This window comes from Penicillium daleae, assembly GCF_028827525.1.
Source record: "Penicillium daleae strain IBT 16125 chromosome Unknown utg000006l_segment0_segment0, whole genome shotgun sequence".
NCBI classification, from domain to species: Eukaryota; Fungi; Ascomycota; class Eurotiomycetes; order Eurotiales; family Aspergillaceae; genus Penicillium; species Penicillium daleae.
In genome coordinates, this window is record NW_026623154.1 from 1,018,293 (window position 1) to 1,235,109 (window position 216,817).

The 216,817-nt window shown below is 47.1% G+C and overlaps 70 protein-coding genes across 70 annotated transcripts; 33 read left to right on the forward strand and 37 right to left on the reverse strand.

The window, feature by feature from the left end:
* Positions 1 to 10,453: 10,453 nt before the first annotated feature.
* N7458_006107 (uncharacterized protein) lies at positions 10,454 to 10,828 on the reverse strand (the record flags this gene model as incomplete). The annotated part of the gene is made up of 2 exons (XM_056909489.1): positions 10,454 to 10,677; positions 10,717 to 10,828. The coding sequence occupies 2 exons, from the start codon at positions 10,826 to 10,828 to the stop codon at positions 10,454 to 10,456; spliced, it is 336 nt and encodes a 111-aa protein (XP_056765193.1).
* Positions 10,829 to 11,231: 403 nt separating this feature from the next.
* Positions 11,232 to 12,913, reverse strand: N7458_006108 (uncharacterized protein; the record flags this gene model as incomplete). The annotated part of the gene is made up of 6 exons (XM_056909490.1): positions 11,232 to 11,419; positions 11,480 to 11,570; positions 11,654 to 11,867; positions 11,918 to 12,041; positions 12,111 to 12,197; positions 12,715 to 12,913. Coding segments are annotated over 6 exons (903 nt in total), but the record flags the coding sequence as incomplete, so codon positions are not given.
* Positions 12,914 to 23,775: 10,862 nt separating this feature from the next.
* Positions 23,776 to 25,755, forward strand: N7458_006109 (SANT/Myb-like DNA-binding domain-containing protein; the record flags this gene model as incomplete). Its single annotated transcript, XM_056909491.1, has 2 exons — positions 23,776 to 24,178; positions 24,377 to 25,755. 2 exons carry the CDS (start codon positions 23,776 to 23,778, stop codon positions 25,753 to 25,755), a joined length of 1,782 nt encoding a protein of 593 aa, XP_056765195.1.
* Positions 25,756 to 26,922: 1,167 nt separating this feature from the next.
* N7458_006110 (uncharacterized protein) lies at positions 26,923 to 27,799 on the forward strand (the record flags this gene model as incomplete). The annotated part of the gene is made up of 2 exons (XM_056909492.1): positions 26,923 to 27,205; positions 27,262 to 27,799. Exons 1-2 carry the CDS (start codon positions 26,973 to 26,975, stop codon positions 27,797 to 27,799), a joined length of 771 nt encoding a protein of 256 aa, XP_056765196.1. The 5' UTR covers positions 26,923 to 26,972.
* A 438-nt stretch (positions 27,800 to 28,237) lies between these two features.
* N7458_006111 (uncharacterized protein) lies at positions 28,238 to 30,114 on the forward strand (the record flags this gene model as incomplete). The annotated part of the gene is made up of 3 exons (XM_056909493.1): positions 28,238 to 28,787; positions 28,850 to 29,857; positions 29,933 to 30,114. The coding sequence occupies 3 exons, from the start codon at positions 28,238 to 28,240 to the stop codon at positions 30,112 to 30,114; spliced, it is 1,740 nt and encodes a 579-aa protein (XP_056765197.1).
* Positions 30,115 to 30,521: 407 nt separating this feature from the next.
* N7458_006112 (uncharacterized protein) lies at positions 30,522 to 32,140 on the reverse strand (the record flags this gene model as incomplete). Its single annotated transcript, XM_056909494.1, has 2 exons — positions 30,522 to 31,499; positions 31,565 to 32,140. 2 exons carry the CDS (start codon positions 32,138 to 32,140, stop codon positions 30,522 to 30,524), a joined length of 1,554 nt encoding a protein of 517 aa, XP_056765198.1.
* Positions 32,141 to 33,246: 1,106 nt separating this feature from the next.
* N7458_006113 (uncharacterized protein) lies at positions 33,247 to 33,882 on the forward strand (the record flags this gene model as incomplete). The annotated part of the gene is made up of 4 exons (XM_056909495.1): positions 33,247 to 33,261; positions 33,333 to 33,373; positions 33,435 to 33,503; positions 33,570 to 33,882. The coding sequence occupies 4 exons, from the start codon at positions 33,247 to 33,249 to the stop codon at positions 33,880 to 33,882; spliced, it is 438 nt and encodes a 145-aa protein (XP_056765199.1).
* Positions 33,883 to 34,136: 254 nt separating this feature from the next.
* N7458_006114 (uncharacterized protein) lies at positions 34,137 to 35,249 on the forward strand (the record flags this gene model as incomplete). Its single annotated transcript, XM_056909496.1, has 2 exons — positions 34,137 to 34,588; positions 34,646 to 35,249. The coding sequence occupies 2 exons, from the start codon at positions 34,137 to 34,139 to the stop codon at positions 35,247 to 35,249; spliced, it is 1,056 nt and encodes a 351-aa protein (XP_056765200.1).
* A 79-nt stretch (positions 35,250 to 35,328) lies between these two features.
* Positions 35,329 to 36,150, reverse strand: N7458_006115 (uncharacterized protein; the record flags this gene model as incomplete). The annotated part of the gene is made up of 2 exons (XM_056909497.1): positions 35,329 to 35,992; positions 36,065 to 36,150. The coding sequence occupies 2 exons, from the start codon at positions 36,148 to 36,150 to the stop codon at positions 35,329 to 35,331; spliced, it is 750 nt and encodes a 249-aa protein (XP_056765201.1).
* Positions 36,151 to 39,707: 3,557 nt separating this feature from the next.
* Positions 39,708 to 40,190, reverse strand: N7458_006116 (uncharacterized protein; the record flags this gene model as incomplete). Its single annotated transcript, XM_056909498.1, has 1 exon — positions 39,708 to 40,190. The coding sequence occupies one exon, from the start codon at positions 40,188 to 40,190 to the stop codon at positions 39,708 to 39,710; it is 483 nt and encodes a 160-aa protein (XP_056765202.1).
* Positions 40,191 to 40,788: 598 nt separating this feature from the next.
* On the forward strand, positions 40,789 to 42,202 carry N7458_006117 (BCS1 and AAA domain-containing protein; the record flags this gene model as incomplete). The annotated part of the gene is made up of 2 exons (XM_056909499.1): positions 40,789 to 40,989; positions 41,045 to 42,202. The coding sequence occupies 2 exons, from the start codon at positions 40,789 to 40,791 to the stop codon at positions 42,200 to 42,202; spliced, it is 1,359 nt and encodes a 452-aa protein (XP_056765203.1).
* Positions 42,203 to 42,563: 361 nt separating this feature from the next.
* Positions 42,564 to 44,840, reverse strand: N7458_006118 (uncharacterized protein; the record flags this gene model as incomplete). The annotated part of the gene is made up of 1 exon (XM_056909500.1): positions 42,564 to 44,840. The coding sequence occupies one exon, from the start codon at positions 44,838 to 44,840 to the stop codon at positions 42,564 to 42,566; it is 2,277 nt and encodes a 758-aa protein (XP_056765204.1).
* A 1,217-nt stretch (positions 44,841 to 46,057) lies between these two features.
* On the reverse strand, positions 46,058 to 46,291 carry N7458_006119 (uncharacterized protein; the record flags this gene model as incomplete). Its single annotated transcript, XM_056909501.1, has 1 exon — positions 46,058 to 46,291. One exon carries the CDS (start codon positions 46,289 to 46,291, stop codon positions 46,058 to 46,060), a length of 234 nt encoding a protein of 77 aa, XP_056765205.1.
* Positions 46,292 to 48,349: 2,058 nt separating this feature from the next.
* On the reverse strand, positions 48,350 to 50,158 carry N7458_006120 (uncharacterized protein; the record flags this gene model as incomplete). The annotated part of the gene is made up of 2 exons (XM_056909502.1): positions 48,350 to 49,986; positions 50,038 to 50,158. 2 exons carry the CDS (start codon positions 50,156 to 50,158, stop codon positions 48,350 to 48,352), a joined length of 1,758 nt encoding a protein of 585 aa, XP_056765206.1.
* An 8,598-nt stretch (positions 50,159 to 58,756) lies between these two features.
* On the forward strand, positions 58,757 to 59,944 carry N7458_006121 (uncharacterized protein; the record flags this gene model as incomplete). Its single annotated transcript, XM_056909503.1, has 2 exons — positions 58,757 to 58,860; positions 58,906 to 59,944. The coding sequence occupies 2 exons, from the start codon at positions 58,757 to 58,759 to the stop codon at positions 59,942 to 59,944; spliced, it is 1,143 nt and encodes a 380-aa protein (XP_056765207.1).
* A 5,747-nt stretch (positions 59,945 to 65,691) lies between these two features.
* On the forward strand, positions 65,692 to 66,759 carry N7458_006122 (uncharacterized protein; the record flags this gene model as incomplete). The annotated part of the gene is made up of 1 exon (XM_056909504.1): positions 65,692 to 66,759. One exon carries the CDS (start codon positions 65,692 to 65,694, stop codon positions 66,757 to 66,759), a length of 1,068 nt encoding a protein of 355 aa, XP_056765208.1.
* A 102-nt stretch (positions 66,760 to 66,861) lies between these two features.
* N7458_006123 (uncharacterized protein) lies at positions 66,862 to 68,404 on the reverse strand (the record flags this gene model as incomplete). The annotated part of the gene is made up of 3 exons (XM_056909505.1): positions 66,862 to 66,907; positions 67,138 to 67,489; positions 67,543 to 68,404. 3 exons carry the CDS (start codon positions 68,402 to 68,404, stop codon positions 66,862 to 66,864), a joined length of 1,260 nt encoding a protein of 419 aa, XP_056765209.1.
* A 480-nt stretch (positions 68,405 to 68,884) lies between these two features.
* Positions 68,885 to 69,559, reverse strand: N7458_006124 (tetratricopeptide repeat protein; the record flags this gene model as incomplete). Its single annotated transcript, XM_056909506.1, has 1 exon — positions 68,885 to 69,559. One exon carries the CDS (start codon positions 69,557 to 69,559, stop codon positions 68,885 to 68,887), a length of 675 nt encoding a protein of 224 aa, XP_056765210.1.
* A 2,779-nt stretch (positions 69,560 to 72,338) lies between these two features.
* On the reverse strand, positions 72,339 to 73,038 carry N7458_006125 (uncharacterized protein; the record flags this gene model as incomplete). Its single annotated transcript, XM_056909507.1, has 2 exons — positions 72,339 to 72,837; positions 72,905 to 73,038. The coding sequence occupies 2 exons, from the start codon at positions 73,036 to 73,038 to the stop codon at positions 72,339 to 72,341; spliced, it is 633 nt and encodes a 210-aa protein (XP_056765211.1).
* A 1,873-nt stretch (positions 73,039 to 74,911) lies between these two features.
* On the forward strand, positions 74,912 to 76,435 carry N7458_006126 (uncharacterized protein; the record flags this gene model as incomplete). Its single annotated transcript, XM_056909508.1, has 2 exons — positions 74,912 to 75,624; positions 75,673 to 76,435. The coding sequence occupies 2 exons, from the start codon at positions 74,912 to 74,914 to the stop codon at positions 76,433 to 76,435; spliced, it is 1,476 nt and encodes a 491-aa protein (XP_056765212.1).
* A 1,334-nt stretch (positions 76,436 to 77,769) lies between these two features.
* Positions 77,770 to 78,484, forward strand: N7458_006127 (Zn(II)2Cys6 transcription factor domain-containing protein; the record flags this gene model as incomplete). The annotated part of the gene is made up of 4 exons (XM_056909509.1): positions 77,770 to 77,875; positions 77,918 to 77,949; positions 78,116 to 78,289; positions 78,335 to 78,484. 4 exons carry the CDS (start codon positions 77,770 to 77,772, stop codon positions 78,482 to 78,484), a joined length of 462 nt encoding a protein of 153 aa, XP_056765213.1.
* A 2,396-nt stretch (positions 78,485 to 80,880) lies between these two features.
* On the reverse strand, positions 80,881 to 82,561 carry N7458_006128 (oleate hydratase; the record flags this gene model as incomplete). The annotated part of the gene is made up of 2 exons (XM_056909510.1): positions 80,881 to 81,946; positions 82,005 to 82,561. 2 exons carry the CDS (start codon positions 82,559 to 82,561, stop codon positions 80,881 to 80,883), a joined length of 1,623 nt encoding a protein of 540 aa, XP_056765214.1.
* Positions 82,562 to 83,248: 687 nt separating this feature from the next.
* On the forward strand, positions 83,249 to 83,742 carry N7458_006129 (uncharacterized protein; the record flags this gene model as incomplete). The annotated part of the gene is made up of 3 exons (XM_056909511.1): positions 83,249 to 83,281; positions 83,337 to 83,417; positions 83,467 to 83,742. 3 exons carry the CDS (start codon positions 83,249 to 83,251, stop codon positions 83,740 to 83,742), a joined length of 390 nt encoding a protein of 129 aa, XP_056765215.1.
* Positions 83,743 to 84,087: 345 nt separating this feature from the next.
* Positions 84,088 to 84,621, reverse strand: N7458_006130 (uncharacterized protein; the record flags this gene model as incomplete). The annotated part of the gene is made up of 4 exons (XM_056909512.1): positions 84,088 to 84,379; positions 84,404 to 84,442; positions 84,508 to 84,569; positions 84,607 to 84,621. The coding sequence occupies 4 exons, from the start codon at positions 84,619 to 84,621 to the stop codon at positions 84,088 to 84,090; spliced, it is 408 nt and encodes a 135-aa protein (XP_056765216.1).
* Positions 84,622 to 86,518: 1,897 nt separating this feature from the next.
* Positions 86,519 to 88,183, reverse strand: N7458_006131 (F0F1 ATP synthase subunit alpha; the record flags this gene model as incomplete). Its single annotated transcript, XM_056909513.1, has 1 exon — positions 86,519 to 88,183. The coding sequence occupies one exon, from the start codon at positions 88,181 to 88,183 to the stop codon at positions 86,519 to 86,521; it is 1,665 nt and encodes a 554-aa protein (XP_056765217.1).
* A 462-nt stretch (positions 88,184 to 88,645) lies between these two features.
* N7458_006132 (vacuolar ATP synthase catalytic subunit A) lies at positions 88,646 to 90,686 on the forward strand (the record flags this gene model as incomplete). The annotated part of the gene is made up of 5 exons (XM_056909514.1): positions 88,646 to 88,762; positions 88,817 to 88,901; positions 88,959 to 89,626; positions 89,682 to 90,578; positions 90,630 to 90,686. The coding sequence occupies 5 exons, from the start codon at positions 88,646 to 88,648 to the stop codon at positions 90,684 to 90,686; spliced, it is 1,824 nt and encodes a 607-aa protein (XP_056765218.1).
* Positions 90,687 to 91,079: 393 nt separating this feature from the next.
* On the reverse strand, positions 91,080 to 91,588 carry N7458_006133 (SBDS family protein; the record flags this gene model as incomplete). The annotated part of the gene is made up of 2 exons (XM_056909515.1): positions 91,080 to 91,353; positions 91,425 to 91,588. 2 exons carry the CDS (start codon positions 91,586 to 91,588, stop codon positions 91,080 to 91,082), a joined length of 438 nt encoding a protein of 145 aa, XP_056765219.1.
* Positions 91,589 to 94,935: 3,347 nt separating this feature from the next.
* On the reverse strand, positions 94,936 to 95,184 carry N7458_006134 (uncharacterized protein; the record flags this gene model as incomplete). Its single annotated transcript, XM_056909516.1, has 1 exon — positions 94,936 to 95,184. The coding sequence occupies one exon, from the start codon at positions 95,182 to 95,184 to the stop codon at positions 94,936 to 94,938; it is 249 nt and encodes an 82-aa protein (XP_056765220.1).
* A 330-nt stretch (positions 95,185 to 95,514) lies between these two features.
* N7458_006135 (DUF3435 domain-containing protein) lies at positions 95,515 to 98,181 on the reverse strand (the record flags this gene model as incomplete). Its single annotated transcript, XM_056909517.1, is given in 6 exon segments — positions 95,515 to 95,939; positions 95,950 to 96,567; positions 96,639 to 97,015; positions 97,144 to 97,466; positions 97,534 to 97,795; positions 97,847 to 98,181. 6 exon segments carry the CDS (start codon positions 98,179 to 98,181, stop codon positions 95,515 to 95,517), a joined length of 2,340 nt encoding a protein of 779 aa, XP_056765221.1.
* A 7,208-nt stretch (positions 98,182 to 105,389) lies between these two features.
* On the forward strand, positions 105,390 to 106,406 carry N7458_006136 (uncharacterized protein; the record flags this gene model as incomplete). Its single annotated transcript, XM_056909518.1, has 4 exons — positions 105,390 to 105,510; positions 105,563 to 105,667; positions 106,012 to 106,214; positions 106,260 to 106,406. Coding segments are annotated over 4 exons (576 nt in total), but the record flags the coding sequence as incomplete, so codon positions are not given.
* A 36-nt stretch (positions 106,407 to 106,442) lies between these two features.
* On the forward strand, positions 106,443 to 107,198 carry N7458_006137 (uncharacterized protein; the record flags this gene model as incomplete). Its single annotated transcript, XM_056909519.1, has 3 exons — positions 106,443 to 106,555; positions 106,610 to 106,676; positions 106,716 to 107,198. 3 exons carry the CDS (start codon positions 106,443 to 106,445, stop codon positions 107,196 to 107,198), a joined length of 663 nt encoding a protein of 220 aa, XP_056765223.1.
* Positions 107,199 to 108,819: 1,621 nt separating this feature from the next.
* N7458_006138 (uncharacterized protein) lies at positions 108,820 to 109,575 on the forward strand (the record flags this gene model as incomplete). Its single annotated transcript, XM_056909520.1, has 2 exons — positions 108,820 to 108,991; positions 109,046 to 109,575. 2 exons carry the CDS (start codon positions 108,820 to 108,822, stop codon positions 109,573 to 109,575), a joined length of 702 nt encoding a protein of 233 aa, XP_056765224.1.
* A 1,421-nt stretch (positions 109,576 to 110,996) lies between these two features.
* On the forward strand, positions 110,997 to 112,264 carry N7458_006139 (uncharacterized protein; the record flags this gene model as incomplete). The annotated part of the gene is made up of 3 exons (XM_056909521.1): positions 110,997 to 111,306; positions 111,428 to 111,973; positions 112,026 to 112,264. The coding sequence occupies 3 exons, from the start codon at positions 110,997 to 110,999 to the stop codon at positions 112,262 to 112,264; spliced, it is 1,095 nt and encodes a 364-aa protein (XP_056765225.1).
* Positions 112,265 to 115,489: 3,225 nt separating this feature from the next.
* On the reverse strand, positions 115,490 to 116,291 carry N7458_006140 (uncharacterized protein; the record flags this gene model as incomplete). The annotated part of the gene is made up of 2 exons (XM_056909522.1): positions 115,490 to 116,085; positions 116,186 to 116,291. 2 exons carry the CDS (start codon positions 116,289 to 116,291, stop codon positions 115,490 to 115,492), a joined length of 702 nt encoding a protein of 233 aa, XP_056765226.1.
* Positions 116,292 to 116,622: 331 nt separating this feature from the next.
* On the forward strand, positions 116,623 to 120,028 carry N7458_006141 (alanine--tRNA ligase; the record flags this gene model as incomplete). The annotated part of the gene is made up of 7 exons (XM_056909523.1): positions 116,623 to 116,713; positions 116,829 to 116,974; positions 117,044 to 117,070; positions 117,130 to 117,165; positions 117,261 to 119,669; positions 119,746 to 119,902; positions 119,958 to 120,028. The coding sequence occupies 7 exons, from the start codon at positions 116,623 to 116,625 to the stop codon at positions 120,026 to 120,028; spliced, it is 2,937 nt and encodes a 978-aa protein (XP_056765227.1).
* Positions 120,029 to 120,397: 369 nt separating this feature from the next.
* On the reverse strand, positions 120,398 to 121,161 carry cyp3 (putative peptidyl-prolyl cis-trans isomerase; the record flags this gene model as incomplete). The annotated part of the gene is made up of 4 exons (XM_056909524.1): positions 120,398 to 120,589; positions 120,679 to 120,816; positions 120,889 to 121,034; positions 121,092 to 121,161. The coding sequence occupies 4 exons, from the start codon at positions 121,159 to 121,161 to the stop codon at positions 120,398 to 120,400; spliced, it is 546 nt and encodes a 181-aa protein (XP_056765228.1).
* A 915-nt stretch (positions 121,162 to 122,076) lies between these two features.
* On the forward strand, positions 122,077 to 123,474 carry N7458_006143 (E3 ubiquitin-protein ligase RNF103; the record flags this gene model as incomplete). The annotated part of the gene is made up of 3 exons (XM_056909525.1): positions 122,077 to 122,219; positions 122,296 to 122,620; positions 122,662 to 123,474. The coding sequence occupies 3 exons, from the start codon at positions 122,077 to 122,079 to the stop codon at positions 123,472 to 123,474; spliced, it is 1,281 nt and encodes a 426-aa protein (XP_056765229.1).
* A 642-nt stretch (positions 123,475 to 124,116) lies between these two features.
* N7458_006144 (DUF3844 domain-containing protein) lies at positions 124,117 to 125,546 on the reverse strand (the record flags this gene model as incomplete). Its single annotated transcript, XM_056909526.1, has 4 exons — positions 124,117 to 124,710; positions 124,771 to 124,914; positions 124,983 to 125,143; positions 125,213 to 125,546. The coding sequence occupies 4 exons, from the start codon at positions 125,544 to 125,546 to the stop codon at positions 124,117 to 124,119; spliced, it is 1,233 nt and encodes a 410-aa protein (XP_056765230.1).
* A 421-nt stretch (positions 125,547 to 125,967) lies between these two features.
* On the reverse strand, positions 125,968 to 127,384 carry N7458_006145 (uncharacterized protein; the record flags this gene model as incomplete). The annotated part of the gene is made up of 4 exons (XM_056909527.1): positions 125,968 to 126,598; positions 126,657 to 126,792; positions 126,852 to 127,210; positions 127,263 to 127,384. The coding sequence occupies 4 exons, from the start codon at positions 127,382 to 127,384 to the stop codon at positions 125,968 to 125,970; spliced, it is 1,248 nt and encodes a 415-aa protein (XP_056765231.1).
* Positions 127,385 to 128,089: 705 nt separating this feature from the next.
* On the forward strand, positions 128,090 to 128,937 carry N7458_006146 (DsbA family protein; the record flags this gene model as incomplete). Its single annotated transcript, XM_056909528.1, has 5 exons — positions 128,090 to 128,168; positions 128,226 to 128,245; positions 128,307 to 128,705; positions 128,759 to 128,806; positions 128,860 to 128,937. The coding sequence occupies 5 exons, from the start codon at positions 128,090 to 128,092 to the stop codon at positions 128,935 to 128,937; spliced, it is 624 nt and encodes a 207-aa protein (XP_056765232.1).
* A 338-nt stretch (positions 128,938 to 129,275) lies between these two features.
* On the reverse strand, positions 129,276 to 129,819 carry N7458_006147 (cyclin-dependent protein kinase regulatory subunit CKS1; the record flags this gene model as incomplete). Its single annotated transcript, XM_056909529.1, has 4 exons — positions 129,276 to 129,311; positions 129,395 to 129,457; positions 129,514 to 129,658; positions 129,716 to 129,819. The coding sequence occupies 4 exons, from the start codon at positions 129,817 to 129,819 to the stop codon at positions 129,276 to 129,278; spliced, it is 348 nt and encodes a 115-aa protein (XP_056765233.1).
* A 1,003-nt stretch (positions 129,820 to 130,822) lies between these two features.
* N7458_006148 (bromodomain-containing protein) lies at positions 130,823 to 132,870 on the forward strand (the record flags this gene model as incomplete). Its single annotated transcript, XM_056909530.1, has 5 exons — positions 130,823 to 130,900; positions 131,139 to 131,320; positions 131,378 to 131,643; positions 131,705 to 132,349; positions 132,467 to 132,870. 5 exons carry the CDS (start codon positions 130,823 to 130,825, stop codon positions 132,868 to 132,870), a joined length of 1,575 nt encoding a protein of 524 aa, XP_056765234.1.
* Positions 132,871 to 133,484: 614 nt separating this feature from the next.
* Positions 133,485 to 135,763, forward strand: hscA (putative Hsp70 chaperone (HscA); the record flags this gene model as incomplete). Its single annotated transcript, XM_056909531.1, has 7 exons — positions 133,485 to 133,530; positions 133,598 to 133,648; positions 133,703 to 133,829; positions 133,941 to 134,106; positions 134,179 to 134,886; positions 134,946 to 135,426; positions 135,495 to 135,763. The coding sequence occupies 7 exons, from the start codon at positions 133,485 to 133,487 to the stop codon at positions 135,761 to 135,763; spliced, it is 1,848 nt and encodes a 615-aa protein (XP_056765235.1).
* Positions 135,764 to 136,302: 539 nt separating this feature from the next.
* N7458_006150 (ribosome-recycling factor) lies at positions 136,303 to 137,177 on the forward strand (the record flags this gene model as incomplete). Its single annotated transcript, XM_056909532.1, has 2 exons — positions 136,303 to 136,746; positions 136,830 to 137,177. The coding sequence occupies 2 exons, from the start codon at positions 136,303 to 136,305 to the stop codon at positions 137,175 to 137,177; spliced, it is 792 nt and encodes a 263-aa protein (XP_056765236.1).
* Positions 137,178 to 137,376: 199 nt separating this feature from the next.
* On the reverse strand, positions 137,377 to 138,511 carry N7458_006151 (uncharacterized protein; the record flags this gene model as incomplete). The annotated part of the gene is made up of 2 exons (XM_056909533.1): positions 137,377 to 138,266; positions 138,385 to 138,511. The coding sequence occupies 2 exons, from the start codon at positions 138,509 to 138,511 to the stop codon at positions 137,377 to 137,379; spliced, it is 1,017 nt and encodes a 338-aa protein (XP_056765237.1).
* Positions 138,512 to 138,953: 442 nt separating this feature from the next.
* Positions 138,954 to 139,178, forward strand: N7458_006152 (CDC26 family anaphase-promoting complex subunit; the record flags this gene model as incomplete). The annotated part of the gene is made up of 1 exon (XM_056909534.1): positions 138,954 to 139,178. One exon carries the CDS (start codon positions 138,954 to 138,956, stop codon positions 139,176 to 139,178), a length of 225 nt encoding a protein of 74 aa, XP_056765238.1.
* Positions 139,179 to 140,102: 924 nt separating this feature from the next.
* On the reverse strand, positions 140,103 to 142,948 carry N7458_006153 (Zn(II)2Cys6 transcription factor; the record flags this gene model as incomplete). The annotated part of the gene is made up of 6 exons (XM_056909535.1): positions 140,103 to 140,421; positions 140,495 to 140,942; positions 141,074 to 141,577; positions 141,654 to 141,935; positions 142,011 to 142,352; positions 142,429 to 142,948. 6 exons carry the CDS (start codon positions 142,946 to 142,948, stop codon positions 140,103 to 140,105), a joined length of 2,415 nt encoding a protein of 804 aa, XP_056765239.1.
* A 3,755-nt stretch (positions 142,949 to 146,703) lies between these two features.
* Positions 146,704 to 147,349, forward strand: N7458_006154 (iron-sulfur cluster assembly protein CIA2; the record flags this gene model as incomplete). The annotated part of the gene is made up of 2 exons (XM_056909536.1): positions 146,704 to 146,905; positions 146,976 to 147,349. 2 exons carry the CDS (start codon positions 146,704 to 146,706, stop codon positions 147,347 to 147,349), a joined length of 576 nt encoding a protein of 191 aa, XP_056765240.1.
* Positions 147,350 to 147,659: 310 nt separating this feature from the next.
* N7458_006155 (U5 snRNP component Snu114, putative) lies at positions 147,660 to 150,219 on the reverse strand (the record flags this gene model as incomplete). The annotated part of the gene is made up of 2 exons (XM_056909537.1): positions 147,660 to 148,222; positions 148,275 to 150,219. The coding sequence occupies 2 exons, from the start codon at positions 150,217 to 150,219 to the stop codon at positions 147,660 to 147,662; spliced, it is 2,508 nt and encodes an 835-aa protein (XP_056765241.1).
* Positions 150,220 to 150,284: 65 nt separating this feature from the next.
* N7458_006156 (U5 small nuclear ribonucleoprotein component) lies at positions 150,285 to 150,805 on the reverse strand (the record flags this gene model as incomplete). The annotated part of the gene is made up of 3 exons (XM_056909538.1): positions 150,285 to 150,502; positions 150,573 to 150,721; positions 150,786 to 150,805. The coding sequence occupies 3 exons, from the start codon at positions 150,803 to 150,805 to the stop codon at positions 150,285 to 150,287; spliced, it is 387 nt and encodes a 128-aa protein (XP_056765242.1).
* Positions 150,806 to 151,140: 335 nt separating this feature from the next.
* On the forward strand, positions 151,141 to 152,601 carry erg10B (acetyl-CoA C-acetyltransferase; the record flags this gene model as incomplete). Its single annotated transcript, XM_056909539.1, has 5 exons — positions 151,141 to 151,205; positions 151,258 to 151,307; positions 151,377 to 151,452; positions 151,511 to 152,003; positions 152,083 to 152,601. The coding sequence occupies 5 exons, from the start codon at positions 151,141 to 151,143 to the stop codon at positions 152,599 to 152,601; spliced, it is 1,203 nt and encodes a 400-aa protein (XP_056765243.1).
* A 440-nt stretch (positions 152,602 to 153,041) lies between these two features.
* Positions 153,042 to 154,553, reverse strand: N7458_006158 (putative ZIP family zinc transporter; the record flags this gene model as incomplete). The annotated part of the gene is made up of 1 exon (XM_056909540.1): positions 153,042 to 154,553. One exon carries the CDS (start codon positions 154,551 to 154,553, stop codon positions 153,042 to 153,044), a length of 1,512 nt encoding a protein of 503 aa, XP_056765244.1.
* Positions 154,554 to 155,018: 465 nt separating this feature from the next.
* Positions 155,019 to 156,615, reverse strand: N7458_006159 (Atg14 domain-containing protein; the record flags this gene model as incomplete). Its single annotated transcript, XM_056909541.1, has 2 exons — positions 155,019 to 155,945; positions 156,022 to 156,615. The coding sequence occupies 2 exons, from the start codon at positions 156,613 to 156,615 to the stop codon at positions 155,019 to 155,021; spliced, it is 1,521 nt and encodes a 506-aa protein (XP_056765245.1).
* Positions 156,616 to 156,938: 323 nt separating this feature from the next.
* N7458_006160 (uncharacterized protein) lies at positions 156,939 to 157,585 on the forward strand (the record flags this gene model as incomplete). The annotated part of the gene is made up of 4 exons (XM_056909542.1): positions 156,939 to 157,181; positions 157,240 to 157,298; positions 157,381 to 157,466; positions 157,521 to 157,585. 4 exons carry the CDS (start codon positions 156,939 to 156,941, stop codon positions 157,583 to 157,585), a joined length of 453 nt encoding a protein of 150 aa, XP_056765246.1.
* Positions 157,586 to 158,111: 526 nt separating this feature from the next.
* Positions 158,112 to 159,761, reverse strand: N7458_006161 (uncharacterized protein; the record flags this gene model as incomplete). The annotated part of the gene is made up of 1 exon (XM_056909543.1): positions 158,112 to 159,761. One exon carries the CDS (start codon positions 159,759 to 159,761, stop codon positions 158,112 to 158,114), a length of 1,650 nt encoding a protein of 549 aa, XP_056765247.1.
* A 388-nt stretch (positions 159,762 to 160,149) lies between these two features.
* N7458_006162 (cleavage/polyadenylation factor CFT1) lies at positions 160,150 to 164,698 on the forward strand (the record flags this gene model as incomplete). Its single annotated transcript, XM_056909544.1, has 6 exons — positions 160,150 to 162,130; positions 162,193 to 162,506; positions 162,565 to 162,732; positions 162,786 to 163,877; positions 163,950 to 164,097; positions 164,217 to 164,698. 6 exons carry the CDS (start codon positions 160,150 to 160,152, stop codon positions 164,696 to 164,698), a joined length of 4,185 nt encoding a protein of 1,394 aa, XP_056765248.1.
* Positions 164,699 to 165,778: 1,080 nt separating this feature from the next.
* On the reverse strand, positions 165,779 to 167,704 carry N7458_006163 (NDT80/PhoG-like DNA-binding family protein; the record flags this gene model as incomplete). Its single annotated transcript, XM_056909545.1, has 2 exons — positions 165,779 to 167,420; positions 167,556 to 167,704. The coding sequence occupies 2 exons, from the start codon at positions 167,702 to 167,704 to the stop codon at positions 165,779 to 165,781; spliced, it is 1,791 nt and encodes a 596-aa protein (XP_056765249.1).
* Positions 167,705 to 173,693: 5,989 nt separating this feature from the next.
* On the reverse strand, positions 173,694 to 176,663 carry N7458_006164 (putative beta-N-acetylglucosaminidase; the record flags this gene model as incomplete). The annotated part of the gene is made up of 3 exons (XM_056909546.1): positions 173,694 to 173,807; positions 173,894 to 176,409; positions 176,567 to 176,663. 3 exons carry the CDS (start codon positions 176,661 to 176,663, stop codon positions 173,694 to 173,696), a joined length of 2,727 nt encoding a protein of 908 aa, XP_056765250.1.
* A 2,028-nt stretch (positions 176,664 to 178,691) lies between these two features.
* Positions 178,692 to 179,921, forward strand: N7458_006165 (uncharacterized protein; the record flags this gene model as incomplete). The annotated part of the gene is made up of 4 exons (XM_056909547.1): positions 178,692 to 178,752; positions 178,836 to 178,984; positions 179,053 to 179,672; positions 179,696 to 179,921. Coding segments are annotated over 4 exons (1,056 nt in total), but the record flags the coding sequence as incomplete, so codon positions are not given.
* Positions 179,922 to 180,489: 568 nt separating this feature from the next.
* Positions 180,490 to 182,072, reverse strand: N7458_006166 (NAD/NADP-dependent betaine aldehyde dehydrogenase; the record flags this gene model as incomplete). The annotated part of the gene is made up of 2 exons (XM_056909548.1): positions 180,490 to 181,504; positions 181,591 to 182,072. The coding sequence occupies 2 exons, from the start codon at positions 182,070 to 182,072 to the stop codon at positions 180,490 to 180,492; spliced, it is 1,497 nt and encodes a 498-aa protein (XP_056765252.1).
* A 1,151-nt stretch (positions 182,073 to 183,223) lies between these two features.
* Positions 183,224 to 184,914, forward strand: N7458_006167 (GMC family oxidoreductase; the record flags this gene model as incomplete). Its single annotated transcript, XM_056909549.1, has 2 exons — positions 183,224 to 183,470; positions 183,533 to 184,914. The coding sequence occupies 2 exons, from the start codon at positions 183,224 to 183,226 to the stop codon at positions 184,912 to 184,914; spliced, it is 1,629 nt and encodes a 542-aa protein (XP_056765253.1).
* Positions 184,915 to 185,694: 780 nt separating this feature from the next.
* On the reverse strand, positions 185,695 to 187,108 carry N7458_006168 (N-acetylglucosamine-6-phosphate deacetylase; the record flags this gene model as incomplete). The annotated part of the gene is made up of 2 exons (XM_056909550.1): positions 185,695 to 186,621; positions 186,731 to 187,108. The coding sequence occupies 2 exons, from the start codon at positions 187,106 to 187,108 to the stop codon at positions 185,695 to 185,697; spliced, it is 1,305 nt and encodes a 434-aa protein (XP_056765254.1).
* Positions 187,109 to 188,534: 1,426 nt separating this feature from the next.
* N7458_006169 (unc-93 family MFS transporter) lies at positions 188,535 to 190,300 on the forward strand (the record flags this gene model as incomplete). The annotated part of the gene is made up of 4 exons (XM_056909551.1): positions 188,535 to 189,164; positions 189,237 to 189,844; positions 189,919 to 190,014; positions 190,069 to 190,300. The coding sequence occupies 4 exons, from the start codon at positions 188,535 to 188,537 to the stop codon at positions 190,298 to 190,300; spliced, it is 1,566 nt and encodes a 521-aa protein (XP_056765255.1).
* A 515-nt stretch (positions 190,301 to 190,815) lies between these two features.
* N7458_006170 (uncharacterized protein) lies at positions 190,816 to 191,711 on the reverse strand (the record flags this gene model as incomplete). Its single annotated transcript, XM_056909552.1, is given in 5 exon segments — positions 190,816 to 190,963; positions 191,024 to 191,101; positions 191,151 to 191,362; positions 191,501 to 191,519; positions 191,530 to 191,711. The coding sequence occupies 5 exon segments, from the start codon at positions 191,709 to 191,711 to the stop codon at positions 190,816 to 190,818; spliced, it is 639 nt and encodes a 212-aa protein (XP_056765256.1).
* A 1,783-nt stretch (positions 191,712 to 193,494) lies between these two features.
* N7458_006171 (alpha-L-arabinofuranosidase precursor) lies at positions 193,495 to 194,475 on the forward strand (the record flags this gene model as incomplete). The annotated part of the gene is made up of 1 exon (XM_056909553.1): positions 193,495 to 194,475. The coding sequence occupies one exon, from the start codon at positions 193,495 to 193,497 to the stop codon at positions 194,473 to 194,475; it is 981 nt and encodes a 326-aa protein (XP_056765257.1).
* Positions 194,476 to 196,206: 1,731 nt separating this feature from the next.
* Positions 196,207 to 196,781, reverse strand: N7458_006172 (uncharacterized protein; the record flags this gene model as incomplete). The annotated part of the gene is made up of 2 exons (XM_056909554.1): positions 196,207 to 196,512; positions 196,764 to 196,781. The coding sequence occupies 2 exons, from the start codon at positions 196,779 to 196,781 to the stop codon at positions 196,207 to 196,209; spliced, it is 324 nt and encodes a 107-aa protein (XP_056765258.1).
* A 3,288-nt stretch (positions 196,782 to 200,069) lies between these two features.
* On the forward strand, positions 200,070 to 202,856 carry N7458_006173 (OPT family oligopeptide transporter; the record flags this gene model as incomplete). The annotated part of the gene is made up of 8 exons (XM_056909555.1): positions 200,070 to 200,360; positions 200,447 to 201,007; positions 201,072 to 201,188; positions 201,258 to 201,539; positions 201,596 to 201,859; positions 201,924 to 202,101; positions 202,168 to 202,457; positions 202,518 to 202,856. 8 exons carry the CDS (start codon positions 200,070 to 200,072, stop codon positions 202,854 to 202,856), a joined length of 2,322 nt encoding a protein of 773 aa, XP_056765259.1.
* A 676-nt stretch (positions 202,857 to 203,532) lies between these two features.
* On the reverse strand, positions 203,533 to 205,596 carry N7458_006174 (S10 family peptidase; the record flags this gene model as incomplete). Its single annotated transcript, XM_056909556.1, has 8 exons — positions 203,533 to 204,179; positions 204,245 to 204,398; positions 204,452 to 204,619; positions 204,668 to 204,683; positions 204,745 to 204,868; positions 204,924 to 205,040; positions 205,094 to 205,198; positions 205,254 to 205,596. 8 exons carry the CDS (start codon positions 205,594 to 205,596, stop codon positions 203,533 to 203,535), a joined length of 1,674 nt encoding a protein of 557 aa, XP_056765260.1.
* Positions 205,597 to 209,262: 3,666 nt separating this feature from the next.
* On the forward strand, positions 209,263 to 210,498 carry N7458_006175 (GIY-YIG nuclease family protein; the record flags this gene model as incomplete). The annotated part of the gene is made up of 1 exon (XM_056909557.1): positions 209,263 to 210,498. The coding sequence occupies one exon, from the start codon at positions 209,263 to 209,265 to the stop codon at positions 210,496 to 210,498; it is 1,236 nt and encodes a 411-aa protein (XP_056765261.1).
* Positions 210,499 to 212,288: 1,790 nt separating this feature from the next.
* Positions 212,289 to 215,132, reverse strand: farB1 (putative C6 transcription factor (Ctf1B); the record flags this gene model as incomplete). The annotated part of the gene is made up of 3 exons (XM_056909558.1): positions 212,289 to 214,546; positions 214,619 to 214,794; positions 214,906 to 215,132. 3 exons carry the CDS (start codon positions 215,130 to 215,132, stop codon positions 212,289 to 212,291), a joined length of 2,661 nt encoding a protein of 886 aa, XP_056765262.1.
* Between the last annotated feature and the right edge of the window lie 1,685 nt (positions 215,133 to 216,817).

Here is a 216,817-nt window from a genome sequence, read left to right on the forward strand (position 1 = left end):
GAGAAGATAATACGTAGAGCTTAAATCTTTACTTATATAAGCTATATTTAAAGAGCTTAAAATATCTAAAGATATAATAATTCTTACTTATTATTAATAAAGTAATAAGCTACGTAGAAGGTTTTCCTTATTAAGATTTATCTAACGATATTAATTATTAGTATATTATACCTAGATAACCCGAGTAAATTAGTAATCTCTTGTTTTTGTCTTATCTTTCTCTTATTTTTCTCTTATCTTTCTCTTATTTATCTTATCTTACCGATTAGTCTTATATATAGTATCTATCTATAGAATATTTAGATAAATACGAAGAAATTAAAGGCTTATCCTTAAGATAAATATAATTCTAATTAGCTGCTATTAGCTATCTAATTCGTATCGTATAATCTAACTAGGTAGGCTCTCTATTACTACTTTAATTAATATACGCCTAGCAAGGAAAATTGATCTAGTTCGGGCGCGGAGATTTTCAAGGTCTCTTAAGTTAAGTAGACTCTTCTCGGGCTCTAAAAGTATCGAAATTGCTCTTAAGATTTCTCTTCCTCTTCCTCTTCCTCTTCGTCCGTGTCTTTTCCATCATCATTGTCTCATTTCGCAAGTTCAAGGACAACGATCATCATCTGCTGGATCCGAGTAGTTGCACATTTTGGTACAAAGTCGAAACATAAGTGCTAGATGTATTTTCGGCGCTTGTTGTTAGGAGCCGAATCGCTTAATCACGAGGTCTTGCAACTCCCGCGAAAGAGCCTCTAGACTTTCTCTATAGAATGTCTGACGGACCCTGATGTTGCCTTTACGTTCGTATTCCTCGGCTAAGTCGAAAAGAGCCGTCACTCTCGCTTGGTCGGCTACATCGACCACTTGCACGGGCGCGTCCCCCAAGAGCCCGAACAAGCCCGACGCCGCCCCGACTCTCCGGCTCGCGTACACCACTAACACCCGTATCACAATAACCCAGCTAGGACGTTTCTGTAAGAGTTATAGGTCGCTTGTGTCACAATACTTGAATAGTGGTAGGCGAAGCGAGCCACCACGATACACCCAGCTAGCCTGCTAAACAAGATCGAAGAGAGGGTTTCCCTCGGTGTAGTACTGGACTTCGTAACCGGTGCAAAAGTTTAGATACGACAAGTCTCGTGTAGGGTCGATCTATTGCTCCAGCTAGTTGAAGCCTGTCCAGTCACATTCGTCGGGGACTGGAAAGCCATTAGTCTCGACAATCGGGAACCCTGTCTCGAAGACCACGGCTCGTGCCTCGCGGCACACCAGAGCGATCATGGGCCGGCATCGATTTGCGAACGACGTACGCCTCACGTCGCACGGGACCGGTTCGATCCAGTTATAGACCTCGGCCGGGAGTGGACAATCTAGCTCGGAAACCCGGCGTGGGAGGCATTCACGCCAGATCGCCAGCCGTAACTTAGCCGGCAGCCGAGGGAACAGATGAAAAATGCACTCGGACGCCTCCATCACGCGCCTGCTTTCTGCCTGAGGTCCCGGGGATCCTCGAATAGAGGTGATGATAGAGTAACAAGACAAATAAAGAAGAAGAAGAATAGGAAGAAGAAGAAGAAGAAGAAGAAGAAGAAGAAGAAGAAGAAGAAGAGACCTTGATCGTCGAGATCCTACTAACTCGGCGGTAACGAACACGTCCTAGGGTACGGTCTAGTCTAGTGATTGTTTGCTACGCGCTTGTCTGATCTTGACGAAGCGAAGAAGATAAAGGTGGAAAGAGAGAGCAGACCGGTAGAACCCTCGAGTATATAGCGGCTAGGACTATAGCGTAGTTTGAAACTGAATAGCGACCTTAGGGTAAGTGGACCTTACTGGTCCTATTACGCGCTAGTGTTCACGGAATAGATATGTAGGATATATTCTTGTGAGAACTTCGAAGTAGTTCTGCCTTGGGCCTATAGACTAATAAGGCAATCATTCTAGATTAGTGCTGGTGAGTAAGCAGTGGCTGAGTAGACCTAAAAAATAGTGGGTAGATGTATCGCTGCGCTTGAATTCCCACTAGCCGCCCGCTGCCTAGCCCGTTACGCCCTTTTTTCTTCTAATTATTCTCCGCCTATTCTCGCCTCTAGTTCAGGCCCCGATAATAACTAGCCTATTATGTTTCTTGCCTGGTGAAGTAGATTATAGTCGAGACTCAACGAGTATAGTGGCCTACTATTCGGAAGTGCTTGCTACGGCAAGACCCCTGCGGACCCTAGCGGTGGCTGAATGTCGAGCGAGGAGGCCTTAATATTCTAGGAGGTACTCTGTACAGTACAGTTAGCTCACTTTATGACTATTACAAGCTATTCGCTATTAACAGTAATCCCTTTCACTAACCTCCTAAACTAAGGGGGCGGCAAGGCTAGGTACCTAGGGTATCTGTAGATTTAGGGAAACCGTCTTCTAGCCCGTGTAGCTTGATTTCTTGGCTCTATAGGTCCAGTCTAAGCTCCTAGGAATAATATAGCTTCTAAAAGAAGAACGGTAGATCCTAACAGTAATTCAGCCTTTAAACTTCTCTTCTAGCCCTTAATTAAATAATATTAAAACTTGTATACTCCTTTAAAAGACCCTAAACAAAGCTTAATCTATTTCTATTTTATTCCTATATCTAGCGGAAGAAATCCTTTTCCAGCTACGGCATTTAATTAAGTAAAAGTTGAAAATCCTTATCCCGTATTAGAGTTTCTAAATTCCACACGGTATAGTCTCCTACTAATTTTTTGATGTCCGGTGTACCTTTAAACTTCTTAAAATCGATCTGTTCAAAAGCAAATTTGAATAGAGTTATAATATCTCCTGTTCGTTCCTTATAAAGCGTAAACTTCTCTAGTAGTGGCGGAAGGTAGTAGTATAATAAATAGTATAGTACAGTCTACTTCGTTCTAGACGCGATACGGTATATTTTAGTATAGTAAAGAAATATATTTACATAACTATATTAATAGTCTATACTCTTTTCGTCGTCGGCTCGGTAGTTAGGATTTACCTAGCCTAATCGCTCGCGTAGGTCGGTATAAATAATAGGGAACTTCTCTAGGTAAAATAAGTTCTAGGTAAGCCTAGTAGGATTGTGAGCAAGCGATGCTGCGCAGGTTAGGTAGAGAGGAAGTAAGATTAATTGATCTTCTTCCTTTAATTGAATAGGAAGGATAAAATCAATTCGGCTTAGAATCATAAAGATGAAATGAGACAAAGTAAGGTAGGACTGAAGCTTGGTTGATTGTATTGAATCTTGCTTGTATATCTTGCATGATTATTATCTTGGTAGAGAAAGCAGGGCATATTTATAATCAACTTGTCTCTTGCATGTGATCGTACTAGATGATGCATGATGATCTCATGCAGATAGATCTAGATGCATAGTGATCTCATACAGTAGCTGTTTGATCGGTGGTTGCTTGATTGTACGATGTCATTGACTGTAGTGATGATGTAGATCGTGTCATTGACCGTAGTGATGATAGTATAGCATAAAGCGTATAGAGATTCAGCCATCTTGTATAGGCCTTATGAATCTGGCTTGATATACTGTATAACGGTTTAGGCATCTTGCCCTATATCTCACACCCCCCGTAATCTTTATACTATAGTGCAGATAGCAGTAGAGTATAGAGATTAGTATAGAGTAGATAGGATCGATATATATATATACTGCTATAAGATAGCTAGATATATATCTTCCTAAATCTCAATCTCATAGGGTTAAGTGGTTCCTTCCGCATTCGCGTATAGAGTATGGAAAAACCTTTTAGGTGAAAACCATACCTGAAGGTATCCGTGATATTATATATCAAATTAGATATATATATAGCTAGATCTCATAGAGATTAGCTAGATTCTTCAGGTCTTCAAATATTTCTCTTCTAACATTTTTAGTCAGGAAATCTGCTAATTGCAGTTTAGTAGGGACGTATTAAATATCAACCCCTTTTTTGTTTAACCTAATCTCTGATATAGTGATATTGTATATCAATATGCTTCGTCCTTTTGTGAAATTCAGGGTTTTCGGCTAGCTTAATAGCTGCCTTATTATCTACTAAGATAGTAGGTTTGCTAGGCGTATAGCCTAGGCCTAATCTATCGTTTAGATAGTTGAAGAGATTAGCTAGATAGATAGCTTCTCGTATAGCTTCTTTCATAGCTATATATTCGGCCTCGCAGGTAGATAGAGCTACTGATTTTTGTAGCATCGAATTCTAGCTTACTATATTATTAGTAGCTAGATCTCTAGATAGGCTAAATATATAGCTAGTAGTAGATTTTCTACTATCAATATCGCCTAACTAATTAGTATCAGAGTAGCCTTTTATATATAGGTCATTCCCTATACAATCGTAGTATAGGCCTAGATTTGGCCGATATTATAGATATTGCTATATCTTCTTTAATTTAGAGATATATAATTAGTCAGGATTGCTTATATATCTTGAGCAATAGGCAACTAGATAGGCTATATTAGGCCTAGTCTTTAGGCTAGTATATAGTAATAAGCTAATCTCTTTTTGATAGAGATTAATAGTTTGCTCTAAAGCTTTTGATTGATTTTTTCTTAGGTAGATCCCTGCTTTACCCGGCGTTTTCTTTAGCCGTTTGCTACTAGTAGTAGCAAATTTTGACAAGATCTTTGATATATAATCATTTTGATCGATAGTTATCGATTAAGAAGGTAGCTAGTTCGCCTATCTCTTCTAATTGAATATACTACCTAGTTGTAGTAGCTAGCTTATTAATATAAGCTAGATCTTTATGTATAATAATTATATTATTAATATATATAATAATAATAGCCTAGGTTTTGCTATTTATATATATACCCTCGTCGATAGGAACTCTATCGAATCCGAGGTTCGCGATAGTCTTTATAAAGAATTCAGACTAAAGCCTCGGTGCTTGCTTTAGGCTATATAGGGCCTTCTTTAGATAGCAGTACTTATTTTAATAGTCTTTTAGCCTATATAGGCCAGTTAGTAAGATAGTATATATATCACTATCGATATTAGTATATACGAATACGTTTTTAACGTCGTATTGCCTAATATACCAGTTTTTATTTATCGCGATTATTAGCAATATATACTAGGTTTCTGTTCTAGTAGTAGTAGAGAAGGTTTCTAGGAAATTAATACCTAATCGTTGATTAAATCCTTGTATAACCTATCTAGCCTTATAGCGAATCGTTTTGTTCGTATTTGTAATATAATTAGTCTAGATACCTGAGGCATTCCTTATAGGCTTCTTTTTAAATACCTATCTACCCCTAATAGGTATTATACTAGGGGTATATTAACGATTTTGTAGGTTGCCTAATCTATTAGGCTTTGATTTTCGTCCGAACAGGCCCTATACTACTTATTCCTTTTAGCTGATTATATAGCTTGGTTAAAGGTAGAGGGTTCTTTATTAGTTACTACTAATAATATATAATTAGTAGGCTAATCGTTAATAATAGTCTTTATAAAATCTCTTAGTAGCGTATCTAATATAGTATATATATCTTCGCTATCTTTAGTAGATTTTAAAGATAGGATTTAGATCTCTATCTTATAAGACGGATCTACTGTAATAGCAGCTTCCTTACTAGCTTTTCGCTTAGTAGGCTTACTAGCTGATTTGCTAGTTTCTTTACTAGCTGATTTACTAGTAGATAGGCTAGTAGATTTACTAGTAGATTTACTAGTAATCTTCTTTTTAATAGGGTTTCCTACTTGTTTAGCAGATCTTTTCTTAGTTCCTGGTTCCTGATTAGCTAGATCAGATTAATTTATTAGGAATCTACCTTCTAAGATAGTAGGGTCTCTTAACTAAACTATCTTCTTCTGCTTCAGGTTATATAGCTTATAGTACTTCTGCTCACTATAGCTAATAATAATAGCTATAGATTTTCTTGGCGATAGCTTGCTAGGTAGTTTTTTGTTTATATAATAGTAGGCAATAGATCCCTAGGTCTTTATATACCTAATAGCAGGTAAGCGCTTATAATATATCTTATAGGGTGATTTAAACCCTAGAGCACTATATAGGGTTATATTATATAGATAGGTAGTAGCTAATAAGGCTTCTCTCTATATATCTTCTTTTAATCCTAATTAGATTAATAAATATCTAACCTTATTTATAAGTATTAGGTTTATACGCTTAATTAGGCTATTTAGCTCCTTTATATAGATAGGCGTAGTTCGGTGTATAATACCGTATCTTCCTAATAATATATAGAAGTTATTATTCACGTATTTAGTACTATTATCGGTAAATATCTCTTTAATCTTCTTATTAAGCTAGTTTTCAACTAATTGCTTATATAAGGTAAATTTCTTAATAGCATCGTCTTTCAATCGAAGTAGAGATATATAAAGATATCTTGATACTTTGTCAAGAAACGTGATATAGTAGCGATAGCTATTATAGGTCTTAGGGCTAATAGGCCCTCTAATATCGCTATATATTCTTTCGCCTATACCGTATTCGGTAGTAGAAGTAGAAGATTTATTAATCTTCCTGTTATATTTTAACTATATATATATTTTGTATATATTTTGTATATAATCTCTTATTTCTATTTTAGATAGAGATATATTAGCCTGGCTTAGTAGCCTTTATAGTGGTATTAGGCCTATATAACCTAATCTATTATACTAAAGTTTTAATATACTAGTAGTATTACTAGTACTTTAGATAGATTAATCTTGATAGATTATATTAGATAGATCTTTTAATTTTGATTAGCTAGAATCTTCCTTATGTAGCTTTGTATGTATTATATATAGGGTAGTTCGATATAGATTATCTTGCTTATGCCTAATTAGTATAATATTTCGATATTAATCGAAAATAGTAGCCTTTTCTCTATTAAATAGAGATACTAAATTTTTTAGTGTATATATGCTTAATATATTAATTCCTAATTGTGGGATATAGAGTATATTAGTCAATTTATAGACTAGATTAGTATTCGTCTAGAAGATAATATCTCTAGCAAGATCGATAGATAATCTTTGTATATTTCCCTATATAACAGTTTTATTAGTTTTATATATACTATTAAACAAATCTAATTTAGATACTATATATATAGTAGCAGCTATATTAATAATGAAAATCACTTTTATAGTAGAAAGATCTGAATTTATTAGATTATATACACTTTCTATAGTGATATTAGAATTAGTTTCTTGGTTTGTTTTGATAGGTAGATAAATTACCTAATCAGTTTTATACGAGAACTTATCGTAGAGTAAGAGACTTCTTGGTGTATTTACTATAGATTCATTACTCAGATTTGAGTAGTCTCTTATTAGGTTTTAATCATTAAAGATTAGTAGGCTATACCTAATTAGCTATGCCTCTGTTATAGGTATATTATAGTCAATTTGACTAATCGGTGTATAACAGATATCACTATCAAGATTAATTAGATTATTAGCTAATAGGCTAGTAGATAGTAGGTTGCTAGCCGAAGTTTCTTGATGTTTAGCTTCTACAGGGTAATCTATTATATGACTAGTAACGTGGATTTCTTCCTTGTTAGATTGCTTATTAAGTATTACTATGATTATCTTCTTTTGTTGATTAAATCTTTGATTATTTTGATTAGATCTAGGCTAATTTACCCTAGGTATCTAATTAGCTAGTCTACTAGAAGGATATAGATACTAGCAATCTGCTACTATATAGCTTCGTATATTATAATGCGTATAGTATTTGCCAGAATTTGATAGTTTTTTCCACGGTTTTTTGCTAATTCGACGATTTTGATTAGCCTAACGATTTAATTAGTAATTTACCTGATAGTTAGGCTTATGATTATCCTAGTAATTACTTTAACGATTATTTTGACGATTGCTTTAACGATTGCTTTAACGATTGCTTTAGCTAGTAGCTATAAAGATTTGCTTGCTCGATTGAATATAACCGCGCGATTCGTTAATTAGATTAGTGAATAGCGATTTAATTGAATAAGAATCAGAATCTCTACGAAGAGATTAGATAATATTTTGAATAATCGGTGCGTACGATTAGTCGAGATTATTAAGAACCTATACGAATACGATTTGCTTTAGGAAATCGATTCCTAGGCTTGCTAGTTCGATTAGCAGGCGTCTTATCTTAGTAAGATAATTATATATACTATCGAAATCGCCTAATTGACTATTAAATAGGCTTTTTAATATAAGGAATTCGGTAGTGAAGCCTTTAGGTCGATATTAGGTAGCTAAGGTAACCTATGCTTGGTAGGCCGATATAGTATCTCCTAGCTAAAAGAGTAGGCTATCTTTATATAATAGCTTGATTAATAATAGAGTATCTCGATTTATCTAATTAATAGTTTTAAATTTATTAGATAGAATAACTAGCTTATTTTAGCCTATCTTAGCAGGGCTAGTAGATCTTGTAGGTCTACTAGATCTTCTTCCTAACTAAATCGCAGTATTTCTACAATCAGGTAATCGTTGATTAGGTAGTAGAGCAATTGCTTTTTCATAAGACTAGTATTGATTAGGAATCTAGCCTTACTAAATAGCAGGAAGCTTTATGTAATCGTGTTGGATTGTATTAATTAGTCTCTCTTGATCAAGAATCGCCTTGATTCGGATAGACCAGGTAATATAATTTCCTTCTCCTTTAAGAGGATCGATATTATGTTTGTTAATCATCTTGAGTTTTAAAAACTTGATTAAATATTTAAAAAATGATTGTTTTTGTTAAGAAAGTCGAGATTTCTTAGTATTTCGTATAGAGAAGTAGATACGACCGGTAAAAATCGAGTATAAATTTTTGAAAATAAGAAGTCGGAGGAGCTTTTTGTTTCTCTTTAAGAGAGAGAAGTTTCTCTTAAAAGTAAGGGATTCTTTGATGAAGATAGAAGATTAAAGAAGTGGTATAAGCCGAATTGAAGTAGGATCAATTCGGGCTCATAACATGTGAGCAAGCGATGCTACGCAGGTTAGGTAGAGAGGAAGTAAGATTAATTAATCTTCTTCCTTTAATTGAATAGGAAGGATAAAATCAATTCGGCTTAGAATCATAAAGATGAAATGAGACAAAGTAAGGTAGGACTGAAGCTTGGTTGATTATATTGAATCTTGCTTGTATATCTTGCATGATTATTATCTTGGTAGAGAAAGCAGGGCATATTTATAATCAACTTGTCTCTTGTATGTGATCGTTCTAGATGATGCATGATGATCTCATGCAGATAGATCTAGATGCATAGTGATCTCATGCAGTAGCTGTTTGATCGGTGGTTGCTTGATTGTACGATGTCATTGACTGTAGTGATGATATAGATCGTGTCATTGACCGTAGTGATGATGGTATAGCATAAAGCTTATAGAGATTCAGCCATCTTGTATAGGCCTTATGAATCTGGCTTGATATACTGCATGACGGTTTAGGCATCTTGCCCTATATCTCACAAGGATCCTATCGTCTTACAAATTCCGTCGATAAGGTATTACCGCGCTAATAATTATAGGACTCGTAAATCGGAGAGGGGACGGAGTAATTACTAGAATATATAAGCTCGAAGTAACGGCTAAAGAGTGTATTATCTATTTCTTCGATTATAGGAGGCTAGAGGATCTCCTTTAGGAATAGGCTTATCAAAGCCGTATAGATAAAGATTTTCTGTCGGTCTTTGCCGACAACGAACTAAGTAATACTAGAGTATATGACTCTACTCACGCATTAGCAGCAAGAGCATAACGGGAGATGAAGACTGCATATTACCTATAATATTCAACAGCTATATTAGTATAGTAACTAGATATGCGCTTCACCCTACTAAGAGTGATAGTCGCCTAGAGGTTGATAAGGTGAAGCCGAAAACGAGGGTGAAAGCCAGAATTACTAGAAATTTACAGGCTTCACCTCTTGGGAAATACAACCGAAGTGAGAGGTAAACCAGAACCGGCACCGATAATAAGCGATGAATTTATAATAGGCTTATCAAGTACTGTACTCTCCTGGCGAAAGTGGTAGCCATTGGCAACGCGCTCCTATAATAAGGTACGATACCCAATCCACTGCGGTGCTAAACCTGAAAGGACTAGTGCCGTAGCGTGTCGCTCTAACTTTGCCTAAGGAGAAAGTAACGCTCTTCCTGGATGTATCTCTGCCATCCTTTGCCATTATCTGTTCTTTCTTGAAGCTCGTTCCTACCTGGAGTGAAAAAGAAGAACTAGTTCTCTCCTCACTACAGGTCATCGTAGAATTGCGCTAGGAATCAAAATAAATACGTTTAACCAGCTATTTCTCGGACGTTTCTTATACTGATACTGTTGTTTCACTACATTTGAACCCAGTCGTATAGGGGATTATTATATCCAAAGATCTGAATTCAAAGCTCTAGCAAATTCTAGGCACAAAAATAAGCAAGTACAAGTCCACGCTATAACACCATGCTCTATAGAGGTCCAGTCACAGTCGAATGAGAATCATGAGCATGGCGCTAAAAGTGCATAACTTCTGCAAAATCTTTATCACAAACATTACAGACAATGACGGTGCTTAATAAAAGGTTCTGTAGATGCTTTCGCTTGATATGCTTCGAAACATCACTATATGATAAGAATTGTTGCACGCGCTTCTTGAGGGCTAGGTTTTGCTTCCCTACACAAATAAAGCAAAATAAGGGTCGATGGTTATTTATGATAGATCGAATAGCATTTTCGACTAGGCTTGATGATTAAGTCTGGACCTTAGTCGCTTCACTTTCTGGCTTCTGATCTTCGTGATAACGGCGCTCGACCACAATCAGCCCGTTTGTTCTATAGCAAACGACACGTGGTACCTTCCTCGAATTAATAGTAAGTAGTAATAGCATCGATAGCTTCGGTACGCCGGTATATTTCTTAGTCTAGTATCGGCGATAGCAGGGTTAGAAGACGCTTAATCAGCCGTTTCTAAGGCTCGGGTAGCTCCTCGGTATACCGAAGCTTTATTGTTACCGATTCGACTAGTTTAGTTTCCGATAGCTGCCGCTATACTTCTAATATAGGCTAGTCTTTATTATATTTCTACTAAAGCTATAATAGTAGCGCGTTTCTAGCCCGTTCCCTAGCACTACTAAGCTCTTGATTCAACTTTTGATAGCTTTAGTATTTCGCACTTCCCTAGTACTAGGAAAGCGGACGGCTAAGCTATCGGCTAAGTTCATCGCGACGCTAGATAAGGGTAGAAATTTCAGGCTATTAGTTAACTAAGATAGATTAAGTAGTTGTTAATTCTTAGGGGCGGTTAGGGTTAATTATCCGGCTTATTCGATAAGCTATATATATAATATCGTTATCTAGGTTTAGGCCTCGGATAATAGCAGGAAGGTTCTTGTTAATCCGTCGGTCGAGGTAGTACTTTAAAAAGGTACAAGTGTTAGCGTAGTATATAATTAAGTTACGAAGTAAATCACTTACGGCCCCTTAGGTATAGGTAGTTAGTTACTAGAAATTTTATAAGGATAATATAGGGGAATAAATACTGCTATTATCTAACGCCTTCCTAGCCCCGTACCGAAGGCTATAAGGACGAGCAACTTGTCGGAAACTAGTGATAGTGCTAATATTTTTAACCTAGGGAAGAAGGGTTAGTAGGGTAAATATTTATTAGCTAAAATCCTGATTCCTTGTAACGTTCGCTTAGTCTACCGAAAAACCGGTATATCGTCTAAGGCCGGATCGAGCAGTAATAGAAGCTCGTTATAGCTATCCCGGATATATAAGCGAGGAAGCTGTTCGGCGGATATTAGAACTTCCTCTCCTTTAACTCGCTTAAAGGTATAGTCTGCAAAAAGCAGCCCTAGCAAGAATATATAGGGACTAAGAACAAGCAATAGGTCAAAAATAATCTCCGGTAGAATATATGTATTTCTATCTAACAGTTAGCAAGCTATAACGAGAATAATCGTGATCTATCTTACTTATCCTTTACGCTAAGGAATCCCTTTATATATTCAAATTTGAATTCGATCAAGATTCTATAAGGCCTACCCTGCGGGTCTCGGAGCAAACTAACTCGGATATAGCAATAGCGCAAGCTTAGAACTGCCTAGAGGCGATTAGTAGTAAGACTAGCTAATTACAAGAAAAGGCACAATTCGATACGATACCGACCGTGTCCGAATTTTTTCTTCGTCGTACTACTAGCCGTTTCGACGACTATAGTTAAGTCCTCTATAAATATAGTAGACTTTTCGCGGCCTTTCTAAGATAGTTTATGTTTTCGGACTAACTTACGGATCACCTATAATATCAATCAGATTTATCTATAGTATAGAAAAGAAGAGAAGCCCTTAGGGCTAAGGCGCGACTTGTTTCTTACCCGGCGTATCTGTCGATTTATCTAACTTCTAATCTTTTCTAAGGTTGCTCTTTCGAAGACTAGCCGAAAAACCTTCTAAAACGTCTTTAGGGAGCTCTTTCGTTTAATTCCGGGCAATCGTCTTCTATTTTTACCTCGTCGCAAATTTAAGGCCTAGTTAAGAAAAGTATATAAAATAGTAATAGATAGCTTTCGGAATTCCTTTTCAGGATCCTTACGGAGATATATATAGAATCTAAAAAGAATTAGGGAAATAAAGGATTAAAAGAGGGACAAGGTCTACGAAGGAATAGGACTGACTATTTCTAACAAGCCTCGACCTGATCAAGAAGGGTAGTAGTTCCTTTGCTATAGTCCTCCTTTATATATATAGACTCGTTAAACTTAGCAAGTTACTATAGGTAATACTCTGCAGAGTGTTTATTATCTGCAAAAAGTTACGCGATATCACTAGGATCTTTGAGTTAGTCCTTATCGAAATCAGGCTCTGTCGGGTCGGTATCGTACTACTCGTCGCAGCTATTATTAGAGCTATCTTCTCTAGTCTATGAATCACTATTATACGATTCTGACCTGGCCTATCGTCGAGATCGGGCTATAGTACTATAGGATAGATAGAATTATAGAGGAGCGTGCGAGTAGACGTGAGAAACTAAGTAGGGAGCTAACGTAATTAGTTAACAGGGGCCGGGGAACAACGTCTATTTAAATAAATCTTCTGATAAACACATCTTTAAGCTAGAAAAAAAAGGTTGCTACAGAGTAGGCGTGGGAATCAGGATTGGCCGTGTCGCGGCGGTCCCTAAGACCGCAGCTAGCCTGTTAGCTGCGGGCTGGCTGCGGTGGGTGGAGACGAGGATACATAGGCGGCAGCCAGAGGGGGACAAATAGGTAGGCGTGCGCGGATGTCGAGGTACGTGGCGGGAAATATAGCAAATGGACGGCTTAAAACGGCCTTACTTGCGGCCATTTCTGGCAGCCCTTTTGCCGTCTGCTAGTTTAATAGAGTATACTAATAGACTATATAAGAGGAAATATAGTCTTAAATATCCTTATATATTTAAATCTAATAGAACTTATACTTAAGGAGAGCCTCTATATAACTAGTACTAAAATAGCCTACTAATAGATCTTTATAATAGAGAGAAAGAAGCTTCCGACGAAGATTCTTACTAGAAGGAATAAATAACTCTTATAATAAAGAGCGCTATTATATCTAAAGAACTAATATTTAGGTAATAACCTAGTACGCTTTAGTCGAATATATAACTTATTATTCTTCTAGATACTTAGGATAAAATAACGTAGATTAATATAGTATTAGGAGTATAAACTTACTCTTAGTAGTATATTATGAGATATAGGGCAAGATGCCTAAACCGTCATGCAGCATATCAAGCCAGATTCATAAGGCCTATACAAGATGGCTGAATCTCTATAAGCTTTATGCTATACCATCATCACTACGGTCAATGACATCGTACAAGACGCATACAATAGTATACGATCTACATCATCACTACAGTTAATGACATCGTACAATCCAGCAACCACCGATCAAACAGCTACTGCATAAGATCACTATGCATCTAGATCTGTCTGCATGAGATCATCATACATCATCTAGAACGATCACATGCAAGAGACAAGTTGGTTATAAATATGCCCTGCCTTCTCTACCAAAATAATGACAATCATATTCAATACATACAAGTAAGATTCAATACAATCAACCAAGCTTCAGTCCTACCTCACTTTTCTCTTACCTTTATAATCCTAAGCCGAATTGAACTTATCCTTCCTATTCAATCAAGAGGAAGAAAGATCAATCGATCTTATTTAATCATCTTTAATTTATCTTCCTCTTTACCAACCTGCGCAGCATCGCTTGCTCACATATATAGACTATACTAAAGTACTAGAGATTCGTTAGTCGCAAGCTAATAATTCTAATATAAGATAGTTTATCTTCTTTACTAAAGAAGCCTCTAGATAAGGAAATGGCCTATTATTACTAGTATTAGAGCTATAAGGCCTAGTATCTTTACTATTATTTAACCTAGAGAATAAATATATAAAGTTATTAATAAGAGTACTATTAGCGAATAATTCGTAAGGCTTATCTGTAATAATAGCTCTTAGTATTAGTAGACCTAATATAGTAGAATAAGAGCTACTTCCTAACTTTAGTAGACCTAAAGTAGAGATATCTTCTAGCTTTAGTAGACCTAAAGTAATAGAATAGGAGGATTTAATACTCTATATAAATATAGGTTCGAGAGCTAAATACTTATAAAGAGATACTAAAAAATCACTATCTTAAGTATCCTTAAGAGTAGGATTAGTTTAATAGGAAAGGCTATTAGTAGGATTAGTCTTCTCTAGATCGTATTTTATTATAAAATTATAGGGTATTAGAAAAAGATACTATCTTACTTATCTTCTATTAAGGTAAGATTACTTTATAAAGGATTAGAGATTCTAGTAATCTAATAATATCTTAATTAGATAGTTTAAATCTTCTAAATAATATTACTACTATATATCGATATCGATCTTATAGTAAGTTAACCTCTATTCTAATTCCTAAAAGATCTTAGAGTAAGACTACTATAGATTTTATAATAGGTTTAACTAAAGTTATTTTTAATAGGTATTATATTAACGCTATTCTTATTATTATAGACTATTTTACGAAAATAGCCTATTTCCTTACTATCTTAATAGATATTAATATAGTAGAGCTTATAGAGCTCTTATATAATATAATTAAATTAAAATATAGGCTACCTAATAGAATTATCTCTAATTAAGGACTAGTCTTTACTAGTAAGTTATAGAGTAAACTTTATTATTACTAGTATTTAAATAATTTAATAATAGCAAAAAGCTCCTAGTCTAGAGTACTATAATATAGCTCGGCTCTAGAGAATTTTTTTAACTAGAAAGTAATTAGGTACTAACGTCCTTACTTATTAATTTATAACAAAATCCCTACTATCCTATAATTAGAAGTATTAGTTTTAATATAAATTAGTAATAAGGGGTTAAAATAATAAAGTAGAGTTATAACTTAAAAGGCTATAATAAGTCCTTTAAACGCTATCCTCTTAGTTAGGTTTAATTTAATAGAGCTAGGCTTTTTCCCTTTTATACTACCCTTTAATAGGTTAGTAAGAGGGTAGGTAATTAATAAATAGTAAGGGATAAAATAATAGTAAAAATTATAGAATCCTAAGAAGATTTAAATCTTATAGTAAGTCTTAGGAAGCTTCTATTTCCGGATTATCTCGATTCTATAAGGATCTATCGAAATACCGTCGACTCTAAGGATAAATCCTAGGAAACTAACTTCTAATTAATAAAAAGTATATTTAGAAAAATTAGTATATAATTTCGCCTCTCTTAAGCACTATAAGACTTAATAAAGGTATTAGGTATACTTATCTCTAGTCTTCGAAAAGATAAGGATATTATCAAGATATACTATATAAAAGATATTAAGATAATTATATAAAGCGTTATAGATATAGCTTTAGAAGGTAGCTAGAGTATTAGTTAATCTAAATAGTATTACTAAATACTTATAATAGCTATAATAGATACGAAAGGTAGTCTTCTACTTATCTCCTTCTCTAATCTATATATAATAATACGTATCCTTAATATTAAGCTTAGAAAAGAACTTTACTCCTTAAATACGATTAAGTAGTAAAGAGTAACGATTCTTTATAGTAATATAGTTAAGACTACGATAACCTATATAAAGATATAGACCTCTATTAGCCTTAGGTATAAAAAGAATCGGAGCTCTAGTAGAGCTCTTAGATAGTCTAATCCGACTAGCCTTTAGATTCTCTTCTAAATATTCTTTTAGAATCTTTAATTTGTATACGGAAAGGGAATAAATAGGACTAAATAGTAGTTCCTTACCTAGTTCTATATTAATTATGTAGTCTAATTAACTATAAGGAAGTAAAGTCTTTATAAGTTTATATAAGATATAGGGCAAGATGCCTAAACCGTCATGCCATCAAGCCAGATTCATAAGGCCTATACAAGATAGCTGAATCTCTATAAGCTTTATGCTATACCATCATCACTACGGTCAATAACATCAAGTAAGACGTATACAACAGTATACGATCTACATCATCACTACGGTCAATAACACGATCTACATCATCACTATAGTCAATGACATCGTACAATCAAGCAACCACCGATCAAACAGCTACTACATAAGACCACTATACATCTAGATCTATCTGCATGAGATCATCATGCATTATCTAGAACGATCATATACAAGAGACAAGTTGATTATAAATATGCCCTGCTTTCTCTACCAAGATAATAATGATGTTCAAGAAAAACAAGCAAGATTCAATACAATCAACTAAGCTTTAGTCCTACTTTACTTTTCTCTTATCTTTATAATTCTAAGCCGAATTGATTTTATCCTTCCTATTCAATTAAAGGAAGAAGATTAATTAATCTTACTTCCTCTCTACCTAACCTGCGTAGTATCGCTTGCTCATAGGTTATAAGCCCGAATTGATCCTACTTTAATTCGGCTTATACTACTTCTTCAATCTTCTATCTTCAACGAAGAATACTTTACTTTTAAGAGAAACTTCTCTCTCTTAAAGAGAAACAAAAAGCTCCTCCGACTTCTTATTTTCAAAAATTTATACTCGATTTTTACCGGTCGCGTCTACTTCTCTATACGAAACACTAAGAAATCTCGACTTTCTTGACAAAAACAATCATTTTTCAAATATTTAATCAAGCTTCTTTAACTCAAAATAATTAATAAACATAATATCGATCCTCTTAAAGGAGAAGGAAATTATATTGCCTAGTCTATCCGAATTAAGGCGATTCTTAATCAAGAGAGACTAATTAATATAATCTAATATAATTACATAAAGCTTCCTACTATTTAGTAAGGCTAGATACCTAATTAATACTAGTCTTATAAAAAAGCAATTACTCTACTACCTGATTAAAGATCGCCTGATTATAGAAACACTACGATTTAGTTAGGAAGAAGATCTAGTAGACCTAGAAGATCTACTAGCCCTACTATCTCTAAGATAGGCTAGAATAAGCTAGTTATCCTATCTAATAAATTCAAAACTATTAATTAGATTAATCGAGATACTCTATCATTAATCAAGCTATTATACAAAGATAGCCTACTCTTTTAGCTAGGAGATACTATATCGGCCTACTAAGTATAGGTTACCTTAGCTACCTAATATCGACCTAAAGGCTTTACTACCGAATTCCTTATATTAAAAAGCCTATTTAATAGTTAATTAGGCGATTTCGATAGTATATATAATTATCTTACTAAGATAAGACGCCTGCTAATCGAACTAGTAAGCCTAGGAATCGATTTCCCTAAGCAAATCGTTTTTGTATAGGTCTTGAATAATCTCGATCAAAGTTATATACTAATTGTTCAAAATATTATTTAATCTCTTCGTAGAGATTCTAATTCCTATTCGATTAAATCGCTATTCGCTAATCTAATTAACGAATCGCGCGGTCACATTCAATCAAGCAAGTAAATTTTTATAGCTGCTAGTCAAAGCAATCGTTAAAGCAATCGTCAAAGCAATCGTTAAAGCAGTCGTTAAAGCAATTATAAGGCTAATTATAAGCCTAACTATCAGGTAAATCACTAATTAAATCGTTAGGCTAATCAAAATCGTCGAATTAGCAAAAAACTATAGAAAAAACTATCAAATTCAGGAAAATATTACACGTATTATAATATACGAAGCTATATAGTATTAGATTACTAGTATCTATATCCTTCTAGTAGACTAGCTAATTGGAGATCTAGGGCAAATTAGCCTAGATCTAATTAAATCGATTATCAAAAATTTGATTAATAAAAGAAGATAATCATAGTAATACTTAATAAGTAATCTAACAAGGAAGAAATCTATGTTACTAGTTATATAACTAATTACCCCGTAGAAGCTAAAGAAACCTCGGCTAGCAACCTACTACCTACTAGCCTATTAGCTAATAATCTTACTAATCTTAACGGTAATATCTGTTATACACCGATTAGTCAAATTGACTATAATATACCTATAACAGAGGCATAGCTAATTAGGTATAGCCTACTAATCTTTGATAATCAAAACCTAATAAGAGACTACTCAAATCTAAGTAATAAATCTATAGTGAATACACTAAGAAGTCTCTTACTCTACGATGAGTTCTCGTATAAAACCGATTAGGTAATTTATCTACCTATCAAAACAAACTAAGAAACTAATTCTGATATTACTATAGAAAGTATATATAATCTAATAAATTCAGATCTTTCTACTACAAAAGTAATTTTTATTATTAATATAGCTACTACTATATATATAGTATCTAAATTAGATTTGTTTGATAGTATATATAAAACTAATAAAACTATTATATAGGGAAATATACAAAGATTATCTATCGATCTTGCTAGAGATATTATCTTCTAGACGAATACTAATCTAGTCTATAAATTGACTAATATACTCTATATCCCACAATTAGGAATTAATATATTAAGTATATATACACTAAAAAATTTAGTATCTCTATTTAATAGAGAAAAGGCCACTATTTTCGATTAATATTAAAATATTATGCTGATTAGGTATAAGCAAGATAATCTATATCGAACTACCCTATATATAATATATACAAAGCTATATAAGGAAGATTCTAGCTAATTAAAATTAAAAGATCTATCTAATATAATCGATCAAGATTAATCTATCTAAAGTACTAGTAATATTACTAGTTTAAAGCTTTAGCATAATAGATTAGGCTATATAGGCCTAATACTACTATAAAGGCTATTAAGCTAGGCTAATATATCTCTATCTGATTTAGAGATAAGAGATTATATACAAAATATATACGAAATATATATATAGTCAAAATATAATAGGAAGATCAATAAATCTTCTACTTCTACTACCGAATACGGTATAGGCGAAAGAATATATAGTGATATTAGAGGGCCTATTAGCCCTAAGACCTATAATAGCTATCGCTACTATATCACGTTTCTTGATAAAGTATCAAGATATCTATATATATCTCTACTTCGATTAAAAGACGAAGCTATTAAGAAATTTACCTTATATAAGTAATTAGTTAAAAACTAGCTTAATAAGAAGATTAAAGAGATATTTACCGATAATAGTACTAAATACGTGAATAATAACTTCTATATATTATTAGGAAGATACGGTATTATACACCGAACTACGCCTATCTATATAAAAGAGCTAAATAGCCTAATTAAGCGTATAAACCTAATACTTATGAATAAGGTCAGATGTTTATTAATCTAAACAGGATTAAAAGATGATATATAGAGAGAAGCCTTATTAGCTACTACCTATCTATATAATATAACCCTATATAGTGCTCTAGGGTTAAAATCACCCTATAAGATATATCACAAGCGCCTACCTGCTATTAGGTATATAAAGACCTAGGGATCTATTGCCTACTATCATATAAACAAAAACCTACCTAGTAAGCTATCGCCAAGAAAATCTATAGCTATTATTAGTAGCTATAGTAAGCAGAAGTACTATAAGCTATATAACCTAAAGTAGAAGAAGATAGTCTAGTTAAGAGACCCTACTATCTTAGAAGGTAGATTCCTAATAAATCAATCTAATCTAGCTAATCAGGAGCCAGGAATCAAAGCAAACGAAAATCGATTTACTAAGAAAAGAACTACTAAATAAGTAGTAAACCCTATTAAAAAGAAGATTACTAGTAAATCTACTAGTAAATCTACTAGCCTATCTACTAGCAAATCAGCTAGTAAACCTACTAAGCAAACTACTAGTAAGGAAGCTGCTATAGCAGCGGATCCGTCTCATAAGATAGAGATCCAAATCCTATCTACTAGCGAAGATATATATACTATATCAGATACGCTACTAAGAGATTTTATAAAAACTATTATCAACGATCAGCCTACCGATTATATATTATCGGTAGTAACTAATCAAGAACCCTCTACCTTTAATCAAGCTATACAATCAGCTAAAAGGAATAAGTGGTATAGGGCCTATCAGGACGAAAATCAAAGCCTGATAGATCAGGCAACCTATAAAATCGTTAATATACCCCCTAGTGTAATACCTATTAGGGGTAGATAGGTATTTAAAAAGAAGCCTATAAAAAATACTACAGGCATCTAGGCTAATTATATTATAAATACGAATAAAACGATTTGCTATAAGGCTAGATAGGTTATACAAGGATTTAATCAACGTTTAGGTATTAATTTCCTAGAAACCTTCTCTACTACTACTAGAATAGAAACCTAGTATATAATATTAATTATCGCGATAAATAAAAAATAGTATATCAGGCAATACGACGTTAAAAACGTATTCGTACACGCCGATATCGATAGTGATATATATACTATCTTGCTAACTAGCCTATATAGGCTAGGAGACCCTGCCTATCAAAATAAGTACTGCTACCTAAAGAAGGCCCTATATAGCCTAAAGCAAGCACTACGGCTTTAGTCTGAATTCTTTATAAAGGCTATCGCGAACCTCGGATTCGATAGAGTTCCTATCGACGAGGGTATATATATAAATAGCAAAACTCAGGCTATTATCATCACATATATTAATAATATAATTATTATACACAAAGATCTAGCTTATATTAATAAGCTAGCTACTACGGCTAGGCAGTATATTCAATTAGAAGAGATAGGCGAACTAGCTACCTTCCTAGGCAATAATATTAGCCTAAACTATCAAGATCAATCGATAACTATCGATCAAAATGATTATATATTAAAGATCTTATCAAAATTCGCTACTACTAGTAGCAAACGGCTAAAGAAAACGCCGGGTAAAGCAGGGATCTATCTAAGAAAAAATCAATCAAAAGCTTTAGAGCAAACTATTAATCTCTATTAAAAAGAGATTAGCTTATTACTATATACTAGCCTAAAGACTAGGCCTAATATAGCCTATCTAGTTGCCTATTACTCAAGATATATAAGCAATCCTAACTAATCATATATCTCTAAATTAAAGAAGATATAGTAATATCTATAATATCAGCTAAATCTAGGCCTACACTACGATTGCATAGGGAAAAACCTATATATAAAAGGCTACTCTAATACTGATTAGTTAGGCGATATCGATAGTAGAAAATCTACTACTAGCTATATATTTAGCCTATCTAGAGATCTAGCTACTAATAATATAGTAAGCTAGAATTCGATACTACAAAAATCAGTAGCCCTATCTATCTACGAGGCCGAATATATAGCTATAAAAGAAGCTATACAGGAAGCTATCTATCTAGCTAACCTGTTTAACTATCTAAACGATAGATTAGGCCTAGGCTATACGCCTAGCAAACCTACTATCTTAGTAGATAATAAGGCAGCTATTAAGCTAGCCGAAAACCCTGAATTTCATAAAGGGACGAAGCATATTGATATACAATATCACTATATCAGAGATTAGGTTAAATAAAAAAGGATTAATATTTAATACGTCCCTACTAAACTGTAATTAGTAGATTTCCTAATAAAAAAACGTTAGAAGAGAGATATTTAAAGACCTAAAGAATCTAGCTAACCTCCGGGAGATTTAGGAAGATATATATCTAGCTATCTTATAGTAGTATATATATATATCGATCCTATCTACTCTACTAATCTCTATATTCTATTACTATTTATACTTGTTGGAAATGCGTCTGGTGTATAAGACCGTAGAAGAAATCGTTCGTGTATACTAATCTTAGTACCACGATTATAGAAGAGAGACGAATCAAGATAGATCATAATCGGCTAATCAGACAGAAGAATTAAGCAGTAGAAGGTTGATTTAGATAGTCTACTATACCCGGTGATTCTACTTGAGATAGAAAAGATATCAAACTTGTTTATTCTAACTAGGAAACAGAGGACAATTCGTATTTACCAGGGGGCGGCCGTTTTTGGCAACCCCTATGTTGGGTTTAGCGCCCGTCTGTCGTGGGCCCGTAGTGGTTTAGCGTCACCCTGATCAGGCATGGCTTCCAGCGCTATCCCGCAACGGGAACTGCTGCACGTCTCCGCCTTCACCACCCCCATCAACTATATAATCCCGCTGGTGCGTCGCTCGACGATGGCTCCTTCCCACGTCCTACGCTCCTCGTCAATTCGGTCCCCTAAGGTCGGACGCCACCGCTCCGACCCCTGACCCTCTCGGAGATGACCGTTCCCAAAAATGTGTGCTTCGCCCCCCACTCATGCCGCTGCGAAGGGACGCTGGCGTCCACCGACATAGTTGACATCGCGAGCGTGAATCGCTGATCTTTCCTAGAGGGTGCGAGATGACCATTGGCATGTCCTCGCCTGCCTGGATGGCCCGCCCCCGAAATTGTCTACTGGGGCGTTGGCGGTTGCCTACGTCCGCCCCATTCCAACCCTCCAAGGCGTTCCTTCATTCAAAGTTCCGCACAGGGGCCTATGGCTCATTTCCAAGTCGAGGGCGATGACGTATCGATGGGCTTGCGCCCACTCAGCGCAGCGTGAATACCAATGGCAGAATTCCCTCATGTTCTATACCTGTCCGAAGGCCCACGCAGGTGCCATGTCTCATTTTTGAGACGAAGCGAGGACTTGTCGACGCGCGTGCGGTGTCTGCACCTAATCATCTGCACCTGATCCGCGCAGCTTGAACGCCAATGGCAGAAATGCCTCATGTGTCCCAGGGTGTCCTCCGTCCGCTGTAGGCGTTCAAGCGTCCCGCTGAGTTAACTACAAATGATCACATACGAGAAGGCTGAGTAGCAGCCTGCATGACGACTCCATCGAAGTCGCTGCGAAAAGATCCGGTTGGTTGGATGATGATTATGTTACGCTTGTGACTGTAACCAGGGCGACGATGCTCCTGCACGGGATTGGGACGGCTTGGACCGGAGATTATGAGGACTCTGTGTGGCTGTAAATTGCTGGCCCCGATCACGGGAAGACCGAAGGGGTTGGTCCACAAAACCGGCCGATGAAGGCATCCATATGTCCTCGAAATCCGACGAGTGCGATCGAATCCCAAACATCCGTTCCGCGAATCTGGGATCATTTTGCATTGCCACTCATGCGGATGAGACCAGTGCCGGGCATGGAAAGGGGCCATGACGCTAAACAATGCGAATCACGACCTGACTATTCCTTGCCTATGGGTCCAGACCACTACGGATCTCCCGTTCTCGCCCCGTTTAATTATGTTGGTGCTTGCAACCTCCGTGTGGCGATGCCGAGAAGCAGCGGCCCTACTTGGCGTTCGTTCTGAGAAGTGACTTCAGATACCTTATAAGCACTTCTCACTCCCTCTCCTTTTTCTCTGTCGCAAAACAGTATACTTCATTTTTCTTCCTGAGAATCTCGACACCATGAATATCAGCCTTGATAACATTACCTTCTACTCTCAACCCCCTCCTGCAAAGCCTCCTCCATGTACCTTCCCTGTTTCCTGCTGGAAGCCATATGAGACTCCTCTTGCCTCACGAGCCCTTTCGCGTGCAATTCCACCCAGGGCGCCTTCCCCTAGGACGACGATTACCCTAGCTTCTGATGCTAGGCCAGATGTGTCCCCGCGATTTAGGGCTCCTGCGAGAGAAGACCATGATTTGCGTGCCGTTTGCAATGAATTTGATATCGAATTAGAGAGGATCGTTAGGGCGCAGAACGGCCAGGTCACGCGAGAGGCGGATCTGACCTTGTATCGCGACTCAGGGATCCCAAACGGAAATGATACCGATGGGCCTCAAGACCAGCGCACGTCTTCGGTTCCAGGTATGTCGGACTGCTTATGGAGTGCCGATCAGAGAACTTCACTAATGTTAATCTACCAGAGCATCCAGACCACTGCCCTTTCGTAGAGGCTGTTAGTGACTCAGACCCGGTTTCCATACCAGCAAAACCAGATTTGCATCATTTTGGTAGGCACGACTGTCATCTTTTTGTTTAGCTTATTCCCCTAACACACAATAGGTCCGCCCTTTGACCCAACCGAAAAGCTTGAATTGCATCGAGATAGTACTCCATTATTAGGAACCTGCTACGAGACCAACAAGGATTCTACTTCACCCGAAGTCAGCTTTCCTTATACGCGTGCATCGCCTTCACCCTCGCCGGATATTCTGGAAAGTGTACGACATCCTCAAGCTGGGCCTATCGCTGGAGTCATCATGGGGCACAAATCAGCCGTGGATGACACCAAGGCTGGGCCAGACAGTTCCGGAGACCGGGTGGAAGGCCGGGGGGATGGGATGACCACAGTGCAAAGTGTGCAGACTAGTAGCCCCTCGGTCAAAGAGGCTGGTCTGGGGAATGATGAAAGAGGCAGACTCACCGAGGAGAGTCAAGCGACTGCACTCTCCCGGTTCGGACCGCGAATTCGTCCGCTCGAGCAATCGAAAAGCCCTTTAACTCACACCCGTTCCCTTCGTCCGCAACCAAGTATCGACGCGGCCTGGTCAGAGCGATTGCCTACCGTTTCAGTGCTCATCCCAGCCCGCCGAACCGATGACTTGGTGTCAAGTACCAAGACCAATCCTCCAACTGGAGCACGATATCACAGTCGTCGGGGCGGCGGCGATAGCAGCAGTCTTAACCATGATCGGGCAACACGCGCACTGACAGAGGAAGATTCACCATTTTCAGGTGGATCCAGTTCTAAGACAAGAGGACGCCCACGGAAGAGACCGAAGAGGGCAATGGAAAGCACCTCAGCATCGACCAATGAACAATCCCCAAACCCTTCAGTGGGTGGTTTAGACGTCACCCTGGGTAAAACACAAGAGATCTTCGGACGCGGGATTCTTCGTATTCAAGCTCACGGTCCTCGGCATGTCTATTTTATGTCGTTCCTTCCAGAGGAGCCCCACCAGCCGTCTATGCCATCTACCTTTGAAGACCAGGAAGAGCATTCCCGCTCTCGGGATTCAGGCGTGTCTGCACATTGTGAAAACCGAATTGGCAACCAGCATTCAGAGCAACCCTCCCGGAAAGGGTCCCGCGCTGGGAAATCAACCGGGCGAGCCCAAGCCCTGTCTAAGGACGACCGGCTTTTGATTGAATTGAAGGAAGAGCGGAGCTTGCCGTGGAAGCGAATCGCAGAGTATTTCCCTGGAAGATCTGTAGGTTCCCTACAGGTGCGCTATTGTACACGCCTCAAGGGCAGCAAAGCTGGAAATTCTGGGGGGTCTGGGCGCAATTCCAACGTGACAAGCGGATCCTCGTACAGAGGCACATCCTGCGAGGCCGTTCAAGCCGCGGGTGCTAGGCGTAAAAACACCGAAGGTGTGGCAAGACAGCGATATGGTCCACCTCGGCGCAGGCAAATCGTGGACCGCTATTCCCCAGTTTGATTGAGCATAGTATTGTTATGTGTTAATATCATCTAAAACAGAGGCTAGTCCACCAGTGTCCAGCACCTTTAGCATGTTGGGTCGAGTTGAACGTTACCATGTTTCAAATCAACATCCATCAAACAGGTGCTGCTTCATCCTTTGTGAACGTTCTCATCCCTTACTATCCCTGCTCTCTTTAGCTAATTTATGTTGCTGCCATAGCTAGATATTCATCTATCTATGTAAGCCTACTACTATATGGAGAGGAACTAAACACATTTACAAAAGTAACTAACAGAAATAGCAAATGTAAACGGCGGACCTGTGAATTACTACATCCGGATAGTTTTGCCGTTCCCGGCTTAGCGCCCCAATACACCGTCATGTAAGCTCTCCATAAGAGAGAGGAAGAGGTAAAGGCGGTTGCAAATTTTATGTGGACTTTTCGCTGCTTCTCTGGAAGGTGTGATCTGCTGCCTGGCTGTTGGGCCGGACCGACCCGACCAGCCAATCACTTGACGTAATTCACTGTTGACAAAGTGTCGATGAATTAATACGGAGAGGTCCTGAACAGCATTATCGCTGCACTACAGGCATCAACAAAGTCATCGCTGGGGGAAGGAGACTGTAAGCAGTAAGATATATGACGCGTTCCGTTTGAAATATCGACCATATAAAAAGCAATTATATACTTGACCTATCCATACTTCTACTGGAGCAGGATGCTCGGAAATATGATAGGTAAGACCGTGCTGCAGAGCGTCGCACGACAAAATGCAGAGAATCGGGATCAGGGGCTCGTCCCAATTGACAATAGGGTATAAGGCGGTGTAGATTTGGTGTGAAATGTGGTGTAACATTTAATGTGGCCCCCGACTAGGACTGCCCCGTAAAGCGGTGATCGGAATTTTATTTTTCCTCCTGCCTTGATTTTTCTTGACCCCCTTACCTACCTAGTAAGTTACTTAAGCAGTTAAGTAGTCAGCAGCAGAGCTTCCACGGTGGTCGAATTTTTCTTGATCCCTCAAAGCAAACGTTGTCACTGTATCCGACATTGGTACCCGTACACAAAAGCAGACAATCATCGAGTATCACAGCTCAGTCCTAGCCTTTTCTTTTCTGACCCTTGTACACGAATAAACTTCTCCCCTTTCCAACAATCTTGGGCTTTTTCCTCCCAGCAATTCACCACATGGTGTGTTCCTCACCCTTGCTCGACCAGCAGCTACGAGACCATGCCACAAACTCTAAGACCGCTCGACTACGGGTGCACAGATTGGCGGATCAGTAGCCAAAGAGCCGCAGATCTGTACAGTTCTGGTACCAGGCTTTGGACGAAAGAGGATCTCGAAGACATAGAACAACAATTGCGCCAATCCTATGCGATGGAGCGATTTTCAGTCCGTCGAATCGATGGAAGCATAATCCAAATTTCCAATCCCATGTTCCAAGTACAGAATCCTATCTGGTACGTGGGTATGGTATTCTGACCCAGTTTCAGCCTGCAATCTAAGATTTCCCTAGGAAACCCCATGTCAAGTACCAAGAATATTGGCAACTTGTGAAAGCACAACCCAACGGCCCAATCGAAACTTACCTATGCTCTTACATTGTGGATTGGACCAATCAGACTGCACGAAACTTTCGAGAGCTTATAGCACAGCCTATGCAAGTCTTTGACGAGAAACACTTATTGTGGCAGAATAGCAAGACCTGCAAGGACTTGGCAGCCTTGGTCCAAGATGTACTCGGTACGAATACTGTGAAGAAAGTTCTCTGCTTCGGGCTCGGTGATTTTTGCCGCTCCGCGCCTGAATGGCTAAAAAAGCAGCACGACTCTTGGGATGAGAACTCGGAGGTGAAAAATGTGATGGGCTGCATAATCCAGCACTCGGTGGCTCTTACTATCGCTCAACTTTGTCGTGGCAATGAAACATTGCCATTACTTGCTCAGGACCCAGAGTATACAGAGGTCGCAGAAGACATCCTGGCCAAGAAGGAATTCAAAATTGTTGGGACTCACGGTGCAGGAGGATTCGCGGAAATCGACGAGAACATGTGATCCGATTTAAAAATGCAGAGTCGGCGGAAGCGGCCCGCAACAATATCGAATGGCTTAACAAGCTGGGAAACAACACGAAACTAGTCAGTCCTACTGCCGCTCGTTCTAGGTGCGGAAACCTGAACCACCATGTGCCCGGCCCACGCAGCCTCGAAGATCGGTGTGGGGCGACCCCAGGGCCGGATATTGCCGTAACCAAAAATGCACACCAGCCAGTCCCAAAAGCGTTAGTCCATACCGAGGGCGATGACGAAAGAGGCGCCCGAGAATTCAACAAGCATCGTCATCCATCAGGCTTCAGCCACCGCGCCATCTAAACTACTCCTATACATAAACACCTAGGTGCTGCTTTAGGTGCTAACCCATTCCTCCCATTCTTACCATCCTTCATGACATCGCCCATGCTTCAAAAAATTCCGCCAAAAGCAGTTGTCCAATATGGCACTCATTCAGATATCCCTGATTTGGGCCGTGTATGCGTTTGTGGTAGCTATGTTGCTTGCAGTGGCTTCTGTGTTTGTTCATATTTACCAAACTCCTCGGGATCGTTATCCATCTGTGACTTTTACATGCGTCATCGCGATCACCAGTCTTCTTGCGACGGTGCTTATTCTGCCGGTGGATGTGGCGCTTGTTTCATCGACAACCTCGTCCAAGCTTGGCCGGCGGAAAGACTGGGCCACACAGGATGAGGTTGACAAAATAACCTCCTCCTTGACAGTTGTGTATTATTTCCTGTATTCGTTGGATGCAGTGCTTTGTCTCCTGGGAATTCCATTTGCATATTTCTGGTATGATGGATATGATGAGCTTGCGACAGAAACAGGTCAGCAAACGGTTGGGCAGCGGCTTTGGGGCGCCCTCAAGTACACCATGTCATTCGTTACTATTGCGATTATCCTGTTCGTTGTCGGATTTTTCGTCCCACTGTCGAGGAACAAGAATGGCGTGGAGCTGGATTACTTCAAGAAACTATTGATTGAGAATCGTGAGCATTCGCAACCTCCCCTAGGATTCTTGGGGCCGCAAAGCTGATACAAATTGATGCAGATGGGGAACGTGCTCTGAGTTTTGCCCTTGGGGTGCTGATGACCATCGGAATCTGCCTCTATGTCCTATATACCTCCTCGGGTCTCGCTTTCTTCCCAATCAGCTTGATCAAGACCGCCCCATCAATCTCCAACCCGCGCTTGCGAGCCAGTACGGCAGTACATCTCGAGACAAATCGTGAGCGGCAACGTCAGCTGGAAGGCCGTTGCGGAGGGAACCCCGATCTCCTATCGTCCAATGATCGCAGGGAGCTCGATACTCTTGCACGGGAGGAGAGGACGCTTATTCAGCGACAACACCTGGTAGAAGAAGCTCAGGGCGAAGGTTGGAGCTGCTTGGTGAGGGCATGGTTCAAGATCGAAGCGATTTGCTGTCCCTTCAAGCTCCTGGGTGGCGTTCTACTACTTTTGGTCGCGTCCATTACATGGGTATCTATGCTTTTGACTTCAGTTGACAAAGCAAAAAACTCGATCTGCAAGATCCTTTGTGGATATATCCTCGGACACGTCAATTTTTTTAATCCCGTTAACTGGGCTCTTGTCCAATCCGCCAACATCTTTCCCGTTGACTATGCTATTTTCACCGTGCTTGTGCTTTTTTTCTTCTGCAGTTCTATTGCCGGGATTGCTGCAGTGGGAATCCGCTTCTTATGGATCAGAATCTTCCAAATCCGACAGGGGCACACGTCTCCCCAGGCTCTACTCCTAGCGACCGCTATGTTGATGCTGATCATCTTAGCGTTGAATTATTCCATTTCGATGGTAGTTGCTCCGCAGTACGCAACATTCGGGCCACAAACTTTCTGTGATCATGCTCCTGGGCCGCCGCTGGACCAGCCGGGCTGCTCAAACAACAAAGATATTATCAAACCATGCTCGGAACTGGCAGACAGCCCCGCAGCACAGCGAGTCTGCACACCCAGTATTGGCAGCACCTTCCTTAATCGCGTCACTCTGAATTTTCCTTTCTTCGGCGCCGTGTTCTTTTGGGCCCAATTCCTCTTTCTCGGTAGGGAATCTTTTCCTTTAAATAGCCATGTCCTAGTCAAATGGTTATCGAGCTAACGATGTATCAATAAAATAGGCTTTTCTCTTGTCACCTTTCTCACGTCTCTGTTTCGCTCCCCGAATTTGGGCGAGAGGCAGCTCGACGAAGATGCCGAGGAGCATGAGGAGGAAGGATTATTGGCTAGCACTAGAAGACGCTTTAATGCCAACTGGCAGGACATCACTGGCAGGGCGAGCGGGAATGGCTCTGATGGCTGACCCGATACACCGTTCATATTCCAAAGGATTCATGTCATTGCAAAGTGGAAATTAACTATCTAGTAAACTCGCAGACGCCGCAGAGCATTTATCTATGAGCAAATCCCAGCAGCGGTAAGTCAGTCCTGTTAATCAAGGGCCTCTACTCCAGAATCGACCGATTCAGAAACGATCACATAGTTAAGAACATGCGGCTGCGAAACATCCAGGCACTCAGTAATACAAGAGAAAAGGGAAAAAGGTCACCCACACGCTCCCTACCTCTAACGACAAAGTTGCGTATTACGTAGACTTAACAGTCTGCATGAATAAGCCTGCGCTGCCATACAAACTTAGTGACGAACACCGAGACCATATTTCGCCCTGATTTCTTTACTTATGGACGAATATGTCGGTAAGTGACTGTCTCAGTTTGTGTTTGAATATACAGAGATCGCCTTGATGACCGGTCGCCTAGTATTCTCAAAATCAAAGACCTGAGCATGATCCAACTGTTCGTACCACAGCAGCTCAAGCCCGTATCCAACCCAGGGCCTGTTTTTCCATGTTCGGACTGTTTCTTTGTCAATTGTCCAGCCTTCAGCTGTTGAACCCATCAAGTACTGCCCCACTGTTTCGGCATCCACAATCAAATCCTTACCACTTAAAACCACTGTAACATTTCTACCCTCCTGTTGTTTTTCTCTGACCTTTATCCCGAGGTCCTCCTTCCAAATGATGTTGTCAACCCAGGAAAACCTCTTTGCCAATGTATGCGCAACTCCTATGTCTTTACTTCCGAAATACCACAGTTGGTATTCATTGGCTCGTGCTGGCCGGCGGGCTATGAAATTGTATGCCACGTCAGGCAGGTGGAGGAGAAACGAGACCGGATCAATAAAGACCGTAGGTCCAATGAGCGGAGTAGAACGATCGGACTTAAGGAGGTGTGCAGCGATTATGGAACCATAAGAATGAGACACAAGCACGAATCTGCTCCACCCATGATACCGTATGATCTCCATGATCTCACATATCATCACATCCTTTTCCAGAGCCGGATGAGTTATCCGAGAACTTATCGGCATGATCTCAAGTGCGATGATCCCAACCTCACTATCGTTGGTGGCCCCGGTCCCTAGTTCACTGTTGAGATCTCGGAGGAAACTCGTGTAAGGGTACAGCCCAATTCCGATACCATGTATGAATAGTACGGGGAGCCGTTTCTTGGATGTATGCCGTCGATGCCAGTATGTGAGATGCCGCGCCGGCGATCGGTAGGTCGTGAGTATCGTGAGAGGGCGACATGGAAAGACGGTAAAGAATCGCAAGAGCGTGTTGCGATGGAAATGGAATCCACTATACAACATCTTGCAGTACATTATTGTGTCAACCACAAAGACGCACTAGGTGAATTTGAACGTCAGTCTGATAGGGTCAATCACACAGGGTGGAGAGAGAGATAACTAACAGCGTACCACAACAGACTACGATGTGAGCCGCCTGCTTCATTTAGAAGTTGTCCTAGGCTTTTCACACCCATCCTTCCTGGTGACAGTTTTCGTCCAATCATCTTCTCAATTTCTGTTGTATAGGTCTCGATTTCCTCCTCATTCTGCTGGCCCTGCTCCCGCGTATATCCAGGTCCAAAGAATGCCCATCTGATAAAATCTTTCACGTTATCGCGCTTGATGCATTCACCTTCTGAGACCATAAGCCACCGACTTAAATATTTCTCCGGATTTGGCACATTCGTATGACAATTCCTAAACAATTTCTCTCTGCACTCTGCAGATATAGATCCGTGGTTGATAGAAGGATAGCGGAGAGCGTAATTGAGCGGTATGGAGACAGTGGTGAAAAAGACTGCCTCTGCAGTGAGCCAGATTTGGATAGGGTAGGGTATGCGTTCGAGATAAACTGGTAGATGAAAGAATTGAACGAGGAGTAATTGAACGCAGTATAACGTGCTGATAGGTGCAATGTTGTGAAGGAACAGGATGCAAGCCCGAATAAAGAAGTACTCCGCAGGAGATGTTCCGATCATAGTGATATTTTTGAGTTAAGCAAATCAAAGGAATATAGAGTAAGATATTTGTAGTAACTGCACCGGAAGGTGTAGGGCGACTGCAAAGGGCACAGCTATAAATATAGGGTCGATTGTTGGATTAGGTATAGCTTCCCAACAAACTTCTTTTTGGTCTTCAGAACCCTCTGTTAGATCTAGCAAACAGAAGCATACTGACGTGTGCTGGCATGTGATTACATGCATATGATGTAATAAACGTAGGTGTTCCCGGATATTCCGGACTTTGTATTAGGATTTCATTCGACATGCTCAGAAGTTGTATTGTGGGGTTACATCCGATAAAGGTCTAGGTCCAGCGTGATTTCTCACATCGGCTGGTAACTGGACTGAGCTTCCAATACCACGGCAGAATTGTGCGGTCACCTTTTTGGATCGCACAGAGCGGATCATCAGATTCTGGGCAGGAATTGATCTGAAACTGCGTCGCGGTGCTTCAACCGCCTGCCGCACCACATTTGGAGCGACTGCAATCCTGGAGCACCCAAACATTTTCACTAGTCAAATTTAGCTCAACATTCAAAAGACCACGATTTTTTTATCAGAAAAAGAGTGGCCCTCTGCGTGTTCAAAAATGGAAAACTCCTTTTTGCACATTTATACGGTCTTAAGTTCTTTAAATGCCCTTTAAGTCTGGTTGCGCGCGCGCATCTAAACAGACACATGAGGGCATCGCTAGTCCCAATCGGGTTAGTCAGGTTCCCCGGCAGAATCAGTCACCGCCCTCCGAGTCCATGCATCTGTCCTATGCGTCACACACTGCGAGGTGACGTGATGGGACTACCGCAGTGGCTTTCTATTCAGTAGTGCTTGGCGTGCAGGAAATAGTTGTCGATGCCAGCTATACACTCCTTGGCGTGACAAGGCTCTCTGCGGACACTAAGTGGGGCTGAATCGAGGCATGCCGCACCCCAATAACATCCGTTTGGCACGCTCTTGAAGGCTATTCTACCGATTCTACCGTAAGCTATTTAAAGCCTTCACTTCCCCAGATATCCGACACTTGAAGCAAGGAGGCTTCCTACGCAGTGTTTGACGACTCCTATTCCACGTTCATATCGAGCACAATGCCTAACTATCTGGTTAGTAGCTGCATCCCTTAAAAAATCGTGTCCGTTAGGCTCATGCAATCTTTTCAACAACCTACCGACAGGTTGAATGCTACGCAGGCGTACCACCACAGAACGTCAATCAGTACGTCTTCCAATCCACCAGACTGGTGAATTGCCGATTAACTGTCTCTTTTGTTTTGTAGGGTCAAAGAATTCGTTCGAGCCAATGGAGGCAATATTCTCGATGATTTTGAGAGCTTCAATGGATTTTCGTGAGTGCCTAGTACCCAGAGTGATCCACGCATATCACAGTACTAAGCTTCCCCTGGCACCTGCAGTGTTGAGATTCCCAAGGATTTCGTGACCCATCTGAAATCTCATGAGCACGTAGAAGATGTTGAATTTGATGTCCTCGCGACCGATATTTTATCTTCCAAGGAAGAAGAAGCGGCTCCTCCCGAGCCAGATGATGTTCTATCACTGGAGCGAAAGCGCCTCATTCGACACCTTGGCCTCGAAAATACATCAGCTGGGCAGCCATCCCGTGCAGCGAATCCCGTACCGTCCTTGTTTTTCATCGAATCTGCCCCTTGTTCTACACGTGGCGCGAAAGCGCTAATGCTCTGCGACCCGAGGGCGACAGGTTACTAATCCATGCCGCTCCACTTGGGCCACATCTCAAACCAACCAACCTGTTTTCCGCTTAGAATAGGACGATTTTCAGGAAAATTGTTTGTCCGAAACGACGGTGTGACAAAGTCAATGCTCTGTCACCTGACACGCTGGTCGAACACCTTAATAGGGGGTATATAATACGGCTACCATTCCTCCTTGCCTCGCCTTAGCTACAACCTTTTGCTTCATTTCTAATTTCATCATATTGGACAAAGCAGCCTGTGCCTGCCATGACTACCAGTGACCTCGCATACTCTGTTAACCAAGAAATTGCAGATTTCTTCGACAAGACGACAGCCACTCGCTCAGCCTGTGACGCCTTTGCGAGTGAGCATGTTGGTGGAAACATCGTTCCAGTGGCCGTTCAGGGTGTGTGCAGCTATACCGTCTATGCGGGGAATAATGCCGAATTCGTCGTGCAATTTCGCCTTGCGTCTCTCCAACTAAGTATGGAGATTGCGAAACTTGCTCGGAGCATCTACAGTCACTTTGCACCTCAAGTGACTTTTATGGGACATATTGGAGAAGCCACAGAGAGCAAAGAAGCCCTTTCCATCTACATCATGAGTCGACTCCGAGGCATTAGTTACTTGGATTTTATCCTGGCACATAACAGTCAAGTGCCCGAAAACTCGCCCGAGTTTTCTTCATGGCGCAAGAATCTTGTAATTGACATTGCGAAGTATGCTTAGCGTTCTCGTTACAAATACACCGAATTGCTAATTAGACGCCATGTTAGATTCTTTGCCCTTTCGTGGAAACGTCCTCAAGATGTTGGTCAAACATACCGCGACGACTTGTACAGTCGATACAAAAATGAGCTGAATTTGTTGCTTGCTTCTCTCCCAGATCGCTTCCACCCATTAATTCAGGAGTCTCTCAACTCATTACCCACCATTTTTTCTCTTCCCATGGTCCTAGTTCACAAAGACTTTGGTGTCTGCAATATTATTGTGAACGAAATGTCTTGCAATCTAGTTGGGGTTGTGGATTGGGCCGAAGCAGAGATTGCACTATTTGGCTTGAATCTCTTTTCTCACCAGCGACTGATAAGTAAGGTCCATCTCAAGAAAGGCTGGGTCCGGTATGACGATTACGTCATTTTGGAGGATATATTCTGGAGCACATTCAGAGTTGAAGCTGGAGGGTTAGGCAATGACACAATCAGAGTTATCAAAGCAGCAAGAATTGTAGGACTACTGCTATCTCGTGGCTTCACAAGTCGTCTCGCGAATATGCCGGAGCCAGTACCCATTCGGGATGATGAAAGTGGAGCATATAACATGCGTGATCTGGATGGGCTGTTGATAAATCCAGCTACAAGGTTTACGGATTTAGCATAGACGATAGGCACTGGAATACGATGGAAAATTTGGGATAGGAGATTCAATAACCAACAAAAGGGAGCAATACTAAAACAAATCAAATAACCCCAACCACAGCAAGAGCGGCCTTCAGATCGTCGACATTTTCCAGTTTAGGAAGAGGCTTCCCTGCATTGAAGACTTTGTGATTGCCTGAGGTCATAACTGCATGAGTTTCATTTGCAGAGCAAACGCGTGGCCTACGACCGCTCGCCTCGAATTTCCAGCCTGTGATACGCGTCGGTACAGTGTTCTTGACAAAGGCCGATTCCAGCATGACAGTTCCTTGGTCGAGAATGAGTTCCGACATGGAGCCATCACTGCACCCAAGAACTTGGAGACCAATGAGACTTGTAAGATTCTTCTTGACAATGTAGTTAATGAACTCGTCAAAAAACCCCGGGTCAACGCAAGACAGGTCAGGAAGAGGCCCGTCCTGTAGCTCATAAGCGCATAGCCCGTCCTTAGTTAGGGCGAAGATATGCCCGTGGACTCGGGAGGGATCAATCTTGTCAATATCGGTAACTTTAGTCCAGCGAAGGGGAGGGCTTTCGAAGTTGGACCCAAGCATGACGGTGTTCTTGGGAATCTTGAAGTGGCCGTGGATCAAGTGAATCCCAAGAACCTTGTCGGCATTGTGACGGACGAACATTTCCGCCAGGTCTGTGATATGCTCTTCAGAAACGGGGGGCTGGTCGGAGTCATCAAGAAGCGTGTTGTACCTGTAGGGCGTCAGCTACTGGGTCCTTTACAAATAGGACGGATGCTAATGGACGATAAGATGGAATTCGTACAGTGCACCACTTACCCGGAAATCCTGGGTCTCCAGAGCCATATCAAGTCCAGGAAGAACGGAATATTTCGCAACTCGTGTCGCCATTCTGCCTGTTTAGAAGCCTTACAGCAGGGGGTTTAATGAAAATTATATAAGCCACCGAAAAGAAAATGGTTGAAGGGCATCGAGTTAAAGAAACGACCTAGGCATCCACTCGATATTTATCCTCTCGAGGAAACAAATGGGTCCTGGGCCAGGAGCTAGGCTCAAAATGCGGCTCTGTTCATTTTCAAACCTGCTGACGTGTTTTCGGCTTGCAAGTGAGAGTCTGTGGAGGAATGTGACTTAAAATCTCCTTAGCGCTGTGATATCTTATGCACTAGCGTGTGTCCATCCGTCTCCGGTGGGAACTCATGCATGCAATATTCACCATTTGGGTGAGGATTAACTCGTATTTTTTTTTCTTTCGCAGCCTACCGCGCAATATCGTTCATGTGGGTCAAAAACTATTTAGTTGGAGAGGGGAACCCTGTCTCTGACTGACATTTACTGGGTCTGTGCATAGAATCCGAGAGGAAAAACAGACGAATAGATGAGGTGCATTTTACGGACAAGGGGGCCACGGGCAAAATACCTAACTTTCGAGTAACATTGACCAGAGCGGGGTTCGTCGCGCACGTCCAATAGGGGGAGCTGTATTACTGACTGCCACACTACGAAGATATGCGCACATGAGACATGTACTCTGGGCATATCACCAAGATTTAGAGGCAGCCTCAAGTACAAAATGTGAGCAATTGACTCTCTCCTATCTCTTCACCGCAATTTAAATAACGTAATGATAATCTTGAGTTTCTCGTGACTCCGGTGTATCCTTTGCTGTAGTCTCCACATGCTAATCTATGTTCTCTTCTTATTGTTGAACGTGTCCATGCGAAAGTAAGACGTTCATACCGCGTTCCGGGGCTCGGAAAAGGTAGAATGAAACTGCCGCTTTTCTTAGGCTTATTGTAGTAATCTGGAGCTATGCATCATGTGAGTAGAGTATCATGATTCATGACGGACTAAACAAGATACGTACCGTCGCAATTTGGGTCTGCAGTTCGGGCTTTATATAGGCAATGATTATCAAGCCTAATAAAACAAGTAATAACCCCATTGAGCTAATAGAAGCTACCCACAAAGCTCGTTGGTGCCTTGCAGTTGTGAGGTCTGGACTTCGTGGACTTCGCCAAAACAATTTGAACGTACTTATTTCCATACGCCATGGCTTCATGCAAATGACCCAGGCTCGAATAATTTGGGCATGAACGAAGCTGAGACTAGCCAAGCTCAAGATCATATATGAAGAAATGAAGATTTTGTGATGCTCCTGTATTTTAGGTCAAATAAGCACGCACGGTAGGGAAGGAATTATCTGTTGAATCGCACCGGAAAAAACAGGGAAAGTGATAGGGTAGTAACTGCTCCCATCAATAATATTGCAGATATCATATGGGTTAATGAGGATTGCAAAGTAGAAACAGATAGGTACTGGAGAGGTCAGTGTCGCTCTTCTTCTATTCAAGTGCCCTTACCTCATTTAAGTTGAGTAAAAGAAATACACTGCCAATTTCCTGCTGTAGTATTGGCCAAGACAGGCCTAGAATAGAGTTAGGCACGATGGGGATTGAGAAGGGGGACGTTGTATTTTTCACCTTTCGTCCACTTCAATTCAAACAGTAGGAGCGGAATAGACGCGATCAGACCCAAAAACGCGGCACCGCCTATAATAAGTTGGCTGGAGATGAGAAATTCACTGCTCAATCTTGGGAGACTAAAAGCCTTGATAGAGAAGAGCCAGAGAAGAAGACTTGTTCCACAGCAGAAAGAAGCTATTGCGGATGTAGCCAGTTGAAAAACCACCTCAGAATACATCTTTTCTTGAATTTTTGATATTTGCTCCCAGACAAATAAACCGTTATATTCGTGTTTTGAGAAGACAAAACCGTACCTTTACTTTTCCTGAGCTTGGCTACCGTAGGGTTTTATACATTTCTAGGCTTGCATTAACCACTTTGACTCTGTTTTATCTAACCAAAGAGCTACCCAGGAGGAACAGGACGATAGGATGGGTTACCTGTTGCGGAGCAAGGTGTTTTGGGGCAAAATGTCTAGGCTTCGAGGAAACTTGACTAGAGCGAACGCAAGATCTGCCTAGTATTCTGCCCCCTGCTCAATATGCATGCACCACTTACCTCAGTCATTTTGCCATGATTTTGAGGAAGTTCTGACCATCAATCTCGGTCATGTCATGAACTATCCTCTCTTGCTTGACACCGCATTGTTGTTGACTGTTCCTACTCCTGCAGGCTTATGTAAGTCAGAGCAAACAGATACATTGATATGGAATGAAAGTCTCTCGCACGGGTATCTGACGGCTCGATTTATGACTTAGCATTCTCTGGATCAAAATGAAATGCGAAGTATGAATGCCCAACTTGGGGCAGGATCGGGCAGGATCGGGCAGTCTTAGTAATCACGTGGTCTTCCCCCGCCTTCTGCCCCTCTAACAAGCTCAAACGACGAACGTCCTGATATCTTCGCCGCGGCCAGCCGACGACGTCCATATTAATCACAACATCTCACAATTACTAGCGAAGATCCGTACGTGCTTAGTGAATCGCAGCTGTCAACTTTATACCCGAAGAACGCACGTTTCGGATTCCAACACATTCGAATTCCCACGACCAGGTTCGATCATTTTTGACAACCGCGCGAGCACTAGTCTTGGTGCGCTGATCCTTTCGGATGGCAAATGAAGCGAAGGTGACACAGTCCGACTTGGTATGGCACATGTCCCGATATTTTGCACACTCTTTCTGACCTGAGCAGGCGAGCCGCTGGCAAAATTTCACCACCGCCACATTTCAAGAGTCTGATAGGAAAGCCGCTCACCAGATCGATGCGTCCTTGACCGAAGAACAATTTTTTGCATGCGAATTTTGCGAGGAGATACTGTTTCAGGATGGGGATGGCTCGACCCTATTTCGAGCAGAGGGGAGTGGACAGATGAAGCTACCGCCTGGCATACGGGTCAGGGCAAAGGGTGGGTCGGCGAAATCACGACCGGTAGATTGAATTTACGAAATTGTAACATGATGTCCAGCCAACAGTCAGACTGATCATCATGAGTTGTGCTGGATATATATCTGCCTTCACACACTTAGTCTCAATCTCCCCGGTTTCCTGGCTCCAGGCTTGACTGCTTGTAATAGCCTCGAAAACATCATCTCCAAACGCCACAGCTATCTGGTTCTTTACAGCGCAACCAACCGAAAAACGCTCTGCTCTAAGTCAGTACTAGCCAAGTGCGACATGGAAGTCACTTACCAGCAGCCATTGTATCGCTCTCTGCACAACCAAACAGATTTTGAAGGAGGCTCTGATCAAACATAATCATAACTCTGATTAACCCGTCTGTAGATCCCTCGGATGGGAGAAAAGTTGTGACGTAGCCGCGGACAGCCTTAATAAGCAACCGAGGGAATGTAGTTTGCATGGACTCGGGCTTGATGATTGTAGTATAGCACCAGGACGGTCCTCCGCAGAGAGAGTATTGAAGACTTGGTCGTATAGTGCCATTAACGATTCGTCTCAGACTGATATAATCTATGGCCTTGTTAGCTACTTTGCAAGATATACGGACGATAGAACCTGCTTTTTAGAAAATCTTCGTCGGCCGATGAGCTCAGGACTACCTTGTTTATTTCATCGCTCTTGGCGATAATCTTCACAGTTGTTTGAGAAGCGACAACAGCTTGTTCGAGCAAGATGTCAAAAAGTTCTTTTCGCATAACCTCGATGGCCTTTTGGGTAAGACTCAGCCCACAAATGATCAATGACACAGAGTCCAATTCCCTAAGAGCTGCCAGTTTCGGTTCGTGCCGCTTATCTGGCCTAAACACCAAATTCAGCAAATGAGATAGTCTCCCTAATGCAACACGACTGAAAAATGTCTCCTTTGCAGGCAACAATAGTTTCGCAGCCTCCGTTTTCAGCAGCAGCTGCTTCAGAGTCGATAGAGTTGTCTCCAAATCTTTCGGGGCCAAAGCCTGAGGATCGAAGTCGTCCAGGGAGCCGATGGTTTGAATGTAGGTATCCATGATACGGGAAGGTTTGCCGAAGATTGTCGGGGAAAAAGGGACGAAAGACTGAGTGGTACACCTAGCTCGAGTAATGTGGGCAAATTGCCCAGCCTTTAAGTCATTTTGGACCAGAGCGGGGTACTCAGCCGCTCCCAGTCAACAGGGATTTGTGACCCTGCAATGCACGGCCACTGCATGTGAAGATGGGGCCAGAACTTGTGATGGGGCGCGTGCCTCGAGCATTTTGCCTCCATTCGTAGGATATTTTGACATTGTTTGATCTATACACCTTCATCACCGCAAAATTTGCGGGGACAACACCTTGATAGAGGCAATACGATCCCAGTTTGAGAATGTGACTGTGACGGACCTTTCCCAAGACAGTTGGTGCAGCCATACGCACGTCGCTTTTCCGTGAAAATGAATGCATGAATGGGGGGCTCGGCGGCCGAGATTGGCGCTGACGCATATGCGAGTTCTATACATGAAGCATTCGTTCTTCCCTGATCTAGAGCATATAAAAGAACATGATACTATCAAGCAACTGTGAGTTGAATATTCCACAATCCTCTTCTCAGGAAACGGTATAGCCCCTTCCATCTTGCCATTCTCTACAATGAACGCCATCAACGGTGGTTCCTACCACGGCCCCTCCCAAATGTCTCTTATAGACGTCATCTTTCCCGGTTTCAGTATAGCCTCTGCCTCCGCACACCAGCTGCTTGCTGGTAACCTGGACAGCTACACCCGACTTTTTTGTGCTTTCGGGATGTTTGTCCTCTTCGCCCGCTATGCAGTCCGCTATGTTTGGGAAATAGTGAGAAGTTACTTCAGTGGGTATGCCTCCTGTTATAATGGGATGAGTCTGACAGTTTGAAGCCTCCACAATTTATGTCTCATACTACGACGAAGCATACGATATGCTAGTTGATTGGATAGCTGACCAACCGTTTGTCCACAATGCCCATTCATTGATTGCTCGTGTGAGATCCACACAGCGGACCAGCAACCTCTATTCAACAAAGAAAAAGCCTCTGACTTTTTCTCCATGGGATGGATCATTTCTTTTCTGGTATAAGGGACATTTGCTCGTTCTTCACTGCGATGTTAAAGAGCATCGAGAGGATCTCCGAATCTCCTCTATTGGTCTCAATGCCAACATCCTGAAAAGTCTGATCGAAGAGTGCCGAGAAAAATATATCAAGGACACCCAGAGAAAGGTCTCTGTCTTTGAGCACCGTGAAGGTGAGTGGAAGAAAGCCAGGTTGAGACCAGTGCGACCTATCTCCACAGTCATCATGGACAACGAGGTAAAGGATGACATATTAAGAGATGTGGACGAGTTTCTCGACCAAGATATGCAAGGCTGGTACGCAGAACGGGGAATTCCCTACAAACGAGGCTACCTTCTCTTTGGCCCCCCTGGAACCGGGAAATCCAGCTTCAGTCTATCACTTGCAGGGAAACACGAACTGGATATTTATACGCTTCAACTATCGAATATTTCAGACACCACGTTAATGAGGCTTTTTGCTGAGCTTCCGCCACGTTGTATTGTTCTCTTAGAGGACGTGGATACTGCTGGGGTGGGACGTCGGGGCAGCGTCGACACAGACCAAGAAAACGAGTCAAAGTCCGCAGTCACCCTATCCGGACTTTTGAATGTGCTTGATGGTGTCTCATCTCAAGAGGGCCGGATACTCATTATGACCACGAATCACATCGAGCATCTGGACGAAGCACTGATTCGGCCTGGCCGTTCAGACAAGAAAGTTCATTTCAAACTTGCCGATCAGAATATTTCGACTCAGCTCTTCCACACAGTTTTCAAGCAGTTGCCGAATCAAAAGCAATGCAACGAGGAATATGACGACGAGACGATCGACGGGCTTTCTCGTGATTTTGCCAGCAAGATGCCCGAGCAAGTTTTCAGCCCAGCAGAAGTTCTATCATTTCTTTTGGAGCGTAAGAAGTCGCCCTATGATGCTGTTTCCGGTGTGGAGAGCTGGGTGGCGAAAACAAGGCATTGAAGAGAGAGGAACGGAGGAAACAGGGCCCGGGGACAACTGAAGGTAGAATCTCAGGAGGAGATTGGTCAAGAAAGTCGTTCTGAGGGATAGTATGTTTGACGGCGCTAATTAATTAGTCTTTTGAGAGCTTTCATCACATATCTTGAGAATACACGACAGCCACCGATCTCCACAAATTTTTTTACGGCCAATAACAGAATGCGCGATCGCTCATCTGCGAAGCAATTCATGTTCACACACGTAGGCAATCTGTTTGGTGGTTTGGCTGTCTCATATTCAGAGCATACTTCCTTCCCCCTCGTTATTGGAGCGTGCGACCATGAATCGACTCGAATGAGGCGTAGCCCAGGCCCCGGTGGCGTCACGTGCAGACAGCGGCTGAGCTGTACAGGAATCTTTGGCCGGATTTTCCCGCAGTTGCGCGATGACCACGTCGTGCATTCCCAGACTTCGGTTCAAGGACCCGGGGACGCTTCAACCATTTCACATCCTCCAAGTCAATGACAGTCAAACAGCCACCCAGGTCATCCCACAACATATTGCGCCACTCACTATCGCCGTGGACAACGCCGTGCGATCGGAGCATGGCCAGAGCCTTCTCGCGCTCTTGGTGAAAGAACCTCGAGTTCTCATCGTTTATGACGTGCTGGAGCCTCCTTCCCGACCAGCTGAGGATCATCATCTGCTCCATTAGTTCACCATGGTACCAATATGAAACCCGTGGCGTAAACGTCCCTAGGCAGACGGGGATCTGTTTTCCCTGCAAGCTCCTGAGGTGGTGATAATTGTCCACTTCCGCTTGAAGGCGATGCTGCTTTTCCAGAGTCGTAGCTTTAATTATCACAGTGTATCCGCGTGAAAGGAGGGTGGCTTTCATGAGGTAGCCTGTCCGACCACAGACGTGCAGCTGTTCAAACCCGAGGTCTCGATCTCGGGCAAGTTGACGATGAAGCTGGCGTGTGAACTCCTTCGGTCCCATGGAGTGACATAGATTACCATGTAGTCTCCAGTTTGGACATTTCTTATCCAGTGGGTCTCGGTTAACTATCCCGCGAATGCAAGCAATACTACAGTATGGTCGGGTAGATTGCCCGTCTTTTCGAGAAGTCTGTTTGTTGTCCCGGCCGGATCGTGTCCTTTCGCTTCCCCTAGTTATTTTATGGTTGTTGCCTCGGCCGCGGCTCGATCGGCTGCGGGATGCTGCTGCGGTAGATGGCGAGTGCGATTCCTCCTCACTGCCGCTACCTTCAGTCGACGAGTGCTTCGGTGTAGATGCGCCGGGTTGACAACGAGCGCGAGAGCGCGTGTTGTGTATTTTCGGATCTCGTTTCCAGTGCGAGGGCCGATAAATAGAGGCTGGCGGGTCCTTGCGGAGAGTTTCGGGAATTTGTCTCAACACGTCTAGATATTCGACCTCCCATGTTTTCAGCTGGTCATTTGCCATATCGTACCACTCTTGAGTTGGAGCTTCTGCGGTCAGTGCTTGAAGGGTGAATGCAAGCACCTGGCCGATGGCGGTCCGGTGGAGGCGTAATTCATCGTCCTCCTGCACGTCTTGATTCGGGATACACAAGAAATGTTGAACAACCGTGGGATCATCTTTCGGGATATGGAGGAAAACAAAAGCCTCCCCCGTGCAGATATAACCGTATCGAACTCCACTGTCGATCATGTATGAGAATATCTGAGTGACCACGGCCGCGACGAGGCGGGTGGCATAATATTCAAATGTGTCGCCTTCCTGGTCAATGACATCGCGAGCCAGATCCATCTTGTGTAGACCCGCCACCAATTCGGGGATTGTCACCTTGTGCGGCGCTTTGAACTCCACTGCATACACTGGTATTTGTCGTTCGTCAGCCACAAGGTGCACGCAGAACTGGTCGGCGCGCCGATTGCGTCTTCGTACAGCGCCATCCCTCTTCTGTCTCTGCGCTGCTCCGCTCCCTCTTCCTCTGCCTCTTCCACGCCTAGTGTTCGCCAGTCGTTGGGGTGTGCGCGCATCCTGAATATTCATTTGCTCCAGGCTATTCTTCAGCGAGGTCTCCGATGGGTTCGCGCGATCATAGAAGGTGACTCGGCCCTGGATTCCAAACTCACGTCGAAGAGGTTTATCGTCTCGCAAAACGTTGACGACTTTTTCGACAAAGTTATCCACCGTGTCTCGCTCAAAATTCCGAAGAGAAGCTTCCGAATAGATTGGCGTATTCTGGATATTTGTAACAACATAATCGATTTGGGTATCAGAAGGGAATAGTGGGCGCTCGGTAAAGGCAGCGGTGCGATCGAATTTCTCCCAGACTTGCTCCTGTAGTTGGGGAAAGTCAAGCCAAGGGATGATGTGCTTAGGGTAAAGTCGGTTTGCTGGGTCGGCCGCGTCACCCTGAGTTGTGAGGGTCGCATCTGTCTCAACTTTGATCGCTTGGGACAGAGAATGGTGGCAGCGATCGAGGAGGCGTAGTAGTGTGTTGGGTTGCAGTTGCTCTTCTGCCTCTTCTCGCGCTCTTCTCTCCTCTTCTCGCGCCTGTCTCTCTTCCTCTTCTCGGCGCTCTGCCTCTTCTCGCGCTTTTCTCTCTTCTTCTCGCGCCCGCCGCTCTTCTTCAAGTTGACGACGTAACTCGGCGATTGTTTCTTCCATCCCTTGTCGAAAGCAGTTTCAGTAGATAATCAAAAGACCTCGGAATCGAAGTCAACGGAGCAAAGCGGCCGCCGTCTGACACGTAGAACGAACCGTTGCAGGGGAATGCGCACCTGGGTGTTTACCAGCTTACTCACCCTGTGGGTCAATTTTTTATGCCTCAGGCACTGACACGCTTTGACCTTTCCTGCTGACCTTCAAGTCCCTAGTTCCAGACTGTCCTCCCGTACGTCGATTCAATTGTGGTATCTAAACTGGCCTCGTCAGTGAATTGGAGTTTTTCTTGGTGCAAATCATTAAGTACAGTCACTGTGTAGAGGATAATACTCTCAATTGTGACAGTCGGAAGGCCCTGCTTTCCGTTACACAATCAAAAACGCGCCGCGCATAAGATAGTCGCGTGATGCGCTGTGAGTATAGTGAATACGAAGCTAGTCAGCGAAAGCCCTTGTGATGAAGAAAGAACGGGCTTACATCTCTGGTTGTTCGTCTGTTTGCTGAACGCTTGTGGATGCTTTAGGCTTTGGGGGTTAGACCTCATGCACTCATCTCATAGAAAAGTGAAAAGACGTACCAGACCTATTTAGGTAGTTATCCTGTAATGATCATGAGCTGGAAAATGCTTGGAGGGCCGACCTATATGAGGTATTTATAGGGGCAAACCTTGCTCAGTCCAGGTGGCCTCTGACAGTATCAGCAGTTTTGAGCAGGTTGATCGTAGAATCAAGCATCCTCGCGGAAAATATACCAAAAAAGCGGAGGAAAGAATCACACACATCAAAAAAATACCTTCCTTAACATCACTTGAACCTTGTATGCCTCATATTTTAATATTCTTACCCTCAATCTTCACTGCCGGATTCCCGCAAAAAAGATCCTTTATTCCGTTCAAGTGAGACGCCAGCTACATGAACCCGCATACCTAATAACTAGCTACTCTTTAGATCGCACTTTACTGGCATTGTGGATATACCAGCACGTGTACATAATATTCTGAAAGGGAATATCTTTTATCTGGTAGATCAGCCAATCTCTCATCTTCCCCAAGATCCATCAACCCCAAAAAAATGAGCTAACTAACTTCTCATCCTCGAATTTCTCCAATTGATTGGCTATATCGTTCCACCGTTGACTGCTGTTCACTAATGCTGAAGTAAAGCCCCGACAGGTATCCTAGTTACAACGGATTGTATGCCTCATCTTTTGATATGCCGACTTTAACGCTCAGCTTCACCGAACCAGTTGTATTCCGAATCAGTAGTGTTCGAGTGGCCCTGCGTTAGCGGTGATTTGTTCTCCACCAGAGCAGTCCTTGTATGACTGGCCGTTATGGTAGACCGCGCAGTTGCGTTGTTCAGCATCAAAGCCCGCGTATTCTTGAGGAGTTTCGAATCTCCATATATATATACTGAGCCCCACCGATCACCACCAATAAAGTTGAGTGACGTCATTGCTCTGGCTCCAACCTACGTTGATATTCCAGCGTGATTTAGAGAGGGGTTTGGTGGGAAAGTGAAGGTCAAATTAGTATCGCTCTCAATAAACAACATATCCCAACTGTTCTGTGCCTCATAGCAGTTGTCCGTGTCAAATGGGGCTCAGCGGATCACAGGGAAAGGAGCTATGGAAAACTTGAACCCTCAGATGTTTATTGGAAACCACCAATCAATACCAATCCCGGAGTTACTTCAGTCATCCGGAGATCCGCTGTTGACCTCTAATAACGGCTTGAGTTTCCAGGAGTAGTAGAGTTACCGGAACTGCCCAACACGATCCTGAACTAGATGGGCTTGTGAAAGAAAGGAGTGGATCCGTACATGAAGCAGCCCAAAAGTTTCTTCATCCATATTTTGAGGGAATTCTATTCCCAGGATCGACGGAAGCGTTTCTGGGAACTTTACTTGGTGTTCCAGGATCAATATACCTCCCAGGATGGGTGTTCATGTTCCCAGAGACAGATTTTACGCTCCTAGGCAAGCTAACCCGCAATCCTGAGAGCTTCAAATCCCTTCCTGAGAATAACCGTGCCTAATAAAGCTTCAGTTCGGTGGAAACCCTGAGACTGTTCGCATTAGATTAATTCCAGAGGTAATCAATCAATCAATCAATCACTTTCCGTCGATCCTGGTATGACCAGTGGCTGCTCTGGGAACTTTACCTAGAGTTCCAGGATCAATATAGCTCCCAGGAGGGGTATTTCATATTCCCAGAGACAGACTTTACCACTCCTAGAAAGCTAACCCGAGATTGTGAGAGGTTATAAAGAGTACATGCTTATATATGACCTTCACGTTCACCTTTACCCCATAAGTGATCATGCCCGTCTAGGCCGAACAGCAGCTTTGTACTTGGAATCTAAAATCTTTTGCAACATTTGAGGTAAGAAGATTGAGTCTAAGATATGCAACGGCCAATTTCTTCTTGAGTACTGTGTTCACGAAGCTAAATGACTCATGGTTTGCTCAGTTTCCCCCCAACGGCATGTCCGAACATACGGTTCTGACTGGCTCAACTGGCTCAACTAGAGCCAATCCCATTGTTACCGATGAGGATGGCGAGCTGCAGCAAAAGCCAGAAGATAGCTCGGATGCCGATACAGTTCGCATGAGTACCCCAGAATACGAAAGATGGGCCAGCGATAATTGTCGCACCAAACCGCAGAATTTGTTCCTTGCGGAATCTACTCTGGCTTTAACATTTGTCAAGTACCACAGCGGCCAGCAATTTGACGGTACTCAAATTGCTCAATCTAGTCCTCCTATAGCGGGAGGAGAGTCAAACGAGGTGGGAGATTCCAAGAAGGGTACGTGAATGATTTCTTGGTCATAACCGAGAGGGATTCTTACCAACACAATGTTATTCCAAGTACGCAGAAAACTTAAATTTGAAATTGAGTTCAGATGCATTATGTGCGACGCATGTCCAAGCTGGCCGCTTTTCACCGAGTCCATCTGTCAATACAAGCAAATCGACCATAGAGGCCAGCATGAAATCCTTGCATACAAACATCCCAGCCAAGCGCAAAATGCGGAGCGAGTTACGCGCCAATGTTCCGAAACGACGATCAATGCGTCTAAAGCTGAAAGAGAGAATGGGGTCACGGGAATGGCAGATTCAATCCTCAAACCATTTATCTGTGTGTTGCAACGGATGGTGTCGTGGAAAAGTGGAGAGATTTATTACAGTGACATGGGATTGGAACTTGGTCTTGGCGTTGCTATTCTGGAACAAACTGGAATGTATGATTGGTCCTCCGTCAACTCCTTTTCTCCAACCATTCACTCGAAATTTCCAGAAGGTTACCTTGCGTAGCGACCAGCAACCAGGGACGTATCTCTCGTTTAAGGTCAATATTTAGCTAGAAGTCCTCACCTTACGTAGACCTGAAGCAAGGAGAAGAAGAGGAGGGCCAAGAAAGGCCTGACAACCCTCGAATTTGAAAATTTACAGGAGATCGAACCAGTAAAGCAAAGAACAGCTCAATATCTTTCTTCCCTCTGAATCCATTACTATCCACCCTTCCTGAATCCCCTTTCTGCGCCGGCTGCTGATTTATGTAAAAGGTATTGTTCCTTTCGCGGAGCAGCTCTAATCATCTCTTCAAACGGTCTAATCGTCCGGAGAGCTCGAACTGTCACCCTCCACATCAAGAACGGCTTTTCTCCCTTCTGCTCACCGATGAGCTCCCAGTCAAGGCGAACATTGGAATCTTCGCCAGGGCGCGATACGCTCATCAGATTGAGTGCCCCAGTGAGTGTGGAATAGTCCAACCAGAGATTTTCTTCGGGGCCAGGCACACCATATGTGACGTTGCAGGGCTCTGAGTAGCGAATCATCCCAGCAAAAACTCCAAGAAAATCTCCTTCCTGGACTGAAATGATGGGACAAACAGAAAAGAAGTTCTTGTCTTTGGGTAGTATGGTAACAAATATAGACTTGTTTCTCATCGCCTCTGCCCCTGGATGTAAGTCAAGAAACCCACCAAACTGTGCGAAAGATGGCTCATGTGGCCCACTCGATTGGAAAGCGACTGCTTCCTCGTCGGAAAGCCAAGCGTTACTCGCACTGTTCCATGCAACATCTGAAATCTTCAATCTCTCGGCCAAAACAGGCTGGCCCAGCCATAACCTTCCCGTGAGATCGCCCATACTCTCTTGAGTTACTCGGTTTTCCAGCTGTTCGATCTGCAAACCGTAGATATTTTCCCAGTCTCGAATCATTTTTACCAGAGATGTCGCGTCGTCTGCCGAACAGCTCTTGCAAAAACGATCGAACTCCTTAGTCCGATATAGGAGAATCTTGTTAACGCCCATTTTCCGCATCTCGCAAAGCCTCTTCCAGAAAAGGCGGCACTGACGCTGGTTAGCAAGGCTGAGGCCATACCCTGCTTCTCTCATGAAGCGCTCGGTCGCAACCTTCTCGGCCATTGTGAACTCATCGAGAGGCCCTTTAGGGCTTGGCAGACTCTTCGGATCGAGAAGTTCTGCACCTTTCTCTATGATCTCCCAATACGCGGTTTCGTTGTACCGAATCTGGATGTTCTTGCTGGCTGAAAAGGCGTTTTCTTGCTTGATCGCTTGTATGGCATCGGAGTAGTCTAGCTGGATAATTTCATCGACGAAGCTTTGAATAGTCTTGACCCTGGTTGTCACAGTTGTCTGTGCAGATCGTTGCCCGTACCTTCCAAGCCGATCGTTCAACCGCACACAATTGATGAGTATGTTCTCCAGGATACTATCTGGCACCCTGTTCAGAACCGTTTCGATCCTTTGGGTGTTTATGGGGATGACCGGCTGGTTGGAGAGAGCCTGAAGCTGGAGGCAGGGGGCAATCTCCGCTGGTTTCTCACTCGTCGGGGGATGCGGGACAGGTGTACCACCCTCCCGAGTTACCACAGCGTCTTTTCCTTTCTGCATATTATCATTCCCAATATGGTCACCCTTAGGTTTATCTTTGCGTCTCCTTTTCTTCTTCGTAGACGAACCATCTAGCCCTGTGTAGTCTTGCCTGCTTCGTTTATCTGATGTTGACAAGAATCTGTATGACCCACGCTTTTCATTCGCCGCTGCGTCAGGGGTCGGGCTGTGTCGGGGTGTAAGTATCGGCGGTGGATCTGTAAGTCCTACTCGCAACCTTTGATCATGAACTTCAATGCGTCAGTATACAATTTTTCCCAGGCCGCGATTCGAAAGCGCACCAAAATTCGAAATGGCAAGGATATGCTGTTTGATGGGATCATCGTTACAGTCACCGATCCCACAAAATACTAGAAGTTCATGGATCTTCCCTGTGGTCAGAGACTGAAAGACTTCTTCCATGCTTGCTTGTTTTGGGCAGTGGACGTCGGGAAAAAGCAATTGGGGCGAGGGATGGGGGGAAGGGGGGAATCAAGGATAGACTATTCTATTGCACGGGGTCGCACTAATCCCGAACAGGTAGGATTGGGTGCCTAGAACCTTGCTTCCCTAAAGTGAGACCGAAACAAATGGAAGTTTCGTTGTCCAAAAAGCAGAAACTGATTGCTGAATAGAAACCAACGCTTAGGTGAGATACATGATAAAACCGCTGAGCCTCGCGTGTCGATTCCAGACCTATTTTCATGACATAGCGCTGTTCCTCAGAAACTAAACCCCCGCTTGTACAATAGTTTCCCCAATTGGTATCAGGAACTTTGAGGTTGGGAAAGGTATTGGTATCTGTCCCATCACATTTAAAGACTACCATCCAATACCGATTTTAAGTTATTTTCTGCTCTCCTGAGCTCCTGAGCCAGTCTGACCGTCCGCCGTCATGTTTCTTGAGTTGAACTAAACGTTGGCCTAACGTTTAAAGTGCCTTTCTGTCCCTAAATCCGTCAACTTGATCCTTAAGTACTTGCTCCTGGGAGCCATAATTACGGTTTCCAGAGCACTCGTAGCTCCCAGGAATAGAATGTCTGATCCTTGAAGTGGTTTATGCGACCCCAGTAATGCCAGTGTTGCGGATAGAACCCTTGCACTCTTGCCTTGTTTCTTGGGCCTTGGTGACAAGTTTCTCTAGTCTATATATGGGTATAGCTCTGGACAAGACTCTGAAGAAGGGTTACAAAGTACTGTGATTAATCAATCGACCTTGGATGTAATGTAAGGTTAAAGCCAACGTCCAAACGGAGCATCCTTCCGAGACAAGCTGATTATATAATGCACTTCCAATCTAGGTATAGTGGCACTCTGGACACGGTTAAGAGAGAGAAGGCTCGACTCTGGAGCGTTGAGGAAAGGGCCCTCCATTTTCCAAAGAATGTTCCAAATCCTATGTACAGGGTATACCTCACATAATCCCCACGTGTACAGAGAAGGGCTCCCGTATTTGAAGAAATATGCAGCATGCAGTAGGCATTACATACCGGGTTTGGGCCGATTCCCGGGGTAAATGAGCCATGCAGTAGTTTTAAAACTCCAGTAATAGTATAAAAATCACAGTCATGAGACTTCAGTAGTCTAAAAAAAAAAGTATCCAGTTTTGGCACCTGGGTGTATGAGTAGTCATAGTCCACCGTAGTTGTTACGAATAGCAACATGAGCGATACTATATATATTGGCTCCTGGGTCATATCCGCCGAGCGCGGATATAATGAATGGTCTTTTTGGCTTACATTTGTTATCATGTGACCCAGTGTGATATCGTAACAGCAGTATAAAAACCGGAGTAGTATAACGTAATGCTGCAAATGATGTCAAAATTAGATATTGCGGTTTTAAAACCACTGGAGTCATATGACTGTAGTTTCTATACTAATGTGGTTTCAACAGTACTGAAGTTTTATTACTACTGTATAGGTAGGGTCTCTCGCCTTGAAATTGCTTGTTTTGTCTCCGAATCTTCCTGTTGCTAGTTAGTCCTTAAAACGGCTAGATAGTCCTCAAAATGGCTGATTGGTCCTGAGACTGGCTAGGTAGTCCTTAAAGTGGCTAGGTGGTCCTCAAAGTGGCTAGGTGGTCCTCAAAGTGGCTAGGTAGTCCTTAAAGTGGCTAGGTGGTCCTCAAAGTGGCTAGGTAGTCCTTAAAGTGGCTATGTGGTCCTCAAAATGGCTGATTGGTCCTGAGAGTGGCTCGTTGGTCCTCAAAATGGCTAGACGGTCCTTAAAGTGGCTAGACGGTCCTCAAAGTGGCTAGGTGGTCCTCAAAATGGCTGATTGGTCACTGTGAATCGAATTGTCTAGGATTATACCTTGCCTCATTCCACTGTGGTATTTGTATAAATACAATAGCGATTAATTCTCATAAAATTCTAAATGGGTTGTATATCCCAAAAGTATCTCGCAGCCAGACCGTTGCTACGCTAAGCCTTACACAAACTCAGGTGTGATTGATTATCTTGCAAGATCTACCTGTGACCTTTACCCAATTGGCCACTGCTGACTGTTCCAAGTTGATTGGGTCTCAGCGTCCTTTCTTCCCACATTAGCGCGTATCCGAGAACCCGAGCAGCCACCAGATCACTTCCTCCCTGGCATGTAAAAAGGTAGCGTTGGCTTTGAAAGTACTGGATGGTGTGGGTCAAGCCCAGATTACAGTATACCTACGTTTAGACCTCATGCGTACTCCCCCTGGCAATACCAATTATATTCTATAGACTCAAAGTTAAAGCCAAGGATTGAAGTGTTTAACTAGTCCTCTACTTAACTGGTTAACTAGTTAACTAAGTGTTAGTTAACTAACTAAGGCAAATTGATTATATAATATATTTCCAATCTGGGATTAGTGGTACTCTGGACACCGCTAGGAGAGAGCGTTCAGGTTCAACTCGGCAGTGATATATACAGTATCATCTAGGCTATTGCCCGCTGAGAAGGTGGCTGGGGGCTCCTATTTCTGTAAAATATCAAAATACACACTATTACGACTCAGATCCCCCCAGTCTTGCTGGAGGCCCCTTCCACGCGGAGCCCCCTTCCATACGGAACACTCTTCCACACGGAGCCCTCTTCCATACGGAACACTCTTCCATACGGAGCCCCCTTCCACGCGGAGCCCCCTTCCATACGGAACACTCTTCCATACGAAGCCCTCTTCCATACGGAGCCCCTTTTAACAGCATATTTAGTCACCTTGAAAGGTCAATAATCGGCCCAAAGTATTCACATTTACTACAACACCTTGGCAACTCACATCAGCTACGTCACAGTAGCTTGTCTGATCACAGCCGATCACAGCATCGGAAATTTCCGACTTTTGCAAATTATATAATTGTATAGCGAGGTTGCTTTGAGCATACTTACATAATACACATGGATCCAAAATATCCAGTTGCTTCACCTAGAGGATGATGACTTACAGAGGATTTCGAAAACAGATTACCCCCCAGACACACACGCTTTCTTTCCCAGCGCCCCACTTCGATTGAGCTAAGCTAACCTTGGCTAGAAAAAGTCCCTTCCGTTGGGCGTGACGCGGTATGATTGGCTATAAAAGACTCTGAAACCTGGCGATCTGGACTTGGCGTTCTTGTGGGGCTCTGGGAAAGAAAGCGTGTGTGTCTGGGGGGTAATCTGTTTTCGAAATCCTCTGTATCATTATGTCATAGTTAATTAACTTTCCTTTTTGAGAGAGTTATCGAACCACACTTCATATGGTAACAATGCTGACATTGGAATCCCTTGGGCACCATCTCGCTATAATACTGGCGATACTGTGCTCTAAAGAATATCCACTCTCCTTAATGAGCTCATTGCATGGCGGAACGGATATCTCTAGCACGGAAACAAATATATAATGGCTACGCAGAAGGTCCTACTTAACACCCCATAGCCCCACACCTAAATTATATATATACTGCCAGTCGAAATATCCGCCCAGTAGTTATCTAGGAAGCCATTATAGCATAACTGTAGTGCCAAAAGGTTTTTTTGTGACCGCATTATCCATTAAATTCTGTACTGGGTTCGGCAGGTTCTTCGTCTAATTCAGGCGCCGTATACCATGACTTAGTGACCAGTTTGATAGGCGGTAGAGCTTGCTACGGGTGGGTGGGTCTCGAGGGGTGTTAGAACTTTTCCGTGATCCCTGTATTCTTGTCAAGCCAAGCTGCTAGCTTCTTTGTAGTCTACTTATGCAGCTTCAGGTGAAATAGTGAACTTGTGTGAAATATATTTCATATTCGGTAGCATTCAACAGATAATATTGAATCGCAATGGCCCTTTCTACATCAATCCAATCGATTGACCCCAAGTAGGAGTGCCTGCATAGCATCTGTGCTGTGGAATGAATGCCTATCATGAGTCTCTGGAGACAGTCTCTTCTCCGGTTTTCTGCAAATCACGATCTGTCATTACGGTCGGAGCCGGGTAATGAGAGCTCTGACTAGTCAGCGTGCTGCCTGCTGGATGATGTCATGTCTGCACATACCAATTGCGAGGTAAGAAAGGTCCAAAAGCCCGAAGTATCCGCTGACAAAATATATATCTGACCAGTCTCCCGCATGCGAATACCTACGCACACATCCGCATCACACATCTTGCTATATTCAGAAGCCTTCTTCATCATGTTTGTCTTGCGACGGTACTGTTTTTGACGAATTAATTTTCTTTTAGAGAGATTCTCCGATCGACCTCTTTCCAAAGCAGCCATTTGAAGTTGATGTCTTAGAGTTTCTTAAATGGAACAGCACTTGTCAGACAGGGGGCTGAGAGTGGTGCCTTTAAGGCTGGCTAAAAGGAGAAGCGTAATGAATACCGGCCCTAAATCCGGCTGCGAAAAGCTGAATATTTGAATCTTCGACACGGGAAGAAAGATATGGTATTTCACAAAAAGAAACTCTGGTCTTGTGTTGTTTTCACGTTATGAAGACAAAAATGGCACGTTAACCGCCATCATTAAACTGCGGTCACCATATGGGACCCCGGCTCGTTTTCATAAATGGGTTGGGTAATAAAATCTTTGTAAATAAACCGGTGAAAGGGTTGAATCAATATTCCAAGGGGTTTCGTTATTGCCCACGGTAAATTGGTGTACAAGGTAATAGTCAACAAGCAGGAAACTGGTATGTTCAAATCGCCTCTTTCCAGCACAAAATGAGTTGCAAGAAAGTCCTACAACGGTTGATTCGAGAGACGGTACCGAATTTTGACCACTTCAACTTGAGCTGAGGACAGAGAAGCATTCAAATGAGGCTACAGTAGACTGCTGTGCCAAAATGGTGTAAGCAACGAGACCCAAAGAGCGTCGGTAGCAAATGGCCCGGATTGGCTACGTCGGGAGGTGGATTACCGTTCCCAAATGGCAGGGGCAGCGGGACACCAAAAAGTGTCGCAGAGACTACATAGCGAAAGCGTCCATGTAGGCAAAGGGAACAGAATGAATGTTTACTATGTAACGCCACTACGCCCAGGAGTGTTTACGTTTATCATCATTTCATCAAACGTGGCCATTTGAAGGTGATCAATTGTCACATTAACCAACTCACTAACCAGTTTACAATATGAGATGATGAATAACAACAATTAACCAATTAACTAGCTACTAGGATAGGAAGTCTTTCCCAGAACTCATCGCGTTACACGCATCTTAGCATATTTTTCTTACAAGGCGTATCTAGACGTCGCTTCAACACCACCCCATTTGGTATATGAGAGCCAAGGAGGCAGGGCCAAGGAGGCAGGTGAGGAAATGCAGTCATGGCTACCGTTGATTCTCAATTGTTAGCATTCTTGTGACTTTGATCAGATTAAATGAACTGGATCTGGAGGGTAAAAGGACTGCCTAATTGTGAGTTCAACAAGGGTGAGAGGAAAAACGGTGATGGTCAAAGTCCAAACTCAAGTGTCTCAATTACTGTAAGAGGCCGCAGGAAGTGGTGAGAAGGGATGGACAATTTTTCAACAGCGTTCTCTCTGTGGAAAAGTAGGATTGATTGAATTGGAGTGGCCAAACAAAAACACCTTTCCCCTGGACTGAAGGTCCGTGCATTTCCTAATAGTCTCGCACGCCCCAGGTCTCTGGCGAGAAATTATTTTAGCCTGTTTGCAAACTGAGAGAGACCTCCGCTTCATTCCGAAACTTCGGGCCAGACCGGACTACTCCAAAACAGATCATCCCTACGGGTAGTCCTTGAGCAGGTGGAGACACCACAAGTTCCGCGTTCTGGCCGGGTCTAGAATGTGGCCTCAATGTTCTTGTATTCGCCAACTTCATTCGAAGGTTCCAGAAGGCTACCTTACACAGCGGCCAGCCCAAGAACACATCCCTCGTCTTCAAGGTCAACGTTCAGTGCGAGGGGCAAGGCTTCTTGCCCTAGGTACAATTAGAGGTAGCAGAAATGTTCCAAAAAGAGCCTGCAATATTAACACAGCTATTGTGGGCTTTCGAGATGGAGCGCCAGGAAGCAAAAGAAAACTGCTCCGCTTTCACCTGCCCATCCAGTCACGTCCCTCTAGTCACGATAGCCTGACATACAATAACCTAATCAGGCTTAGCGGCACCCTGAGCAACATCAAGAGTGGTACCGAATTCTCTTCAGCAGTTTGAAGAAACCCTTAGTATTTATTTTCAAGTGGAAGCGTTGTTCGACTGAAAGGAAATATCACTGACAAGGGGAAAATCAACTATGAATGCCTCGGGTAGGAATCTGTCTGGCCCACTGTCTAGATTGGCCATTGGCTTCAGTCTCTATTTTTGGGTATACATAAGTGAGGTTATTTATAGATGTACATTGTTTGCGGTGAGGAAGGCATATCCGGGGGGACCTGTGGTCTTTAGACCACCAGGGTTTTACGACTGTGGTTTTTAAACCACCCTGGTCTAAATACCCCCACATCTGGTTTTTAAACCTCTAGAGTCTTATAACTCCCCCTCTCCCCCTCTGCACTTTCTCATCAGTCCTTTCTGCCCACACAACATGCCGTTCGAGGGCTATCAACCCAAGATCACACGTGGAGACCCCAGAGACTACTTTGAACATTCTTTTAGCTCTTATCTTGACGTTATAACTTTGGTCCGCGTACGAATACCTAAAGTCTCGTCGATCACTTGAAATCTATCGGAATGTACGGAGCCAAATCCATACAATTTACAAGTTCCTTTTGGGTTTCAGGGGTTTTTTGAATCCACAGTCTCGTGGAGACAAACTCCGTGGGTTGTGTTCACCTACAGGAACGCCCCAAGGAAGAGAGGAAGGCTTATGCCTTATGGAAGACCATTCGAACACCTTTGCCTTTCTCGTCAGGAGATTCTGAACCTAGATGACTGGCCAAAATTGGATTATCTCTGGTTTTATTACCAATGTAAGACCCCATTGGTTGAAAACCCACGGTATTCGTTTTTGGTAATATCACTCAAGCTCTACTGCCGAGTTGACCCTGCACGCTGTTACTGAGCACTCTTAGCAGTGTCCAGAGTACCACTAAGCCTAGACTGGAAGTATGTTTATGTAATCAACTTGGGACGGAACGGTCCGCTTCAGCCTTAGCCTTATCCTCGAGTTTATTGCAAGCCATGGCCCACAATTGTTAAACTGGCTACGGTGTGAGGATCTACAGCAGAATGCTGTTAGTGTGGTTAGGGAGCACACATCAGTTGGAAGGCCAGACTGTAATCTGGGCTTTGACCCACACTGTGAGATGGCAATAGACGTTGTATTTAGATTGCTACATACCTCATCCATTTAGGAGAGCCTGTGCAGCCACTATTGTGGCTCCAATTCCAAAGGCAAACTACTTATCAGACTCCGGTCTCGCCCGAGGGCTCGGAATGGAGCGGAGGTAACCACACTGTTTCCCTTGCAAGCAGGCTGAAATAATTTCACGCCAGAGACCTGGGGGATTTGAAACTATTAGGAAATGCACGGACCTCTGGTCCAGGTGGAGACTGTGTTTTTTTGTTTAGCCAATCCACTTCAATCAACTTGAAACTTGCACATTCTCACCACCTTCTGAGGCCTCATATTTTAAATGTAAGGCACTCTTTCAAAACCATCGTTTTTCCTCTCACCCTTTTCACACATTGCGCGGTCCTTTATCCTCAAGATCCAGTTCATTGAATGTGATCAAAGTACTGTAGTAAAGAATGCTTTCAATTGAGAATCAAAGGTAGCTGTAGACAACGGTCACTTACCTACCTCCCTCGCCCTCACAAAACAAACTCTGTGAACCCACAGGAAGTTTGTGTGTCTACTGTATCGGCATGACTACCGCAACAACAGAGTCTCCCTACTATGCTCAGCTCAAGGAACTAAACACCACTCAATCATCAATAAACACTACTCATCAATAAACACTACTCATCAATAAACACTACTCATCAATAAACACTACTCATCAATAAACGCTACTCATCTATAAACACTACTCATCAATAAACACTACTCATCTATAAACACTACTCATCTATAAACACTACTCATCTGTATGGAAGGAGCTTGCCAATCGCGGGGAGAAGAGGAAATATTGTAGTATTCTTACTGCCCGAATAACAAGGCATACATGATAATCTTGGTACCTCCGATTTTAGTCCACGACCATTGCTGATGGTGGTTACAGTACAGTATTAATTGACCTCTTAATTCTTCTAAGAGCAGGATAAGATGGTAAACATGCGACATCTCATCAGCTTAGCTTCCCGGACTCACGGTCATCTCTCATTCGGGACTTTTGGGGACGAAAAGATGCCCTTGGTGGAATTCCGTGGCTCTTCATTGGCTGCTATAAAGCGTATTCTCCAGTCACCTTGGCCCAAACCCGTCGACCTTAGTCTAGATTCCAAGTCAACATCTGACGTGTCTCTCGAATAATGCTTCCTTGTCTACGGCGCATACTGTAAAGAACAACTCATACTTGCATTCCTTCTGTTCTGCACCCTAGATATCTTTTATAAATAGACGCCGAAGTGCATATTTTACCATTCTATCATTTTTCCTGTAGTCAGCATCATCCAGCACTAACAATGGGAAAGAAGAATCTCAACCAGCATCAGACTCAAGCGAAGGACAAGCATCCAACGCCTGCTCAGGTATCTCCAAAGATACCTTACGATCAGCCATTGTCATCGTGAGAATTCCAACCCACCTGTACCGGACATATTCTGACCTGTAGTGGACCTTATGAACTTCCAATTGTCACAGTCAGCATCGGGAGTCAGAAGTACGGTCTCCCCAGTTATTTTCTTCGGCAACACCCGCATTTTGACGACCAACTTTTTGGGACCACAACCATCGACCTTACCGATATTCATGAGGATGCCGGTCATACCTTGGTGCACTTCTTGTACTCAGGAAGCTACGAGACGATAAATTCCCCACTCGAGGAAGGCGAGCCTGGAATTACTAGAGAATATCGAAGAGCCGTCCTTGCCTATCAGGCATCCAGGGCGTACAAGCTTCCGGCTCTCGAAGCCCTTGCCAAACGGTACATGGAACTTTTCAGCGAAGCAATGGCTACGCCTGAGATTCTTCAAATAACAAGGGAGGTCTTTTCAAAGCTCCCTGAAGATGAAACTTGGTTTTCGAACCATATTAGATCAAGTCTCGAGCAATGGTTGGCCCCCCGAGAATCAACATCAAATTTCGATTCACTCTATAAAGTTCTGGGTCAAGATCACTCCTTTGACAATGTCGTGACGAAGATGATGCTTGAAATACTATCCAGCCGCTTATGTTTTCGGGAAACTATCGAGGACCAGAACAACCGCCACAGGCAGAATAGTTCGGCGAAAGAACTGTTGGTGACGGTGGAAAGGAATAAAGAATCACAGACAGAAGATTTGCCTGCTGGACACCAACCTGTGCCCAATGAGGTTCCAGTCGAGGCTTATCCCGAAGATGCTGTCACTCCTGCTGAGGAATATCCGGAGCCCGAGGAGGTTCCAGTCGAAGGTTATCCCGAAGATGCTGCCGCTCCTGCTGAGGAATATCCGGAGCCCGAGGAGATTCCAATCGAAGCGGACCCCGAGGATGCAGTTGCTGAAGAAATTCCTGCCCTCGAGAAGCACGCCACTAAGCTCCACCTAACCCCACATTTGTTAGAGAACCTTTATTTGTACGAAGATTGGGAGATTCTCTCCCCGAAAAGAGGAGGTCGAGGACCAGAACTCTTAGGGCAAGGGGTTTTCCCATTCCAGACAAAGACGGCGTAATTTCAACCTTGGTGGTCTAGGATCCCATATCTCAGCTCCCCAGTTACTTTCATCGAATGAACTCTTTCAGTTCCTTTCAGTTGGACAATGCTTCCTCCAGAAAATACTGTAAATATAAGGGTTTCTTCAACTGCTGAGGCGATAACGAAGTACTCCGTACTGTCTCTCTTGATGTTGCCAACAGTGCTATTGTAACTGGAGGGACAGGTGAGAGCTAGAGCGGAGCGATTTTCTTTGCTTCCTGGCGGTCCGTCTCTAAGGACACAATAGCTGTGTTAATATGGACGACCCCTGTTAGAACATGTCTGCTACCTCTACTTATACAGTACCTAACGCGAGAATCGTACACGCACTGAACATCGGCCTTGGAGATAAAGGTAACCTTATGGAACTTTCGAGACCACATCCAAGTGTGGAGAGGGGTGTGACAGAAGACCAATCATATGTTTCAATTTGTTCCCGGAATAGCAACACTGAGGCCAAGTTCTAGACCCGGCCAGAACGTGTCGTGCACCAAAATTGGCCCATGTGTGATTCCATCTCGGGCGTTTACAAGTACGGATTCGGGTCTCGCATCCTTGGGCCAGGAATCTCAGTCACAGCTGTATGGGCTGGCGGTCTATGTTTTCTTCTCGGAGTGAATCCGTTCGTCCATCACGGTTCGAATGGGGAAATTCAGGTCAGAGGGAAATATTTGGAGAGAAAATTTAGCCAGGTTAGAAAATTCGACAAAGAGAATATCAGGAGAGTGGAGAAATTCAGGGAGTGGAAATATTAGCTAGGTTGGAAAATTCGAGAACGGGGAAGATTAGCTACTGGGGAATATTTTAAGACTAAAATTTTAGCTCCCTGGGAAAACTCTAGTCGTTCGGTTTTAACTCGGAGATATGGTAGGCTTGGCACACATATAGACGCGGATTGGTCTACGTTCTTACCCGCTAGCCAATGTTCTTTCATCGCTTCCAAAGTGGAACTGCTTTTTGTCGCTCTTTGCGCCCTCCACCACTCTTTCCTTCCGCCCCTGCGTTTTAAGACTTGTTTATTCCAAGGTACCTCGCGGTTCCACCACCAACTTGACCTTGAACTTCACCGTTTCAAACGGTTCTTAATCACTCAGGCTTACGTTTTTTTTATTCGGTCAACAAACACGAACTAAAAGAACACTTTTTTGCCCGTAATTTGATTGCAAAAAGATCTTCTTCGTTCTCGAATTTTCCAACTCCCTGAATTTCCCCACCCTCCTAATATTCTCCTGGTTAAATTTCTCTAACCTGGCCAAATTTCTCCCTCTAAGCCAGCCAGCCTACATAGTCCTGGCTACATAGACCGCCACCTATAAGGCCCTGGCTACAGCCAGCCGCCCGCCAGCCCATATAGCTGCGACTGAGATTCCTGGCCCAAGGATGCGAGACCCGAATCCGTACTTGTGGAGCGTATGACTATGGAATAGCTATTCCTCGGGGACACACCACCCACAGGGACGGCCCTAGCCCAGGGTCGTGCGTCCATGTGGGAGTCCACCCTTGTGGTACTGTAGAAATCCCCTGGGGGAATTTGCTCTTACCCTTGAGGATCAAGTTACCCTAAGGTAGGTTGTGCTTGAGGAAGATTCTTCCTGTGGTTTAATGCCCTCGAGGATGTTTGCCCCTTAGGATCCTTAACCCTGAGGAATAGTGGCCCTACGGTCATATACTCCTGGCGGGAGTTCATTCCTGCGATTTAGGGGCCCGAAGGCGACATTCTCTCAAGAATTTATGTTTTGCTATAGAACACGGAAAAATCTGTTTTTCGCTTTAAGCACGGCAAATGCTTCCGCTGACCGATTCGGCCTCTTATCAAGTTTCTCGCGGTTATGTTCCACAAAGTGATTTCAGAAGCCATGGAGTCTATCGCTCTATACTTTCGCCACTCGGAGGTCCTTTTTACTTCTTTTAACCGGTTTTGGATAGTGGGAGCCCTAGAGGAGTCAGGACTCTTGAAGCCACGGAGAGTTTCGAGAGGACATACTAATTGAGAGCTGAGGAATGACCAAAACCCCGATGAGTCTGCGGAGAAAATAAATACTTGTCCTGACTCTCGAATCCGTATGCCTAAGCAGACATCCGCCCCGCACATTTCGCTATACTCTTGCGACTTATTTTCAAGGGTCATCTTCCGCCGGTCTCTTTTCTGTCGAATTGATTTCTTCTCCGTAGTAGAAGCCTTCGATCGCTCGCGAGGGGTCTTGGCCATAATGATTGTGAGATAAAGGGTTCGAATAAGTTACTGTAAAAGATGGAGCAACAGGTTCGATGCTACTTATTATATTAAGCACTGAGGTTGAGAAATCGAAAAGGAGAAAATGTCAAAATGCGAAATTGCGAAAATATGCCTTTTGGTTCCCCAAAGGCCACCATGTGGCACCATAATCTCTCAGGGCCAACGAACCACGATCTTGCCTTCTTGACTGAGTGGCATAGTATGCGAATCTAGCTGTTCGCTCTACAATAGCAGAACGTGAGCCAGAGGCGCCTTGAGGGGCATAGTAATTGGAGCTGCGAACGCTTAGGCAGCTCTTAATGTTGTTGGCTCAGGTGAAACAAGCTAACCAATCAGCATTGACTGTTAGTTATCCTCAACCCTAGCTAGCTGATTATAGGTTGAATCGTCTGCGAGACTTTTCTTGGTCCTGCGACTTCTAAAACGGACCCCTGAATCCAAAGCGCATACCTATACTATGAAAGTGGATGCCTGTGATTACTAAAGCGGCTCATTTGAGCCACTGCGACACCCTTTTGGTCCTGCGACACCCTTTTGGTCCTGCGACACCCTTTTGGTTCTGCGACACCCTTTTAGTTCTCTTTCCGGTATAGCTCATGAATCATGGAGCATTGGTATTCGAGAACTGTCATGATGAAACGCGATCGCTCTCAATCAGATGTTTACGATGCTAGAGCGCCGCGTCCCCCTTGTTTGAGAATTCGCACAAAGGCTGACGGGATGGCGGTGATTATTTTTACAGTACCCACTAGCCTTTCTTGCGCCAGTAGTGTCGAGTGGCAGAACATCTCTGGCTAGCCCTTCAAAAACTTCTATATATGTAAACGTTATGTACGATGAGGAAATGCTGTATGCCCGGAAATAGCCTTCTATGAGGATTGTGTCTGTAGAGCGTCTGTAGAGTGTCTGTAAGAGATATGGGAGACTGTTCTTCAAGTCGCAGACCTGCTACAACGGTCATCCTATGCTGATGTCATCACTGAAGAATGTCTTAGGACTCACTCGAATATGAGATAGGATTCTTGATAGTGGATACGATCTAAGACACCGATCTTGGGATGTTTGATGTTTCAAGAACATTTTGGGCACAAGAAGGTTCTCTTGGTACGAGATCTGGTAGGGGAGGGGATTCTTAAGAATGATACCTTCTAGGGAGGACCATCATGTGACTAAGACTTCGAGAGCGTAGGATTCTCAAGAATACAATCAGAGGAGATTCGTTTCATAAGCTTATTCTTAGATGCCTTGTCTTAGGTAAGCCTTCCCGAGGCAATTCCCGCCTCAAGACGAGTTTCCTGGTATGGAACCGCTCATAAGACTCTCCAGGAAATCATTTTCATCCCTTCTCTGGCCAGAGTCCCCTGTCTGGCCGGAGTCTCCTGTCTGGCCGGAGTCCCCTGTCTGGCCGGAGTCCCTTCTCTGGCCAGTGTCCCCTGTCTGGCCGGAGTCTCCTGTCTGGCCGGAGTCTCCTGTCTGGCCGGAGTCCCTTCTCTGGCCGGAGTCCCCTGTCTGGCCGGAGTCCCCTGTCTGGCCGGAGTCCCCTGTCTGGCCGGAGTCCCTTCTCTGGCCGGAGTCCCCTGTCTGGCCAGAGTCCCCTGTCTGGCTGGAGGGACTCCGCTGACCAGACCGGGGACTCCAGCAGGAACACCACCCAGCTCAGAACGAATTTTTGAAAACGCATCATATTTTGCAATTTCTACAGTCTACCTGTATCCCCGTAGGCATTTGCTTCAACAGCCGACCGCGATGATGATAATCGGCCGCCTCAGAACCTAAGACTAGTGATCTAAAAGGTCCTGAGAAAGCGGTCCCAGGACCCAACAGGCCACCAGATCGCTAACTGGCGGCCGGACGGATTGTAAGACCTGGTTGGTTGCAAGTTTCTTTACCTAAGACACATAGTAACTCGAGACATGTTAATGGAACCCAAAGATCTTCTCAATCCTTTCTCCATGAAGTACCCGATCACTATCTTTCAGATGTCTACAATGTCGCAAAAATGGTTTCAACTTTGCTGGACGCGCCTCAAAAATTCACCGAACAACGGCCTTGATACACTTGGGTCAGATGAGTTATACGCGGCCAGTTGACAGATTGAAAGTCGTGGTGGACTTGGGGCTGTGGACGTACGTCCAAAGTGGATCCACGGCCGCGGCCTGAGGAACCTAGCCTCAAATAAACGTCTCTAGATCACGGGGCCTAAAGCCAAAGCCTTCCCACCCCAGCTTCCCAACCGCAGACCCACATCTCTAGACTCGAAGCCCGCCTGGACATAGTTCCACAGCTCTTTTACATGATAGGCCTTAAGGTACTGGATATGTGTCTCTTCCGGCCTGGGAACCATATAGGCCAGGAAACGCTCTTCCTAAATCTGTGGAGGCCTCAGGTACAAAGACTTGCGAGACCCGTCTACAGCTGTAACTCCGGATAATATAGATTTGTGCTGAGAGGCATAAGCCAAGTCAAGACTGTCGAATCCCCTACCATAATCAGATTCTTCAAATCCCAGTCACTATCTTGTGCTGGTTTCACTGCTGGGAACGAGTGCCAAGTCTTGATATAATGATCCGTATGTCAGGAGCTAAGATCTGTTCATCGGCTAATCCTCATCGACGATTGGATAGTTTTATTACTACAGTGGTTTTAAAACCTCAGTAGTATTAAAACCTCAAGTAGTACTAAAAATCCACTAGTATCAAAAATTCTGTGGTATTAAAACTTCATTTGTAGAAGAACTACGCTAACTGTGCCCTCACGTTTTCCAGCGAAACTCATGTTTTGAGGTTGGTGTGGGACGAAACCGGAAGGAGACGGCAGAATTGTACTTGGGGTTCCTAACCACTCCTCTCGATTCTTTCCTCGTTCCTCATCTCCCAACCACCATGTCTGCGTCTTCAACTCTCCTGCATGCTAATATCCTGGTGAGTGGGGTTCAAGATCCAGAGAATCAATACTCACGTTTCTATCTCCCGTAGCTATTTCCTGATCGAGCCCACATATATCGCCGATGGACAGCCTCTCCTAGTGTATGCCAAGATCACCAGGTCATGTCGTATCGGAGACTGACAAATCCCTAGTTTGCGCAATCCTTTGCGATACACCTTGCTGCGTTTGCAAGCCTTGATGATCGAGCGAGGGATAAGATCATAGAAACTGCGCCTGATGTCCTTTCCTGCACCGTTGACACATCAGGTTTGATAACACAGCTAGATCCTCTTGTCTCAACAAGTGCCTACTCGACTGATGTGTATCCCAAAGATTTTGCTGAGCAACGCCCCGACGGTAATCAACAGTCCTCCTTTTGCATTACTATAAATAGATCGCCACAGAGCACCGGCCACAATGTCAAAACTTCAAATTGAAATTTTACCGACCTTTTACTGACCTTTGCTATAAGGACCTCTCCCTTTATCTCCCCCGGGCCCAACTTCCCCTACGATGTTGACTTTACTCCGTGGATACATTTTGATGGTCACGATCCCGAAGCGATGGACATAGACAAGAACGAAGACAATGAGGGCACTAGTGATGATTCTGCACCACATACCGATACCTTCGATTCTCAAATTTTCACTCCATCACATGCCACTGACAACCTCAATAAGACCTCTTTCAACTTGAGAATTCCGGAGCCGGCACAGCAATATCCCGATGTCGATGGTGTGAAGAAAATTCTCGAAGATTGCCTCGAGGACATGCACTCAAAGCTTGTTGAAACTGGTGACATGGACACTCCCTTGGGCAAGGCGTTTGCCTGCATATTTGATAATCCGCCCACCGCGTATGAAGCAGATGAGGAATTCCCGCCATCTTGTAATTCCGATCCAGTCTCGAGATTTTTTTCTATCGTCTGTAAGAAGCTCAGTCTCTTTTCATCGTTACTTACATCCAAGACCATTCAAGCTACAGCAGCATTGAATCTAGCTCGGGTTTGCTGCGAATGGGTGCTGCTGGAGACTTTGTGCTACACACGGTTAGGGATTGTTGTTTGCCGACCTTGGTTGGCAGCGCCAGCCCAAGAGCTCTACGTCGTGTCGCGAGAGGGAGTCGAGAACCTCCAACCGCTCCCAATCAATGGCGCCAAGCCATGGAAGTGTCTCCGGAGGGTCGACGTAGCCCCTCTTGGTTCGTGGACTCTCCGCCGTGGAGATATTGTCAATGTAGATACCGGACACAGCACCGCCCCCGCCAAGGTATCTGATCTTCGAAGGCTTGACGATGGCCGGTTTGTTGTGGTTTACTGTTGGCTATATACAAGAGAGGACATCCTTGATGAGCTTAAGGTTGACGGTGCTGTCCCTTCGTCGGCTCTTGCGAATCTGAATCAAATGTGGCCATCCGGAGTTCGCTACAACTACATGCTGAGCACTAACCGAACTATAACAATCTGGGACACTGCTGTTGAGCGAGTACTACCGGAGGTACCGTTCAATATATGCTACAGTGCAATCTACAGCACGACCCCCACGTCGCGTCGTATTTGGAGCATAGGGAACAAACGGTTTCAGTGGATGAAGAGAATTCTTCACCTTGAACCCGAGAAGACGGCGTCATGAAAGGACTCTCTTAGCTTGATAAATAATATCATTTCATAGACGAAGAAATAAAGTACATGTTTTGAACGTTTTGCGTTAATATTTGCCGACTTACTCGATGTTTCATGTCAGTGAAGACGTCGTAGTTGAGATGATGAAAGCAATGAAGCTATATGAACAGAACAGAAATGTTGGAAAAATGGAGTCGGCTCTTGAAGCTCGCATGGGCAGCTGACCAACGAGTCCTGACAGTGATGCTCCCACAAACGCCTCACGTTGATTCGCCACCTTCGATGAGTCGATGCCCAACTTGCCAGTTTTTTTCCTGCCTTTAACCATGCGGAGACTGCTGTTATAACATGCTGCTGGGATAAAGTGACATCTAAACAGCGTTCGAACCAATCGAAGCAAATCTCCCGAGCTTCTGTCGGTAAATTTTCATCAAGTCCATAGACGATAAAGCTTGAAATCGCATTCAGGGACTTTTCAGTCGTGAAATCCTTGGTCACCAGGTAGCCACCCTGAAGAGTGAACGTGGCATGAACACAGCCAGCCGGGAGGAATATCGCATTCGATGATGTTGTCTCCACAAGAACACCGCCTTCTAATTGATGCGCCAAGCGAAGTAACTTTCCACGCTGGCCGTCAATGGACTTCATGGCAGTCAGATTGTTATCCGTGGGTGGATAAAGTAGCCATATTTTCCGGCAATCACCGATCACTGTTGATAATCCGTCCGCACCATAGTCTCCTCAAGAATTAACAGAAGGGTTATCATTACGGCTATTGGAGATATTGACCTACCGGTATGCAAGTCCACAAAAGAGTATTTTGGGGTCAAATTCACCTGATTGTTCGTCTCATAGAACGGCTCTATAACAGTAGAGATATCACACGGTGAACGAAACCCGAAATGGTCTACTGACGGTAGCCGCAAACCAGTGAGAAATGCAGGTTTATTTGGGTCAGGGTCTATAAGCTGTGAGAGAACAAGATAAGGGTCAAATGCCTCGTCTACTTCACCCTGGAAATTAGCCCGAAATCGAGACTCAGGGCTCTTCTGAGTCATCGAATTTTCGGTTGATATTTCCTTTATAGTGTCCATAAAGAGCTCGCGAGCGAGGGGAGCTCGACCACGCCAGCAATGGGAGCCGTCAAGGAGGCGAGGGACCGATGATGTAGATTTCAACCAGAGATCTTGATTTTGATCTGACATGCGGTTCCAGTAAGAAAGATGGCATTTCATGAGTACCCCAAACTCAGGGCCGAAGTTGCCTTGAATCTCACGCAAGATGGAACTCGGGTCTTCCTGGGGTTCGGCTTGGACGGTCTCTGTCGACAAGATCGGGCCGTAATATTTCAAATCATTGCCGAAACAGCCCGAGTTTCTGGATGTTGCGAGAGCTCCTCGCTGAGGTAGGGCAACGTACCCGACGCCGACAGCTCCAGGACGCTCTGATGCGATGAAAATATTCCGCTCACGGTATTTGCGCTGACGCAGATGCTTTCGGAGCCGACTAGCGTTTGAATGCCTCTTCGCACAATAAGGACATATTCGCATACAAGAAGCAATTCTGATCTCTGCATTTTCTCTGGGCCAATCCTGGTAGTCCGTCTGATGCGCAACACAGTCGCATGCAGGGTGTATATTTGGCGTGTTGGCCATGTGTCAGTTACGAATGAGGACGACTGGGGATGAATGGGGACGATTAAGGACGATTAAGGACGATTGAGGACGATTGAGGACGATTGAGGACGATTGAGGACGACTGGGGATAATGACTTTAAAGAGCAGTTCATGCGATAAATTCAAAACCCACAGGTGTTAATTAGCAATATCGATGATGCATAAGTGATGCGAAGCTAACAAAAGCACAAAAGCATAACATCAGGTTCGTCCACTGCGCGCGACTTGGCCGGTGTGACTATCACGTGACTAAACGTCAATTATATCTCAGGAATAGCACAGTGGTTCCAAATTTCTCTTCTGATGTACCTAGTTTCAAAACAGAGATAATGGTTATCCTAATACTCGGCTTACGTGATCGAGGGGAAGAGAATTCTAAGCTTGAACTATAGTTATGAATTCATGGAGGATTTTTCCCTTTTGAATTGGGACTTTTCCCTCTCTTATGAAAGACAGAGGCTAATTGAAATATTCTTTGGGAATGACACTTCGGTGAATAAGTCCGCTTTCGAATGTCTTTCGAAGCATGCCCTGTACCATCTGTCGAGTGGCTTGGAACAAGAAGAAGGCATCTGGCACTTGAAAAAGATCACCACTTAGCTGCTTTTTCTCCCAAGCTTCCACCCGTTTTGAGGCTTTGGTGCTCTGCAGAAGTTTTTCAATCCTCAAATCATCCCTTCCTTCACCGGCATATTTCAATGAAAGTGCCATAGAAGTGGCGGCAAGACACAGGGTATTTTTGATGACATGGATGCTGTCCTCTCCAAACATTTTTGATTGACCCTCTTGAGCACGTTCAAAAAGCAAGACTGCATCCTTGAGATTGCCCCATTCCCAGTACCGAAGGGCCTCTCGCTGGACAATGAACATAGTCTCTAAGTCATCGGGTCCTCGCCTTTCCTCCATCTTGAGCAAAAGATTCTCGGACATTTCCTTTTCTTGCTGCGTCATCCCAAGTAGACCATAGATGGCCGCTATCTCATTGTACGCTCTGAGGATCCAAGTGTCGTCGTCTTGCTCCGGCCCATCTTTCTGCTTTTTCATTCCCTCTATTGTCCCCACGATGTTCTCGACGAGACATTTCGCATCCCGAAGCCTGGTTTCAGACTGAATCGTCACCCCTTCAGAAGCCATGATCATAGCACGAAGAATATCATCATTGATTTTGTCGGGAATTTTCAACCCCGGTAGCTCTCGTGGTCCTGATGTAAAGTTTTTACTTTCTGGAGATGGCTCGCCTCTGCCTCGTGTTTCATTGGGAGTAAACATGTCGCGAATATAGGTAGGAATGGGGAAAATCCAATTAATTAAAGATAAGAAGATTTTGAAGTAGGGTTGAAAAGAAGAGAAGGATTCAACATGCCCTTATATAGTACCAGTTATTTGTGAGTGAGGACCACACTGACAAATGTTTGCAATTGATACAGTATCATCTACGCTGTTGCAGGGATTTTCTTATTGACAAAGTTAATACTGACTAGTTCGCGACAGGGGGAATGGGTTCAAAGGTCGGTGTATTGGTGGTAGTTGGTGATTTGATCTAGCATATATTCGGACAAGATTAACTAGGCACATATTTTTTTTTTTCAGCCGCAGTACTAGTCCTTCAAACTGCGATTTCCTTGTCTTCGATCACATATATTTCGAGTACTGTTTCCCGTTGAGGTTGATAAGTTTGAAGATTCTCGCTTGTCGTCCGAAGCCACCTCTAGATGTCCTTGCCATCTGGAAGCTGAATTAAAGGATCGAATAACTGAGCCCTCTCCGAATCTACTGATCTCCCACTTTGAAGTCGATCTGTGGGGATTATGACGACCCATATCTTGGGCGGTGGTATGATTCCGTCCAAGGCTTCCGCAATCCAGCTACTCCAGTAGATCGCCGGAAAATGAATTCTCTCCATCAAGTCCGGAATATCGTGGCCAAACATAAAGATTCGGCAGCCTTTCTGGATGAGGGTTTCGAAAAATGTCATGGAAGAGTCTAGGTCTCTGAGAGGATTCAAATATTTGTGGGCATAAAGAAACTGTTCCTTGATTCCGAGGAAGTATACCACCAGGGAGATTTCCGTAGCTGTTAGCCCATTTAACTGCATGTTTGAGAGCTCGTGGTAGTGGCTGTTTGTTGTAATCAACTCGAATTTATAGGCGAGTTTGTTGCGCCCATTTCGGGGTATTAGTTTTAATTTCATTTCTGCAGCCTGTAGATGGGAATTTATTTAAATTCTGTATCGGACGGAAAACGTGTTGATAGATACCCGGCCGTGGCCAATCAACTGTCTGAGCAGCAAGCCCCACCGCGACAACGGCAGTGCCACTACGTCCATTCACACCAAAGCCGTGGTTGCTAAATACTGAGTCTCGATTTCTGCAATGACACCAGGAATATCCTCCCAACCTCTTGCGATCGCCATCTCTATATGGCCATTCAGCGAAGCTGCAATCCTGATTGAAAATGCCCTGTGGGCTCAGTCAAGTTCAAAACTGAGAAACGACAAGATAACCTACATATAAGAGTGAGTAGGCACAGATTGGCTGAGTGGTAGCGGGCTTTCACAGAAGTCTTCGTCAGTTATGAGATGCATAGAAACCTCAGAAAACATACTTATATGCGACGACAAGCTTAAGAATACCCATCCGAGCATCGGCCTGAATTTCTTGGGCCACTGAGAATTCCTGTAATAAAGTATGTGTCGGTCCCTCCAAAGAAACGAGAGATATATCGTGGAGTGCACAACGGGTGATAGCCACATGGTGTCTGTGTCTGTGTCAGATCGTTTCGCTTCAGTTATGTTGACACACTTACAGCGGCTCTCCTCTTGGAGAAAATAACTGCCATTCAACATAAAATTCGCAACTCGAGTTCGCCAAAATCCCGGAGGAGCTCGGGTCCACATTAATGATTTGCTTGATTGATGTCACTGGTAAAACTAAACGGAGAGTCAGCTAATATGAAGAACACGGGTTGAAGATCATGCATGTCTCCAGCAAGTTCTCACAGCCTTTCTCCTGGAGTAACTCCTACCTCGCTCACGACCCTCCAAAGACTCATTCAAGGACACATTTCGGCATGTTTTTTGATGTTGAAAAGCATCGAGGATCTCAGCAAGGGTCCTCTGGTACCCCGATGAACCCTGAATTGGCTGAATAATACGTGCTTCTAGCTCTAAGGTGACTCTAGTGGATTCTTCCAGTAACTTCCCACGTAGCAGATGGTCAAGAAGTATAATCTTGCCTTTGTCTCGTCAGCTTTCGGGATCCAGTCAGTAACAAATATCTTACCCTCTTTCACCATGCGCCGAGGATTCGTCCAAGTTACATCCTCCGGCCACCATGCAGGTTTTTCACCTGAGTAGTTCAACTTTGGCTCAAATAGCCCAATCCAGATATATGCCAGATCTCCACAAATCTCGGAGGTGAAATTCTTGAGCCAGTCTTTGTAAGATGTGGCTGGAGAACTGGCGTTTGGGAAGGGTAGAGGCACTGCCGTTTCAGTAAGGTCTTGCTGAGACTGGCTACATGCGACGGAGACATAACCATCATGAAGGGGGTGATTATGTGGGAACATGTGGAGGCTCATCTTGTATGCATTGAGAAGCGATTTCAAAGAGTGAGAACTGAAATGAAGAGACTACCATAGAGAACGAGTACTTATACCTTCCATTATCAGTTTGCTCTATTTGACTCAAATCCCTCTCACCGGACCATTTCGTGATAGAGATGATGCTGCAGCTTCTCGACTCTAAGGCGTCTCTCGAGTTTCCATTATCCAAAATCGAAATCAACCATAATCAGCGGAACCCGAAGGGGGTTGAAATGGCTGTCCTATTTTGATGTAACTTAACCGACGCTAAGGCCTTCGTTACCAAGGTTTCCTAGGGTGAACTATAAACATGTTGTGGCTTCGGGTCAAGCTAGGTTGACCGAGCAATCGTAGCCTGGAGTACAGCCACCTTGCGCTCCAGTTCCTCTATGCGACGACCTTTCAACCTATCCTCCCGATACAGTTGTTCGAATTCGTTATGAAGACTACCTTTATCATTTGCCTGCGACAGGGTTTCGCTAAGGGAAGCATCATAGCAAGTATCAACAACCGCAGCAGGCAAATGGTTAGCTCGAAAGTCCAAGCTAACCAAGGGATTGACTAGGATAGAGAAACCGGCGCTCACGTCGTCAGTGTGCAGATGACGACGGCGTAGATGTTCTCGGAGATTCTCCTGCCGTGTAAACCCGTTCCCAGAACTGCGATTGCAGTCTTCGTAGGGGCAGAAAATCGGCGCTCTCGCGCTAGCGTCCTTTTTGTGGACCTCACGCTCATGGCGTAGGAGACCGCCGTAGTACGTGAAGCCTTGAACCTTGTTGCAGCCAGGAACATCGCACTTGTAAGGACGTTCATGTTTGTCCATGTGTTTACTAAGGAAGATTGAAGTTAGCATCGGGAATTTGCCAGATGTCGATGAAATGACGTAGAGTTACCCACTTCCAGTCGCTAAGACGGCGGAACGTCGATGGTGCGGACTGACAGCCCTTATAGTTGCAGTAAATTTGGCCGTCTGCATTCCTGGGTGCAGTGCGGGTGTTTCTGCTGGACGCGCTCTGACGTTTGCCGTTCATAGTAGTTGCTTGTGGACTCTGGTCTTAGAGAAATGATTCTATAGAGTATGGCGCGGAGGCCGAGAAACAGCTTATATTCATGGAGCGCCTCGGGTCGAATAATAGGATAGTCATACCGAACATATCCCCTACTAAAGGAATTATAATTGAGACTATGATACGAAGATAATTAGATGAGAGTAGTCACAACAGAAGGTTTTCTTTCCAGATGTGGACTTACTATGTTCTGCTCCCTACAGCGCCCGTCCCTGTCCACAATGTTGCCATCAGTAGGTAGTATTCACTTATGACATAAATATTAAGCTTAATCTCTTCTTTTGACCTAGCAGGATCGTTTATACTACAGCTCTTCGCGATAAAAGCAACCTACAGAATGTCTTTCTGGCCTATTATTCGGAATTCCGTGAATGGATACGTCAGTTGGTTGTGTCTTCCCAAAGGTTCTGAACCAGACAATCATCCAGGTAATTCATCTTTAACCTTCATATGAATAATTTCTTACCAAGTCCAAGGTAACTCGAATAAGCGGCAGGTCGACGTTTTGCCGCCTCTGCGACCTGAGGGACCTCGACTTCCAGCGCCCGTTCGCCAGGGCTTAAATCGAAGTGGGAACATTGAGGTTAGAAACATTTGCATACCGCGCAATTCTTAAGAGCTGACACCGCAAAGGCGACACAAAACCAGGGCTTTTCAAGAGAGATTGTGAGGCTTGAGCAAGTAAAGTATTGGGACCAGGAATTCCCTCCTTCCTGCCTGGCAAGAGTCCGCACAACATTCAGCAAAGGACGTGAAAGATGGGAATGTGAAGAACAGAGATATTTCTCTCCAAAGGACTTAGTGGTGCATGGTGGTCAACATGCTTTGGGGGATTTTGGACTGTCGGAAAAAGTTCAAAGGGAGTATTTTCAGCAGGTACATGGGCCTTCGTAATCAAAGTGTTCACATAATCTGCAATCGCTAGTGACATGACCGCATTGACATCTCAAATGAATGAATTCTCCTAGAGCCTCGCATTGGCAACACCATGTTTTTTTGGGTTTCTTCCGTACCCTGGGTTGTGTACTTCGTTTCCGACTTCGCACATCGTTGAGTAATGCCTGAGACCTTGCTTCTAAATCTTTGTAATTCGACTCACAGTCTGAATCAGGTTCAATTAAGATATTGGCATTCTGCTCTTCCGTTGTGTGCGTCTTTTCGATCCTTTCCTTCTTGGCAACATGATCACGATGGCAGGAAATTTCCTCCCGACTCTTACGCTTCAAAACCGTTCGTGCAGGTGCTAGGGAGAGTGTGTAGTCACGAGGCGATGCGTTATGCTTTTTGGGTAGATTGTCTTCCATGGCGAATCACTAAATTTTCGGGGTTAGCACGCTTTGCTCTTGTGTTGAGTTGGTAACCAGTGCCACCACTCACCAACATTCCAGTTAACAATATTGAATGTAGGTGCTCAGGTACCCCTTGGCTGCGGATGAAAGTTGGTGATTCAGCACTGGGTATTGAGTAAAACAAAATCCACGAAAATTCTTTGAGGATGCGAGATGGCTAGTACCTACTCTGTTAAAGTAGATCACACCGAGAACACTCGATTAGTATTTAAATCTTTGGCGGTAATGTTCGTGTATATGCACTTAGAGCACCCACTTACGGTCGGACTGGACGGGGTCGAGCAGTAGCACTCACTTGCCGCATGGGATGAACCACAACCAAGTTGCCTTCTACAGGCACGCTTTTCCTGATTGGGTTCCGAAGGGTTTGCGCGAACCCTTGAAAGTCATTTCTGGCTAGCGCCATACGTGACCAACCCAACGATCGCCTGCGTCAAGGGAGCCTTCCGAAGATACCACTTCGTCCTTTCCCTACATCCTTAACTACGATGCGTCACCAGCAGGAAAAGAGCCAAATCTCATCTATCCACAAAGAGAGCCGGTTGGAGCGACTCACAAATGGGGAGGCCATTGAATTCTTAAGGACTCTCCCACAGAATCACCCCTTTGGCGTCCTGGAGAACGACGAGAAGCGGGAGTTCCTTCGACGGCTTTATGTCCCACTCCGTGACCTATTCAGTACCAGCACAACACCTTCTCGTGCAAATCGCACCAGAGTTCTGGGTATTAGTCGTCTCGAAGTACTTAAAAGCCTGGCTGAGCGTTTCCAAGGGTTCGAAACGGATCCGTTGGAGTTCTGGGAAAGACTTAGCAAAGCACTGCCACAATATGCTAAACATGGGGCCGAAAACAGAGCGAAGATTTTCCTCGAGGGTGCGGTTCAGCTGGACACCAACATCCAGGAGCAGCTCATACTTCAAAGATTTGTGTCTGTCGCCTCTTACAAGCTTTTCCGAAGAGCAATTCCCGCATCAGACACTCGAATCATGCCAGAAAGCCTGAAACGATTTCTGATTCACGTGGGCATATGTAGCTCAGAAAGCGGGCATGAAGATATCCGCAAATATGGGGATATCATCAAACGTGGACGAAGACACGCGCACTTCTGCCAGGAACTTAAAAGTGGTCAAACAACCGATGACAGCGAAGGCGATAATGAAGCCTATGGACCACTTTTCTTCTCCTCTATTCCAGACACTATGTAAGCATCAGTCCAATGGCACAATCTACTGTTACTAACAGGTTTTAGTTGGGATGAGAAAGGTCTTCTTGGAGAGGACTTTGACACGGTTATAAGACATCTTCGAGAAATGGATGTCATGGAGAAATCCAGACAGGCCAAAGCCTCCCAAATGGCCAAAGTCTTGCTAGATTTCCACGAAAAATTTGTTTGGGTCAATGGAATGCCCCAAAGCTCGTCAGAGAAAAGGAAAACAAATGAACCGGGACATAAAACAGCTAGGAAAAAAAGAGGAAGAACTGAAAACCTAAGCCCCTCATACACCGCAGCTACTTCTCACGAGCAAGATGTCCGACCAGTAGGAGTGCCTATACTCGAGTCTCGGCTCTCTCTGGAGCGCGAACGCGAGGGGTGTTTCCAGGCCAGTCCGGGACTTGCTTCCAACGCTACGTGGCAGGTCTCACAGATCGGATCCCCCGGTGAAGGCTCATTTGTTCTACCGGGAATTACGCAGCAAGCACAGCGAGGGACTGGAATCGCGCCTGGCCGGTCTAGAATGGAAGAAGAACGGTCTCGATTCGACACACTAGTTTCAGCGGCATGTTCTACATCCACCGCCGAACAGTTCCAAGAAAGGGCGACCAGAGCTGCGACCGCGGACTTCGACCCTCTACCTGCACAAACTCAAGAAACACTCCTTGACATTACCGCACTCGATTTCGTCGTCCCGTTGCTTGACATGGCCGACCTCGAATTTGTTGTTGACCCACAATCATCCATGTTTTCCCAACTTCATTCTTTTGAACAAGAGATTTCCCGTCTCCCGAATTAAATATAACAGCGTCGATGGAAGCGCTCTCACCGATTGATCTTCTTGACTTTCCATACTAGATACAAGATATTTCCCTCGGAGATCTCCACGCGGGCGTTCTTTGAGATGCACATCTTTGTTCCGTTTATAAGGGGATAATTTTGATCCCCATATCTAATGTTACAACCCTGACTAGCAAAAATTGGGATGAGTTCCCCCTCCTTAACTTCCCATCCCGAGTGTGATGTCCGAAAAGCAGCGACGGTAAAATTCTGCAATTATCAGCCCTGATTCTTGCTCAGGAAAGGAAGTAGAGACAGACCTGCGCGAGCGGCTGTATAATCTGTTGTAGTTTTGTTTCCGAACATTGCTCTACCAAGCTGAACCGTGGGGAGTGTTTCCATTCTGCGTTTGAATTGGCCACCAGCCAGCTCTTCAACTCCTCCACAACCGTTCGTTCAAGAGGTTCAAGGTCTTGTTGAAGAACTCCGCAGCTTTCGGGCCCGCTCATGGAAATAGGTGGAGGGAGACGATTTCCTATATCGTATAAGCCTGTATTTCTAAGAGACTCTACGTCATAACATACAGAAAGACTCGAATGGGTTTGAAAGATGGGTATTCTGCGCTAATGCGAGATGATGCTTGTATTGCTAGGTCAGGAACACCTGTGAGAGCGAGCAAACCAATGTGAATTTTTAGTGGGCATTAACCTAAAATGCTCACCTGAAGATACTATATTTGTACCGGATAGTTCGTCGGGTCCTTAACGATTTTGCAGAAGGAGCAACACGTTTTGAGTCATGAGGTATGGAGCGGTGGCCGAATCTGAAATGCCCGATAGTCTGTTTGGAGAAGAGGGGTTTTTCGATTGCCCCGCGTGTGCCTTATCACGTGCACTCGGGAAAGGTTTAAGGGTACGGTTGGTGCCTAGCACTCCATCCGCAGGTTAATTAGTTAGTTAGTTCGCACATCATTGATTGCTTATTCAGCCTTCTCGACGACTTGGGCTTAGTGGCGAACATTTCCCTCACCAAGGCTAGTGCCCTATAAAAGCAACCCTTTTCACTCTAGCAATTACTGCTTGTGGAGAGGGGCTAGTGTAGAGACGAGTCAGCTCCTGGGATTTTGCACTCGGACGGATTCTTGTTTATACGATTCGCGCAGGATAGAGTATGTTCTTGAATGGTGGCTCACCCTGATTCGTATTCCTATCGGCGCTTTTCTCTTGTGATTTTTTCTTCTTCTTCTGTTTCTTTCTCCATTACATCAACGTCTGCTTCAGCATTCGAATTACAGTCCGAGTCTGAATCCTCATCAATATCTTTTAACCCTGCTCCTACGGCGTCTCCGGTGCGATGGGCGACATAGGCCGGACATATAGGAAGCTTCTGCCCCAGTCTACACCTTTAAGTAGCGGGGCCGGAGGCCAGCTACGACCCGATAGTGGTGGTAATAACGGAGGTCGGCCCCCAGATAACGGCCGAATATGACGGGCCTCGATAGCCTGTAAAGAGTGTCAGAGGCGTCGAATACGGGTAATTCCTTTATTTCTTCCCTTATTCACTCCTTCCTTCTATTCATCCCACCACGCATTGCCGCGGACTCCCTCTTCCTATATTCTCCTTCTGCTCCTTCCCCTGGGGAAAAATCCCACTACCGCTCCCATAATGCATAGATGTGCATCTTTTGTTGACTATATAGTGCACGGGAGCGCCATGCATGGAATGCCAAGCACATAACAGAAAATGTACATTTGACGAATTAGCCGACAAACGACGCAAGGCTAACGCACGGCAAGCGCAAGAGAATCTGGAAAGTGAACGAGCATATCTGGACAGCCTGCTGGATATCCTTCGAGACGATAATATACACACGGTATGACGACTCATCGAAACGATCCGCAACGGTGCAGACCGAGAGGAAGTGCGCCGCGCCATCGCGGCCCTCAGGCCCCGACCTTCTGAATTCTTACAAAGCGGTGATCCATCTGATCCTCATTACTATGGCAATGGTCATGGGAATAATAATGACCCGAGCGGCGGCATGGGCTACTTTTTTAATCCCCTGTAGGCCTCATGTCTAAAAGAATGGCAAATCCAATGTTGATATAACGAGATAGAAATATCAGTCCTCCACGCCTGCAGCGAGATATCCTTTGGGACTGGCCAGGAAAATTTTCCACATTCGAGATCAAATCAAATCAAAAGACGAAAGTCACAGGCGCTGGAACGCCTACCTTTTCGTAGTCAAGAGTTACGCTCTGTGCGAGTTCGTTACATGCACTGGCATCTGTGAACATAGGCTGTAAGTGAGGAGACGGTGGATTTGATCACGTGGGCACTCCAAGCCGACCGCGACGATGATCGGCCGGCGAAACGCAAGCAACAGATTTGAGCAATGTATGCATCATGAGATTCAGTGGAGGGGTGAAATTATAGGTGAAGATCCGCGAAGGACACAGGGTACAAGACTACTGGAAGGGCCAGGGCCAAGGCTATGAATGTGGTTGTCCCGAACCGCGGACTCCAAATATTCTTGACCTTCGGGACAGAGCATTGCTAGTGGGGAAATTGTTGTTCTTCGGATTTGTCAATTTCTGTTCATCGCCTATAATGATCGTTTTGGAATGACTTGACATCATGATCCTAGTCGCCATGCTAAGGGTAGAAAAGTTGATACAAGGTAGCCTGGGAAGAGGAGAAGAGAATGTTTGAGCATGCTCCCACTGGGAATGGAGGCCTCTTATATGCCTGAGAACCGACGGTTACGGAATCAGCGACGGCAGGTGATTGGACAGTCGTATGATCGTAATACTCTCTTTATTGGTTTGAATAAACAAAAAGTGTGTTAATATATATTGCTTTTCGTCCTGAGGTGTCTATTCTTGGTCCCTTTTTGGTCCTGAGGTGTGATTTGTCGGGGACCAAGAAACAATACTCCAGGACTAAAAAGGGACACCTCAGGACTAAAAGGGACACTTCAGGACCAAGAAACTACGCTTCAGGACCAAATTTGGAGGACATAGCCTCAAAAGTCTCGGAGTGTTAAGAATTGAAAACAATTTGGCATGCACTAAGTCCTAACACTGTCTTATTCAAAAAGCAAGTACAGTAACACGTTAAAATGGCGTGTAACACACCCAGCGTCATGATACATCTGGAAGCGAACATGGTCAGGGAGCCCCTTATTTGCAAAGCATTGAAAGCAAGCCTCTGGCTTTTGGGAATTCTCAAGATACTCCTTGGTCGTATGCGACGGCTTCTGGTTTGACAACAACTTCGGTCTGTTTTGCACACTGCGACTGATTTTTGGGGCCAGCTGATGATGCAGATTCAGAGGCCTTCCGCTTAGGCCGGCCCCTGATCGGACCTCCTTCGAGTACGTCACGCTTTCAAGAAACTGTGAGGAGGTACAAGAGAGACAAGAGACAGAAGTCGTGCACATGATGCAATTTAGCGTGCATCCTTTACTCACCGCTTCAACTTATATTCCTTCTCTCTCCCGCTCCGCCTTTCTCACCACCCTTCCCTTATGCGCTCTTTGCCGGTGAGACACCTTTGCTACTGATCTAGTTCACCGTTCTCCCACTGTATTTTGCCTCCAAAGCAAGATAGCTGATCCTTTACGGTTTCTCCCGAGTACTCGAGTGCGGTCTGCGCTGCCTTCCTCCGCCCGGCCTCGTTTCGGCTCGGTTTTCCTCAGTACAGTTGAGATGACCTTGATCCGCAACTTTACACGTCGATCGATCAGTCGATTGTCAAACCTCGGCGCCTCCAGATGGTTTCACACTTCGCTTCTGGACCATCGCGGCTGTACAGGGGCTTTAAATCTGCCCCAGGGGCGTAAGGTTTTGGCAAGGGTGTTGGCAGCCTTGGATGATGATGTTCACATCATTTCGGAACCGAGGAAAACCGGGATAATGCTTCGATGATTAGTGACGCTGTTTCTCAGGAGGTGGCTCCTGTGAGGGGGATCGACGAAACGCAAATTGCCGCATGACGAAGACATGTCTTCTGAACTCAGACGATCTGAGCGATTGACCAAAAGAGCTGGAACTTTGCGGCGATGTTCAATGTATTGATTTGTTGTAGACTTACAACGAAAACCACGGTCCGGCCTACGAAGGGTTCTCTCGAGAGAAGCAGAGCTGCCTGTGATAGCTTGGAAGGAGGGGAAACCGTGGCCCGTCTCAGGACACATTGTATCTGGAGTAGCAAGGTTGCCTGGGATGGCTTGAACAGAGGGAAAACTGTGGCCCGTCTCAGGATGCCCTGGATCTGGATAGCCTGGAGGGAGGGGAAACCATGGTCCATCCCACGAAGGGTTCTATGGGGAGATGCAGATCTGCCTGTGGTAGTTTGGAAAGAGGTGAAACACATGGACAGCTTTGGTGATCCTGAAAGGACCCATTACTTTACGATCTTCGGGTACTTGGAAGCGAGATTAGGTGTCATTTGTAATCTCCATCAAACCCATAAATCCAGAAAAGAACGGAAAAGTCTCTTTCTTGTGTTCTCTGGTTCCTCGCCAAGGCCCATCAACTGGCTCACTGCTAACTGGGCTCCTCGCACACTATACTCCATACTCACAGTCGTCTCATCTGGTATTTCCACAAATTGGCCGATCACAGCAAGATTGGTCATCCCTTCTGGTATCACTTTTGGACGATCTCCGTAAGCTCGAGGCAATAATGATGCTGTCATCCGTGGCATCACAGATGGGATTGTGATGGAGTTTTTCAGGATCGATGGTGAGAGGAAGCCGAGGTGCCACAACAGTTCAGTCATTATTTCCTCCCCGGAACAATTGAGCATCGGCTTTTTCACAAAGCTACCCTCACGTTCTGGACAAAGGCCATAACCCCAGAAGGTCTGTATATTGCCGGGTTGAAGGGGAAAAAATGGTTGACGTGGGATACACATGCTGATCTTCCAACTGCTGTCTTTTAAGTATACCAAGCTCCCTATGCCAGGCTCGTCACATGTCAATTTGACGAAACGGTTAAAGAAATCAGCATCCTTGAGCGTCACCGTGAAAGTCTCCAACATAGACTCGGTGACTCTAGTGCAGAAATTATATGGATCTCCAAGTGTCGGATGCTGCGTTCGTAGATTTAGCCACAGCGACCAATTTTCATCCAACTCGTTTTCAGCTATCATCGTCTTTGAAAACGGCGGGCTTTTGTTGGTACCGCTCGACGAGCCTGACGTGTCAGATCCGAGGGAGACGATAACTATGTCATCGGCACAGACAGTGATTGTTTCCCGGGAGCTATCGCGCAATACATGAATAGCTGAAACTGTTTCTGTACCACAGTCTGAAAGTGTCGCAATGTCTGTAACCTTGGTGCATAGTCTGAAATCAACTCCTTGCCTTTGAAGAAACTGGATGATCGGCATGATAATTGATTCAAATTGATTGAACTGAGTGCAATCTAGGGGTTTCTTAGTGTTCAAGTTCTGAAATTCGTAGAAGTATCTTCTAAGGCATCGCCGGAATTCGGCTGCACTGTGCCACGGCTGGAAGGTAAATCTGTTATTCCATCTTAGCATTGTGGAATGACCCAATTTTTATGGATCGAGCTGCCCACAAAGTAGAAAAAGCAATCCAAAATGTGCTGTCAAAAAAAGGTTTGTTGAAAATCTGATTGATTCGTTTTCTGGAAAGGCTTTCCTCGGATCTCAATAGGAGCATCGTCAACTTCATTCGGTCTATTAGGGTTAGGCCGAGGTCCCTAGCGTCCGTTCTCCTTGGTCCTTGATCTCCTTGGGCCAAGACGTGTGTAACACGAACATTTTGGGAAACTTTATCCTCATAATACTTTTCGATGTCCTTCAAGACTGTCCTTCCAGAAACGCTTGTGGAAGGCACCAAAGCAAGCAGCTTTTTCATGCAAACGTCATTGAAGCTTGGCAGGCATCCAGGTCGATGATCGTATCCGATTAGCGAATCGCCAGTACTGGTAATTCCATCTCCAGGGGTGTCTTGAGACTCTAGGATATGGATCTGAGATGCAGGCACATTGGCATCCAAAATCAAATGAACAGCCGATGCCAATGACGCAATACTGCTCCCTAGTATCCAAGCGTTGACCTTGCTAGGTGTCCGACGGTCTTGGGCTAGGACAGCTTTCTGTTGACGATTCATCTTAGACCAGATTTTCAATCGAATAAATATCCACAGATTCTGTTTCCGGGCTCTGATCTTTCTCTTGGGGTGGATTTTTATCGCTTATTCTACACTCTCGGATTTACCTTCGGGATAGATTCAAGAGAGTGATGACGTGAGCCACACGTGCCCCACCGAATGCAAACAAAGCGATAACATCCTCTCTTCCCTTTTGGGTTTAGCTTCTTGACTCAGGCAGCAGATCCCCACCGCGAACCAGTTCCCCACTGACACCCTTGCCATCTCTTTCAGATCCTCCTAGTAATGCTAATTAACGCGTCTCCCACCTTCCGCCGCACCTCTTATCACTGTTCTCTTAGTCTTGGACAGTCCACCAAGAAATGAACCACCGTTTCCTGTGCGCCGCCACACGCTTATCGTCAACCTGGGCTCGCTGCCTGCAAGTACGGTATTTCTTGAAGGTGGTGTCACCACGTACTAATCTGTATCAAGAATGGTTCCGGAATATTGATGTTCCTGTATCGTAACCTAAACGGATTTTACGTTGTTCCCATGCCCGCCTGAGATGACTAACACAAATGGATCACATGACACCAAAAACGTCATAGAAAGCTGGTTCGGGAATCAAAGAGTATTCCTGCTCAAATGCACTTCTCAATGCATGCTAGGAAAAATCCTCGGAAAACACAAGGATAATCTCACAGAATGCAGTCAGCAGGCAACGGACCACATCCAGAGGTAACAACTTTCCCTACCCTGCCTGGAAGCAAAGGTACTGACACTCTTTCCTAAGCTGATGTCTGAAAGTGAGAAACGTCACTTCAGTAAGTACGGAAAGCTGCCGCGTGGAGGCTTACTCGGTCAAATATCCAAGGTACTTTGAATATAGTCTATTACGACACGTGCTAACTAACTACCGGAAGGAACGGACCTACTTTGACTCTGGCGATTACGCTCTTTCCGCCGCTGATCGCGTGACCGACAACGGCGCTATTCAAACAGGAAAAGCGCATCCACATCGAGACAGCATTTCGCATCCTTATGCCCCTATCCCATCCGCTAGTAACGTTAAAAAGGATGCCATCGAAGATTTGCATAGGAAGAGTGCGAGTCCCGAAGAGAGTCCTCTCCTCCAGCAAACCAATATTGAAGATGCAGAACCTCCAAATAAGGAGGGACAGGATAATCCTGTCTCTTAAGAAGGTTGAAATCAAATTATCGCATTGAAATTTGTCAGGAAAATGGAAATGGACATTGACGAAATAGTTACCGCCCAGAATTCCTCCAGCGTTCACGCCTCGGAACTTGAAAGTGTTCCTTTCCTTGTTAAAGGTTGAAGGCGGGCAAGGAATTCTACTTGGGAGAAATCAGCGATTTTCTCGAAGCAGACTATATGGTATAATGCTGAAGGAAAGCGGTGTCAGAAGTACAGTGAACTTAGTTGAGGAAAATGGGTTGCATACATGCATTATGTCTTCCCTAGGACCCCTGGTCCATTCCCGGATACATGGCGAGGCGTAGGTCACCACGGTTAGATCATTCGATCATAACCCGGAAAGTCGGCATTTCGCACCACGGGTAGAATTCGGGGCAGACGATGATGGAAAACAATAACGGCATGTATTAGCCGCACCTAATGGTTGTCGACTTGGTGTGGTTTCGAGGCCTAGATGTCGAATGAGGCACCTCTTCTCTAGTGACACGACATCGTCTAGCACAGGATGGGCCGGTGCTTCTTCAGTTGAAGATAATTGTTTCGTCGCGAGCACATCAAGCTCAACGTCTTCTACAACCTCGTGAGATTTCAAACGAGCCAGGTCTTCGGAAATTTCAGCACTGTAAATACCAAAGTAAACTTACAGAATCTCGCCTCTGTTGCCTCTAACGAATTCTTTGATCCTGCAAAAAAAGGTAGTTAGTTCGTAATTTTAAAGTCTGCTGGATTAGAAGGCGTACTGATTGACGTTTTCAGGCGGAACGCCTTCGTAGCATTCAACGTGTTGGTAAATCGAACAGATGAAAGGAGCTGAAATGACACGGTTATAAGGTACACAGCTACTTACCAGACAGTAAGGCATTGTGGCTAATGTGATCGTAGAACAAAGGTTGTCAAAAATTGCGCAGGAAGGCTGCTTGTTTAAAAGGTGGAATAGGTGGAGAAATAGCAACTATTAAATAGCCAACGGGAGAATAGGTCTCGCTGCGGCCCGCTGCTAGCTCAGACTTCCACCGTCTGCAGGTTGGCCACCGAATATAAGCCAACTGCGGTCGGTAGTGTAGTGTATCACTGCTGCGGTGACCCACGCATTATTCTAAGGCTGTCACTGTCAAGGACAAAAAATACAAGCCCATCGCATATCTTGATGCCGACCTGGCTGACCTGGAAAAGGCAGAGCAGAAAGCCCTCAAAGACAAAGAGAAGTTGGAGAAAGAGAATGTATAACTTTTTGATCTTTTCAGCTACTTATCTCGTCCCACAGGACAAATACAACGACCCCGGCGAGTGGAAATGGTGGGTTAAGCAGTTCTCCTTACCAGGGGGTTATTTGAGTACCCTGGTTGTCAACGCCCATCAGAAAGTGGTGGACAAACTGGCCGATGCAAAAAGCGACAAGTCTAAAGTCTACAACTGCCGGAAATATGTAATGTCCATGAGTAGCCAGATCAATAGCCTGCTTCCACGCATGACTGCTGCCATCGCTGCTCTCAACTCGCTGGCTCTGATCTTCAACAGTCAATTCCGTAACATGGAGTTGCTGATTGACAGTTTCCAAAGCATTGAAAAGGGAACTAGATCGACTGTTAGCGCAGTTCGACGGTCTAATATCAGGTCTGGTATTAAATATGCAATTGAAGATCCTGATTGCTATTAGGTCTAGGTAGTCGTATTTCACTTATCAGTGAGAAGTTATTAAAAGCCTACGGTTGATATAGATGAGGCTTCGGAATCGAGCTAAGTCGTCCTCCACTGTTGGTTTGTATAGTCGCTATGCGCTGTGGTTTATATATATTCGATATACGGTAATTAGTGGTTCTTAGACAAGAAGAATGTCTAGGTTTTTGCTTTGGTGATCGTTGATAAGGGCCTCTATACCCGCCCTCGATTTCATGATATTCAACTATAGGATTCGGAGGTTGTTTTCTAACATTGTGAGGAAAGAGGGACGGTGAGCAGACGCTGCTCTTCTTGATGCCGAGAATCGGGGTGATTGGGCGATTTCGCCTGGCTATATGGTACTTTGATCTAACTGAGCATGTCGAACTTTGTGTGCACAGGAGTTAATGAGACAGATAGGTCTACCAATGCGAACTCCATGATCTTATAGATCTCTTCAGGAACCCTAGCTCTGCTTTCGAACAAGGCATTGTTGTGGGTGGCAAAAACTACATGTGCATCCAAGCCGATGACAAGTTTATATCTGGGAGAATGGTAAAATCAGACTTTGGATCTTCATTTATCCGACATTATACTAATTATACATGTCTAGAACACGACAGGGGTTGTTTGTGCTAAAACAGACAAGTTGATCATCCTAGCTTACTACTATGAAAACAAAACGCCCGGAGAAACAGCTCTTGCGGTTGAGAAAACAACCGACAAGTTCAGAGAGCTAGGATACTAGCTACTAAAATAAAGGTTCATGTCATCTAAGTATGGGGTATCAGTTTCAAAAGCCTTTCGTAAGGGTGAAGTAGACTACGAATTTTGAAAACTAAATTAGCGGCATTAAAGGTTATTTGATATGTATACCAGGATACCGTAAAGGATTTGATATAAAAGTTTCATCTTTTCCCCTAGAAATACAGAGAAATTTCGAGTGCTAAAGTGGCGGAATACATTTAATCAAGTCGATCCAGGCCTATTCCTGGCTATCTGAATAAACGTGCAAAGATCGCGAATAGAAACCTTCCAGGAACAAAGCATCAAACGAAAGAGATTCAACGGCGAGTAGTGCTCTAGGAATAACTCACGGTCTATGAGAAAACTTTATTGAAGGCGACAATGACCTCCATAATTTGAGCTTCTAGGTTATTGCTTAATTTGCCTTCATCTTCGATCCTGGAGAGCAGCTCCGGCTTGTTGTGTCTGCAGTGGGCGAGAAACTCAGCTTCCCAGTCCATAATCCTGTTAACAGGTATATCATCAAGAAGACCATTAATACCAGCATAGATCAAGGGTACCATCTCATTGACAGCCATAGGAGCGTACTGCTTTTGTTTTAAAAGCTCCATCAGACGCTCGCCACGTCGAAGAGTTTGCTTCGTGGCGGCATCCAGATCCGAACCCAGCTGAGAAAAGGCCGCAACTTCGCGATATTGGGCCAAAAACAGCTTGAGGGAACTGGCAACTTGTTTCATTGATTTGAGTTGCGCGGCAGAGCCAACACGAGACACGGAAAGTCCAACATTGACCGCAGGACGGATGCCCTTATAGAAGAGTTCGGATTCCAAAAATATCTGCCCGTCTGTGATAGAGATCACGTTGGTAGGGATGTACGCAGAAACATCACCGCCCTGAGTCTCAACGATAGGAAGAGCGGTAAGAGAGCCGCCGCCATGCTTGTCGTTCAATTTTGCTGCACGCTCCAAAAGACGTGAATAGAGGTAGAAAACATCTCCAGGGTAAGCCTCACGTCCAGGGGGCCGGCGAAGCAACAGCGACATCTGACGGTAGGCCACTGCATGCTTTGACAGATCATCATACACGATAATAGCATGTCTGCCGCTGTCTCGAAACCACTCCCCCAAAGCACAGCCAGCAAAGGGAGCAAGGTATTGTAGAGGAGCAGCTTCCGAGGCCGTAGCTGCGACAATGATCGAGTATTTCATGGCATCATTTTCTTCAAGAGTCTTGACAATCTGGGCCACGGTGGAGCGTTTCTGGCCGATAGCGACGTAAATACAGTACAGCCTGTCAGATTCAGCGGAGGAGCTATTCCATCTTCTCTGATTTAGGATAGTGTCCAGAGTGATGGCCGTCTTCCCAGTTTGACGGTCCCCAATGACCAGCTCCCGCTGACCGCGGCCAATTGGCACCATAGCATCAATCGCTTTTATACCAGTCTGAACAGGTTGGTTGACGGACTGGCGAGGTAGAATACTAGGGGCCTTGAGCTGAGCCCGCCGCTTCTCGGTAGTTTTGATGGGCCCTTTGCCATCGATTGGACTTCCGAGGGCGTCAACCACTCGCCCCAGCATCTCAAGGCCAACGGGAATATCAACAATCTCGCCAGTCCGCTTGACAGTATCTTCCTGTTTGACAAGGCGATCCGAACCGAAGAGCACGATACCGACACGAGCAGCTTCCAGGTTCATGCACATACCCTTCACACCGGACGGAAATTCGACCAGCTCTTCAGCTTGGATATTAGTCAAGCCACGGGCGCGAACGATTCCGTCACCAACAGACAAAACTCGGCCTGTCTCTGTTAACTTAGTATCCTCCTCAATGCCGTGTATTCGGCGTTCCAGCGTTGAAGAGACTTCATTGGACCCAACCTTGGCGTTAATGGCATATGAACGAAATTGCTTGCGAAATGTCGCCCAATCTGGTTTTGAGCCATAGAATAACCTGCCGATCTTAAGGAAAGAAGCAACATCGACGGTGCGATAAAATAGCCGCGAGGTGGGTTTGGGCATATCGAGCTAAATTCCACAATGTTAATGATGAGATCTCGCAGAAGTCGGAGAAAAGACGAAGTTAACGGATCCCCAAATTATGACGTGACTATGCCTGACTATGAGAATTAACTTCTCAGAAAGTCAACTTACCCGTCTATGTTCCGACAGACTTTGACTGGAATCCAGGCTTTATTAGCAGTGGGGTAAGCTATGGTGGAATTGTCTGCGATAATGACTGTACACACATATCGTGAACTAGTATGCGGGTAGTGACGTATAAGACTAGCAGAGTCATATGACCAACTGCCATAGTTAATTACATTGTTCTTGACTGGGGCGTCCAGAGGTTCCTTAATGGGCACACAACCGCTCCAACCATTGAATACGCCTGGCCCGTCGTAAGGGTGACGTAATGGTCATTCCAACTTATCTCCAACGGTATTTGGATAATAAATAACAATATCTATGAAAGAATCTCCGATGGCATCCGAAGTGGATTATCCAGAACTTGAAAATGGACGGCACGGCTCAGTGTTCTCTGTTTCGGGACCTGTCATCATTGCGGAGAACATGAGAGGCTGCTGTATGTACGAACTTGTGAGTATAACGGGGTCAGCTTGAGCATAATTATCCTGACTGCCTTTTCCATAGTGCCGAGTAGGGTACGGCCAGTTAGTGGGTGAGGTCATCAGAATAGAGAGAGACAGGATTACCATACAATCCTTCGAGGAAACAAGTACGTGTTTGCAAAGTTTTGCTCAGCTACACCCGCTGATACGGCTAAAAATCGCAGGTGGTATAGCAGTCGGCGATCCTGTCACTGGTACAGGACAGCCACTGGCTGTCGAACTTGGTCCTGGATTGATGGGCACAATCTACGATGGGATCCAAAGACCGTTGGAAGCTATATCGTCCCAGGCAAAAACCATCTACATCCCATGTGGCATTGATGTCCCGTCGCTCAACCGTGAAAAATCCTGGGACTTCAAGCCGGGAACGTTCAGAGTGGGAGATCACATCACAGGCGGCGATATCTGGGGAAGTGTCATCGAGAATAATTTACTTGGTGACCACAAAATCATGCTTCCGCCACGTGCGGGGGGACAGATTACTCGAATAGCAGAGGCAGGTAGCTACACAGTCACAGAGAAGCTTTTGGCTGTTAAGTTTGACGGGAAAACCACGGAGTATAGTATGATGCACGTTTGGCCGGTGCGTGTTTCTCGGCCAGTTGCTGAGAGATTGCGCTGCGATGCCCCGTTACTCACTGGACAGAGGACCCTAGATGCTCTCTTCCCATGTGCCCAGGGCGGTACAGTATGTATCCCCGGTGCGTTCGGAAGTGGCAAGACCGTCATCAGCCAAAGCATTTCCAAATTCTCGAACAGTGATATTGTCGTGTATGTTGGCTGTGGGGAGCGTGGCAATGAAATGGCTGAGGTCTTGATGGAGTTTTCTATGGTATGTTGGGGATCCGGCACGTACGTTGATTTTAAGGATCTAATTTGAAACCCAGCGGTCTATAAAGCTTAAGGGGAAATCCGAGCCTATACTGAAGCGAACTTGCCTCATCGCCAACACCTCTAACATGCCTGTCGCCGCTCGTGAAGCTTCAATCTATACTGCTATCACTATCTCCGAGTATTTCCGTGATCAAGGAAAAAATGTAACGTTGATGGCCGATTCTACCTCTCGTTGGGCCGAAGCCTTGCGTGAAATATCTGGTCGCCTAGGTGAAATGCCTGCGGATCAAGGGTTCCCTGCGTATCTAGGATCCAAGCTGGCTTCATTCTATGAACGTGCTGGACGGATCGTGGCTCATGGGAGCCCGAAAAGAAAGGGTAGCGTCAGTATTATCGGTGCGGTGAGCCCTCCCGGTGGAGACTTTTCAGACCCCGTCACCAGCTGTACTCTTGGTATTGTTCAGGTGTTTTGGGGCCTTGACACAAAGCTAGCACAGAGAAAGCACTTTCCGTCCGTCAACATCTCGTTATCCTACAGCAAATACCTAGCAGTATTGGATGAATACTACGAGAAGGAACACCCTGGCTTTCCGCAGCTGAGGGACAAGATAAAACAGCTTCTATATTCCTCTAACAACTTGAAACAGCTAATACAGCTGGTCGGCAAGGCTGCACTCAATGACCACGAAAGGATAACACTCGATGTGGCTTCACTGGTTGAAGAAGACTTTCTACAACAGAACGGATACAGTGAGTATGACGAGTTTTGCCCTTTATGGAAAACGAAGTATATGATGAAAGCTTTTATGCATTTCCATGATGAGAGCCAACGAGTTATATCTGAGGGTCATAACTGGGCAAAAATCAAACAACTCACTGGGGGTATTTCAAGCACACTCCGAAATATGAAGTTCGAGATGCCTGACGATGAGGACACTGTGTCAGTGAAGGTAAGGAGTAGCGCCAAGTGCTATTATTGATTTAGCCTGACAATTCAATAGTACAATAGTTTCCTGCGAGCAATATTAGAAAAGTTTGTCTCCATTTCAAACAAGTGAGAGGGTCACAGAGAAATGAACACCGATGCCCAATTTTCTGATTCTTCAATCTATATTGCAAATCCGCGGGTTCGATTATTTTATTGTGGGTTCAGTCGGGCCTTATCGACACTAGGCAGATTCACTGAAACGAATGTCCATTGATTTTAGGAAATAGGCTCTAAGACCGACATCAACTAGCTATATAGACATCCCGCTACTTTTGAAAAGATTGTTGTGCACTAGACTGAGGCTCTTCAATCAAAAACAGCTTAAATACGACCACCATAATCATTGGATGAGGTAATAATCAGTCACCAAATAAGTTCCCTCGGGGTCCTAATGAATACCTCGTGATCCCTGGGATTCGTTTTTAATTCCTTGTCGTTCAGAATTCTGTATGCGATCTGATAGTTAGGACTCGACTTCAAGGGCAAGGTACTGGGTATTGATATCGGTATCGGTAATGAATATGAACAATGGCGAGATAAAGGAGAGATTAGTACTCACGACACACTCCTGAATTTCCCCTTTCTCCAATATATGAAATATGACCTCTTGGTCATTGGATGTTCCGAACTCGCGCTCAAGAGTATCCCTGCTGGCTTCATTATGCATCCCTTGAGGCCCATGTCTGCAGGGTTGCAAGATTCCATTAGCAGATAGCCTTGCGTGCGCCTCCAGGGTTCTCATTATTAGGCTGATAGATATTTCCTGAACTCGGATAATGCACGTGGATAAATGAAAGCAGGCACCTACTGATGTGAGGTAAATATTTTCCACCCATCCATCACCTGCGCAAGTGGTAGAGTGTGATCTTTCCTCCAGTTCTGCACCGCGGTAATGTCCTCAACGAAGATGACGAAGTCTTCAGTCCGGCCCTTATAGTAAGCCTTGGACTGCATTGTATTCCCTCGGGTCATTCTGAATGGTGGTGGTGCAATTGTGTATCTGTTGTAACGTTGCGATAAGTAGTGCGGAAAGATGGTTAAGACAACGTTCACGCAAATCCCAAGAACGCAGCGAAAACAATAGTCGAGAAATATAAGGGTGGCAACATCGACAGTTTTCGATATGCCTTGTTGTCATGATGACGCAACAACAATTGGGACATGGATGCGCCACAGCATTTGAGGTATTACATGCAAAATACTGCTAGTAACGGATCGAGATCTTGAGGTAGTTTGACGCGCTTACTGTACACTACTCGGGGATGTTATATATGGATCAAGAGATCAGATAGCGAAACTAAGGGACTTCCCTTCCCGCCATTCTGACTGGGAGCTCGTCCATGATGACCTATGCTTTCTAACTATAGCATCTCGCTTCGTGCTTCCTGGATGAGCCCTATTATACTTTGAATCATCTCACATGATAGAGCTCAGGCGAACTCCCTCGATAGAGAATAAAGCTGTAATCTGTCTGCTTCTTTCTCGCGCCTGCTCATGATTTCTTAAAAGAGTGTACTCGTCGTGCCCGTTATTTTTCTTTTCTTTTTCTGGAAAGAGCTAAATCGTGAAGCCACGGAAGTAGAAGCCAGGTGAGAGCTGGACGTATGGAATGCACGCTATCTAGAAAATCGTGAGTGGCGCACGGAAAGGGAAGCATTGAAAAAGGGGGTTGGAAAGATCTGCTGACTATCCTAGCTCATTCCAAGTGGCCCACGGTAAAGAGAGCCAGGAGGCAGGTATTGGCGCATGGTATCCACGCTTTTAGAGAAACCGCGCTGTGGCCCCCGGTAGACAGCGCCGGGAGGTAGGGGGTACCAGGAGGCGGGCACTGGCACATGGTATCCACGCTTTTAGAGAAACCGCGCTGTGGCCCCCGGTAGACAGCACCGGGAGGTAGGGGGGAACCAGGAGGTGAGAGCTGTGGACGCATGGAATGCACGCTATCTAGAAAATCGTGAGTGGCGCACGGAAAGGGAAGCCAGGTGAGAGTGGAAAGGTGAGAGCTGTCGAGGCATGGTATATACGCTTTCAAGAAACCGTGAGGTGGTACGAGAGAGACAAGAGACAGAAGTCATGCACGTGATGCAATTTAGCGTACATCCTTCAACCACCGCTTCAACTTATTATTTCTTCTCTCTCCTGCTCCTCCTTTCTCACCACCCTTCCCCTATGCGCGCTTTGCTGGTGAGACAGCTTTGCTACTAATCTAGTTCACCGTCATCCCACCGTATTTGCCTCCGAAGCAAAATAGCCGATCCTTTGCGGTCTCTCCCCGAGTACTCGAGTGTTCTGCGTTGCCTTCCTCCGCCCGGCCTCGTTTCGGCTCGGTTTTCCTCATTGCAGTTAAGATGGGGCGTTTTTGCCTTGATCCGCAACCTCATACGTCAATCGATCAGTAGATTGTCGAACCTTGGCGCCTCCAGGTGCTGTCACGCTTCGCTTCTGGGCCATCGCGGCTGTATAGGGGCTTTAAATCTGCCCCTGAGGCGCATGGCTCCGGCAAGGGTGTTGGCAGCCTTGGATGATGATGATCGTATCATTTCGGAAACGAGGAAGACCGGGATACTGCTTCAATGATTAGTGATGCTGTTACTCAGGAAGTGGCTCCTTTGCGCCGGATCAACGAAACGCAAACTGTCGTATGACGAAGGCATCTCTTCTAACTCAGACGATCTGAGCGATTGACCAAAAGAGCTGGAACTTTGCGGCGATGTTCAATGTAATGATTTGTTGTAGACTTATAACCGAAAGGCGTGGTCGGCCCTACGAAGGGTTCTGTCGAGAGAAGCAGAGCTGCCTGGGATAGCTTGGAAGGGCAGGGAAAAGCGTGGTCGGCCTTACGATCTGGCCGATCTAGAGAAGCAGCTTTCCTTGCGGTAGCTTACCGAGGGGGGAAAAGCGTGGCCAGCCCTACGATCTGGCCGATCTAGAGAAGCAGCTTTGCTTGCGGTAGCTTACAGAGGGGGGAAAAGCGTGGTCAGCCCTACGATCTGGCCGGTCCAGAGAAGCAGCTTTCCTTGCGGTAGCTTACCGAGGGGGGAAAAGCGTGGCCAGCCCTACGATCTGGCCGATCTAGAGAAGCAGCTTTCCTTGTGGTAGCTTACAGAGATTATGGAGTGCAAAATTTGGCCTGACACGGCTGTTGTCAAGGTACATACTAGCATTGCATATATGAGATCAAAATCATGCCACAATCATCTTCTTTCCAAGACATTCTATGGAATATAACAGGGAAGACTAATGACCTATATATATGGATAGCCTCTCCGGCAGTATTTGCGTTTTAAAATCTTCATCCCCCAGTTGTGACAGTTGTGTCTTCCCTTGTCTTCTCGAAGTCTCGGACTGTAATCAACCTTGGCGTTGGGTAGTAGGAGCCCTAATAAGTCAGCTTTCTTTCCCTAGAAGAAGACTCTGCCACATACTAATTGTGAAGTAAGAAAAGCCCAAAATCCGGAAGCATCTGCGGACAAAAGATGTACCTGACCCGTCTCCCGGATGCGAATGCCCACACATACATCTGCGTCGCACATCTTACTATATTCGCGTGCCTTTCTCATCAAACTTGTTTTGCGACGGCATTGTTTTTGGCTCATCGATTTTCTCTTGGAGGAGTAATTAGATCGGGTTGGATTTATAGCAGCCATTGCGAGTGGTCGCCTAGCTCTTTAGCGGCGCGATGAATGTGAATGTACCTGTATTGTCCGGGAAAAGCATCAGAAACGCGAGCACTTATAAGGCACTGTTAACAAGAAGAGCTAAAGTGTGCAAAGGGAACTTTTCAATTTTTGAACGGACAAAAGACCACGATTTATGAGAAAATCGTGGTCTTTTGCGCGTTGAGCAATACGTGGGCGCTAAGACGGCGCGTAGTTCAGGCTCCACGTGATGTTAATAGTATTCTGCTATCCCGCCGAAAGTACGTGGGAGGAGAAAGCAACACGAAAAAAACGGCTTGAACTCGAGTCATTGAACTAGACCTACAACACGACATACATGCTTTATCCTGCAAAAGGGTAGCATCCGATATATCCCGTGATTGGTGCTCGGCAGATAGGACACTTCTCCGTTGTTCCAAGACTTCCTGCGCATGACCTGCAGACCAAGAATGAACACCCAGCGATCTGGCTGCATATAGCAGATCTTGCACTCTAAAATCCGCTTTTCCCTTTGCTGGGAAAGTTCCTCTTCCGTCTTTTGGTGCCTCTTTCTCTCCTGGCGAAGTTCATCTCGAAGCATGCGATTTTTCTCTTGTAGCCGTTGCGTTTTATGGCTAACTGTCTTTCGGAGCTCCTCAAAGGCGTTGTCCTGGTCTATTGTTAGTCAAGGACGAAGAAGGTCTTGTGAGGAACTGGTACTAAAGCAGAGGGCTCCTTCGTTTCGGTTCTTTTGCGTTTGCGTGATGGTGTCATATCCGTCTCATCATCGACCGCCTCAACGATCATGCTCTCAAAATCTCGGTAACTGTAATCACGGCGAGGGGCCCTCTGAGGTCGTGAGCTACCTGGCTCAAGGCTTGGCAGTTCCTCGTCATCGGCGATAATAATCGTGTTGGAGGGGCTTGCCATCGTGATCTTTGTCGCCACACTTAGGGGCGGAAAGTCGATATATGCTGACTTGGGAAGAGGAAAAGAGAATATCGGAGCATGCAACCGCCTGGGGGAAGGAGGCCCTTTATATACCTGAGATCTAATGGTGACGGACTGAGTCCCGGGAAATAATTGGACACTCGTGTGATCGCAATCTTCGAAGCTGCATTGTACTATTGGACATCAAGCCGTGATAGTTTTGAAACTAGGCTATAGCGTTGCATGCGCTGCCCCGACGAGGCAGACAGTGTATACCTATATTTATCCGGGTCCCCCGGCTTGACTGCCGTTCAGGGGATCATGGCCTGCTCATTCTTGTCTCTGAAGGTCCAGCACCGGATTCGGGCAACGCTTGCGACTGCGCACATGATGCACATCAAAAGCATGGCGCTGAAACGCCATTTGATGTAGCAAGGCTACTTCACACCAGTTGCACTTAAGTGGCTTTTCTTTGAGATGAATAGCGTCAAAATGGCGCGTAACACACCCAGCGTCATGATACATCTGGAAGCGAACATGGTCAGGAAGCCCCTTGTTTGCAAAGCATTGAAAGCAAGCCTCTGGCTTCTCAGAGTTCTCGAGGTATTCCTTAGTAGCACGCGACGGCTTGCCAGCGACAGAAACATGTACCTCACATGAGTTGGCAACATTTTGGGTCTGCCCTGCATCTTGCGGCTGGTTTATGGGACCAGTCGACGTAGCGGATTCAGAGGCGTTCCGCTTGGGCCGGCCCCCTTAACGGACCTCCTTCAAGGACGTCACAATACTGCACGACGGCTGCAGCACCCGTATCGCGCCGATTCCACTCATCCTCCAACGAGTTGGAGATTGGGTAGGAAAGAAGACTCTGGACTAGATGCAACTGAAGGGGGTGCATCGTGTCCTCCAAGGATGACTCATCCTCGCTCTCTTCCTTGACCACTGTACCAGATAGCTGCGCCTCGATGTCTAGAAATGCTTGCTCTTCATCAAAATTCTCTCGTATTTGATACCGCAAGCTCCTGTGCAACCGTTTTCGCGTGTTTCTCACCTCTTTCTCCCGCTGCTGGATCCGAGGGACCAGGGCGGGCTGTTGAGTCTTCTCGTATTGGGCACGGATCTGGCTAAGATTGCGCCGGGCCTCTTCTAACTCGGGGTGATCCTCAACTTGTGCCCTTTGCTGATCAGTCAAATAGCGTGGGCGTCGCGTGTCCCGCCAACGACTTTGCCGCGTGACAGCTCGCATCAGTTCTACATCCGGGTCGAGGCCACAGATAACCCGGATCATATCAGTGTCGAGTTGCAGAGGATGATAGTGGTCGAGAAAGGTCCGGGGGCTAGCGTGCTTCATGATCAACATGTGTTGTTCCTTGCTCACCCATCCTACAGACTACATCAGCCTCTGACGGAACAGAAAGAAGACAAGAATTAATGGCCTGCATGGAAGTACTTACCGCTCTCGTTGAGCACTTTACCACTTCCATAACGGAACTGATGGGCATGGAACGCCCCTTTCCACCCGCGGATCTCCCCAAAGGTGACCAGCAAAGTGGACATGGCCGACTTGGACATCGGTACGGTCCGCTGAATGGTCGGAGTGCCATTGACTAACTCCGTCTTACAGAAGATATACCAATCAGACTTGTTCGGGTCTAAGGGCACAAGGAGCTGCTCACAGCCTTTGCTGATGAATAATTTTCGTAGCTGAGCCTTCGAGGTTAGCCTCGAATTCCGGAATGCGCGCGCATGGAACAGGATGCCGAAAAGCAATGTATGCGGGCATATCACCAGAGAGGGCCCGTAAACGATCTCGGGAAGTGCAAAAGTAGTTCTGCTGATCGGTTAGCTGGATGACCCAAGCCAGAAATTCCGGAGACAAGAAGGATCTCAAGAGATATTATGGATCCGGGGGTGGTTGGGGAATTGAGAGAGGGAGAGAAAGAAATTGTCTCGACGTACAATTTGGTCAGACCTAGGAACTTTTTGGTCCCTTCGGGAGTGAGTTCAATCATAGGGACGGGTGGGCCTCCACGAGGATCCTTCTGAAGGGAGATCTGCAGGTCCTTGAACTGCAGACTCAACAAGGCGTTTCTTCGGTGCACAGTAAAGAGAGCCAGGGAATTGAACAGACACACTTGGATACGTTGGAAGCCCAGATAGAACCTTTTCTCCTGCGTCGATAAAATCGTTTCATTAAACGGGCCAATATCCTCGATATAAACTGGTGTCTTCTTTCCAGGCTGCGTGTCTAACCCATGCTCTTGGACCAAGTACTTCATACCCTGTAAATCAGCTGTTAAAAAGATGACCAACCAACCAGAGTTAGGAATCCAGGTTTATGATACTGACCCTGCGTACATCCGAGCCATCCTCGTCGTTGATTTTGATCTTGGTAAGCTTTTGGTAGTAGCCGCGGAGGTTTTTCCAGTCCGTATTCAACGAGCTAGCTTTGTTGATGCGTTTTAACCGCCGACCTTCCTTGCCGCGCTCGAGTTTGAGACACCAGCCTAGGAACCGATACATGTCATTGTTCGACGCCTGGCGTAGCGCCTCCTCAGGCTCCCGCCATTTTGGCTCATTGGGCTTGTTTATCCGCTGGCTGGCACAGTACCTGATCTTACATTAGTAGATAGAAACAAGGTGGATCTCTGCCATCACTGACCGTTTCCACCGGCCCTCAATCCGCTCTCGTCGTTCAATGGTGCCTGGTGCTTTGTCGAAATCCTCGGGAATCTCAGACAGATCAACTCCATCATCATCTAGTGGATCATTGTAGAGTTCCCCGAGGTCACCGGGGAACCCTATCTCGAAGGAAGAGCAGTTCTCATCCGACCGGAGACGTTTTCGCGAGCTTGGGGCATCGTCCGGCTCCGTCAGATCCGTCTCATACGAAGCATCGCCCTGCTCGTCGGAGTCGCTTGTAGTAGTCGCAGTTATATCATCCTCGCCATAGGCTTTTCGCAGCGTTCCACTTCGTCGGGGGCGAGAGCGCTTCATCGTTAAGATTGGGGAAAAGGCAAGGACGGCGAAGGTGCGGAGGATGCGGGGGAGGACTGAGACCACGGAAGCACGATACGGTCAAGTGGCCGGGAGCACACTGAAAGATGAACGAGCAACTGGTTTATGAGGGACACGGTCAAGGTCAGGGGGGCAGGAAAGACGGAAGAAAGAAGAGCAGAAGAACGAAGAATATGAAGGAAAGGGCCCCTGGTAGGCTCGGGGGGATACACTCGCGATCGAGGGAGCAGGAAGGGTGGAAGAACGAAGAATATAAAGGAAAGGGGCCACGGTAGGCAGGTTTGCACCATTGTGACTTAGCCTGTGACCTGGCCCGTTTAATGGGGTGCAGTGAGGCCATTTTTGGCGCCTTCACAGGACGTCAAGACGAGGGGAGGGACCTTTTGACGGAGACAACTGAATTGCTGAGGTGCCCGCGAGTGGGTCTGCCTGGTGCGTGGTGGTAGCCGGACGGGGACGTGTTGGAAGATCGAGGTCACGTGTTACCAAATGACGGCCGAAAAAGGCGTCGAGTGACGCCGAAAGTGGCAGCCATTTGGTAAACCCAAATTGTCAGTTAGTATAATTTATAATATAAGGAATATAGTAAATATCATATAAGCAAATCAAGAATATTCGAGGTTATTTTAGAGTATTATATAGTCTCCTGCCTAGATAGGTAATATTAATACGATCGTTAAAGATCAATCTAATATATCAGGCGGGGTAAATATAATGATGTTCTACTATAGTAAAGATATAGTAAAGAAGGATATAAGATAGTATTTCTCTATAACGTAATTCACGTATGTCCGGGTCACCCAGTTGAGCGGGTCACCCCAAAACTCCATACTAAACGCGATTTTTTATGTCATAATATATCAACAACGAGAATATGATTTTGCTTGATTCTAAGTATACTATGATTTCCTAATATAATAATTAGTATAGCATAGCTTATATATTCAGAAAATGATTTTTTACATATATTACCAAAAATACGCTCCGATCGAGCGATGTAGATATATATATCCATAGTATCACACCCTAAAATATTTCTCGAGCTTATAAAGATATCTAGTAGGATATATTTCATACTGAGGTAACATAAGATCATATAATCAGCCTTAAGTGTTGAAATTTGAAGTTGTGAAATATTGCATTTAGTATGGTGTTTTGGGGTAACCCGCTCAACTGGGTGACCCGTTCATGCGGGACGGGTTCCAGCTCAGCGTGGTCCAAAAAAGTTCAGCGTAGCCCAAAAGATTCCTGACTAATTTTGGGCCACGCTGAGGTAATAGATCTTACCGGGGCCCAAAATATTTTGGACCACGATAAGCTTTTATGTCTAATTTTATATATTTTATATAGGGTTTAACTTTAGTTAAACCCCTACCTTACTAAACTATACTATAACTCTATACAGCTCTATATAATATATATTACTAAATTCTTAATAACTCTTTATATTATTTATTAAGAGTAATATAAAAGAAATAGCCTTAATCTTAATAAATTACAGGTTTTGAAAGAAAAATATCGATTCTATGGAGTTACAATATAAAAGTGTTAACAAAGAAATAAGAGATATATCTTTAACAACACAACACCACTACTCTTTTTTTCCTTCCCTCTCTACGAACTTTGTTTATATAAGGTAAGAACATCTATTTACTCTACTCTCTAACACGTTTCTCTATATATTTTGTATATACTAAATACTTCTAGCTTATTAATATATCGAATCTTGGACTCTTCCCTAGCCTAGGTCTAACCTAGGCCGAATTTGACAACACTACCGTCTTAAACGCGACTAACCCTAACCCTCTCCTAGGATATACGTATAGTATATCGCCTAGAGGTATATACTGTTAATATACTAACTATATATAGGGCCTATTCCTGATAACAATCCTAGCTAGAAGCTAGCTATATATATAGTAGCTCTAGCTATAGGCGCTTGCTATTATAATATTAAAGTAGCAGATATCGCAGTAACCCCTCCCCTAAACCCGGCCGTAGTTCTTAACAAAGAGAACACTAGAGTATACGTAGCATCTAAATATACTAAGGATATAGTTACTATATACTAACACTACGAGGAACAGCTATAATATCGTTGTGAACCCTCTGTCCTAGATATATAGTCTAGTCTTTTCGGAGGCACCTGCTCTACGTTGTTATATCCGTAATAAGTATTCCGGAGCTAGTTAGTGTCTATAGATTAGATATATTAAATATATACTAATAATATAACTATAATATAGTCGTTAACCCTAATCGCCGAGCTAAGACCTAGTACGAGATTATTACGGGCTAGAACGCTATTAGACGTTAGGTCCTATAGGGTAGCTAGCAGGATACTAGCTACCTGTATAAGCCTAGACGCGGCCCTAAGAATAGTTAGATTAGATACTAGGCCTCCGTTCTAGAGCGTATTACGTAAGTACTAAGAGCACTCTATATTCTATACAAGTTAATATACTTCTAAGTATATAGGTTTTATATATTAAAGATATACTAATAATCTATATAGAGCTACCGATATATAGTTTGCTATATAATTCGGTATACGTTTCTACCGCTAGCAGGCCCCGGTAACCCTACTCTCTGCTTAACGTAGCCGCCGGGTAAGTCTATATTATATATATACAAATAATATATTAAGTATATATTAACGATATATAGCGTGGCCCTAGAGTCCCTAGGAACCTAATTCCTTTCGTAGGTTTTAGCCCTACTACTAGTACTAGAGCTAATAGCAACGGAGGAGGTAGTAGTAATAGAGGTAGTGGTAATAATAGAGACGAAAACAACGGGGAGGAAGAGGAGGAGAGCAGGGAGGATAAGTCCTCTTCCTCCTCTACTTTTAAGTCTCTATAGTAGCTAGGCGTAGTTAAATCTGTATAAATCGTTTGTTATCTTACTATATAGAATATACGTAAACCTGATACTAAAAGTAGATTAAAGATATACTGAACTTATGCTAAGGTTCACCTGCCTCTATACTCCGTAGTAACTCTTACTTTTCTCTTTGAAGGGCTAAAATCCTTTGCTTTCTCCTAAGTTCAGCAACTTCTTGCTATAGCCGTGCCTCTTTATTATTAAATTCCTAAGTATAGCCTAACTACTAAGATATACTATCCTACGGTGCTAATCTAGATAATTTAGTATAAACTAAACTACCCCGAGGTATACTAGATAGTAGTATAGATATAGTTTAACTATATACTAAGCTTATGTTAGTTACCTCTAAAGCGGTTATAGAAACTAAATCTAAGATATTTAGAAGCTTAGGTAGTTGTATCACAGGGTCAAGAATATTATAGGGATTAGTTAGGTTCCAAGGTTAGTATAGTTTATCGATACGACGATTAGCAGATTTTCTAAGACGTTTATCTAGTATAAGGTTAGTATATATATAATATATGTTACTTATATAGATAAACCCTTTTTGCGAACTTATTTAGTAATACGATATATAGGGTTCTAAGATCGCTAAGTTAGGAAGATACCTTGCTCTTCTATAAGTTTATTCTTTTGAATTATCTCTTATATATATCTTTTATATCTATAGATAATAGATTAGTGATATACTCTATACAAAAGAGATATAATTAAATACCGTAGAATTGCTATTAATAAAGCTTGCTTTCGGCCTACTACCTTGTTATCGTGGAAATAACTACTTTCGCTTATTCTAGTATAGTATAGTATATTTATCTACTATTTAATAGGAATCTTAGATACCTCTAGGGTTATTCTAGTAAGAATCTAATCAACCTTCTTATTCTAAAACTATCTTAGGGTCTCTAGCTATTTTTCTATAACTTTATCTATAATTCGAATAACTTCTGCTTTTGAATTTATATTCTAGATTATATTAATAGATATAGTAGCTTTATAACTAGGAAACTTCTTAAGAAAGGCTTACTTCACGTACGTTTAGTATAGGATTAGGATATATTAAAGATGTTCTAACTATATCTAACGAGGGTCTAGGCTAATAAGGTAATCTCTAAGCCCTGGACGAAAAAAGAATATTAGTATAGTCTAGATATATATTAAGTATATAAGTAGCCTACTAGGTACTTGCTTTTTATATATATCGATAGTAACCGTCCGAATTCCCTCGCAAGAATCATCTCTTCTAAGTTAATATACCTATCGAACCGGCTTTCGTCTAATATCCCTAAGAATCTTGAAGATTTTCTTAAAAAGAACTCGATAAGTATTTCGAGTTTCGAGGTTTATAAAGGTATAGATATAGGTATTTAAACCTAGTATTAGTATAGGGTTAGTATATATTTAGTATATATAGAGTACCGGAAAAAACCTTACTTTTTGCCTGTTTATTCTACCCCGAGATTAAGAAAACCTTAGTTTATCCCTAAACTATCTTGAAAGCGAGATCTATTTCAAGATATCGTATACTCTAGAAAAGCTTAGCTTATTCGTATATATAGTATATAATTAGATAATATTCCTAGTTCTTGTTAAAGAAATAGACTTTACGAATCTATTAATTATCTATATTTTTTATTAGATCGAACTAGTATTTACGCTATACCCTAGTAAGACTTATCCCTTCTAGATAGTATAGTATTCTCTACTTATAAATTAAAGTAGTTACTCTATCCTTAATATATAAGCTCTTATAGATATACTAAAGCGTAGAATTACTATATTAACGCAAGATCTTCGTAAAAAGAGGCGAAACTATTAATTTCCGTGTAGTTAATCCTAGGATATCCTGCGTGTTAATTGCCTCTATAATTTCCTAACTAATATTATATAGTAGCTTTGTTAGTAGTAGTAGGGTATACGAATAAGATCCTCGATAAACGAGAAGGAAAAAGGGAAAACACTCCTATAAGTAGGGGATATAAAAGTTAAACTTAATAGAGTAAGTACTCTATGTTAGTTAACTAATACTATCTATATAAATTAAGTCTAGGATAGAGTTAGTATATATTTAGTATATAGCTTATAAAACTTACTATAGTAGCAACGCCTAGCCGAACGATACTCTATAAAATAGTAATTCTTAGTTCTATACCTAGATATACGTAAGCTATCTTTATCACAAAGAAGCTTTAAAAACGCGGGGTCGATCCTTGCAGCACTTCGTGATACGTTCTAATAGTAGTGCTAACGCTAGGATCCGCCCTGCGCGTTAGGATATCTAATAAATATAAACTACTTATAGTTAATATATATTTAGTATATTATAAAGATATAAATATACTCTATCTCTAAGCTATACTATTAGCTTTTAACCTCTATATATTCGCTTACTTAGTCTATAAGTATATAGCTCTTCTACGTCCTACGTTTAGAGAAATCCGAAGTAAAATCTACATTTAGCGTAAGCTTAATAGAGGTTAAAGCTAGGGAGGGATATATCTTACTCTCTAGTTCGCTCCTAGATTTTATAGGTAATAGTATAATATATAGGCTTTATAGTAAGAGACTAAAGTTCACGGAAAAGTATTAGTTTAATACGGTTATATCTTTCTAAAGGGGTAATAATATTAGGATAGGCTTAGTGGCAATATTGAATCCCTATATATTTAAAGGATCGATACTATAATCTTGACTCTTTATCTTTAGAGTCTTTTTAGAGAAGTTTTGTATAGATCTTCTTTACTAATCCGGTATATTTAGTCGAGAATTAAACCTAGGATTATTAGTTATATTATATATACTAGGGATATATTAGAGATATACTAGAAATATTTTAAACTTACCGATAATATAAGTTATAAAGTGACTTAGTTGATATTTGAAGAAGTATCTTCTCTATTTTTAAATAGATTTTTCGAGGCGTAAATAATATATAAAATACTATTATTAGCTATATCGGGATACTCTAGAAGAATAAGATACTCCTAGACTTCGTAGGTAACTATAGTATCTCTAGAGCTACCGCTTACTTTAGTCCCGTCTATTTCTATACCTGTTTAGCTTAGTTACGTTAGAGCGTTAGAACCTAAGGAGCTAATATTTTCCTTATTATTCTTATAAGGATCGAGATTAGATGATTTATATATATTAATATAATCTTAGTACACTAAAGTTTCAGAGTCTAATCTTTATCGCTGATTTGAAACATAAGTCTCGTATATAGTATATATAAAAGGACTACTTACAGATAGAAGATTATAAAGAATTCGATTAATCTCTAATATAGCGCTAGTAGTAGATCGCGTAGAGATATTAACCTTAGAATCAAGTAAGTTAGGACTAGAATCCTCGAATAGTAATAGTGAGAACCAAGGCGCTAATATCTTGTGGAATTCGATACCTTGTAATAACCTTGAAAAGGGGTAAATAAAAGTCCTTAAAAGAATATTCGTATTAAAAAAATATTATGTAATATAGGGGTTTAGGCCCCGGTAAGATCCGGCACCTCGGGGTGGCCTAAAATTAGTCAGAATCTTTTAGGCCACGCTGAACTTTTTTGGACCACGCTGAGCTGGGTGCCCTATGCGGGAACTACGTTAGTAAAATAGGAGAGGTTGCTTAGTAAGCAGGATAAGCAGGATAAGTAGGAAGGTCTATATAATATAACCCTCTAGGATCTACTAGAGCAGGAAGCTAACGTAAGATCTTATACGTATATATATATATACTAATATACCCCCTTAGCTTTTGAAGTAGGTTTAGATAAGATAGCTAGTAAGAAAGCTAATAAGAAAGCTAATAAGTAAGAAGGTAGGTAAGATAGCGTATCTTTGCTAATATAGCCTAATAGGTAGTTCTATTAATCGATCGTTCCTTCTAGCTATTTCGTCTAATATAGTAAGGGCGTAATCTTGCTAAGCTAATTAGTAGAAGGGGTTATATAATCGTGTAAGATAGAGGTGCTTGAGTCTCAATGCAAAGTTTGCCGAACACATCCCAAGAGAAATCCTACCACCGCCAACACGATACTGTGATTTGGGCTTTAACAACACCATTGATCGATTAACTTGAACGTGAGTCATTCTATGGCCTTCGGCCAAGATGACTAGCTCAGCCACAGAATAGCTATACTAGGATCAGGAGACTCAGAATAAACATCATTGGTCAACAAACATCAGCGACTCCACCTACCCGGTGGGGTTGGCTTGTCGATCAGTCTGGCCGAAAGTGCTAGAGCTAGGGAGGCTGCTTTATTAAAGACGCAAAGGTTGGTATATCCTCCCGCATTGCATTCACCAGGCATCATAGACGAGACCACCCGGGGCTTACTAGCGCAGGCTATCCGAAATACATTCACGTCGTCTAGTATAGATCATAACGAAGAGTACATTGATTCCTTGATCTCTAAAGTAGACAATGACAGTACGTAAGACACTCGACTTGTCTATAAGTACGTGCGCTTATATAATTCCAGTCCTCCAGGCTTATCTCGTAAGTCAAGATGGAAATGCAAGAGAAACCCCGCTACGAACCAGCGTCTCGGATTTACGAACGCCTCTAGCTTCACCACCGAAAGGGCGTAGGTCCTCTCGGCTTTTGAATGCCTAGAAGAGGGATTATGCAAATCTAACCGGGGCAGAATCGAGGAAGAGAAGAAAGCGGCAAATTCCACAAATTCCATAGCGTGCAGAAAACTATACTGATAAACCTTCGCTCGGATATATAGCTGCTAAAGGAACGATCGAAGTAGGTTCTCAGTATTCCTATTATAAGGTAGGCTACTCTTATCCTCTAAATAAATTAGTCCCTATGCTTAGTCTGAGGTTTACCTTTCTCTAATCTAGCCCTTATCTAACGGCGAATATATGAAAGGTTCTCGCCTATTGAATCTCCCGGCTAACGATTTCTCGTCCTACTAGCTAGACACCGCGTTTACAATAAAAGCAATAGCCTTAATATTATTTGAATATTTTGTGGTTAATTCGGCGATCGTACGATATGGTCATCAAACTTCTATAGCCCTAACAAGGACCGATCCCGATAAAATCCGGAAATATATTAATGAGATTGCAGAGTATAATTATAAGCAAGCAGTTAGTATCATTCAAAGGGACAATACTCTAGTAGTAGGTAAAGGTTTACAAAATCGGTACAACGAAATAATCTTCTAGAAAATCATCCTTAAGGGTACTAGGCTGATTAATCATACGAAGCTGCCGTCCGCGAAAGGCCCGGCCGACGGATTCACTGTAGCGGAGAAAGCTACGACTAGAAAATTCATAGAAGACGCTAGATACGGATTGAGTGCCCAAAACTAGCGACACTGTCGAAACTGTTAGAAAAACTTATTCAAAATGCGTAAAGTCGGAATCGAAAAAGCCCTCTACTACCGTATTAAGGAATTCGATAGTTACTACAAGGGTTATCCGAAGACCTTAGAAATCTCCCTTGTGGATACAATTCTAAAGTAGGAGACTAAATACAGACCTTATATTGAATAACTAGAAATACGGGCTCTTAGGCTCGGGAAAGGCGATTATACGCGCCTGTGTGATCTTGAAAATCCTCAGGTTGTAGAGAGGTTGAAAGTCCGTGAGTCGTCTTAGAACAATAGCAGAAATGATTAGGCTTCCCCTAGCGAAGAAGAAAGCTTCAAGGTAAAGGGGCTACTAGTCTTTTCCCCTGATGTTATATACGCGCCTTTCAACAACCACTCGGTATCAGAATTTGGGGCAGACAAGTCCGCGTTCACCTTTCTCCTGCCCAAAGACGACATCTCCTTGTTCGTCTGTTTAATCGTCCTAGTACGCGAGGGAGACTTTCTTAGCATCTTTGCTAGCAATATTCGCTTTTCGACGGACGTGAGCGTCACGCACGGTATCCGCGGCCCTGTTGACAATCTGTGGCTAGACTACTCACAGGTTACCGGTACGCTGAATCAGATGCTGGTGTCGGAACTTGGTGGACCAGCAAACGTCTGCCTCGCGTGGGAAGTAATTTCTGATGATGTTGGGACAGAGACTCGCACCTCATGGAGAGTTTCTGTGAAACCCACGAAGTCCATCATGCCGTTTGACCCTCTCGTTCGCGTGGCTGCTGAGCAAGAGTAATACATGTTGCATTCATCCCCCGAGAATACAAAGAGAGGCTTTCTCGTACCTTGCCAAACTGACTGACAAAGGCCTGGGCTAACGTTTGACTATCTTCGGTGATGTGTATATTGAAGTACTTTCTATAGAAAGAGACATGGGATCTAGGAGCTAGTCCGCTGTAATATGTATGCCAATTGATGCTCGGACCTGGCTCACATGTCTAGATCACCTTTAGATTCTAATAGAAGGACTAGATTGAGCAATTTGAGTGCAGTCAGACTGCTTGTACTTGAAAAATGTTGAGGCCGGAGTGGATTCTGTGAGGAACAAATTCTGTGATTTGGTTAGCTTCCTAGGAATGTAAATCTGTCTCTGGGAACATGAACAACCTCTCCTGGGAGCTGTAATGCTCCTGGGACTCTAGGTAAAGTTCCTAGAGGCAGCCATGGGCCATCCCAGGATCGACGAAAGTGTCACTAGGATCAGAGTCTCTTGATTGATTGATCGGCCTCTGTTGGTCACCCCCGTCTCCTTTTGGCCCCAATTCGACCAGGATTCCTACGCGGATTCATGATAACGCCCCTCAACGATGCGGCTTGAAGACAGGGTTGCTTTTGGACGTTAATACGGCCTGAGTGTGAAGCTGCTAGGCTGTGCAGCAGTGTTTTTGAATAACCATCTCCGCTGGCTGTAAACGATTACAGGAAGGATGGGAGGGTTCAGCCAGGGTAGTGTCTGCGCCGACTCCATTGAAGTCAGTATCCATTGCCGTTGCATCCAACAACCAAGCTGGCCATCTATTGGTTTGCTAAGATATCCCGGTTACTCGGATTACGCAGGCACCGGGTGTGTTCTAAAATGACGAGACTGCCAGAATAATGATGCCCTTGCAGTTTCCATGCCATGACGTTTGTTGGGGGTTGGTTGTTTCGGTCTTCTTAAGGTACCGGCTGCCACAGGCCGGTCACAATCGTTCATGGTTGCACTGATTTGGTAGATGCCGAATTCAAACCAGGCGCGTGCTAACAGAATTTCTGCCCTGTTCAAGCCATTACTAGATAACATAATCTTTGCTATACCTCGTGCAATTTCTCTTGTAGATGAATTTAACTAGTTTAAACCAAATGAGAATCGGGAAAACAGTAGTAACCCGTTTTTCAAGTTCAGAATCGACGATTATCGCCCCCAAAGATTAATTGGCGAAAGCGAGCTCCAGATTACAGCACAATGCTAAGTGACGGTAAATTCGTCACCAAAAACGGCTACTTTTGACGCCAGTTTAAGCGTTCTCTTTACCAAAATCTTAGTCACCAGAAGATCACGTGATAAACGGAACACATATTTGCTAAGTGCTCCCTAAGTGCTCCCTGAGCAACTCCCTGAGTAGTCCCTAACACTCCCTGAGCACTCAAGATTGCTCAGTGCTTAGCTTACCCTTCGCTCACTACTCTGAAAACATTTTAATGGCAAGGCTGACTGCACAAACCTCCCATTTCATCGCCTAGGGGCCGTCGGGGTGGGGGCTAGGGGCGCTTTTATATCTGGCAACTCGACCACTGATCGGCCCCACCGAGGCTTCCATCATCATTCTACCATTCTACCCACACATTCGTTTTGTCTTCTCTTATTACATAGCAAGATGTCAAAAGTGAATGTTCTCGTCTTTTCCAAATTCTGCGTCCCCGAGGATGAAAGCCTCGAGGATGAGAAATGGGCCAACTTCTACCAGATCCTGACGCAGTCCCCGGGTCACTCTCGTTCCAAATGGGGCCGAATTAGTGAGTGTCCAAACTACGTGCTCCTCGTCACGAGTAAGTCATCTGCGTGCTGTGAGTACCTGCAGAATACTTATCAACCACCTCCAGTCTGGGACTCGCCCGATGCCCTGAGCCAGTTCAAAAACTCATCTTCATACCACGCCTACTGGACCACTTTATCTCGGGACTCTTCTATTCCCCCGGAGGTCTTTGAAGTCGATAACAGTTTCATACTGTCATGGTTCTACAAGCGGGTCATGGGCAATATTTCCATTGTTACCGCCTATTTTCCTGTCCTCGAGGCTAGTAACAACCTGGAACGAATTAACGCCTTCAGCGGCCTCTCTGTTGCTGGAGGTCTGGGTCCTGGAGCCCCGCCGCGACGTCTTCCACAGAGACAGAATCCAAAAGCATACTGGGTCAATGATACCCGAGATCGAAATGGCATGGAAGTGAAGGCTCGATTGATGGTTCATTTCTGGACTGATACCCAGAAGGAACAAGAGTTCAAAGAAAGGCGCAACATCAGCGGGCTAACATTTTGGGAAGAGTTCGAACAGCAGTTGAGGGAAACCGGAGCAATTGATTGGACCGAAGAGCACTGGGACTACAGTAATCTACCGTCAAAGGATGTTTAGCTGTTCAGCCTCATCGCAGTGAAGCATGATACCAAGCTAGCGAGAAAGTCGTTTGCTTGGCAGGGGAGATGATTAGAAAATCAAAAGCTTATTCCCGAACCAAGGGCATTCTATAAATAAAGCCTATTAGGCATATCAAAAAGCTTCGTGAGTTTCACCCTTACTTTCGCCCCCAATCTGAAAAGAACATGTAAGCGTCGCATTTACAACAAACAATGGCCCCATTATTGGACGGCCCCTGGGGCCGAAAAGCTTTTGTGCAGCAAATCATTCAATTTCTGAAACAAGTCCGTACCAAATAGAAGATAGAGTTTCCCTTTAGTATTCACATCCCTGCATCGGCTTTTCTTCGGTTGCATCTGAAGAAAGTTCGCCATCGCGCGCAAAAAGCAACCCATTTGCTATCCCGCTGCTCTACAATATATACACTCTACTATCGATATACAAGAACAGTAGTCGGAATTTGAAGTTGGCCCTATGAATTGTTTTGCCTGGGGATAAGCTATCTGAATCCAGAGAATTCGATCGTGGAGCCCGACGACGACTAAGGACAAGCAAGCACAAGCCTTTGGCCCCCGGGGCAGAGGCGTCCAACTAGGCCCAAGGGAGAAAATACCATGGATAGTGGGGTGCACTACCCTGTAACGAGCTTTTTCTGTCTCTACAAAATAACTGCGATTCTGCTTGTTGGCGAGGCTCATACCGGCCGCTCTTCAATCTTCTTGTCCCATTAGCCCCCAAGCAAAAGCCTGATACCCTGAAACAAAAATTGAGCTGTGTTTATCCATAATCAATGCATATTCCGTTAAAATTGTTGCCCTTATGTCTTATTTCTCTGTCCCTGAATGAAAAACATGCTAACGCGAGGGACAGTGGGTAGCTGGTTGAACTGGGAGCCGAGGAGCCGATATGAGAGCAATTACAAGAGAAAAGTCAGCAAGATTGTCAGCATTTAATACTACCCCGCCTCAGACGGTTGCTTAGTCTCTCATTGTATCCTTATGGAGGCTTAATTAGCTGACGCTACTCGACTCCCGAAGATGGAACGCGAACTACTGCTAAGGGCGGGGAAATGCCATGCTCCTGGTATCCTCCGTGACCTAGAGCGGTCGGTCGGAGTCTGCAGTGACTGGAGCAGGTTTTCACATTCACATTCATGTATTGAATTTCGTGGCGCTGGTAAGCATCGATCTTTTCCTCACATACGACGCGCTAGTGCAGTCAAACATCCCGGTTCTTGGGGGCTATAGTGGAGTTGCTACACCTTTCTAGCTGATTGGGGCCAACAGCCATAGCCTCGTATGAGTAGCTAATTTTCTAATCGTGAATACACATTTCTATATAATAATACGTTCGTCATTTCTGATTTCTCATTCAGTCTGTTCGCACAAAAACTTTCCTTAAGAGACACATCTTTCACCATGGCTGGGCAAAAGGGTTCTCTCATCTGGGCCTTGGCTCTTTGGTGCTTTTTTATCCCTTCAATTCTCGCTGCAGACCCAACACTCCAAACTCTCTTCCATGTCAAGTCTGGGTCCACTACTGGTGGATGTACGGACAAGAAGCTAAGTACACTTGCGACTTGGCTCACCGAGTCCAGGGAGCTGGCGAAGGCTGGTGTTCAGGCCTTTGATGATGCGGCAAAGGGCAACAAGGATGCAGAGCACGCTCTCTCTCAGTTTTTGGGCATTGACTCCAAAGCCTCAGCGGAGGATAGAAAGGACGTGAAAGGTCAGTTTTATATTCCCTCTCGACTTTGTTCACCTCATGCTCTGATTTTGTGATATCTTTTATGTCTTATTGTCGCCTTTCCAATTATTTTACAAGACAACTCGGCTAATTCGCTTTATAGAACTGGTTGATCAAGTTGCCGCGTTCTATGCAAACACATACAAGGTCAACGACGGCCCTCCGTGGATGTTTTGCGGCAGCAGCTGGGTCACACAGAGAAAGAGAACCGACTACTCCGAGATCAAAGGTGGCCAATACAAACACGAGCAAGAGAATTGTGACGGCGAATTGATCTTAGTCCCTCTGGAGATCCAGGACGACCCTGCTTACAAGGATTACATGTATGAAGAGGAAAATGGAAAGGAGGTAGCCACAAGCCTCGTCCCTTACTGGTCGGAGGATCTAGGCCAGTATACCTTTGAGCCGGACTACAAAGGCAAGGGATACTGCGCTGCTGCGAAGTCCTTGGCAGGTACCCAGGTCCAGACCAAGCCAGGTACCATCCTCATGTGCCCCTCGGCCTTTACGAACACCGAGAATGCCGCAACTTTGGGTTCTCGCGCAGCCAATACCAACACACTTCAGCAAGTGTTGCCTCGAAGCTCCACTTTCTTCCACGAGACTTTCCACTTGGTTCACGGTACGGCGGATACTTTGGATGCCAGTTGTGAGTATCCCCGGTCCAATCTTCTTCTTTCAATATGCTAATCGATGTACAGACGCTATCGCATCTCTCCTGACGGCACTGAAGACGCCAGACGAGGTTCCGGCCGGAACTAATCTGGATGAGCCCACGAAGACGGATGATGGTTTGAAGAATGTTGACAAAATGACCAATGCTGAGCTTGTTCGCAGTAACCCCGAGACTTGGGTCTACCTTTGCGTCTCCTATTGGTACACTCTGAATAAGGGTTACTATTTCCCTGACGGTGGAAAGGGTGCTAAGGTGACCACTTAGTGAGGATGCCTGTTGGAGCACGAGGATCTACTTTTGCGTGATGAGTTGTCTGTATTGGTATATTAGAGGTTTGTTCGACGTTTTGTATTATTGAAAGTCGTTGGGAGGTCCCAATTGATACATCTAAGTCTTGGGTAATATATCCGTTCTGAACAACTTCCGTCTAATAAACATCAACCACCTGTTTCTCTTAATATAGCCAGTAATGTTCGGTATTGACTTCTATGGTTGGCTTATCGCTACTCCTTTCTCCACTTTGGAGTACCATCTCTCTCACTTTTACTTAAGCCGCGGGTCAAAGTCAGACAGCTGAAGTCGAAAACAGATTACAGAGAATTTTATTAGTGGTAGCAGGGCTAAAGCCCGCGAAGGGGATCGGATTACTAGGGACTAAAGGGCTACACTACATACTATTAGTATATACTTAATATATCATTTATATATATATAATATAGACTTACCCGGCGGCTACAGTAAGCGGAGGACGGGGTTACCAGGGCCTGCTAGCGGTAGAAACGAGTGCCGTATTATACGGCGAACTATATATCGGTAGCTCTATATAGATTATTAGTATACGTTAAATATATAAGAGTTATATGTTTAAAGTATATCAATCTTATACAGAACATAAAGTACCTAGAGCACTTACGCAATACGCTCTAATACGGAGGCCTAGTATCTAATCTACCTATTATCAGGGCCGCGTCTAGGCTTATAAAGGTAGCTAGTATCCTACTAGCTACCCTCTAGGACCTAAGGCTTGATTACGTTTTAGCCTGTAATAATGTGAGATATAGGGCAAGATGCCTAAACCGTCATGCAGCATATCAAGCCAGATTCATAAGGCCTATACAAGATGGCTGAATCTCTATAAGCTTTATGCTATACCATCATCACTACGGTTAATGACATCAAGTAAGACGTATACAACAATATACGATCTACATCATCACTGCGGTCAATGACATCAAGTAAGACGTATACAACAGTATACGATCTACATCATCACTGCGGTCAATGACATCGTACAATCAAGCAACCACCGATCAAACAGCTACTATATGAGATCACTATGCATCTAGATCTGTCTGCATGAGATCATCATGCATCATCTAGAACGATCACATGCAAGAGACAAGTTGGTTATAAATATGCTCTGCCTTCTCTACCAAAATAATAATTATGTTCATTACATACAAGCAAGATTCAATATAATCAACCAAGCTTCAGTCCTACTTTACTTTTCTCTCATCTTATAATTCTAAGCCGAATTGATTTTATCCTTCCTATTCAATCAAAGGAAGAAGATCAATTAATCTTCCTTCCTCTTTACCTAACCTGCGCAGTATCGCTTGCTCACAAATAATCTTAAACTAGGTCTTGGCTCGGCGGTTAGGGTTAACGACTATATCGTAGTTACGTTATTAGTATATATTTAATATATCTAATAAATAGACACTTGCTAGCTCCAGAATGCTTATTACGGATATAACGACGTAGTATAGGTCCCTCCGAGAAGACTAGACTATATATCTAGGACGGAGGGTTGACGACGATATTATAGCTATTCCTCTTAGTATTAGTATACGATAGCTATACCCTTAGTATATTTAGATACTACGTATACTCCTGTATTCTCTCTGTTAAGAACTATAGCCGGATTTAGAGGCGGAGTCGCCGCGATATTAGCTGCTTTAATATCGTAGTAGCGTACGCCTATAGCTAGAGCTACCGTATACGTAGCTAGCTTCTAGCCCCGATTGTTGTCTAGAATAGGCCCTATATATAGTTAGTATATTAACAGCATATACTTCTAGGAAATATACTATATATATATCCTAGGAGAGTATCAGGGTTAGTCGCGTTTAAGACTATAGTGTTATTAAATTCAGCCCGGGTTAGACCTAGGCTAGGGAAGAGTCTAAGATTCGATATATTAATAAGCTAGAAGTATTTAGTATATACAAAACATATAGAGAAACGCGTCGGGGAGTAGAGTAAACAGATGTTCTGACCTTAAGTAAATATAGTGGGTAGTAAGGGAAGAAGAAGAGAGTAGTAGTGTTGCGTTGTTGTTGAAGATATATCTCTTATTTCTTTGTTGACACTTTTAACTTAGAACCCTATAGAATCTATATCTTTCTTTCAAACCTAGTAATTTATAAAAAGCAAGGCTATTTCTTTTATAAGTTTATAAATAATTAATTCAAAGAGCCTTTATAATTATCATATAATATAGTATACAGAGTTATATCGAGTTGTATAAAGATATAGTATATTTTAGTAAGGGGGGGGGGGGTTCAACTAAGGTTGAACTATATATAAAATACATAAAAGTAAGCATAATAACTCATCGGGACCCAAAATATTTTGGGTACGTATAAGGTCGGGTACCTCATAGGTACCCAAAATTAGTCAGAAAATTTTTGGGTCCGCGTGAACTTTTTTTGGGTACGTGTGAGCTAGAACCCGTCTCTGCACTCTCCAATTTCGCACACTTCCGACCACGGCTAGCCCCACGCCCTTGCTGAAGTTTCTTCTCCCACTAAGGTAGTGGTATTCGTCTTGTCGATGTATCAGTCCTCTTTGAAGACAGTAGTACCATAATTCCTATGGTTTTATCCATAGAAACGTAAGTACTTTGCCTTTTCATGATACTAGAGGGTCGACTGGCAGAATGGTTTCGCTTCTATCTGGAAAACGCTTCATAGAATCTAGCAATTTCGGTAGGTAATAGTAGAGAGAAGGGGGGGGGGGGGAGATAGCAGAGATAGCCTTATTAGAAGAAAAGGGGGGGGCCACGTAGGAGATTAGGTCATGTGATCTCTAGAAAGGATAGGGAGATGTGTATATAAGAAAAATAGTGTAGTTGAATTAATGGTAAATACCATAACTAGTGTATTAAGAATCAGGCCAAAATCAGGCACCAGGTGGTGCCGCAGCATTTCTCAGGTGGTGCCAACAGTGTCACCCCAAAAGATATGCATAAAACGCCAGCTTTATTAGAAGGTTGACCATTCCAAATATATATAAGATAATCTATGGCTAGCGGCAACACTAACACTTGGACTCCCAGCCTTAATGAAATGGTCGGACCTGATCCACTAACATCAATAAGTGGGTTCAAGATCGAAGAGATAAATATAACGTAATGTTTCCAAAGCTTGAAATAAAAAATCAGAACTATAGCGCTGCGGAACGTCGCGGCTCCCTTGGAAAAAGAACCTAGGGATTGAAGTCAATGTCCATGGGGTCGTCATCAATACTATACGTCAAAGAGGTATTCCCGAAGCCCTTGCTGGAAGATAACAAAGAGCCATGATCGGAAGACGGTAGGGGTTGGTGACTATTCGCTGCATGCGCCCTTGCCCTGGCCCTGGCTCTGGCTTCGATGATTGCTTTCCTCACACTATCTTGCTCCTTAGGAACTGTCAAGGAAGAAGGCTCGGTGTACAGCACTAATTCCTTGCCCCGCGAGGGTGCTGGCAAGACTGATTCCGGCACGGAAATCATTTTTGTCGCGAGGGGTAGAAGAATCAGTCCTCCATCAGGAGGATCTATATCCGCCAACTCCCGATCTAAATCATGAATGTAGGTCGTGTGTTTGGTATCGTCCAGCATCATCGCATCGGACCGGGTCAAGCATGACGGACTGGAATTGGAGATGGATGTTCTCGGGGGAGTCGCAGTAGACCAAGTGGAGAGAGCGGAAGGAGTGGATGTGGAAGAAGAGATGGAAGTGGAAGGGTTGAAATGATTGAACCCATCGCCATCGCGATCACGGGGCCGAGCTCCGAAGGTTGGGGCCTCCGGATTATTTCCTGCCAGTTGAATGCGTCAACCCTCCTTTCGTTTTCCCACCCCCGAAAAATTCGCGGGTCATTTTCTATGAGCATCCTCGTCCTGGCCTCTTTGACTTACCTATCTGGAGGTATCCAAACCTCTTCGTGAGAGGTTGCGCGCCGTCCGGATCACCATCTGCGGGTCGCTTTCTGCCGAGTTGGGGGATTTCATCACTCCGCGCCATCCACGAACAAACCCGCGTGGATTCCTAGACCCAGCCACGACGAAAAGGAGAGGGAGACGTGTTAAGAGAAGATCAGAACACAAGGGAAAATCCCAAGAGATACTAAAGGAACCGAGGCTGAACCCAGGGGAAGGGGTTGGTACATAATTTTCTTGGGGGGGAAGGTTGTTGTGTTTCGATGTGGATGCGGGTTGTTGGAGGAGGTTCTGGAGGTTCGGGTGCGGGTGCTGCGGCGACTTTGAGTCATCCTCCGCGGTTGAGAACCTTCAATTCTTCTCCCCGCCACTTCCCCCTCCTTCACCACTCAACTCCTCCTCTTCGGTTCTTCAGGATGGCTTCCGATACCAGTCGTCCCGAGTGGACTGCCCCTCGGGTCAGAGAGACTTTTCTGGACTATTTCAAGCAAAATGGCCACACTTTTGGTGCGATCAGAAACTTGACCCCGCCACCCCTCCCTTGCCCCCTCCCATCCAACGCCTCAAAGAAATTTCTACAATGGGCCCCCCTCGATCGCTAACGCCGCGTATTCTCTTCTAGTCCCGTCGTCGTCGGTCGCGCCCTTGTCGGATCCGACCCTGCTCTTCACCAATGCTGGAATGAATCAGTACAAGTCCATTTTCCTGGGTACCGTGGATCCGTCGTCAGACTTTGCAAAGCTGCGACGCGCAGTGAACTCGCAAAAGGTACGATCACGCTCCTCCTGTTGATCCTGCAAATCGAGCGACCTTGAACTGACCTCTGCAATTCGGTAGTGTATTCGCGCTGGTGGCAAACACAATGTGAGTGGGATAGGAGCATTCGTGGTATACCTTTCTAGTTATTGACTGGCTTCCTACAGGATCTCGACGATGTCGGCAAGGACAGCTATCACCATGTAAGTGTTCTTCAAAAAATCCTCTTTTCCCACCAATAAGTTCATCGCATTTTTTCCACTATGGTCGGTGAGATCCTGATCCTTTCCCCTACTAGACTTTCTTCGAAATGCTCGGAAACTGGAGTTTCGGCGACTACTTTAAGAAGGAGGCGATTACTTATTCGTGGACTCTTCTCACCGAGGTCTACGGACTGAACCCCGATCGTCTCTATGTGACCTACTTCGAGGGCGACGCGGCCGGTGGTCTCGAGCCCGATCTCGAGGCCAGAGATCTGTGGAAGTCTGTGGGTGTCCCGGAATCCCACATTCTCCCCGGCAACATGAAGGACAATTTCTGGGAAATGGGTGACCAAGGACCGTGTGGACCCTGCAGCGAAGTCCATTACGATCGCATCGGTGGTCGTAACGCTGCGTCGCTCGTGAACCAGGATGACCCGAATGTGCTGGAGATTTGGAACAACGTGTTCATTCAGTACAACCGCGAGGCAGACCGCTCCTTGAGGTCTCTACCCAACAAGCACGTCGACACCGGCATGGGCTTCGAACGACTAGTGTCCATTCTCCAGGACAAATCCTCCAACTACGACACGGACGTCTTCACGCCCATTTTCCAGGCCATTCAGACCGCGACCGGCGCCCGCGAATACCGCGGTCGTTTTGGTACCGAAGACCCCGACGGCATCGACACCGCGTACCGTGTGGTTGCAGACCACGTGCGTACCTTGATGTTTGCGATCTCCGACGGTGTGATTCCCAACAACGAGGGCCGTGGCTACGTGATTCGTCGAGTGCTGCGTCGTGGAGCCCGATTCGCTCGCAAATATTTCCAGGTCGACATTGGTAACTTCTTCTCGAAACTTGTGCCTACGGTTGTGGATCAGCTCGGTGAAATGTTCCCGGAGTTGATCAAGAAACAGCAGGATGTGATGGAGATTCTGGATGAAGAGGAGGTGTCATTTGCCAAGACTTTGGATCGAGGCGAGCGCCAGTTCGAGCAATACGCTCAGCATGCTAAACTCCAGGGCTCCGACAAACTTCATGGTGCGGATGTGTGGAGATTGTATGACACTTTCGGTTTCCCTGTCGACCTAACCCAGATTATAGCGGAGGAACGTGGTCTCCGTATTGATAATGCTGAGTTTGAAGAAGCACGATTGAAGGCGAAAGAAGCCAGCAAGGGCCAGAAAAAAGCTGCCGCGAACGTGGTCAAGCTCGATGTTCATGATCTCGGCAAGCTGGAGAAGATGAGCGACGTACGCAAGACGGACGACGCCGCCAAATTTGGAAGAGGCAACATTACCGCTCACATCAAGGCCATCTACCATGGGAAACACTTCTATGAGAGCACTGAAAAGGCTCCTAGTGGCGAACAACTTGGTGTCATCCTGGACTGCACCAACTTTTACGCCGAACAGGGTGGTCAAGAGGCTGACACTGGTCGAATTGTCATTGATGGCCAAGCTGAGTTGGAGGTCGACGATGTCCAAGTCTACGCTGGTTATGTCCTGCACACTGGCTTCATGAAGTATGGATCGCTGTCGGTGGGCGATGCCGTGATTTGTGAATACGATGAGCTTCGTCGATGGCCTATCCGTAATAACCACACTGGTACCCATATTCTGAACTTTGCCCTCCGTGAGGTTCTTGGGGACGGCGTGGAGCAGAAGGGCTCTCTTGTCTCGGCCGAGAAGCTTCGCTTCGACTTCTCGCACAAAGCTGCGGTGTCCGATGCCGATTTGGAGAAGATTGAGGCCAAGTCTACTGAATACATCCGACAGAATTGTATTGTCTACTCCAAAGAGCTCCCCCTTGCTACCGCGCAGCAGATCTTCGGTGTCCGTGCTGTCTTTGGTGAGACTTACCCGGATCCGGTTCGGGTCGTGTCCGTTGGTGTTGAATTAGAAGAAATCCTACGGAATGTTAAGGATCCCCAGTGGGAAAAAGTCAGCATTGAGTTCTGTGGTGGAACCCATGTGCAGAAAACCGGTGACATCAAGGATCTGATTATCCTGGAAGAGAGTGGTATCGCTAAGGGTATTCGTCGCATCATCGCCGTCACTGGCGAGGAGGCCCATGAGGTGCAGCGAATTGCTCAAGAGTTTGAGACACGCCTGGACAAGCTCGATGCCATGCCTCTCGGCCCTGAAAAGGAGCGAGAGTGCAAGCAGGTGCAGGTTGATCTCAACCAACTTGTCATTTCTGCAGTTCGGAAGGCGCAGTTCCGCACACGCTTTACCGCGATCAACAAGCAGGTGCTGGATGGTCAGAAAGCCCAGCAGAAGTTGGAATCTAAGATGGCTCTGGAAGCCATCACGTCCTACTTCGAGGCCCCGGAAAACAAGGATGCTTCCTCGTTGGTTGTCAAGCTTCCGATGCCCGCGAGTGCTAAGGCCGTTAGCGAATCTATCAATCACGTCAAGTCGAAATTGCAAAACAAGAACGTCTATGTGATGGCGGTTGACCCCGAGAACACACGAGTTGCGCATGGTTGTTATGTATCCAAGGTAAGCCATGGGAATCCCAATCCCTTCGAACGGATGTCATGAGATTGTGTGGCGTGTATCTAACACGCAGCTACAGGAGTTTGGGGAGAAAGGCGCGTCGGCGAGCGATTGGGCCGCCGTTGTTTCCAGTAGCATCGGTGGAAAAGCCGGTGGAAAGGGCGCGACTTCGATCGGCAATGGCACAAATCCGGACAAGGTCGATGAAGCTGTTACGCTCGCAACTGAATACTTGAGTAAGTTCAAGCTATAGGAGGCCGGTTGACGAATCGAAACCTCGATTTACTCCAGGCAAAAACCCAAAAGTGTCGACCACATTCTGGTCTGCTCCTCGATTGTTCAGCGGCTACAGTTCACCGTGACACACCCAATGCCAATACCGGGGGTAATTGTAGAGGAGCCCGGGTTGTAAAGAATAACAACAAGGCAAAGAAGAAATGGGAAATTGATGGATGACTTTCATCTAGTTGGTGAAATTGAAGTGTCATATTCTTCGAGTCATAGAGAGGAACGTGGGTTTTCCCCGCTACTCCTTCTCCATAATAAATTCTATATATGTATCTTCTATAATGAGTGCGGCCTCTTCTTATGTCGCGAATGACACCAAGTTAGATTGTCTAAAAGCTGCATGTCTGCACAACCTAGTCATTGTCTTGCTTTTTATTAAAAATTCACCAACCCATAGGTGATGGGCTTTTTCTCGTCATCTTCTCTTAATCATCGTCTTCGCGTTACATCTCGCCACATTGCACAATGGTTACATCCTGGTTCGGCTTGTCTCTGGTGGTCCGAGTCTGCTCGACCATGCGGACCACATCCATGCCGTCAATGACTTGGCCAAATACGACGTGTTTGTTGTTCAAGAAGGGCGTCGCGGTGGTCGTGATGAAGAATTGACAGCCATTGGTATTTGGGCCCGAGTTCTAATTTAGAATCAATGAAACATTCAATAAAAAAGAAGGCAGACTGCTGAACAGAACAGTCTATTCGACCAGAAGGAGACAAGACCTACCGCCATGCTTAGAAGCCCGGGACGATCATGTGGCAGCGCAAAATTCTCATCTGCAAACTTGGGCGTGCCATAGATGGTGCAGCTGCCAGTGCCGTCGCCATTTATGAAATCGCCACCTTGAATCATGAAATCCTTGATCTAAGCACATTGAGTTAGAAATCCCACGCCTGTACCACCATTGGAACAGAGGGTGCAGAAAGGAGTCCATACCACACGGTGGAACTTGCTACCTTTGTAGCCCTGGGGTTGCCCTTTGGAGTTCTTGCTCTCGCCCGTGCAGAATTGTCGGAAGTTCTCTGCCGTCTTAGGGGTGGTATTGGCGAAGAGCTCCATTTTGATCCGCCCAAGAGCCTCACCTGGTGAAGATTGGTCAGTATCATTGATCTTTCGGTAGGAGGGGATGCTTAGCTTACCAGCGAGGGCAAGGTCAAAGAATACTACAGGGTTGGTAGGCTCACTGGGCCGTGGGACATGTTCAGCCATAGCTGATGTTGGACTGAAAGGCTGTCAATGGTCAATGGTCAACGGAAGCGATGGGTGGTGGTGGTTGAATGACGCTGGCGTGCGAGCGCGGGATGATGAAAGCTATTCTTCCAAGGATTTCTTTCAGTCTGTGTAGGAAGTCTTGGAGCGCTATCAAATCGTTCCGAGCGTGATGCGCTTTTGGGGGTGTTGTCTGAACTTTTTCTGTATATGAAATGAAATAAAAAGAGTCAATGATAGAAAGCTAAAGCCAGGAAGACTAAATTAAAATGGTCCAGTCCAATACCATCGTCGATGATCAGTGCGACGTGAGTGGCTGGTGCTCCCGTGACCCCCCAGCCTCAGGTGCCAAGGTGTCTTCAGGTGTCTATTTTCCCCATTTCGCTCCTCCCCCCCTCAAAGCCCAAAACCCAAAACCGCATGCATCCCTCCCAACTCTCTTTCGCCCTTTCACAACTCTCTCCCCTCTGGCCTGCCTGGCTACCTGCCATCCTTTGTGGGCTTTCGACCCCCCAAAATAGATGGTATGACTTGGTGCTAGGAGCTGGACTCGTTCTGTCCCTCGTGAAGAATCCGAGACTCGACAACAATCGCCGACCCAAGGCCGGTGGGTCTCCCTGCTTCGTGGTTGATCCATGACCGGCCCTCTTTGAGCTGAATCAAAGTGGTCCACCGCCAACTCCATGCAGTCTATTACTCTGTGAACCCTTGACAGCAACCGAGTTCACCGTCCTCACCACCGACTTAATTGCAACGCTGTTGCGAGTAATCGGCGTTCCACAACCTGGCTCATATCCCATCTGGGAATGACTGGCGGCTAGGTGGATTTGAACGAACCTGAACTTCGATTTACAGGGAACATTGTATCCTTGAGATCTCCATACATCAACAGAGACATCCTATTCCTACTTTGATATGCCTCCCTCTACAACCACAGCGGCCAGCAGTGCCGCAACTACCACTAGCAGTGATAGTTCCGGCTCAGGCTCAAATGCGACGAGTTCTCCTCTGCTGTTCTTTGTCGCGTTAGGATTCGGCGTCGTCTTCACCAATCTTTGGTATGTTTACCCACTGAAGTCACCACCATCGCACTTTGTCTTCTCTCGTAGGCTTCGGTCTAATTCGGTGGAACAGGATTATCGTTGGAGTAAAATACTGCTTCCGCTACAATCAACGGAACCGCCAGTTACGCAATGACGAGACGGGTGATCCCATAGACCTGGTCACCATGCCTCGCGCCCATCGGAGACGACGAGAAAAGAAATTGATGACCATGGATGAAGTAAACGAGCGATTCCCCTTGATGAAATACAAAGTGTGGAGGTCGTCTCGTGCCAACCAAGGTCTTCCAACGGAAGGCGGTATCACGGCTCCCAATACCAGACCGCAGAGCCTCAGAGATGCGGATGGTGTTGCCTTGTCTGCGCCTGTTATCATTACTACAACTGCAACGTCGCCGGTAGTGGAGGAAGAACCGGCGGCTTCAAGCAATTCCCTCAGCCATCCCATGATGCAAATGTGGATCCGACTTTACGACCGACGGAAGTCGATTCTTCCACCGGCGCCGCTGCCCCCTCTACCCAGCAAGAACCCAGGCTGAATTCGACAGAAGAGAAGTGGCAACATAACCTCATCAATGAACACGTCGATTTGGAGGAGGAGGAGGAGGAGGAGGACGATGGCGATCAGATTCGAAAAGCGGTGCCCGCCGAGTTGCTTCCTAACCCTGGAGATTCGTGTGCAATTTGCTTGGACATCATTGAAGACGACGATGACATTCGGGGACTTGCTTGTGGCCATGCTTTCCATGCCTCGTGCGTCGATCCCTGGTTAACAAGTCGACGGGCCTGTTGTCCGCTGTGTAAAGCCGACTACTACGTTCCAAAGCCTCGTCCTCAGCCAGCCGAAGGGCCGTCTGCCTCGGATCGACAAGGACGCCGTACTGTCTCGAGTCGCCTCGATAGTCTTGCTAGACCCCCGCGTGCTGCGCAGCCTAGGAATTACGCGAATCCTTTCCGGATGCAGATGGTTTTCCCCGGTCGATTATTCCAACCAATGTCCTCAGACTCACGAGTGCCACCTGTTTCAGTGGCCGGGCGCCCAGGAGACCCTTCCGATGAAGCACAAGATCTGGATAGGCCGTCACCTCGAGGAAATTGGACACGGTTCTTGCCCACGCGTCTACGAGGACGTTCATCTCAGGGCCCTACTACTACTGAGGCTCATGAGCCGGAGGCTCAAATTGATTCTGCCCCCAGCAATCCGCCGGCTGGGCAACAGCGTACGCCGGGCCAGCTCGAAGCGGGAACTTGATGCCTCGTGCTACACATTTTTGAGCTTTTTATGATCCTTGATATCCCTTGACTTTTTCCCATACTGAATTAACATCTGGAATGTTCGTTCACCACAGCCTTTTCTTGTTAATTGTTAATGACTCTCTATTCTTGTAATTTATTGCTTTCCTGGCTCGGATCTCGGCGTACAACGGAGTGGTGATCTTGCTATTGGCACTTCGCAATTTCCCATTTCTTCATTGATTTTCCTGGAGGACGAGAGTGAAATGGCGGTCGCTTTTTCTTGCACTCTTTTCTCGCAGTGTTGGTGTTCTACGGAAAGGTTAGGCCTGATCCTTTGTGAACCCATCTACGAGGCCGCCAGAGGGAGCGAATATGATTTTGGACATCTGTATCTTGTTTGACCACCTAAAACTGAAACGAATATGAACTGCAATCCACTCCTAACTCCCTAATTATCTATGACACTAGAGATACATTGATTGATCTGACAACTCGGTTAAGAGAGCCGGTTAGTAGGCCACAATGACACCGATCGGCATGCATCAAGCGGATAATGACCGAAATATTTCCTAGGGGAAGAGCAGATAAATGTGCAAAATGTGTAAAGCAAATGTCTCCCCAAATTCGACAAAACATGAAAAAGACCCCATTATCTCACTCACGCGGGTGCTTTCGAGCCCCCCACCCCGGCCCCGATCACACTAGGAAGTTCTTGCTGGCCCATGCTGAAAAGCATCCCCACCGCGCTGCTTGCTAGGACGATAGCCAGGATGCTCACACCGGCAATCAAGAAGAAAGGCGAGCTGATGTCTTCCTTCTGGCAAGCTGGACCGCCCCAGTAGATCTTTTGCTTCGAACCGTCACCTTTCGTACGCACCGTTGCTTGGCAACGGCAAGCAAAGCATTGCGCGTCCCCAGACGAGGACTTGAGATAGCAATGACCATGGCCAGAACAGTTGCTGGTTGCATCGGAGCACGACGAGTTAGAGGCGTGACAGACCGGTGCAAGTAGCGAAGAGGACAGAGTCAGGTCCTGTGCGGACGTTTGCAGAGTGCTCTGTGGATCAGATGCAGATGACCGAGGCAGCAGTCCGGTGTCTCGCCGGGAGATTTTGGCAAAGTCTCGGGAGGCTTCGGCCGCGGGGACCATCAAGGCAGTGATCTTGCGGCTTTCTGACGAAGCTACATTGTTCAGGTCATGGAAGAGAGACTCGAGGTATTTGGTTACAAGCACGTTGTCGTTGGATCTCGCCTAGAGTGAAATATGAGCTGAGGTCGATCTCTCTGGACACTGAGAGAGGTGTGCAATTACCTTGAGCGAAAGCCTCGAGGCAGTCGTGGTTTGGTCCTTGCTCGACCATACTTCTACCGAGTCGAGTAGGTTGAGAAACTCGCGACTGTGTAAGATTAGTGATTGGGCGAGCACTGGATCTTGAGAGATACAGTCTTCCGCAGACTACTCAACCGCCACACGAGATTAGCCCAAATTTCCCCTAAACACCACGTAGCGCAAGTTCTTGATACCTGAACGGATTCTGGCCCCGACACTGCATCGGCTTGGCGAGAAGTGCAGCGGTTTTTCATGTCTCCATTGTCCAACTGCGAGCCGAGGGAATCATCCACCAGCTTCGGCGACGCATGCAAAACGTGTATACTTTGTGATTGTGCGTTTCGAATGTTCGAGCCTGTCGGGGGTGAGTGAAGGAGAGCTTATTAGCTGACAACTCATTCGACGGGTCCTCCACACAACCTACCAACAGCTTCATTGACTCCCTCAACAAGAATCATGCTTCTTCCTGGCGTGCCATGGCTATCATATCCACCAAACAGAGAGGATTGAGCGCCAGAAAACTCGTTGATGCGATCCACGATGTCTGCTTCGACCTTCCCTAGGACAGACTGCAAGGAAGACTGGGTGCGAAGCTCCAAGATCAGTTGAGCGACATCTTCTGGTACTGTTCGGTGTTCCAGACTAGTGTCCCCTTGCTTGTGTTCGTTCGAGGGGAAAGTGAATATCGAGGTCTCCAGGGCATGTGTCCCCAACGCACCCGCCGCCGCCAGGGCCAGGAGCTTGGAGACCATATGCATCGTGTTGGATAAGATTGGTGATGTCGCGAAGTTAGGCAATCACAGTTGATTCAGCTCTGACCATAGAAGAGCTTTTGCTTAGAGAAGCCCCCAGGTATCGCTGTCACCTCCGAGATGTGGGTAAGGAAAGTAACGAAAGCTTAGAGGATGATGTCTCCACGGACAAGTTGTCCACCTCTCGACCTCCCGCGTCCTCGGCGCGATTAGCTAAGCACCAGTCGCCCCGCCTCCCTACTTTCATAGATCTATAAAACACTAATTTCAGGTTATATCCAGAGAAGGATTTCAAGCATTTTCCTTTTGTTTAGACAGGTACATGGAATCTTGTGGAACTGATGTTCAAAGAGGTTGTTATTTATCTACAGATAAAAAATTCAAGTTGACGCTAGATGACTTCCGCTGCAGGCAAAATGCCCCAGTGTTATTGGCCTCCAAGTGGCTTCTGTTTTCTAGGATTGATATCCTTCAAGTGCATCTCCACCGTCCGCCACGCAGACTTGGCTGGGTCATACTCACCGCGCACTTCAAATCGACAAAATCCATTAGGCCCTTTCAGACCGACGGGACCCGAGATGAAGAAAGTGCCTCGCTGAGGTGTTCGTGGGGTCCGAGCCCGATACTCATTCAATCGCAACCTGAATGCTAGCGATGCCAGGTGCAGATCTGACCCGGGGCCTAGGTCAGGTAGTGGAAGACGTTGTAATGATGAAATAATCGAAGAAGGATGGAGTTCAGGCTCGTTGTTGGGCAGGATATTCTCTGGGGGCTCGTCGGATAATGGAGATTGCACCCTTGGCTGGTCATGAGGACTGAGCGGGTTGAGCTTCTCACGTCCCAAGAGAACATATTTACCACTCAGCAATTCCAGTGCATCGAGAGGTTGGGAATCAGGGTCCCGAAGTCGGGCTAATTGCCGCCTGATCAGAAGCGTATACGCATCCTTGATCGCAAGGGCGACGTGCAGAGGCTTCATCACTGTCTGTAGCCGATCGCCGACATCCGAGTCTAGTGTTTTGGTTACCCAAGACACACCGTCATCTGCGATTTCAAGACTTAATAGCGCCCATGTTAGTCAGATGATACGACGGCACTCTGTTAGGAGACACGTACCCAGAACGCAAGTATTCCGGAGGTGCGCGAGGCGGGAATTGGTGGACCAGCCAGAAGCCAGTCAATGAAAGAGGGCTTCCCAATATTTGTGACATGTTATCTGATGCACTTTTGAGAACAATAGCGGCGAGTTCATCTAGACGTCCTGTCAATAAAAACCTCGGACAGCCTAACACTCTCCCCCGCTTAACATACCTCTTAACTCTTGCAGTTTTTTCCGATCCTTCGATATACTGACAAACTCCTGCCATTCAGGATCCGAAGCAGTATACAATTCTCCCTCTTCCAGCCAGGACCACGTGAGGGGAATGAAAACGCGGCCTGCTTCTTCCAACTCGTCTTCCGTCAACCCATCAATCCCTCCCGAGGTACGGTGTAAACTGGTATTCTCTAGACCTGCTTCGGGAGCTGTGTGGCCCTCAGGGGCCTCGTCGTCGTCGAATCGAACCAGCACGAAGGAACTCCATAGGTGAAACGCGGTGCCGTATAAGATAAATTTTCCCAGGAAGGACCTGAAAGAAGCCGGAAAAAGAGGCAGTCGGTCAGCGTTATCTCTGATATCCTCGTATTACAGCAACCAGGAAGGAGGCAATTTGCTACACGTACCTGAACCAGGGCCGCCTGAATCTCACATGCCGGACCGCTGGAGGTTGTTGGGATTGACGAGGGCCAATATGGAAGAGCGCAAACCGTGGTTGAGTTCGAAAGAGCTGCCGGAGCCGGAGCATTGAGAAAAACGCCCTGAGGAATATTTCCGGTCTAAATGCACTTGTAAAGATGAAGAAGCGAAAGGACACTGGTAGGAGTAATTTGGACCGCCAGGCCTCATCGACCGCCAGTCACATGATACGTATCTTATCGCCGCGATTAGGTAATCGCCCGATGGTCAAGTCCATGCCTCCGCTGTCGCCCGTTGGGGGGTTTCCCGTCGAGTCTATGAAAGCGTAACTTTGCCATCCATCTATTGAGTCCAATCATTGTCAAGTGTTGAGTGTCCTGGGGGGTGGGGGAAGAAAGGAAATGGAAATGTCAGTATTGAAAGGGAATACCTGATCTGCAAGCGACTATGTTTATTTAAGGAAACAAGAGCTACCCAATGTACTCGAGAGATGTGGACACTTCGAGGGCGGATCCTTGAATATAGTACATATTTTGTCTGTTCAGATCAAAAGTTAGGTGAGTATAATTTAACATAAAATTCTCCGTACAACAGCTGGCTAGTTATCAAAGTAGTACATTAGTATATTCGTGCGATAAGCGCAAATCACGACTTGCTGGTGGGGTAGTCGGAAAAGTGACGCAACACCTCGGTAGTCCCCTTCGCGGAATACTTCTCCTGCTTACTTCACCGACATGATTATGGTGTCAAGAGAAATTTTGACAATTCAACCTTCTTGTCCTTGAACGTCCCATAAATCCAACGCTCCAACAATATGTCGATCCCTCCTAAATACGCAGGCCTTAAGCTCCTCCGGGGAACCCCGCAGCAGACGCAGCATACACTCGAGCTATGTACGCTCATATCACCTATTTCGTTGCATTGGGCACTCAGCAGCTAACAAGCACCAGTCCTAGATTACGCGTGTCCGGTGAGCGAAGCCTTTAAATGTCCTTTTCCGATACTCGTTCCTAACAATTCGTTTTTGCCAGTTCTCTGCCAAGATGTTTAAGACATTCTATGCCGGGGGTCCCACAGTTGCCCAGCAGTACAGCTCTCGGCTTCAGGTAATCTTCCGGCAGCAAATCCAGCCCTGGCACCCATCGTCCACTCTCACGCACGAAGCAGGCGCAGCAGTCCTCCAACTGGCTCCCGAGAAATTCTGGGAATTCAGTGACGCCCTGTTCAAGCACCAGAAGGAATTTTTCGACGTGAACGTGGTGAATGAAACACGTAACAAGACTTATGAGCGCCTGGCCAAGATTGCAGGGTCTGTCGGGGTGGACGAGCAAAAGATCCTCGCTTTGCTGGTGATCCCCGAAACCCCCGAGAGCCCAGATGCGTTGAATGTGGGAAACCAGGTGACCAATGATATCAAATGGATGACCAAGGTGGGAGCAGCGCATCCTCCACCCCAGCCTGGCGATTCTCTAACACCACACAGGCAAATCGAGTTCTCGGAGTTCATGTCACGCCAACCGTTTTCTTCAATGTAGGAAAGGCCGCCCACAAGAATAATTGCCAGGGCACTGACCATTATCCCAGGGAGTGGAGGAGCGTGGCATCAGCAGCAGCTTTACAGCGGCTCAATGGGAAGAATGGCTGGCAAAGAACGTGGTCTGATGGTCAAGGACATCGGTCAGGGGGCATGTATGATACCCTAGGTTCCATCTGTGGCGCGTACATGGGGAGTCTGAACCAAGCTGGTCCTGAAGCAGTTGAGAGAGTAGGAAAAACGAATTCATATCTCATTCCAGAACTTCCATAAAGAAGCTGCTGTGGACCCTAGTGAACATACTCGGAAAGCATGTCTTTGTGATAGAGAAAAAGAAAGGAGAGGAAATGAAATGAAAAGGAAAAAAAAAAAACCGACCACGGTTATGTCTCGCTGAGGAACAGGGAAGGAACGGAAAAAAGTCCAAATGTAGCACCACCACTTCTCCACGAGTATCGCCAGTATATCACGCCACTGGGGCTCTGGAGATCACAGAGACCGCCTAAATCACGGTTAGCCAAGGTGAACCAATTGAACTGCCGAAATGAAGAGGAAGGTAGAGTTGGGGGGGGGGGGGGGGGGTACCGACTTGAACAGAAGAATATGGGGCTCTGGCTCGTGTACTTCGTAGTGCTCCCAGCCCAGGCTCTGTTGTCTGTATGTTAGCCAATGCCCAACTGGAGGTCAAGAGGACCTAGTCGTACCTGTGTGATACCGAGCGCTCGCCATTCTTCCTCCCACAACAGCTTCAACGTTCCCTTGGCGCTGTCAAAGTAGTCTGCAGGAATCTTCTTGAGCATATTCTTCGGCAGCTGTACGTGGCGGTATTCAAACTTGTCGTCCGAGTAGCTAGATCCCATTAGTGGACATGACCGACCAGCCGCGGGGTCCCAGTTCATTCCATACCGTGCGGAGTAGTGGATGGAGTCAATAAATTCATCTAGACGCTCACGCTCCGACTCCAAGAGGAGGCGAGGCTTCTTATTCCTTCTGCTTGGATCGATATCCATTGTGGGTGGTGAGTAAGTAGGTTGTGGGGGGACGTTGAAATTTGAGGTTCTGTGTTTGGCACGTGGCGGGTCAGTCTCGAGTTTGTAGAGCAAATTTTTAGGGAAGCTATTGTAACAGACCGGATAATCCCGAGCAGTGATGAGCGAGGGTGATGGAGTTTGGTCAAACCACCAGGAACGGTTTGGGGGAAGGCTGGAGGAGGAGAGCAACAAACGGCCGCAAGGTTTGGTTCAGGGCGTGTTTTGCCAGAGGTCGGGTTGTTTTGCGGGACGCGGAAGATGGAGGGGGAAGTTGAGTGCCTGAGGGATTAGGTGTCAATTCAACGAGGCCTGTTATACTACTCTAGCCTGATACCTTAGGCAACAGTACCTCATCAAGGGAGCCTGGACGAAGGTACTGGCGTACTATAGAGCAGAATGATATCGAAGTCGAGCTGACCCTAGCTGTGCTAGATATTTTATTCAAAACTCTCATCATTCTAGAATTTATTATTGAAAACACGGAATACTCCGCCTCGAGGTTCCCGAAAGATTCCTCTCTAAGGGGTAAGAGAATAATTTCTGTACCCAATTCTGTATCGAATTCAGTATGTAATATACCTCTCATCATGTGCTATCCATTGTATAGCTGTGATTGCTTACCTCTGCGTCTCTGCATCTTCATGAGGATTCCGTAGAGACAGCTCCAAGCATCCCGTCATTTGTTGCCCATGGCCAATCAGAGAGAGCTGATGATAAAATACCGTATCGTACTATTCACTGTCGCTCTTTGCCTTCCATTCTCCACCATTCCAGTCGGTATGTACTGTACCAAATTTCCCCAGTCAATACCACTTACCTAAGGCGGCAGATCTCCACTCGGATGATCGCAGCGCGCGTCTGCACACGTCGAGGTATGAACTCTCGTAGTTCTTCATTCGCATTCTAGCGCTTGGGCATTATCTTCCAGGCCAGTATCCACTGATTGTCTCTTTAACTTGGAATCACTCTCTATAATATCGAAATGAGCACCAAGAGACGTGGAGCGGCTGCTGCCTCGCCAGACGTTAGGGTCCGCGGCCAGAAGCGCCGGAGGGTGTCTGTAAGTCGCCGCACTCTTATTCTGCACTGTCTCCAACCACCACGAGGGACCAACCTGGATTTGGCGGGTCCTTGTGGACCTGAATCGGTGGGAAGATGCTATCCGTCTGTCGTGCTACTTCCTTAGCCCCATTCCCGGGGCCAATGCAGCTTTGCGACAAGCTTGCACGGCAACGCGCAAAATGACGAGCACGGGTGGGTTTGAGTCGCGCCGCTAACAATCCTGCGCATTTGAATAGGAAGAGAGCCCCGTGGACCCCGAGGAATCCGACCAAATACCGTCCCCGGAGGAATCTGAACCCGCAGACGAGGCCGAAGCCGAGGAGGACGACAGGGAGAGCGAGGCAGACTTCGAGGGCGACAGCATCCAAACCGCGCAAGACAAGATCATGACCGAACTGACTCGGTTAAAGGATGAGGAGTGAGTTTTTGATGAGACTCATGCGCGCCAAGCTGTCGAGACTGATGATGTGTCCAGTGGCGAAGACGTTGCGTATCCTTTCATTGGGAAGCCCGATCGCAACCTTTATCGCGATTACTATGAGATCATTCAGCACCCTGTATCGCTGCGAACAATTCAAAAGCAGGTCCGCGGTACCGATAGCCGCAAAAATCAGTCCAAAACGACCGCATTTCCCACGTGGAAGTCCTTTGAAGAGGAAGTTTCCTATATTTGGCGCAATGCGAGGGAGTACAACGAGGACAGCAGCGACATCTCGATGCTCGCAGGAATTCTAGAGGCGAGTCTTCCCTTCTTCACTCTCAAATTTGAACCGCTCCCAGCATAACCGAGACTAACGTCGAGAACAGGAGTACTTCAAGCGGCGGGTGGCAGAAGCAAAGAAGCATGTTCCGGATCCCATTCAGGTAGATGGTCACCCCGAAATGCCTCGCATCAAGTTGAAAATTGGCGCGAGGGATGTGGAACCCAAGTCGCAAAGGTTAACGCTGAAGATGGCTGGGCAGACCTCCGAGACGCCTTCCAAAGATGATGAAGCCCCATCCGGTGTCACTGTCGACAAAGAATCTTTGAAACGACAACAAGAGCTCGTCAGAACCGGATCGGCGAGCCAAGAGGCCGATACACATCGCATGTCCCCGCGAAACAGATCTCTGCGAAGACATCTCGCCAGCCCCAGCAGGTCTAGTATTGCTACTACCCCATCCATATCGGAGCAGCCACAAAATGGGCCTGCCGGGTCCAAGGACTTGGCCGGTGTGATCAAGAGCGAAAGTTCAGGGCCGGGATCTCAACATCAGGAGACAACAAGACCCTCGAACGGTCTGCACGGCGTTCCATCGGAGCCCCATGATGGTGAGGTGTGCCCTATGACGGGTAGCAACCCTGATCTGAGGCTTGTGACTGACTCTTCACTGCACCCCATAGCTCCTGTTCCGCAGGCAGTTCCAGCATCCCCATTAGATTCCCTTTTGAGGCGACCAGGTCAAGGTGAGAAAATACCCCCCAACGTCCAATACTTGGCAGATAGCACTCAAGACAGCGAGAGAGAGCGTGAATGAGAGAGAGAGGAAATAAGAGAAATGCGTCGCACTAACAGCATTATAGATGCCAGCTCAGCTCTGATCCGAAACGTACAAGTCGCCACTCATCCTTCCCTCTCTTTACAACATGGCTTGAACTTGGACATTCCGCCATCTGCCACGCTCTCTCAACAGTCAATCACGATTAACCTTCCTGCGTCGCACAACCTATTGACAATCAGGCCGACATTGGTGTCCGGGACAGCACAGAGACATGTAAAGATGGTAGCACTTGTAGGAATGCAACGGCTTCACCCATCAGCAGCCGATGCATCTGGGCTGGCATATGATATCCCCCTTCACCCCGGAACTACCAAGGTTGACCTGGAAGCCATCGCCGGCCCAGCAAGGGGAGTTCCGAAGACTGGACCTCCCGGTTCTGAGATTGATTATGAGCGGGTCACTATTTTCTTGAACTTGTTGCGGTGAGTGAAGGTTTATCAGGATGATTAAGAGTCCGTCAACGGAAGCAGAGGGGGTTTTGATTGTACCATCACAACTGCGGAGGATCTCGAGACTACTAAGAAGATCAAGGTTATTTCTTCGTCTTTTCTACTCTATATCCTTTCTCCTTTTAATAACCTCTGCTTCATTGTGATTTATCGTCACATTGATGGATGTAACTGGTAGTCTTCACCGTAATCTTAAGCGAGCAGATGATTGTTTACATAGTATTTTCATTTGAACCGAGAAATCGAGGCTCTTCAAAATTGCCACTTGGTTATTTATTTACTTGTTAACGTCGGTGCGGAGAAAACCGTAACATTATTACGACAAGGGAAAGTTAAACCAAAGTCATTATTAGAACAATTTTCAGTCAGAAAAAGCTTGATCTCCGTGGCGATCTAGACGGAGGCGTAAAAAAAAAAAAACACAAAAATTCGCCAAACCCCGGAACCCCCAACGACACGTGATACACCGCCTCCGCAAAATTTTCTGCCCAGCCATGTGTGGCATTGCGTTTATAAAAAAATTTCAGTCCTGGCAACAACCCCCTCCTTTCAACCCTTTCCCACTCTCCAATTTCACCACCACACTTCACAATGGCGGACCTTCCGGTTTACGACGGAGCGATCGGTATCGATCTTGGTAAGATTATCACCAATGGATGCTCAATGCTCGATTTACTGACTTTTTCTCTTTTTTTTCTGCTTAGGCACCACCTACTCTTGCGTTGCCAACTATGAGGGCACCAACGTCGAGATCAGTGTGTTTATCCCCGTCAGCCGAAGTCTGCACTGCAAGCTAACCAGATAATCAGTTGCCAACGATCAGGGTAGCTACACTACCCCCTCCTTCGTCTCTTTCACCGACAAGGAGCGTCTGATCGGTGAGGCCGCCAAGAACCAGGCCGCTATGAACCCTAGGAACACCATCTTCGACATCAAGTGAGTATCGTCCTCTGATCACTCAATCCCCCCAATCTTCCAATTTTTTCACATTCACTCGCGGGTCTATATTCTATTCTACGAATCTTGTTTCTAATTACGATGAAATAGGCGTCTGATCGGTCGTCCCTTCGATGACCCTATTGTCAAGAAGGATGTCGAGTCCTGGCCCTTCAAGGTCGTTGCCCAGGGTACCGCCCCCGCCGTCCAGGTCGAGTACCTCGGTGAGACCAAGACCTTCACTCCCCAGGAGATCTCCTCCATGGTCCTCATGAAGGTAAGCCGAAACCCTGCTGGCAATTCCTCCGATCGAGAATAAGAATCCCCCCTTTGCTGACACCGAAAACAGATGAAGGAGGTTGCCGAGACCAAGCTCGGCAAGAAGGTTGAGAAGGCCGTCATTACCGTGCCCGCCTACTTCAACGACAACCAGCGTCAGGCTACCAAGGACGCCGGTGCCATCGCTGGCCTTAACGTTCTCCGTATCATCAACGAGCCTACTGCCGCCGCTATCGCTTACGGTCTTGGCTCTGGCAAGTCTGACAAGGAGCGCAACGTTCTGATCTACGATCTGGGTGGTGGTACTTTCGATGTCTCTCTGCTCAACATCCAGGGTGGTGTCTTCACCGTCAAGGCTACCGCCGGTGACACTCACCTTGGTGGTCAGGACTTCGACACTAACCTGCTGGATCACTTCAAGAAGGAGTTCCAGCGCAAGACCGGCAAGGACCTCTCTGGTGATGCCCGTGCCCTCCGTCGTCTGCGCACTGCTTGCGAGCGTGCTAAGCGTACTCTGTCCAACGCCACCCAGACCACCGTCGAGATTGACTCCCTCTTCGATGGTGAGGACTTCAACTCCTCTATCACCCGTGCCCGTTTCGAGGACCTGAACGCCAAGGCCTTCTCCGGCACCCTGGAGCCCGTCCAGCAGGTTCTCAAGGATGCTGCTATGGAGAAGTCCAAGGTTGAAGAGATCGTCCTTGTCGGTGGTTCCACCCGTATTCCCCGTATCCAGAAGCTGCTGAGCGACTTCTTCGACGGCAAGAAGCTCGAGAAGGTAAGATTGATCCTACGTTATATTAGCGAAGTATAAGCGTGCTAATACATTTGATATAGAGCATCAACCCCGACGAGGCTGTTGCCTACGGTGCTGCCGTCCAGGCCGGTATCCTCTCCGGCAAGGCCACCTCCGCCGAGACCCAGGACCTTCTCCTGCTCGATGTCGTTCCCCTGTCCCTTGGTGTCGCCATGGAGGGTAACATCTTCGCCCCCGTTGTCCCCCGTGGCCAGACCGTCCCCACCATCAAGAAGCGTACCTTCACCACCGTCGTTGACAACCAGAGCACTGTCCAGTTCCCCGTCTACCAGGGTGAGCGTACCAACTGTGCTGACAACACCTCCTTGGGCGAGTTCACTCTTGCTCCCCTTCCTCCCATGCGTGCCGGTGAGGCCGCTCTGGAGTGTGTCTTCGAGGTCGATGTCAACGGTATCCTGAAGGTTACCGCCACTGAGAAGACCTCTGGCCGCAGTGCCAACATCACCATCTCCAACGCTGTTGGCAAGCTCTCCAGCACCGAGATTGAGCAGATGGTTGAGGGTAAGCTTTCCGCTCCAATGTGACTTTACGTCTCATATATGGTCAACATGCTAACTTTTGCCGTACAGATGCTGCCAAGTTCAAGTCCAGCGATGAGGATTTCACCAAGCGTTTCGAGTCCCGCCAGCAGCTCGAGTCTTACATCTCCCGTGTTGAGGAGATTGTCTCCGACCCCTCCATGTCCCTGAAGCTCAAGCGCGGCAACAAGGAGAAGATCGAGTCTGCCCTCAGCGACGCTATGGCCCAGCTCGAGATTGAGGACTCCACCCCCGAGGACCTCAAGAAGAAGGAGCTTGCCCTCAAGCGCCTGATCACCAAGGCCATGGCTACCCGCTAAAGGGAGAGATGAAAATAAGATGACCAATGCTTGCTCTATTCCCGGACGGTATCCGGCGAATGTCTGCGCCATATAGATCTTGGGGCAGCGTTCGGTCTATGTTTTTTTTTTGTTATTCAAACCGGACAAACTTGGGCGCAGTTTCTTTTTTCCTTTTCAAGATGTTAAAAAGTACGCCTTTTTATGTAGACGAGGATCGACGTTGCAAATTTAATGTGTAACGACCTTTTTTCTCCAAGTTTTTGGTACTGTCACTATGTAGAGAGCTGTATGTACTTTGTGAATGTCTTCTTCTTTGGTCAATTCTGACGTATACACGTAACTTCGACCTTGCGAGATATCCATATATCTACTATGTATGCAGACTGTGTGTATTCCAAATTATTTAGTAGTTGGAGTGGTGGGCATCGGACCGCCTTCTGACAATTTTTATCTTATCTCGATATCTCTCCGTCCTCATCGCTCTTCAACTTTGTGGTCTACCTCGCCCTTTACTCCATTTCTACTCCGACTACTCCCAATTTATTTCACTATACACCATGAATCGTCTCGTGACTCGGTTACCATTGCGAGTCGTCTCTCAATGCCGCGAGCCGACACAGCTTCTGCGATTTTCGGTGGCTCCGAGCCCCAGCTTAGCTTTGCGACAGAGCCGTAACTTCGCCAACTCGCCAGCGCTATACAAGAAGAAAGAAAAGGCGACGAAAAAGGTATCCCATTCAGACGTCGAGTCTAGCGCTGCCGATGCCGCCGAGGATCCGTTTGACCTTTCACCTCTTCACTCCGGCATATCGACCGCCATCTCCAGATTGAAAGATGATCTGTCCAAGCTTCGCGCGGGCGGGCGCTTCAACACCGCGACTCTCGAGGGCCTGAAGGTCCAGCTGGGCAAGGATAGCCAGGACTCTGTCAAGCTGGGTGATCTGGCCCAAGTTGTACCCAAGGGGGGCAGGATGGTCACCATCCTAGTGGCGGAAGAGGAGGTGAGTTCAGCTTTCGCGCGATCTGGTTTCGTCGTCCCATTTTCCCATTTGCCAGTCTTTAACAAGAAAATCCCCATCTTCAGCACATCAAACCCGTTACCTCAGCGGTTGTATCCTCGAATTTGTCCCTGACACCCCAAGCTGATCCTCATAACGCCCTTCAACTGAATATCCCAATTCCTCCCCCGACCAAGGAATCCCGGGACAAGAATGTCCAGGCCGCCAAGCAGGCCTTTGAAAAGGCAGCTAGCGCCGTCCGTGATTCCAGAGGCGCCATGCACAAGCGACTACAAGACATGCAAAAGAAGAAGCTTGCTCGACCTGATGACGTGCGCAAGGCTCATGATCATATGGAGAAGGCTACGGAGAAGGGTCAAAAGGACGTCAAGGAGCTATTTGATGCGGCCAAGAAATCCTTGGAACAGGCATAAAGGCACCGCAATAACAGCCAAGCAAGCCACATTTTGTAATATAGTCACATTGTAAATCTAGATACAGAGGAACAAAGGTGGTAGGCGAACACCACCACCCGGAAACACATAGCGCCTAGTGGGGGACAGAAAATTCGAATCACAGAATCAATATAATACACAACAGCATATCTCCATGCACAATGCTACTCGAGTAGCACTAGGAGCGCTTCACGCGACTAGAGGCCAGAAGAGACTCGACCTTCGCGAGGAACTGAGGTCGTTTGCCAGCTGTTTGATAAGTTGCGTTATTCCGGATATTCCTCAGCACGTCGCCCATGATAGCTGGCTGGTCCTTGCCAGTCTCCAAAGCAGGATATTTTCCTTGCACAAAGGTCTCCATCAACTTCTGTGTGTGTTCCGCACTGATGGGGTTGAACTTGATATCACGAGGCTCGACAAGCTCTCCCTTTTTCTGGGAGATCTTGTTGGCTCGTTCTTGTGACAAGCGCTTGAGTTCTTCCAGAGCCTGGGTCTTCTCAGCCTCGTTCTCGAATAGAACACTCTGTCCCTTCCAGAGACGCCGACCCAGCTCATGAGGAGGGACGTAGCCATTGGGGAAGCGTCCGCTGAGAGTAGAAAGCTTTTCGATAACGGCAGCAGATCGGGCATTGGTGTCCGTCGGCAGTGAGGGCCAAGTATCCTTCAGTGTAGAGAAGTTAATCTCCCGGGGCTCATAGCGAATGGGCACTGGACGCCCCTTGGCCTCTTGGTCCACCTCAAGTTGTTTGATGGCAGCAGCAGTGGCCTCATCATCATCAATTTCATATTCTGAGCGGCCGGATCGGTTTTTCCGCCGAGGTTTCTGAGCACTCTTCGCGGCGGGCTTGCCCTTGCGACCTGGGATTTGCTTGCCAGGTGGCAGGCGCAGTCTGGGCTTGCGAATAATCTTGGGGGGTTCACCACCAGCACGAGGTGCTGCGAATGACCGGGCATCGATTGCTCGGGCTGGACGTGGCTTGTTTTGGCCGGGTCCGGGGGGTCTGCTAGAGGCTCGAGGCTTGCGAGGGGGGCCAGTTGGCGCCGGTCTCTGTTTGGGTTCGCCTTTCCCTGTCCATGGAGACCAATTAGCAAAGCTTGAAAGATACAGCACCGCACTGATCATGCCATTGCGCCATCAGGGCAACCGTGGTGCCAGGATGAGTGTTACTGGGTGTGTATCGCATACCTGACGGCGGGCTCTGACCCTCCGAAGCAGCCGCATAAGAGGCAGAGAAATGACGGACAGGCATATTCATGCCCACCCAGGCACGGTCTCCCTGCCGGGCAAGCTGCCTTAGCTGTGACCGAATCATTCTGTTGTGACAAGTGGTGGGCGTGCAAGATATCCAACCTAGCGGGAACACAACTTTTGCAGGGCCAGATTATACTCACGTGATCTTCTAGTGAATTTCAGTTGTATTTCTTTAGTTTTTGCACTGATACGTTGCTACCCCCTATATGTAAGAAAATTTACCCATTTTACACCTATATCGGGCCAATATACTCCTAGCTACTCGCTACTCTAATTCCACATATTCTACCCCAATTGTGCAGAGTATAGCCTTCGATAGATGCTTTACTATGTGCGACTCATCGACCACTCTCATGCGGAAGGCGGTCAGGATGATCAAGGCGGTCAAGGCAATCAGACAGGCAGATCTGTCTGGGGTCAAGTAATGTTTTTGGAACTTGGCTGTTTACAATCCGCAACTGCTCTCTACTGAGATCATCCATACCCTTCAAACAATATTCGCGATGCTTCGTCGAAAGCCAACCGCCATTGCCATAACCGCTGAGGATATCGCTGCCTTTGAGGAGGAGCGACTCCACAAAATGAATGAGAACCGCGAGCCTGAACAGGCACATTCTAGCAGCGCCAAGACCAAGGTCAACCCAAGCGATGAGCTGAAGCCACTTCCGGGTGACAAGGCGAGGATTCTTCGTCGCGAAGAGAGAATAGGGCTCGGTCATCGGGTTTGATTTAGGCATATTGACTACGGCTACCACGGCATGCCTGGCCTGAAACGCTCCCCACACCCCAGCAAAGCTCACGACAGAGTCACGACTATCATGAACGTCACGACACAAAGACGGTCTCCATGGTCTCCATATTCGTCGGGTTTTAGTCTGTCTTGGTGTATCGAGTATCGCAATGTCAATATAGATCCCTCCTTCAAACACCCCGAGGATCACAACAACCTCCAACCCGAGTTCGAAGGGGCGTGGACCGGGACTCGGACTTGCACTTGAACTTGACGACAGACAAACACAATTCTGAAAGAATGCAATGTCAACCGCAGCAATTTCAGCTTCTTGACGGTCTCCACTCATATCATAATAAGATCTTCGACACATCATGAATCTCTCAGTTGTCATCGTTCCATCTATTCAAAAGAGACTCACTTGTTATCACACTTCACACTTTACCATGATGCAACATGTGTACGTTGGTACAACAGACAAGGAGGAGCCTACTGGATAGCCGCTTTACCATATTCAACATGACAAACTCAATGATCCTCAGTGACCTGGTTTCTCTTCGACATTGCTTCTAGATCTTTTTATCGTGATGTACAGTAGGACTCATAAAATCCAATCGTCATTCAAATCAATCAGCGGCGTCTTCCCACACCGAGGAAATTCGCTGGAAAACATTCCCAATCCAGTCGTAGCCCATGATATCATCCACCGCAGGGGGTCCTGTGGCGACAAAGCCGAAGACAAAGCGAACAAAACAAGGAAATAAGTGTCACAGGAGATAAGGGGAATCGGGCAAGAACGGGTACAAAAGGGTTGTAGAAATGTTTGCTACAGTCGAGGCGGAGTAGACAGGCAGACAAGGATCACAAAAGAGTCGAGAGATGCAGAAACGCAGTAGGCTTTCAAAGCTATTGGAGTGTCGCATCATCCTCGTTGCCGCTTGGCCATACTGTCGCCAAGATCAGTGGAGTAGTTCCATCGTCTTTTTAAGCCTTGCGGGTCATACACGCTGGCCACACTTTGCTGCCAGTCCCGGGCACTAAACACGACTGGGGGAGCCTGGAACTGTGGCGGTGACACGGATTGGCTCTGTGGGACTGTCACCTTGGGCGGCGAGTCATACTGGATCGGGTACTGTTGGTTTACCATACTCGACATGGGTTGGGGGGTGTTGTTCATAGGCATGGGAGGAGAGTTCGAGCTGACGGTTGAGGGGTTGACAGAGAAAGCCATGTCCCATTGGCTAGGTTTCAGAAAGTTAGCACGCTAGAACAGAACCTTGAGGGGCAGATACAATGTAATTTGAAATCACATACTTGATGATGCGCGTGGGGTCCCAGCTGTGCTCATCAACTAAGGGAGCTTCGAGGGGATGCGTTGTAGGCGGTTGATGGGGGACCATTCCAAGGGATTGTAACTGGGAGGACGTATCCGACTTTGCGTCTGATTCAGCACCAGCAGATATCGGAGGAGTGATTGGATGTGTGTTGAAACCCACTCTGGATTGGACATTGCTTGACATTTGGCTTAGGTGTGGATGGTAATGAGCGTCCATGGGTGGACTGGGCTGGTATGGTTCCGAGGGACTGCCATATGGGAAGCTCGGTTTCAGCTCAAATGGGCGGTGGGTGTCCGCGGAGAAGGCCAGCCTGAGGGAGTCGATCTGTGCCTGGATCTCCGGCATGGGCCAGGCCGAAGAGCATTTTTCCAAGATGCGCATGTGGCGGGTGAAGTATTCCCGGGCGTCGGAATTAAATTCGGGGTCTGGGGAGGTTATTGCGATCTGTTGCGGTCAGACAGTTCTTTCTATCAACACAATTCTTCCTTTGAGAGCAGTCAGCTTACCAAGTGAAGCATGGTACAAGTGAGAATACAATATATCGCAAAATTGATACCTCGCTGCATGTACAGCAAGCCAGACAGCCCAAATCGCTCCAGGATAGCTTCCTGCAAGCGACATATATTCTTTGCCGAGGTGTAACACAGAGAGAAGTGGATTCTCCATTCACCACCGGCTGCAAAGGATTGAGACGCCACAAGCTGAGGACGATGTAGCAAGATAATGGCCAGGTGACAGTGAGAGTGCATATTTCCCACAAAATGGGACGGAATCCAGGGAGGGGCTCCATCAGCTGGGTAATTCACCTGCAGGTCCGTGGGTAAATTGCGAAGCCAGTCGGCGAAGAGCGGGTTCTTCTGGGTGAACCGAGGATCTGCTCCCCAATCTTTCTGCTTCTTAATCTTGTGATAGATATCAGCGATGATGCGAATATGGTGTGCATTACGGACAAAGTAAGCGTATTGTCTGGAGCGTTCCGTTTCGAAGTGATCCAGGCCTCTGATATCCAGGGTTGGGCGCATATCCACGGTGTCCGGGTCAACGCCGTAGTCGGAGCGGCCTAATGAAGACGACATTGTTAGAAATTCCTGCCAGTCTCGTGGTCTTTATATTGTTATGAAACAATAACCACTCACCTTGTGGTGCTCCAATCATCACCTCAACCACCAAAAGTGCCTGCCAGACCCGAGTGCTCACCAAACATTCAATTGGGCTCAAGTCACAGGGTCGCCCTTCGGCGTGGCTACTATAATGCTCGTGGATTTCTAGGTCCTTGGCCATGGATACGATTGTTTTGACAGTCTGCCATGACCGATAATAGTAGCCCTTTTTGGGTAATGACTCCCTTGCCTTGAGTAAGAGCAGCAAAGCCTGGATGGTGCTTAGCCGCGGAACGTCCATGAAACTGGACTCGTGTCCTGACAGTAAAGAATTAGCAATTTGGATACTGGGCTGCTTTTTCTATTCCAAGAGATGTATGTTCACAAACTTACTGTTAGCCATAGCAAGCCACTGAGCGCCTTCCGAAGGCTCGTCAGATAATCGCCCCGCGCACGCGAACAAAGCCTCAAGGAGGAGAGGTGATATAGAGCGGCGGTCATTTTGCCATTGGTAGTACAGGTGCGCGCGGGGAATCACCGGCACGTAGGGGTGTATTTCATCAAAGTAAATTTTGAAGTAATTCATCACGTCCTCGTCGTCGGGCATCAACTCTGGTGGGATTCGAATGGTTGCGCCTGCGCCCGTACTGAGAGGGGGCAGTCTTTCTTCCACTTCATCTTGGACAGGCGCATCTGGTTCGACACGATCCTTCCTTTGCCTGCGGATATATGGTGCTGAAACCGAAGTATTAGTATTGGCAATACGCCACGGGCCGAGGGTAAAGGAAAATATCATAGAACGAAATCATACCGATGCCTGTTTCGTCAATTTTCAGTTCTCCGAGCACATCGCTGAGATTGTCCGCCGTTGACTGGTCATTCTCCGCAAACATGCCCCGATCCGGAGTTGCCAAGTGTGGTGGTTGGGCTCCGGGAAATACTTGAGGTTGTTGTTGATATGACTGGTGTGGCATGACTATCGGGGATGATCGCATGTCATTATACATCCCGGGTTGAGCCGGAGGTGTGTGAACGAATTGGGAATACATGCCCATTCCGTCGTAAGATGGCATTTGTCCCATCGGAGCTTGATGAGCATCTCGGTAGGCCGGAGGCACCGGGAAGGCATGATGCGAGGGTTCGGATGTCGTGGATGAGCCGCCAACCTCCTGAGAGGTTTCCATTCCCTCGTTGACGAATTCTCCATCTTGACCGATTGTGGGAGGAACACAGACCAACTTCAAGCGAGTGCATGCCGAGCACGGCCAAGTATTTGTCGTGGCCGCGTCACACTTGATCTTCCTTTTGCGACAGCCATTACACGCCCGCATCACTGGAATTGTCAGTCAGGCTATTCAATTTTCCTTGCATCCAGTAGGGCTCGCTTACCTTTCAACCTCTTGTGTCGATTGTGTTCATCGACAAATACATAATCTAAAGCCAGCCACAGATTAGTCTCCGTTTCTATCTTTTGATTTCCACATGGCCCTGCCGTTGGCAATGCCTCCAGGAAGAGAGAGATATACTTTTCTGGCCATCTCGGGGAGGTCCCGAGGGAGGCGCAAATGAGTAGCCTTGCATGTTCCGTTATCCCACCAAGGACGAGATCCAGGGCAATGGTACAGAGGATCACGTTGTCGCGTGCTATTGATCTGAACAATCTTTCCTGAGGGGGCCTGCCCTGGAAGAGACAATGAGTGCCGAGATGGGAATTCGCGATTTGGATGTACGGGGTTAAGCGCGCCGGCACAAATCCAAAGCACAGGGTTGCGCCGAGTCCACGATTCAGGTCAACGGTATCAAGCGACGGCGTCAGTCGCAGTAATTCCTTGTAAAGAACAGGCGGACCGCTTGATCCGGTTTGACTGCAGTGAAATCGGATCCAAAAATGGTTGGCGCAATGGGCCGGCGCACGTCCAGAGAAGGGATTCGAGGTTCGGTCGCGTTGCGGTCGGTCGGACTCGCCAGGGCGAGGGACAGCGAAACGCGTTCTTCGGAGGTGCCAGGGAAGAGTCAAGTCAAGAGGATCGTCGCGCGCAAGAGAGCACGGAATTCGTAATAGGTGTATAAATGCTATTAACCGAGCGAGCCAGGGTTAGTTGTCCAGTCATGCGATCGGCGTGTGCGGGGAGGGTAGTGGCCGTACAGAGGAATTAGGAAGTTGAGCAAATGCCGAGTCACAACGGGGGGCATTGTGAAGTTGCGCCTAGGAAGTGGGTGGGAACATCGGGGCAAGGGAAGGAGGGAGTTGAAGAGGTAGATGATGTATATAGAGTTAGAGAAGGAGAGAGGAGACGTGGGTTTGGGAATAGGAGGAAATAAGAATTGGGGGCGGTTTGACGATGATGATGGCGATGGTGATGGTGGATGGTGGATGGTGGTTGGTGGGTTGGTGGGTTGGGTGGAGGAGGAGGTCGGCACTACTTTTGGGGGGGGGGGGGGGGGGAGGAGGAGGCGTAGCCCAGCGGAAGAATCAAGCAAGAAGGAAAGGAGGGGAGCTGCGAAGGGGGCTGCCAAGCCCATTTCAAGCCCCCAAGAGAGCGAGAGAGACTCCTCAAGAGAACAAAAGAGAGAGAGTTAAGGGTGATCCATCAAATCCAAGTCCGTCCAATTAGTCGAGGCCAATCATCGGAGTGGGTTCGGGAGGGGGCGATCCAGATTGCCCTCCTGAAGGGTTACGACGTAATCTACTCCTTTAGACTCTCTCTCTCTCTGAGTGAGCCTGTACTACTCAGCCCTAGAAAGGTCATCCAGTACACTAATCATCTCTAAGAGGTCATAGAGAGACACTATAAGCAGTTCAAGTAGAGTACAATATTATATTTCTAAATATATCAACATGATTCTACTGTGTACTATGAGAATCCAATAGTATTCTTGACAATCGTAGCAGTACAGTACGTACAGTACGTACAGTATACTCATCGGGTAGTATCTTTTTACAGTACGGAGTTAGAACTCTTCAACTACGATCGCTCTCTTACACACTAACAATCACTAGCCTCGACGGTGTTTTCAAGCTGAAAAAAATAAAAAAACGCCTCACCACGGAGAATATAGACGCATAAGCTATAACAGACGCCCCGGTGGTCCGTCAAACGGGCACTCCGAAGTCAATCAGGTACAGTCATAGTCGTAGTCCACCCAGTGGTACATTGCTTCCTAACTAAGTAGGATCACTTCCTCCACTCACACTATTGTCTGACTAACTGGGCTTCTTAATCTATTCGACTTTAGCCAGCTTACCCAAAGGACTCTAGGTCTGAGGGTAGTGGGCTCGGAGCCTCTAGCACATGGAAGTTGCGACTGGCAGGACTACTACTCACTGAGTACTACTCAGGAGTAGGATAGACTCTCTGGATGGTCTGGTCAAAGCCTCCAGCACCAGCCAACTACTAGGGAACTCGTGACCTAGTCCAATAAACAGGCTAACTTGGCTGATCCTTCGTGCTTTCTCCTCCTCGCTGGTCCCCTGACGTTTCAAGAACCTCATCATTATTCATGGAAGTATTAATTAACCATGTCCACCGTCAAATCCACTAAAAAACATTAAAGTATTAAACCATATTATACAGCGAGTGGATCAAGTCGAGAGACAATCACCATGGATGAATCCGGTATACGGTCAAGAATGGAATCCCACACCACATGGCAGATAATCTCTCTTGATCCACTCTCTCCCTCTTTTGTTCGGAAGCCTAACTTTCCTTTTCGTCCAGCGTTCCAGGCACCAGGGCAAAAGAGAGCGACTAGGGACTTGAGTTGCTGGATTGCGCAAACCAAAGGGTCTCCACTCGTTATCAATAGGAAATAAACGAAGATTAATCATCATAAGCCGCCCAGATGTCTCTGACCAAGTTCCAACGGTCTGGAATATACCAACCCTCGTTCCTTGAAGAATTTTTCTTCCCTCCAGTAATCTTTACGGCTTTAAAGAATTCTACGAACTCCTGCACGTAATCACGTATTACTGTACTGCCGTCTGACCGGAAGAATACCTGCCGGACCGCAAGAAAATCGCGAAACCTTCCTTGATTCCCCCTCCTCCATCACTCTGCACGAGGCCCAACTCAGTATTCCCGAATATTATCCCCCCCAATCCAGCGGTGAGGTCCAAAAAGGGGCCGAGGTCAAAAGTCGGATACTTCGGGGGTCATTCGAATGATGAAACATGAACCCCACCCCCCATCCCCCAATTCCCCCCTTCACACACACACACACACACACTCTCTCTCTCTCTCTCTCTCTCTCTCTTCAGCGCCAAAAATCCCATCTACCTGGAATTTCCAGATGCATGGCCACTTCCATTCCCCCCTCTTTGGTCCAGAAAGCGCATAAATGTGCGAGACAACATTGGTGCCCTGGGTTTCAAAGTGCCTGAAAAGGGGGCGGCGCGCATCCAGTCCCAGATAGAGCTAACGAGTGGGACCGGTACATTCTGGAAGGCCACACGAACTGGAACCGCCATGGTTACAGTAGTCAACCTGGGATGCCTCAGTGGATCCAAAACTGCATGGCGTATTTGGCGGCCCTCTCTATTGCAAGCCTTGTTTACTCGGACTCGGCAAGTGGTCAGGGGCAAAATACCCGGCCCTGCCAAGTTCTTACCCACGCTCGTCGATCCCATTGCCCAGGCTTCTGTGATGGCGGGGAAGGGAAACGGATTTCCAAGATCGACGGTTTCTCGGGTCCTCATGTTTTGCGTCGCGGGGGATTCCCATCATTAGTCATCGGAATATAACCATAAATCTCCTAGGCCGGAGGGTGCTTTGCCGTCCAATGTCCATGGTGGACTGGAATCATCAGAGATGCGCAAAGGTTATCTCCGTAGTTCCGGGCAGGGGGATCGAATGTAATCACATCAGCATGGCTTGCAGGGGGAAGTCGATGAAGATGATTCGAAGAAAATTGCCGAGGATCCTCCGAGACATGTAGAGAGAGCACGTGAACTGCGATAAGTCTAATCGGCTTATCAGCTTATCGTCACGTTTTTTTGCCCCTCCGAACTGTTCTCCGATATCACATCACCACCATCAACGACTTTACGGACCTCACCTCGCATTCAATAACACCCCTACCGATCATCATGGCGGAAGTGCAAAACTCCAACCCCACAATCCTCAATGCGGCAGATCTCCCTACGAGATCACGGTCTGCAGAGAAGAAAGCCGGGGACTATGGACTCGGTATCTTCGCTGCAGTCCCGAAGCCGGCAGACTTTCTCTCATCTGATTCGGAGGGAGATGAAGATCTCCTAGAAGAGCCAATTGATGAACAAGAAATTTATGGTAGGCACCAACATCACCCTTCTGACCATACATATTGTGCCCCCGACTCCGCATTACTCACATTGTACAGACCTGATCAAATCCATCTCGGACCCCGAACACCCCCTCTCCCTCGGAGAACTGGCCGTCGTATCACTCCCAGATATCTCCATCAAGCCCACCCTCCCCAATGTCCCCGACTCGCCTCTCCAAACAGTCACCGTCCTGATCACCCCCACCATCACTCACTGCAGTCTAGCCACCGTCATCGGTCTCGGAGTACGAGTGCGACTAGAGCAGTCCCTCCCACCACGCTTCCGCGTAGACGTGCGGATCAAGGAGGGAACCCACAGTACTGGTGACGAAGTCAACAAGCAACTCGGAGACAAGGAACGAGTGGCAGCCGCGCTGGAGAACGGAGCGTTGATGCAGGTCATCGCTAAGATGATGGAGACGTGCCAATAAATGGATCAGAACGAGGACTGTTTCTCTTTGCATGTACCACGATGTGATTTCTGACGGCGCATTTCCTGAATTTCTTCACTTGACTGGATCGGAGTATTCTGGGCTATCGAGGACATGCCGCCTCAAAACCACCTTACGATTTATGTAGTAAATATGACATGAGATATATTTGGACATTTTGCATTAGAATTACATGCAGCTCAAGTCAAATGCAAACAATCAATGACTCCGTAGCCCAAATCCCTTCCCCAAAAAAAGAAAAGAATATCTTTTAATCTCCTTCGCCTTTGAACCCTCGAGAGCAAACCGATCATGAATCCAAAACGCCGCTCTCCTGCAGACCTTTCCACAATTCCGGTTCCAGGAACTTGCTGACGGTAACATCTTCCGCCAGACCCTTGCGCCGGCGGGTCTTCAGCACAAAGTCCCGGGCAGTGGCCATGGCACTAGCCACTTCCAGTGGCTTCAGCTTCACCTCACGATCCAGTGGATCACCGGGCACGACACTCCACTTATCAAAGACCAGACTGACCATAGCCTGGCCCTGGGTGTGAATGCGCAGATCGGTCTCAAACCCGAACGAATCGATCACTGGGATCAAACCCCGCACAGAGTAGAGCGGAGTACCGGCGATAGGCCCGTCGGACAGGACGTGGCCTCGTCGGCGGGAGAGCACAGTGTATACCGAGGCGACCGCATCTGCGGGGCCGGTCATCGTGCAAGAGTAGATGGGCTCCATGAGTCGAGGAGAAGCCATCAAGAATGATGAATACACGGCCCGGCGAGCAGTGGGAATGATCTGACCGCCGCCACGATAGATGGCTTGCTCAGCAAGAGACACGTCGGTGAGCCTGAACTTGGTGTTCCGAATTGCTAGTAATCGTCAGTATGAAAGAAACGTTATTCAGGGTTGTAGATCACTCACGTTCTTCACACAAAGGCCCCTCTCTCGTGCCCCAGCTGAAACCTTGGGTAATCGAGTCTCGCACAGTTCCAAGCAGCTTCTTGTCCACCTGCGAGGGCAATGTGTCGTCCTGCAGAATGTTGGGGCCCATCTCCTCAGGGCCAAACGCCCAGATGCTACGGGCTGCAAGCTTGTCCCAGTCATAGTTGTCCTCAAAATAGCGTGCGACCTTGCGGATTGGGTCCTTGATGCTGACTTTGCCGCTTTCAATATCCTCAGCGATACCCTCATCCAAAGGCTCCGCGATCATAGTAATCTTGTTCTTCTTGTTTGGCGTGATAGAGTAACACATGATGGCCGAGGTTTCGACGACAGTCTCACAGAAGCGCGTGACTGGGTCAGAAACCTTGATCTCCATCTCTGAGTACAGTCGTCGAAGATCGTGAAGCACACAGTCCATGTAAAGCTCGCCAGTTCCCAGCACGATATGCTCGCCAGACTCCTCGACCTTGGTGGAGATCAGAGGATAGCTCTTGTTGACCTTGCGCAGGCCGTCTAGCATCTTGGGCAGTTCGGAAGGATTGACGGGCTCCACTGCAACCTTGAACACAGACTCGGTCATATGCTTGATGGGACGGAAGATGTACGGCTCGTCATCCTCCTCCAACTTAAGAGGAACGAGCGTTGCCGTTTTGACAATTGAATTGTCCACGCCACCGAGCAGAACCCAGTTGCCGGCGGGAACGCCGTCGGTGGAGATGTTATAACAAGTCTCTGCAATCCACGTGTCTGAGATGGTTGCAACAACCATATCCTCCTCATCCTCAGGGGTGTATCCCTCTCCCAGGACCCGGACTTGTTGACCCGGGCGAGCGATACCACTTAGAATTCTGCCGAATGAGTGGAATCCACTAGCATCGACGGTGCTAAAGAGCTTCGTGACGTGAACGACCAATGGTCCATCCTGGTCACAGGCAGACATCGAAGCCGCGACCTTGGTATCCAGAGGGCCGGTGTAGTACCGCTCCAGCATTCGCTGAGCACCACCAACGGGAGAAGGAACGTGCTGCACGACCATATCCACAAATCCTGTCGGGGGACCGAAGAATTGCTCACACACGAGGTTGAGGAGCTCGGCTGCATCAGTCTTCAATTGAGATGGCTTCAAGCTGACGCCCACACTCGCTAGCGTTTGCTTAAGATCCTCGGGGCTCTCACTAAGCGTGTGCGAGTAAAGTTTGTAGATGGGCTCCAAGATAAACTTCACAAATGCCCGCTTCGAGTTCTCCTCCACACCTTTCCGAGTGAACTTGCGGCTCTGAGGGTTGTAGAAAATGTCGCCCCAGAGGCGTGCTGCGAATTCCGTAGAATCGAGCTTCGGGTAGGTGTCGGCGTACATACGAGCGAAAGACTCCAAGGTAAAGCACCAGTTCATCGAGCTGGATGCAAATGCGACATTGCCCTTTTCGGGGCTCAATCGTCGTCGCTCACCCTGACCTGGCACGATATTTTCAATGAGGGTATTAACTTCTTCAATGACATGCTTCAGCTTGAAGTAGGCGTCATTGGGCGGCAACTTGAGCTCCAAGATAAGCCTGTCCATCTTGTTCACGACCAAGGTCATGGGGATATCCTCCAAGACCGCATGCTTGACAATCTGCTCAGTGTTGGCCTGCACACCTTCGACAACATCCACAACGAGTACAACACCGTCAGCCAACCGAACCGAGGCGGCGACCTCATCCACAAAGTTCACATGACCGGAGGTATCGATAATATTGATAAGGTGGGACTTGCCCTTGGTCCCTGGAAGAACCAAGCTCATGGGTGCCGATTTGATGGAGACACCTCGCTGGCGCTCCAGGAAATGAACGTCGGTATATCGAAGCTGTTCCTCCTTGCGCTTGCCTTGGCGCTTCTCTAGCCGCGCCGAGAGGTCGTGTGTCTGTCGCACCAGCATATCCATGAAGGCAGTCTTTCCATGGTGCAAATGACCCACCACCGCAACGTTTCGTATTTGTTCGGGGAAATTCAGCAAGTCGGACATGAATTCGCGAGAGAAATAGACGGGGGAAGCTCCGTTTCAGCGATCGCAAATTTCTTCTGCTGGACGGGCGCGATGATGGGTTCGGATAGCGGCTGCGCATCTTCCTCCTGGACCATAGTTTCGACATCGGCGCCGTATACTTGTTGTGCGCTGGGGTAATATTGCTTGTCTTCGTGTAGAATGACCGCGTTTGAAGGTCCCTCTGTACGCGAGGCGCGAATGAGCATGCAGTTTCAACCTAGGTTAAGTCTTCGGGGGAGCGCAACACGTACCGTCGACCTCCATCAATTGCTGGTCATTGACCTCCTCCTCCTCCTCCTCCTCTTCCTCATCGTCAAAGGCCTCGTCAAACTTGAAGGCCTGCGGGACCTGCTCCTGCTGCTCGTCATCGGACTCGGCTTCGCCGATGTAGTTACCAAACCTGGAAGCCTCTTAGTTAGCAAGATGGACGAGGATGCCACATCATTTTAATCAAGGTAACATACTCATCGTAGAGGTCGTCCATGATGGGCTGGAATATGCGGATTGCTGGAGTTGGGGAAAATGACAATCGCGGGACCCCCGAAGTTGCTGGCGTGACGCCGGAGAAGAGAGAAGGCTTGCAACTTTCAGTTGGTCCGAGCGTCTGGCGGGCAGAGAAACTGCGGGCAAAAGGACCTTCAGCTAAGTATGGGACATACTCGCGCCTACACCGTACAGCTCCTCACTCCCCACTGATTTATTATTTATATATCTTGGACGCTGCCCCCCCTTCTCCTTTCCTTTCCTCCGTAATACCCCCCTGATTGTTGTCTAATCTCTGCTCTTTCTGCATCTCAGTTGAACGTTTTGCACTCCATCATGTCTTCTCTTCCTCCAGTCTACATTGTCTCGACGGCCCGTACTCCCGTGGGCTCGTTCCTTGGGTATGCCGCCCCTCATTGGAATTTTTGTTGCTCGACTAACACTTTGGTATAGCTCTCTCTCTAGCCTGACGGCTCCCCAGCTTGGTGCTCATGCCATCAAAGGTATGCAAAGTCTTTTTCATCAATGGGAGACCCCTCCTGGTTACAATTGACACTAACGGCGGTTGATAGCGGCTGTTGAGCGGGCCGAGGGTATCAACGCTGCGGATGTTGAGGAGGTTTTCTTCGGCAATGTTCTGTCTGCTGGGTAAGCTATAGGATGGATATACTGGCCTTCTATCTCAAAGCTAACATGATGTGATCAGTGTCGGACAGAACCCCGCCCGTCAATGCGCCATCAATGCTGGTCTCTCCGACGCCACCGTCTGCACCACTGTCAACAAGGTCTGCGCCTCTGGCCTGAAGGCCATTATCCTTGGTGCCCAGACCATCATGACCGGTAACGCCGACATCGTCGTTGCTGGTGGTACCGAGTCCATGTCCAACACCCCCCACTACCTCCCCAGCCTGCGCACGGGTGCCAAGTACGGCAACCAGAACATGGTGGACGGAATCATGAAGGATGGTCTCCAGGATGCCTATGGCAAGCAGGATCTCATGGGCTTTGCTGCCGAGGAGTGTGCTCAGGACCACGGCTTCAACCGTGAGCAGCAGGATGAGTACGCCATCCGCACCTACCAGAAGGCCCAGGCCGCCCAGAAGGCCGGCGCTTTCGACTACGAGATTGCCCCCATTGAGATCCCCGGCTTCCGTGGCAAGCCCGGTGTGACCGTGTCCCAGGATGACGAGCCCAAGAACGTAAGTCGTATTGTTTTCTTGTCCATGAAAGCATGTTAGCTTGAGAAACGATCGCTAACCGTGTCTCTTCCACATTCAGCTCAACCCCGATAAGCTGCGTGCCATGAAGCCCGCCTTCATTCCCGGCACCGGCACCGTTACTGCCCCCAACTCCTCCCCCCTCAATGACGGTGCCTCCGCTGTTGTCCTGGTCTCCGAGGCCAAGGTCAAGGAGCTCGGCCTGAAGCCCATTGCCAAGATTCTGGGCTGGGGTGATGCCGCCCACCAGCCCAGCAAGTTCACCACTGCCCCCGCTCTGGCTGTCCCCAAGGCTCTGAAGCACGCTGGCGTGACTCAGGACTCTATTGATGCCTTCGAGATCAACGAGGCTTTCAGTGTGGTGGCTCTTGCCAACATGAAGCTGTTGGGTCTCCCTGAGGAGAAGGTCAACATCCATGGAGGTGCTGTTGCCATCGGCCACCCTCTGGGTGCCAGCGGCGCCCGTATTGTCGCCACTCTGCTCGGAGTCTTGAAGGCTAAGCAGGGCAAGCTCGGCTGTGTCGGTATCTGCAACGGTGGTGGCGGTGCCAGCGCTCTGGTCCTCGAGGCTCTCTTCTAAAGCGACGTTTTAACGATGTACGGATATGACATGACTATCAAACACTATGTGAATTACCAATAAAAGCATTGTTGGCACCATATATATATATAAACACCGAGACTAGAGGCAGATGGCAAGAAATGAAAGTCCTCGGGATTAATGTGAATCTTCAAAAAGAAAATATCGCTTTCAAATGAAAAGAACAAATAGTAGTAAAAGCGGATAGAATGGCACCTAGTTTCTTGACTTGAAATGAAGTCACTTTTAAATGGTTCGCTCTCGTCTTATATCTAACAGGAACCTCTTGCCACCAGACGATACATTTATTCTACTAGACAGGACCTGATGGACACAAGCATATTTGCGAGCAAAAAGATTGTAATTCATTAGTCTAAACGAACAAGCATTAGATGCTGAAGAGATGCATCAAACCATCCCTTGCAGCCAGCCATTTTTAACTAGGCGAAAGCCCCAACGAAAGCCATCAGAAGAGCTCCACAGGCAACTGATATACAAGCCTCAACACGCCGTCTACCCTTGAGAGTTTCATAGCTCGACTCACTCAAGAAGTCCTCGGCAAGCAACTCCACCAGACCCGCAAAGAGGAGCAAGCCGCTACTGATCGCATTGGTGATACCCACCATGAGCAATCCCGTCGTGCTTGCGGGGTCATAGAGATTGTGTAAAACAAGGCCAATGGCTTGGCCGATAGGAGTGGTCGTTCCGTATGCCAGGCACATGAGCCACGGCTTTGCGGAAGACGGCGAGAAGAGATCGGGGATGAGAGAGGCAATACGCGATCCCAGGGCAAACCCTTCAAAGGTCTGATGGAAACTGATGGCAATGAGGAGAACCACGAATGAAGTGCCAGTCGCGACACTGAGAGCCATACCGATGAAAATACTGTGGAATAGAATACCGGCCTCCAAGAGAAGACACTGAAGAAGCTGTCGCTGGGGGTTCTGCGTCGGCGAGGTCAAGTCATCTTGAGGCCTATAGTTGGGATTCGTCCGTGCCCGGTGACGGTGATGAGGACCTGAAGATTGTTGTGCTTGTCCATTAATAGGAACGTCATCCGCATACGGGTCAAGGCCCTCAATATCAACGTCATCTTCCGCATCCTCCTTATCTGGATGAGAACCACCGAGAGGAGACCGGTCAAAATCGTGCGAAGAGCCAGAAGCTCTTTCAGCATCTCCATGGCCATCCTGGTGTAGGCCTTCCATATGGATATTGCCAGATGGTGCCCTGGCCCCCAAATGCGCATAACTCGAGTCTTGGCGCTGGAAGTCATCCATGGAATCACGGCCCAAATCTCCCATGAGCGTATCATAATCATTCGCGTGGACGTGGCCTGCACCCTTCATCGCAAAAAACATTTCAACCAAGACCACGGCGAAAACAGCAGTCATAGCCACGAAACCTGCCATGGCGCGATACGTCCGACTCCAGAACCGCGGAAGACATGGATCGGTCAACGATACAAATGCGGTTGGCAGGAGGTGGACAAAAGCGGTCGCAATCAACACGCCGGTTCCGAAATGCCTTGATATGAAGAGGAAGCGGCGAGGGATCGGAAGGCCAGGGAATCGGCGCGCAAGGACAGGGAATGAGCAGGCTGCAGTGAGATTGATGGTCAACGTTAAGCCTATCAATTTTAAGGGGAAGAGAGAACGAGACGACAGTAACGTACCAAATGTGCTCAGGCCCAGAATCAAGAAGAGAGCCATGACATGTAGTGATGTATTATAATCGCCTCTTTGGCCAGAGCCACAGGCCGGGGCATCACCAGCGGAGTCTGAGGATCGAGCTACATTTCGTCGTTGGAGTTCGGCCCGCAGGAGTGAATCCGGGATATCCGAGATGGCAGAGATGGCGCGCTTGAGGTCTGAGAATAGATTTAGTCCAAGTCTGCATTTATTGCGCGTCGTAGAGGGGGGATCACTCACCCAAAGACCCCACGCCTGCATCCTGCCACATTTGGACATTCTGCATCTTCAAATCGGGAGAGTTGGAATACCGCTAGGTCTTGGAACGCATTCCCAGCTCGAAGAGCCACTGGGATTGTGAGCAGGAAAAAGATCCGAGCAGAACGAGACCAAAAAAAATAGAGCTCAGCCAGCAATCACAATGGATTAGCTCCGTCCAGGAGTTACCGATCCCTGGTGCATCGTTTAGAGTACAGAGAAACGGAGGGACTCGGGCCACGACACTTTAATCCGAACTGCCAAATCTTATCTCGGCTTAGTCACGACGGGTCTGACGCAACCTAGCTTACCTTAACCATCCGCGTGTCCGTTGAGTCAAGTAGTGAATGATTTAACTAATGCCTCATAAAAACTAATGTGCCTTATAAATAGTAAGAGAAGCAAGAATTGGGTTGTTCTAGATTTTGCTCGGTACTTTAAGTAACCATTGCGATCCCCACATGAAGTCTATCTACTATTCAATTTCGTCCATCCACTTGTACCTTTCGGCCGACGACTATCATTCGTCGTCTGTACAGGTGCTTGCTGATCTTCTGCGCTTTGCTCAGCCGATTCAGCATGAGAATTGGGCGAAGGGCTCGGTGGATTCTGAGAATCCGGTGGTTGATTGGGTTCCACATTCCCGTCAAACCATTCTTTTTCTTCCAAGACCTCCCATTCAGCACTTGCCATCTCCCCAAGAAGATTGGCCTTGAGCTTATCCACGATCTTCGTTGGTGTTGACAGTTTCCAAGTACGCATAAACTCAACACCCTCGGAGGCCGCGATGAATGAATGTACCGTGCCGTGGGAATAATGGCCAAGCATTGGGAATGATTTGGTGCGTTGGATCGTAGTTTGAGGAGCGTCTTTGGCGGTTTTCATCTTTGCCTGGGTATCCCGTCCAGCAAATGCTCGCATCAAGGTGGATGTTTGAGCAGGCGGGGCAACTAACAGTTGCCACATGCCTTTCCCGATGTTGCAAACTTCTTCCCAGGAGTCTGATGTCAAGTTGATCCCCTGGGTTCTGCACAGCCAGGCTACATCCCATGCGAGGAGTGAAGCGCCCTCCAAGAAAAGTGCATAAGTTCCGGGATCTTCTTTAGCCAGGCGGGGGGAGAGGTTTGTCAATGAAAAGCGGTCTGGGCCGGGGTTGGGTGCGTGGTTCCGTTCTGGATGCCGCTGGACTGGGTGTCGAAGGATGGGTGGTGTCGGACCCATCAGAGGAATCTCGTGAATTATATGATGCAGCGAAGGAATATATGGTGGGAGTAGGATGGTTCCGGTGAGGCAGAGTAATTTCCGCAGGGAGTCTAAGGGAGAGATAATGTGAAACGAGGACCAACAGGTGGGCGATATTGGCGAGCGAGGTAGATATTTGAGCGGGAGTGGCACCTGTGAAAATGTCAGTACAGATCAATGGCGTGGAGATACCCCACGCAGGCTTACTATTCATATCCTTCAAGCTGACGATTGCTATGCCACCAAGCACATAGCTATGCCGACCATCACCCTTCCTCGAGGTCTTCTGTCGCAGGCCGTATAGGTGGGCCACTTCCCGACAGAGAAAGATGCGTGCCTCGGCGGTCTTGCTATGGAGGTTGTGCCAAAGATGCTCGGTCCGTTTGGTAGTGTTCTCAACGCCCGTCAAGATGGTAGCCTCCCGCTCCCCGAGCTGATACAGAGCAGATTCAGCATCGGAGCGCCTACGGGACAAGATTGTCTCGCGCTCAGAAATGTCTGCCCTTTTAGCCTTGAGATCCTTTTTGAGTTTCTCAATCTGCCGACTGAGATTCTCTCTCCTGGAGGACGAGGCAGCCTGGCGACTGGAGATCGTCTGGAGAGCCCAGCTCTTCGAATCGTCGGAAAGCCCCTCACTGGGTGTCAACCGTGACTTCTGAGATGCCTCATGGGAGGCAAGGAGCTCTATCTGACGACCTAGGCTCTCTTTCTCCAATAGAACCTGAGTATTCTCGAGACGTAGCGGGTAGAGGTGATTGCGGGCGCATGTCGGGCAGAGGAACGGCTGGCGGGAGTGAGCAGAGTTGCATATGAGGCAGCTCATCGCAGACGGTCGTGGATATTTGAATCTGTCGTCAGGGGTCGCATTTCCATGGTGTGTCGTGGAAGCTGCCAGAGCTGCCGCCGATAACCATGGAGCGGAGATGATCAACCTGAAGGCCTGCGGGCTGTCGGGAGTTTCACGTTGTGATGTCGTCACCTGACGCGGCTCCCGCTTTGGGCGGACCAGATGATCCCTGGCGATATCAACACACGTGAGGATGCTGCTATCTCAGATCACGGGCGAATCTTGACCAAGCCCTGTGGTGCTTCTGGCTCAATCATCACTATTGTTGGCTCTTGAATACCATCATCTACGCTTCGAACATGTCGCGGCACACGAGCCCAGAAAAAACGACACCGCCGTTTTCTACTGGAGGAACACCGCAACCTCGAAGCCTCGACCCGATACAGTCTTCCAACGATGCCGAATTTACTCTTGTTACTCGGTTGACCCAAGGACTAGAAGGCTGCGATTGGGATCAGCTCCAGGAGAGATATGTGGATGCCATGGATGAACACAGCCGCGTGGAAGACGATTTGCGTGCTGAAACTGCAAGGCTGCTCGAGGTATGACCCTGTATGCTTCTAGTGAAACGGTTGATTAAAAGTCTTCACATCGGGATAGGTCTTCACCGCTTGGTCTCAGACTACTGTTTTGCAAGATGAAAAACGGGCCTTGAAAAGGTTTGTGACCCCAATTCACTCCGACTTGAATCCCACTTGACCATGGGATACTTACGAAGAGCTTGGAATTAACACCCCACAGATTTAAGACGCAGATGCAGCATGTGCAGAACTCTGAAGTGAGCTTAGAAAGCAAGAAGAAACATTGTATGACCCCCCTTCCCACGAGTGAGTTCTATCCCAATTGATGACTTGGAAGCTAACTTCTTCCTTCGATACAAGATACGGATGTTGTAAAGGCATTTCAGAGTGCCTTGGCCTTACTCAATGAGCAGATGAAGGTTTAACGCGGTTATGAGATTACGTCCAGGGTGACCTCAGCCCTCCAACCCTAAGCAAGCGCATGCTGGCTCATGCAAGATTGCTTCTTATTACGATTCGACAATGTCATAAGTTACCATGTATTTCTTTTTAAATCTGCTTTCTGCGGTTGGGTTCAAACATGTATGTGTCCCCACCGATTAATAAGATCATCGCATAATAAACAAAACATCGTTTATGAAAAAAATGATCATAAAGTTTCAAAAATTGAAGGCAATTTGCCCAGCTGCTCTGCTTCATTTGGTCCAGTATGGTTGGCTCCTCTCAATCATTGGGATGTCCACTGTGACCAGCCCTGCCGGTAATATCTTGCCAAGTAGCACCGAATCGCCTACCAGTGCTAGCGAGGAGGCCTTCTTCTTCCGCTTCCTCGGCGTCCTCATCAAGTTGTCTTTCATCCAGCTTCGGTGCTCGGAAGAGAGTTGTCACAAACACGATCAGATAGATGGCTGATAACAAATAATTGTCAGTTGCCAGCGTGCCACGGGGAATTCAAAAGCAAATTTTGGAATTGGATTCCTTACCAAGGAAGACAAACTGTGCCCAGAAGAAGACAACACCAAAGAAGGGGAAGTTGAGAGTCACGCGGTTCAAGAAGGTGCTGACAACGCTGGGAGTGCACACTTGGCGTGCTGCGGGATTCTCTGCTAACTCCGAGCATGGTTTGATGAGATCTTTACTGTTAGTGCAATCAGGCTGTTCGAGAGGCGAGTTCGGAGTGCGGTCGCAGAATGTCTGCGGTCCAAAGGTAGCGTATTGTGGAGCGACTACCATGGACACGGAATAGTTCAATGCCAGTATAATAAGCATCAACATGGCAGTTGCCAGGAGGAGAGCCTGGGGTGAAGTGTGGCCCTTGCGGATCTGGAAAATCCTGATCCAGAGGAAGCGGATTCCAACCACCGCAATACCGACCACAGAGCTGCAGAACAGAAGTAGGACAAGAGCCGTGAAAATGGCGTAGTCAACCGGGAATACCTTAGCAGATTGAACCAGAACCCAGTTGACCGGATTGAAAACATTGATGTGACCGAGAATGTATCCACAGCGGTGCTTGCAAATCGAGTTCTTCGCTTTGTCGATAGAAGTCAAAAGCATCGACACCCACGTCACAAAGGCAATCAAAAGCAGCAAGATACCACCGAGGAGCTTGAACGGACGGAAAATGGCCCCAATCTTGTACCATGCTCGCATCAACCAGCCATGGCCTTCACCCTGTGCTTCGTCAACCAGACGTTGCCGCCGAATCAGAGTCCTTTCCTCTCGGCTGAGGGTGTCCAGCTCTCTGCGATCCTTGGATGAGAGCAGTTCAGGATTGCCCCCACAGCGACCCTCAAGCTGTCGCTGCCGCTCTCGATTTGCTTCCAACTGTTGCGCAGTAGTTGCTCGCAACATAGGACTGGAGATTGAGGGTGCGGTCTTGATGAGGCTGATTGGGAACAAAGCAAGGCCCGCCGATGTGTACAAGACATATAGGAAGATTCCAAGTGTGATGAGTAGCCCAAGCGCGAATGTCAACGCACGTTCTCCATCTGCAAGCTGGTCAATTTCGGCTATAGAAGGTGGCCAGTGGGAAATTTGTTCAAACTTACGGTTCTCCGTCAGCAACCGTTTGAAATAGTCCAGGTCCAAGTTGCCCTTATCTTTGGATACAGGAGCAAAGAAACCAACAAGGAACAGGATCACTACAATCGCGATGAACGATAGAGTGTACTTGAAAGCACCCCAGAACCGCTGGCCCAGCGTCTGCTCTCCCGCTTCAGCGGCGACTTCATCGTATTCCTCGTACCAGAAGTAAGTAAAAGGAAGAACCAAAAGGCAAAGTAGTGCATCCAGTGAATACAAAAGATAGTAGACAATAGTCAAAGAATAAGTGATTTTGTCGACGGCATCCTGGGTAGCCCAGTCTTTTCGGCGACCTAGCTTCGATGAGGAAGTCGATGACACTAAAGCAACATCCACAGGAAGCAGGAGCACCGTTGCCAGAAGACTGGTGATTGCAATGATGCATGTTAGAGTTACCGAGGGAGACCGATCGCGCGGAGTCTGGTAGACGTAGATGAAGACCGACGCTACCGCGAGCAGGATCGCTATCACGGCGGCATACACGATCCAGATCAACGAGGTCTGAAGAAGCGCCATCTTGAAGACAAAGCCTTCCACATGGATTTGCAAAGGGTTTGAATCAGCTATCCGAGTCTTTCAAAGATAGACGGTTCACGGCGAAAGCTGAGACGCCGGGAAAGCTGGGAACTTGGAAGGAGTATGAAGTAAATCGCCCGACGCGCCTGTCGTCATGGACTAACCTGATCGGGCAATCACCACGTGACACGGTGCTTTGATTCGAGGCCGCCCTGCGAATGCATTTTGATGGGCTGAGTATTTACTTTCCAGCCAGACTGTTTGAGACGTTGCATTGGAAGTGAATTGACTTGTGAAAGCTAATCATGCTCACTTCTTGATCCTACCAAACCCTGAAGTCAAAGGTTCTTGGGTCATTTTTCACACTCCGTGAGGCAGGGGGTCTGCGATGCAGTGCTATACGGAGCTGCTGCCCCCATCTGGGGTCACTCATGCATTGGCGGTTCCTTTTCTGTCTGCTACAGCCAACAATTTGATCGTAGTTCGATCATCTCTCTTGCAGGTGTTCTCTTTGTTCCCATCCTCTGCTCAACAGTTGGCAGAGAATGCCGAGACCCACCCAACAACATCATCTCACGCTGCAGGAACAAAGCTCATTCTGGAGAAAGAATATTCTCTTCCAGGAACGGTGACAGACCTGAGCAGGGTGAAAATACTGAATCCCAAGAGCGGTGGTGAAGCTATTCTCATTGCCGTCCGCAATGCCAAGCTTAGCTTGATTGAGTGGGATCCCGAGCGCCATGGCATTTCCACCATCTCAATTCATTACTATGAGCGGGATGACCTGACCCGGAGCCCCTGGGTGCCTGATTTGAGCAGTTGTGGCAGTATACTCAGCGTGGATCCCAGCAGTCGGTGCGCGGTCTTCAACTTCGGGATACGTAACCTCGCAATCTTGCCTTTTCACCAAGCAGGAGATGACCTGGTTATGGATGATTATGACTCGGAGCTTGACGGTGAACGACCAGATCAAGTCACTGGAGCTGGAACAGATGCCGAGAGAGCCAAGGATGGCGCAACATACGGAACACCCTATGCTGCCTCCTTTGTGCTGCCATTGACGGCCTTGGACCCTTCCTTACTGCACCCTGTCAGCCTTGCCTTTCTCTACGAATATAGGGAGCCGACATTTGGAATTCTGTACTCTCAAGTGGCGACTTCCACCCCTTTGGTTCATGAACGAAAGGACGTGATGTTCTACACAGTATTCACATTAGACCTCGAGCAAAGAGCGTCAACGACTCTCCTGTCTGTCTCACGGCTACCCAGTGACTTGTTCAAAGTAGTCGCACTCCCACCTCCCGTAGGAGGAGCACTACTTATCGGTGCGAACGAGATAGTGCATGTTGATCAAGCCGGCAAGACAAACGCCGTGGGAGTGAACGAGTTCTCGCGGCAAGTGTCTTCATTTTCGATGAGTGACCAATCCGACCTGGCATTCCGCTTAGAAGGCTGTGTCGTGGAGCGACTAGGTGGTGATAGTGGCGATCTACTTCTGGCCCTTGCATCGGGAGACATGGCGTTGATTAGGTTCAAGCTGGATGGTCGATCTGTGTCGGGAATGACGATTCACTCCTTGCCAGCACAAGTTGGCGGAAACCTGTTAAAGTCAGCTGCTTCATGTTCGACATGCTTCGGTGACGGCAATATCTTTATCGGCAGTGAAGAGGCAGACTCTGTCCTTCTGGAATGGTCCCACTCATCAGCCTCTTCCAAGAGGAAGCACGTTGCCGGTGGAGTAGACGACCTTTCAGATGATGATCCGATGGACGACGATGATGATGTATATGAAGATGATCTCTATTCCACCGCGCCAGATCCGCGCACGACTTCTGGAAACTCTACAACTGAGTTCTACAACTTCCGCTTGAACGATCACCTATCTTCAATCGGCCCCTTGCGAGACATCACACTGGGTAAACCGTCCCAATTCCCCAACAGTGAGAGCCAGTCGGGCAACGAGAGTGTCTCCGCCGAGTTAGAACTGGTTGCATCACAAGGTTCCGGCAGAGCTGGTGGGCTGGTCGTCATCAAGCGCGAGATAGATCCTCAGGTTGCTGTGACCCTCAATGTTGATGATGCCTATGGAGTGTGGTCGGCTACCATCACCCAGGGAAAGAAGGGCGGCCAATCTAATACCAGTGAATCAGCGGAGGAGAGTCCCTCTCGTCAATATGTGATCGTCTCATGGCCATCAGAAGCGGACAGAGAAGTTTCGGAAGTCTTGGCAGTCGAGGGCAAAGAATTAAAGCCCTTCAAAGCCTCTGAGTTCAATCCCAATGAAGATCACACCGTCGATATCGGCCCGCTTGCAGACAGTACTCGTCTTGTGCAAGTTCTTCGAAATGAAGTTCGAAGTTATGACATTGGTAAGTCCTCTTCGTGTTAAGTGTGAGCTTCAGCAAACATGGACTGACTGCGTCTAATATAGACTTGGGACTTGCTCAAATCTATCCTATATGGGACGAGGACACCGATGCAGAGAGGCTCGCGGTCAGCGCGAGCTTTGCGGATCCGTATCTTGCGATACTTCGTGATGACTCTTCTCTTTTGCTTCTTCAAGCGGATGATAGTGGGGATCTTGATGAAGTGTCACTCCCGGAGGATCTCTCAAGTCTCGAGTGGCGCTCCGCTTGTCTTTATCGGGACAATGGTCAAGTCTTTGGTTCGCCAGACTCAAAATCGGCTGACACTACCGATGGCAATGTCATCTTATTCCTACTGAGTACCGACTACAAACTTTCGGTATGTTGGCCTAAGCGAGTACGATCATAGGTACACTTCTTCTGACTGCAAGTTCCAGATATACAACCTTGCAGACATGAAACTGCTGTCGATTATTGATGGCGTCGACTGCTTGCAGCCTGTGTTGTCAACTGAACCTCCTCGGCGATCCAACACCCGTGAACCCCTGAAAGAAGCCCTCGTTGCCGACCTTGGCGATCGTTGGACCACATTGCCATACCTGATCGTACGGCTTCCGACTATACCCTGCCTCAAAATGAGATATTAACTTGAGAATAGGTCCGGACAGAAAATGACGAGCTCATTATTTACAAGCCAATTGTTACCTCGACTGAGGCCGAGGGCGAATCCCCCAAGGGCATACGGTTCTACAGAGATTCTAACTACAGTCTGTCCAATGCAGTCTCCAGTGCAAACCCGGCTCTAGATATGCAGCAACGAGCGAGACCGCTGCGTGTCCTACCAAATGTCTCTGGATTCAGCACAGTCTTTATGCCCGGAAGTTCCGCGGGATTTATTCTGCGAACAGCAGCTAGCTCTCCCCATCTAGTGCGGCTTCGAGGCGAGTTCATCCAATGGCTAAGCGGATTCAATTCGGCGGCCTCTGGCTGTGAAAACGGATTCATCTACGTTGATTCCGAAAGCAACATCCGAGCCTGTCAATTTCCTCCGAGTACTCTATTCGACCACCCGTGGACATTACGCAAGATCCCATTGGATGAACAAGTCGACTACCTGACATATTCCACATCATCTGAAACCTATGTTGTTGGTACCAGTCACAATGTCGAATTCAGGCTACCGGACAACGATGAGTTGCACCCGGAATGGCGCAACGAAGGGATTACCTTTTGCCCCGAGGTTCCGCAGAGCACGATCAAGGTGATCAGCCCGAAGACCTGGACCGTCATCGACGAGTATCCCCTGGAAGCCGCAGAGCATGTGACGGCCGTGCAGAATGTGAACATGGAAGTTTCGGAGAACACACACGAACGCAAGGATCTGATCGTTGTTGGCACAGCCATCACAAAGGGCGAAGATATTCCCGCTCGCGGGTGCATCTACGTCTTCGACGTGATCGACGTGGTGCCAGACCCAGAGAAGCCCGAGACAGGACGTAAGCTCAAGCTCGTCGGCAAGGAGACGGTAAAGGGCGCCGTGACAGCCCTATCCGGGATCGGCGGACAAGGCTTTGTGATTGTCGCGCAGGGACAAAAGTGCATGGTTCGTGGTCTAAAGGAAGATGGCAGTCTTCTTCCCGTGGCATTCATGGACATGTCATGCTATGTGTCTGTCGCGAAGGAGCTCAAAGGAACTGGCATGTGTCTCTTGGGTGATGCTGTCAAGGGGATTTGGTTTGCAGGCTATTCGGTACGAAAGAAATAACTCGCAACAATCCCCCTCAACCTCCCTACATGACGAGCCCACTAATTTCTTCTACAGGAAGAACCCTATAAAATGACACTCTTCGGGAAAGACCCCGAGTACTTGGAGGTAGTCACAGCCGAATTCCTCCCCGACGGAACCAAGTTGTACATTCTCGTTGCCGACAGCGATTGCAACCTCCATGTGCTGCAGTACGACCCAGAAGGTACATACTACCCATCCCTCCCAATCTTCATCCCCCTAGGCTCTTCCGGCCGAAGCAAAGGAAAAAAAAAAAAAAAAAAAAAAAAAAAAAAATCAACTAACCCTCCCTACCACTACCAGACCCCAAATCCTCCAATGGCGATCGCCTGTTACACCGCAGCAAATTCTACACAGGCAACTTCGCCTCTCAAATGACCCTCCTCCCACGCACGGCCGTTCCCTCAGAACTCCTAGAAGCATCAGATGACACGATGGACGTCGACAGCGTCCTCGCCACGCAACAAGTCCTCATCGCCTCGCAGAACGGATCTCTAGCGCTAGTGACCAGCGTCTCGGAAGAGACTTACCGACGCCTATCAGCCCTGCAGTCCCAACTAACCAATACGATCGAACACCCCTGTGGCCTCAACCCGCGAGCCTTCCGGGCTGTGGAGAGCGATGGAACCGGTGGGCGGGGCATGGTGGATGGGAATTTGCTGCGACAGTGGCTGAATCTGGGGAAGCAGCGCCAGGCGGAGATCACGGGGCGGATCGGGGCAACAGAGTGGGAGATCTGGGCCGATCTGGAGACTATCGGTGGAGACGGGTTGGGGTATTTGTGAAAAAGGGAGAGAGCGTAGTAGTGAAGGGGACTGATAACATTAGTCTGAATGGAAAAGATTGCATTGATCCAAAAACAAAAGGATTTTCTGTTTCTCAAGTAGAGAGCGCGGGTATTACATCTGGATACAGTTCATCAAGTAGTTAGATCTGGATCCTGATGAAACGTCGTCTGACTAACCGGAGCACTTTCGAGAGTCAAAACTACAAAAGCGAAGAATAATCACTCAAAGCACATTTCATCACAGATGATATTTGTCAAGTATAGTTAAATAAACCTGGATATGCCAGAAAGATAGGAGTGGCAGATATGGCTCCACGGCCAACCAGGAAGATACGATCTCGCGCAGTCAATCGTAGCGTAAAATCATAACACGATGGGATATAACCAGAACCAAGCACGTCAACAAGGGAAAACAGACCAAAAAAAAAGAAGTAAGCCCAATAAGGCCCAGGCCAATAGGTCTACCAACTCGGCTTGACGCCCCCCGAGGCAGATTCCCTTGAGAGGATGAGGGAGCGACAAGACTGACTGAAACGGCATTGCAAAAGCATACCATGCAGTCACGATCGCTCGACCTCACATCAAGCCTGAACATCCAAGGAATAAAAAAGACAAAACACAAGAAACTCCACAGCACGCCTCAACTCGCCATTTTGCACCCAGCGACCCGCAATAATCCAACAAGACCAGTATCAAATAGTAGATGAAACAAAAAGTCCAATCCACCGTGTGAAAACCCCCCAAACTAGGGTAAAACCAGAGCCCATACGTAGCGCATATAGCATTGCATTCCCAAACAATCCAGCGACACAAAGATACCCTGGCTCGAGGGCATGATAGATGAGGGAGAACAGAACATGCTTTTCCCTCATCGGAAGTGAGGGCAAAGCTCTAAAACGAGACTTGTCATAGGAGGGGAAACGACCTCAAAACTCCCCATCCAAATGTGCAAATGCAAATGCGACCAGATGATAAGACAAAAACCCCAAATACGCAGAAAACATCAAATCAAGAAATCCTCCGGATGTTTGAAAAGATAGAGAAACGCCTGTCAAGTGCCATTCCAGTCAAGATCATTTCAGAAGACGTCCTCGGCGGCAAAATAGCGTTTGCTACGGCCTCTAGAGCCAGCAACGAATTTCATCTCGGGCATATTCGTATGGTGAACAACGTGGGGTCGATACACAGCGTCAACGGGGGCTTGCCAGTCATCCAGGCCGAGAGGAAAGTATTCATACAGGAAGTCGGTGCCTTCGTTGGGGAAAGGTAAAGACGAGACGAATTGCTGAGGAAGATTGGCAGTCTCGAGGAGTGGCAGAGACGAGGTAGCACTTCGAGATGAGGCCTGCGTGATACCGTGGGACATCTTGCGCATCTTGGCGGGGGGCTGGGCAGAGTGATCCAAGCTTATAGATCGTTGTTGGGGCATCTCGTTGGTGTAAGGCTGCATGATCTTCTGGTCCAGCTGAAGACCGGTGTCATGGTTGCCATCTTCTTCATCCAGCAGGGACAGATTAATCGGCGCCGCCGCTGCAGCCGTCGTACTACTGACGCGGCGCTGCGGATCGGCAGCCTGGGAAAGTTGCTCTGGACTCGAGTGAGGGAAGAGTGGCTGGTGATGGGATAGGACGGCATTGGAGCTGGATTGCGGGATGGGAGTCCAGTCAGCCGTGGCTTGTGATTGTTGCATCATGGATGGAGGCGGAACCGAGGTGGTCTCGGGGGAGCTGCTCTGGACGGTGCCAGAGGGAGCCTTGTTCTTTGCCGGGGTCACGCTTGCGCGACGGGGCACGGACTCGTTGGTCGGGGTGCGGTTGAGCGCAGCCGCCGAATTAGCCTGGTTCTTGCGGGATGCGGCGGCACTGCCGCTCAAAGGTAGATCCTTGCGAGACTGGAAGTTGCGTGGACTGCGGCCACGAACGATGACGGGTCCGGATTGCACCTCGGAAATCGCAATCTTGGCTCCTGTGGATAATGTCGCCACCACCTTGAGCCGCACGACGAAATGTTGCTGCAGTTCCTTACGGCGTCCGTTATTAGCAGTCGCGACGCGGAACTGCAACCGCTTCCATGCGATCGGGAACGTGGCATAGTCGGTGTCTAGGTCCTGGCCGGCCATGATATCGAGCGGGATTGGTGGGGGTTCCTTCTCCACCTTGGCTGCACCACTCAGGTTGGGGTCCTCAATGGCAGCGCCTGAGTTGGCTGCGGCGGCGGAGGGGGTCTTCCAGGGCACGGAGATGATCTTCACGGGGTTTCCTTCCACCGATTCCGTCGCGGAGACGGTCAGTTCCTGCGCCAGAATGGGAATACGATCACCCTGGTCGGTCATGATGTAGCGCATGCCTCGGGGTAAGGTGACCGAGCCGGTGATCTGGAAGAGGTTGCGACGATAACACGTCAATTCGGCACCTTGTTGGGGCGGGGCATTCTCGGACGGAGAGGTGGTGTAAGGGGACTCGGCCAAGAAAAACATGCCATGCAGCTGGGCGGAGACGGAAAGGGAGGTGCGGCGCATGGAGTAGTCGAGCAAGGTGAAGTGGTAGACCGGAATGGAGAAGCTCAACAGCTTATTGTTGTGATCGATGGACGAATCCTGTTGCTGCTCTGGAGGGACGGGGTCGAATGGCGCTACCATATCGGTGAATGGGTCATCGTAGCCCGAGGGGAAGCGCTTTAATGAGTGCGACAGGCTATTTTGGGTGAAACCCAGGTCGTCACTGTATTTGGGTGTTGAGGGTTAGTTTCTCGAGGGACACGAGTCGCGAACAACACCTCGTGGGCTATAGAAGTGGGGAATGGGCCGAGGGATAGACAGCGAACTGCACAGGCAGAGCCAAACAATGAGGACCTACCTGACAAAAGTTTCGGAGTCAAAGTTGGAGCGATGATCCGGGAGATCCAAGCCTGGCATGGCATTGAGATAGTCGGTGCCCTGCAGATTGCCGAGAGAGAGCGGGCTGGCCAGATAGGGCGGCATGGCCATGGTATCGAAGCCCTCCATGGCGAGGGCTCAGGTGGAACACGGCACGATATATAGGAGGGGGTTATTGCGGAGGAGAGAGGAAGCGGTCGAAGAAGAAGAAAGAGGAGAGGAGGAGGAAGAAGAAGAAGAAGAGAAGAGAAGAGGAAGAGAGGTGGAGGTAGAGGGAAGGTAAGAAGTCACGACGAGGATTAGAACGAGAGGCTAGATAGGAGGGGTGAGTTCGGGGAGAGGAGAGGAGGGGGAGGAGGAGAGAATCAAGAGGAGAGAAGAGAGAATGTGAAAGGTAGAGTGGAAGTCGTTCAAGTTGAGAGAGAGGGAGAGAGGAAAGGGCCGAGTAGATTGAGAGCAGAAGCAGAGGAGAGGCCGAAGAGAGCGAGAGCGTGATGGAATGCGGTGCGCAGTTGCGGATGGGCCGACGGATTCGGGGAAAAGTGGAGCCGTGCTTTTTTATTTGCGGAGAGTATGAGGGTACTGGGTTTGGGTGCAGCGTTTACACATTACATACACTATTTTACACGATTTTACACGATTTCCAGGGAACTTTCACTATCAAGACTGCATTAGGCCTGCATTAATTCTGGGTCAATACCGTAACAGTAATATACCCAACTCTGGGTGGGAAGTGGGTAACCAGGCCGAAGACGGTCCACTCGATGTGATTCCTATCAAGATGCAGGATCAGAAGATAGTAGTTCTTCGAACGTGGTTCATAATACGCCAGATGATAACGGGTCCGAATTCATTAAATGGAATATAATAATATATAATATTTCGAGACGAGGATCCTCTCAACTCCCTAATCTCCATCCCATTCAACGGGAAGATTACAGGCCACCCTTTCTCCCCACCCCCTGCCAGTCCCCCCACCAGCACTAACTAACTAATCCTCTCTCACACACACTCTCTGTCTCTCTTCTCCTCATTCAAAACGAGGTCAGACATGGCTGATCGCCGGCTCTCGGCAACTGTCGCGATTTCACTCCCGTTTTTGGGCCCTGAAGATCATACAATTGACGAGCTAAAAAAGCACGGTGAACCCACCTGCCTATTTAAGGCCCAGCTGTTTCGGGGCTAAAGCAAGCCCTCTCTCCCCTGGAACAAGCGCCACGGTCGGAGAAGAGAAAATAGCATGACAGTGGGGGGAGGGAGAGAAAGGAAGACAAAATGGCAAAAGGTCGAATCGAAACCCCGAAACAAAAAGACGGTTCTCCGAGAGTCCCGAGGAGAAAAAGAAAAGTACGAAAATAGATGAAGACAAGTGGGAGGCGAAATAGAGTACTGTACTTGGTCCGTTGTACCCGTTCTGGAGGTAGGGAAGAATAAAGCTGTAGCTTAACTAGACCTTGACTCGGACGGACAGTCATAACTACAGGAGAACCCCGTACCTCCGTCGGGGAACGTCGTCTCGGTTCTGGCACAGCAGAGTGAAAAAGATACTAAAAGGTACATCCTGTCCTATTATTCGGAGACTCCGTACTCCCGTCCCAGACAGGATGTACCCGAGAGGACCAGAAAGCGATGCTTATTCGATGCAGATGATCGCTGTGCGCCTGAAGGAGAGAGGGGAGGAACACTATACTTCATCAGGAGACAGTCCAGACACAAGAACGAATCAACCCAACCAGTCAGAAGACAAGAGAAGACCGCAGCCAGCAAGCCAGCCCACCGAAAAAGGGCATAGCGACGGGCCAACGCGCCCCATCCTAGAGGGAAATCGATGATCAACATGGGACCCGTCATGCAGCGCCATCAGGAAATTAAAAAAAAAAAAAAAAAAAAAATTAATAATAATAATAGAGGGAGGGGGAGAGGGAGAGGGGGAATAGCAGAAACGGGAAAGGGTTCAACAGACCAACATCCAATCAATGGGCAACAAAGCAAGACAGGAGAGCGAAGGGGAGGGCCGGGAGCGTGATGAATATTCTGCGATCGCAGAGCATCCTCGATTCGTCGCTCCAATGATTGGATTATCATTGGACGAGAATGGATCAGCAAAGGATGATTGCTAGACATGGGCAAGTCTTGGCCCACTGCGAACGGTCAATCCACTCGACCCCATCCAGACGCAGTCGGAGTCAGGAACCGAGCGCTGTTCTTTAGCGAAAGCACCTTAAACCTCTTCGAGGGCTAGTGCCGGACTTGGAAGACTGGTTGAGTCTGGTTTGAGTCTGGAGCAGGATCCAAATCGAGGGGGAAAATGTGGGAAAAATGGAGATTTGAACTTCGTACTAGTCTCCAGGATTTCCAACATTTTGCTGGAGGGGTTGCCTAAAAAGAGTCAGTCGTAAACTCTGTTCAATTTGTGCAGCAAGTTGCCTCGTGGGGGCGAGATAAACTGTGTGTGAGAGAGAGAGAGAGAGAGAAGAAAGAAAGAAAAAGAGACGTCCAGTATAATACTCCAGTGGGAGGGGACGCCTTGGTGGCACCGGCAATGCCCGGGTTAGTGGCTTCTCGTCCTGATCTTCTGCAGGTTCGCCGTGGGCGGGTGATGCATCCAGGTCATTCCGGTGATACAAGAGGTACCCGAAAGAGGCAAAAGAGGGTGGAGGAGACAGTTGTCTTGGGTCTGTGAAACCTGCCGAGTTGGCCAGACTCTTTTCGTCGTCTTCTTCAGCAGAGTTCTCGACGGGTGTGGCGGCGAAGCCAAAGAAGATTCCATGTGAGCCATCCCGGGGCCAGTGAGGATGCGGCGCTTTCTAGAAGAGAAGGATGGCTGTATCCAAGAATTCTCCTTGGTCGATCACGAGTCAGTCGTCCACAGTTTAGTCGTCGACTTACAGTCCTGACCGCGTGAGACAGACTCTTTCTGCATCCTGTCCGGAGTACTGCATAGTGCATGTATGGATGGAGGTATAGATACCACTGGCTGGGATGCAGGGTATACTTCGTAACTCCGTATCCTTCAGCACCCTGAACTTCAACCTTTTAGACAGGATCTGCTGGTGGCCTCCTCCAATCTCCCGTGCATTTACCCGATTCGACTTTTCCTCCGCTCAAATCCAAACTCTGTTCTTTATTATTCTGTTCAGCACGGCCCCCGACTCTCCAATCCAATCCAATCCAATCCTGTCATGGTACTTTCGCTCTTACCATTGGTAGATCCCTGATTCTTCCCTGATGCTTCCCAGGTTCTCCCACGGTTCCAGGGTGCTCACTTTGTCTGCTCCCGTCACTAGGCAGTCGAGGCTACTCACGTTTTGCTTGTTGTTCAGCTTCCCCCTCCCCAGACGGAATCCTAGCTACTTAGCCAGCTAGCCAGTGGATCCTCTCCCCCAGCCAATCATGCCTCCAACGAACCCCCTTCCTTTCTTTGATAGCCGCTCGTGACGGTTTCTGATCTTCGGTATCCTCATGATTTCGTGCAGTCTGAGCTCATACTCTTGTTTCAATAAGCGGAACTCCACCCATTCTGGCCTTGGACATACTTTTCAATCCCCCCCCCCCCCCTCCTTCCCTCCTCTCTACTTGAGACTGTCACCAGAGCCGATGATCACCGAAATCCGATCGATCTAGACACGTTTTGGGAGAAGGAGGATGATCTGAAGCCGAAAGGGAAAAAGCCGCTTGACCTGAGATATCCGGGGAGGCTCCCCTGGCACACAACAGCACACAACCAAGGCCAGCCAACATAGATTGGAATCTGACACGCCACTCCATTACATACGCACTCCTTTTGATCTTCTCGTCCACGCGCTTCGTCCAATTCACCGGGAACGTTCATTCCCAGAGCGGGGGATACAAGGACCCAGATCGAAGATCAGGAATGTGGATCGAATCCAAGAGTGCCGTGGTGTCCATTAACGGCCAAGCATCATCATCCCCGTGCTTTGGCAGCTTTGCTATGCTTGTCGGATGAGCTACTCCAGCTCGTCCGCAGTAGTGGATACAGATTAGAGAAGAAGAGGATTAGGGTGATTAAAGGCCCCATTTCAATTTCGCATTAGTCTCGCTGAGGTGAAGACAGCAAATGCTGTACTCCGTACTCCAGGCTCATAATCCAGACATCCTGGTTCAACGGAGAACTAAAACGGAGTCAAAATGATGAAAACAGTAAATCCTCGAAACCCAAATCCAACCCACACTCTTATTTCCCTCGAAAAACGTCAAGACCGTCTTTTGCGACCGAGGGAAATTCCTAGATTTCCTTGGCCCGAAACTCAACTTGATTAGTTTCCCCCGCCTCAACCAGGTAAAAAGCGCTTCGTGCCGTGATCTGAGCTTCGATGGTCCAGCCACTTCGAGCCACCCTTGGTCCTTAACCCACGGATAGAACTGTGGCCCCGACGCCCGATGTCTTAGCGCCGGTTCAGAAGAGGCTTTATGCGCTGGTCGGATCCGTGAGAGAGATTTCCTTGTACGGGAGTAATTTGCGACGAGAAGGGGGAGTATTTGCAAGCTGGTCGAACATAAGATCATCAATAGTGATTGTTACTCATACCATCATCACTACAGAGTGAACTATGTACGGAGTACCTGATATGTAACTGCCAACGGGCATTGGCGAGATATACCTAACCATAGCCTAAGCACTTAGCACCTAGTCTCCCCACATTTAATCAATAGACCAAACTACTACAATCCTCCTGAAAGCCGAACATCCGTTCTCTATCCATCCAAATCCCCGCACCCATCGACCATAGCCCACAGCTCAAGCAGCTTCAGCTAAAACCAAGTGGATGCTTAGCTTTTCTAATCCTTCACCTTCGGTGCCAAGCGGAGTCCGAACCAAACGCCCACGCAGTGGCGCCTCATAAATCCGTTAACGGGAATCGGGGGTTCTGGAATATATCCGCTCATTGATGATTGGTATTGCGCGAGAAATGGAGAATTGCCACAAATGGGCCTCAGCTGGGATTTGATAGAGGAGAGGCGATACGGAGTACTGTAACTAGTTAACCAACTTACTTGCAGTAGTACTACTTAGTAAGTGAGAATCATGCAGGTTTTTCTTCAAAAGTCCGTACTCCGCGCAGGGTATTTTGTACTTTGTACTCCATGCTCAGCTGCATATGTACTAATGTATCGTGTACAAGTTCATGTTGTACCTCCCGACTTCGAATCCATGGAGTCATCACTCCCAAGTCTCCAACTCCCGTAGAACTAACTGATACCTGCTTGTTCCAGAGGCGCTGGAGTTGCCTCTCGCTTCCTTGGGCCTGCGGAAGCCCGGGCCAGTAAGCGGGCGCCGTTAGCCTGGTGCCTGCCTCGAGGGCCATCTATCTCCACGACTCCACTCCGGCTGAGGCATAATTTCCTCGTTGGCCCCTCGAGGAGGAAGAGGGTCGAGTGGACATCAGACAGCGATTGGGAGAGCCTCGGCTGTCTCATCCCGACGAAGAAATCGAAACCCAAACAGCGCCAAGAAAAAAAAAAAAGAAAACCGAAAGGCAGAAAAAGTAAAAAAAAAAAGAAACATCGAAATACGCGGATCTCCCGTTGATCGACACGTTGTTTGATGGGGGGGTTCACCTCCAAAAGAGGGAAAATGATGTAAGATTGGTCCAGATGACGCCGTACAGAAAAGGGGGCTGTCCTACCCACCCTGTCTGAACTTTGAACTCTGAACAGCGCCCCGAGGGGTGGTCCCGTGGAAATCTGATAATGCTATGCACATACGCACGAAAGCGAAAAGGAGCCTGGGTGAAAGGCCAAGAAAAAAAAAAACGAAAGATAAGCCCAAAAACCCAAACCGAGTCTCCAATGAGCGCCTCCACGAGAAGGATCACAGGTACCTGCATCCTGTGAACCTCTCGCATTCCTCATCTCACCCCTTCCAGCCCTCGCAGCGCCCCCATGGATCCCACAGTGCCCAAAGGGGGGCCTAATAAAACAAACCCAGTAAGAAATAGATCAATAACCCGTAACCAACAAATGCCAGATGGATATCATAAATGCGAGAAAAAGAAAGCACAGCGAGAGATAAACAAATAAACAATTCCCACGCACACCAAGAAGGGAAGAAGAAAGTTTGAAAAAGTCAAAAGAGGTGTTACCAGCCAATGCCGCCCTATGACGGGTGCATCATTGTCCAGGTGGCTGCATCGCAGTTGACCTCCTCGAAGTTGTGCAGCATACTGAACCCCATCGAGGAGAGACAGTCAAAGTTACCGTCGCCATCCACCTGAAAGATACCATAGAATATTAGCACGACGTTCATACAACTCATAGCGAGGGAGAACAAGGACTAAAAAGGGCAAGTCAACATACACAGTCCATCACCACCGCATTAGCATTCAACTTGCGAATCTGCTTAATCGCCAGCAGAATCAATCCCTGCATCACGGTGGAGTAGTCATCCGCAACTGGCGAGATGACTGGCGAGGAGATGCCACCGACAGTAGTCTGTGTGGCGCGCAGGGCAGGCATATGATCTGCCAGCGCCGATCGCTCATTGTAAACGACGATACTGCCGAGAATCATATCGTCGGCCGAGCGCTTGGCGCGGATGATGCCGCAGTTGGGAGCGCCACCCAGAGCAATCCGATAGATGTCGGCAACACCTTGGCGGGCATTGGTCTTGATGTGATCAAGAATGGCACGAGCATAGTCCCACCCGTAGACGAGGTCGTAGACCACATCGGCATTCTGTAGCGTCACGGTGAGGCCATCGGGCGGTGTCCAGGTAGCCAGATTGCGCAGGATTACACTGCAGACGGGGCGAGAGAGCGATGTGTTCCAGCCCAGGTTGGCAAACCATTGTCGCAGTCGCTTGCGCTCGACATGGCTGGCAGTAGGGATCCCCAGATAAATTCCGGGAAGCCTAGAGCCGAGCTGGAACCGCTTCATACCTTTACGCTGGAGCAAGTTGCGAATAGCGCGACTATGAAGCGAATGCCCGATGGACAGCTTGCGGCGTGATGGGTCAACGATCAAACACCCAATAACACCTGTACCGGTCGATCGAAAGAAGTAGGTTGCACAGAAGCCGTAGAGAGCATGTGTACTGCTATTGCGGACCACAAAGTGCGCCTCGTCTATATCTTCCTTGCGTAAGAGAAAGCTGCTGGAGGTAGCACCAAGGAGCTCAGAGCGTTGCCCTTGTGTACAGTCCTCGCGGACCGCGTCGAGCAGCGCATCTAGGCCATTAGCATCCCGCTCCTCGTTCCAATTCTCTACCAGCCAGTGCTGTCGAGACTGATGAATTTTCTGGCTGCGGCTGATGGAGCCGGGTAGACTTCCCGTGGGTGTCAAGTCACCATAAAGAACTTTGACCAGGGCCTGCAACGCGGTCTCTGTAAAGTCATAGGTGCACACGTATGTACCGATCGAAGAATCCATTGCAAAGTCGTACGGCGAGCTGACCGCAACCACAATCAAGGGTTTCTCACAACGCTCACCCGTGGCGGAAAACTGGGTCTGGCATACCAATGAGACATGTTTGGCGAAAGCCTGCTGGTATAAGTTTCGATTTGCATCGGCCGTGACCACAATAACTGCGCTGGCTCGTTCGATAAGATCTTCGTGAATGGGCCGCACGCCGTTATGTGTGTACGACGTATGAAGGACACGTCCGCTCCTTTGCCGCGAGAGAGACCTCCCTAGTTCTTTGAAGACACTCTCGCCACTCAAGACGGAAGCAGATCGTTCGATCGCGGTTTGATCCATGGTAGGCCCGTGGCTGGTATCATTTGCGGATAGAGACACTGCTGAAGCAGCCAGAGGCTTGACCAAGGGGGTCAAGAGTAAGAGCTCCTCACTTGCATCGATGATATTGGAAAGCGGTAGGAGATTGTTCTTATCTCGCATCACGGTGATGGAGTTGTTGTAGGCGCGCGTTGAGAGGTTAGTATGTGATGGTTGCATTTGTGTGAGTGATGGCAGACCCGGCGGGTTCAGCGCCTGATCCCAAGACGTGAATCGAGCCTTCAAGTTCAAGACACGACGGAGAGATTGCTCAATTCGAGGTCGACCGATGATGCCATTTTCCACGCCCAACTTGAGCCCGTTGATTGCCTCTTGCTGTACGGGGAATGACCGACACAGCAAGATAACATCGCAACCGGCATTCTTGGCCATGACCGTCCCACCGCCAACACCAATGTTGTGAGTGAGAGCCTCCATCTCCAAACACTCCGATACCACGACACCGTTAAACTTCAAGTCCTTCCTGAGGAGCTCGTCCACCACCTGGTCACTAAGACAGGCATGCATGACATTCATGCCAGCTGATGACATGGACACGCCACCGACCATCATGGCATCCAGGCCCTGCATGATGGCATTACGAAAAGGAACCAGTGCAGTGAGACTCAGTTGTTCTAGAGATTCGGTGATGATGGGCACATCAGTATGCGAACCCAGGAACTCGAGGTTTCCGTAAGAAGGGAAATGTTTGCCGCATGTCGCAAGCCCTGCTTCTTGGTAGCCCTTCATGAACTGTACCCCATACTGTGACACTTCCTGCGGGTCATCACCAGAGGTGCGAACGCCTAAGGGTTGATTCCGTACGTTCGTCAAGACATCTAGAACGGGACCAAGGATCCAATTGACTCCGACGGCCTTGAGTTCTTGAGCAGTAGCCACTGCAACCTCATGCGCCAACGATTTGGATCCCGTCGCAGCGATGCCCATGGCACTGGGGAATTGGCGAATGTATATCTCATCGTATAAACTATTCACTCCGCCGTTCTCTTGGTCGAGCACGATGAGCAGAGGCACCAGATGACCAGCATCTCGAGCGATGGTCTGCAATTCGAGAACGAGTCGGGTGGCCTCCTCGGCAGCTATAGGCACACACGATCAGTCAACGGGTCTAGCTAAGGGAGAGAGGTATTCTCTTTTTTTTTCCCCCTTGCTCTCTCTTCTCAACCATGGTTATTCATATCAGAGGAGCGCAGGAAGCAGAGTTAGAGGCGGGAAGAGAGAAAAGAAAGCAGATACATTTCAAATTCTTAGCGGAGAGGAGGACAGAGCCGAGGTGATAGTCTTCGATGAGTGAGCGGATCTGAGGGCTAACGGTGGTACCATCGAATCCCATCATAAAGAGCTGACCCATTTGCCTGGTATCGCCACATGGCCGGTCAGCATACTCCTGCCCATCGTCATAGCCGCTTCAAGTGTTGAGACAGCCAGAAGAGGAAATAGTTTAAATCGCCCGTCGGGGCACGTTTGGGTTCCACAGGGTCGTGGAGATGCAGCGGGATGGGGTGGTAGAGAGCCAGTGCATTTAGAAGCGCCGGAAGAAGGTGATCAACATACCTGTCTAGGTCATCCCAGCCCGGGGGCAGCATGTCCTCTTTCGGGGCCATGGCCCTGGGGAAATGAGGAATGCCAGCAGTGTGCCGGAAGCTCGGACAGTCGTGGGGGGGGGAACAGGAGTGGAGGAGAGTGGAGGGAGCTGTGTTTGGGGTGGGTAGCAGGATGCAGTGCTCAGGGTGTAAGGTGGGCGGTAGGAGCTGAGCTGTAACCTGCAACCGGGTTCACGTTTCTTGAGAGGTCGAGGTTGAGGTTCCCGAGGATGACACTCCGAGGTCGCAGTCAGGTGACAGTCGTCCGAGACGAGAAGTGTCGCAGGAATAAGCAACTCCGCACAGGAAAAGGAAGGGAGGAGCTCCAGAGCCGCAATCGGGGGGAGTTTGTGACAGGCGCGATAAGAAGGTTGGCCCCGGCTATTTCGCTCTCCGCCTTAGCTGCAGTACTACATGTTGAGCTGCATTATCCTAGTCAAATTGATATATCATGAAAGAATTCAAAATGGACAGTCAAATTAGGGCCAGCATTATAAAATTACACTCATCGTTCCCTGCATATGATAAAAGTATAAAGCTGGAACCGAATCAATTGTTGATCTCGAGTGCATCCTGGTCCCTCGTGCCTGTTGATCCCCTTGCCTAGAAGAGGGGCAACCTAGTTTTCCCCGAGTATATGACAGAGAAGGTAGAGAGGTAGGTAGCTTTCATCTTAAACACGGGTCCTGTTAGATAATATTAATTTTATTCTACCGTATTCCATACAACCCTCACGAATGAGATTAAACTGTCCATATTGACTTCAGATCACGTGGCGGTATACAATACCCGTATGGTACGATACCCGTTTCGCTACGACGCTACAGGGTTACACTCCCCGGTTTTCACGGGTCAGCGTTTGCCGACTTCACCGGATGCAACTTCTGCCTCCGATGGAACCTTCACCTTCGGATCCACTCCCCCTCTGATGTCTGTCGGGACGATGGTTTTGTAGTGTAATAGAGACTTGGCTTTTGATTTTTTTTCATCGCTATTGTTGGGCACCATATGGCTAAATATTGCAGACTGCAAGCAGCAAATAATAGGATTAAGCGTTTTAGGTGGAAATCTGTGGCTCTCTAGATGGCCGCAATAACCAGATATTGCAGGCAGGAGACCCTTGGTCTATAGACTAGATATCATGATGACTCTATAGTAGGAGCTATAAGATATATGCAACATGATAATCCTGACGGTGATAAAATGAAACCCCCCAACGAATCAGAGGCAAAGAAATTGACTCGTGGACATCCATTCTCGGAGTCGACGTCAACGGAGTGATGTCCTCACAAAGACCATTATCCATTATCATTGGGTCCATTTCCCACATGGCGCATGCGACGATACATTTGCGGAGGAACCGATCCGTAGCCAACGTCGACGTAACAGACGCCCCCAGAACTACAGAGAGCGGCCCACTACGACCACGACATGATCGCCCTTGTCACTGTCGTACATTGCACCGCGACGTAACCAATCCATGGGCCTGCCTTTTTATCTTTGCCTTCACCTTTTTCACCCTTTTCTGCTCTCTTATCTTGTCTACACTTACCTCTTCACCTTAACACCTCTACACTCTTCTTCAACCCTCCACCCTTTTCTCAACCTCCTTACATCGCGGCTCTCTCTCTCCCCCTTCATCAGCCCTACTGATACCGCCTTCGAGCTACACGTCCCGCTGACGTAACCACGATGTATGCGCTGATCACCCTCTCCCAGTCTTCTCGGCCTCTTTTTGAGAACTATAAGAACTGACCGGAGCTTTGCTTCTTTCTAGGCGTGTCATCATTCGCGAGGACCCTCAGGCGGTCTCGGTGTACATCGCCGAATACATCGTTAGTAAGTCCTACATGTCTCTATTCGGCGCTGGCCAGTCGGTTCATATACATCGGCGGTAAACTAACAGCTCGTCCACTGCACAGGTCGCATCAAGGCTTTCAAGCCAACTGAGAGTCAGCCCTTTGTGCTGGGCCTTCCCACCGGTAGCAGTCCGGAGATCATCTACAAGATCTTGGTCCAGCGCCACCGCGCTGGCGAGATCTCATTCAAGAATGTCGTGACCTTCAACATGGTAATCCACACCCCCGAGTACCTCACCTCTCCACCCAAAGCCAAATCCTAACAAACCTCTCCTCACAGGATGAATACGTCGGTCTGCCCCGCGACCACCCCGAGTCATACCACAGCTTCATGTACAAGCACTTCTTCTCGCACGTCGACATCCCACCACAGAACATCAACATCCTGGACGGCAATGCGCCAGACCTGGCCGCCGAATGTGCCTCATTCGACGCCCGCATCGCCCGCTATGGCGGTATCGAGCTCTTCCTGGGTGGCGTCGGACCCGACGGACACATTGCCTTCAACGAGCCCGGATCATCACTGGCCAGCCGCACGCGCGTCAAGACCCTCGCCTACGACACCATCCTCGCCAACTCGCGCTTCTTCGACAACGACGTGAACCAGGTGCCACGCATGGCCATGACCGTGGGTATCCAGACGATCATGGACGCGCGCGAAGTCGTCATCGTCGCCACGGGTGCACACAAGGCCTTCGCCGTGCAAAAGGGCCTCGAAGACGGCGTGAACCACATGTGGACTCTGTCCGCGCTGCAACTGCACCCACACCCGCTGGTCGTCTGCGACCGGGACGCCACCCTGGAATTGAAGGTGAAGACGGTGCGGTACTTCGAGTCCATTGAGCAGGCGGGCACGGATGCGCGCACCCAGGGTCCCCCACTGGTCTACCGGCCTCGCACGTACGTGCCCGCGCCGCTGCCAGCCAAGAAGACTACCCCCGTATGGCGCCCACGCCTGACCGCACACCCGTCAAGGTCCCCAAGGACCTGCGCATCAACACGGAGCTGCACCGGGCCATGGAAGAAGATGAGTTGACGCCTGATAGCATGTCATCGCGGATGGTGGACTCGGCTATTGGCGGGCTGGATGGAGCCTTGAAGAATGATTTGATCTTTGATCGAATGGGTGCTCGCATGACGGCTTTGTAAAGGTGATCCAAGGAGATGTGCACCCTTTCGCTTCTGGGAATCGAGAAATACGGGTGCCAATATCTTTTCTTTTCTTTTTTCTTTTCTCATATCTGCACTGGAGAACTGGGATCTTGGGGGTTATCTTCTGTCTTCTATCTTAACTAGGGTTTCGACATGGCTGCATTTTTTTTGTTTCATATTTCAATCTGCCCTTTGTATGTTTTTTCTTTTTCTGATTCCCGGGGTTTTCATCAATTCGAGGAGTTTCAGCTCATTCCAATCGCGATGGTAGATATGTTTCTGGAAAAATATGCATGTAAATAGTTCATCATCGTTGTTATCTAGGCGTTACCAAAATCAACTGAGTCATGTTTACTTCATTCTTTACAGTGATAAAGTACTAGAGGCAACTCTGTATATTCAGAAGGAAAAAGTTGATTAAATGGCATGCGTCATACCTCGCACGCCCACATAGACTCCTAAATGCATTTAGTCTATCCAAAATATGACCTGAACCCCATTTTCACACATCACGTCATGAATATTAGAAACAAAAAATCCCCAAGCAAATAAAACACATCCATACCTAAAGCTTGGCAAAGACAGTCGCCACAGCCCCACTCATATCAACAAGGGTGCTCTTATTCTGCAGCCAAGCCTCAATACCCTTATGACCATTCTCAACACCCAGACCGCTCTTCTTCCATCCACCAACGGCCATCTCAGCGGGACTCTCGCCCCAGGTATTCACCCAGGTGATGCCAGCCTGGAGTTGATCAATGACCCGATGGGCCTGGTTCAAGTCCTTTGTGAAGACACCCGCTGCAAGGCCCATCTCGGTAGCATTGGCGCGGCGCACGGCCTCCTCGACGGTATCGTAGTCCAAGATGGACATGACGGGGCCGAAAATCTCCTCCTTGACGATGCGCATGTCATCCGTGCAGTCGGTGAAGACGGTCGGCTTCACCCAGTATCCAGCCTGGAGGTCCTGGGGAACATCGGGTTTTCCGGGTCCACCGGCAAGCAGAGTCGCGCGGTCATTCTCGATACCGTGGCGAATATACTCGACCACCTTGTTATAGTGAATTTCTGAGCTGAGGGGGCCGTAGTTGGTCTGTTCATCGAAGAGCGGGCCAGCCCGCACAAATGCGATTTTCTCGAGCAGGCGCTTCTCAAAAGCGGTCTTAATGGAGCGTGGCACGAACACGCGCGTCCCGTTGGTGCAGACCTGTCCGGTACTGTAAAAGTTGGCCATCATGGCGCCGTCGACGGCGCTTTCGAGGTCGGCGTCCGGGCATACGATCAGCGGGCTCTTGCCGCCCAGTTCCATGGTCACGTATTTCATGTTGCCGGCGGCGGAGCCGGCCACCTTCATGCCTGTCGATACCTGGCCAGTGAAGGAGACCTTGGCGATGGTCGGGTGACTGGTCAGGTAGGCGCCGACATCGCCGGCTCCGTTGACCACATTGAAGACACCGGCGGGTAGGCCGGCCTCGGTGTAGATCTGGGCGAGGGTCTCGCCGTGGAGAGGGGTGAATTCGCTAGGCTTGTAAACCATGGTGTTGCCAGCGGCCAAACAAGCGGCGGACTTCCAGAGGGCACTAAAGACGAGCAGCATTAGTATCCGGGTTGATCATATAGTTGGCGGGCGGAATTTGCTCTGCTAGTACTCAAGGGGCAGACATACATCTGGATAGGATAGTTCCAAGCACCGATACCCGCACAAACACCCAAGGGCGACTTCTTAGTATACACCCAGGCATCCTCACGCAGCTGTGTCGTCTCGCCGTTCAAACCGCCACCACCGATAAAGTTGGCATAATACTCGAGCACATCGGCGCCCGTCACCACGTCCACGGTACTCGTCTCCGTGAAGGCCTTGCCCGAGTCCAGAGTCTCTACCCGAGCGATCTCATCATTGCGCTCGCGCAGCAACGCCGCAGCCCTCTGCAAGATCCGGGCGCGAGCAATATACGTTGTCTTTGACCAGACTTGGAATGCGCGCTCGGCAGCAGCAATAGCAGCGTCGACATCCGAGTTAGACGCAATCTGGATATCTGCCAGCGGGGTTGCAGTGGCGGGGTTGAGAGTCTGGAAGGTCTTGCCGGACGAAGCAGCGCGCACCTGGCCGTCGTAGTAGAGCTGACGTGTTGGGAAGGGGAGGGACATGGCGAACAAGGATGTGAGCTGTTATCGGGAACACACCAAGGTCGCAGATTAACAGATCAAAGAGAGTTTTTGGAAATCCAAGTTGCGTGTTGGTTGTTGGGTTCGAGAGTAATTCTTTATCGAGGTGCTGGTGGCCATTCCCCAGTGCTGCATGACCGCCTTGGAAACTTCGGAGTTGCGCCGGCAAAGCGCGGCGGCTTTGGGTGGAGTCAGCGCGGCGACTTGCCCCGATTGGGACTAGCATTGCCGCCGTGCATTAGCGTGTCAGCATCTCGGCGCGTCGATGAGTCGGTGGCGGTAAAGAGGGGCGTTCAAGGAAGATTGGGATTCGCTGGTGGCCTCGTGGGAGTAATTTCCGGAGGAGTTGAAAGGGCTGAAAATGGAGATGGGCTGAAATGAAAACCCAGCAATAATGTGTATACTGTACATACTATTGCATACTCTTGTACGGCAGGGCTTAAAGGTACGGGAAAAGAGCACTAAGAAGAGTATCGTGGACCGGCACAAAGCGGGGAGACATTGATGACGTAGGGGCGTTTCCTTTGAGGCTGATGGTGGGACGTTTCAACTTTCAAGCAGATGTCAAGAACAGATCCGGAGTCGATACTCCTGTCCTCGGATCACTCACAAGACTTATCAGGCGATCATCTTCCCCTCTCTTCCCACTGCTTCTATTTAGGAAATCCAATCCTGACAACCAATCGAGTCTCTCTTATTGTCGTTTTGTCCTATCTCGATTTCACGCGGTAGCCCTGTAGATCCTGCACTCGAATCAACGGTGGGCCGTGGGTTATCTAAGAGGATCCACTTTTCTCCGCCTCGCCACCACTCACAGCTGCCAATTCGGCCGGGCCAGAAAAAAAATTGTGTAAAAGAAAAAAAAGGACGGGCAAAAGCACGCCCGAATTAAGGTACTCCGTCGAGAGAAATCCAAAGAGATTGGTTCAACTGCAGAACAACCCCTCCCCCTTCCCGATCTGACCATCAGACCATACCCGCTCCTTCAACTTCGGTGGCCCCAACCAGAAACTTCCCAAACACATCCCCATCCAAGACCTTTAAAACCAAGAGGCGGTCTCCCCCATCTTCTCCTCTTTTTCTCCTTGACTATCTTCCGCTCTTTCCCCTCATCCTCCTCACAACGATTCAACATGGCGACTACCAACGATCTCCCTGCCGTCGATGTGGACAGCTACGACTATATCGTCGTTGGTGGTGGTACCGCTGGCTGTGTGATTGCGGCCCGCCTGGCACAGTACCTCCCCAACAAGCGCACGCTCGTCATCGAGGGTGGTCCCAGCGACTTCACAGATGACCGCGTGCTCAACCTGAAGGAGTGGCTGAGCCTGCTGGGCGGCGAGCTGGACTACGACTACCCTACCATCGAGCAGCCCAATGGTATGTAGAGGAGCCACAAGCCATCGCAATTGCAACAACTGTACTGACTATCCGATCTATAGGCAACAGCTTCATCCGCCACTCCCGCGCCAAGGTCCTGGGCGGCTGCTCCAGTCACAACACTCTGATCTCGTTCCGCCCCTTCGAGTATGACTGCCAGAACTGGGTCGCCAAGGGCTGCAAGGGCTGGGACTTTGAGACCTTCACCCGCATGATCGATGGCCTGCGCAACACTTTCCAGCCCGTGCACGCTCGTCACCGCAACCAGCTGTGCAAGGACTGGGTCCAGGCCTGCTCCGACGCCATGAACATTCCCGTCATTGACAACTTCAACGCAGACATCCGCAGGAACGGTGAGCTGACGGAGGGCGTTGGTTTCTTCAACGTCTCATACAACCCGGACGATGGCCGTCGCAGCAGTGCCTCCGTCGCCTATATCCACCCTATCCTGCGCGGTGACGAGAAGCGCCCCAATTTGACCATCCTCACCAACGCTTGGGTCTCCAAGGTCAATGTCGAGGGTGACTCCGTCACTGGTGTCAACCTGACCCTGCAGTCCGGTGCTCAGCGCACTCTCCGCGCTAAGAAGGAGACTATCCTCTGCGCCGGTGCCGTCGATACCCCTCGTCTGATGATGCTGTCCGGTCTGGGACCCAAGGAGCAGCTGTCTGCTCTGGGTATCCCCGTCGTCAAGGACATTCCCGGTGTCGGCGAGAACCTGCTCGACCACCCGGAGAGCATCATCATGTGGGAGCTCAACTACCCCGTTCCCCCCAACCAGACCACCATGGACTCTGACGCCGGTATCTTCCTGCGCCGCGAGGAACCCAACGCAGCTGGATTCGACGGCCGGGCCGCCGATATCATGATGCACTGCTACCAAATCCCCTTTACTCTCAACACCGCCCGTCTCGGCTATGACGAGCCCATTAACGCCTTCTGCATGACCCCCAACATTCCCCGCCCCCGCTCTCGCGGTCGTCTGTACCTCACCTCCTCGGATCCCTCGGTGAAGCCCGCGCTGGACTTCCGCTACTTCACCGATCCCGAGGGTTACGATGCCGCCACCGTCGTTTATGGTCTCAAAGCGGCCCGTAAGATCGCCCAGCAGTCGCCTTTCAAGGAGTGGATCAAGCGGGAGGTTGCTCCCGGCCCTTCGATCCAGACTGACGAGGAGCTGTCCGAGTACGGCCGCCGTGTTGCGCACACCGTCTACCATCCGGCCGGTACCACCAAGATGGGTGACGTGACTCGCGACCCCTTGGCCGTCGTGGACCCGACCCTGAAGATCCGCGGTCTCAAGGGTGTCCGCATTGCCGATGCCGGCGTGTTCCCCGACATGCCTACGATCAACCCCATGCTCACCGTTCTGGCTATCGGCGAGCGTGCCGCGGAGCTGATCGCCGCAGAGTCTGGCTGGACCCGCTCGCAGCCCCGTCTGTAAATTCCTCTCTCCGGTACGAGTGACTGAAGATAGGAAGGCGCCTCGCGTTCTCATGCTGGGCATTGGCATCCTGGATTGACCCAGGCCGATGCGCGCATGAAAAGTTTCGTTTCATTTCTGTTCTGTTTTGTGTTTAGCATATGAGCGAGAGTAAGCGGGCACAGGAGCTTCGCCGGGACTCCGGGGAAATCAGAGGGAGATGAAACAAGGAGTCTCACCTCGCAGGCGTGTGGATTCTTTACTCTCGTCTTTTGGGAGCTCCCCAGGTCTATAGGAGGTCCGCCAGACGGACCCGGTGTTTTTTGATATTTTGGACCATATGCACGTATATATATACCACCTACCCGTACGATATCTTGAACAGGGGGAGGTCATCACCAATTGAATGGTACTCTCCAGAGTTTTGGATATATAACTGGGATGTCATATCATGTTTTGGAAGTTTGCACGGATATACAAACAAAAACATAAAAACACATTTTCCTTGATCTTTACGTAAATGAATGAATGTTGGAATCTCCATTTGTAATCTGATTTTTGAACATCAAGTTCTGTTCTATGAGATATGAAATACACTTATTGCTAGTTCTTGTGCTTCTGCAGGTAATATGATTCTATGCCACGGGAATGCAAAATAAATCCAAACGCCGAAGCCCAAATCGCAGAATATCCGCCCAGCAAAAGCTGGACGAGAGAAAAACCGAAGAAAAAGATAAGAAAGAAACATGAACCGCACTGAGAACGAAAAGAAAAAAAAACCGAGAGCACAAGTGTCTCCCCCTAGACAGCCACCGCAGCCGTCTTATCAGCATCATGAATCTTCACACCCAGCTTCCACACCTGATCAACCGTCAACGTAGGCCCCGAGTACGGATCATCCGACTCGCCCAACACCACCAGATCCGCATCAGCACCCGCATCCAAACACCCCTTCACCTTCTCCAATCCCAACAAGCGAGCCGGCACAGCGGTAGCAGCATTAATCGCATCCGCGGTACTAGCCCCGGACCAACGGCGGAAATTATTCACACACTCAATGAGCGTCGCCGAAGAACCAGCAATCTTATCAGACCCCTCCAGCGTCAACCGCGCCCCAGTCTTGACAATGCGCTCCCCATTCGTCCACTCATAAACGCCATCCGGCAAACCACACAACCGCATCGCATCAGTGACAAGCACCAACCCATCCGGATACGCATTATACGCAATCTTAATCGAAGTCGGATGCAAATGAATCCCATCCGCAATGACGCCATAAAACGGGCGTCTACGCTCCGACTGGCCCAAAAGCCCAAACACGCCCGGGTTGCGGTGATAAAACGGACGCATTGCGTTGAACAAATGGGTAATCATGCGGGCGCCCTGGTGCGTTGCTGACACCGCCTGTTCATAGGTCGCGTCCGAGTGGCCGATGGAGTAGATGATGCCCGAGTCTGCGATGTGGGGGATCTGCGCCATCATGTTGCCGACTTCTGGGGCGGCGGTGATCATTTTGATGGGGGAGGTGTGGGGGGATGGTGGGGTGAGGTTGGAGGCGCCATAGCAGTGGAGGAGGTCGTCGTAGGTTTGGGCTGCGCGGAGGACGTCTGGTTTGTGGACGCCGTTGCGGTTGGGGTTGATGAAGGGGCCTTCGACGTGGGCGCCGAGGGATTCGGCGCCGTCTTGGGGACGGTGGGTTGCGGCGGTGGGGCCGAGGGAGGGGAGGACCTGGGGGGTGGGGGGATTGCATTAGTTTCATGCTTGTCATAATGCTTATATTGTGATGGAGAGACGGTTTGTGACAGGGCTTGGGGAAGGGGATTGTTTTTGTTCTTACCTGCCAGTACACCTCGGGGGTGGAGCTCACGATTGTGGGCAGGTAGGAGGTCACGCCCGTGCGAGCCAGACCCTGGTTGACGAGGCGCAGACCTTGATCGTACTCATTCTTGGATGCGCAGGGGACGGAGAAGTCGAAACCCTGTGCGCCGTTGAGCTGGGTGTCAATCAGACCCGGGGCCAGGATGCGGCCGCCAAGATCAATGATCTCATCGGGAGAGAGGTGCAGCTCATAGAAAGCCTCTTGGTCCTTGAGGATCTTGCCGGTCAGAGAGTCGATCCACAGATCCTGTTCAACCAGACTGGAGCCCCGGACGAGGCGGCAGTTGGTGAATTTGGTGATGCGCGGAGTACTGGCAGCGGTTGTTTTGCCCGGCATGGTGATGATGATGACGATGATGAATATTGATAGTGGTGAAGGTGAGAGTGGAGTGGTGAGGGAGTAAATGCCGAGATGGCGATGTAAACGGAGATGCCGATCAACGAGGCCAAGGAGGAGTCGAGAGAGTAGTAAACCCGGAAAATCAAGTCAGAGAAATTTGCCCTGGTTCTCAGTCGCGCAGGATCCAGGTACCAGGGGAGTCGAGGGGAAAAGTAGTTGTCCCCAGTGGCAGAGATAAAGGGCGCTGTACAATGATGTAACCTGCGGATTGTCCAGCCAGAGGTGACATCGGCATGCCGATGTGGTAGAACCAGCAGAAAAGCACCGCGGCAGTGGCGCAGGACAGTCCAGTATGGGGGGGGGGGATGGGGTAGTGTCCATGGTAGTTGACCAGTCATCCATCCTACTGGGCCCGTTGTAGTGGGACGGACGTACGACTGGACTGCGCCAAGGGAGAGTGTGAGAGTGTCGTATGTGTAATTTCTGTAATCTAACCAGTACCCGTACTGTCCCGTACCAGACCAGACCCCCGCATGCGGAGAGTTGCATGCGGCAGAATACGACTCTGGTTGCGGTCGCATTGGGGAGGCGCTTCTACCTGCTTCCTTTGTCAACTTCCCAGGTCAAGTCGTGTTCGGGTCTGTTCTGGCTCTGTCCAGTTTTTTGGCCCAGAGAACGTGCCCGAGTTTCTCCATGCCCGTCTCCATCACCATCCCCCATATCGAACCAGTGAGAATCCCCAGACGCCATCGGCCGGCTCTCCTCGGCCCGTGGTCCATCCGCACGCCTCCAATGAGTCTTCCGATTTCTCCAGAGTCTCCATCTTTTTCCACTCCCCGCACAATTGGTCTGTCCACATGAACGAGCAAAAAGAGGAAGAGAGAGATATCCACAGCGTGTTTCTCCAGTGATAACCGGCGCAGAAATCTTGTTAATAATTCCCTCGCCTCCGTAATGCTCCATTGTATGATCCATTTTGTATGATCCGTTGATGCCAGCGTCTCATCCTGTGCCTCTCTCGTACTTCTTGATGGAAACAAGATAAAGCTAGCTCGGCTATACCTAAATTTTCTTTTTGTCTTAGTGTGGTCTCCATACTTTTTTTTAGCTTCTGACGAAAAAAAAAAGAGCCCCCCAAATAGCCGCGCGACCATTCTGTTCTTCATAAATTTATCTATCCCACTCGCGCTGTTTATTTTTCTTTGCTCTCTCCTTCATTCTTGAGACTTGGTTCTTTCCTTGGATTGAGCAGCGCTCTCACGTGGGAAACAAACCAACCAAAAAGACGAAGAAACATCAACATTCTTACCCCTGCCCCCATTGGCATTGTTGATCCTCACGATCCCCGATCTGCTCCTGTGTTTATTCTCTCCTTCTTTTGTCTTTCGTCTTCTTCTTCTTCCTCCTCCTCCCCCATACAATCATGGCAACAACTCCTCCCGAGTCGGAGCTATCACAGTCCCAGACTCCAGTCATGGACTCGTCCGCGGCACGGGAGAAGCCCGCCCCCTTGGATATGGAGGATCCCGAGCCGGGACAAGACCATGCCGTGGTCGGCAAGCCGTGGATGTACAAGCCGCTTTTCAAAATCGGAAATTGGGAAGCCCCCTGGTTCGCCTCGCCGGATATGCAGCTCTATCTCGTGTCCTTTGTGTGTTTCCTCTGCCCGGGCATGTATAACGCCGTGACTGGCCTCGGTGGTGGTGGCCAAGTGAACCCGACCGATGTGAACAACGCCAACACGGCCCTGTACAGCACGTTTGCCGTGGTGGGATTCTTCGCGGGTTCGATTGCCAATCGTATTGGTCTACGGATTACGCTGTCTCTCGGTGGATTTGGTTATTTCTTGTATACCGCTGCTCTGCTTTCGTATAACATCAACCAGAATGCGGGCTTTTTGATCTTCGCCGGAGCCTTGCTGGGTGTCTGTGCGGGTCTTTTGTGGTGTGCGCAGGGTGCGGTGATGATGAGTTACCCTCATGAACACGAGAAGGGCAAGTATATCGCCATCTTCTGGGTGATTTTCAACCTGGGCGGTGTCATTGGCAGTTTGGTGAGTTACCTTGGAGCTACAAAAGTTGTCCAACTAGGGAGACCTCGAGGCACTAATATACGGTGATCATAGGTCCCTCTTGGCCAGAACATCCACAGCACGGCAGGCAATGTCAACAACGGCACTTATATCGCCTTCCTGGTCATGATGGCCGTGGGCTTCGTACTGTGCTGGGGTCTCGTCGATTCCAAGTACATCAAGCGTAATGACGGATCTCGCGTGATCGTGATCAAGAATCCAACCTGGAAGTCCGAGTTTCTGGGACTGTGGGAGACTCTCCGAAGTGACTCGTATATCGTCTTCATGTTTCCCATGTTCCTGGCCAGCAACTGGTTCTACGGCTATCACTTCAACGCTGTCAATCTGGCCTATTTCACCGTCCGTACCCGCGCTCTGAACAGTCTTCTCTATTGGCTGATGCAGATGGTGGGTGCCTTTGTTTTCGGCCAGCTCCTGGATATGAAGTGGTTCTCGCGCCCGACCCGCGCCAAGATCAACTTTGGTATCCTCATCGCTATTACATTGGGCATCTGGGGTGGTGGTTATGTCTTCCAGAAGGGATACACCCGGGAAACTGTCAAGGCCGACACGGATTTCATGGACAGCGACTACATCGGTCCTATGTTCTTGTACATGTTCTATGGTTTCTACGATGCTGCTTTCCAGACCTGCACCTACTGGTGAGTAACCCATCCGCATTTGTGGACGCTTACTGCATTGGTGTAACTCCATCCGGCTAACACTGTTGATTCAGGTACATGGGCTCTCTCTCCAACAACGCACGCAAACTGGCCAACTTTGCCGGTTTCTACAAGGGCATTCAGTCTGCCGGTGCTGCGGGAATGTGGCGGTAAGTGTTCAACCTGTTCCACGGACCAATATCCCTCGTCTAATTCTCTACTAGCATGGACGCTCAAAAGACTCCATTTATGACTGAGTTCGCATCCTGCTGGGGTCTCCTCATGGGCAGTATGGTCATCGCCACACCCGTGATCTTCTTCAAGGTCAAGGAAAGCACCGATGTCGAAGAGGACCTTCGCTTCTCGGACGAGACTACCGCCGAAGTCCTAGGCGACATGGAGGAGGCGCCCGAAAAGCCGCACGCCGAACAACAGGACACAAGCAGCAAGGCGTAGAGGGCGGTCAGTAGCAGTGCTGATTACATGTATCACCACATTGTTCCACCACCCGCTTTCCTTTCTCACACTTGTACCATGATGCTTCTCTGTGCTGTTTTTTGTTTATTATCTTACTTTGCATTCCATGGATGCCATGGCTCCATGTATTTTTTACGCGGCGTGATTCCTTCCTCTCCACAAGTGGGGGTTTTTGATTTGATACGAAGAATTCCCGTCAGGTCTTATATACTTTTCAAATTTCTATCTGCACTCGGGATTCGCTTTGGTGTGATAGAGCTATTGTCGTGACGGTACCCTCCACACACGCAGTGTTTCTCGGCACGTACCTGAAATCAAGCTATATTGTAATAAGTTACTCGATAGACAAATTCTGTTTGACGAGAAGCATACTGTCCTTCTGATTCTCGATCAAAAGGTGGTTCCATTTAAATAGCTAAACGTAGAAGGTGACAAGCTAAGACTGGATGTTCTGAAGAGCTATTTTTCTTAAGCCATATGATAGCTAGTAGGAACTAGTATTCCCACTTGGAAGTATCGCCATTCCAATCTGGATCAGTCCATGAATTATCGGGTGATTTGACGAAATCGAAGAGTGCTAATCGCCAATCTTTCCAGGGCTGTGGCTGGGCGGCCCTACAATTCCAGAACCCTACCCAGGTACTACAAAGAGTATTAGCCCACTCTTTATAATCTTATGAATATTAGACGCTGTATACTTACAGGGATTTAGTCTCCGAGTTCCACACTAGATTCGTAGCGGCAGCAGAATCCGGCCAGATACCCATTGATGTAATTTCCCTAGATTTCGTTAGTAATATATACTATCAAGTCTATACAATTCACTCACAAGTAGATCTGCCGGAAAGCAACGCGGATTTCCTCTCGCTCCTTCTTATCTAAGGTCCAGAACCGAGTAGCCTTCCCAGTGTAATCCCCAAGGCGTATTCCAGGCATAGCCTCCCAAGCGTAGTATGTGATAAAGCCGCCGGGAACTGGCCCAAAGCGGTCCTGTTGATCCTCAAGATAGCCAAGGAGGGGAGGTGTGTGTGCATGTTGAAACTTGTTTTTCGAAAGTCAAAAATGCGCGAAATTCCGCTGTCCTGAATTTCGTCGCTTGCTTTGACCGTGTAGCCGAGTCCTTGTCCTTATCCTCCGTTCCGAGATACGGGACTTGCATAACGATGCGCATCATCGAACGTCTTCTAGAGCCTCCGACCTAATTACACGATAGTTGGACAGAGGCGTAAGAGGGATCTTTGGCAGTTTCGTACTTCTGGTAGTCGTGTTCACGAAGGACTTCGAGAATCCTCCACTTGCTTGGCTTTGGGTGGGAAAGGCTGATAACGTTGCCCACCTGGATGGCTTGGCACATATGACCTTCGGTGAACCAGGAGCTTGGAGGCGACATTTTGTGAAGCGGAATATGAGAGAGGGGGGAAAAGAGTAGTGAGTGGGAATGTCTTGAGTTTACAACGGGATTTACCAAGCCTAAGAAGGAAGAACGGTCCGGTGGGTTAGGTAACCTTATTCCACCAGCTTACGTTTATATGCCCCCCTCCAGGAACCTTGAACTGCTATTATATACCACGACGCGACTTCATCGGTATTTACTTCATCGCTTATCACTAGACGCTGCCCTATTTTAAATATGGATTCGTACTTACCTAGATTACGTTGATCGTGGTATTTTACGAACTGGAGACGATGTTTACAAAATTAAACTGTACTCCTTTTCTTTTATGCCTTATGAAAGCGTTACTATATTCTGTTCCTCGTGGAAACTGCCACAGTGAATCGGCATGAGGGATGCGAGGAATGATGTTGAAAATCTCACCTCGGATACTGATACCGGTAATACAAACAAGTAGAGCATTGTTTGAGCTTTTTGTTGACATTCAAGCTCTATCCTAAAGTTGCGAACTGATCAAACATTCTGCGCACAGCAATTTTCATAGAAAGATATGCCGTTTGCTATTCTTCGGCTTTAAATTCCTTCCCCAGTTCAAGCACAAAAAGGACCAAATTCACCTCCTCGATACCTATTCAAATTGTCATGTGGAACTGCACTTGCAGAGAGCACTCTCATTTGGGATTTCTGCCTGAATCCACTGAAGCCTCTCCAGGGATATATTTGATCAGTAGACTGTCATTCCCATGGGTTTTAATATCAGAGTCCCGAAGGCAATTGATTCAAGTCGTGGATAGAGCCCGATAACAGGATCCAAGAGATACTATCCATAGTAGCTCGACGCAATGATTTAAGTCGCAAATGAAGAAATGATCCGAACTAGACTGTGAAAATCCCGCTGATCGTTTTGCTCCTGTGGACGAAAAGGATGGAACTTTTTGTTGGATCTTTGGTGTGGAAACTTTTCGATATTGAATACGAAAGATCCCCGCGTTTCCCCTTCTCATTTTGACGGTTATTTAGTATTTACCGAGTAGATTATTTAGACTTTCGAGCCTAAAGCTTCAAATATGGGGCTTCCGGAGGCAGCTCTATGCTTTCGGAAGTAATTTTCGGGTAATTTCCTCCATCGAGAGTCAGCTCGTCCTCGTGGAGATGAACACTTATAGGGGGGCACCACGTGGTGCCATAACCAATCAAAGTACATAACGGATTCCTCCCGCCGTAGTTACCTTTTGGATCTTCAGAGTGTGGCTAAAGAGATGAAAAACATGGCCAATAGAGGAGAGGCTCTCTCGAGAGCTCAGATTTTGCCAGTTTCTCTTGTGGGTTGCCTGTCGGGGTTTGTTTAAAAACTTATGCGTTTTTTACCCGCTCTCGTATCAGGGTTTCACACTGAGACATGACAAACTTGGACTTGGATAGTATCTATATCTTTGATCCCATTCGCTCTGCCGTATACTAGGAGACAAGCCTATCAACTTGGCGGCGGCGTACTAACCTTCATCAGTTCCTCAACTGTATATCATAAAATTAGAAGCAACCCTGCCGCGATTTTTCTTGATCAGCAGCGCCAAATGGGAATTTTCAATTATTTTCCCGATTAACGGCAGCAGACCTGTTAGACAGCTCACCCGGAAAATTAGGTATCCAGTCTTTTACAGTTGCCGTTGCATATAAACCTAGTATAAACCTGGCAATGGCCCACCTTGTGGTTCTGGTACTATCATCTCAACCCTGACCCTCCTTTTTTGCCTGCTCTTGTCGAAGTACAGTATTTACCATGAAGGTTTCCAACTCGGCCATCCGCCAAGTGACAGCTAGCTTCGCCCTGTTGGCAGCTGTGCCGGTTGTCTCCGCCTCATGCCCTCTCCCATCATCGTATCAGTGGACATCAACTGGCCCGCTAGCGAATCCGAATTCAGGATGGGTCGCGCTCAAGGACTTCACTCATGTTCCTTATAACGGCCAGCATCTCGTGTATGCGTCAGACGTCAGCACAGGAGGGGCGTATGGTTCAATGAACTTCAACCTGTTCCAAGAATGGTATCAAATGCAATGGGCTTGGCAGAATGGAATGAGTTCAGGCACAGTTGCACCCACTCTCTTCCACTTCTCCCCGAAGAACATCTGGGTGCTCGCGTATCAATGGTGTTCGTCCCCATTCTGCTACCGGACATCAAACGACCCCACCAACGCAAATGGGTGGTCAGAGCCACAATCGCTCTTCTCTGGAAGCATCCCCAACTCTGCTCCCCTCGATAACGCAATTATCGGCGACGGTACAAATATGTACCTATTCTTTGCTGGAGATAATGGCAATATCTATCGGGCCAGTATGCCCTACGGAGATTTCCCTGGCAGCTTCGGCTCTACAGAGACTGTGGTGTTGAGCGATACCAGAGAGAATCTCTTCGAGGCAGTTGAGGTCTATACTGTTTCAGGGCAAAACCAATACCTCATGATTGTTGAGGCGATTGGACAAAATGGGCGGTACTTCCGGTCGTTCACGGCCTCCAGCCTAGGCGGTGTGTGGACCCCTCAGGCTACAACTGAAAGCGCTCCCTTCGCTGGCAAAGCCAACAGTGACGCTTCCTGGACCAACGATATTAGCTCTGGAGACCTGATTCGCAGTACCAACGACGAGACGATGAGTATCGATGCCTGCAACCTGCAGTTCCTTTATCAGGGACGGTCCACATCCTCTGGTGGCGACTACAACTCTTTGCCTTACCAGCCCGGTCTTTTGACCCTCGTGAGATAGGCGGAGGTACGGGCTTGTTGAGGGTGGAGTGTGGAGTTAACGCACGGGATAGGCTGTGAGAAGGCCATCAGGGAAAGAGTCTACCTAAGCTTCTAAACTCTTGTAATCTAATTATATCCTGAGCGCATCCAGAACCCTACCATTATCTATCTATTGGAATGTGAACAGATGATTGGCTGCTTGATTAAATCATTCTCAAGTCTGCTAGGCGACAGCCCGATTTGCCAGCAGAAAACCGTAGCTAGTCGGAAAGCTGGATCAAATGGGGTAGAAATCCCTTCAAACCCCAAAAGCTTTCATGTGTACTCCCGCTCCTCCAATCCACCCCAATGTGGCCGTTAACGCGGATACGTACTGTTCCAGGCTCCCTGGTGTCGTGTTCCTCGACTCCTTCCTCTATATTCGTTAATGCGGACGCGGGGTGGGGTGGTGGCACTACTACATGCCGAGGTCGTACGCCGTGCTTATTCTCTAATACGCTCGAAAAGTGGTTGAGGAGGCTCTGTTCATTGCATCCTCGGCGAGGCCTCTAGGCTCGTCCCTGCCAGCCTCGATTTTGTGGTCATGTCGTCATATATCTTACTAGAATTTTAGTTCTGGTTGCTAGAGCAATAACAGGCCATTGAAGGTAGTGGGACTGCCTTCAGTGCCTCTTCATCTAATCATGTAGAGTTTAAGATGAATGTTCTGGCAGACACCGCGTGTCGCCTATACAATCATCACCAAGTTATCGTGTAAGACGATTTACGTTGCTTGCTGCCGAGAAAACAATAATGAAAGCCCCGAAGCCTAAGAGCAGCGAGCATATTTAGGTACGTGATATCAACAATATATTCAATGAATGGCTTATTTGAGAGACTTAATTGAATGAACCTGAAGCTGAGGAATATCGAGCATGTCTAGGAACTGTTAAGATCAACAGCAATATTCCCCTCTCTTTATTTTGAGTGGTCTTCGGGGTATTTGATGACCCACTAGCCTTATAAAATAACTAGCAGCGAGCGTTGATGCCAGAAAAACTGAAGCTTAAAGGTTCGTGCTGTCACCCTTTCAAACCACTAATTAACTCTGTCCAATCACCCCTCGTGAGAACACAAGCTTCCCACTACTCGGTGTTCGATGGCCTACTCCGAATTTCAAGAATCCTTTCAACTTCGAGGTACTGAATACATTCGGTTGGTTGGTTGGTTGATGTCATTTACGCTGAACCCCGGCAACGAAAGTTGAAACTCTGGATTGAGGTACAAGTATGAAGATCTAACTATGCAAGTAGGTGTAGCTATTTGTAGCCATAGTAGCTGCCTTCTACCTATAGTGGTGATGGTGGGAGCCTAATAGGTTGGCACTACTAGTTATATCTATATTCCACTTAATCTGGGATCCAACTTTCATAGTTTCTTTACCAAACTTGGTCAAAATATGAATCCGTACTCTGCCTAGTGGGCTGTGGTTTATAATCCAACTTCATTGCGAAGGGTCCGCGTAAATGGCATCAACCGATTAAATAACCATTGTTTAAGGATAGTAGCTGTCAATGCTATCTGCGAGCTGACGAAAAAAAGATTGGAATGAAACAAGAAGGGTGGTCATCCCGCCGCCGCCAACTGGAAAGCCGCAGCAGCCAGGAATATCAGACTAGCTTGACAAGAAAGGATGAGAATCTCCAAACAATTCGCAGCGCAGTCCGTAAAAGCCACTTATCCTTCCAGACCCAGAGTGCTAACACTTCCATCACGCGATGGTAATGACATACTCGCCAGTTGTCAACTGAGCGTTGGATCCGCTGAACGGCTCGGTTCCAGCGGCAATTCCGCTCACATACTGGGAAGAGGGCAAACCCTGGTTATGAATCAAATATTCGAAGAAGTCGAGAATGTCGGCATTGAACGAAGTCTGCTCGCCGTGAGCGACGAAGCTGAAAACAGTAGTGGATCCATTCGGGCCCTTGAAGAGATCCCACGAAATGCCAGCGATCGTAACCGTAGCGATTGGTGAACCCGTGCTGCTAATTGGACTCGCTCCACTAATGGCAGCAACCTAGATCATGATCTCGTATGCCGAAGAGCCGCCGGGAGAGTAGCTGGTGAATATATCATAAGAAACATGGGCGATGATATTTAAGCCGGAGTAACTATTAGCGCAAAGCGCAAGTACATCAGCCACTACCTCCACTAGCTACGGACTCAAGAGGCATATATAAAAGGAGCTGAAGTCTCTTACCTCTAATGCCAAGTGGTTGGGATATGTTGAATGGAACTCAGTTGCCTTGCGTTGAAATTGAAACCAACATTTGCGTAAGACTTCATGCTGCCTGGGTCTCCTTGCCAGTCCCAGCTGGTGTGCCAGGAGACTATATCTCCACCCTGGTAATCCAGGCCAATGCACTGCAATCCAGATGTAGCACTGGACTTACCCCAGAGGTTCTGGTAAATGGTATAAGGTCCCGCTGAGATCGTGTCCCACTGCCCACATGAGTCCCGCTTAGTGAGTTCAGATGAACTGACTACACAAGCTAAGCCCCCAAGGAGCAAGGTCGGAATAGACAGAAAGGATCGCATTGTTCTTGTTGGAGACAAGAAATGAGAAGGTGGGAAAAAGAATTCACAGACTGCGATGCAAGAGTTGATTGATATGTTGAGGACCAGCCCTGAATAGGAGAGAAGTCATCCAGGGATGACCTCACGATTTCATATCTCCACATGTATCCTCCTAGCAAGTTGACTTGTATGACCTTCCACTGGATTCCAGGGATGGCTGAATCACCGGTCCCTTCCCCACATCAGTGTTTTTTGCCTAAACCGGACAGCCCTCCGTGCTTCGTAGGATGAGAAAAAGATTGATACTGTAGTATACTCGAAACAGACATGTCTCACTTTGCCAAATTCGCCTCATCTACGAAGAACATGAGTGCTTCCAAGAATTTTGGCATTTCTCGTAGGCCGCATATCCCTCGTCGGCAATATACATGGCCGGCGCCCGGGAATTACGTGCTAGATTTAGAGTTTCGTCGATAGCGATTAAGTCCATTCTATCCAGCAAGGGGTAGGCGATGGAGCGTTACCCCATTTTCCGCTTGCCTGCAAGGCTTGATACTCTTTGATCACTTGAGGCTCTTAATATAAATTCTTCGTGAGAAGACACGCTTGAAAAGTGCAGAAGCTGATTTGAGGAGCTTCCCAGCATCTTAACTCCGCGAAGGCAGCTCCAGTCCCATGGGGGTAATCCATGTCATAGTCCCGAAAAATCCATTCGAGGCGAAGAGATTGAATACAATTCAGGCGCCGTGGGAGCACAGTTGACGTAAATAATGTGATCGTAGATTTCTAAAAACAAATGTATTTCGTGAGTATAGGAGGTCGATAGCTTCACTATAGCTATTTATCCATGTTAGCCACATCGGCTGACATATTGCGCAATCTATGCGTTTAGCCGTCTGGTTCTTCGTACTCGAAATAAGCGCGAAAAGGTATTTACCCTTTCTATGTAGCATTAAAATCTTACAGATTAGTGTAATTCGATTATAAGAGTTTGCTACAGGAGTCTTACTCTAATTTGAAAACTCATCTCCGAACCCGCCAGTAAGAGAGAGAGCCCTAACGCATCGTCGATCAGAGGTAGAAATGCCACGACCATTCGCTGCGATAAGAACGGCATGTACCATTAAAATTGTCCACATCCTTCTGATGAGGTCAAATGTCCTTTGAGCCCGAGGACTGATTGCTGCAACAGCCGACCATCTATCCGCCTGATCCCGAAAGGCTCGGCCTCGGCCTGAGATCAAGTTCGCCACCACAGGGTTGAAACCAATTAAGTAATTTTCTATCCGATGCGATATCACAAAAAGAGTTGCTATATATATCGCAAAACGGATAATCCATGGAATAACGACTGACGGCTCACAGTCAATTCATGCGCCTACAAAAGGAAAGTATTGGCGAAGTGCTACATTTCCCACCATATACCTACCATGTCTAAATTTTCGAAATTTAGAGCCCAAGTCGCGCCATTTCGAGGTTTAAGGGCAAGTCCACACTCTTTCCAAGGTAACGTTGAAAGTCAGATCGCGACACAAACTTATTTAAGACGAAAGTAGACTTTGTGGAACGGGACGCTTAGGTTGTAACTTAGCACGAGGTAATACAACCCTACATATAGACAAGGAAGGTGTAAAAATGCCCGAGCGAAGAAAATAGAAGAGGTACACGCTTTGGCCCAGCTTCTTACTTCAAGGTAGTTATTCGCAGATGGCCAAGAATCGAGGATTTTCCACTTTAGGAAATACTCGCGAGAAAACCTTTTGTGCTTTCCAACGAAAGGCTAAAGCCGGATGATAAAAAAGGAGACAGAGATTAGCGTCGAAGAATAGATGGCTAACCTTATCTGTCCCAAGATATTCTGGTATATCATCTTCCCTAGCTTCTGTATGTTCTGGACTTTGGCTGTGATAAAGCCCTATGTAGTCCCCCAATCATCGCTCCGTGGGCGGGGTTGCCTGGGCATGGCATGGAGCAGTATCGTAAAGTTAATGATGCTCTTGTACTGGTCGCTCCGCCCATTTCGAGCAAATTCCGCTAATCTCGCCAACTACTGTATCTCTATGGAACGAGACTGTGCCTTAAGCACATGCCTATTGTGGACTAGTCTGCACATTAGTCTGCACCCGCGGCCCGCTCCACGTACGAGTGCCATCGTAGTGATAAGCTTAACCCCATTATAAGTTAAAATTACAAGGGATATGATTGGCCGACCGAGCGGGCTGAGCGATGCCACGGGGTCTCGCTTAAAATGGCTTCACCAAAACTCCGTGCCGAAGCCACGCACTTAGGTCAACATTGCTATAGTATCGCGCAGCTAGCTGGATCTAAGATAAGTTCCCGGACTGCCCCGCGATTTCCCAGTAGATGTCCTTCTGCTGATATAATTTCTCATATAGTTAGATCTTATGTTCGTGACGTGGCCAGTGGCATGATGGAACGTGGGTTGCCAGTGGTTTCAGTTGCTCACGCAAAGAGGAAATGAAATGGGGCAGTATAAAAGAACGTTCATCAGTTTGAAAATGGCGTCAGAATCCAACATAATGTTCTCGAACCACTTTCAGGCCAAGCTTTTGTACACCATGTGGGAAATAGTTCCCGAGACGATCACGACATGGATGTCACCCATTAGTGCATTAGTGCACGGACGTCCGAGGTACTGTACTAGAGTAGACTAGTTATCCTGATAAACATACTCCGTACAGTAATAAGGTTTACGTACGGCAGATTATGCATCTTGATTCGTCTAGCACTATGTCTCAAAGCTCACTACATATTGCATAAAACTGCCACAAAGGCTGGGTTGGCGCCAGGATATAACAATCGAGTGGAAAGGCGTTTGTTATCCCGGTTTTTACTCGCTGAGTCCGAGTGGTCATCTCATATTGGTCGGAAATCCTTTTGGCCCATTCAAAAGCGAATTACACCATTTCCAAAGGGGTATAAAGGAAGGCTTTCGGCCTCTGCGTTACACCCCTTCGCGCTGAGGAGGGAAACAAGGTCTGACTAGTTCAACAACCGTCTGATCCCTCCATTGGACACTCAATCGGTTCACTAGTCATGGCAGATTACCTCGCAAAAGCCGAGGGGCTTGAGGTTTCTAGTCAGGATGTGATTGATGAAAAGACTGCTATCACATCAACCTCAGAGGAAGAACCTGATGTCGCTAAGGCTGAACACTATGGAGAGAACGACCGTGACAGCGATGATGTTATTATCGTCAGTGGTGCCGACGCGGCCCAGCATCTTCTACCACTTCGAGATGACTTTGAGCAAACTGTGACTTTTCGCAGTATGTTATTGGCATCCATCCTAGCCTGTTTCCAGGCAGTGATGAACCAGATTTACATGGTAAGTTATATGCTTGATGGAAGGGTAACCGAGGGGCTCATGGCTCGATTGTTCTCGTCCATCCCAACGCTGATACTAGTCAATAGTTTAAACCGACTGCTATCACCATCCAAGGGACTTTCATTGTCCTCATCTCATACTTTGTTGGGAATGCGTGGGCTAAGTTTCTTCCTCGTGGCGATAAGTTTGAGGCTCGCTGGATGCAGAAAGGGGGCCAAGGCAAACTCCCTTTCTATATTACGGTCATCAAGTTTATTAACCCAGGGCAATGGACTTTGAAAGAGCACGCAATCTGTGCTATCACTGCCACCTCTGCCTCGAATGCCGCCGCTACCTCGGAAGTGTTTGCAGCACAGGAACTATTCTATAACATGACGTTGAGTCCGGTTACAGTGATTCTGAGTATTATTTCTATTGGTCTGTTTGGCTACGGTCTTTGTGGCCTGATGCGTCCTATTGCTGTGTGGCATGTCGAAGCTGTCTACTGGAGCACACTGCCTACTGTCAAGACCCTGCAGGGGTTACATTGGCAACAAGTGAAGAATTCCAGGCCTCTAAGATACTTCTGGTATGCTTTTGGCGGCATGGCTTTTTACGAGACTATCCCCGCCTACATTTTCCCGTGGCTTAACTCAGTTTCGATTCCCGTACGTGATCTTTAAATCTACCTCCAAGTGTGTATTTTGACTAACGTCCTTGAAATTAATACAGTGTCTAGCTGCTCAGAAAGCTACTGGTAACACGGCGGCAGTCCTGACCAACGTCTTCGGTGGAGCAACTAATAATGAGGGCATGGGCCTATTTTCCATTAGCTTCGATTGGCAATATGTAAGCACAATGCCTTCTCTGTCTTCTTTTTGTTTATTGGGTCGTTGAGGCTGACTATAAACTGTGAAGATCACCTCCTTCCAAACCGCTCTTCCTCTCAAGTTTCAAATTCACCAAGCTGTCGGTTTTGTGGCCTGCCTGGTAGCTATGGCTGGTATATACTATGGGAATGGTTGGGATGCGCAGTCGCTACCTTTCATGTCCACAAAGCTACTCTCGGCAAATGGCACACATTATCCTGTCTCAAGCGTTTTCCCTGGTGGAGTGCTTGACGTCACTGCTTTGGAGAAGTACGGTATACCAAAATTGTCGGGGACATTTGCATTCGCCATGTTTATGGCCAACGCTGCAGTAAGTGATAATGCCTGGATCTCAGGATATTCTGAATAACAATTTTATTTCTACAGATTGGCGCTCTGATCGTCCATTGTATTCTCTTCTGGGGATCTGACATCAAGCGGGCGTACAAAAGTGCGAGAGCAGGTAGATTCGACGATCGTCACCACGAACATATGGCCAGGCACTACAAGGAGACCCCTTGGTGGTGGTACGTGATTGTTCTGGTCGGAAGTTTCTTCCTTGGTCTTGTTGTAGTTCTTAAAGAGGACATTGGGTTGCCAGCGTGGGCCTATATCATCTCACTAGTCTGTGGAATCATCGTTGCTCCCTTTGTGAGTTTTCAACCAGTTGATCTCCAATTTACTGGATCGAGACTAACTGGAATATTTGTCTTAGAGTACAATTCTGTATTCTCGCTACGGTAACGGCATTGCTACTAACAGTTTGTCGAAGATGCTAGCAGGCCTTCTAATTCCAGGGCGGCCTGTTGGCAATATGTACTTTGCTGCTTTCTCTCACAACGTCATCATGAATGTTGTGAATTTATGTAATGATCTGAAGATGGGCGAATACCGTGAGTACTTCTCCAATCTTCCCGATATCTCAATTTGTGACCTTTTTATCTAACACCATGGTATAGTCAAGATCCCCCCACGTGTGATGTTCACGACACAAATGTACGGGACTATCCTTGGTGCTTTTGTCAATTATGCCATCATGATTTCTATTGTCTCGGGCAACAAAGAGCTTCTTACCTCTGGTAATGGAAATTCTTCCTGGAGCGGTGCTACCTTGCAAGCATACAACACAAACGCGACATCATGGGCCCTATCTTCTTATCTGTACAAGATTGGTCGCCAATACGAGCTTGTTCCTTTGGGAATGTTGATTGGCGCCGGAATTGTGGTAGTCCACCGAATCTTCTACCAGGTATTTGAGCCCAATATTACCAACGATTCTTTTCGTTCCTTACACTGAAATCGTTTCTAGTTTGTTCCCAAAATTGGCAAATTTGATGTCTCGGAAATCAACATGCCCCAGTTTATCCAATATGCGGGATATCTACCCTACAATCAATCTCAAACCTGTGTGATTTACAGCTGGGTCATCGCCGGATTCTACGTGCAATACTACCTTCGAAACTGGCACCCAAAGATCTTCAAGGACTATTCATACCTTGTCACCGGTGCCTTTGACGGTGCTAGTTTGACTGTCTTGTTTATCCTCTCGTTTGCTGTCTTTGGAGCTGCAGGATCAGCACATAACTTCCCGACTTGGTGGGGCAACAACGCAGATGGCAATTACGACTGGTGTCCGACATCAGACTGATTGATGATATACCATATCGTCCAATGGGTGGAGAGAATTGATTCTGTTGGATTCATCAGGGTTTGTTTTGCAAAGCCACACATCTCAGCACTGTAGGGTGCATGTTATCCCGATCTTGTTGTCGTCTGGGTTGCCAGTTTGTTTCACGCCAAGCACGATCATTGGACCTGGAGAATCTCATATAATTAGCCATTAGGCACTTTCATAAGATGCCCATGGGTCATGTTTGAGTACCAGATAATCATTCATTGCACATACATATTCAAAAAGGATTCCCGAATTCTCATGGAACATCACATTTGAATTTGATATAGATCCAACTGATATGCCGCAAAACATACCGCATGATACGTTTGAGATCTAGGTAGCAAAACTGTAATTACAGTCAATGGAGTTGGTGAATCTATTTACTGGGTTCTTATGTCTCAACTTGCATGGCCACCCGGTAGTAGAGTCGATGACCACGTCTGAATCTTGACTGTTTGTATAATCTTGCTTTGTTCTCACCGGACTTTGAAAGTGTTGTCTTCTTTATTCTTCACATACAGTCTACAATGAATGTTCGTACTCTTCCTTCGATAACCAGGGAACATATACTTTGTGCACTCCGAAGATCTTTTGCCTTCCGATTAATTGATATTGTACGTATCTAGATCACCATATCACCATACCGCCATTAGAATCCCTTCTTTCCAACAGAAAGTCCTGAGGTAGGAGCCGAAGTAGGCAAAGCCACCGATGACTCGGTATGCGTCGCGGTGGCAGGACCATCCGAGCCAAAGTCTGGGGTCAACTTCTTCTCACCAGTCGGCAATTCCCATCCATTCAGCGTACGATTGAAGAGCTGGAGCGCGGCAACGGGCTGATAATACGGGACTTCGTGACCAGCCTCGTAAACACGGGTGAATGAGAAGTTACCATACTCACGAGTTTCGCCATACTCGACGCCATCCACAGTGAAGGGAGCGTATCCCGCGGCTCGGAATTCCTTGCTGTGCGTGAAGTTGGTTGCGAGAGAGATGGCTTGGCCGCCGAACCAATTGCAAATATAATCTGCGTCACCGTAGATGAGAGCAACGCGAACTGGCCGAGTGAGGATATCTTCGAGGTCTTCGATGAAGTTGGGCCAGACGAAGTCACCTGTTTGCTGGAAGGCGTAGTAGACTTCGGCGTTGGATTGGGTGTAGTTGAGGTCGACGCCGAGGGCATTCATGACTTCGTCTTTGGCGAGGTAGTTGATGTAGTAGCTGGGAGGGGTGGGGTCTTGGGATGGGTGGCGGATGTCATAAGTACCGCGACCGCTGAAGACGTAGTATGGGCTCTCTGTGGAATGTGCAAGAGTTAAAATATAGCACTTCAATGTGATGAAAAGTTGAGGATACACATACCAACGTTGTCACGGCACATGTTGGCGGCTTCGGTACAGATTGCCAAGTCAGACAACGATGTGCGGTTAGTTGTCTTGCAGTAGGAAATTTGATCCTGGCAACCGTTGGGCATAGAGTTTGCAAACTTCATGTAGTTGTAGACAGTCTCGTTGACCTAAAACCTGATCAGTATGGAATTGAATACCATATGATAGGACATTGTCTTACCGCCTCAATGCCGTACGTGTTGTGGCGGGCAAATTCGGGGTAGTGAGGAGCCTGGATGGACTCGTCGATGATTCCGTTTATAATTCCCAGAGTATTGAAGTCCAGTTGAATGCCCTTGGTGGTACCGTTGGCAATCTTGTCATTCTCTTTCATGAAGTGGTCGTAGAACTAGACTGGTTAGGTATGTCATGGTAACAAAACTGTGCCACGACTTACAGCGGGGCCGTAATGTCTATCATTTCGTTAGCACCGCCGACTTTCAGTTAAAGAATGAAATTGCAAAGAGAACTTACCCTCCATAACTCTCTGTCCAGAGGTTAAAGCTCCGGGACTTGATCTTGGGGTCTAGCTTGTGCAGCCCACCAAGGAATCCCTGCAGAACTTCCCAGGTAGCCTCAGCAGCAAGATTGGTGGTGTCTAACCCATGATTCAGTCTTAATACCCACGGTGTCGCTTTGAAACCACAACATACCGATCATAGTTGCATTGATGACAGGGTAGCGGCCCTGGACACCCGCAAAGGACGCGTCCTCGAACACTCCGGTAAATGGGTTAAGAGAGCCAGCTTCTTTTTCGGCGTATGAGAAACCTATGTAGCTTTAGAAATTATCCATTCTGTGAAATGTTGATGTTTGCCCATACCAGTACCCAGAGGCTGGGAGATGAAAAGCATGTTCGAGACCTCATTGAAAGAGTGAGGGTTGATCACGGTCTCATTCTTCTCGTTGACACTGCAAGGTCCCAACTCTGTGCGACAGTCAATATAACAATTTCCATCCATAATGGAGTACTTGGTACCAACCCTCAAACAATCCGATCAATGAGTCACTACCAGGACCACCGTTCAGCCACAAGGTAATTGGTGCATTCTCTGGGTCATGGCGTGCCTCGAAGAACCAGAAGAAGGTATGCGCATCCGGAGCCAAGTCAACATAACCGGCATATGACTTAACACCCGGAGTGGTTTCGCAGACACCGTGTTTGCCCGGCTCCTTGTACCGAATGGTGACATTATTGGCAGTCTTGATGGTCTTGACACCAGTAGGTTCGTTAGGAAGCTGGCGACGAGCGAACTCAGTACCAAGAGGCACAGACGCTGCTGCTACGAGCGGCAGCGCCAATGGAAGTAGAGCGTGGACACGCATTGGGGCCTCTGCGATCGGTGGAGGTGTAGGAGTTCAACCTCAAACTGGATGATACAATGAATTTTTGAAACAGGGGCTCTCCACGGGACTTTAAATAAGACTTCTAAGAGGGGAAGAGATTGACGGAGTAGGTAGTAAATCGCGGCCAGTCTCGTCTAGAGGCATTCAACCAACGGCGTTAGGTTATGAGGCCGGAGGTAACCGTGCCCTGACAATCGTCATTCACCAGCTTCCTCTCAAGGATAACAAAGCGGATATAGCCAAGAAGTCACCATCGAGCTGGACAGCCAGTCACAGCGACTGCCAACCTATATCGTGGAGACAAATCCAGCCATCTCCGCAGGAGCTCCGGGGAAGGTAGCATCGCTGCCTCATTATACGAGGAGAATTCTCCTCAGGAGAAATCTCCCCAATTCAAGCCAATCGGAAGAGGCTTGGCAAAGCCTCCACCAAGGCTTGCAGAGGGTCTTGATTTGACGCGATAACGAGCTTTGGGCATTGAGTGAGGGGAAAGATCGACATCGCTAAGCCGAGGATGAAGCGGATAGGTCGGTTGGCTAAATTGGAGAAGGGACTGTGGGGTTCAATGGCCATCGTATCATTGTAGGCAGCCAGAATCTTGATCTTCCGGCTCCAGCTTCTTTGTGAGTAGTCAGATTACAGGATCAACAGATTGGGGTAGATGCAATGAATGTGAATAATGAATAGAGAGATTGAAGGAGGCGTCCAGGTCATCAATGAGCGTGGTCAGTAAGCTAAGTCGCAACAGACCAGAACACGACAGCAAGAGTAGTGGCAGCGTAGGAGCTGGAACTTTCTAACACGAAGCATCTTCGGAGATAACTATTTCGGATCTCGCATGCCAGCTATGGATGCAACGTGGAAATCAAAATTCTTCGAGATGATTCGAACCGTTGATCGGTTGTGTTATTATTATTAAGCTCTCAGGGTCTCTGCAGCCGCTCAGGTCAGTCGCGATCTGAACTCCACTTGGCGTAACCGTGGATCATGTCCCCGCGCCACCAGTCTGTGTACCCCTCTTGGTCCATTATTAGGGAATTGGTTAGTACATACTATACAGAAAAAGTAAAAGCGAGTACATCGCTGTTGAAGTCACATCAAATTACACTTTTGATGCAATGGTGGGTTTTACGAAGAGGATCCTAGATAAGCCTCCCCAGTACTGCGCTTTGACACAATCGCACGCTCAACCCTCATCCCGAGGAGCGCCCCAATAATCAAAGATATAGCACTCTTTAGATCATCAGCGACGTCATGAACACCCAAAGCCGCATTCCTAAAGTGAGCATTACCGCTCAAGCAATGATACCCCATACCTAGCGCCCCGATGGCTTGCTAACAACAGGGATAAGCTTTGAAAGAACCCGAGAAAGTTGACAATGAAAGCCTTCTTTTCCACTACACTTATATTTCCTCCTGCATTATAATGCATTCATAGATTTCTACATTGATTATACTGCACTGTTCGTCGAAAGAGAGATAGCTGAGTGGCTGTTGCTGCATCGCCAATGTCTTAGACGCATATGAGCGCTCCTACGCTAGCTACAGTCTTATCAAGCTATTTTCTATAGTCGGTAAAATTATTGATGGTCGATAAAATTTATTCCTTCGCATTTAGAACCCATATATGCGGGTTGTCTCGTAATAGATAGCTATGCTATTATTATATCTAGGAGGCCTTAAGCGAACTACGGATGGTAGCCGGGTGTAACCTGTACGCACCAGTCGCTAAGTTTGATCCACGGTTAGCCAATACTGTAGCTATGCATCAGATCTTTGAATATTTCTTTTCTATTACCTAAGATCTGAAAGATCTTCCTGGGTACCGAGAAAAGATTGCTAGGAATTAAAGTAGGACAAGTAAAGGCATGGTTTTCGTTCCTTTTTGTACTGATACAAGCAAAACGATCCACTCTGTGAGTCGTGATATACTTACTGAATTCCGAGTACTTCATTGAATTTTGAATTTTCCGTCGTACCCGCTGCTGAGGAAGCTGTTGTACTTAGATCTAGCTTGTTTGATGTCATGGTTCGTAACCTACAAAGCATAGATATCGATGCAAAGGTTTAAAAAGTCAATTCCGACGCTAGACCCATCATATTAAATCACAAGAGGTTAAGGGCTATGCATGTGACATGTGGTGCCGTTTAAAAGCTTGTTTAGAGTTGTCTGATGAACAATTGAATTGAATAAACCCACCAGAATTTTCCAGCCCCAAGGTTCGAAGCCTTATTGTTCTATTAAACTGGACATTGCTGATGGGGGAACACCATGGTGCATACCCAGGGAAGGGGGGCTGCTTAAGAAGACGACAATTCACCTTGATAATGGAAGATTGAGGCGGACTCGGTACTTTTGAGAATTATTAAAAGAATCGGTCAATTAGGGGAGTGGTGGCTTGCGTTGGAGAGATTCCAGCGACTCTGACATTTATCCCTTACAATTCTCTTTTGTCTTAATGACTTCGATGAATAGCACAATTGACCGCTTGTTCTTCTCTCGGCTCCAAGATTGCACAAGAACAGTTAGGGAACTATAAACTACCGCTATTGCTTGATTAAGTCTAGGAAGATTGTATCGCCGGGCTTCCTTTAAGTACAGGGTACAGCGGCAGTCCGAAATCCCGAGCCTACTGGCCAGGCAAGCAGTCCAACGATATTCACCAACATCCACTTTCTTGACAGGCCAATTCGGACAATTTTGAGGGATTTTTTTTCTTGATGGCTCAGTCGTCATATTATATTCACTCCCTAATGCCCGTGTCTAATAAGATAATTTTGGAAGCTTGTGGGAGTTACAAACCGATGTAAGATGTAATGCCCGTGTAGGAAAGTACGATTTCGTATACGGCAACCCCGAGCCGAAACATGACGGGGCAATTTTTTCAAGATAACCAATTACACTCGGGTCATGCTCCATATCATTTACTATACAGTCTTCGGGAAAATGGACCTTTTCAGCGTGGCTTGGGCCACCGGAATAAATGAAACGATCCTTTGCTATAGCGGCTGAGAACCCATGTCGGGGCGCGGAACCAATGCATGCACGTGCCTCTATCACCCCCTATAATGTACAAGCGCCATCTAGGTGCGTATTTGATTCACGAACCAGGGATCTAAGGACCTCGGAATCCCCGCTTTTCCTACCCACCTGCCACGTGGGGATGACTCTATCTAAAGCATAGCCCCATGGTGCCAGCCTCAAACCCATGTCAGAGTAAGACGTGGAAGCTCACGCGGACATTTGTGCCCGATAGCCCCTGTTAGCTGCATGAATTGACGCTCCTGGATGAGGGGGTGTTGCCTCTTCGTGCTCTCAAACCCGAGAGGAGGCCGGCAGGAGTCCCATACAAATGCGCCGAAATATCTCGAGAGGAAAACTACCCTGGACAGATAGCCGACTACTTCATTTCGTTCTGAGACTTCACCAAGAATTTACATTCATTTGTGCTCTGAAGGACATCCGCTATCGGCTTGAGATCATAGCTTTGTCTAATTATGGAACCCGCAAAGGATCGTTTTTGCTCCTTGCCATTGCTGTTATTCGATATCCACAAATCAGACCCCCCAGTATGCGTTTTTCGCCCAGGATCCAAGAATGGCATCAGAAATTGTGCCAGTAAGATCAGCGAAGGCAATTGTGTAATGGGAAGGGCTCTCTTCGACTCCATCCGTTCCATCCCTGAGGTACGTTTCGACGTACGTGAAGACGCATTTGCATTGTTAGACGTCTTCGATGAACTTGCAAGTCATCTCCTTTGTGTTGAACATGCCATCCACTACCAATCGTTGAGATCTCAATGGATATGGGAATTTGGGAGACGGAGAATCGAGATTTTGTCCGAACTGGAAAAGTACTATGGACGGATAAACCACGGAGATGAGGACGAGGACAACAGCGACGATGGAGAAAAATCAGATACCAGTCTTACTCAATCGCTCACGATCACAGAGTTCAAGAAGCTTTGCCCCGAGATAAAGGAGGAGGAAGTGGCTCGGAAAGTCACCAAGAAACTGGAGCAAAATGTTGGGGAACAAGGCAAGCTGACCGGGTGTGTTTATATTATCTCACCTAATGATACCGAGTTCCATGGGATGCTAAAAATTGGATGCACAAAAGTGCATCCTGAAGTGTCGCGATTCGCACCCCACAACCGCTGCCTTGGGTCGTTTGAAACTATTGCAGTCAGACCTGTGACTTACGCCCAACGAGTGGAGCAATTGTTGTTGGCAGAGTTCTCCCACGCGCGTTATAGCAAAAAGTGTCGAAAGTGTGGTCGGGTACATAATGAATGGCTCGAAATCAAAGTGGATGTCATCGTGAAAAGCCTAGACAAATGGTGCGACTTTTTTAGTAAATTCAGCCCATACAAAAAGGACGGTCGACTGGGTACACTCGCGGAGGAAGTTATATTACCACCGCCTGTTTCAAGAGAGTACTTCAGCCCGCGTTCTGCAAATTCGACACCTTTGAAGAATACTTCTTCAGTGAAAGATTCTATGGGAAAGGGCTCTAGGAAGAAGAATTCCGCAAAGAAAGCCCCTGCAGAGAAGACTCCTAAAAAAGAACTCCTTCAGGGAAAGAATCCACGAAGGGTTCTGGGAAGAAGGGATCCGCAAAACAACCTCCCACAGAGAAGACTCCTACAAAAAGCACTTCTTCAGGGATTCTTACAGAAACTCTGCTGGAGATTATTCAACATCGGCCTTCATCCCCCACTTCGCCTTCACTTTCTGGCCTCAAAGATCCGACAATCACAACCACTGTTATCCAGAGTTCCTACGAAGAAGACTCGGAGCCAGAAGAGAACGAAGTGGATCCGGCGGAATTTGAACCAGCGCCTATTGTTGAATGGCTCACTTCAAGACTGCGTCGCCTAGGGCTTGCGAAGTAGTAGGCAGCCGTGTGGGTTGGGTTGGAAGAATCCATTGTTGGACTTTGACACTCTGACTTCAAGACTGCGTTTATCAATATTGTTTAGCAAGTCATAGCAGGAAGCCTTTTACGTTGTCCTACCCAATTTCAGAATTTTATTTGAACTCCATAGCTTCACTGTCTGGCGCTGGGCGGATATGCAAATACGACGAGTATATAAACTCGAATTAGTATCCGGAGAAGCTAGTAATGACGGTCATTCCATTCATATTTTCGGCAAAGACAACATGTTTGTCAGTCTCTTTATGTTATTTGAAATTTGCTCTAGGTATTTAAGCATATAATACTTATTGATGGCGACCTAATGCCTGATCCTCTAACATATTTATCTCTACGGTAAAGTGGTTACATATACATCAGTGACAAAATTCTATTGAGCTCAAGAGCTCATCTCGTCTTTCGGCTCTAAAAAGAGATCTCTGAGCCACTATCCTTTCACAATGTCGAGGAGGCATGATCTCCGGACCTGCAAACCAAGGCGCGCAATTCAATCGAATAAACAAGCAGACTTGCTAGATTAACATGTTATTTTGAACAAGGTAGTTAAGAGGAAATGACCCCTAGTTTTAACATGGAATGGTTATCAAACTACAAAAATCACAACAGTATACATCTCCGAGACCAATCAGACCAAGGGTCAAAAAACTCAATTCCAACTGCATGACCAGGGACCTGAAACAGGCCCTCGTGATCACTCAAATCCATCTACACTACTCATACTGGGAAGAGAAACTAAACCCACCCCACAATAGGCACCCACCAGGACAATATCATCGTAAGTACGTATAGTCATACTCTCAACCCCATAGAGCACCGAATCATCCACCCAAATCCACCCCTGGCGATCATCAACACTTTAGCTGGAAACCGTTGAAAACTCCGTGCAGAAACTAGTATGTACTAGCACTAGCTATTATTATTCTTAGCCAAGAACCGCTCACTGCGTATCTACTAGTATCTACCCCGTAAAGTATGACGAAAGGCGTGATCGGCGTATTCACAGGGGCATGCGGGATGACATCGGGGCAAACCACCGACCGGAACCAGCATGTGATACCGAAAGAAGGAGTGGACATCGGCATCGCCGAGATGATCGAACCCTAATTTCACATAAAGCTAATCGGTTATGCCCTGTATGCAAAGATATAATGCATAACAAATGTGTACATACCGAGGGATCATGGAGAAATATGAACCATGCACGTATAGAGTGCGGAGTAGGTAACTGAAACATTGCAAAATTACACGCAGCGAGCGCACGTCGCACACAAACCAATTCAGATCAAGCCTAGATCTCCGAAGGACTGAAAATACGTAGTGTAGAAGATTCAAGAGATTGACAGATGATATCATATATTCATATTGACATTGCTTCGTGCTTTTTTGTAATAATTCCCTCTATATCCATAGTCAAGTCCGGTCCCGAGCAGTCCAAGATACAACAAGAACACGAGACATTGTCATCATCGTCACAAAATAAAGAGAAAAGAAAAAGACCAAACCCGATCAAAAGCGCCGAATATGAACATAGAAGAGAAAAGAACATGAAAAAGGAATTAAAAAGGAGAAATCAAAAACACCCTCGTCCAATCTTTCTCCGTAATAAAACAGATAGAAAATTAAAAGTCCGCTAAAAGACCATTCAAAAAGCACAAATCATCTGAAAAGACGGGAGTAAAAACAGCCCCCGACGTAGACAGACACAAGACACATGTCCCGAACCAGAATTGCATGATTATTCATCCAATCCGATCCCGAGATCCGTATCCAAATCAGCCGTCAGACCAACCCGCTGAGCCTCGGCTGAAACGCCCAGGCCACGCTCCCCCAAACGCGGCTCCGCCAAATGCGCAAAATCAAACGCCTTAGGCTCGGTATCAAAGCCCAGAGCTTTCATATCGAATTCATAGGCCTTTTCCTCTGCGCCGACGCCAACACCAGACTGCTGTTGCTGTTGCTGTTGTTGCTGCTGCTGGACATCCTCAGAGAAGAAATCATTTCCCGCATCATCGAAATTGATCAGAGCGTCAAAGTCGTTTTGAGTGACTTCGGCGTCATTAGCGAGATCCATTAATTCGGTGAGACTCATTTCTGAGTTTAGGTTTGGGACAGCGAAAGCATCGTGCGAGGCGTAGTTGGGATTGAGGTTATTCGTGCTGCCGTTTTCGCTGCCGTCGGAGTGTGGGGGTGTGGAAGCGAAGAGGTCGACGGTTGGCTGGGCACGGGTAGTCGCGGGGCCGGGCTTGGGGTAAGTCAAGTCGGGGATCTTTTGGGCCAAGGAGTCTGGTGGAGGAGTCAGGGCGTTGGGACGGGAGAGGATGTCGAAGGGGTCATTGCTTGAAGCCGAAGGGGTGGCGGTGGAGGCGGCGGTTGTAGAAGTGGTGCGGTTGGAGCGGGAGCGGGAGGACTGCACGTCTTGCGGGGCGACGGTGAGTTGAATGCCAGCCTTGCGGATGGCGGCTTCGAGGAAGGAGGTGGCAAAGTCGGCGGAGGCGTAGATCTCGCGTAGGCGCTGGAGGATGCGCATGCATTGGTAGAAGCGCTGGAGGCTGGTCATGCGCACACTTGGGTCGCTGGATTTGATATCCAGTAGGTGAATGATCACCGCGGGGAGAAGCACGGTGACACCGGTTGTGGGGTAGTATCGAGTCAGGTCGAGGACGTGCAGGTCCTGAGCGATGCTGGTGATTTCCACAGCAGCGAACCGCACCTTGTTGCGGGAGATCTCCTGCAACTCAGCGTCTGTGGAGGGATATGGGATCGCAGGGAGGACCTGAGGTCTGTGCAGGGCGCTGGAAGTCGTGAGGTAGACCATCTTCAGCAAAGCACGGTGAGAGTGTAGCACCTCGTTGGCCTCGGAGAGCTTCGAGCCATCGGATGGCGAATATTGGGTTTCCACGGGGAGGTTGGCCAGCCAGTCCTCCAGCTCTTGGTCACATCGTCGCACTTCGAATGTCTCGGCAGTCGATTTCTTCGGTACCAGCATCATCGTCGTCTCCATAGTACCGCCGAACTTGTGGCTCAGCACAGAGTACTGGGCTGAAAGAACATGGCTAACGCACAGGCACAGCTTAGCCTTTTCGATGAACATCAACGCCAGCTCTCGCTGGTGGCTGACATTCTGCAAGATCTCAGAGTCTCCGACCATCTTCACGATTTCCGGAGAAAAGCTCTGGAACTCGAAATCGTCCAGGGTGAGCATGGGCACATCACAGTCGTCATCCTTTACGCGCATCGGCCGTCGCATACCCAGCGCAATCAGTCGGTCACGGGTGTACGTGCTCCACCAGATGCGTTTCCACATCCGCTGACGACGAACATCCATGCGCGAGTTGCCGGGATCTCGGTGCAGTCCAATGGTGTGGGCCAGGGAGAGACTGACACCCATCCAGTGCCAGGTGTCCTTTTGGTCGTCGGGAGTTTCGTACCAGTAGGTCATCAGAAGAAGCGACTGAACGAGAGAAATTCGATCCACCTCATAGTCAAAATCATACAGGAGGCGAGCACGCTGGAAAAAGATCTTGCGGGCTGCTTTACGAGTCTGGTAACCGGCAGCCTGGAGATGTTTCATGTCAATGAAGGCCATGCCGGCGAACATGACAGCCTGGAATAGCAGGAGACTGATGCGGTGGATGCCATCATTCTGAACAATAGTCTGGAGGAACTCCTCCAGATCCAGCAATGGCATATACGTATGCACGTAATGGATGTAGGCCTTCAGTAATTCGTTGCGCAAGCTCACATCGGGAATCGTCAGGGCGCCCTTGGCGGCTAAATAGTCAATATCCTCTTTCTGGAGTCGTGCAGGCAGGCCGCGGATATAGTCAGGTAGGAAGCCACTAGCGGTCCGGGAGTTGGCAAAGTTGGGATCAAGCAGTTGCTGGATTTGCAAAGTAGCATTGGCGAGAGGCATTGACGAGGGAACGGCCGGGTTAGGAGCCATTCGACGACGGAAGAGATCATCAGAGCCAATTCGATGAGCCTGAGATTGGTCTGTAGCAAAGACGCGAAAACAGAGCATATTAGTGTTTAGCCAAGCTGAAAAGACCCAGGACAATTACGAACAGAGTAGATGGGGCATATGTTGCCCGTGGTCAATATCGACCGAGTTCTGCGAGGGCGAAGTCGGCACCATATCGGGCATACCGTGCAACGAGCCCAGAGAGCCTAGAGGATTCTCTTCGGAGATCTCGCCAGGCGACTCGGAGGTGTGGTTTGTTTCCACGTCGACGCGCGACTTCCTGTCAAGTAACCGAAAACCCCGACGTTAGTTTTGAGTAATACATAGAATTATGATTTTTCTGTTTTTTTTCTTTCTCTTCATTCTAGAATCAGCTGAAATGGTGACGAACTTTCTTCGCTTGCTTTCCGTGACAATACATTCGACCTGGTCGAGGCGACAATTCGTGCAGGGCGATCCATTTTCTACCACATCGCAGCGAACCTTGCGAGCTCTGCAGCAGCAACAGGCTTTTGAAGCCCGACGTTTCACAGGGCGATTATGGGCGGAGAGACCAGCGACCGAGGCCTTCCGTTTTCCCGAGTCGGAGTCGGTCATGGTGGCGGATGCACTGCTCATGATGGTGGCGATGAGATGATGATCGGGGGGCGATCGGAGCACATCCGACAGATGCGTTTAGAGAGATACTCGTTAGGGGAGTATATTGCCCCACAGACAATAGGAGAGAGTAGAGAAGGGGGGGTGGGATGGAGGAGAGGAGAAGGTAGAGGGGAGAGGTTGAAGCTGAAGGAGTGGAGAGGGTCTGGGGAGGATACCGCGCCTGGGGCCGGGACATGGAGTGTTTAAGTATAAACGGAAATTCTGGAGTACCTTGAGTTAGAATCATAATAATATTATATTATTCTTCTGGCTGACTAGTACGGACTCTACGGAGGGACTTAGTAGAACAAGAACGAGTATAAACCCTCGAGTCCACCCGCGAGTCCACTCACGAACCCAGTAACTAAAACCTACAGAAACTTAGGTTGGGGCAGATCCCAGACTGAAAAATAATAAAAGCCATTTAAAATCCTCAAATCATGAACTTGGGGATGATTCACTAAACCCAGACGGGCAAGAATTCCCCACACGAGAGGCATTTCCACATTCGAAGTGTGGAGGACTGGCGTCACAGTCGCCGAAGTCGGATTAGTGGGAAACGGCGAATTTTCCTGGTTTTCCTTTTTTTTCTTACTGTTTCGTTGGTTCAGGTTGACTTCTCGTGGCAGTTGCACGAGTCCCTTGGCTGCTTACGTTTGAAAGGGTTTAGATTTCCGGGCTGGTTGCTGGCTCTTGACTGGTTCCTTGGACTTCCCTCGCAAGACTCTAAAAAGTGCTCGGCCCGCTCGTTTTACTTCCTTCGGAACCGCTACGGTGCCGAGTATCCGATGCAACTTTTCCGGTTCGAATTGAAATTATACCTCTATATTCATGTATTCATGATTTATAACACAGTCACTCTTGTTCATGGAAAGTCACATTGGTTGTCAATATCAAGAATTGCCTCCTATTCCTTCTAACAACCACACAAAAAAGACTCAACGAAAAAAATCCTCTTCGTGGGTTACCAGTGGAGTACGTGTGTGTCATGGATCACACTAAATGTGGTAATTTACCGTGGCGTATTTCTTGGTACCAAACTGGGGCCTCAAGTCGGCTGTATAGCCACCGCCACGGAGTCGATCCTCATGCTTCAGAAAGTTTGACATGGACTCTATGTAAGGTTAATATGCACATTAGTTAGTATGGTAAAGCCTTCTGTTGGGAATTTAAGTTATTATCCCTACCATGCATCTCTTCCATCAATCATTGTGAACTATCAATCATCACACCATCGACCCCGGACCGATAGGACAGACAGCAATCCTCGACGTTTAAACTTCCGAAATACGCCGAGTAGGTACGGAACCTGCAGAGTCATACAGTAGTACGGAGTAACGTTAGTCACTAGCGACTTGCAGTACATCATATTATGGAGAACATCAACTCCGTACACAACCGCCCCAAAGGTCCCGCATTAACAAATCCGCAATGGACCTCCACGGATCCCTTTCTTCATGCTCCCCCAAGTTCCCGACCGTACCTAAAACGATTGGAGGCAAGTACGGGGAACGGAGTAGCGTGTGCCTGGAAGTCTGGGACCTGGGGCTGGGCCAAGGGGAAGAATAAATGGAGACAGTCGATTTCTGGGCGACCCCATGACAGTCAGAAGTTTTTTTACCCTTGTAGTCCTCCACAATTACAGCCCGTCCATCGACTCCATT